Below are 227,201 nucleotides of genomic sequence, written 5' to 3'. Positions count from 1 at the left end.
TGATAGTGTTAATATAATTGGTTGCAATATTCACAAATTTCTCTCGATTTGGACCCTTCTTGGTTATCGAATAAAAGCAAACACAACAAACAGATACCAAATCAAATAAAATAAAATAAAAGCAAAACTATGGTAAAATGGGTATCTGATTCATATTAACGTAATAAAAGATAGATATCTAACATAAAAAGAGGTTGTCTGGTTTACGGACGATGATTTTACGTGATAACGTCGTCAGAAAACAGGTTGTGTGCTTTTGTTTAAAATGAGTCAATTGAAGCGTTTACTTTTTTCAAACAATCATAATTTCCAAGAAAAAGCTAAAAAAAATACTTTTTTATTTTCTCATTATATTAATTTTTTTATTTTAAAAGCTTACAAAAAAAATTATACAATCTAAAAGCCAAGTATTTCTTCTTAAGAATAAAACCATTTTTAAATTTGTACAATGCGCAAAAAGTATAAAAATAATTTATTGAAAACAATCATTTTCATCAAAAAAAAAATCAAAAAAAACATGAATTTTTATCTTCTCATTAATTCCATTTTTTTCCCTAACAACCTATAAAAAAATTTTTACCACCTGAAAGCTTATTGTCTTAGCTCAATATATATATCGATCAGGTCTATGAGACATCTACAAAAAGAGCTAGAATTTTTTGAACTCGATCAAATTTCATTAAAAAAAGCAAAAAAAAACATTTATTTTTATGTTCTCAGGCTACGGAATCAATTTTTTTGTTTGACAACCTATAAAAAATATAATATACCATGTGAAAGCTTATTATTTCACCTTCCATATGACGTATCAAAGATGCCTACAAGAGAATTTAGAATTTTTTAAAGTCAACCATGTCGAATTTCCAGACTGAGATTACGGTACTTCCCACACTGGTGGCTGTTCGGGGGGCAACAGATCTCCACTGGTGTTTTGAGGTTTTTCGCAAGTTTCTTGATTTAATATTGTGTAGCTTGTAGTTAGTCTACAGTTATGTGTGATATACCAAATGAAAGGTAATTGTATCAGGATGCTCATAAAAGTTTAATAAAATTTCTATCTGCTCTTGGTCAAAAGTTATAACCTATTGAATTCTAAAATTTTATTTAACCGTTATCTCAAAATTGTGCTTACGAAAATAATTGAAACGCACACATATAGTCGTAGACATGATCTACCATTACTCCATATACTTTATTCTTGTATCTATTAAAGAAAAAAAGATAAAATTAAAAAACGATGGAAAACGGTCAAAAAACGTATCTTTTAAAAACTTGTTTCTTCCGTTTTTCAGTCAAAACTCACTAAACGATTCCAAGTTGTATGCATAAGGCCAAAACCTACATGTCCTATAAGTTTGAGATTTTTTGAACGCTCCAAAAAAAAGCTAAAAATCAAAAACTACCCAAAAATACCCCTAAAAAACAAGGTGTTTTTAAAAAATTCATATTTCGAAACGCAGAGTATTTAAAAAAAATCCGTATCAGATGCCTAATTTTTTTTCCCTCATCTTTCACCTGGCATCTTTAGAATTGTCAAAAAAAAATTTCCTTTACCCAAAATCATCATTTTTTCATAGCCCCAACACGTGTATAACGTTCAAACAAAACGTTATAGCTTAGTTTCAAAATTTTTTAGAATTTTTTCTTAAATGCAGTTATTCTTAAATTAGTTTTATCTATCTATAACTCTCTATGACTTTGCGTTTAGATTTTAGCCCGAATTTAATCTTTCCGTTTTACCCCTGTTTACCCTTTTAAATGACGGAATTTTTAAAAATCCTTCATTTGGATAAAGCTTTAGGTTATTATCTTTCAAATAAGCTATAGAAGATTTTTGCATTTCTAATAGTTTATTTTTAATTTTGTATTGAAATTTTTTGCCGCACTGCGAAAATGCGAGAGTGTAACGTTAGAAAATGGCGTCACTTTTTTGTGGTGGCTGTCATGGTTCATCGATTTATAAGACGTTATCACGTCAAAAACGTTTAAAAAGGTTTTTTTTTTTATTGTTAAATTATTCCCTGAAAAACTGTTTGAGTTTAAAGTACATGAAATCATTTTAAAGGTAACTACATTGCATATGTTTTTTTGTTTCTTGAAATAAAATTTTAAAAAACCCTGACACATGCCTTAGAAGGTGTATTCTACGTAATTAAAACTGCTAATATAACTTTGGGTGATAAATTTGTTTGTAAATGTGTTCTAAAATCAAAAAGTCAATCAATGTTTAATATAACAGAAACTGTTCCAGAACTGCCAACGCAGGTCACTGTGGTGTATGTGGAACATTTTTTTTATAAACAAATTTTAAAGCTAAATAAAAAAACATTATTTTCGACCAAAATAATTAGTGTTTTATGGTTTTATCTTACATTCCAAGTATATAAAATTAAAAAATTATTTATCACAGACAGTGTGTTACAGATTTTTCTTAAAAAACTCATAAGTAAAATGCGTTCTGTTTTAATTTATTTTATTATAGCAACCGACAAGTTTTGATTTACTTGTTCACCTTATTCAAACATTAAAAAAAATTGAATCTCACCCTTAATTTAAATTGTAATTTATTTAACTTAGGAAACATAAAAACTAAAACTCTTACAATTGGCTGAAAGTCACACCTGCTTAAGCATGAATAAATGAAAAACTTCTGAACGACATTATGTTCCACGAAATTCATAGTTAAAAAAGTTTTTTTTTACACAAAAAAAAAATTATTTCAAAGCTAACAACAAGATAAAATCATTGTGTTAAAACCTAAATTAAGAGACAGACAACAATAACACCAACCAAATAGAACTACTTAATTGTAAGTAAAATGAAAATCCCAAAAGACATGAGAACGAATGAAATTCTATGTCTGTCTGAGGGTTTTATATTTTTTGTGTTTTTCTTCTTTTGATTTCTTTAAGAACTTACAAGTCATTGACAAAAGTGGGCGTCATTTTAATCACACAAAAGATTCACAGTTCCAAGCCAAAATGATATTAGAAGAAAACTTGGCCGCAATCCCAAAAAAGCAAATGGAATCATTCTTTAACCAAATTACCCACTTGCCATTTGCCATTATATATTTATGAAAGAAGCAAAAAGAAATCCTTTTTTTTTCCTCAAGAATTAACAATTAGATATGGATGGTGAAAGAGATTATATCTGACGATGAGTATTTTCGTTATTAAGATGTTTTTTTTTGTTTTCAGATTTACCAGAGTATATAGTTCACAAAAACAAATTAATGGGTTTTATGTTTTGTGTTGAGAAAGCATGGGAATTAAGTTCTTTAAGAGGTGAAAACAGCACTTAACACACAAATCTGCATTAAATTTAATTATAAATGATCTGAGTGCGAAGGAGATTCCTTCAAGTTTTAGTCTTAGATAGAAATGAAAAAATTATGAGGATTTTTTGGGGTACGGTATATATAAATTATTTTAATTGCCTTGAACTTTGGCCAGTCATTATTATTCTTTGTTTCAAATATGCTCCATGATTTCATTAATGGTTATTCTCATTGTTAGAGCCGTTTTGTAAAAATATATAGTTTTTTAATGGATACAAATTTCGAAAAACACTAAAAATAAAATGCACGACTGGGTCGCACGTACTTGCTCTTGTAGTTCACAGTATCTTTATCTTTAATATCTATTGGAAAGGACAATGGTAATTTTGGCCCTGAGACCAATAACGATGTGTCATATGTCATTGGAAAGGTATTTTTGCGTAGATCAATTGTTTATATGGCGCCAAGACTCAATTCGCTGTGGGAAAAAAGTTATAGCTATAAATGTAGAACAGGGTAAAAATAGTTTAAAAGACGTATAGGCGACCGTCAAACGACTTAGCTTATACCGATAGAGGGTAAAACAGGTGTCAAATGGAAGACAAGTTGATTGAGAAAATGAAAAAAATAGGGTTGAAACTTTTAAAATGGGAACTTCTATGTGGCAACCCTATTTTAAAAGAAAAAATGGTTTATTACATATATTTGTAGCATGATCAAGTAAGACAATTTTTGAAATGTCAAATGAAAGCTTAAATAAGGAAAAAATTAAAAATATAAAATAAGGAATGTTGGGATATGGCAACCCTACTTAAATTGAAAAAAAAAACAAATAAAATAATCTTTTTGGAACAACAGAGTACCTACAATTTTTATATGGACTAAAAAGATAAACTCTGCTCTCATCTTTTGCTGTCAAAAATACGGGCAAGTACTCGGCAACCCTACGCAAATGCTTAGAAATACTAAAAATATTATTTTTACTGGCCAAAATGTGTAATATCATATGTTATATTTGACCTTTAACTCTATCAAATTCCATACATTTTTGTAAAAAAAAAAAAAGTTTTTCTGTGTTTCTTAGCATTCATGTAGGGTTGCCGAGTACTTGCTCATATTTTAGAGGTGGCACCCGACAGGTTTAAGATAGAAGAGAATTTCCCAAAGGTTTGTACCTAATCTTTTAAATAAAAAAGCTCTTTTGGTGTGTTTTTTTCGCTCGTTTTAATAGGGTTGCCATATTTGTAGGCCAACATTCCTTATATTATTTTATTAATTTTTTTCACTATTTTAGCTTTCATTTGGCATTTCAAAAATGTTCTTATTTGATTCTACTACAAAGATATGTAATATACCATTTTTTCTTTTAAAACAGGGTTGCCACATAGAAGTTCCCATTTTAAAAACGGTAACCCTATTTTTTCATTTTCTCTATCAACTTATCTTTCATTTGACACCAATTTTACATTCTATCCGTAAGAGCTAAGTCGCTCGACGGTCGGCTATAACTTTTTTCCCACAGCGAATTGAGTCTTGGCGCCATATAAACAATTGATCTACGCAAAAATACCTTTCCAATGACATATGACTCATCGTTATTGGTCCCAGGGCCAGCTCCCATACAAAAATTACCATTGTCCTTTAAGATTTTGTAGAAAAAAAATCAAAAAAAAAAAAAAATCAAAAGTTTAAAAATTAAATTAAAATTTTTTTTTTTTTTCAAAAATGTTTTTAAAAATATTTTTTTTTAACATTTTATACCTAAAAAAAACATTTTAAATAAAACAACTAACGCTTTGATAAAATATATGAACTTAAAAAATATGTCAATTTTCGAAAAACGGCAACGCCATATTTCCATTCTCCGCATTTTTTGAGAAAAACTTAAAACGCAGTTTTGTTGGAATTAATAAGAGTATTCCGCACACCAAATTTGATCAAAATCGTTAGAGCCGTTTTCGAGAAATTTGCAATACCTCGAAAACGTTATATGGGAGGTATGCGTTAAACTGGAGATATTAAAAAAATAAAAAAAACGGGTCTAGGGAATTACGTAAAAATCATCTGTACCAAGTTTCAAGCAAATCCATCCATCCGTTTAGGCCCTAGCTCGATGTACAGATGGACGCACAGACGCACACACGCACAGACGCACAGACCGACGGACGGCATGACGAAAACCACTTTTTTGATCTTCTCCATCATCGTAATGTTGGTTTTGATTAAAACCTCGATTTTTTTTTTCTACACGAAACCAATACTTGCCCTATAGAGCAAGTAAAAAAATTGATTTTTACAAAAAAGATTTGAAATTATTTTTAAGAATTCAAAACTAATTTTTTGAATTTTTTTTTTTAATTTTAATATTAGGGCTACTAAAACATTGTTCTACAGAAATTTTCACTTAAATCGGTTTCGTCGTTTGCTAGAAAGACATTAATCAAGAAAATCGTTCTATGACATGAACAGTTAATAACGGTTCAAAAACCGGTTCATTTTTTTTTTAGTCAAAATTGTTAAACCCGTTTTTGCTTCTGATTTTATTTTCGTCGTCTGGAAAATATCGTTGTTTTGGTATTAAATTTTGTCTACAGAATCAATCAAAACTCTTAACCATAGGCGGATACAGGGGGGGGCACGGGGGCACGTGCCCCCCCCCCCAGAACTTAAAGTTCATACTTAAAGGAAATCAAACTATAAGAGTTTTTAAAATATATGAATAATAACAGAAAGAACTTGAGTGAAACTCTTGTCTATTTCTGGCTGAAAATGCGAATTTTATTGTTTGTTGCATCCCTTTCCCATGAAAAGCTCCACCTCACAAATAAATAAACGGCTATTTGTTGGGTACACACGAATTTTTTTTCGATTTAAGAAAAGGTGAATTTTCAAAGTGATTTTGGTGAAAAATGATATTCTAAAAAAAAAAATAATTGTATATGCAACTCTATTTTTGCATACGGAGGGGTTAAAAAATTTGAACTTTTCTCGTTGTTTTTTTTAACATTAGTGTTTTCAAAATAGCGGAACACGCCACAACATTGCATAAACTATATATTATAGAACTGCTGGATATGTAGAACAAACTTGCATTTTAGAAGTTTGCCCAAGTTTGCACCCCGAAAACAAAGACCCCTGGAAAAAAACTCCTCAAAAGCGACCCTTACTTATAGATTTTTATAAATATTATTTTATTGAGAACATTTCTCCAGGGATACCTTTAAGAATATTTAAAAAAAATAGTGTTTCAAATTTCAAAAGAATCGGTGCAGTAGTTTTGAGGAGCACCGGCGTTGATAACATTAGTTGTGGGGATAACGATTTAAAGTTTTGAACTCTGGACTAAAAGACTAAAACGTTCCTAAGGGAAGTATTAAAATACTCAGAACTTGGTCAATTTGGCTGCAAGAGACCTACAATTTGAACACAATATTCTTGAGATATAAAACAATTTAACCCCTTGTAGCCCCATGTGACATTTCTGTAACAAACCGAAAAAGATTGCATAAAAGCTCTACAAACTATTTTTTTTCTTTTGAAGCTTCTAATATAATCTTTAAGTATTGCTTTATCGAAATAGTACCTACTTCAAATTTCTAATAAATAGCACCAATAGTTTTTAATTGACAGTTAATGTTGAAAGTTGGGCTTTTTTTGAAAATAAGCTAATTTGTGTAAAAACTACGAAATTCAGAAAAAAAAGTTTTCATTAGTTTATTTTATTTTATTTTTGGATTTTAGGAAAGTGCCTAAAAATTAATATTAGATAGTTTTTTGCCTGAATTTTTGCATTTTTATATAAAAATAAATTATTTAAACTTTTTTTTACTCCCTAAATATCAAAATAACTAAGTAAATAATGACTTTATTGAATTTTTAAAAAATACGTGTTTTATTAAAGATAAAGGCCATTCGATTGACTTATTAATTTTTAAATTTACGACCTTGGGTTACAAAAAGTTAATGCAAATAAAAAAAAAAAAAACAAAACTGGGTTTCCCAGCAAAAAAGTATGATTCAGTTTTTTTTTGTTATTCTTAGGAACTTTAATATTTATTAGATTGAAGCCTTTAGTATTTGACTAAAAACTACTAGATCATTAACTAATATTATAATTATGTCCATAATATTACAAAATTTTATACAAAATCAATTAAAAAACATCAACATTTTTTTTTCAAAATTTCATCTTTAAAACTTAATTTCTCAAAAACTATTTGATGAAACAACTTAAGTCAAAAAATAAAATAAAGAATAGATTACTAACTTTAATATATCACAGGATTGTAAGTGCATTTTCAGATACTTCACTTAATTTCTAACTGTTATTGCTGTTTTTTTGCCAATCCATCCCTTGTGCCCCCCCCAGAAAAAAATCCTGGATCCGCCCCTGCTCTTAACTACGACATTTTAAGGCTGCACGCTGCAGTTCTATATAGAGACATAAAGACAGTACAAAATCTGTCATATTTGGCAGATAAGGTCTAACTTTTGAAATGTAAAAAAAAAGTTTAGGTTTTTAACGGTACCTCTAAGAAACTGTACAGTGTTAGAATTATTTTAATTTTGTTCAAAATAAAAACACAACATTTTTGGATTTTCTTGAAATATTTAAATTTTTTGTTGCTGAAAAATCAATTATTTTTGAAAATTTAAATAGCGTATGTACTTCACACTACATCAAAAATTAAAAAGACTGTTAAATCGCATACGAATAGTAAAATTTCCTCTTTTTAGTCATTAAAATTTAAATTTAATGAGTTGTGAATAAATCGGGCCACAAAGGTTAAAATCATTTAAATAGATGTTTTTGAAAGTTGAAAAACAATATTTTTCTAGAGGTTTTTGATGTGCTGAACTCGAATTTGAAGTCAGAAAAATTTGATTGGCTTCCGTTTTTTAAATATAACCGTTATAAAATGCTAAAAAAACGTAATTTTGGCTGATTTCGAGATTATGTTTTACGTAGGGTAATAATTCATTGTAAACAAATTTGTAACGTTGATTATAAGATATTCTTCTTTCAGAAACTGTTTAAATTTTCCAGATATCTCTTATATTGCTCGAGATATCTTAAGTTTCAGTTAATAAGCCAAAGAAAAACTAAATTTTATCTAAAGTTTAATTCACTGGTCATAAAATGTTTGCCACAAGAACCAATTTATACTTTTCTAGTAGTTTTTGGGTTGCTGAACTCGAATCCGCAATCAGAAAAAATCTATTAACCTCGTTTTTGAAATATAACCGTTATAAAAAAGAAACTTTGCTGTTTGCATTTTATAACGGTAATATTTCAAGAACAAAGGCTAATAGAATTTTTTTGATTGTGGATTGTGATTGTGTTCAACAACCCAAAAAATATTTTGGATATTAAAGGCAAAAAAATTTTAATTTATTTGGCCAGTGCTGTTTCTGAGTCAAAGACCGCTTTTTAAATTTTAAATATCTCGGGCAGTAAAAAAGATATCGGAATGATTTAAACATTTTTTGGAAGAATAAGATCAGTTCTTATACCCCACATAAAAAGATAACCTCAAAAACAGCCAAAATTACGTTTTTTGCATTTTCTAACGGTAATATTTTAAAAATGGAGGCCAATCAAATTTTTCAGACTTCAGATTCGAGTTCAACACATCAAAAACCTATAGAAAAGTATATTTTGGTTTTTGTGGCAAAAACCTTGTTGACCAGTGTATTTAGGTACCAAACAATATATTTTAGACATTCAGCTCTCTGAAAATCTTAAATGCATTAGATATTGAAATAAAAAATTTGCTCCAAGACTTTTTTATCGTGACCTTACCCCTTACTGACGTAATTGAAACTATCCGAATTTCTTGAAAAAATATTACTTTTTCACGAAAAACGTATAAAGCACTCTTTTTTCCTAATACTAAAATTTTTGGTCTCAAACATTTATTTGTATTCATTATTGTTTAGTTTCATTTATTTTGTTTAACTTTTTTTTTTGTATTGCAATCCTATTTTAATATGTTACGAGTACATTTGCATAATATCATATTTCTTTAACTAAACCATAAAAGAGCTTTCTGTCCAAGAAATTCTTCCTAAAACTTTCTTTGTAACTCATTCTGATGCTTCTTCTGTATATTAATTTCTAAATTATAAAACTTCCAACAAGAAAATTTCAAATTTTCAACCATTCAACCATTCATTTCCGTGATACTGTCGAACTTTACCTTTGTTAAAAACTTAGGGCTCAGGCAGTGACGTCGTTCATGGTAATTAGTAGGTAACTTTAGTATTTTATGACTCTTGAGAATATTCTCTCAGCTGAAAAGTAAGCCCACACTATGAGTACATCCGTAATGACGGGAGACATTAAATTAATAAAAAAATTATTCAGGAAATAAGTAATTCTAAGTTTTTCGTCCCTAATGAACGTTCTTTGCATCTTTTTACCTTTGCTTTGTCGTCATAAACTAATCTCATCTTCTAAAACACGTGCCCTATTTCTCTAAAATGTAATTTACAAGCTGAATATATATTTCGTGACAAAGAGAACACTTGAGTAGTCAAATATTGGTCCTTTCAATGAAATTTCTATTTCGTATAAATCGTCCCTTTATTTCGTTTGTTTTGTATTGGATCATTCTAATTTACATTTTCAAGTATTCAAATTCACAAGAGTCGCTCTATCACTTTCTGTCTTATTTGCTTGTTAGTTTCCTATAGTACCTAGATATATAGCCCCCAATGCGGTTGAGGCATTTTGTAATCAATGGTTTGTGTACATTGACAATGCTCCTGTTAATATCCACAATCAGACAATTCTGACTACGGGGACGATTCAACTTGCAGTTAGGTATAATGCCTTCCAGTTGTCGGTATTTTTTTCAATTCACACAGCAATGGTCAACAATTCAATTCCTAATAATTTTTGTCCTGAATTCCTGGTCCGAAAATTGTTCTGGCGATTACTTGATTATTTGGTAAATAAATGAACATGTGTCTGTTGCTTCTACGAACGAACGATTTCAAGTGCATTATCGACAAATCAAAGGTAGAAAAGCTGTCAAACATTTTTGTTATCTGTACCTACCACTGGGATGAATATTTAACTCAACCTCGTTAAAGCGGGAAATAAAAACAAATGAATTATTTTGCTCAGACCATATAAACTTTAAGCTTTTCTTGTTGACGAGAACTCTTTTGACCTCTTACTTGACTGCAGATCTGCCTTTGAACATGCTTAAGTGTAAACATTTAAATCAGGCAAAATACTTTAAACTCACAGGGACATGTGGGCAAAATGATATAGATATTGTTTTGTGAAAAGAATAGAATAGAAAATTTAAATTTCTAGCATAGCTATTGGTAAGGTACTCGTAGATGTTTTTGGGGATATTGTACAACTCAACAATACAATTGCTAATTTGAATTTATTACAATTGAAAACGATATATGGAAAATGTTTGAAAATTTGGATTTGTGCAAATATTTTCTGATGATAACCCTTTTGAACTTATTTTGCATATACAACAGGCACAGGGTGTCCCAAAATTAGTTGTTCAAAATGAAATTGGTGAATAAATCTCAGTACATTTTTATTTATATGTACACATAGTCCAAAAAGTCTCCGTACAGCTACAATTTTTTCCTCAAAATACTGAATTTAAGATATCGAAATTTTTTGTAAAGTACCCGGAATGATAGAGAGTATATCAAAAAATTAATGTTTAACAAAATTATACCATTTTTGTTTAAAAAAATTAAAATAACAAAAATTCATAGTACAAAAAGGGAAAAAAGGAACAAAAAAGTCTCCGTACAGTTTATTTTTTTGACTAGTTCGTGTTGAAAAAACTAAATAAAAGTCACTTTACTTAAGGCAAAAATAAATTTATGACTAGTAGGACTTCCTCTGATCTTCACCACTTCCTGCAATCTGTTTCTAATCGAATGGACAAGCTTAGCGGTCTTATATGGAGAAATTTTGTTCCATTAGTCAAGTAGGATCGTTTTGCGGTCTTTTTTGTTGGCTATTGTATGCTGACGAACCTTTATTTTCTACGTTAACCCATAGGTGCTCAATAAGATTCAGGTCTGGAATGTTTAACGTTTGTACTAACATTGCACAGCAACAATTTCTTTACTAATTTGCCCGTATTTGTGGGAATATTGTTCTCTTCGAACGTAAAATTGCTTTCGAGACCCAGTTTTTGGACACTTTCCTAAAGAACTTTCAAGTTTTCAAATCAATCCTTGGTATTTTCTATGAAAACAAGGTTTCCAACGCCGGAAAAGGCCATACACCTTTACACTATTACATTGTAGGCGCCGCACAGTGTGCAATTTTCGCAATCTAGCTGTACTTTAATGAAAAATATATGTCTCCCATATCCAACAAAATTGGTATCATATGAAAGGTCAAACCTCAGAAAATAGAATGGCAAAAAAACAACAAGAAAATAATCAAATTTACCGTTCCACAGAATCACAAACATTAGCTTGGTTCAAGAGAAAAAAAATTTAAAGCTCATTGCTTTTCTTGTGTCACTTTGATAACAGCGTGGTTAAGTAAAATAATAGTTGTTCAAATTAAATTTATTTTTTTTATTTTAAGTAACATTTAAGAAATATTTAAGGTAAGTAAATTTTTTTGTGCACTAAAAAATAAAAAAAATAAAAAATCATTTGTGTGAAGACCTAAAGAGTGTCGTTTTTTTTGTGTTGTTTAACTTTGTAAAGCGTTTTAAAAATGTATCCTCGTGTATCCTTCCTGTTTTTGGGATTAAAATCTCCGTTGATGTATTCTGTGTTAGAATTCGTTTACTTTTCTTGCGTCTGGTGTGCAAAACCATTAATTTTTTTTTTTTTTTTTTGTACAGGTACCAATTTTTTGATCTTTTGAAAAATCGTACATCACATTTTTACAAATTGAAAATGACTTTTTTAGATTCTTGTTGCTAAAATAAGACAAAAAGATTAAATAAAATTTTTCGATATTTTGCTTCGTTTTCGAAATAGAGACAGTTTAAGAACCAACTCCCAAAATCGTTTGCTCGATGTACCCATTGTGGTACATTTTGTACTCGTATACCACATATTGGACATATAGTTAGATATATAATTTTGAAAATAAATAAAACCCTTGTTGAAATACAATACTTATAAAAATTAAGCTGGTTTGCATCAAAAAAATTAAGTTTACTTGGAATTAGAATTAAGTACCGCTAGATTGGCAAAATTGCACACTGTGCGCCGCCGCGGCGCGCCGTGCTTTAGAGTAGGTATCAAATTTTAAGGATTCAGAGCAGTTTTGGACTTTCAACACCCCATACGGCGTTCATCTGAACCGAGGATGTTGTATTTACTTTCGTCAGTAGGTAAGTATAAACTAGTTGCAGAACGAATTTTCTGGTACTTTACAAAAAATTTCGATATCTTAAATTAAATATTTTAAGGAAAAAATTTAAAAAATTGTAGCTGTACGGAGACTTTTTGGACTATGTGTATATTCATACCAAATTTGTACGGTTTAAAAATTGGTTTTGGGTATTTTGAGGACTGGTAAGCGTTTGATTTTTCTAAAACCTGTGATGCAATAACAGGTGTGGAATATTGCCAAGGCCTTTTAATCCGTAAATAAGATGTAAGAAGGTGCAAAAAGCTGCATTCTTGCATTGTCTTTCACTAAAACATACTAAAGAAGTAAGTAGGTGGAGATTTATAAGAACATGACTGAAATCGCTACAAAGAGTATGGGGACTATCATGGAGGGTTTGTGATAAGAGCCTAGAAATCGTCCAGGCAAATAAATCCTTCTTTATGTAGGTCACATAATCCCGCTGATGCAAGCAATAGCTTTTTCAGAAACTGCATCATGCGAACATGAATAAATGTGCAGCTGTTTTCAAAATTGTCGTATGAAGAAGGACGAATGCTCAGGAAATGTTCTTACTAAAATTAAATAACACCTCCTATGGCCAAATACTTGTTAATGTCGAAAAAATTCTTAATAAATGGCGACAGTATTGTGATCGACTTTAAATTCAGCAGCTTCCCAAGATTTACTTTCCAACAGCCCAACCTTTTTTCAAAGAAGTATCCGTCCTAACAGGCGAAGATAATAGTGTGACGTGTGTTAGGAAAAACGATTGGAATGTCGAGAACAGAACTGCATACTTAGTTTGAAAAAAGTGAAAAGTTATTTTATCACTTTTTAAAAAGTTACTCCTCAAATCTAAGGGATCACTGAGGTGTATGTGTAATTTTTTTTTATATTGAAACAAATTAACTAAAAAAATGTTTCAAACGAAATGAAATATTAACAAACAAATGGAATAAAGGAGTCTGATGATCATCAGATCAGATTGGCATCCATAAAACAGTGCTGTAACTCTAGCCATAAACACTAAGTGGTAGCACCTTCAAGATGTTGTTGTTGTTGTTCAAAGATTTTAAAAATAAAAGTAATATTTTTTTTTAAATCCATATGTTTTTCTTAAAGAAAAAGGAACAAATCTAACTTTTTTTCAACTTAAAATATTCCTCTCAATCATGTCTGTACTAAATGGGTTGAAATTTTTTGAATCCAATTTTCATAAAAAAAAAGTAATCAAAACAAACTCTTTTTCTTCCATCACCTGAAAGTTTATTTTTTTTATATGATATCCTAAAATTTTATATCATCGATAAGATTATCATTTCAACTTTAATTATTCACCTCAATCATTAGTGGAGTCAAATTAGCTTTATACCTCGGAATCCAGGGAAAGTCAATGCATCTGAAAAACGAGTATAGGGCTGCATTATAAAAGGGTCAAATAAGAAAGTTAAAAAAAAAAATTTCACCGCTCTCGATTACAACAGTTTTTATGGACCGTTAACTGTCATTCCGTATGCAAGCGTCAATCGGAATTGCTGTCTCATTTTAGATTTTGATCAAACTTTGTAGGGATGTTCTCTAGGACTGTAAGGAAGCAAATCCATGATGATTTAATTTTAAGTTGCGTGGTTTCCCCGCTACCCGCATTCGAACTTTTTCAGAAGTTCATTTTTATGTTATTATAGTTTTGCGTCTACTAAAGATATCTTTTTGTTTGAAACGCCATTTTAAAGCTTAAGAATTGTAATTTTTGAATATATATTAAAAAATTACGTAATAATTATCCCTGAATTAAAAATAATTTTTGAAAAACTGGTAATTTTGCTGATTTTTCATGGTTTTTGACTGGCTCCAGAACCTTGGCTATTATATGAAGGAAGCTTATACTTACCAAATATTAAATATAGATATTTTTCAACAAAATAAATCTAAAATGAACTCGATGGCTGTACTCCTTATGCAAAAATTTTAAGTTCAAAGTTTTGAGTTTTTTAAAAAAATATTTTTTTATACTATGATTTTTTACGATTTGACTAAAGATAGAAACATGAAACTAACAGTGTGTTAAGTTGAAACTTTTAACTTTAAGTCCTCTAAATAAAATTGTGTTATTTTCATATCTTCTTAGTGTACCGCTTGTTTGAAAATTCGCAAAAATGCTAAAAAGCCAAAAAAACCCCTACTTAAGGCTATGATTGCACTATGTTTGACATGAGATAGAAGCATGAAATTAATAGTATATTTAGTTCGTACTCTTAGCTTAACACACTGTAAGTTTCACATTTCTTCGTTTAGTCAAATCGAAGAAAATGACAGTATAAAAATTAGCTTTTTTAAAATACTCAATAATTTGAACTTAAAATTTTTATATAAGGAGTACAGCCATCGAGTTCATTTTAGATTTATTTTGTTGAAAAATATCTATATTTAATATTTGGTAAGTATAAGCTTCCTACATATAATAGCCAAGGTTCTGGAGCCAGTCAAAAACCATGAAAAATCAGCAAAATTACCAGTTTTTCAAAAATTATTTTTAATTCAGGGATAATTATTACGTAATTTTTTAATATATATTCAAAAATTACAATTCTTAAGCTTTAAAATGGCGTTTCAAACAAAAAGATATCTTTAGTAGACGCAAAGCTATAATAACATAAAAATGACCTTCTGAAAAAGTTCGAATGCGGGTAGCGGGGAAACCACGCAACTTAAAATTAAATCATCATGGATTTGCTTCCTTACAGTCCTAGAGAACATCCCTACAAAGTTTGATCAAAATCTAAAATGAGACAGCAATTCCGATTGACGCTTGCATACGGAATGACAGTTAACGGTTCATAAAAACTGTTGTAATCGAGAGCGGTGAAAATTTTTTTTTTAACTTTCTTATTTGACCCTTTTATAATGCAGCCCTATACTCGTTTTTCAGATGCATCGACTTTCCCTGGATTCCGAGATTTTACAAATTTTATGTCTAATTTGACTCGACTACATAGCTCAGACCAAAAAATTTTTTTTAAGAATCACAATACTTTGTATCAACTATATGTAACTGCAGTCGATTCTTAATAGTGCTAAAGCAAATGGTCATTAGAACTGTGTCAAAGCGAAAAACTTGTCAATATCCTTTTCAAGTATTCGTAGTAGTACAGGAAAGATAGACTTTTTCGTGGAACGAAATATAGGACGGCTGAATTTTTCAAATCTGAAAGAGGGACATTAGAAAAGCTTAAGTCCTGGTTTTCGGAACGCCACCCCCCTGGCGAAATCCGCCATTTTGGAAAACGCGAATCGCTCTATATCTCCAAAACTATTTGTCCTAGAGAAATGGTTATCTGACCAAAGTTCTTAGAAATTTAATTATCTTTTTCTTTGCAATACATTATTTTTCTGAGCTAGCAATAGTTTTGAGGTTATGTTGTTTTAATTTATTATTTTTCGGTTTTTTAAAGATTTTATCATTCCCGGTATTATTTACATAAATCTTTTAACAATTGAAGTTTTAGACCATCAAATTTCCAATAATTTGGTATAGTTTTGAAAGTCATGCGATGTATGAGTCGAAAGTTATTGATCTGAAAACTATAGTCTAAGTACAGGAAAGTAAGTAAATAAAACAGGCATTTTGTGAAACGAAATATAGGGAGGCTGATTTTTTCAAATCTGAAAGAGGGACATTAGAAAAGCTTAAGTCCTGGTTCTCGGGACACCAACCCCATGGCGAAATCCGCCATTTTGAAAAACGTGAATTGGTCAATATCTACTAAACTATTGGCTTGACCGAAAAAGTTACTTAACCAAAGTTGTAGGTAATATAAATATCTTTTCTTGTGCATTCACTGTTTTTCTGCGAATACAACACTTTTAAGGTTATGTTGTTTAATTTTTTATTTTGTCTGTTTTTTTTTTTTAATTTTTCTCAGTCTGTGATAGAAAAATAAGAAACATATGATATGAGAGGAAGTGGGTTGTGGTAAACCGTAGAGTATTGTGGTACACATATTTTGTTTTAAGTCAAACATCCAACTTTTATGATGCCAAAAAATTATGTTTCTATCATAGAGACTGAGAAAAATAAAAAAAAAAAAACATAACCTCAAAAGTGTTGTCCTCGCTGAAAAACAGTTCATGTATAAGAAAAGATATTTATATTACCTACAACTTTGGTTAAGTAACTTATTCGGTCAAGTCAATAGTGTAGCAGATATAGACCAATTCACGTTCTTCAAAATGGCGGATTTCGCCAGGTGCTTGGCGTCCCGAGAACCAGGACTTAAGCTTTTCTAATACTCCTCTTTCAGATATGAAAAAATCAGCCTCGCTTTATTTCGTTCTACAAAATGTTTGTTTTTTTTACTAACTTTCCTGTAATTAGACTACAGGTTTCAGATCAATAACTTTCGACTCATACATCGCATGACTTTCAAAAATATACCAAATTATTGCAAATTTTATGGTCTATATTTTTAACTGTTTAAAAATGTATGTAACTAATAATGGGAATGATAAAATCTTAAAAAAACCGAAAACAATAAATTAAAACAACATAACCTCAAAACTATTGCCCGCTCAGAAAAATAATGTATTGCAAAGAAAAAGATAATTAAATTTCCAAGAACTTTGGTCTGATAACCATTTCTCTAGGACAAATAGTTTTGGAGATATAGAGCGATTCGCGTTTTCCAAAATGGCGGATTTCGCCAGGGGGGTGGCATCCCGAAAACCAGGACTTAAGCTTTTCTAATGTCCCTCTTTCAGATTTGAAAAATTCAGCCGTCCTATATTTCGTTCCATAATATGCTTGTTTTTTTACTAACTTTCCTGTACTATAGTTAAAAGTTTAAAATAGTTCTGCTTACCGTAAACGAATTGAAAAATGGCCGAATATTCAGCGGCATGTCTAGTTTAAATTGGTACAAAGAGCGAATAAGTTGGTTGATATAAATTGCGAGCGTTAGCAAGCAAGAAAATTTTTGTGTAGAAACAAATTTTAACCATTCTTAGGCTTTATACAAAAAATTATTTCAATTTTATATATAAAACATTTTATGTATTGAGTTCTAAATTAAATTGGCAGTACTTAAAAACAAAAATTTTAAATAATCCAAGTTGTTTGGCATGAGCTAATTATACTTCACTTTGAAATTTAACAATAAACTGAAATTGTTCAATTTTATAATTTGAAACAAAAAAATAACGAAATGTTGTACATACAATTTTAAAGTTCAAGTGACCTCAATTCCAAATTTATAAAGCGTTTCGCCTACTTAAAATAAAAATAATTTTAATAATTTTTTATTATTTTTGTTATTTTTCTTCGTTATTAAATGTTGTACATAGGTACTACAATACTGAATAAATGGATACATTAATTTTTGCTTATATACTGGATTTAAGCTTAACATAGAACAAAAATGGGTAACAAGCAGCTGAAGATATCTCGGCCAGTAGAAAAGATGTCGGAAAGATTTAAATAGATTTAACGATAATATTTCAAAAACGAGATGTGGTCGAATATGTCTTTTAGTGTCCGACCGAAAAAAACAACATTCGGCCAAACGTTCGGCTTCGGCTATTTTAGGCCGAAGTTTTGGTCGAAGCCGAAGCCGAAGGTTCTGTTTATTATATCGAGCATCGTACTAGGCACTGAAAAAAATTTCAATCAATCGGTTGGTAATCAAAAATTTCAAAATAAATGTGTGCCATCATAGTAGCCGCCGAACAAAATTTCAAATTTTGAATTTTGGAGGAGAATTCTTGACTTTTTTTCAACCTTAGGCTTCGGCTTCGGCCGAACATTTTCTTTCAGCCTAATAATTCGGCTTAGGCTTCGGCTTCGGCTGAAAATTGAAATTCGGTCGGACACTAATGTCTGTCTTTGGATTTGAGTTCGGCACACCGAAACCCTTTGAAAAAGTATAGTTTAGTCTGGGCACCAAAAACCTTGCATAAAAACTTGTGGTATTTAAAGGGTTCTTTAAAGAGCATTTTAAGATGTTAGCATGGTGCTTAAGGAAATGGTCAAAGAGACAAAAACTCGTTTTTTTAAAAATCCCTTACCAAAATTTGTAATGGTACAAAATTTCCATTATAAAACTTCATCGACTTCTTTAACGATACAAAATTGGTAGAGACTTTAAGGGAGATTTTCAGATAGGTAATCAAATCACTAAAATACAAAAACAAACCATTTAGTGCTGCACATATTAGACTTATATTTGTTTATAATATACCTATATCTTTTGATTTTCTGAAAAAAAATTTCGGGGGGGGGTTAAACCCCCAAAACCCCCCCCCCTAAATACGGCTATGCATACTCCTGTTTATTATCTATCTACATACAGTATAAATTTCATTTATCTATCTACAAAAAAGTTATAACACTGGTTTACAAAATTAAACTTTTATTTTGTTGCCGAATCAAAACTATACTTTTCTGAAGGTTTTCGGTGTGCTGAACTCGAATCCGAAGTCAAAAAAAATTAATCAGCTCTACTTCAGACCTAATTTTTTAATTTTAGGAAAATTGTTTCAGCATATTTAGTAACGGTTTTTATAAGGAATATTTTCCATCTTTCAAGACCTGTTTTTAAATCATTCCAATATCTTTTTTACTTCCTGGGATATCCTCAGTTGTTTGGCATTGGCATATTATATCTACCATTGACATTTTATAACGTCATTATTTCATTTATGATACATGAAGCCAAACCAACTTTGTTCATTTAAAGATATCTCTGGCAAAGATTTAAACAGGTAATGAAAGATAGAAAACAGTTCTCATAGAAATCATTACTAAATAAGCTCAAACAAATTTCCTTCAATAAAAGAATAAGGTCCAAAAGCGATGATTTTAAAGTGTATCCTGGGTAAACCTTTTAAAGTGCTATATTGATTGTGTGTTTCTTTGTATTCTTTAAAATTACTATAAGTAAAGCACCAAATAGCAGACTTTACGCAACAAATAGAACCTGTTGAACAATTTACGATGACTCGCAGTCAATGACTATTTTGAGATATTTAATAACAAAGTAAAACAACACACTCAATACAAAATCTAACAAAATGATTCTATAAATATACTGTAACTATAATTTGTATCCTCTCTACTAAATTAAGAAGTTACCATAAGAAAAACAAACTTAACACAATGACACCCATAAATATCCCAAAATTATCGTCATTTTCTCATGTCCCTCCTACCAATTGACAATTTATGTCCTTCAGAAGAACGATTGTGTTTATCGTAAAGTAAATATCAACAAACACACAATATTTTGGTCGCAAATTGTGTTGATTTCTTTCCATCAGCAAAAAAAAAAAATCAAAACAAAAGTTCACTGATGCTATTTTTGCGACTTTGCTATTTTTCTGTAATGAAAAGAAAAAAAAAAAAACAAAAGAAAAGAAAAGTAAAACAGAGGGTTATCACCACATCACTCACGGAATTAAGGATGCATGGAATTCAATTGACATCTTACCCCATTACGTGCCGAGGTTATATAGGAAAACACATTTCTACAATAGGTACGGGAGAATTTCGCACCTTTCAGTGATAAAATGGAATGCAGTGTATGGTGATGGTGATTGAGAGAATAGTGAGTAGGTCGTAGGATACCCTCTTGACATTAACCTCAATGGGTTTTTCTTGTGTGCAGATAGAAGAAGTAAAGGATGTGAAATGTGAAGCTAAGACTGGTCTATTTTTGTAATGTATACGAAGACACCAAAGGGTACTTGCAGTGTTCCCAGAGTTCAGGACGTGCTGACGGTGCAAGAGCTATAAATGTACCAGAAGATTTCTTTTGTTTTTATTAAGATCAAAATCGTTTCTCGTGATTATGGTTCTAATGAAGAAATGTGAAGGAGTTAACCATAGGTGAAAACGTTTAAATGTGAGAAAAAGAAAATAAGAATTTTGTTTTTGAAGAATGTTTCAAGAGTTGGTATATTAGGGCAAAAACTTCCTCAAAACAAGGAAGAATCACATTTATGAATGTTGTTACAAAAACGAAATGGTAACGGAATTACGAATACCAGAGTTATGCGCGACAAAGTTACGGGCGTCAAAGTTACGCAAAACCGAAGTTACGAAAAACAGAAGTTATGAAAGAGCGAAGTTATGAAATACCGAAGTTACGAAAAACCAGAGTTATGAACACCAAAGCTATGAAACGATGTTTTTGGGTTGGTAACCATTGAGATGAACGATAAACGGGAGGAACATACCAAAAACCTAGAGTGTATAGGTTGAGTCAAGGCAAGAAAAAAATTGAATAGAACTGGAATGTCTATTCTCCTCCGTTTAGCCAGGAGGGGGGCTTTTCTAAAAAAAAAAAGACTTAATTTGGAAAAAAAATGATTAAAAATCAACGGTTACACCAATAATATCGTACTGTACTTTTTTGTAGACGCCAAAGACTTTTTCTTGTATCTTGTATTTAAATATACCTGTTTAATGGAACAGTTTTTGAAAAATTAATTTTCAAAAAAAATTTAGCTAGTTCTTTTTTGAAAAAAGTAGTCTTGTTTTTTTTTAATTTATCGAAAACGACAAGACTTTTTTTGGATCCAGTTTTCAGTTTACGTTCCTCCCGTATATCATTTCTTTCAATGGTTACCAACCCAAAAACATCGTTTCATAGCTCTGTTGTTCATAACTCTGGTTTTTCGTAACTTCGGTTTTTCGTAACTTCGGTCTTTTATAACTTCGGTCTTTCATAACTTCGGTTTTTCGTAACTTCGGTTTTTCGTAACTTTGACGCACGTAACTCTGTCGTGCATAACTCTGGTATTCATAACTTCGTCGGTTTCCCAAAATTTTTATATAGGTATGAGGTACAAGTTCTGAGCGAGATATTAAATATATAAAAAAAAATCAAAATTTGGAAAATACAAAAAAATGATCTGTACCAAATTTCAAGCAAGTTCATTTACCCGTTTAAGCACCAGCAGAAAAAAGATTATCGGAAAATAATAATTTCATATCCTAAATTTTCGATTATTTTGATCGATATCTCGATAATGGTGCATAGTAGAACATAAAAAAAAGCTACAAAAAATAATAACATTAAAATTTTCATATCTTATTGGGTAGCTGAGTGATTGTAAGAAAAAAGGAAACAATTTTTTAAAAATGGCGGAAAATGCTCATAAAAATCTTGGTCGAAAACTTCAAAATAAGCTTTTCTAAACACCCCCTACGTCTTATCAAAAATTTAGCTTTCCCGGTTCAATTAATTTTTTAATCCTTTCCTCCGACGAAATGACTGGTAACGTAAAAACAAAACAAAAATATATCTTTATCTAGCATATAACTTTTTATGTTGTCACTCCTCAAATTTAAAAGACAAAGAAAAATAATAATTATATCCAATCCCATTGAACTTTAATGTTGTTGGTAGTAAATATTAATCTTTGTTATCTATAAATAAGGAGAATTTAATTAAGCAGATAAACCTAAAACAGCTATAAACCAAAAAAGGGTTCAACATCCATTGACGAGCTCTCATCGATTTTAACATCGCGAGCCTTAAAGCTATTAAACAAAAATCTATTTTTAAATCACCATCATCGATTGATAAAAGTTTAGTGACGAAGCTACAGCTACTCAGTCTTCAGGATAAATACAGAGAAAAGTTAAATCATCAACTAGTGTCCGTTTAGGGAAACATACGTTACGAGGTGCAGAGAAGAATCATAGAAGATCTAACGTTAGCTGGGAAATTTTCAAAGTAATTATCGCACATGTTTGACGACAAATTGTCATCATGTGCTTCTGTGTTTCGTATAAAATGCTGTCGCAGCGACATGTCAAGGATAAAATGCGATTCCATCCAAAGGACACGAACATATTACTCCCAACACGAACAAAGGAAATTAATGATGTTCCATTTATATTTCGCAGGGCAGAAGAAGAAGAAGATTTTTTTTTTCCTGTTGCCATGGTTGATAAAACTAGAAGGATGGGTTTAATCATTTCCTAACGACTCGACGCCGAAGGCGACACGTCTTCGAACATAAAACCAGGATATTAGTTTCATAGGAAACTGCCTCTGCTCTGCAACCCTTTAATAAAAGTTTTCATTTTGCACTAAAAATCAAGTTTGCACCTCTTTATGATGGATATCCTGAAAAGGAGGTGAATATTAATATAACACCACAACTTAACACAGGTTTCATGTTTCACAGATGTTAAAATATTAATTTACTTCAAACCTACAGACATTAGAGCATTGGCAAAAATGATGAGTAATGCATTAGACATTCAGCTCATGTAGCCTTTTTGCTAAAATTTATGACAAGAATCCTAGACTAATTTTCAAAAAAGGCAATAATCAATGTTGAAGATATGGAAATTCTGTAAATAACGGTGTTCATATGTGAATATTTGATGTAGGACTTCAAAAGCTTTTGAAACCCTTTCCAATTTTCCGCTAAAAGAATGTTGTATGATGGTGTATCTGTATTTTTGCCCCGTTTTCGTTACTCCTTGGAATTTCCTTCCTCAGAAAGAAAAGATATAATTCAAAGTAATAAAGGATGTTGTAGGTATAGAAAGCAGAAGGATCCTTGAGGAAGTAAAACGTTTATAATAAAAAAAATGTTAAAATAACCTGAGGGAAATTAACGAAGCAAAAATGCCAAGAAGCACTGTTTAAGGTATGTGCTTAAAAGGGAAAGATAATACCGTTTAGGTTCCGCATGATTGTGTTTATTTTGTCAAAGCATTCTCCACCTATATAATTATGTAAAAGTGTTGACTTTTATATTACGTATATTTTAAATAAAACAACACCGTTAAGAGTTAAGGGGGATAAACCGAAATAATTTAAACGGGAATACCTTTTGCTGTTTTATTGACGTGTAAAATTTCGTATATACCTTACCCTACCTTAAAAACCCGCACCTTTAACATTTTAGGTTGAGTAGAAATGTTTTTGAAAAAAGGGATATATGTTTAAGTACTAAGTGGTAATATGCCATATCTTTTTTGCTAGAATATTTAAGGAAGACATTTTCTTGAATAAAATATTAAGGTTGATGTCTTCAAAGGAAAACCTTCTTTCTACATAAGACGAATGGATTCCTGGGTGTGTGGGAAATAAAAATAAAATGCACGACTGGGTCGCACGAATTTGCTCTAACTCTAAGTTGCTTAAATTTTTAAGACTTTTTATATAAAAAATAAAATTCGTTTTTTTTTTGTAAATAAAATAAAATCTGAAATCGAATTGCCCTCCAAAACAAGTATGCAGTTTTGATTGATATATTAAGATGCATTTTTAGAAAAAAAATTTCAAAATCGTTAGAGCCGTTTTAAAAAAACTAATTTTTTATAAATAATTTTTTGGAAAAAAAGTTTGAAAATAAAATTGGTATGCCATTTTGTAGAAATCACTAATCAACATCTCAAAACAAAATATCAAAAAAAAAAAAATTTCAAAATTTTTTTAAAAATCCAAAAATTATTTTTTTGGAAATTTTATTTTTCACAAAAAGTTTCGGTGAAATGCAATAAGCAGTTTCGGAGAAAATCGGATTTGAAAAAACGGTTCTATGGCAGGTACCGTTAATAATGATTTTCAAAAAAAAATTGTTTTCATTAGATTATTATAGACCTTAGCTAACTAACATTTGAAGATTTCGAGATATTTCAATTTTACTAAAATCGGTATATGACAAGTACCGTTATTTTTATTCGAAAAAAATGAATTCCAAAAACCCTTCTGGAGAGTCGCCAAATAACGCTACATACCAAGTTTGACATTAATCGGTCCAATCGTTTAGGCTGTATCTCCTTATACAGACAGACAGACAGACGAACTTCCGGGAATCACTTTTTTGGCATTCTCTACCATCGTAATTTCTTGGAAAAATGTTATCTCAACTTTTTTTTTTGTACGAATGCATAACTTGATATATAGTACCTACCTATGTATATCGCAAATAAAAAAGGCATAGTGTGTCAAAAAGCGTTTTGTTGTCTTGTGTTGATATATAAATATTATATAAACCAAAGTTGAGTGATTATGATAATCACACGGGATCTTAATTATGCGGGGTTGTGTGAGATTTATGAACTTTTAGTTATGTAAAGGTATAGTAAATGGGTCTTGGAAAATAAATGGTTTCAAATAAAAAACTATTTTTCTCGTAGATCTTGTTACTGGCACATGGAAATAATATCAAAGTCTATATCATTTTTCTTGAAGATGTTAGTTATTTTACTTTCTGGTCATTTTCTCCTAAGAAGTAGGTACGAACATATCGTTTGAATATTTGAAACACACGGATACTGAATTGGCTCGTTTGATTATGACAGCTGGGCGTATTCTTGTACGCTCTAACGGGGATAAGGTAAAGCCAGAAAAGTGGAGTGAGACCATTTGTTTTCCATTACAAATTAAATAAATAATATATTTATTGCAAATAAAAATATTTTGTGTAAAAAATGCTTAAAAAATAAATCATTGCAACTGATGAACAGGTATTTGCATTGAAAAAATACTTGTTGTAAGTAAAATTGTTTTGCATTAGTTATGGAAAAAGATTTTGTAAATGAAAAAATGTGTGCATTACCTACATATTTTTTTTTTAATTTTCGTCGAATTTCTTCCAATTTTGTGTATATGTAAATAGCCAACATTTTAAGAAGTGTAAGAAATGTGAAACAAAATTTTTAATGCACACATTTTGCATTGTTTTTTTTTTTAATTTTTCAATACAGATTTTTTTTATTTGCAATATCTAAATTTTTTTTAATGCAAAATATTTTTATTTGCAATAAAATTTTATTTTCAATGCAAATATTTTTCAAAAACATTTTTTTAATGCAAAATAGTTTTAAAAAGGGGTCAAAAACTTTTGGTTGAAATATTTATATGGAGTACAAAAAAAAAATAACTGTTTTGTGGGAAAATACTATCAAAAATGAAAACAACAGAAAAACAGTTTTTTGGACTCGATTTTTTAGTAAATGCTATTAATTAGATTTTAGTATTTTTACTTGCTCTATAGGGCAAGTATTGGTTTCAATTAAAAAAAATATTTTTTGGTGTTTTAATTAAAATCAAAATGACATTGGTGGAGAAATCTAAAATAAAATTGGTTACCGTCATGTTGTCCGGCAGTCTAATTGCCTGTAGACACGTCCATCTATACATTTTTCTTTCTTCAGTTTACATATGATTTTTACGGAGTTCTGAAATTACGTGTTTTTTTGTTTCTACCTCATGTATCTCTCTTAGCATGTGTACAAAATTTACGACGTTTTTCCATTTCCTTAAAAACGGCTCTAACGGTTTTGTTTGAACTTTGAAAAGCAATGTGGAAAGAACTGCATTATATTTTTTTCTTAAAAAACTCAAATACAAAAAATGGCATTTTTTTAAACCAGCCTGTTGTATTGGCACTTCGCGTATAACAAACAATTTTTTTAAAATTGTTTTACAGAAACAGTATACTTATAAATGAAAAGTAATAATACAAAGGTATGTATATTATAATATGAACATACAAAAGCAATTTCATGCAACCGAGTTGTGCATTTTAATTATTTTCACATATATTAAAAATTACAAAGGTTTCGATAAAAAAAATTTGGAAATATCTTAATATCTTAATCTCATTGTGTACCACTGCTTTGCATAAAAATCGAACTTTTGCTTGCGATATTCATAAAAAAAAATTTGCTCAAGGTGACAATTTTTAGACAAATTTGCTTTAATGCTTCCTTTAACTTAAAATCCTATATTTTCACAAAATTTTATCAAAATCAAACTACATATTTTTTAGTTAAAGATAATTATAAAAACAAAATTGGTTCTCAAACATTCAAATATGCTCACCAGTGATTCCATTAAAAAAAAAATTAATTGTCTATTCACTTTTACGTCAAAACAAAAAATATGTAAGCAAAGAAATCTGCTATTTTTATTGAATTTTGTAAACCTCTAATTCTTCATTTCAACATAACAATATTAAAAATCATTTTTAAGTACGAGTCTTTTAAGCAGTAATGAAACCATTTATTAGGTATAATAGGGTTTATTGTAAACGACATCAAAGAGATTTGAATCCTTTTCAACAGAAAAATAAAAATTTCTAAGAATTCAACGTATCCTTAGTCCTTATATACATTTTTCACATTTTACAACCCTAACTTCGTCGCTTTTATTGTTTTCCCACTTAAAAAAAATACATGCGAGATCGAATAAATACAGCCAAATATGTATTCTGATTTCTAACATATAAAGGCAGTTTTTTGTTCTCAAATCTATTGTCTAAAATCAAACTCTAGACCAATTAAATTGTATTTAGTCTCATATGTGGTATTGTTCAATTTTTCAACAAAAGTTTTTCCCGGCAACTATAAGAAACTGCTTTTTTTTGTATGTTTTGTGCAAATTGTAGTTTATTTATTTTTTACTATTTGTATTATTTTATTATTTAAGAAAAGACAATAATTATTAACATAGTATTTATTCCTTTTTTTATGGCGAAATGAAAAAACAAAATATGGCATTCTTTCAATTGAACTGCACTGTACTTCTGGTACAAACATTTTGCTTAAAAGTTACTCCAACAAATTCGTGGCTTATTAATATTTTACATAATTACATTTCATTTCAATGAGGAGAACAAAGTCAGTTAATCCAAATAATTTAATTAAATTGTAATTTTAAATAAGAAATGAAATCTAATCTAAATGAGGGATTATTTTGTGTGTATATTTTCACTAACGTAACAACTTTTTTCGGCTTTAACATTCTGCAGCAAAAATAAAGCTGAAGAGATTTCTTTTATATTTAATTTTAATTCAATTTTACCCTTTTTGGTTAGATTGTTATCCAAAAAATCCATTGAATGGTTTTAAAAAACCCATTTGACGTGGGTATAACTTTATACAATAGGGTTTAGAGTTACCTTACAATAGCATTACGTGAATCGAACTCTTATAATATCTATTCCACAAAAAAAAAATACCACTTTATATAGGTTAATCCCTATCTTTGACAACAAATTGATCTAATTCATAAGAAATTCATAAAATTGATACTTTATAAACACACTTACCTACTCGGTATTTGGTTTTGGCATTAGTTTCCTGGAATTTGAGGGAATGTATAAACACTTTGGAATGTAGGGTGAAATTCTAAGGAAATCTGTTTTTTTATTTTTTGTATATTTAAAGTGGAAATTGAAATTTAAACTGGCTCAGTTTCATGCATGTGTCTGAAAATTGAGGATACCTATCTTCTTTTTCTATCAACAAAGGATATAGGTACCTTAATATTTTTAGGTGAAAAAATCGTTTGAGATTGCGGAAAAGTGCCACAAGTCAAAATTCGTTAATTTTCAGGAGAATCGTAATTTTCGCTTTCTTGAAACATGAAAGATTTCTATGCAATTTACTTTTTAGTAAGAACTAGCTTGGATTTGAAACTAAATTTTTATAATCATAATGATAAAAGCTAATTTCAACTTTCAATTCTTTAAACATATTTTTTGGTCCCTAAAAAAAACATTTTAAATTCCCTAAAAATTATCAAGAAACACATTTATATGCCACACAGAAACGTAAAACGTTCTTTGAATTATTTATTTTGCAATTTGTATTTTGATAAAATCTGTTTGATGATGCTGCAAAATAAATATTAATAAAGGTCCACATATTCACAGCTTTGGGATGATTTAAAGTTTTGTATTTTTATTTTTATTGTCGAATATCGAAATAAAAAATACGGAAAAGAATCAGGAATTTGAAACCTTTTTTTTTCCTCTCTAAAAAATAAAAACAATTCAGCACATCATACACATACATATGTATATAATCCTAAATCCAAACGGAAACGAATTCACATGAGAAAAGTTTTAGTTGCGGTATTGTAGCTTTTTTTCGATAAATCCCTTCTACATGATATGTTTGCTCCTTTTTCTAAAAGTGGTTAGGTTTTATGTATTTCCGGGTGGAAAATCTTTTTTTGAGAGAGAGAAAAAATACAAAGGATTTTTTATTTGATTTAACTTGTCCAATATTTGAGGATACATATGAGTCTTGTCATGAATTCAAAGGAGCAGAGTATCCCTCCTTTCGTCCTTACGTCCTTCCGATTAAACTCAGACGACCAGAATAAATTTACATTTTTCCAAAAAAAAAAGAATAGGGAAATAGTGTTTTTTAATGAAACCACAAGAATTTACAATTTTGAGAACTACATATGGGATATGAACAATTTCATATGTGTATTTTCATATGTCAACCTGATGAATAAAGGTTATTATAGAGTCAAGTGAAAACTAAATTCAACTTCAAACAAAGAAGAAAAATACCTAAACTCGATTCAAACTTTAATCGGATGTATTAAAGTCATCATTGAATCAATATGGCCAAAAGAATATGGGATTAAAGTAAAATACATAAAAATATGGACAAATTAAATTTGATAATTTTTTTCTTTGAAATTTCTTCCAATTTATTTTTCAAACTTTTGGCTTAAAATCAATACCGACTGCTTGAAAAAAAATACCCTCACAGAAATAATTTTTTCTTAGAAAATATATATAAATCCTTGGAGTCATTGGAAAGAACTTTTATGAGTAAATACCTACACACTTCCGGTTTGAATGTTCTTTTTTAACTTTCTTTCATCGTTTCCTGTTCATTTTGACAATAAAGTTAGGTCATTAAAATCTCTACAGTTAAACGTGTTTTGATTTTAAACTATACTTCATAATTGCGATTATTCAAACCAAACTTCATTACACTTCACTGACATTTAAATACTGTTTTCAACTTTGTTTTTTGTGGGTGTTGGTTTGTTTATTAACGATATCCTTAAAATTAACAAACAAACAAAAATATTTGGTTGAAGAATTTTCTCAGTCACATTATGCATCAAAGAAAGATTTATTAATAATCTTCTTTTACCACTTACTTCCTAGGAAATGTGGAAAGTTATTGTCAAAGTTTTAACTTGAAAAAGGAGCTAGACCATCGTTAACTGCGGAAACTTCTTTTAGGTATCCTTATAAATGGTTTCATGAATAGAATTATAAAAATGTGTGTTTCTTTCTGGTTTTGTCATCAAGTGTTCAGGAATGTAGTCCTTTCCATTTTTTTAAGAAGTTTTAATTTTTGTTTCATTTTTACTTTTGAAAAAGTAGGAAATATGGAATTTTCCGTCTTAACCATCTTCTGGCTACTGAATGTGATATTTTAGCAGTGTTTAAAGTAAAAAAAACTTTCATTTACCCCTGTTTAAAAAAATAATGATAAATTTCTTAAGAATTTTTTTACAGAACAAAACTAGATGGTTTCCTTTAACTTCTCTCATTATGTTACTTTGAACTATGACCAAAACAAAAAGTGAAAAAATAAACTTATATCCATTGAAATTACAATGTCCAAAGCAGCACTTTTTTTAATGACCTTGCGAGTAGAATATAAGTTTTATTTTTTTGCTGTTATTAAGCCTTGACTTTTATATCTTACTTCAAAAAGAATTAAAATAGTTCAAACCTTATTTCAGGAATTTTTTCAGCTTTCTGTACGTGTATAATTGTAAACAAAATACTTTACATTTTGATAAAACTTGAAATCTTAACATAATAAAATTTGAATTGTGTGTTCACTGAGGCGTATGCGTAACATTTTTTTTTGACAAAGTTGTGTAATTAAAAAAAATTGAATTGAAAAGTTGATTTTTGTTCAGAATTAATGAAGTGATCATTGGTCATTTTATGTATTAATAATTGTTGTTGCTTGAAGACTTTTTAGGTTAAGGCTTTCGTTGAAAGATTTTTATTTCTACATTAGTGAAATATGAATGAATGAATGATTTAATGGGCACCTATTTTTTCGTTTTTTGTTGCTTCCATTTCTTTTATTTAATTTGATTATGACGTTATCGCATAAAATTATCGTCAGTAAACCGTAAACTTTACTAAGGATAGAGCTGCCTGGAGAAGCTTGTTGGACGACCAATTTGCACTGCACTGCACATTAAAAAAAAACTAAATAATTTCTTGATAACTAGTGCACATGATATATGAAAGTATCTTGATTAAGTAATTTATTGAAAATTTACAAGAGCAGACTGGATTACGCGCATTCATATTTTCATACCTCAAGAATGATTCTGCTGTGGGCAAATTTTGTTTGCCCATCGCGTTTACCGAGTTATAAGATAAACATATTTTTGGTGTTCTGTATACAAAAATTGCCAAACCGGGATTTTTTCATTGGAATTTTTGATTTTCTATTAATTTTTAATCGATGGGTCAAAAGTCCACCGGAATTTTGTGTGAACTTTTCACCCGCACTTCGGTGGGTTTGTGATTCCATAATTGATTTGTGGAGTTATGACCCACACAAGTGGGCCATTATGGACTTTTGACTTGTGGACTTTTCACCCTGCACCAATATGAACATGTATAACGTTTTTTTTTTCAAATTTCTGTTTTTTTTTTTTTTTTGTAAAAACATTTTCAAAATATCTTGATTAAAGAAATAAATAAAATTTACAGTTATATATAAAAACATATTTTTTGCACCTTAAAATTTTTCTTTATCTATCTTTCTAGAGCGACCGATATTTTCGAGATATAAAACATTTTATTTATAACTGCTAACTGATCCTATTTATGGAAAAACTGCCATTAAATTTTTTGTATATAGTTCCATATTTGGAATTAATGAATTTTAATTTTTAAAAGCCATTTGAGCATTTTGCGGAAATACTATCTTTTAAATAGAAAAAAAAAACAGTTCTTATACCTAGTAGCAGTGACAGGTAGGGTAAGCGGGGGTACATTTGACACCGGGGCACATTTGACTTTGCGTTTTTCGGTATGATCGTGCCCTTAATTAAAAATAGTTTGGATGAAGAAAGAAGCTTAGTTTGATTTAAAGAAATTTTGCGAAATTTCACAGTCTTTCATTAACTTTTCGCGAAGTACCACGTGTTTTCGTGTTTTCTGTATTTCTGATCCAATTTTTGACCACCGGTATGCAAGCGATTTCTGAACCTAATAAAACAGTTTTTTTAATGGTGAATCAATATTTTGTTAGCACTAAGCTTAAAATTAAGTAAATTAAAACCAGCTTTGTAAAAAAAATAGTACCTATTAGTTATTGAAAAAAACGAAAAACAGTTCTGTGGCTCCTTCGGGGCACCTTTGACTTTTGCAATGTGGGCACAGTTTTACGTTGATTTTGGGGAATTATATATTAAATAAATTATTTAAAAATAAATCGACATCGATTAATTTTGATTAAGATTTAAATGGAGAGATTTTTTGAAATATTTAATGGTTTTTTGTTTTTTCTTCTTCTTTTTAGAAAATAAATTTTTTGATTTTTTTTTTTTCGTTTTATTGTTTAGTAGATTGTATAAAACAAAAAATTTTTTTTTTCTAATTAAACAATAGACAAGCAAGATTTGCTGATAGTTTTAAAAATATAATGCACACGATGTGGGGTTTAATCCACCATTGTCAAATGTACCCCTTTTAAAGTCAAATGTGCCCCGGTCCCGGGGCACTTTTGACAAAATGACTTTTTTTAGAAAATATTATTTTTTAAATGTTGTAATATGGTAAAACAAACAAAATTACTGTTAGTATAATCTTGAATAGTCAATAAATCAAATACAAAACAAAACATTGGAAAATATTAACAGTTTTCGAAAATACAGACCTTTAAAAATTAAGTGTCAAATGTACCCCCTTCTCCCCTAGCACGTTCAGAAAACATAATACTAAAAAGCAGAAAATCAATATTTCGGACCTTTTTACCGACTTCCAAAAAGGAGGAGGTATTCAATTCGTCTGTATTTTTTTTTTTTTTTGTGTTTGTTACCTCATTACTTTTGACTGAGTGAACCAATTTTGATAATGCTTTTTGTATTGGATAGCTAGTGGCTGCGATGAGGTCCCATTTTGTTCAGTTTTAGCCATGGGAACTAAAGGAAAAACCATAAAACCCTGTTTTGATAAATGGAAGTCGGTTTTGTTTTATGATAAAAAAGATTACACTGGTCAACAAAATTGAACTTTTTTTTGCCACAATAACTAAGATATACTTTTCTAGAGGTTTTTGATGTGCTGAACTCGAATCTGAAGTCAAAAAAATTTTATTGGAATTCGTTTTTGAAATATTACCGTTATAAAATGCTAAAAAAAAACGGCATTTTGGCTATTTTCGAGGTTCTGTTTTTATGTGGGGTAATTCATTATAAACAAATTTGTAACGGTGATTATAAGAATAAATATTCTTCTTTCAGAAACTGTTTAAATCCGATATCTCTTTTATTAAAAGTGTTTTTATATAACCGTTCTAAAAAAAAACACTTTTTTTGCATTTAATAACTATATAATATTTCAAGAACGAAGGCTAATAGAATTTTTCCGATTACAGATTCGAGTTCAGCAACCCAAAAACCTATAGAAAAGTATATTTTTGTTCTTGTGGCAAAAGCCTTGTTGACCAGTGTTATTTAATAAACCTGAAAACTATTAATTTAAGAAGAAAATTAATTTGCAAAAAAGTATTTAAAAGACTAGGATGAAAATATTTTCATTAACATTGTAAAATATTGTTATATCTATTGATAGTTATCATCTTGAATTTCAAACGGAAACGAAAACTTTAAGATATTTGAGCTTTTCTGAAGGAATTTTTCACTAACGTAGGTTGCTATCATAAAAAGTAAGAATTTGACAAACTTACCAAATTACTTTGATTTAAAGGTAAAGGCTCTTGTACAATATATGTACATGTACATACTATTTAAGCCATTGGCTCTTTGCCAACACATACTCTCATGTATAGAAACCTTTTGATGCTCCCAAAAGTATGTACAGATGATTCTGTAATGCAAGTGTGCATCTGCTTTTATACGGTATGTGTGATTTTATTTTCTATTTTAAATACAAACCACGAATATAAATTCCCAAATTAAATGCAAAAAGACTAAGAACTAAGAACCTTAAATACTCATTCTTCTCAAAGTTACTTAATAGAAACATTTGTACAGAAGATGTCAATGTAAGTAGTACAAACATTATTTCCACTTTCACACAACATTAAACAAAATAGCAATAACATTATTCCTCGGAAAATGAGGTCATTATCAGCACGTAAATGTTAATTACTTGCCATTGATTTATAGTTAATTTTATTGTAATTAACGTCGTCGGCATCGTCCGCCAAGCAAAGCATTCGAATGTTTCTTCTTCCACATTCGATTCGGTGTAAATAATCCTTAACTGATATTTTGGAGAAAGGATCCATGTAATGGCTTATACATTAGATTAGCAGACATTGTTATTGGATATAGAGAGAACATAATATCAGTAAAGTTGGACAGAAACAACCACAACCTGATTAGATTTGATAGTTTTATAAACACCTTATAGCCCTCATTTTATCATTCATGTGATGTGGTCGTTAGTGGATTTTTTTGTTCCCAAAATGTGATAAATAATAAATAAATTAATACCCAAAATGAGGTAAGCTTAAAACTTTAAAGTCTTTCAGGACGATAATTTTTTATTTTTCCAACTATTTCGGTGGTTTCTTAGGGATTTCAACATGTATAAATAATGGGTCTTTTAAGGATGACTTATTTCTTCACAAAAAAATGATATAAATGTAATTTAAATATCCTGAAGATTTGTTAAGCTGATTCAAAGTTTGTTTTTGTTTTTTAATCGGATTTTGGGCTAAAATGATAAATGTTAAAAAAATAAGGATTAGATTAATATCAAATAAAAAGTTATAACTACAACAAGATTAAGATATCTTACTCCATTTGCAACAAATTGATAAGACTTGTCCGTGCACTTTATTTTTTTACGAAAAAAAAATCAGAAACATTAAAGCATCGATTGGGACACATGTAACTGCCTTGTTCACTCGAAGGTGTAAGGTTTTAGTCGACTCTCTTCTCTCGACAAGAATTTAAATGAATGTTAAGGACAGAACAACATGACACTTCCAAGAAATCCTATCCTCTATAGGAATATATTGATTCTAGAAAAAAAATAAAAAATTGAGCAGACATATATGTGAGCCTGTGAGCATAACATGAACAACATCCAATTACAGTGACCAGCTATGCAAGAGTTTTTTTTGCGAAAAATAATTGACAAGTGCATCCCTTGAATAGACACCGATATACTATGTATGTCCAAGGACGTGCGTGTCGACTTGTATTAACTGTTTTTTTTTTTTTTCTTGAATGATTTTTTCTCTGATTTTGTTGCCATACCTACAACGCATTTACTGAGATGTGATTTAGTATGAAATTGATCATCTTGGGTGAAGTATGTAATGTATATGTATGACCTTTTGTTAGTTGTCTAGTGATAGGATATCACTTTTCAATGAATAGATTCTTCAAACGTTCAAAAAGAAATCTACATCTTTGGAAGCATAGAAAACATGAAAATTCAGTTTAAAAACTAATTAGTAGCGTTTCATACTGGATTGATTTCTGTATTTCAAAAGACGAAAGTTTCATATCTCTCTAAAATGGCTGATAAGATACAGGTCAGCAAATTCGAAAAATAAAAGAAAAAATTTGATGCTTCTTTATTTATTTTTTTTTTGTCTGATATTATTAACATGAAATATTTTTCTCTGGAAAACAAAAACCGAAATAATGACCGCAAATGGGGACAATATACAAAAAAAAACAACAGTTTGTTTGTTTGTAATAGAAAATTTGTATTTATTTTATAATATATGTATGTGTATACCCAATAAAGAAAATGTTACGTATACGCCATAGTGACCGTTAATAAAACAAGATACCCTACGTTACATTCCAAGAAGTCCTTATGAGTATTTTTTTTTTTTAGATAAAATAGATGTTTCTTCTTTTTTTCTTCTTCTTCTTCTTCTCCATTATCGACGATAGTCATGATCTCGGATGGGGTCACAACTCTCGCCGGTTTCTTCTTTTTTTTTCTTTTTCTTAACGCTGAATTTTCTATTATTTGGCACTTGTGTATTGCCAAAACCAAAAGAAATACAAGAAACTTGAAACTTAACTTAAAAAACTCAGACTGGGGAAAACGTACGAACTTTGGTCAACTACAAACACATTTTTCCTCCCATAGTCTTGATTTCAGGTGAATGTCTAAGTTTTACATATAGAAACTGCAATCACGCCTTTTATCATTATTATAATGTCCAATTTTATTTTCTAATTCTTTCTTTTTCTATTCTTTAATTCGCATTCTCTATTTTTGAATTGTAAAAAAACACAGTTTTTTTTATAAATTTCCTTCAAATATGCCTACTGGAAACGTAACAAAATTTAAAACTCATACATTTACAACCCCTTTATAAACGCCGTAAAGTTGCTGACATTTTTTTCATCCATCAACTTTTAACTAGTAATATTAATTACCCTGCCTTTTTTCAAAAAATCGCCCTTATGCGAGAAGTCTCAGAAAAAAATTGTATAGCAGAGTTGTAGAGAATTTTAAGGTGAATATAATCTTTTCTCGGAAGGTTTTTTCACAATTTTGATAAAAAGTGCTCAAAACTTTAAATTTTTCATTTTTTCGTTTTTGTTTACTATTTTGGCTTGTAACTTTTTTAATATTCGGAATATCGAAAAAGTGTTCATAACTAAAAAGACGCGAAATTTTATTGCCTACGTTTTTTGTATATACAAAACTTTTATGTAGGATAAATAGAACTCGAGATATTCAACAAAAGTTGAATTTCGCGAGTGCGAAAAATCAGGATAATGATATTAAGCCAATGCTCTATCGAATGAGCAAAAAAAAATTTGGGGGTGCTACAAACTGCTGGGTCAAATTATAAATGTACTGGACTATAATAGAATGGACAAAATTTTTTGATTTCAACTCATCCAAACATTATCTGAAAATATATTTCTCCAATTATTCCCTAACCCCATAGTCTTCTTAAATTCTCAACCCTAGTGTCTTCTTATTTCTTAAGCAGTTTTGCTGTAAACAACAGTTGTAAGTTTTTTGCTTGTAAGCGCTAATAAACAAATAAATATAGTGCCTAGTGCCTACAAAAAGTTAAAACCTAAGTATGCTTTATTTCCATGGATTTTTTTACTCGAAAAACACCTTTTGGGTTTTCTGAATCCCTTTATCTGATTACAGTTCAGCCATCAGTTCCCCCTTTTATTTATTTAATAGCGGTTTAAAAAAGGTAATCAGGGATTTGGAGAACCAATTGTAGAGGATGAAATTCTGCCGTCCAACTGATTCATAAAAGTTCATTCCATCCCTAAACAGCATACAGTTAAAAACCATGTTAGGAGGTATAAAAAGGTATTTCTCATAGTTAAGAGCAGCAAAGTTGTGACGTCACAATTTTGCCATAGTTTTAATGTTTCAAACAAAAATTAAACTTTTAGAAGTAAAGTTACTACAATGTGTTAATTTTAATAAATAGGTTTTCAGTGCAACGATCCTATCCATAAACCCAACAGAAGCCTCGTACAGCCACCTTGAGATATTGCAGGCTAACCCAGATGCTGTGGTCTAATTTTGTTTGTTTAAAAGTTCTACCATTTGGTTCTTATTTTTCATGAAATTAAACAAACACCATTACTAAATTATTAGGTAAAATTAATTACTCTTCTTAATTGATTGCTACCCATCTTTGTGTAAACAACAAGTTCCCCTCACCCCAAACCACGGAAATCAAAAACGACACAGCTAGTTTATATGTCAGGATGGCCGAGTGGTCTAAGGCGCTGCGTTCAGGTCGCAGTCTACTCTGTAGGCGTGGGTTCAAATCCCACTTCTGACAATGCTTTTTTTTGTATGCAATTCAATTTTTATTTGCAGTAGGTAATTTTAATGCGTTACAATGACCATTGTTATTTAGTCAGTTTAAATGAGATTTTTTTCTATTCCAGAATATTCAACCCCAGAGACTTGGGTTAGCAGATTTGAATAAAGTATGTTGAGAAAGCTAACTTTGACCCTCAGATTCAGATTAGATCTTTTTCTTTGTTTGGGCAGAGATGTATTTAAAACAAGCCATAATAAATTACACTTCAAATTAAGTCCCTTGCATTAACCAAAAACTATCCATTTAAAAAATTCATCGCATATTTTTTATTTCAAATAATAATAAAATTAAAAAAAAAAAAAAATAAAACTCATAGGCACAAAGAAAATAAAAGCTAAAAATGTAGCTTAAAATTATTATGCAATACAATATACTATACATGTTTTTCTATTTAAAAATAAATTCAGATCAATATTTTGTTGTTGTTTTGTTCAAATGCACTCTCTTATTTACTTATTTACTGATTTGCCAACCATTCGGCAATTTGGTTCTTGTTCGCTTTCAACCAGTTTATATTGTATTTTACATTTTCCAGAGCTTCTTTGCGTGCAGCTGTGCCAGCTCCTGCTTCTGGATATTTAGCAAAGAAAATTTCCATTTCTTCTAGTTTTTGATTTGTTGTGAAACGACCTGTTATTGCTGGAATCAATCGTCCCAAATAACGTTCATTGATTCCAAAGCGTTCTACCAATTTCTCCCAATTCTCACGAACATAATCCCAAACGAGACTTTGTCCAACTGGATTGCGAGCTATGTTTTGCAAACAAGTGAAGTAATCTTGGCCACGGACGTTACTTTCATCCCAAGCTAATTCAATAAATCTGGAAAAAGAAAAAGTGATTAATAAAATGACTTTCTTTCGATTAGACTGCCTCACCTTTGTAAAATCCATGGTTCTTTAATTGCTGACAATCCTTGCATAAGTTTAGCCTTCTCACTGGCATCTGTTTCATATTTGAACAAATCCCACATCTGATCCCAGGTCTCTTCTGTACCTGCTTGTGCCATTCCATGGAAGTAGATAGCATTACGAAGATCTGGTTTTGGCCTATTGCTTGGATCGCTTAACCAAGATGTAAATCTAGCGCCCACTTCTTGGAGACAGTTTACATGACCAAAAGAGCAAGCGGCATCCAAGATAGTAACACGGAGTAAGCTTTAAACAAAATTATCAAAACTTCATCCTTCTAGTTCAGGAGAAATACCTACTTTTTCAAATGATTATTTTCATCAACTTCCCATCCAACATTCTCGTAAACCTGAATCAACAATCTTCTGGCATATTTCCTAAAGTCATTGAACACATCAGTGTAGTAGAGGAGGTTCTTCATTGACAAGAGTTTCGATGTAGCCACATTCCAGGGAACATATTCCAATTCGTTTTGAAGGAACTTCGTCAAATCGAGGGCAGTTTTGTAGGACAATTGAGTGCTGTCTGCCAATGTGAAAGCATCATTGAGTAAATGAGCACGATCGGAAATCGAAAATGCGGCGGGAGTATTGAATAAGGCTTTGTTGATTTGTTCCCAGATTTCTTGTGGGTAATTGACACGATAATAGCCAACTTGATCTTTGTTTATCTTAATCCAATCAGTTGCGGAAGGAAGATTGATAATTACTACAATTAAATTAAATTTAAATTAATTTTGAAGGCATAATTGTGTAAATTCTTTTACCCTCTGAGTCATCATAGTTGAACCATGTTTTTTGAACAACTGGATTAGCGCTGGTCGTGTATGTAATTGGTATAGTCCATCGATAGCTGAAGAGAGAGACACACAGTTAAAGTTATAGTCAAATGAATCTTGATAAAACTTACTTAAACTCAGAATCGGAATGAGTTTGATTGTAGTCTTCTGGATTTGAGAAGAATCGTTTTTGGGTGAGTTTATATTGGGTTTGATTAACTTTGACAACATCAACAACTGGATAACCCGTTTGAACAGTCCATGTTTTCATTATAAGCCTGCAAAAATATCATAAGCAATTGTTCAAGAATGTAGAAATTCAAATTTACTTGACATCGAAATCTAAACTGAAAGACTCGAATTCACTAAAGAAGTCATCAGTCTCTGCATTACTAAATTGGTAGCGATCCAAATAATTGTGAACGGCCTCTTTGAAAACATCCTCTCCAACGAATCCTTCGAGCATACGAATAATTGAGGCACCCTTCGAGTAAGTAATGGAGTCGAAAAGTTCAGTAATTTGATTGGGACTTTCAACTGTTTGGACAATTGGATGAGATGCTAGTGTTGCATCTAATTTCATCACACCGTGTAAGTCATCGGTTAAGAATTGATCCAACTAAAATGACGAAAGTAAATAAAAATGTATTTCAAGTTTAAAAATTTACTAACCATTTTCCAGTCGGGATGAACACTGTTGACACCTTTGTATTCAATATAGGAAGCAAATCCTTCGTTCAGCCATAAATCGTTCCACCATTTCATGGTAACTTAAAATACATACAAATGTTGTAGAAAATTCAAGTCAATTATTTTATATTATTTAGAGCGTTAAGATAAACGAAAAATAAAATGCTCCAATATAACAAACTTTTAAACATTTTATAAAAGATGTTGCGGACATTTTTTTGAAGTCCAAACTTTTTCACAGAAGACAGCTTGAGAAACCACAATCATGACCAACGCGGACGTTGCGCGACCAATAACGATTTTGTTATTTATTGATGTAGTTTAGTCATGAATCTATTATACAAGAATTTTTTACCAATGATGCTCTTCCATTTTCCCTGAGCCTTAAGAGAAGACCCTAATCTCTTATATACGACAAATAGAAACCAAAATATAGCATTTTTAAAACAACAATTTCGAATCTCTTTCAGATTTTTTCTTTTTAAAAAAAAAAAAGAGTTGCTCTAAGAAGCTTATATCAAGAGCTCTCTAAGTCGGATATTTAAGATTAATGTTTTCAGGCTTAGGGAAAATGACAGAGCATCATATTTTATATTCAAAACGAAAATATAATTCAATTTTTCCTATTTACATTGCACAATGCATTCACACTATAAATATTGCAATATCTTACATTGTTAATTTGATAATAATTTCATTAATGGCCGGCGAGTGCCTAAAATGCCCATTCTCTTTTCTAGTTAAAAATAAGCTTTATGTGAAACTCTATTAAATGCTTCTGAAATATAAAACGCTTCATATATAAAAACGATACAAATATTTGAGATAAACCATCAAATTACACTGGTCTACAAAATTTAATTTTTTTTTTTTGGTACGGACACTTTAAATTTTTGCATCTCCTAACGGTAATATTTCAAAAACGGGAGCTGATAGGATATTTCTGACTTCAGATTCAGCACATCAAAAACCTATAGAAAAGTATATTTAAGTGTCCGCACCCAAAAAAAAAAAAAATTAAATTTTGTAGACCAGTTTCAAAAACGGGAGCTGATAGGATGTTTTTGACTTAGGATTCGAGTTCAGCACACCAAAAACCTATAGAAAAGTATATCTTAGTCTCGGCACCAAAAACGTTGTTGACTTGTGTTATCAATGGAGCTATTGCTTCAGGAACCGAAATACAGTTATTCGAAATATTTCTATATAGAAATATATTCAAAACGCGACATTTTTTTGGAGAAGACCCGCCAAACACATGATACCTTGTCTGCCTTTGATAAAATTTTAAATGCTATTATTTCTAGCCAAGCACTGGTCTCACTTTTTTAGTTTCAGATTGAATTGAAAGTCTTTTCATTGGAATCAACCTATAGAAGTGTAATTTATGCCAAAAGGTGACATTTTTCGAACGTTACAGCAGCTTTTGAATAATTAATTTTTTTTGTGAATCGAACTACATATTAAAGTATTCAACGATACTTTTGGGGTACATAACCGTGAAAGGTCGTTTAAGTTCTGTGAGGACTCTGAAAGCCAACAAGCCATCAAAGGACTGAGCTGAGATAGCTAAAAAAAAACTTCTGGGTTGGTGTAACTAGGCTCCTAGTCAAGACTTCCACAAAATTTACTAAATAATAACTAAACAACGTTTGCGAACAAGAAATTAATTTGATCAATTTGGCAAAAACTAATCAAAAATGGCTTAGTAATCGTAAATGATTTCATATCACAGGATGATTGGCTGGCTGGTAGTTTCTGGTGTAAGTTTTTCTTTATATTAGTATTTGACTGCGGAACCATAAGTCAGCAGTACTGGACATTATTTGCCGAACCTTCAAAGGAGCGCCAATGAGGAGCTAGTTAATGCAGTCGTAGTAAAAGTCTTGTTCTAATTAAATAAAAGAAAACTTATTTTTACACTTACCTAAGTTGCCAAACCACATATGAGCCAATTCATGAGCAATAACTGTTGCCACACGCTGCTTATTTGCACTCGAGCTGCTATTCTCATCATAAAGCAATGCAGTCTCCCTAAATGTAACCAAACCCCAATGTTCCATTGCACCAGATACAAAATCAGGAATAGCAGCCATATCTGAAAAGTAAACAATATTTATACTAATTCTATTCTACAGTCTATAAATAAATTACCCAACTTTGGCAAAGGATAAGCCAAATTGAAATAACTAATATAATGTTCGATAATAGTCGCTCCAGTATTCAATGCATAAGTAGCCTTCTCCATCTGTGCAGCTGTGGCAAACACTCTCATATCAAAGTCAGAACCGACCGTAGCATTAATCTTCTTCATTCTATGATGGAAGTCAGAAACAATAAAACAAGCCAAATAAGTGCTCATTTGGACACTATCAGCGAATACTACTTCCGTGACATTGCCTTTAACTGTTTGTTTCTGGAAAGAGAATTTGAAATGTTGTTTATATCTGATCTATTAACCAGGTATACGATTCTTTAGCTTTTCCATTGAATTTCATACATAAACCGAAGAACAATAACACTGGTTAAAAAAATTTAACTTTTTTTTGTTGCCGAAACAAAAATAAACTTTTCTGAAGGTTTTCGGTGTGCTGAACTCGAATCCGAAGTAAAAAAAAAAAATGAATCAGCTCCCGTTTTTGAAATATTACCGTTACAAAATGCAGTACTTCGGACCTTATTCTTTTATATAAGGAAAATTGTTTGAGCATATTAAGTAACGGTTTTTATAAGAACTATTTTCTACCTTTTTAAATCTGTTTAAATCTTTCCAATATCTTTTTTACTGCCCGAGATATCCTCAGTTGTTTGGTATTTTTATAAATTTTATAACGTCATTATCTCTTTTATGATATATGAAGCCAAACCCACTTACTTTATTTTAAGATATCTCGGGCAATACAAAAAATATTGAAAAGATTTAAACAGGTATCGAAAGATGGAAAATAGTTCTTATTACTAAATAGAATAAGGTTCGAAGAACTCAAAAAAACGGCATTTTTTAACGGTAATATCTCAAAAACGGGAGCTGATGATTATTTGTTTCTGACTTCGGATTCGAGTTCAGCAGACTGAAAATCTTCAGAAAAGTATATTTTTGTTTCGTCAACTACAAAACCCTTGTAAACCAGTGTAATTGTTTGTTCCATCTCCTAAACATTATATTTTATAGACAATATTTGATTTTTCAGTCCACAGCAAATTTTGCGAGTGGAGGTATGTTTAACTAAAATGTGAGTTTGCAGTTTGATAGACTTATGCGTTCTCATAACGAATTCAAAAGTCTGGCAGCTTTAAATCGCGGCTTTCCGAGGAGTTAAATATCACGAGTTTTCCAATTAAATAAACGGTTATATTTAGGAGACTTTCTTGTTTGTTATTTTGAATTCAGAACTCTCCAAAAATAGAGCCCTTATGGTTAGTTTAAAGGGCTTATATCTTGAAGTCTATTGATCGCGTTGTCAACTGAATTTTCGGATGAAAACAATTTAAAGCAATTAGAGTTGAATCAACTTGACCAGATTTAAGAATAACAAAAATGTCATCTACATATTTTGTAATAATTTTTGGTTTGTTTGGAATTTTATCAAAAATATCGTCCAATAAAGTTACAATATATTCCATTGGAACTCCTATTCCATTGGTGCTAAAATTGGTTGAAAAAAAATTTTGGATAGAATTAAAAATCATACCAGAATTCCAAAATTGAAACTTTAAACAATCTTAAGATTTTTTGTTATAGCTTTTAGATAACAATTATTTGGAATATAAAATATTTTATTAGCAAAAACAAGGAGTTTCAATGGGTGGTCCCGCTTCTGCAATATTAGCAGATATTGTTATGGAAGCTTTATTGGAAGATGTTTTTGATAAAATTCCAAACAAACCGAAAATTGTTACAAAATATGTAGATGACATTTTTGTGTTCTTACAGTTTACAGTTGAGCTTTAAAATAATGGAGAATTCCATATCTCCAACTATTACAGCACTGAAGAAGAACGTCGACACGTTCGAAACTTCAACGAAGATTTGAGATTTAATAAAGACTTAAAGCCCGCCAAGGATTTAATCAGCTGTATCAGCTATGTCCATGTAACAGGGCCATCGGGATATAGGGGCCCCCAAAAATACAGACCAGAAAACTGTAAACCTAAAAAAAATTTGAATAGGAAAAGAAGAGTTTTTGGAACTATTTTTTTGGACCAAAAGAACGGTACCGCCCATGTAATCGTACCAATTTTGGAAAAGTTTAAATTTTCTCAAAAACGTCTAAAAGAGATTTTTATGATAAAATTAAAATATTAGTTGAAGAGGTTTGTGTATAGCTTTCATACTTGCAGGGCAGCTGCTTGTGTAATCAATTTATATTGATGGTTTTGAATGAATAACAACAACTTGTATGTGTTATCACCAAGTTCATAGGTCGTGAGTCTGTTGATCGGGTTGGTCCCCATGAAATAGCTATAACTCCTGCCTATGAACTTGGTGGTAACACACACAAGTCGTTGTTGTTTTTTGTTTTTAAGCAAGGCCTTTCTTTTGATGAAACATTTTTTTTTTTTTTCGAAAATCATTATAATATAATGTGTATACCATATAATGGTATCTGCCATAGAACGTTATTTCTCTCAAGTCGCTGATTCAATTCCAACGAAATTTAAAAAAATAAAGCATTTACTTAGCTTTAATATACATGAATCAAAGATAAAATTTGTGGATGTGAACAATAGTGATCAGTCAAATTAGAAGATTAAATTAGAGATTAAATTTTGTTGAAATTCAGATTTTAAATTCTGATTAACAATTTCTACAAAACGGTATATCAACATTATTCAAAATTTTTTTTTCTTCTTGAAGAAAATAGTTCTTCATTAAAAACGGCTCTAACGATTTTGAAATTTTTTCTAAAAATGCATCTCAAGTTGCATAAATTTTTTTGAGTTGTGATTTCTGAACCAATTTTATTTGTTTTTAAACACATACATTTACTTAATTTATATATAAAGAAGTTTTGAAAATTTAAGCCTTTTCTGGTTCTGTGAACAAGTAAAACGAATAAATAGTTTTCAAAATGTTTTCACTTTTAACATTCATTTGGTCTAAAAAAGCGAATCTCGTATTGTGAATAAGAACATCCATGAATTTGCTGTTGTCACAAATTGGTTTATTTTTTAGACAACGAGAATCGCTATTAAAAGTGAATAAGTGAAAATCTTTTCGATTCATTTATTCACAGGTCCGTGCGACCCATTCTGCTATTTTATTTTAAAACAGTTCAATACTTCATACTGAACCCTTTATGTATCTGAACACACATAAGTGTAAGTGTTTTAGTTGAAAAAAGCCTATGCACCAATCTAGGGGAATGGGTTTTATTTTGGATACAGGGTCCCCTAAAGGCTAGCTACGCCACTGGATTTAATTAAGTTAAATGCCTTAATATTAAGGAAAAAGTTAAAAATACTTACAACTTCATTCATATTCGAGAGAGCATGATATCCACCAGCTGTTGGATGCACCAAAGTTACTTCAAAGAATGCCTTCATTGCTGGCTCATCGAAACAAGGGAACGCCTGTCGAGCATAAGTTGGCTCGAATTTTGATGTCGCCATCCATCTAAAAAGAGAAATAACAACACAATTATATTAAACTGTCAAGAGATATACTATTTCAAGAAATGTGATAAAAAAATTCCACCTAGTTTCATTCGTTGCCTTGTCCTTGTAAGAACTCTGATAAAGTCCCACAATTCGGTCAGTCAGACTTCCATTAAAGTTCAATTTCAATGAATAGTTTCCTTCTGTCAAAGGGTCAGCAAACTCTGTCACCCAATATTCCAATTCAGGATGTTGGAACGTCAAAGACGGATTTATCTGCCGAGGTGCTTCTTCGCCAGTTGACAAAGCCAAAACTTCCAATGTTTCAACTGCAAGCTTATTCGCGTGAACCGGAATAAATGAAATTGGTTTAAGAATCTCCAATTTAATTGTAATATTCCCTGAGAATGTTTTCTCTTGCAAATTAGGATTCAAAAACAAATTATAGTGTTTTGGGCGAATTTCCTTTGGCAGACGATAACCCAATTGATTGAGTACTTTAGATGTTGACAAAATATTCGCATTTAATTTAGGCATCGTTGTCATTCGTTTATAATTGCTCTCTAAACTATTTTTATCAAGTTTACTTGTAGGAAATAATAAAATTGGTTTTGTTTTTTGTTGATTTATCACAGAATCGATGGAATATTTTTCGTCAGATAACAAAAAATGATTGCCGTTTTGTTTTTGTTCATCAGACAGTTCATAGGGAAATGTCATATTTGACATATTACCTGTTGCAGCAATTGTTCTTCCTACATACACTAGCGCCCCCAGTAAGAAAGCAACCAAAACTAATAAAAACACACAGAAGCCGATCAGGGTGAATATTGTATTTGAACGTTTTTGTCGATGAATTTGTTCATTTCGGAAACGATGATGTTCGTCGGTGGAGAGACTGGATCGCGGTCGGACGGGTGGGATTTTAGGTTGTATTGGCGGGTACATAATGTCAGCTGCAATATCCGATGCTGATGACAGGGAATGGCGGTTATTGTTGATGCCATTTGGCGGTAGTTTTTTGGTGAATTTCATTTTTTAATTTATGATTTAAATTTAAATTTTTGTGTTTTTGTGCAAAAATAATTGATTATCACATTGGAGTTATTTTGTTGCCGATTTGTGTTGGTATTTAGGTATATAAATTATAGTAAGTTTAATGTTCTCGCGTTTGTTAATGGCATTATGGTAAAACCTTAAAACTATGTATTTAGGTTGCTAGATTATAAAAAAATATATGTAAATACATTTTTTTTATTCTGAAACTTTTCGGTTATAATCATCATCAACAAGAAGACTTTTTCATGGAAATAAGGTTCCCACATACTTATTTGTATTTTGATAAAAATGTAAAAAAAAAAGTAGCCCGACAAACAATTTTGGTTCTATAAAGCTTTATAGATGCAATTGTTGCTTCTGTAAAGCATTATAGAAGCAAAATTGTTAGTAGGGAGATACTAGTAAAAACTCAGCAGTTACAGAAGATTTTAACGGCCATATTATTCACTCTGGATTTAGTTTGGATAAAAGTTAATTTTAAATCTAATCACCCAAATCCGAATTTCATAAATCCAAGGATTTAATTTTTTGTTCTTATTATTCACTCAAAATAAATTATGTGATTGTCCAATAAATTTTGTTAAATTTGGATTTATCTTTATTTTTCCTTCACAAAATACTTGACAAAACAACTTAACACTGTGAAAATTAATTTTACATCTGGATTTATAAAGTTAAATAGACCTCCAGAGAGCAGTTTAAATTGGTTTGGATTTAACCCTCTACTGCATGAATTAATATTAGCGGACGAAAAAATTAAAAAATGCTTTACATGGGTTCTTTGGGTTGTTTCAAAACGGTTTTTATTAAAAAATTTTTTTTTAAATAATTTGTTTAAAGAATTTGTTTATAAGCCAAATTTGGCTTCGTATGCATTTAGGGGTAAGAAATTTTACTAATTTTATTTATTCAGATTATGTAAAGAATACAATTGAAAATATCAAAAGATAAATATTTATCATTTAAAAACAAAATAATGTAAAATAAATACATTGCATTACAAAAAGTTAAGAATTAATTCAAATTTGGCTCATTTTAAGCCATGGAACCGAGAAAAGCAATTTGTTTTTTCCGTTAAATATATTTTTTTCTGGTTCACATTCTTTCCACTGTCGAAGTAAGTCTTGCTCCAACATTTTCACCCACTCCCAGATCTTACAAAAGCTAAGAAGTAATAAAATTATTGAAAAATATTATAGGTGAGCCCCCCTTTCCCTGAAATTTGTGTGGTTACGCCGCCGGAAATGGGGTTAACATGTGAAAAATGTCTCTAAAAGCGAAGGGACTCAATTTCTGAATAAAACATAGATTCCAAGCAAAATAACAATGTAAAGGAACAAAATTTTCCAACAAAAAAGTTTTACATATTGTGTAGATTTACAACCCCTGAATGCATACGAAGCCAAATATGGCTTCCCTACTTTTTGCCCTCCCAAGACCAGGCCAATAACTTTTTTTCAATAAAAATTGGTTCATAGCATACACAATTAGACAATCGATCCTAAATAAATTTTTAATTCCACTTTACTTTCCAAAGAAACGCAGTTATTAACACTTAAAGTATGAATATATTCTACACTTTCGATTTCAATGCACACGACTGATCGACTCACCTGTGATCATAAAATACACCTATATTTTGTGCCGGACATACGAAAAAACTATCTCTATGGGTTCTCAGAAACACAAAGAAGAGGATTGTATTGAATCTTTACCATTTTTTTGTGACAGAGAAGAGAAAAGTGCATACAAATAGACAAAACCATATTTGGCTTCGTATGCAGTAGAGGGTTAAAAAAAATCTTACTTTTTTTGTAGGCATGGTAGAAATATGATTGATACGTCATATAAAAAGTGAAATAAGCTTTCAGATGATATAAAAGGAGAATGGGCAAGTTTGTATGGAACGTGGACGTTACGCGGCCATGAATGAATTTGTTATTTTTTGATGTAATTAAGGTTTACATATATTGTGCAGAAGTTTTATCCTTGTGACGTACTTCAAAAACGGATAAAATGCATTTTTGCATTTAACACTTTATATAGATTGTCTCATTGTTATAACTTAATCGTGTATTTTAAGTGCAAAAAATGATACTCTGTCATTTTCCCTGATTCTGAAGACCTTTAACTTGAATATCCAACCACTAGAACACAAACTATAAGCATTTTAACACAACAATTTCAAGCCTATTTTGAGAGTTTCGTTGTTCAATTTTTTGTTAGTTTGAACTGTTTGAAAACTTTCGAACAAAATCTTGAAATGGTTCTCTAAAAAATCTTATATTATGAGTTCTATTGGTCGGATTTTCAAGATTTATGTCTTCAGACTTAGGGAAAATGACAGAGCATCATATTTTATGTTTCAAATAAAAATATAAATCAATTTGTCCTTCATACATTGAACAATGCATTTACAATACTAATACTGCATTATCTTGCATTCTTAATGCAATACAGCGAAACGTCCATAGTAAAAGTTTTTCCTATGTTATAATTCTTTCATTTGATACCAATTTCACTAATGGCCGCTCAACGTCCAAAATGCCCATTCTCCTTTATCATAGGTTGTCATTTAAAAAAATAGATTTACTGGGAGAAAAAGATTGATTTTTGTATACTTTTTTGATGAAAAAATTGATTGGGTTCAAAAAATTCTAACTCTTTTTGTAGATGTTGTATAGACATGGTCGATATAAATATTTTGAGCTGAAACAATAAGCTTTCGGCAGATATAAAATGTATTATAGGTATGTGGATTTAAAGGTGATAGAATAAAAAAAGGTAGACTTTTTCGATTTTTTTTTTGCAAGAAAAATGATTTTTCAAGGTTTCACTTCTACCACGTGTGAATTGCACACATGATTTATATAACTTTATTTTTGATTCATGTTTTCACTAGAACCCAAATGAGATAATTTCGCAAATGAGATCAGTTCAGATTTAAAATTCAATTTTTTTTCTATAGAATTTGACATTCGAAATGAGATAATTTGAGTAATTATCTCATTTGAGCTATAGTGAAAACAATCTATAAATGTTTTTTTATATACAAAATTTCACTGAAACTGAAGTAGTCATGGGATATTCAGATTGAGGGATTTATTATTGTGATCTTTATTATATTGCATTTATAATTAAATGCTTTGATTACATCTTTATAGTAGTATTAGGCGAGTTGAATTTAAAATATGTATATAATTTTGAAAAATTGAAGGGCAATGGGTTAGGACCAGTGTTGCCGCTGGGGAATACGAGAAGGTCGCAAAAAATAGTGGCATGTGTAAATTTTTTTTTTTTTTTAATATATCAAAACCACACGAAATTCGTATACATTGCTAAAAAAAAAAAAACACGGTATTTTTATTATCTCGATTGAGATCAAATTAAAATATTTATTCTGAATAAAAACTCCTTTAGAAAAATGTCCGAAGAACAGATTCCAATTGAGAAATTTTCACAATATACCTAGGTCCTTTTGGTTTTTAATTTTGTTCCCTTCCATTCATAATAACGAAAAAGCGAAAACGGAGGAAAATTTGACTAAGGGAGCGCCGGAGTTTTAATTGAGAATACGGATGATTTTATAAAATTCTTTGTTATGAAAAAATATTATAAAACATAATACTATATAGAAAGTATTTTTATCTTCGATGTTAAGAACGTCAGTAGTTGATGTGTTTCTTAAGATTCATTTAGAACATGTATTGAAATAAGAAAATAACACAAGGAAGTTGCTTAAAAAAACATGCATTTTAAGAAACGAAATACAGGAAGGCTGATTTTTTCAAATCTAATAAAAAAGATTAGGTAATAGAAAAACTTAAGGCCTAGTTTTCACCAAATTAATGGCGAATTCCGTTATTTTGGAAAACTGGGAATTTTACATATATCTCACAGACTATTGATTGGTTTGACTGAATAAGTTATTTGTTCAAACTTCAAAATTGTTTTTCTTGTGCATACATTGAGAATAATACTAGCCGTGTTTAATTGGTACTCAGTATTTTACTGAGTAATCATTTTATGCTGTTAAAAAACAACAAGCGATAACTTTGATTTATTATTGATAACTCTATATTGTTGAAGGGTCAAAAATGTATAAGTTTATTCAAAAAATTTCTCTGTAAACCAACAAATAAAAAACTTTTGTTTATTCTTAGCAATCATTTGTTGTTGTTTCCCGTGCAAAATTTTGCTGAGCTAAGTACTGAGTTACCAAAAAAACACGGCTACTATTTATTTTTTTCAATTTTTCTCTGTCCCTCACATTGGATTGAATATTGTATAGCGTCAAATATTTAATAGATGGTTAAAGTTTTGAAGATAATGTGATTTTTCATGCCAAAGCTACGAAACTTAAAGGAATGTTCAAAATATTATTTTTGCAAATGATACTAAAAAGAGGCTAAGGGCCATTTTGTTCACTATTGCTCAACTTGTAGCAAACTCTCAAGTTGACAAACCTGAGAGTTGACTATAACTTGAGAGTTAAAACAAAAGTTGAGAATTGATTTTGTTCACTATCGTTTTCTCAACTCTCGAGTTTGTAAAACAAAAGTTGGCCAACTTTCAGTTTAAAAAATATCCCTAGGATATTTGTGACAGCACAAACAAATACTGCCAGTTCAATGTCATTTTAATCGAAGTTTTTTGTAATTTGTTCGTTCTTGTGTTGAAAATGTCAAATTTGTTTTAAAGAAATTTTTAATCGGTATTTAAATTTATTTGGTTTGTGTAATTTATAAGTAATAACTTCTTCTTCTTCCTTTTTTCTCGGCGCTGTTATGATCTCGATGTCGAGGGGATCATAACCTTCCCACGTTACTGCTTCACACTAGTGATCCGCCTGTGGGGTTCGCCGGGTTGACCTCAGAAATCGGCGGCAAGCCTCCCGGTTTTGTATTGTTCCGTTTCTGAGGCCAACTGAATGCTGGTGTTTTTGCATTTGCTTGTACCAGGAGTTTATAAGTAATAACTAATCTATTTTTGTCCGATTGTACGCACGCCGCACCGTTTTTCAAGATTTTCAAATCCAAAGCAATCCAATTTCAAAAAAATATTAAGTGCAGAATTATAATTGAAGTTCCTGTAATTGTATAGAAGTGAAAATATTCAAACGTCCGTGCGTCGCATCCAGTGACCTTAAGCAGAATTTTTTAACAAGAAATCTAGAAAAATAACTTGCTGCAAACCCATGCCATCAAAAAAATATTGAATATTTTCGTAGACAGAATATTTTATTTTAAGGTTTTAATAAAATACATAAGAAAAAAAATGGTTTTAGTTTTTGTTTTGTTCTTGAATTTTTTTCTTTAAACTAGCGGGGCAACATTTTGCATTGATTCCTCTCAAAAGAAAAGGTAATGCCAAAATTGTGTTGCTTTGGCACATTATTTTTTTTCACAATAAACAAACAAAATTTTGACAGAAAAATAAAAAAAAAAACATTTTGAAGCAAACTCCCAAGTTTTGTCGGCAAACTTCTACTTTTTCCGGAAGTTAAGAAAACCGAAAGTTGATAAACTCTCGAGTTGAAAATCAAAAGTTAAAAACGTCAACTTTTAGTGAATAAAACCAAATTCAGAAGTTAAAGATAAAAATCCTCAAGTTATGTTTAACTTCTAGTGAACAAAATCACCCTAAATAGGTTATTAGAATGAACTCTCTGATTCTAGTATAGGTAGGTACAGCTTGCTCTGTATCTGAAGTGAAAACAAATTCAATGGAAGGTTGAAGGGTTTGATCAAAAAGGAAACTAATTATTTCCATTCATTCTTTTAAAGATGGGGTCAAAAAAGTCGCAGTATTTTTCAAAAAGGGTCAAGACAGTCAGTTTTCAAAAAGTCGTATCATGGTCGACGAGTTAAGGAAAAAGGTCAAAATGCGACTAGAGTCGCACAGCGGTAACACTGGTTAGGACTAAGAAGCGCAAGAGGAATAAACCATTTGTTTTCTTATAACATGATTTCAAAAAACATTAAATGAAAATGAAATTCAAAGAGAGCCTCGTTTATATTTTTCCTGATTTTCAAAACCTATGCTGTATTTTGTCAAAAATGAGACCCATATACTAAGCTTCGATTAAGAAACTTACAATAAGTTATACATCGTATAAGAGACTGCCTACTAGCAATTTTGCTTCTATAATGCTTTACAGAAGCAACTGTTGCATCTGTAAAGCTTTATAGAACCAAAATTGTTTGTCGGGCTGCAGTTTTGGAATTTTGTATTTTCTTGTGAAGGGAACATGTTAAATTTTTTTTTTTTTTAATTTTCGCCTAATCTTAATTTTGGTAATTGTCAAAGAAGCAGATGGCAAAGTTTTATTATATTTTGGAGCAATAGTGTCAACTTAAAGGCTGCAACTGCAATTACTCAGCTCAGTTTACCCTAAAAGTAACACGATCTTGCACTACAAAATTGGGCCTTCGTGTGGCATATAATTAAAATTAGAACGAATACAAATTTTCGTATAGATATTCTATTATTCAAACTCAATCTAAATTAATTTTAATTACCTACCCTCTACCTACCCACCTACTGAGGTATTAATATCTCTAGCTTTACGTCTATTATAAAAATGATTAAACAATTTCTAAAGAATTATTTTTTCTAAACAAATGTTCATCACTGAATTAAGTACAACTTCCGCAAGTTGACCAACTTAATGCCTCCCCTTGAACTGAATGTTTGTTGTCGTCAATTAATGATGCAATTATATCACAAAAAAACACAAGCAAACAAACAAAAAACAAAAAGAAGTCTCATTGCAACTTAAGACTTAAGTTGAACTTTCTTTTTCCTTTTAATTTTTTTTTTTTTTTGAAAAATGTCTTCAGCGTGTAAATTTATTATTGTCTCCGCATTAAATTCACTTTCACGCAAATAAACGCATAATAAAATGTGAATTCGAGATAAACAATACGCGTTCCAATTAAAAACTGAAATATTTTGGTAAAAAATTTTGCCATAAAATTCCAAAAAAGAAATTATTATACCTCTAAGTTTTGTAATATTTGGTTTCCGGAACAAATAAACTACATTCACTCACATTTAAAATTTTAATTGATAAAACCAAAATCTGGAGAAGCAATAATAATTATCACGTGTGAATCTCATTTGAATAATTCAGGTAGGTAAACAATACTTTGTTGGATTAAATCAAAAAATACAAACAAAAGTTTAAAAGAGGTTATTGATCTTTTTGATGGGAAGACTATAAAATACTTGGGACGATAAAAAGGCAGTTGACATTAGCTCTATCGATAACCAATTGATTAATTTAATGTTGATTAGCAATAAATTTATGAGATATTGTTTTTTTCTCAACAAATTTACATACATTCACATGTAAAACTACTTTTGTGAACCCCAGGTATAAGATGACAAACTTTACAATTTTGTTTACAGGGTGACCTGAAAAAAGAGCTAATAAAGCTGGGTCGTTGATTTCGTTTTTACTGAAAAATGTTTCGAGCAAATTATGGTACAGAATGGCTATTCTTCAAAGTCAAAAGTTACCAAACTTTATAGTTGTTACTTTTGATCTTATAAAACTCTTCCTACATTTAAAGAAACACCCTGTTCAAGCGGTCGAATTAATATGATTTAAGATGATTCGTTTATACAAAAGCCACAAATTGAAATTTATTTCTGCGGATTATTTGTGTATTTGACGTTCATCATACACGAATTATAAAAGCTAGCATACCTTCTATTCAAAAGTTACGTTATTTTCTTGTAGATATTCAAGATACATCTAACTGATTAAATCACATTATATTAACGGTAACGCACTAGCGGTATATTAAATCTTTTCTGTTAGATTAATCTTGAACTTGTGACACTAAACGATGATGATAACCTCGACAAACAAGCTATATTAAACGAGTACTGTAACAGCTTTTTTTCTTTAATACAAAAATGTTAGTTTTTTTCTAGTTCAATATTCAATGGTTGTACTTTCTAAAAAGTGAATTTCTTGGCAAAACCGCATCTTTGGCAAGAAAAAACGTTGAGTTCATTATAACATCGATCACATTGATCGACCGGCACGACGACATTAGCCGAAGGAATCAAATCGATTTATTGTAATTTATTCCGAAATACTATTACTCTTACTAGGAATTTTTCTAGATCGTAGTTAGTTGATGGATAAAAAATTGACTTTGTCGACTTTGTAGATAAAATTACAATAGCTATCATTATTTTTGTTGAAATTGTTTTTTTTTTTTTTCCTTTTAAACTGAGAAAAAACTTAGAGATAGAGTGGGTATGGTGTAATTTAATGAATGAAATCTGTCACATTATACACAATTTGCACAGCATGAGATAGAGGCTTTTAGAGGAGATAAAATAAAATAAAATCTATTTGCGTTGTTCTTTTTTAGGTAATTTTAAGGGCGGATAATTTGTTCTCCACTTAGATATCCATAATCGGAAAATTACATGAGTTTAATGCGGATAAATAAAAATTTTGTCTACAACAATTGTAGTTGCATTGTATGTATCAAAACTACAATCCAAATTGGAAAATGCCAAAATAATTTTGAAAGGAATTTTTAATAACAAAGTTGTCTTAAAAAACCTTTGATAATAATTCCTTAATAGATGGATAGCACTTTACAAGTTACTTATATTTTTTTTTTTTAATATTAGGACACTGTGGCGTATGTGGAATACACAATAATTTTTTGTTAATTTTTTGTAAAGTTTCTATAATTTTAATTTTTATTTGAATATTCTAATTTTTTTGCAAATCATTACAATATTTATTAACTATTCGAATATTGTAGCAAAAATATTGAATATTAAGGTTAACAGTATTGAGATGTTCTTATTGGTTATTAGTTAGCTATCACCCTTAAAATTTAAGGCTTTTTCCACAAAAAACGAAATATACTTTTCTGAACGTTTAAGGGGTTTTGAACTCGAATCCGAAGTCAGAAAAAAGAAACGTTTTTGTTTTAATTTTATAACGGTAATATTTCAAAAAGGGAGACCAATAAATTTTTTCTGACTTCGGATTCAAGTTCAGCACCTTTAAAACCTTAAGAAAGGTGTATTGTGGTTCTTGTGGCAAAAATCTTGTCGACGAAGGTAATAGACCAACCAACAGTAAAAAAGGTGGAAAAAATGAAACAAGATTTTTACTCATAATTAGAAAATAAGTGTCTAAAAATATATTCAAATATTTCGTTTTATACACTAGGCAGGTTCAGAAACGTTAGGGATTAAATATTTAGGTAATTTTTCGGTCTCTGATAGGTCAACTGTCAAAAATAATCCTTAAAATTTAGGTAATTTTATTGGAAAGCTAACTGGAAAGTAAGACAAGAAAATTTTCCTTAAGAATTTAGGAAAGTTTTTTTTTTGTCAACATGACAGCTAATTGTTTTTAATTACAGAATTACGTTAGCAAAATTAAATCTATTTGTGTTGAAAACGAGTAAAAAGTGCACAATCGGTTATAATTAATATTATTTATTTATTAAAGTAAAATGAAATTGTCTATCCCATGCGATCTGTAAAATTCTCAAGTAAATTTCGAAATTTGACAATAATGAAATATCCAAACTAATTTGGTCAATTTACTCAAATTTTCGTTCAGAAAATGACGTGGTCTTAAATCTTAATATCTAGTCCTTAATATTTCCTGAACGTGCCCAATATAATTGACTATATATGTGCAAAACTTATGATTTTTTTAGTAAATAAAAGTTATATGAGTGAAATATCTGGTTTCACGTTTTATATGAAATTTCCCATATACTTAACCTTAAGCCATTTTTGGGTCCGAGTTAATATTAAAAAAAAGAGAACAAATTGTGCAGATGGCTCAAGACAGGCATAATATGTACATATATTGTTAGTATAATGTATTATGAATATTTATAAAGTATTAAGTACTACTTTATTTATTATACATAAAAGTTAATTAGAAATAAAATGCACGACTGGGTTGCACGAACTTGCTCTAAGAGTTCAAGTTGCTTAAATTTTTAAGACCTTATAGAAATTTGGGAAATGTAGGTATATAAAAAAAAAATAAAAACATAAAATTCGTTTCGTATACCGTTAATAATGATTTTCAAAAAAAAATTTCGTCAAAGATAGACCTTGCCAAAAAACTAATATCTGAATTTTTTAACAAAATCGTTGGAGCCGTTTTCGAGGAATAAATTTTTTCCTAAATTTTTATATGACAGGTACCGTTATTTTCGGTCCAAAAAAATTAATTCAACCCCTCTGGAGAGTCTCCATGCGAAAGCATAACTTATTCTATAGTACCTACCTATAGTACCACCATCAGATTCTAAAATTTATTTCCCAAATTAAAAAATTAATAATTTTCTTCATGCTTTGACGGGTTTTCAAGATCAGAATGAGGATATAATTGTAAGTTCAACAAAAACCAAAATAAACAATCAACACAATTCAAATCCAAAAACAAGTTGTATACACAAATTATTTTATGATCAGACCACATTATTAAATAATTTCCATTGTTCAGCGATTGACCGCGCAGTTAAAGTCATTCATGACGAAACATTCCAATTGTTGTGTATAATATCTCGCATGACTTTACTTTTATTGCTCTCGTTTTCGATTGAGATAAAATGAAAGTGAATCATTTCTTGTTTTTTTTTTAATTTAAATTGCAAATTTAAATTAAATTAACTACCAACTATTTGTTCTTTTATTGTAATACTTTCACAATAGGAGGAAAGGTGTGTTTATTAATAAACTATTTTTTAAACTCTTAATAACTGCGTGCGTGTTAAACAACACTCATTAGACGTCAAATTGTTTCAATTTTATTTGCATTAAGTTCAATCATCGTCATTTTAACTGCAGTTCAACGGTTGAACATTAGCATCCAGTTGCACTTGGCATAAAGGCAACCGCACAAGTGTATGTTTGCTCAATCGACTTGGTGAATGAAATGTAGGTCTATTTAAAAAGTCTGCGAGATGTATAAATTTCGCACATTTGTATAGAATGTTGTATAGCTTAGCTTTAGAGTGAGCCATTTTCACCGAGTTGATTTTTTTTTTGCAGAATATTATAATTAGAAGACAACGACACCGGCGTTGTATGATGATTTTACACTATACAGGGTGTCCCAAAAGTAATGGATCAAACGAAGTATGCTAATAGGGGATCTTAAGGGCTCTCAGAATTTGGTAACTTGTTCATCCCAAATCCTTACGGTTTTCGATTTAATGCAATTCTTGTGAAATTTCGAAAAATCTCGACTTTGCAACAGTATTTTGCTTCCTGCTGCCATTATTGATTTTTGTTTTTTACAATTCTTTTACTAAAACATTGACAAATAATTAGGAACAATTAATTAATCAAAATATTTTTTATTCCATAAGCAATTTCGATGCAAATTAACTAACAGTTTCAAGTTTTATAAAAAATCAATTTTTAACTTTTATTTGAGAGCAACACCGCAAAAACAATTTCTATGGTGTGAGAATGGTTTAATATTTTAAAAAGTTGCCCTGCTATTGTAGTTTTCAAAAATGTATAAAAGTTTCCAAAGTTGCAGTTAGATCGCAAAATATTACAATTTGAATTCAACAAAACAGGGTTTTTCAGAGCAAAAAACAACCAAAACAAACACATTTTCTCGAACTGTTATTTGTTTAATTTTCTTTGAACAAAAGCCTCTATTTTTGTTTGTATTTTTGCTTTGAAAAACCCTGTTTTGTTGAATTCAAATTGTAATATTTTGCGATCTAACTGCAACTTTGGAAACTTTTATACATTTTTGAAAACTACAATAGCAGGGCAACTTTTTAAAATATTAAACCATTCTCACACCATAGAAATTTTTTTTGCGGTGTTGCTCTCAAATAAAAGTTAAAAATTGATTTTTTATAAAACTTGAAACTGTTAGTTAATTTGCATCGAAATTGCTTATGGAATAAAAAATATTTTGATTAATTAATTGTTCCTAATTATTTGTCAATGTTTTAGTAAAAGAATTGTAAAAAACAAAAATCAATAATGGCAGCAGGAAGCAAAATACTGTTGCAAAGTCGAGATTTTTCAAAATTTCACAAGAATTGCATTAAACCGAAAACCGTAAGGATTTGGGATGAACAAGTTACCAAATTCTGAGAGCCCTTAAGATCCCCTATTAGCATACTTCGTTTGATCCATTACTTTTGGGACACCCTGTATATATTATATATACCAGTCATTGCATCTCTGATCCGGCTAAAGTGGTTGGCCTACAAAGAGCTACTTAACTACTTTGCCAGGAACGAACTTGCCTTAGAGATAGTTAAAGTTTATTTTTATAGGTTGATAAGTTCTTGAGGGCGAAAAATAAAGTAAATTCAGAAAGAAATAGCTTTTGAAGTTTCTTGTTAGCGATTTCTTTCGTGGGTTTTCAAGCTTTTCTTTGATAGTTTGCATGAGGATTTTTTTACTAAGGCGTTGAAAATCTTTAATCCGCACGTTGCGTACAAGCACTTTTTTTGTATACAGATCCAATTATCATCATAGACAGTTGCGATTTATATAGTCATAGTCGCCTAGTGTATTTGTGTTGTGAATGTAATTTGAAGCCAAATTTATGACAATGAAGGAATATTTCGAGTTTGTTTTCGACATAACAATTTTTTTTATTTTGGTCAAAAAAAAAATTAAAGTCGACATTGAAGAGAAATTTAAAATTGATCTTTATTTTATCATAAACAAAAAAATAAATAGGGTAATGCAAGAAAATAAAGTAAAACCATTGAATAATTATATATAGAAGTGACACCGGAAAAAACATCCGCTTTGTTTGAGGGGTGGCGCTACAATCGTTACAAGAGTGGCGCCACAATCGTTTTAGGATTGTGTATTCGATGGCCGAAAAATTCCTTAAAAGGACTTTTGGTTACTAAGTAACCACAACTACTATATTATTTATATTTGGTGTATTTGTAATTTGTATTAGTTTTGTGTTGTGTTAGAAGTGTGTTTGTTTATTTTTGTTTCTGTAATATTCAAATTGAATTTATTTTTAATTTTTGTAATATTTTGAATTGAACATTTATTTTTGAATGTTTGATTCTTATGTATATTTGAAAGGATTTTGTTTTTCTGTTTTTATTAACGACAAGAAGATTTTTCTTCAACTATAGAGAGTTTATTTAATTTTGACTAGGGTGCTTTTTGTAATAATATCTAGCTGTAGTTCACATTATTTAAATGTTGTCTGCATGCACTGTAGCATATACTTACTATTTTCTTAAACCCCATATGCAAGAGTAGGTAAGGATCAAGTTCATACAATATGGCCATATTACACATTATTTTAAAGTATTTTAATGCATATTTCAAATATTTTAATACAATACGAAACTATCTCGATTATTTGCTTAAAATGATTTATGTATGCGAACAAGAACTTTGGATTTACGGCTTTGTTCAAATTTGCAGTTTTTACAAAATGTTAAATTTTGGAAAAAAAATCTTTTCGTACCATTTTTGGATACTTTTCTCTGTTTTTAATTTTTTTTAATCTAAAATTTAAACGATAATAATTAATAAAATGTTGAAATAAACTCACAAGAATTTGAGTTTATTTGAAAAAAAAAAACTGTAAAAAGGTCTATTTTGATCGCAAATGTATGAAAATGTGGTTTTGGATAGTTCCAATGATTTTCCTATTTCACCATTTGAAATAAAATATTTATTTCTAATATCCTAAAACTAGAAGAATGTAGCTTTTACATGCTCTTTATTTTGTCATGATACTATATAGTCAAGCTATGCATTCTCACAAAAAAAAAGTTGAGATAACAATCAGACATTGCATTACTATAGCCCTGTTCCTTTGGAGAATACTAATAGTAGATTTTTTTGTTCATCTGTCAGTCTGTCTGTCTATAGCTAAACGGATCTACCGATTAACATCAAACTTGGTATGAAGTATTTTTTGGAGACTCTCCAGAGGGGTTTTTAGAACTAATTTTTTTTACCAGAAATAACGATACCTGCCATATACCAATATCGGAAATGTTTTATTTTCTCGAAAACGGTACCAGTAATTTTGTTTAAAAAAATTATAAAATAGTTTTTGGGCAATCATGGAAATGTTTTAAAATTATTATTAACCTACCGTAGAACCTTTTTTTTTCAAATCTGATTTTCTGCCAAACTGCCAATTCAATTTTAAAGAATTTTTATATAGTTTAAATATTTATATAGTTTAAATATAAAACTGTAAGACAATTTGGAAAAATAATAGTTTTTGGATAAAAAAAATTGAACACTTTTTTTTTGAAAAATCAAATTTTCGAAAACAGGAAATTAATTTTTTTGGACATTTTAGTTTTGAATGTTGAATAGTGATTTCTACGAAACTGCATACCAATTTTATTTTTGATTTTTTTTTTTGTTTTAATTTATTTATAAGGTTCCAACGATTTTGAAATTTTTTTCTACAAATCTTTCTTAGTAGAAGAAATCAAATTGAATAGGTACTTGTTGGAGGTATCACGAATTCTGCTTTGTTCCTTTAACTTTTTGGACTAGTGTATAAAAACAACTCAGGTTAAAAGCTGAACTCGTTATGAAACTCAACTATTAAATTTAGCCGAGCGTTAGCCTTGTACCTGAGTATTAAATTGTTTATTGGTAGGGTGAAATATATATAATTCAGTTAAATATTTAAGTCAGCCTTAAATTTGATTATTGGTAAGGCCCGTAGAAAATAAAATTTACTAATTATCACGGTGTTACAAAAATGAGGTTTTAAAATATACGCGGGCGAAGACCTATCAGGTTTTGTAGAGCTAGTCGCACTGAATACGAAACGGTATTTGAAAATCCCCTAACACCCCCAAAATCTGGAGTTACGGGCAAAAAACGGTTTTTTGGACCTTCACCCATTGAAAAAATTCTAGCTTCGACAATTTTTTACCCATTTTCGATTTTTTTACAGTTTCTGATAGAAGATAAATATACCTTTTCAACAATGTATAAAACATGTAACTCGGTTAAACCACTTAGAATTTTTAAGATGTCAAAGTTCAAAAATTCAATTTTTTTTGTCATTTGCCGAACTTCGGCATCAATTTAAAGTATATGTTTTCAAAACAACATGCTATTTAAAAAATATATTCTAAAACTATATCTATTTCCCAATTGATCGAGGTATTTTTTATGAAAATCACTTCAAAATTGGCTTAGAAAAAAAAATTTTTCGATTTCAACCCAGATACAGAAATTCGAACTTTTAGGTATAGAACAAAAATGTTGTTTTGGCACGTAGTAGGATAAGTTGGGCGCCAGGATTTGGTGAAGGGTTTTTGTAGAGGAGCTCAATACAAACATTTTTTTCTTTGGGAGGGGGGTCTATCTCCCCCCGTTTAGGTGGGAGGGGCATTTTTCTAAAAAAAAATTATCAAAATAAAAAAAATTATTAAAAAACAACGGCAACACTTACAGTAATAAATGATACCATTTTCAAAAGGCAAAATTGTGCATTTGATTCTAATTTTTAAATCAATATAATATAACTAATAGTTTTTGAAATAATCGATTTCAAAGTTAAAAATAGGGGAAAAAAATTTTTTAAAACTCATTTTATACTACTTTTTTCCAGACTGTGAATTTTAGTAAAAAAAATTTCTCACACAGAAAACTGCCCCAATTGATTCCTTATCGAACCGTGAAAACTATATGTTTCTATGTCTTCTAGTTTTTGGAAAAATTGAAAAATTATTTTATCAGATTTTTCTTTTTTCAAAATATTTTTTGTTTTTATTTGTTTTTATTTTTCAATTTTATCAAAAACTAGAAGACATAGAAACATATAGTTTTCACTGTTCGATAAGGAATTAATTAAGGCAGTTTTCTGTCTAAGTAATTTATTTACTAAAATTCACAGTCTGGACAAAAATAGTATAAAATGAGTTTTAAAAAATTTTGTTCCCCTATTTTTAACTTTGAAATCGATTATTTCAAAAACTATTGGTAATATTATATTGATTTAAAAATTAGAATCAAATGCACAATTTTGCCTTTTGGAAATGGTATCATTTATTACTGTAAGTGTTGCCGTTGTTTTTTTATAATTTTTTTTATTTTGATAATTTTTTTTTAGAAAAATGCCCCTCCCACCTAAACGGGGGGAGATAGACCCCCCTCCCAAAGAAAAAAATGTTTGTATTGAGCTCCTCTACAAAAACCCTTCACCAAATCCTGGCGCCCAACTTATCCTACTACGTGCCAAAACAACATTTTTGTTCTATACCTAAAAGTTCGAATTTCTGTATCTGGGTTGAAATCGAAAAATTTTTTTTTCTAAGCCAATTTTGAAGTGATTTTCATAAAAAATACCTCGATCAATTGGGAAATAGATATAGTTTTAGAATATATTTTTTAAATAGCATGTTGTTTTGAAAACATATACTTTAAATTGATGCCGAAGTTCGGCAAATGACAAAAAAAATTGAATTTTTGAACTTTGACATCTTATAAATTCTAAGTGGTTTAACCGAGTTACATGTTTTATACATTGTTGAAAAGGTATATTTATCTTCTATCAGAAACTGTAAAAAAATCGAAAATGGGTAAAAAATTGTCGAAGCTAGAATTTTTTCAATGGGTGAAGGTCCAAAAAACCGTTTTTTGCCCGTAACTCCAGATTTTGGGGGTGTTAGGGGATTTTCAAATACCGTTTCGTATTCAGTGCGACTAGCTCTACAAAACCTGATAGGTCTCCACCCGCGTATATTTTGAGTGTTACACCGTGTTATAAGTTTTGGTGAATAAAACTTCTTATTCAGATTTCTTTGGCACAAATTTATTTGTCATGAAGTAAAGTTATCAGGTGGAGTTTCGATTCAGCAAAAAAAGGCGCTAGTTGTTACGCATTTTATAATATTGCCAAAAAAAAATAAAATATAAAAAAATAGCAATCTCTGTGGGGATACGAACTCAAAGAGCAAAAGTAAAGAGCAATCACCTTGTCACCTACGCTAATAGGACTATTGAAATAAGTGTAACTTTCATGCCCTATAAGCTATAACGTGCCTAGGATATACAACAATAATTATTTAATTTTGTTCAAATTCTCGTCGTTAATAAAAATGTTTTGTTTTTAGTTTCGAGTTACTATGGATACATTTATAATGTCAAATAACTTTTCAATATTTTTGTTTGATATTTGTGTAATTTTGTATGTATGAGTAAAATTTCCATATTTTCTTTTTTCATTTATAGGATGTCGATGTGTCGATAAGATTTATTTTTGTTTGATATATGTTTTATGTTTTATGTGTGAGTAAAATTTCCTTATTTTTTTTTTCTAATTTAGGATGTCGACATGTCGATACGTTTTATTTTTATTTGATATTTGTTTTCTAATGTTTGTATTAGTGAAATTTCCTTTTTTAAAAACAAATTTTTGGAAATATAATTTTCTAGGACAAGCCCCATTCTCTCTGGACATTTTTAAGTACATCTGATTGCCGAAAAAAATAAAATTCTGTGGCGCTAGAAACTATCGGTGTCACTTCTATATATAATTATTCAATGGTAAAACAAGTAGTAACAGCTATTTTTCTTAGTTATAATAGAAAAGAAAGACCACTGGAGAGCTGATGTTATTAATTTGTAATTATTTTTAAATCAGACCCAAATATGAATTTTTAAAAATTTTCATTGTGGATAATGTGTTTTTGGATATAACTAGATACAAATTTGTTTTAAGCACCTGTATTATATTTTATCGAAAATTTAAGAAAAAGCCAGCTCTTTTAGGTACTTAATTTTTTGGAGATATGATACAATTTTTTAATTCTCGGACGGGCGGGGAAATAATAATTTTGTTTTGTAATTACACTGGTCGGCAAAAAACAAAAAAAGTCGGGAGCAAAAACTCTGTTAGGTGATTAATTGAAGTCTAGTTTTTGAGTTACACACACCACTATTTTTGCTAAAATGTCTCAAAAACGACTTTTCAATTAAGTTCTTTTTGTTGTTTAGTCAAAAATATATATTTTTTAGTCATTACTTTGAAGAAAACAATTAAGATTTTGAAATTTGTATCATAAATTTCTTTCTACCCAAGAAAAACGCGTTTTAACCTGCTAATATTTAAGTGCCATAGTAATTTTGACTTCGGACTCAGCACACAAAAATCCTTTAGAAAAGGAGGGTTTGAGCTCTATTTTCGCTGTTGACCAGTGTTATGTAGTTATTTAAAATAATTAAAAAAAAAAAAACAGTATATGTATTTTTCTCCATCGAGTTGAACATGCAAAGTTTATAATTTTAGCTGTGTTTTATTTGAAATTAAAACTTGAAGAACTCGAAAGATTTAGAATTTTTCATTGGGAACGAAATTCATGATGTTAAAAATTTTCTTAAAAAAAAAAAAAACAATTTGTTAAAAATGTTTTATGATTTAGAAAAGCTATCGTAGTATTTTTTGCATAGGTATGTTCAGCTTTCAGGTACTGGTTCTTCTGTTCAGATAGGTTATTTATTACTGAAGATGTAGTCCGAATACTAAATACTCTTGCAAAAACAACGACAAAAAATCAGATTTCGAAAGCGTATCCATTCTAATTCTTAGAGTCTCTAGGTTCAAAATACGTTAGAAAACAATAGTGACGGTATCAATTTAGGCTATAAACCAGAGTAATTGAAGAATTTTAAGTTGTTTTGCCCAACTTTTAGGCAAGTTTCATTTTCCTAAGGTACCTATAAACTTTCAAACACTAACGGCCTAACAGCGTTAGCAAAATTAAATGGCTGGATTGCAATGCACTTCTGTATAAAAGACTTTTGAAACGTTATTCGCGTTCGCTTCTTCATCGTTTACTTTTTTATGAAAAGACGTGCGATAGAATGGCTGAAGTCATTTAACTTTTGACTCCTTTAGCCCAAAAATGGGCTCATACAATTTTATATGCTAAATAAGTGGTTTGAAAATTGCAGGCATTTTCGAAAGTTTTCAAAATGACAAACTTACAGTTTTGTTTAAATTTGTATGTTCAATGGTCAAGAAATAAGAAGATTACAAGAATTACAAATCTTTCTGGAACATTGTAAAAGAACTTGAACAACGATGCTATTGTTTTAACTAGTTTCAAGAAATCCGATATTTTTGCAATTTTTAAGAAATTTGATGCAAATGCTCTTGAAAATTAAGAGGTATTTTGGTATACAAAATACAATAATTAAACTTCTTTCTGAATTTCTGTATGAAACACTCATTAAATGCATCGAGAGTAGTAATCGTTTGAGTATTTTTCAAGCTGGTTTCCGCCCCAAATTTCCTACCATGGAGCATATTTTTGGCTATTTCAAACATTGCTACACGGAACACAGACCACATAAAATTAAGCGGATCCCACCTTGAAGTAAGCGGATTTCTGTATGGTTTTTTTTGCTAAGATGACTTCCACCTCAAATTAAGATGACAAATCACATTAATTTCCTAAATGTGCAAATAAAATAAAAAGAACTGGCAACTATTGGGTCACTAGACGAGTGCCTTAACATTGTTCTATCTCACTGTTGGAATATAAGCATGATAAACTGCAACTTAGGCTAAAGTGTGACAATTATTTAAAAAAAAAATATTTTTGGTCGGTTTGCCGAAAATCCCGTTTCGGTATAGATGAAAATTAACCGACATTGTTTAATTTTTGAGACTTGTAATCTGCAAATCTGCATTAACTAAAATTATAATTTTTGAAGGGAACCAAGCAAGAAACGACGCTTTGAAGAAAAAGGTAAACACTCTTATCAAAACTGTACAAGAGCTTAAGTCAATTAAGACTTTGTCAAATACTCTAAAATAAAAAATAAAGAAGCAAAATTGGCACGAATATTATATACATGTGGCCTAAGTTTTTCTCCAAGTCCAGTATTGATCTGGCATCTAAATATTAAGTCTTTAATAGAACAATCAATTCATGTTTGTGTTATAATGGGTGCACAAGTTTTCGGGTATTTGAATTATCTGAGTTCGAGAGCCTTCAACTCTTTTCAAAACTGGTTTTGTTGTTTTTTTTTTTTTAATTTTTATTTTGGCTGATTTTGAAATTATTAGATTAAGTTTATTAATAAATTATTACGAAAAGTCCAGTTTCTGAAGTGAATTCTGCCCTAGCTTTAATTAATTTTTTTTTAACTTTTGACGAACTAAGTCATTAGTTGGCAAACTAACCAGCTCAAAAATCCAAGTAGTCTGTTTGTAATTATAGTAATTTATATAAATTTCGTAATTCTGTTCGTTATTAAAGTTCACGATCGAATAAAAATATTGCATAAGTTAGTTTTAAACCTTTCCAATTTGTCTACCATATCTACTTACTCCACTAATTCAAGATTGATAGGCTTGCAAATTTTTGATTATCCAACATCATTGCCAATATTGCCAAATAAAAAATCAATTAATCCATTCATTTGCTTGCAAAAGAACTGCAACAAATTTGTACATTAGCCTTAAGCAAATAAAACAAATAACCTTATCCCCATAAGTACCTAGTGAATTCCTCGGTTTATTTGATGTCAATACAGCTACTGCAGTAGTATATTTTGAAGTTGATAACAACTTGTTGTTATTTATTTTGGTTTTCCAACACAAAATAAAACGTGACTCTGTTGTTGACTTTCAATCCTATTTAGTACAATTCGTACGAATTCTAAACAAATTCATAGCACGGATGCCCCAAAAAAAGGCAAACCCGTCAATAAGCACGCACTTGCAATATGTCATCAATCGTGCTTTGACTTTAAAAACTGCTCTCTCACAAGACTCAACTTAGGAATGCTTATAAGAGCTTGCTGAAGAGTGATAACATACAAATAGTATATATGACCAAATGTGAACCGTTAATTACAAGTTGTTTTCCTCGTGACTTTTATTTTTTTTCGTTTATTTTTTTTAGGCGCATGTTGCACCTGAATGATGACGACCTAAAGTAGATGCACGTATCTATCTATCTATCTTCAGTTAAAGGCGACTTCTTTAGCGAAAGAGAAAACTCTTTCTATTTTGTTTTAGTTGTTTGTGTGGTTTTTTGTTCTTTCTTTGGAATGTCTGTCCTAGTTTAATGGATCAATAAACGAAAGGCACCATCAGGCACAACCACTTCTCCTTCTTTCCTTCTTCTAGATCAAAACTATTGAACGAACGTCTTAAGTCTCACTGAAAATCTAATAATTTAGAAGGTAAAGTTGGAAAGTTATGAAAATGCATCTAATGTGTCAGTATCAACCAATTTCAGAATCTTCAAAAACTTGAATATGAAATTGAAGACATTTTCCATTTCATCAACACAGGTTTTTATAAGAAAAAACTCAAGTGACGATAAGACATTCGGACATAAAAATGACGTCAAAGGGTAAAAAGGGTGTCATTTCATGTTATCGTGATCGAAAAATAAAAAAAATAAGGGTTACCTCTTTCTTAGTTTGTTCAAACAAAAAATTACTTTATATGCATGTCCACAAAAGCTATGATAGTGAAAAAGTTAAAGCAATATTGTCCCTATTCAACTAAAAAAAAAATCACTACCAAATTTCTTTAAAAAAATATAAATTTTGACACAGTAAGGACTAAAATATGCATTAAATTAAGGCTCAGAATCTCATATAGCTACCTAAAAAAATAACAGGATAATATTCTGAAACTAAAGCAAGTACTTGGCATCACTTCATCTTTAAAATAAAACCAAGAACTCCGTAGCCTTGTTCAGCCTTATTTTGAATACCCCTAAAAATAATTTATTTGACAGTTTTAATGGCTATATTAAAAGAAGGCTTTAGCTCATTTCAGACGCTCGTCTATCTTAAAAACCGTCAAGTGATATCTTGGAACAAATTCTAGGTAACCCTATTCAAATGCTGAAAAATAGCATAGTAGAGTATTAGACTTTGAATGTAAATCAATTCGGTTTACAAGGTCTAAAAATAGGTTCTACATTTTTTCTGATTTCTGAAAAGCGTTTGTGGATGATAGAATACTCACGAGAATTTGAAAACCATAATCTATTACTAACGACTCCGCATCCGCATTTTTTTGGAACAAAATAACGGTACTTGTCAAATACCAATTTTAGTAAAATTGAAATATCTCAAAAACGGCTCCAACGATTTTGTTTAAAAAATTCAAATGTTAGTTTTAAGCTAAGGTCTATCTTTTAATGAAAAAAATATTTTTTTAAAAATCATTATTAACGGTACTTGCCATAGAACCGTTTTTTTCAAATCTGATTATCTCCGAAAGTGCTTATACGGTTTCAACGAAATTTTTTGTGAAGAAGAATTTATATAATTTAAATATAAACCAAAAATAAAATTTCCAAAAAAATAATTTTTGGATTATTAAAAAAATTTTGAAAGTTTTTGTTTGAAAAATCAAAATTTCGAAAACAGGACATTGAACTTTTTTGAAATTTCGTTTTTAGATGTTGATAAGTGATTTCTACAAAATGGCATACCAATTTAAAACTTTTTTTTTCCGAAAAATTAGTTTTTTTAAAAAACGGCTCTAACGATTTTGAAAATTTTTTGTCCAAAAATGCATCTTAATATATCAATCAAAACTGCATACTTGTTTTGGAGGGCAATTTGATTTCAGATTTTATTTTATTTAAAAAAAAAACGAATTTTATTTTTTTATTTTTCCAAATTTCTATATAAAAAGTCTTAAAAATTTAAGCAACTTTAATCTAAGAGCAAGTTAGTGCGACCCAGTCGTGCATTTTATTTTTAGCTGGAGCTGCGCACAAACCGTTTGAAATTTTTGAATAAGTTTTAGCTCGCCTAAATATGAGGAGAATTTTGTATGGAAGCTAAAATTTAGATAGATGTTCGTAATAGGCTGTAATAATGACTCAATTTAATAATATACAGATAAAAGGTGCAAGAAACTAAGAAAGAATATCTAATACAGCTAAGGAATAAAGATTAGATAAAGAAGCCATCCATATATCAATTTAAAACTTAATAAAGAATGAATTAAGAAGTGTCATATCGAAATTTACACTTTTTCTGATACTTGTGGTGTTTCCATACTTTGATACAACTTTTCCATTGAATTACATTTATCTAAAATTGAGGTATAGCGTTCCAATAAGTTGTGAAACACATTCATCGTTCATTTTACAAATTTGAGTACAATTAATAAAAAAATTAATGCGTTCCACAGTCGTATTTTAAATTTGAAAATAAATTATATAAACTAGTCCAAAAATTAAAGGTACCTACAAAAAAAATTCATGATTTATTTCATTTTTAAGTGGAAATTTTAAATGTATGTAGGTATCCTTTAATTTTCTATAAATTGTAGTTAAAGTCAATTACAATTTTATTTTTAGGTGAAATTTGTTCAAATCAAAGGTTTTCACATTTTTATTTACTATTTCCACTTTTGTGAAACGGAGCCATCTTAGAAAAAAACTTTGAAAAATTAACATTTGATGGAATATTGGAAACTGATTCACTAGGTGTGGAAAATTTCGTGGAATGCATCAGTTTTATTTTCATTTAAAAAAATGGCAATCATTTCAAAAACAGAAAAAAGTAGAACTGAAAACGACCAAATGATTATAATCACTCACAAAAATATACAACCCAACCTGCTAAACTATAAAGCTATGCGCCTTGGCCGTTGCCAATATAAGAAACCGCATCAGCACAACACGTTAACGTGAAAATTTTTGTTGTGAGAAATTTGTGATGTATGGTGCATGGGATGCGGATGATGATGATGTTGATGATGATAACCGCAGAGATCACAAGCAATAATCCTAGAGAGTGGCACTCGTATATAATTTAATTTCACTTTTATCACACATTTTATGCTTTCACACGAGTTATGGGGCACTTTTTCATCATCCCAGAGAATAGGTTGAAATTAAATTCGCACTTTAGGCTTTAAATATAAATTTAATGATGCCAACCTTAAATTTTTTATTTTTCTTGTATTGATAGCGGAAAACTTGTTATAACGTAGGTTTTTATTTATTACTCGGTTAACCTCAAACTTGAGCCTAAACTTCTGAACACCGACGAGTTGCGCGACAAACTGGCAACGGCAAGTGAATTGATGGTAGTGTTTGGTGGCTCTGGCTGCCTGCCGATCGTTCCGTCGCGTGTCGTTCCGTATAAAAAAAAAACTAATAAAAACAAAAAAAAAACCGATCTGTAATCTTTTACTCTCTCTTCATATTGAGACTGAGTAGAATAGGTCTTGAGAGCTTGAGACCGGCTTTTGAATGTAAATTTTTTTTGTTTTGAGTTAAATTTTTTGTTGTGTTGTGGTTGGATTAAAAAAAAAAATTATAATAACAGAACTCAACTCAATGAAGAATCAAAATCACTCGAAACCAGTGAGAGAGGATTACGATAAGGCCATGTCCCATGTGGTTTGAGATTATAGAAACGACTTGCTGCACAAGTGCATCTTTGAAAGATTTTTTTAAAGGCCAAGAGAATTTGAACTTAAAAAAATGAGATGGGTGGATGATGATGACTTTGAATAATCAAAAAAGCTTTTTTAAATGTTAACAATCAGGTAGAAGCTATAACAAATGATGAACTTAGGTTTACTTTTCTTTTGCGTGATATCTTGTAATTAGTAGGTACCCATTTTTGAATTCATTTGTAAAATTATTTTTTAATATCTTCAGTTGGATTTGTTTGTGGGTGATTAATTGAAATGCAATATAGTCTGTGAGGTAACAGTGTAGGTAAAAAGTGTATAGAAAAAATAATTACTTTTCTGTAACTATTGCAACTTAACAAAAGTCTATAAATATAGCGAATAACAGTAACGAAAAACTTAAAAACTTCTAATGGTCTAAGATCCCACCGTTCGATTTTGGAGGTATGTGTCTGTTTTTTTGATGAAATGTACATCATATTAAAGAAAATGATGCGAAGCTTGTTCTCAGCTTGCCGCAACCCTAGGGTTACCAATTTTGGTGAAAAAAAATTATTGAAAAACAACGCCAACACTGACAGTTGTAAATAATTATTTTTTTTTGTTTTAAAGCTAGAATTTCACCTTTAATCATAAATTTGAAAGTAAGTTTTTTAAAGAAATGTTTTTGAAATACTTGATTTTAAAGTAAAAATTTTGAGAAAAAATTTCAAAAACACATTCACTAATAAATTTTTCAAGGTTTTGAATTTAAATAAAAAATTTACTGGTAAAATTAATTGTCCCCTGTCTTCTAGTTTTTGAGAAAATTGAAAAATAGAAAAACTACTTTCTTTTCAGAATTTAATTTTTCGGCTTTGTAAGCTTACTTTGGCAAGTCATCAGATTTTTTTAATACAATATAAAAGTTCTATTATTTCTGTTTAAAATAAACCAGGGTTGCCATTTAAAATATTGCCGTAAGCAGGGGTTTCTAAGCTTTGAATTTAAAATTCCGAAAAATTACAAAAAATAAAAAAATATACATCGTGTCCCAAAAGTAAAAAACAAAAATCAATTATAAGCGGAGGAAGCAAAATATTGTTGCAAAGTCGGGATTTTTCGAAATTTAACAAAAACTGAATTAAATCGAAAACCGTAAGGATTAGGGATGAACAAGTTACCAAATTCTGAGAGCCCTAAAGTTGGCCTATCAGCATATATCGTTTGATCCATTACTTATGGGACACCCTGTATAATAACAACGGAATTTTTAAAGCTTGAATTTTACACTTAATTATTAATTTTAAATAAAGTCATTTCATGATATTGTTTTTGAAGCAGTCAAAATTTTGAGGAAACAAATTTAAAAAACACATTTACTGATATAAATTTTCGAAGTTTCGCATGTAAATAAAAAAAAAACTACTGGTTAAATTAACTGTCCTTTTTGAACTTTTATCAAATAGTGAAAACCATATGATTTTATGTCTTCTAGTTTTTGTGAAAATTTAATTTAATTTTTCGGCTTTTTAATAGTCTTAGATCCCGCCTAGGACGACCTACTCCCATCGTTATACCAGTTGAGAGTTATATTTTCTAAAAGGTAGTGTCTAAAAAACAGTTTGCACATGGGTTGACTGGCGACATACTGTCAAGGCATAGGGTTGCCACGCTTTAAGGTTCATTTTTTGAGTTTTTTCGACAGCGCCACCCTGCTTATAAATATGTAAGAAATGGAGGTTTAAAAAAAATATTCTGTCAAAGAAAATTGAATTTTAAAGTTTGAATATTCAGGATTTTTAGAAATTTGACATTCTAGTAGTGAATTTAGAAAAAGGTCAAAAAGCAATTTCCTTAACAAAAAGTGATAGAAAAAATATTGATACTGAAATCGATAGATATTGTTAATACATAAAAGTCACACATACAAATAAAAAATGGTTAAAAAACAGCAACTCGAGATATGGACGCTTAAAAGTCAAAACCGTGAAATTCAATGTTGGACAAATAATTCAGTAAAAATCAGCACGAGGTTTTTGAAATAATATTTATGTTTTTAGAGAGCAAAAACAAAAAAACTTGACATATAACTGCCAAATTTTTTATTTAACTTATTTTTTTTTTTTTTGACTCCATACCTGTGTATTTTATTTGAAAATATTGTTCTGGTGATCTAATTATTTTTGCAAGTTTTTATTTCAACTCCCTAGTCTCAAGGTACAATCCGGAAAACCCCATATAAAATTAGAAAATTACATAAAACAATCAAAAGAAATGACGCTTCACATGAAAATTTCACGTTGAATCCGGGAGAGGAAGGGAGTCGAATAAGAATCTAAAAAAATTAGGGAAAATTTTTCTTAGTATTTCCAACCCGATGGCTTTCGAACTGCATGTCCAAAATAAGGACCATAATGGTGGCAGAATTTTGAAAAGCAAGGTTTAAAAATTTTAACTGTGAAGTCAAAATTTTTAATATACAAAACCAAATTCCCGTAAGTTGTGAAGTTAAAGAGTTTGATTACGTAAGTTGTAATACATTTGTAAGTTTTGAATAGCTGTTATGTTTCAAAAGTCGGTCGTTTGAATTAAAAGCTTGTTTGCGTTAAAATTTGAAGCAAATTCTTGAACGCAGCCACCCTGTAAAGTTTGAAGAATACCATTAGAAACTATTAAGATAATGGCCTTACATTAACCTTATTGAATTATATCGTAAATACTTTAAACATATTAAAATTGAAATCACACAAATTTCACTTTTCTTCCTGATAATGATAAGAGAAACCTTAAACCCTTTCTGTAAAATAAATGCGTTTTTTAATTTTCTGGTGTTATACTAAACACTGCAATAGAGATAATCAAAATTGTGTAAAAAAATTAACAGGTGAGACCGACCAACCAACCGCCCTCCACCGACACCAATTAAGTTTCTTTTGTTTTCCTCACGCCAATACACTACACTTAACGGTGTTAATAACCTCAAACAATTACATTATTGTGTTGTCAATGGCAGTTTCCCACAAAAACTTGATTTTTCTATACAACTTTTATCAACTTGACAATAGTTGGTAGGTTAAATATGCTTTCCTCTTTTTTTTTGTCTTTTCGCCTTCGCTTCATTGAAGTTATACCATGACCACCGAACAACGGACAAGCATCACTTGTTTTTTGCAATGTCTTAATGTTTATTATTTATGATGTTATTCCATGCTGTTTTCTCCTGTAATTTTTATTCAAAGTGTAAGACAACAAAAAACTGTCACCCATTCACAGAAACCCAGAAATGATTCAACTGAAGATAAATTTCTATGGCTTCTGAATTTGAATAATTTCTTCTATAATTTTATGTGTTTGCTTTCTAGAATCTACTTGTGTTCTACTAAATCTATAAAGTAGGTCAACTTACATTTGTTCTCCATTTTGATTGGTATAAGAGCTGGAATAGAAGCCGGACAGTCCACTCAGTGATCCACGGAATGAAATTGACAAAGTGTAGGGAACATAAACTCGAAGAACTTCATAGAACTCAATTAATAGCAGTTGACGGGCTGGATCGGTGTAGTAGGCTTTAACTCTGATCCGCATCTTACCCATAACTTCGAGAATACTTATTCCAAAAATGTTTAAATCTTTTGAGTGTAGGGCAATGACATCGGTAGGTTTGTCAATACTTAGACCAATTGATACAGTTCCTTCGAAGGTGTGTGTTTGAAGATCGGGATGGAGATAGAGTTTGTATTGCCAAGGACGAACGTGGTCTGGTAAACGATAAATAATCTAGAAGAAGAGAAAGAGCAAATATTAGATGCATTTAACAAGTAGGTATGTAATTGAAATAATGGCTTAAATACTTAGCAAAAAATATTGTGATTTTAATATAAAAAGTAAAATGAAAATGTTGTAGGATTTATTTTTTTTTTTTTTTTTTTTCAAAATAAACTCTTTAAAAATATAACTCCATTATGTATCATAGTCGAGTAACTAAAGCAAATTATTAGGGAACTCGGCCGAACAGCTCTGATTTTGATGATCTTTTTTTTCAAACGTCGGTATTTGAAAATACTTTAAAATCTATAGGTTAAAACTTGCCGATGTTGCCGTATTCTTTTTAAAATTAAAATTTAATTCTTTTTTGAACAATGTGCTCGTGCTTAAATTAAAAAAAAAAATGATACCAAAAGATTCTCTAGGAGGTAATTTAAGGGAAAAAAAATATATGGGAGTAAAAGACAATCTTCCATCGTTAAAGCGATAAATATAATTTTCTCACAAACTGGCTTCAAACACAAAAAAAAATATTTTAAACACAACGGCGACACCTACAATATTAACATACACGTTTTTAAAAAGCCAGAATCTCATTTCTGTCTTTAAAATTTAAATCCGCTAAATTTAATCAAGAGTTTTTTATAGAATGGTCCTTAACTCAGAATTTTGGAAAAAAAATGTTATTAAAAAATTTTAAATGACATTTTTTAAACTTTTTGGTAGTAAGATATGAATTTATTTAAAAAAAATTGTTTTTCCATAAATATTATCAGTTGAATTCCGAAGAGGAAAAGGTAATATGTATACATTACATATGTATATTACAGTTTAAAAAAAAAATTACTTCAATTTCGTTGGATTTTTTTGATAAAAACTGAATTTTTGCATTGAAATAATTGATTTTCTCAAAGACTTTGGCAAATAAGAACCTTAAACTTTTGCTATTCAACTTTCAACAATAAGAGTTATTGAATGAAGAAAAAAAACTTTATATTTAAATGTTGAACTTTTAAAAGAAAATAAGTTAATTTTTTCTTTCAAAACTTCTATTAAAAAAAGTTCTTCGAAAATGAAACACTTTTAAATTTTTTTAATTTTAATTTTAGTCTTTGGGATTACCTTAATAAATGGTTTGATCTGACCAAACTTGTATCAATTCAAAATTCCATGAATATATGAATAAGCTTCTATAGCTTTTTAAAAATGTATATTTAAATATTTTAGGTGTTGCCGTTGTGTTCAAATATTTGTTTTTGTGTTTAAAGTCAATCTACTAGAAAATTGCATCTATCGCTTAAACGATGGAACATTGTCCCTCACTCCCTTATATTTTTTTTCCTCTAATTTTCTAGACAATCTTTTAGCATCAATTAATTTATGAAATTTAAGCAAAATTTTTGAAAAAAAAAATTTGTTTGGTCACAAAAATCTTCAATTAAATTAAAAAAATCAAAACGGCAACAGCGGCAATTTTAAATCTAAAGTCTTTAAAGTAATTTGTATTACCGATGTTTGAAAAAAAAGATCATCAAAATCAGAGCTGTTATTTAATATTGCCATTTTTTGAGCTTAGTTACTCCACTATCATTCGAAATTTTTCTTTTTTTTCCTAACTTTGGTCGAGCAGAAGATTCGTTAGGGTTAAACTAAGCTATTAAGCCCTTGGCTTTTAAGTTTTTCCAGAATTTTCGGACTGTTTAGTTTTTGGGATTACCTTAATAAATGGTTTGATCTGACCAAACTTGTATCAATTAAAAATTCCAAAACCATCGTTCAAAAACAGGATCGGCTCGTTGTTCTGTTCTCCATATGAATAAGAAATTTTGTATTCCCTTGAGACCAGGAAAAAAAAGATCAAAAAATTGAAGATGATGTCGATTTTATTCAAAATTTAGGTTTTCAAGATCATAGTTGTGAACTTAACTCCTACTACTATTTGTAAGTGAAAACAAAAAACAATGAACTTCTAAAAGTTGTATTTTTTTTTGGATTTTCAAGTGCTTTTTTATTTCTTTATTTTCATTGTTCAATAAGTTTGCAAAAATAACAAAAAATATAATTTTCTATCAGAAATTGTCACTTAAAATTTGAAGAGTTAATTTTCCAGTTCTGTAGAAAAACTAGTTGGGTGATTGAGTGGAGGTAAAGGTGACATCAATAATGTTTCCATTTTATCAAGTTTCAAACGCGAATCAATCAAATCGTATTGAAGAAAAGATTTTTGCATAGATAAGACAACAGTTGCTATCATAAATCCTAAAGCCATCATTCCCAAAAGAATGCTCAGGTGGTGATAGGTAAAAGCTTAAATAAAAATATTATTTTACACAAAAGATTTATAATTTTTTTTTTTTTTCATACCAAATTTCTTTTCTGTTGCAACCATTTTTTTAAACTTCGAATTTTTTCACGAGCTCGATAGTAACTGATAGGATTCTAACTTCTAATAGAATGCGTTTATCGTACAGCTTGCAAATAAGTTTTTGATAAATAATTTATCGAAAAACAATTAAAATACGATAATTTTGCAATTTAAAATAGCTATGATACCAATCTTTATTGATGTTTATTACTTCGATCAAAGCAGACAAAAGGTAGTAAATGGTTAGATACTGTTAAAAATGTATGGTTTTATCAAGTAGATATTTATACTGATATAAGGATATTAATCCCTCTTAAGTGGTAGTATTAAGCAAAATTCATGGAACTATTCATTTCCACATACATACAATCATATATCAATAAAACACAACTTTTATCACATAATTTTTTGAGGGCATTTGTCAAACTAACTATTCATTGAATTTCGATAAATCGACCGTATTCAAACAAAGATAAGATTTTAAGAAGCCTATAAAGAATACTTTGAATTTTCTAGAATAATACTCTGATTTTTTGTTCGACTTGGACTAAGCTTATTAAACTCTTGCATCATTTGAGTTTACTAGATCATTCAATGCTGAATATAATTTCTTCAAAATTAAATCATGAAGAACACCTTTAATTTATGCAAACGACAAATAAAATCGAACCAAAACCCAAGTCGAAATAATGGTGCACTGATGAGTTTGTTCAAGGTATGTTCAACTACCTCGACCCCTATTAACACGATTGAACAGAGGAGGCATGTCTGGAAATGTATCACAACATCCTACGTTATTTGTGTAATTTTTTAAACCTGATGGTATAGATTTTTCATTCTGTTATTTCAATCTTTTATTATCAATTCCTTTTTTTTTTCTCTCGAAAACTCCTTTTCACCCTTAAATGTTTCTTGATACGTGGAACTTCTATACCTAAGTCGAATTCTGATAATGGAAGAAGAAAAATTTGAAAAACTTTGACTTAAGGAAATGAAAACAAAAATTCGAAACCTACTGTTTTGTACGCAAATTTTTCAAAAAAAAACCTCGACTTAAAGAGACTTCAACCTAAGGAAGTTAGAGTTATGGAAGTTGTATTATTTGACATTTAGTTCCCCGCTTACGTTCATAGTTCTTTTGATTTTCGATTTAATTCTTATCTAAGCAAAAACATCCTACTTGTAATTGCTCTTATGGTAAAAAATCAAATAGGGGTTCAATGCTAATAGAAACATTTTTTGCTTAAAATTCTTTTTAGTCTAGAAAAATCGCATGCCTACAAGTCATGAGATTTTCAAGGTTTAACCGCAAGATGAAAATAAGATAGAATACCAAAAAGAAGATTTTAGGCAAACAATTTTTCTTTTCATTCCTAGGTTTACCCATTTTTCAATTTATTTTAATTATTTCACTGTTTTAAATTTCAAGCCAAAATAATGATCAATCCATTTTTAAGATTTTCCATGACGGAACAGGACAGTGTATTACTGAATCGATTTCGATAAAACTTAATTTAAAGAAATGATAATATTAAAAAAAAAAAATAGAAAAACAAAAACTTACATCATTGGGATTTGGAAAGTTTGGATTTTGTGTTGTGGTAGAAGTTGAAGTTGGTGTTGTATCTGTCAGTGATGGCCATGGAAAATCAGTTGGACCTTCTGCAGTAGAACCAGGTGGTTTTGTTGACGAAGTTGATCCTATAGGGGAGATGGTAGAAGTTGTAGTTTGACCTGGTGGTAGAGGAGTTAAAGTGGAAATTGATGATGATGTTGTTGTTGAGCTTCCTTGATTGTTAAGTTTATCAAGTGCTCCATTTAATTCATCTTGTATATCAGCTTTCTGTACAGCTAACACAATTGTTGACACAGCCAATGCAATTGCCGCTAAGCCAAAAAATATTGCAAAATTCTTTGCAGTAAGGACTATGAATATTATGAAAAAAAAAGGTTAATAGATAAAATACAAAAAAAATATGTTCTAATAATTTTTTTTTATTTACTTTGCATTTTCCTTTGAAATTAATAAGTATAAAATAAGGATAAGCTGTCGACTTCCGTTAACTTGCACTTCTTCAATTATAGATCTTTTTGTTCGTACACTCATGAAGCGACTAGATAATTTTTTTGACCACATTTAGCAATTGGATTTATAAAAGAGATATTCATTCTTTTATCATTCATAACCTTATCATAAAGACAAGTGCATGTCATTAAAATTAAGTTGGTTTCCTTGTTAATATATTTATTTTATCCATTTATTACATTGGTAAAAATAAAAACCAACGTCAAAGTCCGATATAAAAGTTTTAATGATTGTACCTACTTTATTGAATACGTTTTGGATTTCCTTTCCAATATTTGAATGTAAAGTTTACCGATCTTAGCACCTTTAATAAGATTATGAAAAAAAAAAACAAAACTCATTCATGGAAAGTGTACAAAAGTATGCAATCGAATCTTTAATACAAAATACATTTAAATATTGAATTCGCTGTGGTAAAATGGTGAATAAAATTTAATTATTCATTCAAATTCAACATTTCGGATAGGCACTTAGATGAGATTTCAATAAATATTGAAAAAAAATGTTCCGGTGCTGATGTCTAATTCTTGAATCGACTGTTTGTTTTAGTTTGGACTGACGCTTCAACGGTTATGAATTGATTGTCTACTGAAATAATAAACTACCACCAAATATTGGCGTTAAAGCCTCCTAAAGTTGTAACTCGGAATTTTGATAACAGTCGGAGATATTGTGTCACCTTAGAACAATTGATCGATATCATGATGAATTGTATACAATTGGTAGGCACTTGCTTGTATATATTTGAAACGTGCGTCTGTTAGTGATGGATTTGGCTTAAGGTACTCGTACTGTTAAAGTTGGAATTTTATTGTGATTTTTAAGTGATCGATCTCACCTTAAATTTGCATACCTAATTCAAAAAGTAGCGTTACCTCAACATAGCCGTATTTAGGGGGGGGGGGGGGGGTTTGGGTGTTTACCCCCCCCCCCGAAATTTTTTTTCAGAAAATCAAAAGATACCTATATTATAAACATATACAAGTCTAATATGTGCAGCTTAATCCAGTATGTAAGCGAAAATAAATGTATCGATTTATTCAGAGACTGTAGTACCTACCAACGCTAGGAAATAACCTCGAAATCTGGTAAAAAGCGGGATTTTCGATTTTCTAACGGGAATATCTCAAAAACGCGATGTGATAGAATTTTTCTGAGTTCGGATTCCAGCTCAGCACATAAAAAACCTTTAGAAAAGTATATCTTGGTTTCTGTAACAAAAACCTTGTTGGCCATACTCAAAATAAAAAAAAATGCGATTATACTTTTGCAATGGAAGAAAAACTTATTTTTATTTCTAAAAATTATAAGAGAAAGTAACGGGACATTTTGTTCTTCTCAATATTCTTATTTTTTGATCCCCTTTAACAAAAAAAATAGTAGGATGTGGCTGCAATACTCGGTTTTATATAAATAGCATTTTTATATGGTGCGGTTATACTTTTGCAAAGCACTGTATTTACAACATTTCGTTATTCTTTTGTTTTAAATTATAAAATTAAACAATTTCAGTTTATTGTTAAATTTCAAAGTGAAGTATAACACTGGTCAACAAAATTAAACTTCTTTTTTGTTACAGAGACCAGGGTATACTCTTCTATAGGTTTTTTGTGTGCTGAGCTCGAAACCGAAGTCAGAAAAATTCGATCACATCACGTTTTTGAGATATTCCCGTTTCTTCCTCGAGAAATCATAACTTGAAATCAAAATGTTTGGGGCATCTCATATTTATTTGCTTTTAATAGCAAATATCGAAAAGGTCTGTACCAATCGCTTTCAAAATTTGACACAATTCTTTTAGAAACTGTTACAAATTTAATTTAAAAAAAAAAACAAGTAAACGCTAAAAAATAACTTTGAAAACTGGTAAAAATCGGCATTTTCGATTTTCTAACGGGAATACTCCAAAACGTGATGTGATAGAATTTAGAAACCTTTAAAATATAAACTTTTTTTTAGGTCTTTGCGGGTTTTTAAGCCTTTAAAGTCGGTGGACTTATGTCGTTTCTGAAATAAACGAAATTTTTGTGGTAAAACTTTTGTTTTTATTTAGCTATAGTTTTTGAACCCTACTTTCGATTTTAATAAATTAAATAGCAGTAGATAGAGTAAATCTTTACCTTTTTATAGATGTATAACTTAAAGGCTTGCGTGTCATGATGTTTGCCAAAAAAATTTAAAACTGGTAAAATGTCATATTATTCAAGAGTTAAAAATGCTGCCACCACCAGAAATCTGGCTATAACTTTTGAATTCTGAGTACAATTTTAATGAATGTAATAGATATAGATAGAGTAATTCTTTACCTTTTTGTAGATATATAACAAAAGGGGGTGCGTGTCAAGATTGCTGCCAAAATAATTTAAAACTGGTAAAAAGTCATGTATTTAACAGTCAAAAATGTTGTCACCGGGTGAAAATTTTCTATATATTTTGAACCCTTTCTTTCAGTTTTCGTATTTTGGGGGGTCTGACATACTTAATTTTTTTTTTTCAGAAGATGAATAACTATACATAAATGAGAAATTTCCAAAAAAAAATTTTTGGAAAAAGTGGACTTATGCTGTTTCTGAAATAAACGATTCAATTTAGAAAATTGACGAACAAAAATCAGTATAAGGCATACAAAGAAAACAACTTTTGGCTATCGATCTGAAGCTGAACATTTGAGACTCGTTATTGATAATAGACTTTATAAATGAATGCTAATAGAAATTTTTTTTGCTCAATACTTTCGTTTTTGGCATTCTAGTGTCTAAAGTCTAGAAAAATCTCATGTCCGCAAGTCGCGATTTTCAAGGTCAAAGCGCGAAATGGAGATTTTCAAAATTAGCAAAAATAGACGATAGTATTATATACAGGCTGTATATTATACACATATGATACATGATTTCAAGGTATTTTTTAATGCTGATTCCAAAAAATCTACCCTTTTTTCATCTTATTTGACTGTATTATAATTCTTCCTTCTTGAACTTTACAATTATGAAAATGATTGTTTTTCTGAATGTGTGATTTTTTCTTTCTATTTTCTTTCTTGCTCTTTATAATTTAAGTATTGTGGTATTAACAGTTTTTTCATTTGTTGCGTTCACAATAAAAGTTCAAAGTCATTATCATCAGGTTCAAATTTTTGCAAAGTCTTCACTCTCTGAGATAGTATAAGCATAATTCATTCTTAATAATAAAAGATAGATTACTCCAGAAACAGCATGATAAGTTTCCTCAAAGGTTCATTGAAGTCTTCAATACTAATTAAAAAATAAATAAACAAATATATTTAATGCAAGCTTCAGATATTGTTTCAAATAATTTGATTATTTCTATTTCAGATAAAAAATATACCTACATATATCTGATGAGATTAGATTTGAAGTGGGGAATTCCCATTTTTGTTTTGTATTAATTGCGATTATGTATATTTTTGTTTTTATAAAATCGTTTGTCTTAAAAGAAGGATAAATAGAATTTTCGTTAAATTCGGGTCTATTTTATTAAAGGCAATTGCTTTCCGCATAGGTTAGTTAAGGGAGTTATATACTCACGATATTGGTCATTGAGGATTACTACAATATACTTTTTATAGTCAGTGAATGTTGAACAAAAGATAACTCGTTTCTCTTTTTAGTTATAGCCTGAAAGAGAAAGGACTTATAATAGGGTCACTGTGGTGTATGTGTAACTTTTTTTTATAAACAAAAATCTGAATAAAAATTTTAAATTTGCTTAAATCATTCATAACCCAAGTTGAGGACTCTGAAACAACATTGATAGTTGAAAAAAAATGATAAATCTATAATTTCAAGTGAGACTGACCGGTAAATAGATTAATGTTTGATTAATGTTGATCAAAGTGGCACTTGTAATTTGCATTACTTGAGAGTGACTGTTTTTGAGTTACATAAAAGTGCAAGGATTTTCTCTTGAAAAACACTTGTATTTACCAATACCTTATATTTACAATATTACCTCGTCAATTAAATAAAATAATGTTGGGCTCAGTAAAAAATTTAGCAAATTTTAGTTTTTCAAAACTGATCAACTATGTACTATAGGAGATTTTTCGAGAATTTACGATATTGTTTACGAAGTAAGAGAGAGCAATGCGAATGCAGATGCGCTGTCATGTTCACCTCTATAGTTGGCTATTTCAAAAAAAAAAAAAAATGACCAAATAGAGTTTCCCTGTCAAAAATACCTTGTGGTAACTCCCTTTCTATTTAGTAATTAAAATTTAAAAAAATTAATAAATGAACAACTTTATGCAGCTGAGAGCTTTTGTTTTATTGACTTATCAAAACTATTGTTTAATTGACGTATAAGAAAATTAAATCTCAATCCAATCAATGAAATTTGACACAAATTGTGTTGGTTTTTCTTATCTTTTCAAAGAAAGAACATTGGATAAAGCTTATCTTGGCTTAGGAAAATAAAAGAAATGTATTCAATTACTTTTTTGACAACAATTTATTATTGTCAAAATATATTACTTTTTTTTGCAAGATAGTAAAAAAAGATTTATGTCACACTTATCCGATTACCAAAATCGTGTCAAAGATTAAACATTTGATTGAAAATTAAATCACCAAGTGGTTAAAGATTAACCGGCTTGCTAAAATTAAAGTTTCTTTTATTGGTCACTTATTCTGAAATAATAAAAAAAATATTCTAAATACTTGAACAAACTTTAATAAGTCTAAAAGATTTTCAATGTCATAATCATAAACAATATAATCTAAGTTTATCAGCATCGTGCGTTAAAGATCGAAATTCCATTTGAACATTGTACACAAAATTTTTTTATATTAATTTCTCACGTCTGTCATGTTATTTAACCAAAAAAAAACCTACTTTCAAATTATGATAAGATAAATAGGTATGTAGACTTGAACTCATTCAGATAACAAAAGTAACTTAAGATCGCCATCAACTTATTTTTATTGTATTTTAATTCATGATTCTTAAGATATTTTTACGGAACCTAATTATTTGAAGTACCTTAAACTCAATTCGTATGATAAGAATACCCCATCATACAGCTTAAAAATATAACTCAGCTTGACAAATATTTCTGATCTGCCAGTATTCTGAAAGCAGACATATTCTTCAATTGGTTTGTGGGCTTCTGGTTCCTTATTAGAGTTAACCAATAAACAAATTTCTCTAAAATATGATTTTAAAGAAAGTTAATCAAAAAGCTCTTTTTTAATAACATTTAATCACTTTATTTAGAAAAAAAAAATACTAAAAATTAAAAAATAAATTTGTTATAAGATCAATTTTCAAAACTATCTTTTCTGCTTTTGCAACCAAGCTCCAACTTTGTCTTTGTTCTCTTCCAGCCACTTGATATTATTCTTAACAGTTTCAAGAGCTCTCACTCTAGCCGCAGTACCTGCTCCAGCTTCAGGATATTTCGTGAAGAATTCTTGCATTTCATCTAATTGCGTTTGAGTTGAGAAACCCGATGTTATCGATGGAATCAAATTGCCCAAATATCTTTCATTCAAACCAAAACGTTCAACAAGTTTTAACCAATTTTCTCTAACATAATTCCAAACGATACTCTCACCAACTGGATTACCAGAAATGTATTGTAAACAAGTGAAATAATCTTGGCCACGAACGTAGTTTTCATCCCAAGCCAATTGGACATACCTTTTAAAAATTAAACAAAATAAAATAAATATTTTAAAATATAAACAAAATTAAGTAACCTGCTCAAGATCCATGGCAATTGAATACCCGCTAAACCATACATCATTTTGCTCTTTTCATTAGCATCAAGCTCATTGATAAAAAGATTCCAAACTTTTTCCCAATTTGCTTCAGTTCCGCTATTTACCATTCCGTAGTAGTAGATTGTCTCTCTTAAGTCAGGATGTGGACGTTCAGTAGGGTTTTCCAGCCATGTATTGAAACGTTTTGAAACTTCTGTGCTGCAAGCCTCCAAGCCTAGTGAACAAGATGCTGAAAGGGTTGTTATACGAAGACGGCTAAAATACAAAATCAAAAATTAACAATACCAAGATTAAAAATTACAAATTGTTAAATTCTACTTCTTTAAATGATCATCGCCAACAGTCCATCCAGAAGTTTCATAAGCGCTAGTAATGAGTTTCCTAGCATAAGTAATGTAGTCCTTATAAATATCAGTAAACATTAATTTGTTTTTCAATGAAGTCAGTTTAGAAGATGCAACACTCCATGGAACATAATCTAATTCCTTCGATAAATAGGTTGTAATGTCAAGTGCTGTATCGTAGGGTAATTGAGTTGAATCAGCCAAAGAGAAGGCATCGTTAAGAAGACTTGCCCGGTCGCCGATAGAAAATACCTTGAAAATATTTTTAAAATAAAAAAAAATCCAAAAATCTGAAAGGGATTCATACACTTGGATTCTCCACCAATTGAGCAACCAGTGATTCCCACATTTCTTTAGGATAGTTGACACGATAGTATCCTACTTGATTTTTGTTGAACTTAATCCATTTAACAGCAGATGGAAGCGTGATAATATCTGGAAATATAAATTTATAAATAAATTATTCCTTGGATTTCGTGCGATTAAGCCCTGATTTTTCAATCGTCAGAAGAATAAAGTCAGTTTAAAAAAAAAAACATTTATTTGTAGAAATAGGTAAGCCTTAACTGGAGTTTATGGCTAGTGAAAAATTGGCTCTAAATTTAAAAGAATCGATAAGATCTGTAAGCTCTTTGTATTTTAAAGCTATTTTTGAAACCATTTATTTGTGGGTTTTACCAGATTTCCACTCTAAGTCGAAAATATGCTCAAACCAAACGACCACTGACCAAAAAAAAAAAAAACGACCAAATCTAAGTTTGGCATTTAGCGAATGACCCTTATTGACCTCCGAGCAACAGGTCGCCAGATATATGCGAAAAACTGATTTTCGTGACATTTTGACCTATATAATTACTAACGCCGGCGCGATATCAATGCCGATTTTTCACATCTTCATTACAATGCCGTAACGAAGGTCTATACCAAAATCGAGCCCAGTAGGAATTTTTCCGCAGATTGGGGTAAAAAATGCCTAAAATTACTGGGCTATTTGAGGAATTGAAACATTTTGGACTAAGACTAATTTTCTTATCAAAATTAAAATAAAAGTATTTTTTGGAAATTTGTTGACCTATGTACTGAAATAATCCAGAAAAATTCAGATTGGTCATTTATAACTCAAAATATAGTTCGAATACTAAGTATATACAAATTTGATAAATGTAGGTATAGTGGACGTCTAGTACAACGAATGATATAATGTTCGATTTTCATTCACTATATCGAGCGCGTTCGCTATATGGATCGACTTTTCATTTTAAAAAATCCAATAATTGATTGGTAAATTTATTTATAAATACGTTTTTTGCAGCTTATATAAAATTAAATGGTTCTTCTATTTTTTTAACTTATATATAACAAAATTATTTAAAGAAAATAAATCAATTAACGACTTTGTCCCACTTTAAGTTGAGATCTAAAGTAAACATCTCAATAACTTCATATCAAACTATAACGACGCAATGAAAAAAAATTATTTTGAGATAATAATGTTAATCTTAAAAACCGTTCGTTATATCGAAAATCGCTATATCGTATATTCGTTATAGGTACTGGACGTTCACTGTATATGAAAATTAAAAAAAAAATTAAAAACATAAAATTCGTTCTTCAAATAAAAAAACAAACTCTTCAAATTAAATTGAGTCCCCAAAAAAGTCTGCAGCTTAATTTCTTTTTTAAAGATGCATTTTTTTATAAAAAAAAAATTTAAAACCGTTAAGGTCGTTTTTAAAAAACTTACTGTTTACAAATAATTTTTGAAAAAAAAAAGTTTTAAAATAAAGTTGGTATACCATTTTGTAGTATTAATCAGCACTTAAAACTACAATTTCAATAAATTCAATGTGCAATTTTCGAAAAATCGATTTTTCAAAAAACAAAAAAACGACAGACGGACTTAAGAGACCCACTTTTTTCACACTCTCTAAAAAAAACGGTTCTTCAGCAGATACCTACTAATAAAAATTATTTTCAAAAAAAAACTTTTAAAAATAGACAATGATTAAAAACTAATATTTGATTTTTTTTATAAAATCGTTGGATCCGTTTTTGAGAAAGCTACACTTTAAAAAAAATCTTTATATCGTCGGCGTAAGGCAAAATTGTTCTAAGTACATAGGATTTTTTAAGGACTTAGAAAAATTTTGCTTTACGCCGACGATATATCAAGTATCATTATTTTTGGTCCTATTCCATTTCTTTTACCAGCTCCGTAAATATGAAGAAGCATTAGAAAGTTTGTGATTTTAGGTTTTATAAAAAAAAAACTGAAGTACAAAACATTGACTTATAAAAAAAAATCTACTTACGTTCCTTAACATCATAGAAGAACCATGCTCTCTCCACATTTGGACTTTCATTTGTATAATACGTTAGTGGTATAGACCATTTATAACTACATAAAATATGTTGTTACTTTTCAATTCAATATGATCAGTAAAAACAATTGACTTACTTAAAGTTGGGTGAATCATCATAAACACCATTATAATCTTCTGGGTTCGATAGAAAACGTTTTTGTGTCAATTTATATTCAAGTTCAGAAATTTTTTCAATTTCAACCACTGGAAAACCCATTTGTTCAGTCCAAGTTCTCATTATTTCACTAAAATTATTTGTATAAAAAAAATTCAATAAGACTTCCGAAAGAAATCTAAACAAAACCTACCCAACATTCACATCCAAATTTAATTTATCAATTTCAGCCATAAAATCATCAGTAACAGCATTCGAGTATTTATATTGATTCAAATAATTAGTAACAGCTTTTTCGAATACTTCAGGTGTTAAAAAGTCTTCCATCATTCTAATAATCGATGATCCTTTTGAATATGTGATTGTGTCAAAAATTTCTGTAATTTGATCAGGATTTTCAACTTTTTGAATAATCGGATGAGATCCGAGTGTTGCATCTAAACTAAGTACTCCATGAACAGTTGCAATGATGAATTGATCGTCCTATTGTAAAAAAAAAAATATTAAAATACCCTAAAAAACGCTGAAAATCTTACCATTTTCCATTCAGGGAAGATAGAATGTACACCTTTATTTTCAATATAACTAGCAAAGCCCTCATTTAGCCACAAGTCGTTCCACCACATCATGGTGACTGTACAAAATTTAAGCCTCTTAGATTATTTAAAACTTATTCAAATGCAAGTTAACCTACCTAAATTACCAAACCACATATGAGCCAATTCATGAGCAACAACACTCGCGACTCTTTGTCTATTTACAGTCGAACTTGTACCAGCTTCGTAGAGTAGAGAAGTTTCTCGGAATGTTACCAATCCCCATGTTTCCATTGCACCAGAAACAAAGTCTGGAATAGCAGCCATGTCTTGACAACAAAAATATCTTCATAAAAGTTGTTCCTTCAAAACATTAATATCAACTTACCTAACTTTGGAAGAGGATATTCAACTTTGAAATATTGAATATAATGCTCTGTAATCCTTGCCCCACAATCCAAAGCAAAATCAACTTTTTGAATTTGTTCAGGACTGGCGAAAACCCTCATTGTAAATTCTTCTCCAATTCCTTGAGTTTGAATTTGTCTATGTTTCTCAACAAAGTCTGAAACAATAAAACACGACAGATAAGTGCTCATTGGAACACTTTGATTGAATGTTGTTTCCTTTAGATCTCCAAGACTAACAGTTTGCTGTTAAAAGGATATATTTATTGAAATTACAGGAACTTTATTTCAGTAACAAACCAATTCATTCATATTGGAGAGAGCATGATAGTCTTGATCTGCAGGATAGGCCAAGGTTATATTGAATGTTGCCTTCATTGCAGGTTCATCAAAGCATGGGAAGGCTTGACGAGCATAAGTTGGTTCAAATTTGGACGTAGCTATTGTTCTAAAGAGTAAATTCACTGTTCAGAGCTCTCATTGTTGCCATTTTCTTTTACTTACTTTGAACTTCCATCCTCTTTGATATAACTGCTGCTGTATAATCCAACAATTTTACCTTCCATTTGACCTTCAAAGAGTAATAGCAAAGATATATCAGCTCCTTCAGCAATAACTTTATTAGTATGCACAATTAGAAACTCGCGTTCTTTGTCCAAATCGAAGTAAGCAACAGTTGTGAGTTCTGGTGCTTTTACAAGTGAGACATACGTTATGGTTAAATCTTTAACATGTAGAACGATTTGTTGAGTTTCTTTGACAACCTTCAAGTCAATAGTTTCTTGGCCAGAAAATTGACCGGAAATTTCATGAGGATATAAGTAAAGATCATAATGTTTGGGTATGATGTCTCCGGGAAGGCGATAATTTATTACCTGTGAAAAGAATATAATTTTTTTTTTAATTAAATGATATAGTGTAGGCTTTAATTTATGTAACCGAAGTGTTACTTTCGTTAAAAGTTATTTTATAACATCTTTTATTTATTTATCGTATGTATTAATGTTTTAATGTATTAATGTATCGTATGATTCAATTCAAAATATGTTTCTAATTATGTATAAATATACATATATTCTAATTAGGCTTAATGTATTTTCTAAATATTACCGTATGCCCTTTAATGTACTTTATTCAAGTAATCGTATCATGCACATGCAACTCTAGTTAAGCTTGACAATGTAATCTTTAAGAAAAATAAAAGCTCAGTTCACAGTTCTTGTCCATCGTCTGAAGCGATAACATCGTGTTTTCTTATGCAAATTGTCTGTTTAGAGTAGATCCTAAAATGTGTCGTTATAACTTGAAGCAAATCATTATAACTTTTTTATCTTATCAAGAATCGCCCAAGAAAACATTCACATCAAGAGCGTCTCCAATAAGTCTAAAAACAAAAGGTAATAAAGGTTTAAGCACCAAGTCACCTCGGTATAATTATGGCGGAAAGAACTCGATAGATGTATTTTTCTATTGAAAAATTATATACATTTGCACTACATAGTTTATGCCCTAGAAGTTTCATGAAAAACTTATTAAACGCACCCAAATTATTCATAGACGAAGACTGTAACCTAGAAGATCGTGCGCACAGTATTTACGTACAATTTAAAATCAAAATAATTTTGTAGGTAGGTACAGTTTTTATTTTTTTAATTAAGAAATGGAAAAATAATTAAAATAAAAAATTTTCAATAGGTTACACTCAAGGTTGTAAAAACTAATTTATTTTTAATGCATTTGTTTTGCATTACAAATAAAAAAAAAATATTTATTGGAAGTAAAAATTAACATTAAAAAAATGTTATTGCAACTGAAAAATATTTGCATTAAAAATAAAATTTTTGTTAAAAATAAAAATAAATATATTTTTCTTTAAAAAAAATTATTGCAAAAAAAATATTTTCTTCATTGAAAAAAAAACATGTGCATTAAATATTTTTTTTTAAATTCGTCGAATTTCTTACAATTTTGGCTATATTATTACATTATTACACTATACATAGGTGCAATATTATAGTTGAAATAGCTAATTTATTGTCAAATCTCCAAAACTGATAACAAATTCGACGAATATTAAAAAAAATATTGTATGCACACATTTCGCAAAAGCATTTCTGCTACTGATAAAAATTAAGTTATTTGTTCAACCGAGAACCGAATAATTTTTGTTCAATGAATAATGTTGTTTATATCTTAAAAACGACAGAACTCCTTCCTAGATGGCCAAAATAAGTAGGTATAAAGATAGCCTGATATTCTGTTTTTTTTATTTAAATACGTATTTAAATCTCGTTGCAAAGTTTTATTTGTTATTTAAGAAATATTTGAAAATATTGACAAGACTTATAAACACTAATTTAAAACTTAATTTAGAACTGATAAGCTGAACATAAAGAGAAACTAAAAATTGAAAAGCGAGAGTTAAAAGCGGAAATGGAAACCTGAAAGACAAATTTTGAATTTTGGGCTGCTTTTAGAGTGCAAGTGCAGGCTTTTTTGTTTTCGTAACTTAAGCTGAAATTTTTAACATTGAAGTTTGAAAGGAAGGTAAGGAACCAAACTCCATACTTATGTATGTAGCTAAAAAAAAATAAATATTTATTATATCCCTGGATTGCAGACGTCGATAAGATTGTACTTTTGTATATACACTTCCATTTGCTTAAGTACACAAATAAAATTTTACTTAACTGGATAAAATTTTCGTTTCGTTTTAGTCGGAAATTTTAAGTTGCAGTTGTAAATGACTTACTCTTATTCAATATCACTGTAACTATGAGCAAACACAAAACCTGTAGAGCTTTTTTGTTGCAATTCCATTGATAAAAAAGCAGATGAACCAAAAGAAAATCAAAAATTGTCAAAAAAAAAGGTAAAAAATCAAAAATGTCCTAAAATATTTTTCGAATTAAAATTAAAATTTCTGCTTATATTAAAAAATAAATTTTTGAAGTACATATTCCTCAAAAACGTTGAATGTATCAAAAATTACAATTCGATACAATCTTATTTTTACTTTCGATATAGATAATGAATACGATTTTTCATACATTTTGTATCCTCTTTTCAAAATTCACTCCTCTACTATGTATAATAGACTGATTCAATTTGATGTTTTGTTTGACCTTTAGTCCAAAATAATGCGTTTCGCCCAGGCACAACAGTTGGGCTCATCAGTAAGATGCTGTTGTACCCTTCTTACCCTCAAATTGAATTAATTTCATAAAGTCCATAAAACAAAAACAAATTCTTGTTTACGTTTTCTTCTTCTTCTTAATAGACTGATTCAAACAAAAAATTTTTTTTTTGTTCAAGGTATTGTTGAAAATATTTTTGGAAATGACGAAAAAAAAATACTGTAAAAGTTTCAGCCCTTAATGTTAACATTAAGTACCGCCGCATCGCAAATTTCTATTTCCCATACGATTTGTATGGGAAAGATTGTGTATTTGTGTTTAGAATTTTTTATCTTTTTAATGGTTCATCCGAAAGGCTTGACAAAATCATTTTCTTTTATAAAATTGTCCGCTCTACAAAAAAGCTCAAATTTTTTTGATTTACCCCCGCGTTTCGAAGTTATTCAACTTTAAAATATAAAAAGTAATTTTTTCTCATTTTTTGACGAAATTATTAGGTTTTTCAAAAAATTTGGCAAAATTTTCGGATATTTGTATTCTATGTTGTGTTTTGGTTTCACAGATCCTTTTTTATAACTCTCAAACTCCTAATACTATCATATTAGATTTCTTCAATAAATTCGAATTATTCATTTTTTCAACTAAAAATTATTTTAATTAATTTTTCGCGTCGGTTTTTTTTTTTAATTTTATAAATGCAATTTTGTAGAGCGTTCAATTTTATACAAGAAAATGATTAAATCTAGCCTTTTTGATGAACCATTTAAAAGATAAAAAATTCTAAACACAAATACACAATCTTTCCCATACAAATCGTATGGGAAATAGAAATTTGCAATGCGGCGGTACCTAATGTTAACATTAAGGGCTGAAACTTTTACAGTATTTTTTTTTCGTCATTTCCAACAATGCTTTGAACAAAAAAATTTTTTTTTGAATCAGTCTAATGTATAACTACGGTGACCATCCGTCCCGGTTTACCCGGGACCGTCCCGTATTTCTATAGCTTGTCCCGGGTTTTTATTTAAGAAACCCGGGACATATAAGTGTTCCGTATTTTGTAATTTGTCCCGTGATTGTCCCGTATTTTTACTTTCTCTGATTTTTGTTTTCAAAATTTTAAATACTTTGTACGGAAAACAAGAAAACAGTGGTTGGTAAATAAAAGTTTTTTAATTTTTCGTATAAAACCATTAGTTTTTTAAACTTTTTCGTCAATTTATTTAGTTTTAGCTTGTGTTTGTCAGGTTGAAAGCTACATCAGAAAAAGTTTTTTTTTTCGAATAATGAACAACATATGAAAGAGGAAAGAATCCGTTTAATTTCAAGAGTTTTAAGGACATATTAAATGTTGAATTGGATATTACAAAATTTTAAAATCATTTAAGTAAAATAAAATTAAAATGTTAAAAAACAGCTCTCACTATTTTGATTAAAAAAATATTTTTTAAGAAGTTATTAACAGTACGTATTATAATTTATAAACTCGTTTTCTTGATTTCTGACTTCCTCGTAAATGACTAAAATGATTTCAATGAAAATGTTCCCGTAAAAAAATTGAAGACATTTTGATATCAAAATTAGGAAAAATTATGAAAACTAATTTTATTAATTATTTTATTTATTTTTTTTTTTTTTTTTGAAAAAACCAATGTTTTCAAAACAATCCAACGAATTTTTTTATCTGTCCCGGGTTTTGCCCGTAGAAATATGGTCACCGTATGTATAACCCAACTATGATAATAAAATTGGTTTCAAACGGTAAGGAAAGAATCCTGAGAGATCAATTTGATATTTTTTTAAAATGAAATGAAGGGTACGCATCTTATGTTGAATGTTCGGAGTTAAAAAGATTTTAAAGGATTTTTTTAACGAATGAATCTTTTTTAATTTTTACTGAAGGAGCATTTTGAGACATTTTATACTGTTAATAAATTCGTAAGATTGAAAAAACAAAAACATTTCACCCGATTTTTGGTTTAAAATTATAATATTTCTATACGTCAAGTCAATAATTACAGGTTTAGGTGGCAGAGTTGTTGGAGCAGTTGAAGTTGTTGGCGTAGTCGGTGTTGTCAATGGCGTTGTCGATGTATGCTTAATTTCCTCCTCCAATAAATCAAGTTTTTCCCTAGCATCATTTAATTCGTTTATCAAACTTCCTTTCTGAACTGCTAACACAATAGTAGCTACCGTAAAAGCGGTTAAGCCTAAGCCGAGGCCAATTGTTACAATATTCGAGGTTACAATCATTTTTTTTTTTCTTAAAATTATATAACAGTTTAATTAAAATTCAATATTATATTATTAGTTCATTTTTTTCCTGATATTTAACATTAAAAGTATCACAACCGACGAAAGAAAAGTACACCGACCAACTAAACGATTAGCAAAAGCTGAATTCAGCAATAAGTCATTTATCATCCTTTTTTAATCTATAGGCCATAAAATGTTTATCTTTTATCAAGGTAAAAAAATTTAATATATATTTGCGATTAAAAAATATTACATTTTATTAATCGAGACGTCTGTGTAAGTTGTAGATTAAAGTGAAATTCGAATTTATTGACAAGAAGAATTAAGTTGATTAAACCATATGTAATGTAATACAGTAGTAATCAAAAGAATTACAATGATAAATAAACAAAAAATAAAAAAAAAGACAAACAATTTTAGTTTCAACTAAATTCTATTATAAAAATAATAAATAAATAAATGATTAAATAAAGATAAGAACCATTTCTTTTGATTCATTTCATGTTTGTTTTATTTCAAAGTTTGGAAAAAAATATTTCCCCAGAGAAGTGGTGGACTTAGCAAAACACTTAAAATTAAGATTACCAAAGGTTAAGGTTTGCTATATTAACTGTGTATTATTTATTGCAAAATTTACTGCTAAGATTAACACTAAACCAATGCAGAAACTTGATAATAATCACAACAGTAAAAATAGAAATGAAATACAAATAGTTAAAAATTTAAGGCAATAAAAAAGTTTTATTTTTATACATAATAAAATACTAATTAATAACAAAAATGAATCCTTAAGTTTAATAATTTAATCACAATAATGTTGCTTTTCTACACTGACACATATCTCGCACTTGACTTCGCAACACCATGAAAACCTGCAATTACAACGTTTTTTCACTACCACTGCTTGTCCACGAGTCCTAAGTCCGCAGGATCGACAAAGATTTCGGCAAGATTGTTTCTCCTGTGCGCTGACATGTCTACCTTTTTCTCTGGAACACTGTCGCCCACGCATTCCGGTCCATCCAGGAATAGCATTAATATTACAGTAATTTGGAGAGTCATCAACATAAACCAAAACATCCTCCGGGATGTGTTTCCAGTTGACAGTTCCTGAATTGTCAGCATTTACTACTAACGCATTGTCATACATTTTTCTCACTTTATTCGCTATGTCAGCAAAAGGTCTAAGTGAATGCCAACACTTATTTTCATTGCATGCAAGCAAATCGTCTTCGCAGCGGCAATACCGTCGCATTGACTGTCGAACTGCAATTTTTGCTGCTCTATTATTGTGTAACACAGCATAAGCTTGAACGTCTAAACTGTCTTCCTGTGAGTTGTTCAAAATTGTTCCAACTACTTGCTCAGCATAGTCGGTATCATCGGAACATTTAGCAAATTGATTATTTGTATCTTCTGCACATCCACATCCTGGAATTCCGCCGGAAGAACAATTCTTGGTTATGGTGTAGAGAAGAGCAGCTGTCGTTATTGTAACAACGTAAGCACTTTCCCGATCCAAATGTTTTGAGTTTCGTTTTGATAGAAAATCCGTACTGGGGCAGTTCCATCGATCCCATTTAAAGCCTTCTTGACAACTTGCGAGGGCTAGTTCTAGACTAGGTCCCATGGTTTCCTTTAATGGAAATGTTGATTTCAGCTGCTAAAGGAGAAAAATTGAAATTACTAACATTATCTATTTATTAAATTAAAAAATTAAGAAAACTTACAATTTTGTGAATCAGTCCATTGTGCGTTGCTAAGACATCTCCAGGATTTCGAATGCTACTGACAGAAGTAATAATGCAAGTCAAAAATAATGCCATGGTTACAAATTTGATATTCATGTTCGTAATTTTTAAAACAAGCGTCAACATTATTTTTAAACAGGTATGTTCTTTAAGCTCGGATAACCAATTCAATCTGTATGGTTTTTTCTGAACCCTTGACTATTTATACCAAAAATGTTTCATATTTTTACTCGTTAAAAAAATTAGGGTTGTTCTGTTTAAAACAGGTAAAAAATATATTTTTGAATGAAATTTTTTAGGTCATAGGTACAATAATGACTTAATTCTGGAGATGATCCTCCTTATTCACAAAAAATATGTATTTGTCAATATTTATCAACAAAGTTTTATGACCTTATATTACAGGTAATAAAAAAAACTTTGGCAAATAATATACCACGTCACTTCATTCACAAGACTTAGTTATGGAAAATATGAATGAAATATACCGCAGGTATATGAAAATATAATTTGGTTTTTCCCTTTTTTGCAGGCAATCTGCATATTTCATTCAAAAGTATTTTATTGAGATATTCCATGGGTGGGTTTTTCAAAAATAATATTAATTAAGAAACTGTTGCTCCTGAACTACTCATTTTTAGGGAATATTTTAGCGTTATGTCATTTCCTCAATTACACACATACATTCAAATCATTATTATGAATATAAAAATCCTATATGTTGTATGTACATTGCAAAAATTTCTAGATTTAGAAATAATATATAACTTTCTGATTTAACATAGAACATAAATATTATTAAGGGCCAATTTTTCAATAGTCTGATAAACCTCAGTTAGGGCTTATTCCTAGGAATATTTTTTTTATATTGACATTTATTTTGCTGATAGTCTAACTGACGATTGAAAAATCAGGGCTTTATGATTTTTATATGAAAATCTTGTAGTCTGGTTTTAAAAAAAATTGATTATGATGATTGTTTTTATAAATAAAATGCACAAATGGGTCGCAAGTACTAGCTCTTATATTAAAAGTTGCTTGGAATGTAAAAGCTTTTTAAAAGTTCAGAGGTACAAAACTTTTTTTAAGAAATTTAAAAAATAAAAACAAACTCAAAAATTTGGTTTAAAGTAACAAAACCATCTTCTTAAATGGTTTCGACCTCATCAAGACGAAGTATGCCTTAATTTTTTGTAAAACAAAGAAATTTTTTGTTGAAAATAGTTTTTTTTTTTTTATAAAAAAAAAAGATCAAAAAAAGAATTTTTATGCCACTTAGAGCCGATTTTTCAATCTTCTAATAAACAGTCAGTTAACTGTTCGACGAATAAAGTTATTAGGCTCATAAACAATCAGATAAAAACATTGAATTTTTCAATCAAGAATAATTTATTCTACAGAATAACAAACAAAAATTGTCAAATTCAAAAACATTTAAAATTAAACGTCATTTTTATTCATGATTGTTTTTGTTTCCTTGTATTCCACTGTATTTTTTTCAAAATTCTTTCAAAACAGCTTTGACAACTGACACAATATTTTTTTGAGATTATTCCTTACAATAATTTTTATTCGTCTCTGAAAGAAGCAGATAGTTTTATTCTTAGGAATAAGCTATATCTGCCTGTTGAAAAATTGATTTTTTCTCCATCCTTAGGAATAAGTACTAACTGACTGTTTAACTGACTATTGAAAAATTTGCCCTTAAAAGAAAATATTAACTGACACATAAGAACAAAATTTCAATAAAATGGAATTATCGGATTAAAAAAAAAGAACAAAAATTGAAAAAATTATGTTTTTGAAATTATTTTACGAAATCAAGAATCAAGTACATAACTATCTTTTATAACAGCTCATATTACGCTCATAAACAACCAGATAACAAAATTTTATTTTTCAATCAAGAAAACTCTATTCTACAGAATAACAAAAAAAATGTCAAATTCAAAAATATTCAAAACTAGACGTCATTTTTTTTTCTTGTGTTCCCTTGTATTTTTTAAATGTGTTGGTCCTCAAATTTGTGAAAAAATAGCATCTTTATATTTATAATACCAAAGAAATCCATTTTATCAATATTTTCTTCAAAACAGCTTTGACAACTGACACAATATTTTTGTTCAGATTATTCCTTAGAATAAATTTTATTTGTCTCTGGAAGAAGCAGATACTTTTATTCCTCTATTAAATGTTTTATCAAAGGAATAAGCTGTATCGGACTGTTGAAAAATTGATTTTTTTCCCTATCTGGGGAATAAGTACTAACTGACTGTTTAACTGACTATTGAAAAATTGGCCCTTAAAAGAAAATATTAACTGACACATAAAAACAAAGGTTCAATTAAATTGAATTATTGGATTAAAAAAAAAACAAAAATTGAAACCTTTTTTTTTTAAATATAAAACTATTGTTTTGAAATTATTTTACGAAATCAAGAATCAAGTAATTTTAAAAGTACGACCTTATTTGTATATTTTTTATTTTTTATAGCCGTTTTTGAGAAAAACTATCATAGCATTAAAATAGTAAAAAAAAAAACTTATAAACACACTTTTAGACCATTTTAGCGTTATACTATTTCCAACTATGTTTTAAAACAAAGATTAAAAAACATGGGGAAGCCGACGAAGTTACGAATATCAGAGTTACGGGCGACAGAGTTACGGCCGTCAAAGTTACGCGAAACCGAAGTGACGAAAAACTAGAGTTACGAATTCTAAAGTTATGTTAAGCTATGACATGTGATTTTTGGGTTGGCAACAATTGCGAGGAACGATATGGAATTATGGAAATACAAACAAGAGATTAACATTTTTCTCATTGGTCAGAACTAAATGAGTAAATCGAAAATGGGTGTTATTTAATCTTGTAAAATTTTGATTGGATAGGTATAGATATACATATATGGTTTTGTTTTTGTGAGAAGACCGCAAAAACATTGAAATAGAAAAAAAAACATTAGTATATTTATGTAAGTTTGGGGGACATAATTGAAATTAACTTCTTATTTGTCCAACTAATATTGCACCAACGTATCGATATTCTCTTATTTATGTTTCCATAATTCCATATCGTTCCTCGCAATTGTTGCCAACCCAAAAATCACATGTCATAGCTTAACATAACTTTAGAATTCGTAACTCTAGTTTTTCGTAACTTCGGTTTCTCGTAACTTTGACGGCCGTAACTCTGTCGCGCGTAACTCTGTTATTCGTAACTCCGTTACCATTTCACCTATCACAGAATTAATCAATTACTAAAAGTTCTTACAAAAATTTATATGTATCATTAATTTTTATGTAACTTGTCATTTTAAAGATATCGTTATTGAAATATATATAAGGTGTTTAGAATAATAAAATGGGTTAAGTGCACTTTTCTATACGTTAGATGTTTTAAGGTCTTAAAAATTAAAAGTATAGTTTTATGTCAAATAAAATGATAGTCTGGATTTATAGAGCTATTGATCTGTGAAACATTTGCTTCAAAACATCCTTTACTTCTTGAGAAAAAGCTACTCAAAGCTCAAAATAATGCATTAATTTTAAATGGACTTGACCCATTATTATTCTGAATGCCTCATTTATGTATATGTAAGTCGTAGAAAAAATAATGGGTTTCGTTTCTTGCAGCCTCTTTCTAAAGTAATTATCTTGGTTTAAGAATTTAAAAAAAATATCAAAAATCATATAACTACGATATGTCTATGATTTTACCAAAACAAATATTTCAGTTTTGATTACTTCCATCTCCCTTCAATCTTCGGAAATCTTTCTACGAAATGCCAAAAGGATTGTTTTAAAGGATATAATGTCTCTACCTATATAAAATAATGCATCCATTCCAATTTTAGTACACTCTATAAAATGAATACCTTGATTAATTGTTTTAAAGTTTTGATTTGTTGCTTGATTCTTTTTCTTAAAAATTTTTAAAAAATATTCAAACACAATTTATAGATTATTTTAAATTTATTGCCACTTTGAAGTTCACATTTTTTAAGTCATTATTGCACTTAGAATTTTTTGTCCCAAGATAAGTTTGTTATTTGTTTTAGTTAATTAAAGTACTCGGTCTCCCTTCAACACGATATCCATTATATGCTTCCGATCGTCTACTCGGTTCTCCTGCCCAATACGATGGAGCTACCTCATAAGTAGGTGCATTTTTACTATTATTTTTTAGTGCTGAAATCACTAAAAGGAATATTGCCAATTTGCCAACCAAAATCGATTTAATCAGCAACAATTTCAATTTGGTTACCAAAAATGGAATAATTGCCGATTGTATGAGAAAGGGAATTATGAATAGAGGAAGAATTTTTGAAACCATTTCATATTTTTTACCACGACCTGAAAGAAAAATGTTAGTTTAAGCCAAATGATATTTGAAATGTGGGTTGTAATAATTACCTTCAACTGCAGGTTCATTCCATCGTCCTAATAAAATATCCTTCAAGCATTCCTCGTTAAGATTCAAACTCACAAGATCGTTTTTCATGTCCAAACTCATATTGACTCCAGTTCCGAAATTATATCGATATTCCTCATCATGACTGTAGATTAAAGGATCCTCACCAGAAGTGGCTCCAGCTCGCTTCTTCTTATTCTTGCGCCTTTTCTTTTTCTTCTTGCGAAGCTTTTGGCTGCTTTCAACTGTCGTTGGAGTCTCTTCGGTAGTTGTTGTTGCCACCGCGTGACGATCTTTCAGCAATTCCCGATATTGCGAAGAAGTCCTATTTCCCAAATATGTACTCTTGTAGTTTTTGTATATCCCCAAGAAGATGTTCCTTAAAGGTTTAGCCTTTTTCTCAAAGACTTTATGCTGATTCTCATGATGAGCATAAATCGTTTCATCAATACTTCGACCATCTTCCTGATCCCCTGAATTGACTTCTTCGCCCACACTTTCCGAAACACTTAAATTAACTTCACCATCATTTGTACTTTGATCAATAATTATGTCCGCAGACTCTTTTTCTAATTCTATTGCCAAAACTGAACTTAAAGTTATGAAAACACTAAATAGAACCAACTTCATTTTAAGTCATTTCACTTGGCGTTGTCTTAAAGATCAAAAACTTTACACCGCACTGCCAATTTTCTTCTGGAGTAACAACACTCTACTACGTGACTTGATACTTGAATGGATATCTGCTAAATGCTGAAAATCTTCAGCCACTTGGGATTTTATTAACTAAAGTCGAGTTCTATATGGCTGGAACCGATGCCGTAGCTTCGATAGAATTTCAAAGAAATCCAGAAATTCCAGCCAAAGAAGGAAAGGAAATTTTTGTTTTCTATACCAATTCTTAGCTAGCGTCTTCATTCATTTGTTCTGATGATGGTAAGATTCAAATGGTAGTATCGAATGGTTGTAACAGTTATGGTCTATAGCGAAATCGTATCCCACATTTTGCGGATGTGTCGGGAATATTATTTATTGGTCGTTTGAAGAGCGAAAACTTGTCCCACAAACATGTTTGCAAACCTCTTACAAAACTTGATCCCACCACAATGTAGGAGAAGTTGCTTGCTTGGTTTTTAATAAGAGATGATGCATCTTCTCCACCACCTGGACTGGAACATGATTTGTTTAACCTATACAGGGAGCTACCATCTGGAAGGAAAAAATAAAAAAAAATAGAATCTGGACTAGTACGCGGCATAGTCGGGCGCACACAAGATGATGGGAAAACTGATTTCAGATTCAATCGAGCGCAAACGTTTGTTTTCTTGTTCTACTTAATTTTAATGGGATATCTAGATCAATCTGTAATTGGATTTTTTTTTTCTTCTTTTGTAATTCAATTGAAGTCCTTCTCTGGATTGAAAGAAAAAAAAACTAAAAGGGGAATAGTGCTAATGGATCAGAGTAGAATTGTGTTTGATTACTTGGAGCGTGTTGTGTATATGCATGTAGAACATGACCAATATTGATATCGAGTCCAGATCCAGACAAATCTAGATGAGATTGATGTGTTATTGGTAGAAAAAGGCAACTTTGACTAATCAATTAAGCTAAATGGGTGCGAAGCGAATTTTCTTGGAAAATGTAAGTTTATTGATATAAAAAGTGTGTTGATTTTTTTTTTTTATATTAAAAATTGTTTGTACTCAATCGTGTTACATTTATTTGATAAAAAGGGAAAACGTATTAAAGGGGTATTAGGAATTTTTAGAATAAACTATTTAGGTTCAACTTTTTTTTATTTTTTTTTTTTGTTTAATAAAAATTTAACAGTGCTTTTTATAATAAATGGTGGCAATTTTTCAAGATTTAATACATAAAACTTATTCAAAAATATTATTCCAGAAAACTAGACAAAATTAGTTTTGAACAATCAAGCTTATAAATATTGAACCATTTTATAGTACCTACTCGCAGAAGTTTTTCATCCCTTGATTTAAATCCGTTTACTGAACTACTTATCACATCAAAGTTTTGAGGTAGGTATGTATTCGAAACTGAAGTAATCGATATCCTGTATTCAATTTAAACGACGCTCCATCGCGATCGGTCGCCTGTAAACAGAACTACAAGATAATGTCTACATTTCGTCCAAGAATTTGTCCAAAAAAATTTCTAAGGTTCCTCGGTTTGAAAGTACTTTTCAATTACCTAACGATTTCGAATACTCACATTTTGCTAGGACCAATCATCACCACATCGCCAAACAGGTTCTTTGAATTTATCTCAAGTCTTTGATACATCAATAAGGCATTTTTTTTAGAACCAAGTATTTTTATTTTACAAAATTACAAAAATAAATTAAAATCTTATTTCTTATTTTTAAGAATAAAAAATTTCAAACATAAAAAAAAAACATACCTACAAAAAATATGAATTTCAAAAAAATTCATTCAATCGTTCTCAAAAAGAATGATTTTTCAAAAAACTTGAGAATAGTTTTGTATTTGTATTTATTTATTATAATCTAAATTACATGATACTACAAGATTAAATCTTATGATAAAGTATCTAAAAACAAATTTTACAAAATGAATAAATTTACAATAAATAAAATAATTTTTACACATAATAAGCAATTTTACAAATAATTATAATTTTACGAATGTTTTTAAAAAATCCAAATCCCGGTTGGGCAGATGCGGTTCAACCTTTTTTTTAATTTTAAAAGTAGGAACATTTTGAAATACAAAAAATGTATCAGAATTGTAAGGGTCATTTTTTGAGACAAACAAATTTCTCTATGAAATGTTACTAAAATAAGTAACATAAAAAAATGTGGGTAAAAACTGTAAAAATCTTATCAAAATTTTAACCCACTAATCTTCAACTGATCCGGGTTGCTTTTATTTAATACGCTTCTTTTAAGCTCTGGTTATTATGATTTGAGTTTTTTTTTACTTAAATTATTGAGAATATTATTCTTATTATATTATTCTAAAAATTATCACATAAGAATGTTTTTTAAACCTTCAGTTCTTTTCGCAATTCTTTAAACAAAAAAAACACACTTTTTTTAAATTCAACCATGGGTGAACACTAAAAATCTGATAAGAACAATTTTTGGCCACAGTCAAAACAACTCAAGCATCGCAATCGCTTTTGGCTGTATTTATTTCCATTCATTTTAAGCACGTCCTCACTTCCTTTTCGATATCCAACCATGTTCTTTTTGATCAGTCAATCTGCCCCAAATCGTGACCTATTACAAAAATAAGAAATAAACATTCTTTTGATTAACATACCGATGACAAATATCATCAGTGTATGCATTCTGAATAATAAATTATGGTGAAAATTACAGTATCTGATATTGGTAGACAGTTTGTAGGAGTCGAAAAAATCAATCAATTTATGGTAATCAATAAATTTCACTTTTCTGAAGCCTTTAAATATTTTTTTTATTGAGATCATACAAATTTAAAACGAAAAATGATTATTTGGAGAAATACAAAACATACAATTTTGCATTTAACGAAGTCAGCCAGATCATTTAATGACCAACTCCAACATTTTAATAAGTTTTTTGAAAGTATGGGTAGAATAACAAAACAATAATAATCGATTAAAGTTAAAAGTTGAGTTCAGAATTCTAACCACCTCTTCAAGATTAAGAAGATTTTAATGATTATTTAAACTCGTTTGATTTTGAAACCATTTGACGGAGTTCACACAAATACAAATTTGCCAAAAATAAAATAAAATAAATAGTCGAAGGAACATTCACCCTCCGACTCCTCAAAGTGATTATAATGGGCCATATTCATAGTTGTTGTTTAACTTAAACTGGAGTTTAGCCAATGCAATTCAAATGGGATAAACTCGAGTTTTTCTTAAAAGCAGCTTAAACAGTGTCTATGAATACGCTACAAGCGACAAACAAAACTTTCAGATGTCAATTCTTGCAAAGCTTCGATTTCGTTACTTTGTTTCTTTTTTGATGAAACTTAAAAGACCTTAGACATGAAAGCTAAATATTTTTTGTTTAAACATCTTCTTCGCCTTTGGCTTGTGCAAATTAAATAGATTTTCTTGTGTGAAAAATTTTCCGCTTCGTTTTTCGCCAATTAATTGGGGTTTACCTATTTGATTATGATCTCAACGTGATCATTAATTAGCCCGATTTGTTTTCCGAAATACTTCCCCTCTAAAAACTCAACTCGCGTCAGGTAAAACAAAAATCATAAGATATAAAAAAAAAAAATTATAAGAAATTTAAAAAAAAAAACTATAAACAAATATTCTCGAAAAAAAAAATTGAGCGTTTCCACATTGTTTACAAATAAATATTTCTTAAGCAGCTTAAATCCACATCCTTTTTGTTACTAGGGACTCCTCTGGCTCACTTTTTTGACTCCCTTGGGTGGGTTGTAAGCCCATAATTGATTTGTGGACTTATAATCCACCCAATTGAGTCAGTACAGTAGTCCATTATGGAATTTTGACTCATGGACTTATGACCCTGCAACTATTGCTAGTTGAAAACTTTAACCAATACCCAGCCACCTGTGCCAAAAATTGTATGATCAATATTTTTTTTCCTCTAATTTTATTTTTTCTCATCAATAGTACTTGAACTAATTCATTTTGAAAAACTGAGCAAGGAAATATCTGAAGTCTTACTCAATTTTGAGATTAATTTGAAGAAATTTGCAATTCTTTTTCGCAATAACTTCCAATTTTCTAAAAATAATTATTTTGAATTCCTCAAAACGGATGCAGTAAAACAACGTCAATTCCTGAAAGTTGTATGCCATATTTTTATGATTTTATCCAAATTAATGATTGTTTTTACGTGACGTTATGTACCTATACTTGTAGTACTTGGAGAATGCCAAAAATTAAACCTTATGCAATCCACATAATCTTTTATAACCTTGGTGATATCCTTCCTTTTTTTATCTAAATTAAAATAATTTTTTGTCTACTTACTTGAAAAAAATGTATCGGCAAAGAAAAGAAAAAGAAAAAAGTCCAACAAAGTTCGCTAATATAAATAAATAAATAAATAAATAATTTAATAAATCTTAGAACTACTAATGTACATCTAGTTATTTCTTATTTTTTTGGTTTTGCTGCATTCATCATCCTGCGATTTAATTTCTAATTTCAGTCAAGAGTTTATTACCATTCCTTTTCAAGAAAAACGGGCTGTTGAGAATGAGCATGAGAGTAAATGACCGGAACTGGTGCGGCAAGAGGAGAAGCTTGAGCCTGAGGTATCGCCCTTGACATAAGTTGGCCGATGGTAAGGATCAACAAAATGAGCTAATGAAAAATTATACAATCAATAAAATAAAGAAATATAAAAACAAATTAATTTTTCACTTACACCAACTCCAAGACCCTTCATTGAGACAACAGTCAAGGCAGCCAAAAGCGTTGTAATCACACCAACAACAAATGCACCAGGAACAATTGCAAAGCTTATCCTTTTCAAAAAGTGATGTCCAAATGTACGTCCCTCTGAAATAATACCGAATTTAGCACTTTTATTCACTATCTAAAAAAAATATCATTTCAAAACCAACCGCTAACATCGGAATCACTATTATTAACAGTGCTTTCGGCAATTTGCCGACAAACTACTTCGTTGACCACAAAACACACAACCACTAAGGCAGTAAGGAATCTTTGATTTAAAGCCATTTTTAATTTTATTTATTTAATTTTTTCGGTTAATCCTTTTACAAAAAAAAAGTCCTTCGAATGTAACGACTGTTAGCGTTATAATCCAAACTGACGATCGATATAAGGAGTCGAAACGACAAAAGGTCTACAGAAAGCACTCGGCTGGTGATTAATCGATGACCGTTGAACAACAATTGAATGAAAAATCCACAGCGTAGGTGGTTTTTAATAAATCCACACCCGAAAAAAAAAATTAAGTCACCCAACAAAATGAAAACGACATCACGACGAAGGTATCAAACGGACCCAAACTATACGAAGATAGCTGCAAATCAGTGTCACAAATTTCGATTTTACAATTTTGGTTGACATGCCGTAGAAGAAGAAGTTAAACTTTGGATTAAAGAATTTCCAGAAGTCGTTTCTTGAATATTAAGTCAAGAAACTTTGTCTCTGATGGCTAGCCGCTTGAGTTTTGAAAAAAAAAGAGGAAATGCTAAAAATGTAAGAACACAATCATGAAGTTCACTTTGGCTATAAAAGGATTTGCACGATGTAGACACTCTTTGATTTAAGTCCGTCAACATAGCGGATTTAGTTTGCAAACGTCTTGCAGCTATTTGTGGAATGGTAAAAGTTCGAAGCAATTTTTATAATTCATTCATGAAATTTAAAATAAAAAAAAAAATAAATTCATTAGTTGCTGACTACTTCTTCGTTGAAACGTGATCATAGTTATGTTGATAAATTATTACGCACGCAAAGGTATTTTTTTTTTTTTTGTATATTTTTTTTTATTTAGTACTTGCTTACCTTTTTCTAATGGAAATTTGACAAATACTCTTCGCTTTCATTTTATTGAAATCATCGATAGATATTGGTTTTGGTTTATGTTTAGGGCATATCAATATCAATAAAGTTTTGGGAACAAAGGTAAAAGTAAATCATAATTTTTTTTAAATAATGAGTAACATTGTTCGTACACTGATAAAAATTATGTTGTCAAATTGATATGATCTGAATGCAATTTAATTGAAATTTACTAAATCAAGTTGTTTTTAAATACACGACTGAGGAGCGCGTGCTCTCATGTTTAAAGTTGCTTTGAAAATTAAAGCTTTCATAAAACATAAAAAGAATTTTTCTAAGAAATTAAAAAAAAATTAAAATCTTATAGCAAACAAAATCAGGTTTAAAGTTACAAAAACATCTCGTTAAATGGTTTTGGCCTCCAAACAAAGTATGAAATTTTATTTCTTTTATAACAAAGCTTTTTAGTTTTTTTTTTATTTTAGAAAAAATGGCTCTTACGGAAAAGAGGCATTTTTACTAAACTAGTTTTTTTTTTAGTAAACATTTCAAAATTTTGTATTTGCACTTTTTCTAAACCGCGGCTTGGGAGAAACTCCGAAATAATAATATCGGTTCTATGGGAGGTACCTTTAATAATGATTTTCGAAAAATGAACAAAATCTGGGAGTAATCTAAAAAGTAATAGCTAAATTTATTTTATCAAAATTATTTATATCATTTTTGAGAAAAATTAACTTTTTCAAAATTGTTTATGTGAAGTACCGTTTTTTTGTTCCAACAAAATTAATTCCAAAAACACCCTCAGAAATCTTTAAAAAAAATACTACATCGAAAATTAAAGTTAGGTTTAGGTTTAGGACCCACTTTTTTGCATTCTCTTTCATCGAAATCTCATGTCTGATTGCTATTTTAACTTTTTTTCACGAATGCATAACATGCTGTATAGCTAGTTACGGTGGCCATCCGTCCCGGTTTAACAAGGACTGTCCCGTATTTCTATAGCTTGTCCCGGGTTCTTATTTAAGAAACCCGGGACGTATTAGTGTCAAATATTTTGAAATTTGTCCCGTGATTGTCCCGTATTTGCAAATTCCCTGATTTTTGTATATAAAATTTTAATTACTTTGTAAGGAAAACAAGAAAACAGTGGTTTTAAAATAAAAGTTTTTCTTATTTTCTGGATAAAAGCATTAAAAATACTTGATAGAAGTTATTAACAGGACCTATTATAAAACCGTTTTCTTCATTTCTGTAAACGTTTAAATGATTTTAACAAAAATTTTCTATAAAAATCGTTAAAGAAATCTAGACCTCAAAAAAGGAAAAAATTATGAAAAGTCATTTTAAAAAAATCAATTTTTTTTTTTGAAAAATCGAGATTTTCAAAACGATCCAACTAATTTTTAACTGTCCCGATTTGTGCTCATAGAAATATGTATATGTAAATATTAGGGTGCTTCTTAAAAATCAATTTTCGAAATTTTAATGGGACACCCTATCATTTTGTTCTTCCTGCCTTAAATATAAATTGGGTAAAATTTGGTCCAGTTTAAACACGTTCTCAAAGTTTTGAAAAATACACCAAATTTTGTTTTTTTTTCTCAGAAAATTTAAAAATTTGCAATCAGAATTAAGTACTTTATATTAAATCTTTAACTGTTTTGAAAGAAGTTTTGATCAAAATACAACGGAATAAAAATGAAGTTTAATTTTGAATATTTTTGAATTTGACATTTTTTTGTGTTATTCTGTAAAATAGCTTAATTGAAAAATTCAATGATTTTATTTGATTGTTTATGAGCCTAATATCTTTATTCGACAGACAGTTAACTGACTGTTTATAAGAAGATTGAAAAATTGGGTCTTAAACGTACTTTGTATTATAACAAAAAAAATTTTGTTGAAATTGATCTTTTTTTTTACTTAAATCTTTAGTGAATGGTAGCGACCCCTAAATTTTAATATTAAAATCGGAAAAAAATACCATACACTATGCTTATATGGTAGAACATAATGGAGGGGTGTCCCATTAAAAAATCGAAAAAAAGATTTTTTCGACCATATAAGAAGCACCCTAGCCGTTTAAAAACAAAGCGAATCAAAAAAAGCAAGTATACGTCACAGTGCACGCGGACAACGTGCAAATACATAATATGAATTACAATTCGGCCTAGATTTATAATAACAACTTCGGCCTACAACAATATTTTCATCCCCTTGTCGTCAGTTATAATTAGTAAACAAAAAAAAACAAAATAAAAAATTTAAAATATTTCTTCAGCCACAAAAATTCCACTTATTTTTAAAATATAACAAAAAAATAAAAAAAAAATACAACACACCAAACAAAACCAATACAAATAAACAAGTTATAAAAAGCATTTTGATATTATGGTTTTGGTTATATAGTAACCAATAAGACTTTTTCAGTGATTTTTTGGCTGTCAAATACACAGTCAATTCTGGGTGTCCATAGTTGGTCTTTCACCAAATTTCCATTTGGAAAACCCTATTTATAAAAATGTTCAAATATTTTTCAAAAAGAAAAAAATAATACTTTGTCTGCCATTCATTTTGAGGTATAACAGTGAGCAGATGTATTTCTCATGAAAATTTCTATATTTGTGACTAATTGTAAAAATAACAAAACTGGCTGCCAGTTGCAAGGCCAACCGCAAAACTTTCATTCCGGTGCATATTATTCATAAAATAAAACATCATAACTTAACATGCATCTTATCAAATCAGCCAATCAGCCAATCAACCAATTGATTTGATAGTTGATCTAAATATTTTCAAAAAGAATTCAATAATTTTTCATCACCCCTAATCATCATGTTCCCAATATCTTAAAAAAAAATGTCAATCAATTTTTTTTTTTTATAAATTGAGAAAGTTTCAAAAACAAGTTTAAAATCTAACAAAAATTTCATGCAATAAATAATGTATCTTATCCAATTTTGATTCTATCATAGCACACTTGTCGCTATATATTATGATATTGAATTCAATGTGGATCCGTTTGGGACGTATACCTACTGTCTTTCTCTTAACAGTTATATGTACACATTTGATCCACTTTCATTAGCAGGACACAATTCTTGCTCGCGTTCACAATTCTAGTTCTTGTCTTCATCAAATATCACCTACTCGATATCTAGTTAAAAACTCATTTTTTCTTAGCCTAATCAGAGTAATCAAGTTTTTAACTCCTCAAACAAGTTATAAAAAAACTCATATCACATTCACTTAAGAAAGTTTTGCTCCTCTTTTGAATGTCAAATGAAAGCCTTTTAATCCTTTAACTGTCTTATAACTTCAAAGTATTCTTTCATGCAAATAAAAATATCTTATGTAATTTTACACGCGCCAGACAAGCTTGTATACAAAAATTTACTGCCTTCTGCAATATCAATAAAACTTGACCCTGCAAGGCAATGTTATTCAACAATTCATTAATCATAAAATCTTATAGTATCTATCTTTGCCTGCAATTTGAAACTATTTTTACATTTCCTCCTCATTTCCAATGACTTACTTCACCTCAAGAAATGTTGTTCATCTCTTCCATTATCTAATTCCAAACTCGACTTACAAACCCACAACTTTCCATAACTGCAACCTACATTTTTACGACTCCAACCACTATAGACTTCCAATAGAAATAAGAACAAGAAAACCACACAAACGCGCTCCTCCACTTTGAACAGCGATCTTGAAAGAACACCATCCTTGAATCTTGCTGTCGCTAGATAAAAATTCGCCATACAGTCTGAATCTGGACTTGAGACGAACAAGTTCATTGGCTTCCTCTACTACTGATTGGTGCGTTTCACAAGAAGATCGATTAAAATGCGATCGGCTACGATATTATTTTGTTTTTACGTGATTTTTCAAATTGCACCCACAAACCAACGAATAGTCGACGAGGATTCTCTAAATTTAACCATAGATGGCGACACAAGCAGTACAAAGAAAAACGGCTATGAAAATATAAAAACTGTTACATACCATCGGGCGTCAACACCAATACGAATTTTGGAATGCATAACGAAGTTTTCAATTCTACGATGTTCGAAACTTTTTGTATTGCAAAAAATGGAAGGACGACAGAATTATCCTCGCAGTGGAAATCTGACAAAAGACTTTCTTGATCAGTTTTTTGGGGGAGATGATGAAGAATTGGGTATGGAAAGTTTGATTGAGGGTAAAATCGCGGAGATACCCGATGGAGAGCTAACTCAACGAGTGATTTTGAATTTTAAAAGATTTTTTAAAAATCGTAATATTCAGTTGCATTTTTTGCCAGGAGTTAAAGTGCAAATTGTGCCGAGCAAAGAGAATAAAATTAAAGTGTCCTTGAAAAGGAATAAACGAAGTGAGTTTAATTAAAAACAATTAAATTAATTTATGTGAATATTTTTTATTTGATTTCTTATAGGACACCTTCAAGACATCGTTTCGGGACGTTCAAAAGGCGATAGGAAGAAAATCAAAAGGAAGAATAAAAATAAAAGTAAACATTCCTACAAGGATTTAATGATTCAAATGGCAGTTCCGGTTATGGTGATGCCAGCAGTACTTTTGGGATCATTTTTGCCATTTATTTTACCAGCCATAAAAATGGCAACATTTATGTCAACAATTATGAATAATAGTGCGTTTTTGGCTGCACTTCTTTATGCAGCAAGGACGCATGTTATGAACAGTGATAATAATGAAGCACAGCAGGTTACGTATTCTGCGCATGGAGGATTTCACTAGAAATTGAATCATCTTTACTATGTCAAGTTTTGTGATTAAATTAAAAATTTCCTTTTGTCGGATGAAAAAAAAAATTGTTTAATAAAAAGTTTGTACAACAACTCTTTTGTTTTACTTGAAAATCATGAAAGAAATAGTGAGAGCATTGTATATTTTTTGATTTTTGATTAGTTTTTAATGTCTGAAGTGGAGTATAGAAATCAATAATGAAGGTTAAAAGAGATTTGTATCAGCCATCATTAATCATTACCATGGGTTTTAATCTTTAATCTGATAAAATACAATTTTCAGCCTCCTTGTGAGCAAAGATACAACATATTTGTTTTTTATTTGGCCGAATAGGACTTCATCGTCCTTGGTTTGAGCGTGTTTTGGAAAAAAGGACTATAAAAGGGTAAACATCCTGAGTGACGAATATGAATTTATTTTATTTTGTTTGGAGTCAATGTCAAATGATTTTGATTTAATTATAATGAATGACTATCTTGAGGCAACAGAAAAATAAACTTGTACTATGATAATGAAGCCCAGTATCGAATCAGTTGTCGTAGAAGTTCTAGAAGGGAAAATATTTGTTTCTTTAATGTGTGTTATATTTTTCGGCAATTTTTTTAAAATATAAGTTTTTAGAAAAAATATAAGGTGCCTGTTCACATGCACACGCGATCGAAGTTATACTTCTCACTTACTAATTAAATTATTGTTGTTTTTGTCATGCGGATAAATACTTTTACCTGTAAAAGCAAAAGCAATGCTCGATTCAAGTTCCCAGATGAACTTTATAAACGAAAAGCTATGTTTGAAGCTTCACCTTATCACGACTTACGAGCCTCTCGAAGTATCAGAAATGGAGAATTGACCTGAGTAAAAAGGTCGGTTGCCGGCTTACTCGAATTAAAGTTTTTTGTGATCGATACATCAATAACTACACTTAAACGCAGTGAATTAACTGACATAAATTATTGCAAGATGCCTCAAAATATAAAACTAGCTTATAACGACGCATGTTGATTTGCTACATGATTTCCTAATTGAAGATTTTCTTATTTCAGTGGGCAAAATTAAAGTGACTACTGGGTAAAGCAGTTCAACAAAACTTAGAGTGGTATTTAACGGATCATCAAAAACATCAACAAATCTATATTTCAATTGCGATTTAGTAGCGATAATTTTTTTGGAATTTTTAAATTAGGGTTTTCTTGTTGTTGTTTAAAACCTTACTTAGAACGGAGACCTCCTATTGTTATAGTATCGAAAATGGCTCTAACGCTAATGATAAAACAAATTAGAGTGATGTATTTTAGATAAACGCTTATTTTTAATAATTTTGTTTTTAAGAATAATTTTAGTATTATAATTATTATTATTATTTTTCTAATTTTAATTTCAGACTTTCCATGAAGCTACAGGTTTAATTTGAAATATTCAATAAAATGATTTTATACGAATGCTTTTACTAATTTAACTTAATTGGAATTCAAATTTAAAACTTATAAGTAATATTAATTTTTTAATTAAAAAAAAAATATTGTTATAAGATATCCTACGTTAACACCCTAAGGCCCAATTTATCAAATCACATAAAAAATTTAAAGATTGCCGGTTTAAATGGCGACTTTAAATTAAATGGAATATGAATAAATTGGGCCTAAGGGATATGAAAAAATAGTATCTGCGAATTCAAGAGCTTTGGGCAAAAATCATGCTCGAAACTCATCATTTCATTGGATTCACCTAAAAATATCATTTAATCAAAATGTTGAATTTGTTAAACTAATTTTTTTGAAAACCTTTTCATGAAAACAATTCCATAAAGGAAATTAAAGATTGGATTCTTTTTGTTTTTCAAAAAAAATATTCATAGTTTTGTAAGTGGTTGCATAGGAAGAAATACTTACTCAACCTTTTCGGAAATCGCCCCATCAGAAGCCTAAATTGAGGGAGACTAACAACAGTCACCCTATATAAATGCTTACCTTTTTTTTCAAGATGTCCTTACTTACCTAAAATTAAAAATAGCATCACCTATTGTGTACATGAAGATCTTTAATTTTGCTTATTTCCGATCATTGCCAACTTACCATAGTGTAATAACTACAACAACAACATGTGTATAATATAAAATTTCATTAATTTATTCTTAAATATTTCCATAAAATTTAAAATAATTGTCGTATAAAGATTACAGCCTAAAACAATAAATTCGACGATTTTATCACAAATCGCCAAGCTTAAATTATTACTCGCCCATTTAAAAAAAAAAATTAACCAAGTCATAAACTTGAACCCATCATAATTCTACTCAAAACTACACCTACCTATATATACAACAACGTTTACGTCTATACATATACAATCTTAATAAAACAACATTTATTTAATGCAGTTTTAGCACAGCTTATAGCTCTTAATCATATTTCTTAATTATATTCGCTCCTTCACGGTCATCCTCTCGCATATCCGTGTCATCCCATCCCCAAACGAGATTCTCTTCATTGTCATGGTTCAGCTTCAGAATCATTTCTTCTGTCATTGAATTGTTATTTAAGTCTTGTGAGGCGTAAACATGACTTCCATCACCAGTTCGAAGAACCCTCTTGCGAATCATATCGTCTGAGACGGTCTTGAGGTCATAGGCAAGACCTGGAATGAAGAAATTTTTTTTAAATTAACAAAATGTCACACAAAATTGGGGATTATATTTCGAAACTTACCAAACTTTGCAAAGAAGTTAATTAAAGCTGTTGACCAATTGTAAGTGTAGGTTCCCAATTCAGCTGCTTTGTAATCCCAGGGGAAAACATGATGATAGTTATGCCAACCTTCACCATAAGCCAATATCGAGACTATTTTATTGTTAGTTGATGAGATGAAACTATCGTAAGGTTTCATTCCATAAAAGTGAGCAGCACTGTTAACTAACCAAGTGTAATGCAGAGAAAGAACGTAACGAAGCATGGAACAGGTGAAGAAGCAGACCTTAATTGAAAATCCAAAATAAAAGTACGGAATCAATGAGGGCATGATGAAGCAACACAGTGGCATAATGTAGAAATAATACCTGTGAAGGTAAAAGTTATAATTAGAAACAATGTCAAGTTTAACAGATGGCATGATACTCACTTTTTCTGGAACATAACTATTGGATCTGCCTCTAAATCGCTCATATCAATTTGTTTTCCCTTTTCTTTGACATCGGGATGCTTCTTGCACATCAACCAACCCATGTGGGAGAAGAAAAATCCTCGACGGGAATTATGTGGATCGGCATTGGTATCAGTGAATTTGTGATGCACTCTGTGATCACGCACCCATTCGTAGATACTGTTTTGGAATGCAATTGATTGGCAGATCATCAAGAAGAACCTCATTGGCCATTTGGCTTTGTAGGCTCTGTGTGACCAGAGTCTGTGAGCTCCAGCTGTGATACCAAAACCTCCAAAGGTTCCAAAGACATAACCTGAAAAACAAAGAAACAAATTAAAATAAACATCGGCATCATTTAACTCTCATTAAATTTAATTTAATTGAAGAACTTGAACAGTATGCAACAAGTCTATTTATATATATTTTCTGTAACAAAACAGGTTTCTTTTTCTAGCTAAAAATACATTTATGGTACTGGATTCTCATTTTTATTGGACACCTTTTTTATAAACAAAAGGATAATTGAAGAAAAGTTTGTGAGAAAAACAAGCAAAGTTTATTCCATATAAGAGTTTATAGCCAACTTGGTGCCTTTTTAAATTACAAAAATTTTTTATAAGATTAAAGAAAAAATGAAAGATTTCCAAATCCAGTGACAGGTTTTTTTTAAAAACTGCGTAAAACTGCTAATAAACTCCCTTTACCTGAGTTACAAAACAGGAGGACATAAATATATAATACTTTTGTATCTCATTAAAAAGTGTTAGTTTTTGAAATATTTGCTTTGAAAAATTAGTTTTTTTTTTAAATTGTGTTTTTAAAGATTGGAACTAAACAACCCAAACCTTTGTCATAGTGACAAAACAGTTTCTTGCCAGAGACCAGAAATAACAGTCAACCTTTATTTTCAATCGGTTTCTCTCTGAGAGTTACCACATTACTTTAAATAGTTTCGGTTAAGGTTTGAGATTTATTTTTAAAAATCAAAAATAAATAAATAAATAATTTTTACAAAAAAATAAATGGAAAAGGTCAACCTTTAACCGTTTTCGCTGAAAATAAATCAAAAATGGTCAATTCAAAGGAAAATGTCGAATATGTCAAGAATGTCTTTATATTGCAAAAACAAATATGAAAAAGGTGTTTTTTTCTAAGTTTATGTATTAAATAATGTATGAACTAAATAGACTCTCAAAGTTCTTTAGACCCAAGATTATATCTCTTTTCGTTTAAAGTAAAATCTAAAGACGAAAATGTGTTTTCCACTGTGATTTGAGTCGCTGGGACGACAAGCACAACCAATGCAATTTCGAATATTACAGGAGACCGATGTTCTAATATCTAGGTCAAAGCGTTCAGCTTCCAGAAGCGTTTTCGCCCGCCCAACTTCAAACGGCTATATCTCAGAATTTTGAAAAAATGAAAAAAAAAAATGGTGCCAAAAGGTAGCGGGGTAACTCTAACCTACATTTGGGTACGACTCCCGTCCCTGTAGGTGCACGCGTTCTCATTCGAACTTAAAAAATCAAAAAAACTAGGCACGAAATTTGAAAATGTGGCGGACTAACATGGAAGGAGATTTTTTAAAAATATGACAATGTGCAAAGCGTAGGCCCATGACACAAGCTATCATTTGGCACCACTCCCAAAATTGTATCTCAAGCGGTTTAGCTTCCAGGAGCGTTCCTATTATGAGGGGATTTTTCGAAAAAAAATTTTACCCCAACATATAAACGTGATATTCTCGGGATTTTGGAAAAAAATGGAAAAACCAGATTATACCACTATCGGGTAGCTGAGAATATAAGCTTTCATATGGCACCACTCCCATGTCTCTAGGAATTGATACATTTGCAGATGAGATTTATTTTTTTCTCTCAGCGAAAAATCTCACTGGTTGACCGAAACATACAAAAATACAAAATAATAGTTTCTCTCAGACCTTGACAGAAATTTTTCCTTTTTTTTTTATATAAAGATTATTTTATGACCCTTATTGAGAATGGCGACAAATAAGAATTATTAAGGAACCTTTCAAAAGGTTGAGATTTATTTCTGATCTCTGGTTTCTTGATTTTTAACTTTTTCTAAACTACTCGACCAATTTCAATGAAATTTTGTGTGCAAAAACATAAGTTAACTCGAAAGTTAAACTTTTACAAAATTTCTAAAAATTAATTTTTTGGTTTAAAAAATAATAACTCCAAATTTTAGGTTTGTGATTTTTTTTTGGAAATTTAGTGCATGAAAATTTTCCACCTGAAGATTTTTTTAAATAGACTTTGTGCTTAGAGTCAGCAAATTGGCTTTTCTAAGGTGTGGGTTTTTTTTTTGTAGTTAAGGGATTTTGAGCTTGGTATTGCATGAATTTCTTATCCAATTTTCATCACAAAATTTAGAACTGTTTTTTGCTATTCTGAAATTTAAGACCTTCGGCTTCAGTTACCGAATCAGTGAATACTTTCTGAAAAGTTCAAACATATTTTGAATAAAATTAACTATACAATATAAACTTTAGAACAGCCCGATAATTTAAGACTGTAGTCTTCTCGTCAAAAAAAACATGCGGAGATCCACTTAATTTAATAAAGATAATATTTGTTTGTTCAATGTTCAAGGTACATGATCGGTTCAAATTACATGATCGGTTTAAAATACAAAACTCATTAAAAGATGATTTGTAAATATACTTTGAGATATTTTTTTTTTTTTTAACTTCAGTTCAAAATCCATACCTTAATTGTTTATTATAATTTAAACAATCAAATAACTTCTCAACTGCATGTAACTAACACATTCCCTTGCATTTTTAATTAATAGGAACACAATTTTTTCTCTGCAAAAAACGAAATGCGAAAAAATGACACATGCTCGTAATAATATTTTATCGTTGTAATAAGCTTGATGTTTAAAGTTTTTTTTATACTACAAAAAAACTCACGACGTAATTAAAATTCAAGATTATTTATTAACTGATTATTCAATGAAGTGAAGAACAAATCTGAAGATGCTCTTCAACCCTGAAGCAGTGATTTTAATATAATAAATTTATTATCGTTTTAGAATACCAGACAAGCTTAATGAAACAAGATTTTTTGGATATCAGCATATTTTATTTATAACTGTTTATAAAACTGAAATAAATTTTATCTTTAAAAAAGAGATAAATCTTCTTTTTGTGTAAATACAGATTTTAAACAAGTCTCACTAAGCTAAATATAGTCCTTATTTAACGATGAGTTAAAGGTTAGAGCATTACTCCAGATTTACCTTCATTAATCAAATTTATAATTACTAAAAAAAAATCATTCAATGAAAATTTACAACTCGCAGAACAAAATTGATTTATTTAATGTCATTTAACCAAATTAATGTAGGTTAATTTCTTTTTCAACGAAAACGAAAGTAATTACACCTTAACTGCATCATAATATATCACTTTCATTTTCAATCAGCCACCAATATTATGATCAAATTAAATCAATGACTTGGATATTACGTTGACTTAATTTGAAATTTAATGATGTGTTTAAAATCACCGAGTTAATTGAGATAAAATACAATTTGAACTTGAACTTCATCTTGATGTTACTCAACATCAACACGAGTGTTATTTATAATAAATTATTATACATCATTTTGTAACTGCTTGGAGATACACAAATACGGAAGTAGTGTAACTTTTTTTTTCATTCACAGATTTGGTTTTCATATGCATTAATTTGTTTTTTTTTTTTTTTTTTTCTTGAGGTTGAATTAGTTGATAAATATTCAAATCGGTTACTGACCCTGCTGGGATGTAAAATGTAGACATCTTAATGCATGACGACTGGATTGATAGGCTTATATGGAACTTAAATATTATGATTTTTGTTTACTTTTTCTTACTTTTAAGTTTTTGTTTTTAGTTGCAGTAGAGTAATTGTGAGTAATTTTGTATTAGTTTTAGTATCCTTAAGAAGAATCGAACTCATTTTTGCGGAGTTCATTCGTTTCGCTATTTCTTAGATTTAATTTTAAATTAGAATCAATTTATACAACTTATCCAAAAAAATTAACAAAAATTTGACAATTTTGGCGTTCCACGTTAAATTAAGCGGATTTCTGTATGGGTTTTTGCCAAGATGACTTCCGTCTTAAATTAATCATTATTAGTTTCTTGAATGCGCAAATTAAAACGAAATCCTTTTATTTTAAGGTGCTGTTTTTTTTTCTCCGTGTACAAACTATGTGTTCAGGCAGACATTCAAAAACTTGAAATAATAAAAAAAAAGTACATATAAATTTCTACAAAATTAAATATTTAATTTTATTTTTAAATTAAACATTAAAAGAATTAATTTATTACTAATTTAAATTTAATTTTTCGTTGAACCAAAATAAACTTTTCTAAAAGATTCTTAATTCGAGTCCGGAGTTAAAAAAATCTCTGTCGGCACGACTCGATCATAAAAACGCATTTTGAAATTGTTTTATTGCAAAAAACTTGACTTTATAAATTTTTTGACTCTGAATTCAACTTAAGAATATGAAAATCTACTTTGAGGGAGACAATAAATTGAAGTCTTTGTTTCAAAGATGAACTACTTTGATTTATGTATGTTGCTTTAAGATACGAAACCACAGAATATTAACCATTTTTCCACGTTGATTTTAAAAGCTATTTCATCTTATTTAAAAAAAATGTATATTTGACACCATTTTAAAATGTTTCCTATTTTTAATGAGTCAATAATTGGGACTCAATTTTTTACAGCCCAATAACCATGAAATTCAATCCTATTAAACTTTTCTAATTCATTATTCTAAAAACGTTTTCTAAATTCAAGTTGTGCAGAGTCATTTTTGGAAATTTAAACCGAGTTCCGCTTTCTGTAAATGGTTCCTCTCAATAATATACAAAAGACAATACCAAAATTGTAAAATCAATATAAATCGGCAGTCATAATAAAAAAAAAAAAAATCATAATAAAAACTTTAATCAAGTACTAACGTGCGTTTAGAAAGTCGAACGTTCATTGACTTGTTATAAATTCATACCTCATCGAACTATATGGCGCATTATCGTGTGCAATTCCACAAACAATATACCTACGTCAAACCTCAATTATGATTTGTATTCATTCAGCAAATTCAGAAGATGAATAATCAAAAGTACAAAACCACCTTTTGGTTTGTTTTATATGAGAGCAATGAGAACTTACAAATTGTTCTTTTTTGAAAGTTATTTATTTTTATTATGATGGTTACTAGCTGTATGTGATTGGAATTTATTTTTGATTTAATATGGACATTTTTTGGGAGTTATTTAACCGCAAAGAGAAAATAAAATGTTCAACAAAAATTTTATCAAGATAATAAAATCATTAAAATGCATTGTTGGGCAAATTTGAAGAAAAGACTGTCTGATTCTTAAGATGGAGACATGAAGTTAACGATACGTTTGTAAAGAAACTGTCATAGTTTTTTATTTTTGATAACGGCAATACTCCTATCTGTCATACAGAACAAAAGCCTAAGAGAAGCCTTATTGTGTTGGAACATAAAACAAAAATACCGCAAAGTGTATAAATTATATAGTAAATTAAATATTTAGGTGTGGATTTGTAGTTTGGTGAAGAAGAAAAGGTAAGTCAAGAAAAAAGTTTTCAGCACTTGGGATACTAATAAACTTGAGTGCTACTTTGAAAAAAAAATATTATTTTTACGAAAAAGATGAAACAGTTTTTTTATAAAAAGTTCAATTGGTGGAAAAATTATCACACTTTTTCAAAAGGGTTCAGCTCAGAAATATTGAATTTTGTGTCGGTGCTCTCTTTACGACAAGATAGCTACATCATGAACTGTTTTGGATGAATTTTGATAAGGAGAAGAGTAACACATGTAGTCATGTGTTCCATAAATGTAATAGTAGGAGAGCAAAGGAGCAGCTTCTAGCACAAAGATCGAAGTTTTTTGAGCGGGACTTGTACATATCGTTTTTTGTATTTTTTTTCTGAACTTGACTTCTTCAACAAATCCATTGAATATCAACTATTAAAGACGTCATTCCATTGAACGAGACTCAAGGCATCATTAGAAATAGGCATTCTTTTCTAGCAACCATTACAACCACTAACTGTGAGGAGAATATCATGAGCGTTTTCGAACAACTTTAAAGACGAATTTCAACAAAATTTGCCAACGATGACAGGATTTTAAGAGGATGTAGGTTTATTGCTAGGTTCCGCAACAAATATTCCAGCCACTGATCCTGTCAACAACACAAAATTTGCCATTTTTAAGATTCATAGCAGCTCCCGAAATTATCAACTTTTTCATGAAAAGTCGGTGCTGAACTCTATGGCAACACTTCCCAAAACTGTTTAAATTATCGCTATTTCAATGAAGTAAAACAACTACATTTTTAGATCAAGTACCTTTTTAGCAAACTCAGTGAAGTATTCGGAGAACCGACTGAAAACTTAAAGCAGTGTTTTAAATAAGGAGTGATTCAGGATTCAGCGCAAAACCCGATGTCTTACTCAGAAGGGTTTATTCGAATATCATTCACTTTATTGCAGTTGCTTGATGTTAAGCATTTTGACTTTATAAGAGTTATTGAGCATATATTATTGCAAGTACTGGCATGTTTAGATGGAGAATTTTAGCCATCGCCCAAGATAGCAGTCATTTACGTGACACGCTAGTATGGCGCATCCAGCATCTTTAGACGAAAGACGAGATCGTTCAACGTAAGACCGTATGTGCACGCTTTTTTCTTTAAGCAAACTTCTACAAAAAATAACGGTTGATCAATGGAAACACCCTTTCTGTTTTTGACAGCTTATTAGTCAACTAATTTGACTTGATCTGTTACTGAAATGTTCGTTTGAATTAATATTAATACGTTTAAGGGCCATTTGCTGAAACGAAACTTAAATAATTTATGTTGAACATAAACTCTTATTCTCTACTTTTTCTTCTGCGTAAACTGTCACATAAGGATAATGCTTAACCAAAAAGTAAAGGTTCATAGTAAACTAATGTTTAAATAATTGTTTAACTAGAAACTAGGTCTTAACTTCCAAATCTAACAGTCAAAAATTTTCTAAAAATAGGTACTTAAGAAACAAAAGAATAAAAAAACATAATATGCATTTAACTTACCAAACATGTATGCCAAATAAGCATTCTCAGCGAATATCAAATACAATCCATACAATCCGAACATATGAAGAATGGCAAATATCACGACATTACGCCAGACGATTTCCAAGCGATATTCTTTCTTTGGCTTTTGTATTTTTGTGCTGGCGACAACAGTGGTGGCAGTAATGGCGGCATTTCCGTAATCTTTAGCAACAATCGGATCGCCCAGACCGGGAACGCGATCATTTGTGTTGGGTATCGTACTATTAGCAGTATTGCATACTAAAGAGTTGCGTTTTCTGTTGTTATTATTGTTGTTGTTTGTGTGGTTGTTGTTATTATTATTTGCATCATCAGAATTCAACGTAGCCTCTGCTAAGATGAATGAGCTCCCTATTATGTTAGGAGCCATCTAAAAAAGAAAAAAAAAAAAAATATGGTTAGTGCTGATCTTATCGCATTTTGAGAAAATCCAGCTGGTTGTGGAATATATCTTTTTTGTAATGTTAATCAGGGGTTTAAAAAAAAAAAACTAAAATTAGCAATGCACTCTCGCAACTCAAAGTAAATAGAGTTTTTTTGCTTTTAGTGTAAACTTTACGTTTACGTATTTGAAAAGAATATACCGCGATCGATGCCTTATAACGAGGCGCGTAAAACGTGCCTCGAATATGTAATTTAAATCGACAGATTAAGATGACAGAGTACCAGCATTGTTCACACTTTTCAAATGATAAATAGTTTTTCTAGGTGAAACTAATGTTTTAAGTGACTAATTGACGAGTTGGCAACGTCAATTACACTAAAGTGTCATATTAGACGTGCGATAATGACGCGTGTTGAGGATGTTTTCATATGCAAATCTTTATATTCAAGGCTTTTAACTTCTTTATGAGAGGATAAAACAAATAATATTTATCTTATTTTGTTTCTTTATATTCAGTTATATAAGAGAAGGTATCATGGATATTTTTGTTTCGCAAAACTCGTTTCTATGGAAGTCAATTTTTATTTTAAACTTTACCAATACTTTCTAACTTTTTTATTTTTATTTTATTGCAAAAATCGAAACCAAAAGCTTCAAGGTCCGTTTTATCAATTTAAAGAATGGTTGTCAAAGAAGATCCTCCGGTTTTTAAATGATACAAAAAACTGAAATACATAAATAAACTGAATTAATTTACTTAATTATGTAAACAAACTTGTTTGCTAGAATTTCAATGTGGAAGACAAATGGTTGATAGATTTAAACATCCAAAAAATGAACAAGTATTATAATTTTTTGTTTTAATCACACATTTTATACGTATTAGTATGTTCTTAAATTTTTGGCTATAAGTTTAGTTGGTTAGAAAAAATAATAGTGGATAACAATTCATAAAATGCACTATAGGCGTGAACTCTAGAATCTTATGAATGTTTAATAAAACACTTTAAGCAAATATAAGGATAGTTAAGTCAACATAGCTTATATTAAGCTGATGAATTAAATTTGAATCTGCTGAATTTTGAAGAAAATCTCTCATCATTTTAATACAATCGGTAAAAATTTGTGATTAAGAGCTAGGTATACAAATTTTTCTACCACTACATACAACAAAAGTAGACAGACGAGTTTAAATTAATTTTTTGCTCTTATCAAAAGTATTTTTTTAATACGACGCTAGTTAGCAGGGTTATTTTGGATGCGATGAAATATAATTGTAGAATTTTTGTGAACTTCTAGTCAATAAGTTTGAGTTTCATTTGAGAAGAATTCTAACCTAGAATAGATTTTCTAATTTATCAACAAAGCTTGAACTGACTAGCATTTTTAGTAACCCACACAAGTCTGTCGTTGATTATTCGATCCCTGCACGGAGAAAAAAATGTCACCTTAAAATAAGATTATGCGCACATTAAATTTCACCACCTTAAAATAAGGTGATATAAGCTTAAAATAAAGTGATTCCACTTAAACTCAGTTAATTTTAATGTGAACTTCATCTTATTTTAATGTGAATGTGAATCTTAAAAAAAAACGACCAAAAATAAAAATTTTTAAATTAAAGTCACACTTTAGATTAAGTTGCAGTTTATCATGCTTATTTCCAACAGTGAAATAGCACGATGGTGAGGCACTCGCCTAGTAACCCAACTGTTGTAGGTTCGATCCCCTGTGGATGCCACATCTTTTTTTTTTTATTTGCGCATTCAAGAAATTAATGTGATTTGTCACCTTAATTTAAGGTGGAAGTCATGTTAGCAAAAAACCATGCAGAAATCCGTGGGATCCGCTTAATTTTATGTGGTCTGTTTTCTCCGTGTGCTTATTGAACATAAAGTGACTTAGCGCCACTTAACCCTTTCGGTACCAGCTTTACTTTCATGTAACATATCTTGAAAAATTCGTAAAAAATATTCCATCAAATATTTTTTTAGGTTTCGATGGCTTAATTGAAAGATAATAATGCCTAGTTACTTGATTCGTCCAAAAATTTACTCAAATATCATACTTTTAATTTTTTTTATCGAAAAAGGGACTGAAATCCATAATTTTGAAAAAAAAAAAGATATAAAAAATGTTAATCCAGAAAGTGTTGTGGCTTAGAAGAAGTGGCATACATTATTGTTCTATAAAAAGTTATTTTCTCAGTTGTCCGACTTTTTTTTGTGGTCATAGGCAATGTATGTTACTTACATGTAACATGAAAATAACACATTAGTTTTGCTATTTATTATTTTGGAACATAACTTTTTGCTATTCATATTTCTTAGTTGTGATGTTTTTGACACGATAATACTGAAAAAACATTTTTTAATATTGATTTTCATAGCTTGGGTTCGAAAAAGTTTTCTGATGATCGTATGAAAACTGAATTTTTTCTGTAATATATTACAGTGGAAAAATTTGATATGAATCCTTAAGTTTCCTTGTTTAAATTTCAAATTAAACGTTAATGCCATATTATATCACTGTTTCATTGATTTTCAACTAAACGTGATTTTCATCTTTAAATTCATTTAATGCTCCAAAAGCTTTGCAAAACACTTCTCTTTTCGTAAAATTTACTGGAATAGTGTTTAATGAAATAGAAAAAAAATGTTACACATACGCCACAGTGACCCTGACCGTTTATACAGGGTGTCCCAAAAGTTAACGTTAACGTCGAAACGAAAACGGTAGATAGGGTAGGTGGTGACAGTTATCAGAAAAATAATAAAAAAAATCGCAGCTATATATTTTGGGAGTTATGGGCATTTGAAAAAAAGTCGAAAAAATGGTCACCCTGTGACGGTTTTTCATGTGCCGTGACTACAAATCTAAATTTTCCTCATTTTTTTCTTTTGTTACGGAACCTTGAATAACCCTGCTATCAAATGCATTCAAAAATTTTAACTCAGCTGCATCAGTTTTAAAGAAAATATTACTTTTTTACCCAACTTAGTACTAAAAAATTTTACATGACTCTAATTCAATGAGCCGTAGTGTAAAAAAAATGCACTAAGATGTTTCGGCAAGTTGCCTTAAAAGTTGGTGTGTTCAATTCTCTTTTCAAAATGGTATAACATTGTTGGGAATATTTCATAAATAACCAAGATAATTTTTTTTTCCTAAGAAATCCGACTTTTTTATGAGGTAAATTTTCCATATTATTCAAATTTGTACCCTTTCAGAACCTTTCAGAATACAAAAACATAAATTATATGGAAAAATTACCTAAAAAAAAGTCGGATTTCTTAAGAAAAAAAATTTTATCTCGGTTATTTATGAAATATTCCCAACAATGTTATACCATTTTGAAAAGAGAATTGAACACACCAACTTTTAAGGCAACTTGCCGAAACATCGTAGTGGTTTTTTTTTAAGATTTGTTGTCACGGCACATAAAAAACCGTCACAGGGTGACCATTTTTTCGACTTTTTTTCAAATGCCCATGACTCCCAAAATATATGGCTGCGATTTTTTTAATTATTTTTTTGATAACTGTCACCACCTGCCCTATCTACCGTTTTCGTTTCGACGTTAACTTTTGGGACACCCTGTATATAAACAATGAAAAATGCATTAAAATTTTATTACACTATTTGCCATTTTTTTTTTTTTAAATAAAATATAATTACTTCAATATAAGTTCAAGTGACCTCAACTCCAAAAATTTATAAAGCGTTTCGCCCAGGTACGACAGTGGGCTCATCAGTTAGATCTGTCGTACCCTTACTAAGACGCCTTATTTTGAGGTCACTTGAACTTATATTGAATTATATTCAATCACTCCACTTAAAATAAAAATAATTTTAAATAATTTTTTATTATTTTTGTTATTTTTTTCTTCGTTATTAAAATATAATTACTGTTGTCATCTGCCAAAACGTAAAACCCATAACTGGAATTTCAAATTGTTATACAAATGACTCCATTTTGTATTTAATTTGTCTGAAAATTACACTTCTGTCTCTAAACTCCAATATCTCTGCATCCAAAGGTACATTAAACCAAAAGGCAGAGCAAATTTGTTATTAACAACTATCGTGACTTTGACGTACAATTTTTCTCCGCCGTTGGCCGTAATATACAAAAAAAAACATCAAAAATAACCATTTATTAATAAAATTTAAAACAAAATATCCTTTTGATGCACTATTAGACATGTTTTCGGTGTCTGGTGGATTTGAAAGAACTGCTGAGTTCTTATGCCTCATTTGAAACTCCATTCATTTCAAATACAAATTAGTCAAAGTGATTTATTTTTTCTTAAAAGCTTTAATTTCTTAATATCTTCTAAACAAAAGTAAGTAAAATTGATACCTAATTCTTATTAACATACATGTATTCTATATTATCTAACAGAAAAAAAATATGTACCTATCTAGACACTTTTTAAATATATGTATATGTTTGCGAAACATATTGAGATAAGTTAAAACACGTAATATTCAAATAACTTTTATTTTCCTAGTTTACGAGTACTTTTACTTTTCCACACTTGACGCATTTGAGGGCTTTGTGTACGACAAAATCTGTTATTCAAAGAGGATTCATTGATTAATTAAAAATACTTATTGAATATTACTTCCGCGCAATCCCTTTTCTAATTTTAAAATTAATGAATATTCATTTTTTTCATCGTAGATAGATTTAAAAGTCTCATCTACAAAGTAAAGCATTGTTAGTGCGTCTTCTGAATGTCAATTTATAAATTAAGAGATAACAGCATCAGAGTTTAGATTCAGGTTACCAATTAGTTATTTAAACAAAATTTGAATTTCAGAATCCTTAAGTGATTTCAAGGTATTGTTGTTTAATTTTTTAGTCGACGTTATGGATACGTTTACGCCCTTTTTCAGGACTAACCTGCTTAATATAATCAATTTAAAGAGGTTCAAACAATAATAATTCAAATATTAAACAACATTTCAATAATTTCTTCAATTAAACTTTTTCATTCATTTGTACAAAATACCAATTAATCAATTATTGTTATATTATCATTTTTTTTCTTCTAAAGAATGTCTAAGATACTCGTAGATAATTATGAAAAAACAACAAATGGGCGGTGAGTGATTAAATAGAATCACGATAACAATAATTCTCTCTCCACAGAGTTAGTGTGAAATGTTTTTAATCTCTTTCTATCTGGTAACCATACGATTCCACCACCACCATCATCACGACACAAGGCAACGCAATTATTTTATCCAAGAATTGGGACATGGCCTTTAACTAAACGATGCACTGCGGCTATTGCCACTGCATGCTTCAAACTTGTTGGCCTCAAATTTAAGGAGGTAGTCAACTATATTTGAGACTACGACAATGCGTCTTAGTCGGCGACAAGCTGCAGCTCTTATGAGATTTACTCGGCTTAGTGTATAGCAGCAGATGTTACTTTACTTAACCTAGAATCAGTTTTAAGAACTCTGACTCTGAGTAGTCAATTCAATTGGTGTGGCCAATGATAACAGGTTTGAGTTGCGCACATTTAAAGAGTGTGTGCATGAGTCTTAGCTATAGCAGCATTTATGCAAGCAGATACACTTGATCTCACTGAAGAATTAGTTTTTAATAATTCAGTCTTTCAGTGGCAAGTTTGCTAGTATTTTATAGATATTTCTGTATTGGCTGGTATTTTTAAGAGAGGCATTTGGCATTATGAGTTTGAAGGCTAATCTCAAAGGCCAATAGTAAAGTTTAAGTCAATTATCTTTTATTTGAATAATTGTGTGAAAAGAGTTACAAAGTAGTTCTCAAATTTTTCCTTTTTGCCAATCCTTAAAAATTTTTTGGAGAATATATTTTAGGTAAATCTAAATAATTTCAAGAATTAAGAAAAACAAATACCTACTTTAAAACACAATTTTCGCTAAGAACAACTTCTTAGCCTTGCTAGTCAAGAAAACTTCATTTTGAGTTATGTATTTAAAAGTCGATTTTTCAATACATGATGCAAAGCGAATCAGAAACACAAATTTTCTTCTATTATTATAGTACAATATGTGCATTACTGTAGCTATTCTCTTATTCTGAAAAAAAATGAAAGATCAAAAGGCTCAACAGAAATTCGTACCTCTAAAAGTGCTAAATTGTTGTGTTTCGAGTTACTTTCCTTTTTGGTTTGTGGAACATTATTCAAAACCTCCATTGATTATAAACACATGCCAAGGTCAAATCACCAAATAATCATATTCATAAGCTAGTATAGCCCGTTGAGTGTCCATTAGTCATAAATGAATGAAACAACACAAAACACATACAACTGTAGCTTTTATGCCGGCAGGAAATCATAAAAATTCAGCCAAAGTACTAACACTAAATAATTTAGTCCATTTAAGGGGGTACATTTTATTAGTGAAGATTGAAGAAGGGAGCTGGCTTTGATAATTGAAAAATAGTTACCGGCTAACGAAATATAATTTTGAGAAAAAAAACCATAATTTTTAAGAATTTTATTTTTATATTTCTTATTTTGCATTATTATAATTTTTAACAAAGATTAATAATCTTTTTCAAAAGCTTGTATAAATTATTAAAAAATGTTGAAATAATGATAGAATATTTCGAAATTCTAAGAAACAAGTTTTCTATGGAGCAGACATTCAGATAAGTTATCAAAAAAATAATAAATATATTCTTCGTTTAAACTGGTAATAACAAGTCTATATTAATGCATTGATACTTCTTTAATTAGGATTTTACCTGTTATAGACATCTGTCAAAAAATAACTGTTTCGTGCATTAATTTGTAAAAGCTAAAAGTATTCGTTACAGTGTAAGTGTAGTCATAAACAGTTAAAATTCAATATTTAATTTAAACAAGAAAAAAATGGTGTCATTTATTGACTTCATCTATTTTACCTTAAGATATTTTAATATATTTTTTAAGCTACTTAATCGTGTATCATTACAAATACGTTTTTTTTTTTCTGTAACAAAAAATGGAACAAATTTTTGACTGATTAAGCTATTAAATCAAACTTATCTAAAATATTCGTATTTTGTCACAAGATTTTGAAATTTATGAATTCTATCCGGATACATCCATTTTTCACAGATATAAAGAGTGTATCGATAATATTTGTTAAGGCAAAACTCACCTTCAATAGAAAAATTTTCTGACCAGCTATTTATGGTCAAATTTTCTTAAAGTGGTAACTTAAAGGAAATTTGACTTTATTGGTGTCCAAAAATTTATGTTTTGCTTATTGACACCATTCAACCAAAAAATATCTTCATCGCTGAAGATGACTTCAATAAATAAAAAAAAATAAATTTGTGGCACGACACTCCATGAAGGAGCAAGGCCTAGTAACTAGCTAGTGACCATTGATTTAATGAAAACAATGTCTTGGCAACTCTTTTATTTATTTATTTATTTATTAGCTTAATACAAGCAATTGTTGAAGAACAACAATTAAAAAGCTACTTGCTTAGATTTAAAAAAAAAATAAAAAAAGAATTCTCAGTACAATTAGATACAAACTTTAAAAAAACAAAAAACCTTTGGCATTCACTATCCAGTTTCGACTAATCACTTCAGAGCATCAGCTAATTATGTCAACTCTTAGACCGGTAAATGATCGAAAAACAATAATTATAATTCAACTCAAATTGAAGACATATTCAAAAGAGACTATGAAAACAAAAGAGCTGAGGTACAAACTTGGTTTCATGTGTTGATGTTTTTTTTTCTAAATTATACCTTTTTTATTAATCAACATGAAGCATTTTGGAATATAAATCCGATTGAAATAAGATACAAAAAAAATAGGTAAGCCACATCGCTAAATTTATACACTTAAAAAATCATTCGTATGGTGGTATAGACACTTTTGTATTCAATATATTTTATTCAATGATATTCCAATAATGATTATTAAGAATTCAATTTTTATTTTTCTTCAACACAATAATAATAATAAAATAAAAATCAAGTTCTTCTTCGTCTTTGCGGTGAGATAATAATACATAATGAGGAATGAATTTTAAATTTTGATACCATCAGTTCTCTTGGTCATTTATAGAAAAATTAATATTTAGAAGGTTACTCTCGATGTATGAGATTTAAGAATGAAAAAAAAAGTATGCGGAAGCATCATCCCAAATGTTAAGCTAATCACGAAAGATATTATATGTATTTTGTTTTCATTATTATCAGCATACACAATTTTGGGTGACCCTGGGTAAATGATGAAAATTGAAGTTAAGCTTTTGTTTCTTTAAACATAATTTCTTTCATTTTGATATTTATAGTACTGTTTAGCCTTATTTTCATTAGAATACAGTTGTTTTGATTAAATTAGTTTTTTGAGACAATTTTATCACAAATATATTTAACAATTTGAAATAAGCACAGCTTTTGTTTTATTTTTCTTTGTTTTGAGCATTTTATGTCAATTTAAATAAGGCATAGGTAACTTGCACACTTAAAACAATTATTGTTTTATGCTTTTGGATACTCTCTCATTTAGTAAAATTTCAAAAAGAATGCAGTTGTTTACATGGTTCACTTAAGAATGCAACGACGCATTAAGTACACCTAAGTGCAGTGGTTGATCGTACCCGTTGGAAGTATGTATTTTATATTTTTTGCATCTAAATACAATTTGTCAAATTTTAAGATTATTATCTTGTATCTTGCGACTCATTTGGAAAAAAAATTCTCAGTATCTGAAGTAATGCATCAAAGTCAACGTTCTATGAAAGCTTTCTAATTTGATTAATATTCAAATTCTAAGAAAATCTATGGGAATTGTAAACAGATTTTAAACCTGCTATATAGAAGTGTTTTTTTTTTCTTTTCTTTTTCAATTCTTCTTTTTTCAGTAAAATAGTCTACCAAAATGTGACATGGAAATAATTTTATCAATTGAATTGATTTTTAAAGTTGAAAAAGGATATCATCGGTGTGAAAATTTTGGTTGAGGATGTATGTGTAGATTGATATTACAAAATTTTTTAATTTTAAAATAGTTTCACAACTCATGTTTCTAGCTCAAATGAACAGGCTCAGGTTTATTTAAATAAAATCATAAAAAATACAAAAAAAAAAGTTTGGAACTCAGCTCTTTTGTTTTGATAGTAGCATTGCTTTTGAGTATCCAAAAAATTCAAATTCAGTTAAATTATAATTATAATTATTGTTTTTTAATTATAATAGTTGAAATAATTAGCAGATACTCTGAATTATATAATCGGTACTGGAAAGAGAATGGAGACTTTGTGAATTCTTCACAGAAAAAAATCGAACTATTACACGCTTTTTTTCGTATCCGAAAACTTTAAGCTTCTCTTATTTCCAAATAATCTTTTTCTATTTTGATTTTTTTCATTCAAAACGTTCAATGTAAGGATTTGTTTTCAGTTTTGTCATTTTTTTGTCAGTTGAAGTTTTAGTTGGAATTTCCCAAGCATATTGAAAATGCTAATAATAATAAATTGATTATGACAAAAATTAAATATGACAAAAACCATTTGACTAGTAGGAAAACTATTATCAGTTAACTCTCAAGCAACCAACTTTGAAAATAGTACAAATTAAAAAAAATGGAAAAAAAAATTTGTGTAGGTAATTAACAAAAAAAATGTTTTCTTTTTTAAATAAATTTTTAATATTTTTAACATTTTTAAAATTAACTTTAGAGTTTATTAAAAATAACTTAAAAATGGCATGACTAATTTTTTTGCCATATTTCTACAAATTTTAAACAGAAATAAAAAATGTGGTTTTTCTTAAGTATATTCACCCTTTTACCCTTTATTTCAGTTTTTATATTTTTAAATAAAAAAAAATGTCATGTTTAAAAAATGGGATAATTTGAAATCGCAGAGAATAAATTTATTGTTAATTAGGAAGCAGCTATGCATTTTTATTACTAAACCCTAATCTGCATCATCCACACAATTTTCAAAAATTAAAAACTCACCTTTGAAATGCTTTAAAATCCTAAATTGTAATGTAAACTATCCTCGAACAGAGATTTATCAGTGTCACTTATGTTTATTAATTAATTAAATTTTCACTTCACAAATGCAAACATTTAAGTAACTTGCACTTTTATTTTAAATGCTCTCAATGTCCTCAAGTGTTCTTCAGCTTCAAAAAGCTCACACAGTACAACACTACTTCTCACTCTTTAAGAGTGAGGAATTCTATGTTCAAGTTTTTAACAACAGCGACGCGTTATGATAAAAACCTTAACGCTATGGTTAAAATTTACCAAACGACAACGATAGAGAAAAAAAAAACAAATTGCTGCTAACAGGTCGAAGTCAGTTAGCAAACAGTTCTACCAAAAGTGGTTTCACCGAAATTTATAACTTTATCACAGTGATGGGCTTGTGAGTAAAGTAACACAAGCTCTGTGTCGTCGCATAGCAAACGACAACAATGATAATAATGATGATGATGGTAAGGGTAGTGCACAAGCGTTAGCAGTATACCCTATAATGAAGTATTCATAGCTGATTCACTAACATTTAACAGTGTAGGTAGGTATTGGTGATAGTAATAATTTAGTGAATACACAATGTGGGTGTATTGGTCGCGAGCGAAAAAGTTACGTTTATGGTAGTGCAGCCAAAAATGTTATAATTTATGCTAAATCGGAAGTAGTTTAATATGAATAATAATTTTAAATTGATTGGCAGTTTGAACATTTTTATAAAAAATTATTAAGACTTTGGAGGTAAATGCAAAGTTTGCACGTTTTTTTTTATTTTTTTAATCCAGTTCATAAATATTTTGATATTTTATTCACACTTACTTGAAGTGTTGAAAGGATAAATATTGTCTCCATGCTATCTAACACGTAGACTCAAAAAATTCTAAAACTTCTACGTCAATGAAAATCAAATTTACCAAAACTGGGTGATTTACCAAATAATTTAAAAGAAATATTTGTGCATTCAGTTCAATATCATTCAAAGCAGGTATCCACTTATTTGCAATGATACAAAATATTTTATGTTTTTGAATGACGCGACGATCCTCATTCAAAGAATTTTTTCGGTATCAAAATGTTTAAATATCAGAATGTAACATTTCTTTTTTAGCGTTGATTTATATGATTAACTTGGTATGAATGTTTAATGTTTGAAGTTTTCATTCTTTATTCGCATCTTGTGGTATAAATTATATTCAATGTGACACACGCCACTTTATATTCAGTTCAAACTTTTATTTAAAAAAAAAAAATTGATTCTTTAAACGCCTTTTTGTTGGCTATGATAAGATTGTTCCTGAATTCTATGTGAGTGTTTGAAGAAATAAACGTGAATTGGTTTTCATTAATTTATTTTCATTCTGATAAATTGGTATTGAAGTTTTTGGGACTTTATTTAAAATACAAGTCTCGGGATCTTTGTTTATTTACTAAAAATGGAACCCTTTTTGATTTTTAGGGAGTGTATTTGGAAATATATAGGTTGTTCTAGTTAATAAATTTTGTAGGTTATAAATTTCCTAAACTCTGACGTAAGTTAGTTTTCTGTGAGAAAATATTGCGAGAAAAAAGTGAACTTTTTATATTTAAATATAAAAACTTAGGACTCTTTGCAATTTTTACGTAAATAGAACCATGGACAGAAAATCTAATGATGGTTTTATTAATTCTAGAAAAAAAAGATGCGAGAAAGTTTGCGATAAGGATTACAAAACAAAAACTAAGGCATGATTGATTTGTATTCATAGCAATTATACTACATAAAATAAAAATTGGATAATTAACACTCAATTGAAATAATATTAATAAGGAAATTGTAGATATGTATTTTATTGGCTATTATAATTAAAAAGAAGTTAATGACTTTGTGGTAAATGTTAGAGTACTAAATATTTTACTGATTTCATTCATTGTCTTATCTTATATTCAAATTCTTATCTTATAGTAACTCATCTCTTCAAATCGATGTTCTTTCCTGGGGTCATTATATGTCTAAGCCATTTTGGAAAACAAAAAATAAAAAGTGTTTCAGAAAAATGAACAGAAATTTTAAATTATTAACTCAGAACAAAATGATTTAATTTGCTAAAAAATCTATAATTTTTTAAGTTATTCAAAATTTAAAAAAAAATTCACAAATTTCGTTGAAATCGGTTTAGTTTTTTATGAGAATAGCAAAATTAAAAAAAAAAGCTGTTCTATGGTTGGCACCGTTAACGGTTTAGAAATATTTTTGTCATCAACTTATTTACACGGACAATAATAAGGCACTTCAAAATATTATGAGGCGCACTTTACAATAAGATTATGTTAATTGTTTTATAATCTGTTAAATTTAAAATTAACTTCTGTCAGTGCACCTCCCAACTAACAATTTTGCTTCTATAAAGCTTTATAGATGCTACCGTTGCTTCTATAAAGCTTTATAGAAGCAAAATTGTTTGTAGGGCTTAAACCCTAAAAATGTGTATTTGTGTTGATTTTTTGTACAGTGCGATAAGTTTACATTTAAAATCTAAACTTAGAAAGTCTTGGACATTTTATTTTTATAGGATATTAGATACCTCAAAATAAAATTTATTTAAGTAAATTCAATCCGAAAACGTATTAAATTTAAATGAATATAACACTTTATTTTGAATGCAAATCCGCTTTTAATTAAAATGTCTACACATAAGTTAACCTATTTTAAGTCTCAAAACAATAGGATTTTCTTATTAAATTAAATGGATTTTTTTTTATTAAAAAAGTCAAACAAATTTATAAGATTTGTCCGCTTACTTTAAGACAGATTTTTTTTTTGTAAACCATACAGAAACCCACTTAATTTATTACAGATTCTATTTTTGTCTTTTTTCACCGTTTACAGTACAGTAGAAATTGTATAAAGATGGTTCGAAAATACATTTTTTTTTCCGATTTTTGTGTGAGGGATACCTATAACCCCTTTAATTAATTTATAGACCATGGAAAGTGATGGTAAGATAAAAAAAAAATGTGTCCAAAAATTGTGGAAAAAAAATCTGCATATACCTACTACAAACATAACATATTTATGATAATTAATTATATGTAAAAGTTTATAGTGATTTAAAAAAATCTTGATAACCATTTTACGTACTCTCTTCGCATAAGAAATAATTACTTCTTTAATCAGTTTTTTTTTTTATCATATGGAACTTATCATTATACGAAGGTTATTATTCCTGATCTATATCTCACATAAGTCTTATGAAGTTTTGCAATTTTATACATATACCTTCTAAAAATATACGTAGATGTCAAAAATGTCAATTGGCTTTCGGTTTGTTTTTTTTTTTAATTTTAAAGAAAATAAACCTCGGGTTAAAGATTGAAATTACAAGAAACATTGTAAAACGTCTTCACTGAGTTCATCAAAATCGTATTAACAAAGACGAGACAAAAATTGTAATTATATTTTTTGTTGTTGTTAAAAAAAGTTAAGTCTCATAAAATAAACTTTCTATTATATAGCTAAATATGTTGTATATGCAAAGTTAATGATATTGAACTTAGACATGGCTCTTCTTGCATTAATAGTAGTTTATAATTATGAAAACAAATTTAAATTAATTTGTCCCTCAACAAAACAAAGTCAGTAATTTTCCGCAAAACTGCTACTATATAGTAGACTTCGAGGCTTCTCTTGTGAAATTCAAACTAAACACACTTTTTGATTTTGATCGTTCATGGGTCAATGGCAACATCTAGTTCTAGTGTGACTGGTTGTTGGTTTATGTTTGGGTGTTAGCATAGACAGAAATAATGGCAAAGTTTTTCATATTGATACATAACTTTTTGGTTTTCAGTATACATACATCGAGAATGGTTATTGATTTAGATATGAAAGTAATATAAAAATGTGATGGACGAATATTCTTAATAGTCTTATAAATTTTTGTGTAATTTTTTTTTAACTCACAATAAGTACCAGTTTATCTTGTTTTTCCATGTGCGATGCATTGGCAGAAGTATATTAACACATGTCTCAATTTAAATTTATATTTATATGTTGTTCATCTGCATTTAGTTGTCATTCTTCTTATTTAATCGTGACGAAGTCTACACCAAATGAGAGCTTATGTAATAGAATGATAACTTAAAGTACGAATTTTGAATTTTTGGAGAATACGCGGTTTCGTCTCATGGGTTGTAATACTTAGTGACCTATATAATATGAAAAGTCTTAATGTGTGCAATATTTTTTTATTCGAGCTTTTTGACGGTTTTCATTCTTTTTTATATTGAAATTTGTATACTCTCAGAGGCTAATATGGTTAGTAGACTGATTCAAAAAATTTTTTTTTTTTTTGTTCAAAGCAAAGTTTTTCATATTGATACATAAGTTTTTGGTTTTCAGTATACATACATCGAGAATGGTTATTGATTTAGATATGAAAGTAATATAAAAATGTGATGGACGAATATTCTTAATAGTCTTATAAATTTTTGTGTAATTTTTTTTTAACTCACAATAAGTACCAGTTTATCTTGTTTTTCCATGTGCGATGCATTGGCAGAAGTATATTAACACATGTCTCAATTTAAATTTATATTTATATGTTGTTCATCTGCATTTAGTTGTCATTCTTCTTATTTAATCGTGACGAAGTCTACACCAAATGAGAGCTTATGTAATAGAATGATAACTTAAAGAACGAATTTTGAATTTTTGGAGAATACGCGGTTTCGTCTCATGAGTTGTAATACTTAGTGACCTACATAATATGAAAAGTCTTAATGTGTGCAATATTTTTTTATTCGAGCTTTTGGACGGTTTTCATTCTTTTTTATATTGAAATTTGTATACTCTCATAGGCTAATATGGTTAGTATCTAATTGTTGTTTCTCCTTGAAAAATATACTCAAATTCAAGCCAAACTACATTGGTGGAAAAAATTAAGCTATCAACAAAATTCTAAAATTATTGAGGTGTGACTATATTTTCTTTAAAAATAATATCGTACTCGAGTTTTAAATCCAGGATTTTAAAGCTTAAACATTCTACTCTAGTTTTTAGATTATATTTTGCACAAATTTGAAACTTGTCATTACTTTAACTTTATGGTAGGTGCTATTTTTTTGGAATTTTACAAAATTTTGAGTTGAATTTACAGTGCTAATCAATAACACTGGCCAGCAAGGTTTTTGTTACAGACACCGAGATATACTTTTCTATAGGTTTTTTGGGTGCTGAGCTCGAATCCGAAGTCAGAACAATTCTATCACATCACGTTTTTGAGATAATCCCGTTAGAAAATCGAAAATGCCGCTTTTTACCAATTTTCGAGATTATTTCTTAGCTTTTGGTTATTTGTTTTATATAAATTTGTAACGGTTTCTAATAGAATTAAATCTTGTCTTTCTAAATCCGTTTAAATCTTTTAAAACTCTCTTTTCTTCTTTGAGAAATCTGAAATTGAAATCGCGTGTTTGGTATATCTCATGTTTATTTACTTTTAATAGCGAATCTCGAAAAGTTCTTTGCCAATCGCTTTCAAATTTTGACACAACGTTCCATTTATAATCTTGAAAGTTTTTATATTTGCGAAGGTGGTGAATCGCGGTGAGATACATCAAAGCGTGACCGTGTCAGATAGTTATTCTAAATAATTACTAGTGAGAAAAATATAATTTTTTTCTTGTTAAAAACAAGATAAGAACTTACTGGAATGTAAATGAAACGTTGTGTCAAAATTTGAAAGCAATTGGCAAAGAACATTTCGAGATTCGCTATTAAAAGCAAATAAACATGAGATATACCAAACACGTAGATTTCAATTTCAGATTTCTCAAAGAAGAAAAGAGATATTTAAAAGATTTAAACGGATTAAGAAAGACAAGATTTAGTCTTATTAGAAACCGTTACAAATTTATTTAAAACGAATAACCAAAAGCTAAGAAATAATCTCGAAAACTGGTAAAAAGCGGCATTTTCGATTTTCTAACGGGATTATCTCAAAAACTTGATGTGATAGAATTTTTTTGACTTCGGATTCGAGCTCAGCACACCAAAATCCTATAGAAAAGTATACCTTGGTTTCTGTAAGAAAAAAAAAGTTTAATTTTGTTGACCAGTGTAATATTTGTAATAAAAAAGTCTATACTTGCTACAAACACAAAAAGGTGCAAAATTTGAGTAAAAAAAAAAAACATCTTTTTAAAAATTCTCTGGTTGGGACTCTTGGTTCATAATTTACATAAGATATTCATTTGGCCATTTCAGTAAAAAAAAGTCTGTGAAAAAATAGAACTACCGGACGGCCCTTCTCTTCAAAGGTAGAAAGAAATTTTTTCAGTAAAATCTTCAACATATTAACAGGTAAAATTAACAGAAACCTATTTTAAAGATATGATACACTGATGAAATTCGGAATGAGGGTTTTAAATGAAACAGACAGAAGGAATATTTTTGTTAGTGTATTTTTGTGAGGGATTGAGTTATGTGTCAGAAAAGGCTGACATAAATTTTGTTTGTTTTTAAACTTGGTGAAAAAGTTCCTATTTTTTGTAAGAATTCACAATTTAAGTAGGGTTGGGGTCAAAATTCTGCCAGGGTCAAAATTCTTTTGTCAAAATTCTGCTTTCAAAATTCTGCTTTACAAAATTCTGGAAATTTGGAAAATGTTAAAAAGCGCGCGCTTTTTAACATTTTCCAAACCCTTTTTTAATTTTTTGCAGAATTCTGTAAAATCATCTTCTTGAAAAATGATCTGCTTATTTGATTACTTACCTTAGTAATTTGTCATTCTTTGAATGCATATTAATTTTTGTTTTATAAATGAATAAATTTGAAAATATTAAGAAAAGGTTTTTAATGCTAAAAATTTCCGAAAATAATTCAAAATTTTTTAATTTATCAAATAAAGATGAATATTCAAAAATTTGAATCGGTTCCAATAATTTATAGAATTTATTTAAAGAAAATCAGTCTATGCATTTTAAAAAATATTTGCGACACTTAAACAAAATAAAATGCACGACTGGGGTCGCACGTACTTGCTCTTGCAGTTCAAAGCACTTTTATGTTAGTTTACTTGTAGATTTTACGAGCTGCCTCTAAAATAATTTTTAAAGAAATTTTGTTGAGGTTGGGGAAGAGCCGACATTTAGACTAAATTTTTTTCATATAAAAAAATTTTTTTTTTGTATTTGACTTTTTTGAGAAAAAATAAAAATGCAATTTTATTGCCATTGCTTTAAATATTACGTATACAAAGTTTAATCAAAATCGTTAGAGCCGTTTTCGAGAAATTCGCAATATCGTTTTTTTTTTGTATGGGAGGTATACGTTCTAAACGAGATATAAAAAAACAAAAAAAAACTAACTTTCAGAATTCCATAAAAATCATCTGTACCAAATTTGAAGAAAATCCATCCACGTATTAAGGCTGTGGAAATGTGTACAGATGGACGCACAGACGCACAGACGCACGGATGGATTTGCGAGACCCACTTTTTTGGAATTCTCCATCATCGTAATGTTGGTTTTGATTAAAACCTCAAATTTTTTTCTCGACACGAAACCAATACTTGCCCTATAGAGCAAGTAAAAATTTAGGAAAGTACCAATGTTGAATTACATTAATGAGGTGTATTTTTCTTTGGTCAACTCATATGCTATAAAAAAAAAAAAACAGAATTGGCAGAATTTTTTTGGTTAAGTATAATAATGGCAGAATTTTGAAAAGCAAAATTTTAAAAAGCAGAATTTTGAAAAGCAGAATAGAAAAAAAAACAGAATTCTGAGAAACAGAATTTTCGTTAAAAAAGAAGAATTTTGAAAAGCAGAATTTTGAAGCCAGAATTTTGACCCGATCCCTTTAAGCAGCCTGAGAAATTTATCTTTAGTGAAAGGATTTTTTTTTTAACAAAAAAATGGATTAGTACGAAAAAAAATATGACCAAAAATGGTACCCTAAAGAAAATTGGTTAAAATGTTCTATTTACTACAGGCAAAAAAGAACCTAAGTAGTCTTTACAAACATTTTAGGTGAAAGGGTGTTTTTTGGGGATAAGGAAAATAAGCAATAAGTTACAAAAAGTCATGATATAAATGGTACCCTTATGAACTTTATTAATAAATGTTGGCTTTGCGATGGGAATTACAAGTGAAATAAGTCAGTAAATAATTTTCATGTTAAAGGGTGTTTTTTGAGGTATACGAGTAGAGAAAATTTGTTTTAAAAATCCAATAATGATTTTTTGAAAATAAAAATATATGTTAATTAACTATTCATACTTTATAGCTCATTTCTCATATTAACCCTGTACTAAGAGCTAAATAATATTAAAAAAAAAAAGGGAGACTTAACTCTTGTAAAACGAACAGCCCATCGCTTGCAACAAGTTTTACTTGAAGATTTTATTAATTAAACAATTGTTGACGAGATACTTATTGTTAAGTTTTAATAGTTAAGACACTTACATTGTTCTTACCGAATAATTTAGTATTAAAATAATTGCTTATTTCAACCTTCATGACAATAATATTATTCTCTGGCAAATAACTTAAAAACAACAAAGTTCTTCAGAATGTAATCTTCACACTAGCTCGTGAGAAACAATAATGCCCATTGAATTTAATAACTATCCATACCATACCATTTCGAAGCCCCTGCTGTTTTACGAAATAATCAAGGTTTTGGGTCATACGTTCATTGCCTTTAATCACTACAAAACAAAAAAAAATACATACTTAACTCAATATTAATTTACTGGATATTTTCTGGCATCTTGTCGCTTTCATATTCCTATATCTTCAAGCCATCTTTAACTTCAAATCATTCCCAACGAGGCGACGCGAAAGCATTATGTATGCAAATTTACATTAGAAGATGCATCGCGGTAATTATATAAAATTGTGATTTTCTTACTGCAAAAAATTCATTGCCATTATTTATTTATTGTTTGTTCTGTAAATATTGATCGCATAAACTTTGTTGTTAAATTGTTAGAAAATCATTTTATGTCAACCGATAAACGTGTCAAAGAAACCGTCTTTTATGTCTCATGATTTAAAATTCATACAAACTCAAAAAGAATTTAAGCCGATAAAGTGATTTTTTGAGCATTTTAAACACAACTGCAGTTCAACGACATTGACTTTGAAACAGAATAAAGAAAGTTGTGTTTTAACCGATAGTTGATGGCTATTTTAGCGGGTGGTAATGGGTTAGCTATAAATGCATTATAAATTAAAAAAGTCGTGAGGATGAGACATTAAAAATGTGGAATTCGAAACAACTTCATGTATCTCCAAGTTTTAATGTTTTTTTTTTTTATATGCTCTGAAGTGAGAAATAATTTGCATGCAAGGCAAGAAACTCAGAGTTGCTAAAATTAGATTTTCTTGGGAATGTATGGTCATCATCGTCGTCGTCTGGCTGGATGAATTGATTTAATTCTGAAAAACACGTGTCGCTATAAAATGTTTGAGAAATAAAAGTATCAATTTTGTACGTGATTAGTGAACCATTAGCTTTTACTAGGCCACATAAAAGAAAGAATTATTTTCTATATTCTATACAGGGTGTCTTTATTGTTTTATATCAAGGTCAGGCAAAAGTTTTAGTAAAATTTCTTTTATCCGAGTTACCTGTTTGGTTCTGTAGAGAAAAGCCGTGCTAGTTAAGGTCTTTTAAGGACATCTAAGTTAAGTGAGAAAAGAACTGACGACTTGCATATTACATGAAAAAAAAAGATCAAACGTTTTTAGAACATGAACAACTATTTGCCCGAAACGCAAATTAGGAGAAAAGTGAAAATAAATTATTCCGGGTGGAATCTTTTTCACGTGAAACTCACGGTTGGCTGAATATATCACGGCCACATAAAAAGTTAATAAAATTAAAAGAGAATTGGCAAATTTGAATGGAAATTGGATATTTCGTGGCAAAGGAATGAATTTGTGATATTTTGATGTAATTAAATCTTAGATATTGTTGAAAAGTTTTATCCTAGTGACGCACTTCAGAAACGGATGAAATGCATTTTTGCATTTAACACTTTATATCGATTATCCGAATATTATAACTTTAACGTGTATTTTAAGTGGAAAATATGATGCTCTGTCATTTTTCCTGAGCCTGTCTGAAGACCTTATCATGAATATGTATCAAAATATAGGCCTTTTGAAAACAACAAATTCAGGTCTATTTTGTGCAAACAAAATTTTGAAGTTGTTCGCTTAAAAAACTTATATTTTCAATTTTATTGGTTAGGTATGTATATATTGTATGTATGTATATATTCAAGATTGAGGTCTGTAAACTTAGAAAAAATGCCCATACTCTTTTCAATTTTTTTTTTTTTTTTTTTTTGAAAAATCTATTTTTTTGGAGTTGATTAAATTTTCTTAAAAATTGCTTACCAATTTTTTTTGAAAAATGTTAGACAAAAATATGTAAGGTGTACATATTCTTCTCTTTAAATACTTTTTTAATTTCTTTATATGCAAGAAATAGAATGGTACCTGTACCTACATATATTTGGTTTTGTAATTTTTTTTTTTTACGTCTTATGAAATTCCTTAGAAAATTAAATTATGATTCCTTAAATTTGTTAATACATACGCTTCAACTTAAACGTTGAAACTTTTAACTTAATAGCAAGTACTTGCAACCTACCCTTACTATTTAGTTTTATTTAAATGCATTTAAGTCGAAATTTCACAGGATTTTGATTAAATTATTTTTGTTTAAAAGTTCAATAATAATTTTTATCAAAAAAACAAAACCGACTTCTATATTGAAGGTTTTGAATGAACAACAACAACTTTTGTGTGTTACCACCAAGTTCATAGGCTGGAGTTATAGCTATTTCACGGGGAACATCCCGATCACCAGGCTCCTTCCAATGGTGCTAAGTCGCTTATGTTCAATTAATTTAGAAAACCGACTTCTATAGATAGAAATGAATGACCAAAACCCGTAATCCCCAGAGCCGAAATCCTGGGTAAAGACAAAATCTCCAGGAAAAAATCTCTAAAAAAAATCTCCGAGAGAAAATCCCAAAATTTCAGATACAACAACATTTTGGAAAGACCTATTTTCAATCATATTTAATTGTAAGCTGCGATAACTTCTAACCTCAAACATTATGCTTAGTTCAACTTGATAGTTAAGGCACACGAATATTAGGTCAAATAATGAAGGTTCAAATCACGGTTGCTTACATTAATTTTTTTTTATGTTGCGTTTTTAAAGAGAAAACTTTATGATTTTAAAATTGTCGCGTTTAGTTCTGATTTTACTTTGAATTTGAACGGTTTTTATCATTCTATAGTAGAGCTGTAGCAAATCGTATGTATTCGTTACTAAAATGCGGGTATTCACTTCAGTAACGAGTAACGAAATGTTACTTTCTAAACAGTATCGTTACTCGTATATTTCGTTACTGGGTACTGAAGTAACGAAACATACGAAACGTACGAGATACGAAACATACGAGTAACGACGCGATTCCAGTTTCAATACTAAATCCGATGTAAGAGATACGAAATGAAGTGATACACTCAATTTTTCGCATTTCGCATCTCGTGTCGGTATCGTAACCATAGTCAGAATGCTAACTGCAGATAATTATCTGGAGTTTACTTTTGTCTCGATTAAAACAGTAGTGACAAGGTTCAATAATCATTGTGTTATCGATAATTTATACAGAAATATCAAAAGAGACGTTTTTGTATTTTCTCTATTTGGCCGAAATATGTATATCCACGACGCAACCAAGCTGTTTATGGCCTTGGTGTTAATGGTATTAATATTTAGCTTAAGAATGTACAAAAGTTTTTCTGTTTTTCAAAAAATTAGTTCATTTTCGGTGCAAAATTTTCAACACAAATAAAAGCAGAGAAAACGAGGTTTGAAAATCACTCTCAATAGAAAAAATAAATGAAAAATTGTTCGACATGGTTGTATTGATACGTTAATATTTCGAGATCTGCGCGTTGCACTTTTGAAATAAAGGTCTCTAAAGAATTGTGATAAGATTACTGAAAGAATATAAACAAAAAATTACCAAAGTTTTGTCTAAAAATTTGGAAAAAAATCAAAAAAGTTTCCACGTTTGATTAAAAAAAAAACGAAAAAAATTCAATATAGCTACCTTTAAACTCTTATTACATGAGAATGCCGCAACTAATTTTAATGTTTATGACCTTAAAATGTAGCTTAGATTATAGAAATTGTTTTTGGTTTTTTCCAAAAAAAAAATTTTTACACCCTTATACCAATGTACGAAACATACTTAAAATACCAAACATACGAAACGTATCAAATACATAAAATATACGAAATGTACGAAACACACGAAGCATGCGAAAGTAACGAAAGTAACGAAACATGCGAAACACACGAAACATACGAAATATGCGAAAAATGCGAAACATACGAAAGTAACGAGTAACGATATTATTGATGCGGGTACTAGTATCAAAAGTAACTTATACATGCGGGTACTCATTTTGTCGTTACTTTTACAGCCCTATTCTATAGGTACCATTTTTGTTTTTGCTATTTGGAGATTTTTGGGGATTATTACTTATTGGAGATTTTGTGCCTCTCCCCATGCAGATTTTATCCATGGGGTCAAACATTTTTTGGAGATTTTATCCGCTTGAGATTTTTTTTTTTTTGAGATAGGTGTCTCTCCCAAATTTGGACTTATGGTTTTCTCATGGATTCTAAAGTCAGAACTGGACCACACTGTAGGCACCAGATTTCAAAACGAATTCTCAAAACTGGTTAAAAACCTAAAACTTCCTGTTGCATCCATATATGTACATAAGTCTATACGAATTTTACATATCGCCATTGAATAAGAAGTATAGGAAGGGGTGTGAGTGAAGCCACAAAAAAATTAAAAAAAAAAAATTTATATAAACTGTCAAAAATTTTATATAATCTGTCAAATTTCGAGCTCGTTTTCCAGGAGCGAACTCACTCTTATTGGTGATGACAAGGCGATGCAATCATTGACCGCCAATGTTTCAGCTAATCTTGATGATTTTAAAACAATTTTCAGTCTGTTTTTATTTTAGGAAAAAAACAGTTTAAAATTCGTACATATATAATTATGATGAAAAATAGCACTTATACGGCGGCGCCCCTTGAGTGAACAATATATCTGGGCCCTATTGCACCAACCACTTTGCACTTTGCATTTTGCAACTTTGCAAAATAATACTTTTCTGCAAAGTAAAAGTGCAAAGTGTTGCACCAAACATTAAAAGTTCCCCACTTTGCAGTTTTTGATGTTTTTTTGCAAAGCAGAAAGTGCGGGCGTTGCACCAACTAAAAATGGAACTTTGCGTAATTTGAAAATATGCAAAGTAAAGCAGTAAATAGTTTCAACCCTTTTCGTCGTTTAAAAAGGTTGTAATCTTCTTTTTTTACTTAAACAACGATATCTTTTGAAATTTTATTGTACTTTACTTTATCATTTGTTATTTTTTTGGTTAAAGTTATTTAGACTGTTATAGAATTTAGAATTTTTAATATCAATATAATATCATTATTTTTACTTTGAATTGCAATCATTAATTGAATGACGCATAATTTTGAATAAGGTGGTGGGCAATTCTAGAGGTAGCTATGTGGCCATGAAGTAGAGCGCAGAGGTGCGTTATTTATTTTACCATAGTTTATTTATGTTTAAAATATCGAACTATGGTCTTTTGCTTAGTTATAATTTGTATAATTTTACAGCTGAACATCAGTCCTAAACTCCTTTTGACGTGTCAAATAGTCACGATTTGTAACTATTTCGAATTCACTTCCATGATCTGAGTTTAGTGTTTTGATCCGTGAATTCAGATGTTTGATTTTCAAGAAAATTCAAACATTTTTATTTCTTTTATTTATCAGCTGAAAAATTAAATTAAAATTTAATTTTTGAATTTTTATGATGTGAGAATATTTATTTTGAATAAAAACATGATTTTCAGTTATAATAATGGAATTGGCATTATTCTAAAAAAAAAATTGGTAGTATGACAGTTTAACATTATCTGTCCTAAATGATTTGTAAAAAGAACACAACAAATTCTAACAATGCCACTTCAACTTGTTTTCACATAGGTACTAACCATAGTTATTTAATCTTAATAGTTAATTATTCCTAATTTCAAATTGTATTCTTAATTTTACATCACTCACGTTACTATTACTATACTATTCATCTTCAAAAAGTCATTCAAAGCGATTTATTTAAATTATCATTTAATTTACCCGAACTTTACACGAGAAATGGCCATTCGTAAATCAAATTTTGTCTTTGCATTTTATTGCAAAACTTTGCAGAATTTTAAATGGAAAGTGCAAAGTTTTTTTGTTTGGTGCAACGAAATCAAAGAATTCTTTGCAAATTGGTAAAACTTTGCACTTTTCAGAAAAGTACTTTGTGCTTTCCAAATTTGTGGTTGGTGCAACAAAATTTGCAAAGAAGGAATTTTTGTTTTACTTTTCAAAAAAATAATTTCCTCTTTGCAAATTGGAGTTTGGTGCAACAGAATTTGCAAAGTTAAAGTGCAAAATGCAAAGTGCAAAGCGGTTGGTGTAATAGGGCCCTGCACTCCGACCCTTTACATGTGCATCTGTACAACTCACACTAATTAAAAGCAGCTTCACTTATTTGGATAAACTCCCCTTCCTGTACTTCTTATTCAATGCATATCGCACGCACAAATTTCAAAAACCAATTATCATGGGTATCATTATCCTATCAAGTATACTCAAAAATTGCTGCGGTATTGGTACTGCTGAGTACTTGTCTACTAGCTCCAGGTTCCGTATTCAAACATTCTCATTTTCCTGTTCTATTCAAAACTCCTCATATTTTTCTCGGCGTTCGCTTGTTGGATTTCAACAGTTCATGATTGTATGCGGATATCCTATTTTATAATCTATAGATACTTACCTTTCCTCCATAACCTGCTTAATATTTTCTTTATTAATGATCTCGTTAATATAAGAAAGCCAATCCTGAAAATACTTACATACATAAAATTAGTACCTATTTTACCCTTTTCTCCCCAAGTCGGAGGTGACACGCATTTAACTGTTTAAATATTTTCAAATTATTTCAATCCTCAACGACTTTCCTATAGCGCCATCTATATTCAACTAGATTGCATATACACTATCTTTGTGATTTATCCGCTAGAGCACAAAATTGCTGTGTTTACTTCTTTTTTGTTGTGTTGTGCTTTTCTAATCACAAAAATCAGCTGCTCAGTTGTCAAACCTACTTGACCACTACTTGGCAAGAGTATAAAATCTTTTTATCATCACACAAATCTACTCCCTAGCCTTTGTTTTAAGAAAAAAAAAAAAAAAAAAACAAAAATCGCATAAAAAATAACGCAATCGTACTTTTATTATCACACTACACAAGTTTACTATCTCTATGTTGTCTCTTAACAATGTCAACAAATCGCATGTGTAAAGGATTTTGAAAAAATCTAAAAAAGAACTTGAAAACAGGTTCAAGAACAAAACCTTGATTTTCAATAACTTAAATGGCTGTTCAAGGAATTGAAGCCATCAAAGTGTTCTCATCTGAACAAAATCAGGAATCAATAATGAATTCCATGGATAGATATAGGTAGAATAAGAAAGGGGGTCTTAATTTTTTATATAATCGTTTGCTATTTGCTTATCGGTTTGAATTCTCCTCTTTCACACAATAGAAACGAATGGACACAGATAACAGCTTCCCTAGAGAATTTCGACGCAATTCGTGACCTTGCATTCAATGGAGATCTCAAAGTATCTAAATTCCGCAGTATCTATTGGGCGCTATTATTGCGAGTATTGAATGCTGATCATACAACATGGAAACAACAGCGTTTACAACAAAGAAATAGGTAATTCATTATGAATTGAATATTTAAACAGATACTAAACCTTTTTTTAGGTATGAAAAGTTGAAGCATGAATTCGTTAAGAATCCTCATAATGAAAAAGCCACCAATGATGATCCACTTTCGCAGTCAAAACAAGTTAACTTAAGAGTCTATAAGCTTATGATGTTGATTTTTATGATTTTATCTTTTAGAGCATTTGGAATCAATATTTTAGTGACCAAGAACTATTTGCTGTGATCAAGCAGGATGTGATACGAACTTTTCCCGGTGTTGAATTTTTTAGGAAACCTCTAATTCAGACTGCAATGGTAATCAAATACGATTTGAAGACTTTTAAGTTTTTTAAAAAACTTATTGATTTTTATAAAAGGTTAATATCCTCTTCTACTATGCAAGAGAACATCCATACATGTGTTATCGCCAAGGAATGCATGAAATTCTAGCTCCAATTTTGTTTGTAATGTATGGTGATCATCAGGCGTTATTGCACTTTATGGAGCTAAGTGATGATATTGAGTGAGTTTTTTTTTTCAAATACAAAATAGTTTGTATCTAAGTCCTAATTTTTAAATTCTAGTGAATTGCTAAGAGATGTATTGAATCCTGAGTACTTAGAAGCTGATTCATAGTAAGAATTTGTTGTATCCTTACAAATATGACATAACTAACTTTTTTAACTTTTGCTAGTTCTATATTTTCACGGCTAATGGCGTCCATTGAATCCTATTATAGAATTACAAATCTAATTCAAACTGAAGGCGGGTACTTTGCTGTTGAAAATGATCAGGTAAGTGTGTGATTATTTTTTCTTTCAAGATAGGAATAGTTTTGAGATAAATAATAATGTGATTTAATTTAGGATATAATTGATCCAGTTACAACTGAAGTTGAAGTTATTAGCCAATTAAACTTAATACGTGATAAGATACTTGCCAAGGAAGATTTGCATTTGCATAACTATCTACTTAAATTGGATATTCCGTTGCATATTTTTGGAATGTAAGTTTATTTTAGTGCATGACATGTATATTACACTCGCACTACTCGCAGGGCTTCCTAAGTCCTCTTATGTAAATAGAGTTTGTAATTACTTCTTTTTATTTCAAAACTATATGGTCACTTTTTCTTAAAGCTATCTTATTTTTGAACGTTTAAGGCTTGGAAAATAATATGTGGAATCAACAACGGTGAGACCATTAATTGAAAAAAGAACCAATAAACTCAAAAGTTATTTTAAATCTGCGGTCCATTCTGAGGTTAAAGGACAAATTAGATCATTGACGGTTCCTTTATTGGTTTTCGAAGACTTCGATGAAGCTAATGTAGTATAAAATTGGATCGGTTAACCAAACTATAGATTTTGTTATATAACTATCTTTAAATAACTTTTTTATCACATTTTGACTTTTGAACTCGAAAGCAATATTACCTATGTAACTAGATTCAATACACGGTCAAAAATTCGAATATAAAGTCGGTTTCATTAACATAACACCCTGCACGATATGCTACTGATGGTATTTACTATCCTCAATTCAATATAAAATTCATTTTTAGAATGACTAAACAAATTTTTAGTTGAATTATGCGAATTATAGAAATATAAATAAAAAAAAAAATAATTGGATGGATCATTTCAAAAACACACACACATTAAAGCTGTAAAAACTTTGCAGGCGTCAATAAAAACTATTTCATTGACAAATAAATAGGTTTTAAATATTTTTTTTAGCTGAATCTAACATTAGAATCTTACTTCCATAATAAATTCAGCTCAAAAATAATCCATAAAACTCATTTGATGGTGTATGTAACATCTTTCATTGACTCCTGCTAAATTTTTACAGTGTACTTAATGAGGTTTTGGAAATTTACGTTTCTTGATTTCTCACGTACTCTCAACCGTTTGATCCATAATATTAATTAAATAATAATATGAGTTAGAAAAAAATACTTTTTTTAATTTTTTGAAAACTTTTTTTTAAACGAATCAACTAATTTTCTTGAAATTTTTGTTTTTGTGTCGATTAAAAATTTGTTCAAAAGGACATACCAAACATACATACAGCTCAAGCGATTAATTTTTTTTACAAGCAATCAAAGGTTTTACCTACTGCATTTGGAGTTTACAACTTAATATTTTTAGATATTATCCCACACCCGGAAAAATTAAATTTCACTTTTATCCTACGTTCAAAAAATTTTAGTGACACAAATGAAAAAATGTTTTAGGGAAAAATGTTAATTTCCGGAATAACTTTTAAAATTGATCAAAAATACTAGTTGATCAAATCCGTCTTGATTTTAATCAGCTGTCTGATGCTGTTGAAGCAATATAAAACATGCCTCGAATATTTCTGACAGAAAAAAATACTCAAAAAAGTTATTCTTCGCGAACTACACAAATTTCCAATTGGTTCTATAGAACCAAACGTTCGAGAATCAAATCTTTTGAAAATAATCTGATCGGATTATAAATCAAAAATCCTAAAATGATTTACTTAATGTCTATTGCTCGAAAACGCTTTGAAAAACAAGCCATTTCAACATCAAATTTTTCTACACTTCAACCTCTCATTTCATAAATGTTATTGAAATGAAACACTCACTTATATACCTAACCAGTTTGAAAAATTTTCGTTGTTTTCTGATTTTAATTTTTAACCACAAACTGTTGTGCCAAAAAAAAAATAAAACTTTCGAAAATCATCAAATTATTAATCTAACATAATGCTTTTTATATTTTAGACGATGGCTAAGACTGCTTTTTGGAAGAGAATTCCCTCTACTTGATTTGCTCATGCTGTGGGATGCAATATTTGCCGATAGTGACCGTTTCGATCTCCCAAATTATATTCTCGTAGCCATGTTAATACGAATTCGCGATAAATGTAAGATAAATATTAAAAACATTATAAAACTTCTCCTCAATTCATTTTGTTTTTTTTTTTTTTGTTTGCACAGTGCTTTTGAATGATTATACAACATGTCTTACATATCTCATGAGATATCCTACGAATGTTGATATAAATTTGATTCTTCGACATGCCTTGCACATGCAAAGTCCTAAAGTAAGTTCTACTGAAATTTCTAAAAGAATTTTTATTTTTTAATAATTTGAATTTAAATTTTTAAGAAATTCGATCGCCCAGCAAATGCCTTTATATACTTTACTATGAATTCCGAATCATCACAACCAACTACATCGTCATCTCCCAATCAATCTGCATTACAAAGGTCTATCCCTGGCTCAGCACCAACTGTGAGAAAAGGCTTGCCAAATTCTACAATCAATCAATTAAAGGATAGGCCTGCAAATGAAAAACGTCAACGCTCAAGCTCTTTATCGAATGACAGTAAGTTCCACAAACAAATAATTGAAATACAATACAAAAATGCATTAGACTTAGCAGCCTTAGCCAGATTGAAGGCGACTCCAGAGTCGGATAAAGTAATTATCGATGGATATTCTGAAAATGTAAGTATCAGATTGTTGTTAGATTTGATTAATTATCTTTAATGCATTTCTCAGAGCCCTGAACTACTTCGTTTGGAACTTAAAAATGCACAAACTATAATAAATATATCCAGAAATAAGCTACAAAACTATTTGGATACCATCAAGAAGCATACTTCGACAAAACCTTCTGATGAATTGGGTAAAGCTCTCGATGGTATCGAAGAATTGTGCAGTCTTCTCGATGTTAAATTTATTTTTCCTTACAACTCGCGAACTCTACAAATCGATCAAGCTCTCGAAGCCGACGAAAATCGTCAATTCAAATCAATGTCCCCAGAAGCACGTAATCTCAATGAAAATATCCCAGTTCCCCTTACAAATGGCATTAATCCAAGAATCAACCTTAAGCAATTAGAAGATGAAGAGATTCTAATGAATGGTGGAGGAAATACAGTTTATGAAAAACCTGATACTGGATATATGGTAAATTCATTCCGGTTTCTTGGGAATCGCAAGGAAGTTGAACTGATACCAATTGCAACAGATGAAAAAGCAGCTAATGCTGACCAGTTAAATAGCAGCTTAAGTGGTGTGCCTTCTATTGACCCTGTGGGCTGCAGAGAGGATTGATTCATTTTATTTTTTAGCTAAATATATATTTACTTGCGACTGATTTTTATTTTTGGTGTTACAAATTTATTATGAATATGTACTAATTACACCGACCCTTGTAACGTTCTTTTAAAAATGTATCTTATACTTTTGCAATTGTTCAGAATTAAAACGTACGTTAATTTTAAAATTTAATGTTTTTTAGTCAATCAAAAAATCTATACAATCTTCTTTTGTTTACCTAGCTTTTGGGTTGATGATTATTCAATTACATATTTGCTTTAAACTCATGTAAGTACTCTATGAATTGAAAATGGCATGTCAAGTACTAGAATTAATGATAAAGAATATGTATTGTTCAATAAAAAGTCTTGTCAGAAGTGGGATTCGAACCCACGCCTACAGAGTAGACTGCGACCTGAACGCAGCGCCTTAGACCACTCGGCCATCCTGACATAAAACTGACCGCACATTAAATGCATTGCGGGCAATTGATAATAAATTAAAATTAGTTTGCCTATCATTTTAATAAAAATTTTAAATTCTAGTTGGCATTCCCATGCACTAGCACGTGCATACATAAAAGCTTAAACAAGAGGAACATCCACAGAGCCAGTTCATAGTCGAGATAGTTCCTCTTAAATGGCAAATAATAGATGAACCTTCCGTAGTTAAAGTTTCCCCTAGTCTTTTATTTTTGCTTAATTGCTGACTGTAGAAAAGGTTCCCAATATTTTCTCGTTCTGTGGACGCCTTTTATACCTAATTCATTTTTGTGTGTAATGAATTCAATTTGGAAGTATTGTGTGTGATTCTGATTACTGTATAGTTCAATTTTTAACACCAATTGTGAGAACAAAGAGGTACACCATGGTGTATGAGTAATATTTTTGATTGATTTTTGAATAAAGTTGGTGCATACCAGCCATGCCAAGTGCATGAAGCTAATGTCGAATTCCTTTAAAAAAAATCGAATTAAAATCGATTTTTCGTTCTGTCAAACATGCTCAAAACATTCTTGACGACACGTAAAACGCATTGAGATCGAATTAAATTCGATTTTTTTTTGTTCCAAGGAATTCGACATAACAATTTTTAAGGGTGGTTAGTCTATCCGTGAAGAATCGGATATATGATGTAGATATAACGTGTTCCTTGAGGCAGGATAATATGATAAAAAGAATCGGGAATAATTGAGAATATGCACCAAACAATTCAAGTGCAGACAAAAAAAATTATATTGAATTAAAAAAAAGAAGATTGTCAGAAGTGGGATTCGAACCCACGCCTACAGAAGTAGACTGCGACCTGAACGCAGCGCCTTAGACCACTCGGCCATCCTGACTGTAAAGTACAGTTTGCCAAAGCGGTATCATATTTACCACGTCAGGGCAAGTTTAAGGAAATGTGATTTTGAAGATAAGGGTGGCTTTTATTAGTACAACAAAATTTAATTGTTTGGCATAGTTTAAGGGAATACCTATCAATATAGAATAAAGTGTTTTTGAAAGAACCACCCTTATAAACATAAAATAACAACAAATATTATTCAAACGGTTTTATTCCACGAATGCTACAAAGAGGTTTTTCGACTTTGGACTGTTTTTAAACAACGTACAGTTTTCCCAGATATCTTTAAATTAGAAGAAGGAACAAAAGGGAAAAGGTTAAGTAGCCAAAGTTATTGTTTGGAAATTATAGCGACTTCTTTTGTTTTGTTAAGTAGGAACGAGCAATATTTATACCAACCAAGTCCTTATTGCATGAAAAAAAAATAATTCACAAAAAAGTGGATTTGACCCCGACGTGATTTGAACACGCAACCTTCTGATCTGGAGTCAGACGCGCTACCGTTGCGCCACGGAGTCACATGAACAATAAAGGTGAAAATATATATTTATTATGGATATCTGGTGAAACTTAAATGAACCAAACATAAATAATGTACAGCAAATTAAATATTTGGGGTGGATTTTTTTTTTTTTTAATTAATCATGCAATAAAGAGTTGATGGAACTTTTGGTCCACTCAAAGGGAAAAATTGAAAGTTTGAGATTAACCATTCAGAGGGCATGGTAACTATCCATTTTGAATGCATAAATATTGCCAAGCATTATGGAGCAGTTCCTATGTCCGTAGAATTTAGATACTGTGAAGAATGGTAGAGCCCGGTAATTTACTCAAAGCAACATTTTTTTTTTTAATCTGAGGATTTTCCGTTTAGAGGAAGAGGTACCTAGTGGTGGATGTTATATAAATTATGCAAAGGAACCATTTTGAAATTTGTAAACAGGGATATATAGATTTAAATCCCTAAAATTCCATGTATTGAAGGGTGACCAAATAAAATTTAGTAGATAAATCATTTAGTATTGTTTTTAAACAAAAAAACAAAAGAAATTGCATCGGCCGGGAATCGAACCCGGGCCGCCCGCGTGGCAGGCGAGCATTCTACCACTGAACCACCGATGCTTGTGGAAACTAGTGGCAAAAGTATTTTCAATTTGGGTGAAGTTTGCTAAGGGGTGATAGTTATTGCCTATTGATATTTAAAATCTATACTTTTATTCCACGTACCTACCAATCCCTACAAATAAATGTTTTTTTCCTGATCCAGACTACCATGCTACATTTGCTCACAGAAATTGGCCTTGTGCGAAAGAATGCAAACGAGTTAAGATTTGCAAATAAGTACGTACTTACATCACAATAATAGTCTAAAATTAAATTCCCGCGTCGAGTATGCCCCAATAAAAAATGTTGTTTTTGCTAGATATCGCTGAAATAAACAAAGAGTTTTCATCCGCTCGCAGCCAGCTGGTGCATCTTATAGGTATATCTGACAACTGTGTTGAATTTAAAAATATTTCAATATGGTTTTTCGAATATTGAGTTTGAAAACACATTTTTCAAAAACTTTTCATTGAAATTACCTTGAAAATCAAAAGTTTTGATTGCTAGCTTTGAAGGTGATAGTTTTTCTTATGTGGATCAATATGCAGAAAAAAATATTTGAAAATAAAGGAAACCATCCAATTTTCAAATGTGTAATGAGTTCAATGTTATTTAAGTTTTTCGTCTAAAAGGGAATGCAATGAAGATAAATGAAATATATTACCGATTATATTGCAGCTCATCGCAATGTTATACAGGAGCCCAGTACATTTCGTTTAATTTCAACTCATAACATTTTGCACTCATAACATTTTGCACTCAAAAAATTTTGAACGTGAAACTCGTTGAAAGAAGATAAATAAAGGTGCAAGCTAATGTAGCTTCCGCTTCCGGTATTATTATATTTCTTATATTTCTTTGTAAGTATTTTCCATTGCAAATTGGTATTGGCTTTAACAATATCAATATTTTGTACGCTGTTTTGTAATTGTAGGAGAGTTATTAATTTCTTCGGTAACGAACGCTGTTGTGTGTGAATGCACTAACAGTACATATGTATTGTCAAAAGATCCCTGAATCACTCTTCTAACACAAAATCCGTATCAAATTGTGTTTTGTTGTAGATTGATTTTTATGTTCTTGCCTGAAATGGAACAATTATTGTTTGTAAGCACAGGTCGTATCAAGCTGGATAACAGTCGTGAATTAAGCTAGCCTGTCAGGTATCAAGGTATCAATTGGATACCCATGCCGTTAGCTTTTGAGGATTAACTACGGTTGGCCAAAGCTTAATATGTTCAATTTTTTTCTAGCTTGCTCGGCTGGGCTGCTGGCGATGCTATAAGTGACCCGTTTTTGCGCAAGCTTTTAAACCATTTTCAACAGTATGTCCTTTTATAAAATATGTTCTCTTTTTCATCATTGGAAAAATGGTCACAGTATATTATAAAATATTCATAATGGACAGCAAATATGAAAAGAATTTCAAATGGATTTTTAAACAATTCCAAAAACCCTGGTGGTAAAAAGATTTAGACAAATGTTAAACCAAAACAATTCAACCGTAATACTCGCACTTCAAGGAATGCTCATCAGTTTACCCTCTAGAGTCCAACTTCGGACGTACCGTCAAATACAGAGATTCTTTCTTCAGCCGCACTACACTGTTTTCCCATCCCATTTCAAAACTCAGAACTTCAAAAAAAATTTAAAGTTTGTAAAAGTAAAAAGTCTCAATTTCAAGAAATGAACAATAAACAAAAACACTTCATTACTTTGACGGCTAATGTGTGAACATGGTGTCCGTGATTCTCTTTTTGATTCTGCCTCAAAATTCTTAATCAAATTTCTCTTCTTTTCAGAATTAGAACTGTCATTGAGTGCCAAACGAACAGTTTCAGAATAGTTCTGAAGAATTCCGGACAGTCCCGGACGACCAAACGAAAACGCTATTAGTTGGGCCTCCTAAGAAATCTAATGGAGATGTAGGCCTGTAACAAACATATTCTGCACCAATAAAACCTCAATACTAAGAATAAAGGCTGTTACTTTATTTGCTAAATAGGTGTCTGTTTGTTTGTTGAACAGTTATAAATGTAATTAAAAAAACAACACCTTCAATGGTTACGATAGCAATTAAATAAAGATATTTCTCCTTTCGTTATCTCAATGTTCTACAGAGATAAATCTAGTTTATTTGTCCATTTGTGTACTAAAGTTCATATCCGTTCAAAGATCATTATTTGTCAAATAAATATAGATATCTTTATTTTATTTAATAGATGTGTGCACTGTGCAATCATGCAGCCGCTTAAGAAATCATACGTACCTAACTGGAAGTCGTGTTTTTACAAAAACAAAACGAGGAAATTTAAAAGCGGTCACTAGTATTCTAATCTTTTTAGGAATAATATTTGGGCGGTAAAAATTAACTGATGGTGGACGAGCGTTCGTCCAATGATCAGTCCTTAAACAATTAAGGCAAATAAAACAACTGAAGCCAGGAACATGTTTCGCTATCTGTTGTGTTTACTGTAGCAGCCTCCCTTGATAATTCATCACAACCCCACTTACCTTGCAACGGCAAGAGAGTATAGTTATTTCTTCCTCCGTTTGGTTTTTATTAGCCACCTTTCAGAATGCTCCATCATCTCTTGAAGTTTCACTCTAGCTGATATTTCCGTGCGCATTTCAGCTTATGAGAATGTTCCAAGACGAAGTCTCGAAACTCGTCTACAATTCGTCTAGATTTTTTGAATTATTTTTATTACTTTCTCTATGACTAACAACAATCATCCACTTTTGTTATGATACATTTTCTAGTTTAACGTAAATTAAAAGTGTCAATTGAAAAATTTATAGAAGCAAAATATCAACTTATCTCTCAATGAAATTTAATAAATTGTTTGTTTTTTTTTAAGTTTATCTATTTTTTTGTTTAAAGAATCGACTGTCTAGGTCTACACTGATAAAATTTAAATTTCTTTTTAAAAACTATTTAAATTCGAAGGGTTTTTTTCAGCCCGTCGTTTCGTAAGAATGATCATTCTGACTGGATCCAACTTGATTTTGGTTGATTATGTATGCATTGCCAGGCGGCACAGCCAACAACACTGTCGAAGATGGTCCACCAGATGCATTCATTGACTCGTTCTCTGTAATAGCACGCAGCTCCAACTCACAAACCAACTGGGAAACCCTCATCTTGGCCTCGGCAACAAGCTTCGGCGTCAGTGCTTTAACACTCGAGCTCACACTGTCAAAAAACAGATCCACATGATTGCGTTCTTTCTTTTCGACGGAAACGTTAGAGAAAAGCTCATTGAACGAAGACATTAATTCGTTTTTGTCCTTTTGGATTTGGAGGAGCAGCTTCTTGCGATCCTTCTTCCCACTTCCACTGTCATCGTTTTTCCTTGTTGAGGTAGGCTTTTCTTTTTGGGCTGTAGAATGAACCACATTCGTGTCGTACAGGTTGGGCATTTCATCGGCAGCGATTTGTTGGATTTCACCTTCGTTCTCGGTTTGAATGAACTGAAAATCATGCAGGGTCTCCTGGGGGATTTTTTCATCTTCTTTTTCTCGTCTGAAATAGACATAAATTGGATTATTTATTTATTTATTTATATTATTATTATTATAACATAAATAAATTTATATAATAATTAAAAACTATTAAAGCGCTAGCTTCCAGGACTTGCGGCTTGATATAATAGAAGATAGGTATATTAATAATTATAATTATAAAAAGTATGTAATGAGCTGTTAGAGGTCTGTGAACTTCACAGACAGATTCGAGGTTAAGTGTTGTTAAAATTGTGTACCTATACATTCGTAATGTCGTTATGTCAAAAGAAAGTTTTGATAAGAGGTCGATTAAATTTTTATCGAAAAGCGATAAATAAGATGCTTAATTGTTAAAATTGGACTGGATTGGCACAAATGGCGGGGTGGAGCGCTTTCTTTGTTTAGAATATGACCATGCGTCAACTGAGTGTGGCCAAGTCGGATGCGTCAATTTTAGATAATAGCCGTATTTTATTGGTACTCAGTGTTTAACTGACTAAACATTTTATGCTGTTAACAACAGCAAACGATTACTTTTATTTATTAATAATATAATTTTTTGTTGTTTTCCGTGCAAAATTTTACTGATCTAAGTACCTACTCAGTTACAGGCATTTATTAAATAAAAAGAAAAAATAGCTTCATATTTAATAATGAAAGTATTTAACTACCAATATCTTTTTTTAAGTTTTTAGGAAACAGCCTCCTGCTATAGTTTTTAAGAAGCTACTGAAATGCGCTGAAAGACCTCTGTACTTAAGCAGAAGTAGAGACCCAATTTAAAATTATAGAAGTTATTCACATCAATGTTTTTGGGAAGTCTGGAGTTGATTTCGCCATTAATTACAGAATTTATTTAGTCTCTGATTGAAGTCATTTTCTTCGATATTCATTAAAAAGGGGAACACTTAAAAGATTTAAAAATAAAAGTAAATACGTACATTTACAGTCTCCAAAACTACCTAGGATCGAACTACGGCATACGTACGTTAACGTATTGACGCTTTATGTCTGTATCATTTTCTTCTAATTAAATAGAGAGAGCAATAACGAACGTAGATAAGCCGTAGTTCGACCCCTGATTTTCGCAAGCTTTCAAAAATTTTAGTTTAAAGGTCGAAAGAAATTCAAAAATGTATTTTAATGCTTGAAAAAAAGAATTTTAATTTAGAAAAGAAAAGCACCTGCTCAATCCTCCTATACTTTCTTTATCTAATGTTTCGAGCAATTTTAAAGCGAAATAGTGACCGAAATTTTAAGCTGTTATATGGCATATAGAAATTTAGATTTTAGAATTTTTTCGATTTAAAAAAGCAATATACCAACAAACAAATTGCCAAAGATAGACAAAAAAGACACTGATGAGTAAAACAGCAAAAAAAAAAAGGTACTAACAAATAAAAAAGCAAAAAAAGGCACTAATGGGTAAAAAGGCAAAATTAAAAACATATATTTGGAATCAGAGGGACATAAATCGTGTTTGTCTATACTTTTTTATGATAACACAGAAAAAAAGGCTAAGTTAGGAAAATCCATTCCCTGCTGATAAGGTTCAAAATCATGGAGGTGGGAAATTTCAATGACCGAATTCTATAAAAATCTACTTTGTTTTATGATACAAATTTCATGCTCAAATATTCGCTTTAGCCATAATTTGTCGGCTCATGAACGGGCAGAGCACAAAAAAGTATATTTTTCAAATCACTGCAAAACCCCAAAAGTTAGTATACTAGAAAAACGTTCCTCGAAATGGTGGTGATCTCTTCAAAACGACTTTAAGGGTCTAGAGATAGTATCAATGTGAATGATATATTATTATACTAAGATAGTAGATCTTAAATAAATCAAATATAACTTTATTTCTTGGGGCAGAGACCGATTTCTACAAAAAAAAAATGCTTTTATGCACCTCCGAAACACTTAGGCCATAGGTAATTTTTTATTTTGTTTTTGTTGTAATTTTTTTGATAAAATTGTTTATTACAGCCATACTTAGATAGGATACTGAGTAAAAATACCAAACAAAAATGCAAAATTATGAGTGTAAGACTAACTTATTTATTCAGATTCTAAGAGCGTTCCCGGAAATGACGTTTTGACCTTAATTTATTTTTATTTTTTATGTAACAAAGTAAAACGAAATATTTTTGAGATTATATTGTAGTGGCCTCAATTTTTGATCATAATATCACCAACAAATTTAAATTTCAATCTAGCTATATACCCCAAAACAAGCGTTCCCGGAATGACGGCTAATTGATGTACGGTACTTAAAAATGAAACTAAAATTAGTTTCTAACATACATTTTATATATTTATCCATAAAAAAAGATGTGGAATGATAAATCTATATAAACATTAAAAACTGCTTTCAGCACTTTTTTGTACGTTACATGATTAAAATATTGATACATTAATAAATGTTGGTATTATGCGTCATTTTTCTTGTGACAACTTTTATCAATGTATAAAAAATAACAAAACTTAATTTTTTTGTAAAAGATGTACCAATTAATAAAGAGTATTATGTATATGTAGTGTTAAGAAAAGAAATACTCAAAAATAATTAACTTTTATGTAAAATCACATTTGATTTTCAGTTTTTGAGCTATGGACATGTCCGGGAAATGGTAACTTTTCTAACCGAAACAAATATATTCTTAGATGCGTGCCAACTATTTTAATTGGTAAATGAGAAAAAAAGCTTTAAATAAATGTTATTTTGATTTAAAAAAAAATGCCTGGCCTTCAAATTTTCGGGAGCGGTACGATTGATCGCAAACTAAAATCTCTTATAACGAAATCTCGCATTTTTTTAAATTTCAAGCAAAACAAAATTTCGCATTTTTAAAATCTTACATAAGAAAATCTCGCATTTTCAAAATCCCGCAAACCAAAATTTCGAATTTTTAGAAAAAATTTCGCTTCTGCATAAAATTCTCGCTATAACAAAATCTCGCACCACAAAAATCTCGCATTGTTAAAGTCCACAAATTCGATTGAATTAAGTCCTTTTAATCCTTAATCCAGTTGATCTTTAACACTATGAAATAGGAGTCTAATATGCATAACTTTTACCTTTTCTATCTTTTTCTTATAAATAAACAACAAAAAATAACAAAAACAAAACACAATAAATTCCCAGGAAAGTCATTAAATTGAAAAATAAATTACTTCAATAGTTAACAAACAAAAAGTAAAGATGATATACAGAATTCCATACAAAAACAATAATTTTAAGATAGCGAGAGGTTTTGAGCTATGCTTCGCAAGTAATCAATTTTTGACACTTGAAGTGGTTTTTTATATGTATGTATTTTTTAAAGATGTATTGCGAAACGGTTTTATTCCTTCGTTTAGCATTTCTATTGGATCTCAATTGCTGCAGCTTGAATTTTCCATAGAACTAAACTCTCGACAATAAATTTATATTACAGCTGTAGAGAGAGTAATGCCAACTTACTGACTGCTTAAAAATGTAAATAACGGCATTTTTTTAGATGTAGCAAAATACAACTTTCTTTTTCTCGCTCTTAGAATCAACAGTTATGTTTTTTGTTGATAGGTATAATACAATGATTACAATTTAAAGTAGTAACCAAGTAGATTATGCATATCGACGGTTAAACTTCATAACCTCGTAAGTCTAAAAATTCGAAAAAATATTATCAATGCAAACAATTCAGAATTCAGAGCTATCTTTTGGTATATTCAGCTTAACAATGTTGTTCTGAACATTTTTCAGGAATGACAAAATTCAAACACTCGTATTGATAGATTCCATACATAAACAAGAAACACAACATTTTGTTTTTTGATTTCTGAAAAACTTGCAAAAACGACTTACGAGGTTATGAAGTTTAACCGTCGATATGTAATATCAGACAGACTTATAATCTCGCATTGAAATTCAATATTTATTAATTCGCGCGCGCGAATTAATAAATATTTAATTTCAATGCGAGATTTTAAATTGCGAGATTTTAGTTTGCGAGATTTTAATGTTGCGAGCTTTCGTTAAGCGAGATTTTGTAATTGCGAGATTTCGATACAAGAGATTTTATAATGCGAGATTTTAAGATGTGAGATTTTAAAAACGAGATTTTAAAATGCGGTCAATCGTACCCAACTCCAAATTTTCCACCTCCATGATTTTGACCCGTAATCACTGCCCAACACATAAAAATATTCCAAACCTTTGTTTATCATGTCTTACTTAATTTACTGAACGGAAATACAATACATTCGAAATAAATTTTTCCAGCAAATCTTTAAAAACGCTTGTAATAATAAAATCTAAAAAAAAATAGTATGAAATCACCTCAAAATGTAAAAAATGAAAATATCTAAAAAACTAGAGCTCCTATAAAGTAACTAGTGTGGTTTTTAGGCTTAGTAAACCCAAATGCATTATGTTCGACAATAAATTTTCTGGAAAATGTTAACTAATGTGCATCGGTTTCTCCTTATAAACCCCTCCCTCCTTTCCTAACGCTCGCACTGTGTTGATACATATTAAGGGTACCCAAAACCCCTTTAGTGCGCGCAGATTATAAAAAAAAAAAACAGTAAAAATAAGCATGATTTTAAAATTAGAACAAAATTAGGTACCCCCAAAATGTGGAAAACTTAAATATTTAAAAAAAAAATAGAGCTCTTAGAAATAAATTAATGTGATTTTTAGGTTTACTGATCCTAAATACATTAGGTTTGATGTAAATTTTTTCTGGAAAATTCTAATACACACTCGAAATAAGGAAAACTGAAAAATTAGTATAAATATTCCCCAAATATGAAAAATTAAATATTTCAAAAACTTTAGCTGCTACAAATAAACCAATATGATTTTTGAGCTTACTGAATCCAAATCTATAAAACTAGATATAAATCTTTCCGGAAAAAATTGTTGGCCAGTGAAATATTTAGTCTGGAAGCTAGTTTTTTTTGAGTAATGTACAATGTTCTTTAAAACTAAATATGGATTATAAAAAGAAATTTTGAAAGGCAATCTAGAATCAAACTTACTTTCCAGCCTCAAAGTCAATATCCATGAAGACACTTTCAAATTTGGAATCATCATCGACTGTTGTTTCGGGTGATCCTTTAATCACCTTTCGACGTTCCTTCCTCTGACCGACATTCTGTTTAAATGAAACCATTCCATTGGCACTCATGTATGCCTCCAAATTGGAATTGTGCTTGGTTGTTTTTTCGTGCCTCTGCAGATGACACTTATTGCAATTTAAGCGGCAGTTGCAAGCTCGACAGAATGGTTTATTCGGATCGATGGTGTCTCGCGATAGCCATGGTTTAAATCGTTCTAACCAACCTTCAACGAAACGCTGTTGGTAGTATTTTTTCTCGCTTTTTATAATTTGCTCGGTTTTTATTTTTGTAGCTTTCCTAGAATCCGACGAAGTGTCGTATGGAGGACTTGGTAATACAATTAAAACTATATTAAACTCAAATTTGGGGGGTGAAAATTAATTTACCATTCGGAATCAGACGATTCACCAGAAAAGCTCATTTTTTTAATGGATAAATGGAGTGTTTGGGTAATTTTGTTTACTTTTTTTTTAAAGCAGAAAATTTAATATAAATTTTGTGTTTTTTACGAAAAAAATATTATTACACTGGCGTCTTTTTTGATTTGGTCAAAGAGTGTACTTGTCAAAATGGGAAATTTTGACATTTGTCAAGCGGAGTGGTTTTCTTACAATTGAGCTAGACAAATTGTTAGAAATTAGTTAAATATCGTGCTCAGTTTCTTGGGCCAACATTATACTAGTTCTGTAAATTAATTTATTTAAAAATTAGTAAAATTGATTAAGTTCTGATCTCCATAAATAAAATTAGACACCTGGACCGTAATAAATATCGAATTTTAGAATTGCTGTTTGCTTAAAAGCCCTATTTTGAGGAAATAAATTATCTGAGTTTTTCTTTTCCACTTTCTATTTCTTTCATATAAAAAGAAAAATTCGAAATTTGAATTTATTTCATACAATTAAATACCCATTCCCGTTATGGTCAAGCCTTAACTGAACAGAGTTGTTGAAAACCCTGAATACAATGCTATAGCTGTGGCTGTAGCTTGTAGCGTAAAGGCTTGGCCACACCGGAGGGTATGCGGTAGCGATACGGGTAGCGGTAACGATATTTGTATTTAAAAAATTCCACATCTGAACATTGATGTGTCAGTTTGAAATTTTTTCCATACAAGTACCCGCACCGCTACCGCATGTACCCTCCGGTTCGAAGGGTTCGTATGAGATCGTATGAAGGATTCGTATGACATCGTATGAAGGATTCGTATGAGATCGGACAAATTTCCCCTCCGACGGATTTTTTTTTTTTTCTTCTTAGGGATCAGTCTGAGGAAAAAAATCATGATCAATATGAATTTCAGGTGAACTAGATTTCAGCAGAAAAAATTGAATTTCACTTTTCCCCTTTTTCACGTTCGGAAAACACCCTGTATTTCGAATAAAGGCTTCACTACATTAGCTCAAAAAGTACAAAAGTTTTTCACCCGGAATTTTCAAAGGTATCGTGAGTTTCACCCGAAGGGAATTTACATTTTCCGCAAAACTAGTTTCTAGTTCGGCACCAAAATTTAAGTGAGAGGAAGGCTGTCGACTACCTCGCATATTACCTGAAAAAAAGTTGAAAATACCGAGAGATTTCCGGGCGTGAACAACTTTTCATCCGGAACTCTAAATAGGGGAAAAGTGAAATTAATTTTTTCCGGATGGAATCTTGCACCCCTATTACGATTGTCAACCTATCAATTGATAAATACTGAGATTTGGTCTTTTAAAATCTAATTTTGGGGCAAACTGGTCCTTTTTTTAATGGAATTTTTTAATTACATTTCAAATAATAACGACTGGCTTCATTCTTTGTTTTAATTTTTTTTTGCAAAATAAGATAATAAGAGATCGAACTTTATTTTTTATCAACTATCAATGGATAGTTGACAATTGACATTCGTAATAGGGGTGTCGTTCACGTGAAACTCCCGATAGGGCTTTTTTTACAAAATAATTGCTCTAGCGAGATAAAAAACTTTTCACTTATATACTTTTGCAAAAAAGTGGCATTTTTCTCACTTAAAATTTGGTGGCGAACAAGAAACTAGTCTAGTAGAAAATGTTGAGTCCTTTCGGGTGAAACTAGTTATAGCCTTGAAAATTCCGGGCGAACAAAAATATTTCCAATGAGCAAAAGTATATACATATTTTATAATCGATTTTTTAACTGGTAATCTTAAACAAACTTTTTAGGTAGATAGATATCAGTTTCAAAAACAATCGGCGTTTTCACGATTTGCATAAATGTTCTACGGATTACAAAACAAACAATTTCAAATTTTTTTCATAATTACAATTTGCAAGAAATTTCCCATTACGAACGGATTCTGATTGTTTTTTTTGTATGCGTTCAATCTATTTTTTACCAGAAAAAAATGCTCCGAATCCTTATGAAAACGTTCCACTCATATATCTTATATCGGTATACCTTTTTGGGTGTGAGCGCACTGAGACTTCTTTTTTGGGGCCTTCAAAACCAGGACATGTTAAAATTTTCGATTCGACAATAAGAATTTACCAAAATTAAATGAAGAGTTAAAGAAAATACAAATACATTTTTTTTGTTGATTTATAACATTCAATGGTTTTATTATTCGTTTTGTATATTTCTATCAACAGTTTCTAAAAGAACACTTAAATTATATTATAGTTTTCTTTAAAACTTTTGTGTTTTTTAATTTAATTTGGTTATTATAAATTTTTTATAAATAAATTTTTCTTTAAACATAAACCAATGCAAAGATTTTACATTGAGATCCTTATCAAAAGGATCTTCATGTGAGTGTGACGACATCAAGATGAAGATACATACTTTTGAGTTACATATTTTGTGTTTTTTTTTATAATAATTTTTTTTCCTCTGAGTTCTAACTTTAAAATTATAAATGTTTAATATTCGTTTTGCAGATGGTTAATGTGCGCTGGGTTGTTGTTGTTTTGGGGCACTTTCTTGGAGGTATTTGTTGTTGGATTTTTTTATTCAACAGTACTGAAAAAGAGAAAGAAAATAAAAAAAATAAACTTAATAAGAAAGTATTCTTCTATGGTTATTAATAAATTATTATATCATTCAATCAATCATTCATCATTCAATTATAAACAATCAGTCTCTTGTCATTCTCTCAAAATACATTCAATTTTATCAACAGAATCTTGTTCTTCAAAATATGCATACATAATGCGCATGGTGTTTGTGAAACCGGATCCTTGCTTCCAGCCGGTGACAATGACAACAGAGCTTCCAGACTTGATGAAACCATTCTTCTTGCCAACTTGGATACCAAATTGAACACGGGTGTCCACATCCTTCAACCAATCACCGACAGCGGGTTCTAAAATATAAAATTCATTTAGTCAAAAATAAAGTTTACTCTAATTATATTTTAAAGAAACCTGCGTAAACTAATGGAAGAATACCACGGTACAAATGAGCTTGTCTGGCAATTTGTCCATACCTGGTCACAGCAATGATTGGGCATCTTGGCTTGTATTTGCTCAGGTAGTGAGCAGATCGGCCACTTGTTGTGATGACAATGATAGCCGAAGCTGTGCTCTTTGAAGCGGCTTCAACAGCTGCTATAGCTACGGCATGGGCAGCATCAGTTGTTTGTGGGTTCTTCGATACCAAATCGGAGAACATATTCTTGTGCCACAAGGCAGCTTCAGCTTCCTTGCATGTCTTGGCCATGGTCAACACACATTCCAATGGATATTCACCCTTGGCGGTCTCTCCAGACAACATGACACAATCAGCACCATCCAAGACAGCGTTGGCAACATCAGAGATTTCAGCACGAGTTGGACGTGGCTTCTTAACCATAGACTCCAACATCTGTGTGGCACAGATAACTGGTTTGCCAGCTTTGTTGCAACGAGCAATCATCGCCTTCTGGGCAATGAATACCTTCTCTGGTGGAATTTCAATACCCAAATCACCACGAGCAACCATAATACCATCGGAGGCTTCAATGATCGAATCCAAATTCTGCATACCCTGTTGGTTCTCGATCTTGGAAATGATTTTGATATTTTTGCCCTTCTCTCCCAAAACACCACGGATTTCGGTCAAAGCGGCAGCATTACGAATGAAAGAAGCAAAGATCATGTCGACTTCTTGTTCAACACCGAACTTCAAGTCAGACTTGTCCTTCTCAGAGACAGCTGGCAAGTCAACAGGTACACCGGGTAAATTGACACCCTTGCGGGAGCCCAAGGCACCGCCGTTTTCGATCTTGCAGACCAAAGCATCTTTTTGAACTTCACTGACAATCAAAGAAATCAAACCATCATCAACAAAGACACGGTTGCCTGGCTTGACAACATTCACAATGTTGGCATAATCAACAAAGATGCAGTCCTTGTTGCCCTTCTCCAAGAAGTCTTTGTTGGTCGACAACTTGATGGTCTCGTTCTTCTTCAATTCAACTTCACCGGATCCACTGCCCTCAATCAAACCGGTACGGATTTCAGGTCCCTTGGTGTCCAATGCTACAGCAATTGGATAAGTGTAGCCCAGCTTGGCTGAGTAGTTCTTGCCAGCTTGACGGACATTAGCAATGGTCTCGGCATGGTATTCGTGAGATCCATGTGAGAAATTCATACGGGCAATATTCATGCCAGTATCCATCAACTTCTCGAGCATTTCTACGCTGCGAGAGGCGGGTCCAATGGTACAGATGATACCAGACAAGCGTACTTGTGGTGCGGGTGAACTAAAGTCCAAGCGGCACATATGCTCGAGTTGGGTTTCAGCTTCAGCGGCCATCATTTGTGGGACTTCAGTCATCTAGAAGAAAAAAAAAGTAAATTCAGTTAGTTAAATTGAAAAGTCAACTGAGTTTCAACACAAAACAATAAAAAGCGCGTTACAATTTAGGCTAGCAAAATTGATTGAAAAAAAAAATCGTCAAACACCATGTATTAAGTCAATATTCATGGAAGAATAAAAAAGATGTAGGACCAACACTAGCGTGATGAGGATGAAAGGCAGATCATTCAGATCTACAGACAAGCATTTTTAGCGCAGCGCACTCTAGACTTTCTAAATTATTTGCTATCATGAGACATTGTATGACAGAAACAAGAAGAATCATACCACATTTCTAATGAAATCTCAAATCTGAATCCCTGTTCATAAAGCTAAAGATATGGCCGCTATCGTATTGATACCTACGCACTAGTTGGAAGAGATTTTGTATTTGTGGGCAACTGAAGACAGCTAAGATAAGCAGAAGAGGATTTTTGGTGAAAGCCTCAAAGCTACCTCGATGGTAGCACGCACTTTTAGTCACTAATGTTTGTGGATTTCAAATATTTTCTGCCATTAGAGTATGACTATGTCTTTGAAGGAAGTTATGGCTTTTTGTCTGATTTTTGTCTAGATTAGAAACAAAATTAAATTCAATTCAAGTGTAACCTTTTCAACAAGCTACTAAATATCATGAATTATAAAAAGACTAATTTTGAAAGAGAGTATTTATTTGGAGATTCAAAAACATTTTCGATACTCACAAACCACACTGTAAGGAATGTCATAACTTGAACACCAAGAACAGAAACTCGCATAAAAAAATCAAAGCGGACATGTGTTTAGCTCTCTGTAGGTAGGCACACCTCTTTTTTGTGACGTGATAGGCACACGGGTGCGAATTTGGTTTATACTTTTTCATGTCGCTAGAACTTTTTTCGGTCATAATATTTTATAGAGAATCAAGTATGAAATTGATGTAGAATATTCCGAGGAATTCGAATATTGTATTCACAATTCCGAAAAAAAAAAATGTTCACCCTTATAAAGAGACTTTTTTGTGGCCACTTTCTTGAAAAATCGTAATTTTTTTTATTTTTGTCCTGCCAAATTCGCACCCGTGTGCCGACAGAGGGTTAGATAAAACAAGGCGTTAACGAAAACATAGTCAAATAAGGAACCAAAGGTCCAGTTGCGTGCAAAATTGCATCAAAACTTCTATCCATTCGGAAGAAATTCTTCTCAGATTTGTTCGCAATTTATTTTTGATAAAATATAAGGTATATCACCACTTCTTTGATTATAAAGTTTTTGACAGCCACGCCTTAATTTTGTTACAAGGTTCTTGGAAAAGTATAGCTGGGAATTTTTATACGATAAACTCGATGTAAGTGTTTGAGTTAATGCTTTTTCTCAACAAAAGACAACTTCCAATTAAGTATGTAATTAATTTAAGGTTAAAACTCGATCTTCCTTAAAACTAGAAACAATTTTTGGTAATTAAGAAACAAACCGACTGAGAATTAAAAACTACGCTTCATTATTTTGAACAAATTTTAATCTCAAAAATTTAAACTGATTTCAGCGATAAAATTTTATTTCAGTTGGGTTTTTTCAATTAATTGTCCTTGAATCAAGTACATATTAATCTTCTTTGAAATCTTATGCCAAAATATTTTTACTATAACAGCTGAAGATAGTAAATTATAAACGTTGTCATTAACCGATAAGAATAATCGTGTCCCCATTTAATCAACTTCATCACTTTAATTATTCTTAAGAAAGGTTAAGATCTTCTAATCCAAAGGAAATTGTCAAATATTATTTTTGTTTAATCCCATGTGTTTAGCAAATATGCTTTAATCTATTTACGTACTTAACCCAAAATATTATACGCCTAGAAGTCTTGCCATATACCTTGGACTAAACCTATAAATAAAATCATAAAACTACTAATCGCTGACGCAATGCACTCTCCAATGCAAACAAATTTGTAATTTTTTCAATGCCAAGGGCAGAGAAGAGCCCGCCTGCACTAATTTCTCTATATCAGAAGATGGATATAGGAACAAGTAAACTGGTTGAGTACACATGTACACAAATACATATTAACTAAATATTTTGCCATTTATTTTATCGAAAAAAAGTATGTAACTATAATTATTGTGTGTAGCGATTATCTCACTTAATCGCAACCTTGAATAAAAATCCCCGAAGTGACCAGATTCTCACATAGACTACAATACAAAAAAAAGTTCAATCGTCACTGCACAAATGGTTGCTACAAAAAAAGAAAGAACAGAACAACTTTATCATGTTCTTATTATTCCTGCAACAATTATTTTATTGTTTGTCTATATCTTTGCATTATTGTATGTAAGCTATTGAAAGAACATGGAAGCCATATATTTATCTGGTAATGACACACTGGAATTGAAACCGAGTTAGCACAATAATTGAGATGAGAAAAGTATGAATGAACCCAGTTTCTGTCTGGTGCGTTTCTGGGACGTTTGCCAATAAAGAAGAAAAATAAATACATATATGCATAGAAGAATACGGAAAGTTTAGAAAATTTTAACTCGATGCAAAGTAGCTCAGAAACACCTGCTGGTTTGGATATTACATTAGGGCGGTTCTTATTTTTATGGATTTGGAGTTTGTATGCTCCCTGAGGCTCATTATGGTTGGAAATAAATTTAAAAAAAATATTCCTCAAGTTTCAAGTCTCTTCTAACCCGTGCCTTCAAGCAGCGTGTTTGAGGGATTTCGGGAAGTTTATTTAATGTCATTGGTGCCAAAAACTCGCTGATGTACTCTTAGTCTAAGAGCCAGGAGCAGATTTCTTGCGTGAGAGGTAACCGATTCATATGAATGTCAGAGGTAGCGTGGGTCATGGTGATGACGAATACCTTAGTCTGCCTGCATTTATTTGGGCCGTTGTCGAGAAAAAGCGCATCAAAAGTACCATTTTTCTGAAAATCGATTTAGTGAGGGTAACCACTTAAAATTTATTGATAACCAACGCCACATACTCACTGATAACAAATATACCAATGGCAGACATTTTAAGTGTGGCCAAAGCCCCGGCAGACTGTCCCGAAAATGCGTTTTTTTTGGCGTTTTTAGACTTTGGGGTAACCACCTAAAATTAATCGCATCCTGTAGCGGTGGACTCCCTGATAACAAAAATACCCATGGCAGACATTTTGAGTGTGGCCAAACCCTCGGCAGACGGTTTTGAAAATGCAGTTTTTCTGAAAATTGATTTATTTAGGGTAACCACTTGAAATTAGTCGCAGCCTGTAGCGGTGGACTCCCTGATAACAAAAATACCCATGGCAGACATTTTGAGTGTGGCCAAACCCTCGGCAGACGGTTTTGAAAATGCAGTTTTTCTGAAAATTGATTTATTTAGGGTAACCACTTAAAACTAGTCGCATCCTGTAGCGGTGGACTCCCTGATGACAAAAATACCCATGGCAGACATTTTGAGTGTGGCCAAACCCCCGGCAGACGCTCCCGAAAATGCAGTTTGTCTGAAAATTTATTTATTTTACTTTTTCACATAACTCGCGTATTATTGGACCTAGCAGAAACAATTGTATAGCAATCTTAAAGATAATTGAATTTCCTACAGAATATGTTATATAAGTTTTTTCGATTAAACCTTCGGTTTAAGAGTTAGGGTGGTTTTTTTGAAGCAAGTCAAAGGGTGATTTTCTTATTTTCGTCATATCTCTTTTATTTGAGCTTTTTTAAAAATTAATTTGAAGTAAAAGTTGTAGATCTTTTTATTACCTTCATTTATTACATTAACGGTTTTTCGATTTGACAGACCGTTTTCGATCTGTAGGAAAAAAACTTCAAAAAGTTTGCATTTTTTTATATAGCTTTTTCCTATATAAAAAATTGTAATCTTTTTACCCCTCCCAGCCTAAAACTATACAATTTTTTTCTTGCCTGAGTGCAACCTACACGCCTAGGTTTTTTGTTACATTTATTGCAAATTACCCTGTACTATGTAGAACCTTTTTCCTATATAAAAAATTGCAAACTTTTTGAAGTTTTTTTCCTACAGATCGAAAACGGTCTGTCAAATCGAAAAACCGTTAATGTAATAAATGAAGTTAATAAAAAGATCTACAACTTTTACTTCAAATTAATTTTTAAAAAAGCTCAAATAAAAGAGATATGACGAAAATAAGAAAATCACCCTTTGACTTGCTTCAAAAAAACCACCCTAACTCTTAAACCGAAGGTTTAATCGAAAAAACTTATTTAACATATTCTGTAGGAAATTCAATTATCTTTAAGATTGCTATACAATTGTTTCTGCTAGGTCCAATAATACGCGAGTTATGTGAAAAAGTAAAATAAATAAATTTTCAGAAAAACTGCATTTTCGGGAGCGTCTGCCGGGGGTTTGGCCACACTCAAAATGTCTGCCATGGGTATTTTTGTCATCAGGGAGTCCACCGCTACAGGATGCGACTAGTTTTAAGTGGTTACCCTAAATAAATCAATTTTCAGAAAAACTGCATTTTCAAAACCGTCTGCCGAGGGTTTGGCCACACTCAAAATGTCTGCCATGGATATTTTTGTTATCAGGGAGTCCACCGCTACAGGCTGCGACTAATTTCAAGTGGTTACCCTAAATAAATCAATTTTCAGAAAAACTGCATTTTCAAAACCGTCTGCCGAGGGTTTGGCCACACTCAAAATGTCTGCCATGGGTATTTTTGTTATCAGGGAGTCCACCGCTACAGGATGCGATTAATTTTAGGTGGTTACCCCAAAGTCTAAAAACGCCAAAAAAAAACGCATTTTCGGGACAGTCTGCCGGGGCTTTGGCCACACTTAAAATGTCTGCCATTGGTATATTTGTTATCAGTGAGTATGTGGCGTTGGTTATCAATAAATTTTAAGTGGTTACCCTCACTAAATCGATTTTCAGAAAAATGGTACTTTTGATGCGCTTTTTCTCGACAACGGCCCAAATAAATGCAGGCAGACTAAGGTATTCGTCATCACCATGACCCACGCTACCTCTGACATTCATATGAATCGGTTACTTCTCACGCAAGAAATCTGCTCCCGGCTCTCGGTCTATCTGCTTTAATGAAAAAAAAAAAAACAAAATTAGTGGAATAGTTGAACTTAAAAACAAACCAACTTCCTCACCGATGATTGCCAAGATCTTGATTAGGAATACACTTTTCCCACTTTGATGCTTCACTTGCGTAGTTCAACGGATTGGCGTTAGAAATCATCCGAAGGTCTCTCGATTAAGAATTGTTCGGTGTCTTAGGCCAATTAAAGTCAAGTCAAAAAAATGACAGAGGTACGTCGTCATTTCTCACCTCAGCGGTAACCATGACGAAAATCAACGAATTGCCATTTAAATTTAACCACCCACTTTCTAATTTATAAAATCTAGATTTTGTTCTTAATCACAAATATTTGTAAATTTTAAAGCCAATTATTCTCTTTTAAGGTATATTTATTTTAAAACCATCCAGGTCCATATAAACATATTTTCATCTCTTTTAAGTTTAATTCGTGTCTTTTATGGGAAACATAATTTTGGATCGAAAAGTCTTGTTAACAAAGAAAACTCTTCTTTAAAATGCGAAATCAGATTCTGGATTTTTGAACAAAAAAGTTATGAAACACAAGGCTTTTATAAAACGACGCGTTTAAAGGTGTTAAGTATGTAACAAAAATTATCATTTAAATTTTGAAAAGATGTAGAGCTACATATTTGTTTCAAGGCGAAAAGATACAAATATTCAATAAAAATCTGCAAAACTGATGCATTTTGTTTTCATTACACCCTATATCTAACATAGAATTACGACTCATACATATTTTTTCATAACAGATTGTTTAAATTTAAAAAATTAAATAATATTCTAACACGATTATGAATATTTTAGTTTAAAATTTCAAATCGAATGACGCATTTTCGAGTATTAACAAATTACGTTATTCGATCGTGTATTGCAATTGTATTGTTTAAAGCTCAAAACAACGAAATATAGTAAAATGTTTATTTTTCTTAAAATTTCAATATACCATAACTACATTTTTAAGGGAGCTATTGTTCTTTTTAATAAATGCATTGTTCACACATGGAACGCGATAATTGAATTACATATTAGCTAGTTTTTGATTTTCTCAAATACCTATTCATTAGCCTCATAAGTTAATAAAAATATCTAAACATTTAATTTGCTTTGCTTTGTCTAATAAAATTTAATCTCATTCAATTAAATTATAAAACAAATTGCAAAAATTAATAAATCAGACGCCACATCAGGGAATACATCTTGATCAACTATAAAACACTTGTTATCATCTGTCTCGTGACGTCATTTCAGTAGGTTATGCATGTTTAACCCAAACTTTTAAGCTTTACGAAGACGAACGATATACACACTAAATAATAATGAATCAAGGTCTTCATCTGAACGACTCTCCGGTAAGTACTTTCAGAGGCGGCGGAAGGGGTGTGCGGAGTGTGCCCCCGCACACGGCCCCGCGCTTGGTGGGGCCCCGCGGGAGCCAAATGAAAATGTCTCGGTAATACTAAAATCCGAAAAACCATCTCTTTGCTTTATTTATAACAATCGAACAAAAAAGTAATTGAAATTGGCCTGTTTCCACTCGATTTCCATAATTGCATTGAGATGAGTCGAAGCATGGTCTTAACTAAATTGGCCACTTTTTGCAAAATTACGAAAGAAAAAATATTTGTTTTTTTGGCAAGAAAAAAAAATTAAACAATTTAAGATTATTGTTAACTTTTTTTTCTCAAGTGAAGCACATATTTAGTTTGCCAAGCAACGTGGATTTTCTAAAGTTTTTGCTCTTAAGATTAACAATTTTATTTAAAACTTAATGAAATGTATACATTTTTTGTTACAAAATCTCTTTTTTCTATTTTTCAATTTTGTATAGGTATTTAAAATTGTATGTAATATATATTTCCTGTAAAAAAATTTGTTTGCCCTTAACTAGTTTTAAAAAAAATTTTTACAAAAAAATTTTTTTTTTTAATTTTTTTTTTTTTTTTAATTTTTTTTTTTAAACAAGTTAAGGAAATTCAAGAAACCATCGCCTAATCATTTTTAACGCGTTTCCGCAGCTGTATTCCTTGATTCTATTGATCTCCTTTTAATTAAATTTAAAAAAAAAGTCATTTAAAAAAAAAAGCAAAAAACGTGATCCTTTAATTTTTTCAAAAATTCGATCGAGTGAAACAAAAAAACGGCTGGCTGGATTATTTTGATTTTTTGTAGGGTTTTTGTGGACATATTGAACTGTAAAACGCACACTTAACATTAGTGGTTTCCTCAATATTTTCGATCTAGCGCTCGATTTTCCAAAAAACCACCAAAAGCCCTTTTTTTGTTGCAATTTTCAAATTCATGTGAAAATAAGAAAAATTTTTTTTTTGGAAAAGCAATGGCTAGCCGTTAAGGAGAATTCATTCAAGTTCTTGAAACCCACCTTTAACTTTCTGTGCCATCATTGGTTGCTGAGATATCGATAATCAAACACAAAAGGATCCTTTTCCATTTGAAGACCGATTCTCGGCGAGAAGTGGACGTATCGAGGTGTTCAAAAAACCGAATTAAAGCTAAATGAACAAAGTATCCGATCCTTATAGTGGTTAAGCTAAAAAAATTTTTTCCACGCCCGTAGACCAAAAAAAAAACTAAAAAAATTTTGAAAATTTTTTTGTTGCAGGTTTTTCTACGATTACTCAAAAACCACAGAGGTTAAAAATTTTTAAAGTTCTAATCCAAAAACTAGACACTTGGAGCTACAATTTTCTTCTTTATCGATTTCTTGTACGACCATTTCTTTCGAAGTTACGGCCTGTTGAAATTTGCCCAAAAATTTTGAATTTTTTTTTGATCCCTTAATTTTTTCCAGTAGTGTAGAAATCAAAATCATGTGATATTAAAAAACAATAGTTTAAAGAAAGAAACAAATCCCGTCTTTAAATTTTTATTTTGTATTTCAATTCAATTGTGCTAAAAGACGATATTGGTGTCAAATTAAAGGGAATGCCATCTTCTTCTCAAATTCAGATGTTTTCCGGGTCAAAGGTTGTCAGTTTCATAATGCAGCCTGTTTTAAGGTTAGAAGCGATGGAAGTGCGTTTTTTCATAAAGTCTTCTTTTTTGGTATGTTGGTCGACAGTTAAGGAATTATTTCACAATAAAATAAAAATAATAGCCATTAGCATTAAAATACAAAATGGTGTTTTGGAAAAAGCTTTATAAATTATTAACAACGACCCAAAGTATATGCAAAACTACGAATAATTCAGGAAAATGTCTCATATGATACCTACGCTGCGCCCCTTTGAACTTATGGAGTTAAAATGCAAATTTAATCTCAAATTAAAGCTAATAATGTCTACTTTTGAAAACCAGAGGTCTTTCAAGTCAGCCTGTTTTAAAGTTAGAATCGCTTTTCACTTCTAACGTTCCCACAGGCTTGAGGGTGAAATGCCAAGCTTCGATCCTTCAGACCTCTAAATTTTGAAAGAAGATATTATAACCTTTTTTTTGACATCACTGAGTCATTAATTCCTATATTAATATAATAACATTTGCATAAAACCTTTTTTTAAATTTTTTCTTGTATTTTAATGATTTTAAAAATACTTTGTATAGATAAAAAAAATTCATTGAAGAACGAATAAATTTTTTTTCTGATATATTCGTACATTTAAATAATCTTATTTATATAAAAAGTTTTAAAAGTTTTAAAAATTAAAACAATTTGTAATTTATGAACAAGTTCGTGAGATCGAGTCGTGCATTTTGTTTTTCATCTACATTGAAATGGAACATCTTTGAGTTTGTTATAACAATTTTGAACTTGAACTTGGACGGAATATTTGATACTTTTTTTCAAAATGATAGTCCAAAATCATTTTCCTAGGGCCCCGCAAATTTACTCTCGCACACGCCTCATTTTGGTCTAGCGCCGCCTCTGAGTACTTTGCCAATTTTTTTTATTTAACAAAAAAAAAAAAAGAGTAAAGTACTCTGGGAATAAAACACATTTTAAAGAACGTTGCGTAACGGTGCTTTTTTTCACCTGCTCGCATTATTTTCATTCAGAAAAATTACAATTTCCGAATAAGAAAAAAAAAAAACACATCAATATTGAACATTAGGGTTTGTTCGATTTTGGGTATACACTTGGAAGGCTTTAAGAACTCGCGTTGCCCTTGATGAAGGACAAATCGTGATGCATATTACAAAATTGTGTAACCATTTCTCATTCCCACACTTGAAGTAATATCAATTTAATTTTTTTTTTTTATAATAAATTTTACCTTAAGATTTGGTTTTTCATCGTGTGCTGTTGTGAAAACCATTTTGACAAAATTCTGTGTAACTTCTTTCCGGGAAAATTGCAATAAAACTCGTAGTTTGCAAAAAACCTTACGTTCAACTAATAGTTGTTGGGCTAAGCGAAACGTAATTGTGGCAAAATTTGTTTATTCGAAAAATTGATTTTTCACAATTTTACACTCAGACTCGCCGCCGACTCACTTAAATTAAAAATTTTTTTTTTTTATCGACTAGATAAAATAATACTTTTTAATTTTCTTTTTACTTTGCTTTTCTTTTAAATTGAGAAAGAGAAGCTGAGGTGGATATATGGATTTGCTTCCGCCGGTCGATGGTGAGCAAGTGAGTAAGTATTTTGCTTTGCACTAGTAGCGGCTCAAGTGTAAAATATGAGAAGTGTGTTATTTTTTTTTTTTTTGTTTCTTTGAGTGGAAATGTGTATATTTGTTGAGGAAAGTTTTCTTCTAATTCTTTGACATTGTTATATTGTTTTTTTTTTCGCTAAGAAAATGCCATGCTAGTGTGAAATGATTGTTTTTTTACTCTTCTTCTCTCTCGACCTAGCAAAACACAATTTGTTTAAGAAAAGCTCTTCTAAATAAATAATTATTGTATATGCGCAGTTTATTTACATGCTGACTTGAAGTGAATGACAGTTGGTATTGTTATCAATTTGTTTAGGAAGTTTTTTTTCTTGGCCGTTAGATTTGATTTGTGCGTAACAGTTACCATACTATGCAATTTTTTTATTTACTTTGATAAAATCGAGCAATTCATTGATTCTTTTTTTGCATATTTTAATAAAAATAATATGTTCGTTTACTGATATTAATACACAATTATACCAACAATTTGCTTTGTTTTTTTTTAAGCGTTCAATGATTGTTCTCTATAAGTATTCTGCGATTTCTGATGGGAGCAACATAATAATGTGGTTTTTTGGAGATTCACTTTTTAACTCAAGAACAACACTTTGTTGAACAAATAAAATGACAATTAACATGATAACAAGTTATTTCGTCAAACGCTGTCTATTTACAATTATTATTGGGGAAATACCAACGTAAAATTGTTGACAAAAAAGCCTTAAGGACAGAGTACTTTCTCCATAGGAAAAGAGCTAAGAAACTCATACATACTCATACAGAGTTTTGCTACTTTTAAATTGTGTGAATTTAAATCATTTTCCCAGGAGTATATGGATAAAATTAAAATAATCGAAACGCAAAGTACTTTTCTAGAGTCGTACGAGACCGAACTTATACAATTCAATAAAATTCATAGCTTCGGAAAGATCCATAGTTTGGACCTAACACTACAAAATATAACCTAACTCTTTCAAAATTAATTTATCACAGTTCTTATGTTAAAATGAGTTCGTTATAAGAAAAAATTAATACCGTACTTATAGTAATTTTTTAGCTTAACCTACCTCCTAGTTTTATATAAGACATGAAAGATTTTTTCCGTTTGTCTCAAAATGAAAGATTATGGATTTTGATTCTCATCTACTCAAACGTAGATACGCCAATTATGTTTGGCTTTTACATAATAACTGAGTTTAAAAAAGTCATTAAAAGACTATTTTACAACATTTTAGTAAACATTTAAAAGCCTTAAATGGAGTGCTAAGAGCTGAAGAGAATCAAGTTGAAACGAAACACTTTTTGACCAAACTAATGACAGATCTTAATAGAGTTAAACCTTGCGCATGTTTTGGCACTTGATTTGATTTTGAATTTGTTTTTACTTGGTCCGTTACAGCTGTGAGACCTCCAAATGAAAAATACCCATTTTAATAGTTATCATGTTAAAAAAAAAAAAAAACACCAAAGAATTAATTTGAATTACATACTTGAGCTAGCAAATGTTGTCTTAATATTGCCATGGTAAAACTTTTATTTATGAAAGTTTTCTTATATTTCAAAATTAAAATAATAATTCACTTATCAACAATTATACCCACGCGCTGCTCAACCATACTAACCACAAATTCCGCCAAACGACAATATGGATTAAATGTCATTGGAAAAAAATTAATTCTATATGTTTAGTTGCTTCTAAGGGAAACTAAAATGAACCACTGGGTCGCATTTAGTTGCTTCAAAAGTTAATTTTTTGAGTGGTGTATGTAACAGAGTGGTAACGTAAATACGTAAAACAACATTAAATTTGTATTAATAATTTGTTTCGTTGCGCAACATGAGCAAGAATTTTATATGAGATGCACAAAATCTGCATTTCATTGAAATAAGTCATGATCCTAAAAGGACAACTTACTAAATTCCAAGAATCAGCTAGACGTTTTTTCACCGTTTTATGACTATTGGAAATTGTATGAAGTATTATTATGATTATTTTGACTTCAAGTATTGACATACATAATTTCCCATTACATTTTCTTAAAAAATCTTGAATTAATTAACACTATTAATAAAACGAAATTCATACTATAATTTTTAACTCAAAATTCTTTGGCGTTAAAGTTTTTTTTACTTTATAAAGTCTTTTTATTTGATTTTGATTTGTATTTTTTCTTTTTATTGTTTTTTGGTTGTTCATTCGATATTGTACGAATCCTTAACTTACCATTTAATACTTATATTGAAAGTAAAAAGGAGATTAGATAAACATAAAATCAATAGCATTTGCATACCAGCCAGAGTAGTGAAAAAAAAAAAAACACAAAAGCTAATAAGCCATGGCATTGGACATTGACACATTTGATTAAGCATACAAAATACTTATTTATTTTATTATTTGGGTTGGTTTTTTTCTTTGGTGACATTAATAAGGAAAAAATATGTACTAGGTATATGTATTTAAAAATGAATTGTAAAACAAATCGTCGGCTCAAAATGCAAACATGGTAACTCCAATTTTACACTCCTAAAAAAAATATTAAAAAAATAAATACATACTTCTAAACTTTTGAAACTATGCAAAACAATATAAATTTATTCTTAAGATTCCATACTAATAAAATTTAAAAAAATTTAAAAGATTTGAAAGCTTTTTATATTTTTAATCAATTTTTGAAACCATTTCTAAGCAGGTTTGCATTTTAAGCCGGCGAAATAGTTGAAACATTTATGTAATGTAATATTAAGAACTAATAGGTTAGTTAAGCCTTTCGTTTTTCATAATAAGGTAATGAGAAAATGATTTGACATGAACAAACATGATGTGTATGTGTAAAAATAATTTTAAAAAAATCTTGCCAATTTAATTCAAAGGAGTTGGAAGGTTTTTTTCGTCTTTGGAATGTTTTGTTAGCAGGAAGAATTAGGTTATCTAAAAAAAAGCTGAAAGTTAGTTAGTTTTAATTGCGTACAAATAATAAATTAAATTTATATAATTTAAATTTACACATACACGCTTAAAATACATAACTACAAAGGTTAAAATAAAAGAAAATCTAAAAGGGTTCAAAATTTTATTATTTTAATATTCTTTCAAAACTCACAACATTGTTATTCTCGGCAGATGATTTATTGAAAAATGGAAATCAAAATACAAAAATATATCAAAATACAAAAAAGCTTCTACCGAAAAGATCAATTGACAAAAGACTTTTAATTAATTGAACGTAACCTTTTTTGATCGCAATATCACAGAAGATCAATTTTGGTCGTTCATTACAAAACAATCTGATAAAATGCTTCAAATCAAAAAAATGTCTGTAGTTTTTTGAATGAGTTAATGAATTTATTGGTCCAACAACAAATCATAGTTTTCAACTATTGAGTTAAAAGAACATTAGCGCAGAGCGGATGACACTTTGTGAAATCAATTTAGTTATTTGCAAATTAAAATGATGGCGTTATGACATGGCCATCACGGGATTGTGTTATGATACACAAATGCACATGATAATAAAATGTACGATAATCACATTGCTGACCGTATCATAATTTTATTAATTAATATTCATGCTCTGGATGTGTGCTAGCATTTGCTGTGTTATCTTTAATTGCGAAGAAAGTTGTATTTTTTTTTTTTTTTTGAATAATGATTTTGGTTTTCAAAGTCGAATTTCTTAGGAGGTGATAAACTACTCACTCATGAGTAAATCTAGTACTTAAAATGCTTTTCTGCGTGAGTAGATAAAAATAGCTAGTCCAGAACTTATGAGTAAGAATGGAGCTAATACTATAATAGTAGAACAGATATAATTGGTATAAGAGTGCCCAATACAGTGATAGTTGGTAATATTAAGTTATATGCTTTTCCCACTTTGAAATTAAAATTTTCCAAATCCAAGTAATTTCTTTGGGTGCAATGAGTTCTGCAAATTGGAAAGTTGACTTACTTACCAAAGAAATATAAAATCTTTAAATGTCATAATACATTATAATAATAACGCCACAAGGAGCATTATTTAATGGGGTCCTCACACACTCAATCAGATTGATGTGAATCAGTAAAAATCTTAATAATCGTCTAAGTAATATTTACTTTTCTTTGGCACTGCTTACTATTACACCTTACTGTCCAGAATTTTATTGAATATCATCACGTGTTCGTTTATTAATAAAACAAAGTAAAGTATTGGAATCAAAATGAAGTATCTATAAAACAAATAATATATTAAACTGATAAATTTGATGGCTTTAGTTTATTTTTTGCTTGCTGATAAGAATGTGATCAATTCAGTAATCTTATACACTTAAAACAGTAACTGATGAGATTTTTCTGTTTTGTTAGACTATAATGATGGCTAAAAAAATAGATGTTTGAAAAGTGTTATAATAAGTTAAGAGAAGTATTTTAATGCTTACATATGTATGTGTTTTTAACCAAAGAACGAGAACACACATTCATTCGAAGGAACAAAAATTTTTGTTAGATCATTTCACGGAAACAATTTAAAGATGGGTTATTTATTTAAAAACAAAAATTACTCGTTCATCAGCTTTAGAAAAGAGATTATGTACGTAGTTGTGTTTGATAGGCCAAAATATTAGCTCAGCAATAAATAAAAGAAATTTTTACAAGATAACAATCAAAATCCACAATCACACTGTGTAGAGTTTTTACAAACCTTAGTTGATTGTAAATTGAAATATAAATGTTTAACAAAACGAAAACCCCGAAGTTGCGCAGTTAGATTAACAGTTTTTCTTAATATAAGAAAATTTCCAACCTTAAAGTTGGTTAGTATTCTAAAGGTTGCAATTTTGAAGCTGTAAATACATAATTAAAAGAATGAAAATTTTTAAATCTGATCAAATGGCAGTCGACACTATTTGTTAACATGTTAGAGAAATTAAACAGCCTTGAAATGATGAAGGTGAAATTGCCTTTTTGTTTTTGACAAAACTCTATTTAAATAAAAAAAAAAACAAAATTCATCTTTACGGTAGAAATGTAGGAAAACACGATCAATATATTCTTAAGCAAATTACATTTAGAGCAGTGAGGTTATTCTTTTCTTATATTTCAGAATACAATTATCTCTGAGAACACCATTAACTTAAAAAAAATAACATTAAACTTTTGTAATTTTAAGACTCAGTAGTATCGCCTTGATGCATAGGCCGTGTGCCAATTGCGTTAAAATGACGTTTGGTTAAAAAAGGGATCAAATTTATTTTTTTGCTCTGCGAATTGGGTTAAAATGTGTTGAAATGGGACTATTTTTTGGCACTACTTTGATTAAAATTCCCTTAAGATAAAACAAAATTATCCTCAAAAATAGTTTTTCTTATATTCAATAATTTATTTTTTTTTAACAAAAACCTGCTGAAAATTTATAAAGTTAAATATTCTAGCATGAAAATGTAAGAAACTCTCAATTTCACATATTTTTTTTATTTTTATCGATAATTTCCTACTTCATTGCGAACAAAAAGAAATTTTTAATTCAGTCTTCGAACACTAATTCATAGTTACCAGCTGCCAGAAATATTAAAAAATAAAAAACAAAACATAGGTACATTTCCAATTTTTCAAGATGAACAATAAGTTGTGGTAATACCTACTTTTACATTTCTTAAAATATCAACGCATTATAAAAAAAAAATTTTAAATCTAGCTTGATCTCTATATTTTAAATTTTAACCAATTTTATTCACCAGGCTAGTATCAAAATTTAACCAACATTTTAACGCAATTCGCACACGGCCTTAGTTAAAATTACGTTTGATTTATCAAGAAAGTACAAACAAAAAACTAGGGTAGAGTTGCCTAATTCCTAATTTTTGATCTTAAATGTCTCTTCTTAAGTTACAATAATCTTATTATTCTTGTTAGTCAGTCTTCTTCGAAAAAATAACTTTTTGTGCCGTAATCCAATCAAGCAAGGTTTTTTTTATAATTTTACTGCCGAAATTTACTATCGTAATTAGTGTTTTGTATTAACAATTTCCGAGTTAATGCTTTGAAATGTTATTCTTATTAAATATATATTATTCTTCAGAAAATAGGTTTTAAATAAGAAAAATATGTGAATTTTGTTAAATTCGAGGGGGGCCGGAGATAGAACACAAACAAAAGCTTTGAAATTCAAGGGTTTCCTGCATTCGGCCCCCTTTTATTGACAAAAGTTTAAAAAAATTATTATTACTAATTTATATTCAAAATTGTTTCTTAATTCTTAAAAAACAAAAATTTAAGTAAAAAACATTCAATTTATTTTGACCTAATAAAGTCAAAGGCCGGAGATAGGACACTAGATGAACGAAAATAGGAAACAAAAAAGCCGGATTTAGGAAAACCGGACTTTTTTTTACAAAAACTTAAATAAATTATTTTTAAGAACAATTATTAACTTGTTTTTTAATACAGAAAAAGGATTAAATAAACTACATTTTACTTCAAGAAATATTCGAAAATGTTAATATTTGACGTTTCTGTGCTTTATTTTATGAGAAAAAATCCTTAAGGGGCCGGCTACTAGAGATGAGCTAAGTCGTGATTTTTCAATCACAGGTATACCTGTGACTGTAATTTTAAATTCACGGTGATTGTAACCTGTGATTTTTAACCGTGATTTAAATTTTTTTTAATGAAAATCCCAAAAAAAAAAAATTACACGTAGCATTATTAACGTTTGTTTTTTCCAATATACACATTTCTTTACGATTTTTCACGTAGGAAGTACTAATGAAGCTCAAATACGAGTGTATTTGAAACAATGGAGCTGATTTTACGAGGAAAACTCCTGGTTTAAGCAAACAGATCCGCGATTTACAAAAGCCGTCCGTGATTATACTGGGGAAAACATTATTTTGTCTAAGCGACTCTTGATTTTACTGGAGAAATTTATTATATCACGGGAAAAGTAGCGTTGAAAACCCTTATTCTAATCAGGGCAACCTGCGATTTCACAGGGAATATTTGCGCTCAAACCGTGATTCTTCTGAAGCCATACGTGATTGTGAGGGGTAAACAAAACATTAATTTTACCGAACGTGCGTGAATTCCGGTAAAAAACAATTCACATTTACACAAGAACTGTTGAAAAGTTGTTTTGGGAAAAATCACAGGTTAGAAATAATTCCAAAGCACTTGTGAAGTGAATTCCGGTCAAACCAATCCACGTTTACAGAAGAACTGTTGAAAAGTTGTTTTGGGAAAAATCACAGGTTATAATTTCCAATGCACTTGTGTAAATTCCGATAAAAACAATTCACGTTTACACAAGAACTGTTGCAAAAGCTATTTATTTCCAAAATCAAAGGTAAGTCAAAAGTAATTTTCAATGCATTTTCGTGAATTCCGCTTTAAATTCACGTTTCCATAAGAATTGGTGCAAAGGTTATTTTGAACAAAATCACGGGTTTAAAAAAAATCCTTAACATTTGCGTGAATTCCGGTCAAAACAATTCACGTTTACAAAAGAATTACTGCAAAAGTTGTTTTGGGAAAAATCACAGGTTAAAAAGAATTGGAAGGCAAATGCGTGAATTCCAGTCAAACCAGTTCACGTTTAATAAAGGACTGTTAAAAAGTTGTTTTGGGAAAAATCACAGGTCAAAAAAAAAAAATCCAAAGCAATTGCGTGAATTCCAGTCAAACCAATTCATTTTTAATAAAGAACTGTTGCAATAGCTGTTTTGAAAAATCGCAGGTTATAATTTGAATTTCTAATGCACTTGTGTAACGTGAATTATTTTGCGCGGAATTCACGAAAACGCATTGAAAATGACTTTTGACCTGTGATTTTGGAAAATTAAATTTTTGCAACAGGTCAAGTGTAAACGTGAATTATTTTACGCGGAATTCACGAAAACGCATTGAAAATGACTTTTTACTTGTGATTTTGGAAAAAATAACTTTTTACAACAGTTCTAGTATAAAAGGGAATTGTTTTGAACCCGCAAATGCACTTTAACTAACTTTTAACAAAAAAATTTGCCTCACTTCAGTGCGAACTGTAAAGTAAAAAGTGAATATCCAATTCACGGTTAAGGTAATCACAGGTTATTTGAAGACTGTTCACAGGTAGTGATTGTGATTTGTCAATCACAGGTTAAATATCACAGGTCGTGATTTTTTGCTCATCTCTACCGGCTACTAGCAACTCTACCCTACGAGTAAAAAAATTGGACCAAAAAATTTACCAATATCCACAATATTAATCTTTGACTTTTTCTGAACTTAAATAAATTGGTGGAACTCGGTCCTCACATTTTGCATACTCAATTACCTCTAGTGCCTGCAATATACTATTTACTCTGGATTTAGTTTGGATTATCGTGAAGTATAATAACAAGGATACAAATTAAAAACAACTCTTAAAATAATGGCAAGAAAGTGGGTTTTTCTTAAAACATGGTTAAAAATGCTTTAAAATCGAAAAAAAAGTTTCAATCGTATTGCAAATTTTTTTCTTCTATGCTTATTTTTGCAAGAGTAGTTAAGCTGTTCAAATAGATAACATAGTTCCTAATAGGTACCTAGATATCTAGCATAATTGGCATTTGAAAAACTCACTAGAACAAAAAACCAACCTGCTAGTAGATATATGTTCTGCGCAACACAAAATCAAATATTGACAAGTGCTTTGGAAATACCGGCATCACTCCTTAGCGCTAAGCATTTATCAAAATGAAAAACTTTTACTATAATTGAACTCAAGTAACCACAATGCCGGCTACATATTCATATTATCCCAACCAAATTTTATTATACGAGTACAAACAAAATAGAATAGACTAATTAGACCAGATAATTTATCTAGACTAAAACAGAAAGAAAGATCTCCAATTAAGTGACGAAGTAAGTACAACATAGAACGAAATATCTATAATTCTCAAATTTACTTGGGTGAGTACGTAGTTTGTAGGTACCTACGTATTTATAAGATAAATTATTGTGGATTGTTCAAATTTCAACACTTGTTCAAGTTCAAACAAGCCGCCAACTAAATCCTGATCACGTTAACTATTAATGATTACGCATGATTTCCTATAACATTGTTTAGCCAGAAAATAATAAACGAATTTCATAAAATGTTCAACAAATAACTATGACTATCTAACATCGTCATGCATCCAGCAAATGACTTTTATTTCACCTCTATGCCGGAATATCTTTGTCAGAGTTATAATTCTCAGATATGTACATAGATAAAAATATGTGGATATAATGATTAATATTAACTTAACAAATAAGATACTATTCTTATCTTAAAATTGCATTCAAACAATAAATGATATTCAAATGATTTTTTTTTACCTTGCTAATTGTTAGAAATTAAAAAGTTTAAACACTTAAAAAAAATTGATAAAAATTCTTGAAGAAGAACGGGACAAACTGTTGCGGAAAAGTAAATTAAAGCAACTGGAATTGGAAATGATCGCGAATTATGAAATGAACCACCGTTGGCAAATTTTTGATAATCTTCGAAAGTTGACGAAGCCGGGAAAAAAAAACTCACACATGGAAAAGAAAGAGAAAGTGATATTTTTCACATCGCATGTTTTTTAAGGCTAATTAACATGAGTGAGAAGAAGCAAGAAGAAAGAACAAAAAAATCAGCTGGAAAAAAAGCTTTTTTTGTTATGTCCATTTGGAGTTCATTTTTCCAGAATATGGAATGGAATAGAATTAAAGTGATGCCGTTGTAGAGTTTTGAAATGAGACTTTTTAGATACGCTTAAAAGTTTGAATGAACAAATTGATTTTTTTTATTTTTATTAGGGTGTAAATTGAACAAATTAAACCTTTTTATTCTTTCTAAGGCAATTTTTGTTTGGAAAAAACTACAAAAATAAATTTGAAAGTTTTCACTTTTTAGAATAAAGAAAAGAAAAGTCACCTAATTTGTTTAAGAAGCTGCGTTCCTTTGGAAATATTTATCTACTTTTTAGTACTTAAAACTACTTTGAACTACTTTGCTATATTGAAAAAGTAGTTCAAAGCAGCTTTAAGTACTAAAAAGTAGATAAATATTTCCAAAGGAACGCAGCTAGAGTTTTCACTTTTTGCAAAAAAAAAAGGGCCGTTTTAGTTATACCTTCCTTTAGAAAATTATATTTGATAAGAGAATCCATTGATTTAAGCCTAGTACGCAGATCGGGAAAAGACAAATTTTATCTCTACAATTTTAATCTCTACAAAACATTTTTTAATCCTGCACAAAATTTTGAATTTGGAGAAATTACCTAGGGTAAACTGCCCAATCATTGGCACCTTAAGCGAATGTCGCACCAACTTTAGTTCGCAGTTTTTTCCGTATAGCTTAAAACTATTATTAATACTTTTTTTTGTAATTATCAATATCTCGTTTGGTAAGAATAAGACAAAAAAGGCGGGAAGAGTGAATTTTTAAACAAAAATAAAAACAGTAGCTGTAAATGGTTTTAAAATCAAGGTGCCAATAACATAGGGAGTGGCAACAATAGGGCAGTTTACCCTAAGTAATTTCTATCAAGTTTTTTTTTCTTTCAAATTAACCCTCTAATGGATAAGACCGTCTCAAGACTGCCTTCAGTTTTTTTGCTTTATTGTCAAACTTTACATATGTTTTTCGTTTAAACAACAGAAACTTGTTTTTAATTTCTCTTACTAACATTTTGATACCTTTTTCATTTAGCTTCGACCACGTGTTTAAGAGCTGTCATTAATTGAATATCAAAATTCATTGAATTTAGCGCGGAAATTAATTCTTTTATTTTCAATTTTTCAAGTGTGCAAAAAAACATCTTAGAGGCAAAAATTTATAAATATTAATTTTACTGTAAGTAGACTATGTTATTTATTTGTTGTATAATAAAATTGAAGTGAAAAAACAGTAAAATGGGTCTTGTAGAAGAAAAAAAGTCAAGACCGTCTCAAGACGGTCTTGCCTGTTTACGTGTTATGATAAAATTAAAATATAATGTATTAGAGGGATCTCCGTAAACGTGAACAGTTAAAAAAAATCAATTTGGATGAATTGACTGATGTTCAATTGGAAGAATTCATCGATTATGTGGAGAGTGATGATGATCCAGATTTTGTTTTTGATCACATCGAGCCAGATTGCTCAGGTCTCAGGTGACATATCTCAGAATGAAGAACATGCCATAGAAGAATGCATTCAGCAAATGAACGAAGCAGAAACAACAGACGCTTTTGTGAAAGCTACGCATCTTAGCGCATCGGAGATTCCAGCACCTTCTTCAACTATGATTGTTGAATCTGAAGAACTGGGCCCATGTTCTTCATCTGACATTTCAAAATCTGGTTTCAAAATTGAGATCACCCCTACCGTTCCTTGAGGCTACTGGCCCAACAATTGACCCTTCTTCTGGAGGATTTACGGGTACGCTTGGTTCTATAACAAAGGACCCGAAAAAGCTTTCCAAATTGATCTGACGTAAGCGCTCAATGTGACTTCACGTCAATAAAGTTGCATTTCGTGGTGATGCATCACTGCCATTGAGTGTTAGGAACCTCAAAACGCCAATGGAAATATTCAATTGGTTTTTTACGGAAGAAATCATTGATCTAGTAACTGAGGAGACAAATCGTTGGCGTTAACGGAAAATATAAGCTCCAGCTTCAAAACTTTTTCCGCAGAAATACGGAATCATATTGGTATAATGATGTACATGTCGATATACCGTTATCCCAATTTAGAGAGCTACTGGGAAAAAAATGCGTTTGCTGCGATTCAGAAGTGTATGCCAGTAAAACGATTTGTTGCCATGAAAAGATATTTAGGTATGCTTCCAAGATGAATCCCGAAGAAGAAAAAAAGAAAACATTTACGGAAATTGACCAGGAATGTAATGATACGACTCTTTTATCATTTTATTGATATGGCCGCAACAAACTCCTACATATTGTACAAACGAATTCGTCCAGTAAACCAAAATAATAGCTAGCAAGGACAACCACTTCTCCAACTACCACAGTTTCGCTAATGTTCGTTTTTATAGTGGAAACCATTTTCCAATATGGGGTGTTGCACAGCAAACAAAAATTGTTTCTTTGATTATCAAACATAGAAATTAAAAAATTTCTTTCCATTTTTTATTGAATAAAAAAAAATTGAAATATTGATCTCACTAATTTTTCTTACTTTTAAACCGGCAAGACCGTCTTGAGACGGTCTCCAGTATTTGTCACTTAAAACTCGATGTGGATACAATTTTTTGGTAAAAATTTTAAATATAAGCTTATAAAAGGTATATCTACCTGGAAAAAAAATATCAACTTGGTACGACCATATTTACCATTTTGCCCGTTAGAGGGTTAAATTAATTCTGTTTTTGTTTTTGATTTGATTCTGAGTTGTATTTGCTTCGTCTTCACTTTTTAAGTATTTTATTAAAGAGTTCACCTTAATTTTGTTTGATTTTTTTTTCAATTTTGCTTTATTTTGTTCCTTGTTACAATTTTTGCTTCGAACATTATTTGTCCGCGCAAAATTAAGTGGAGACTTTTTCTTTACAGCGGCTCCAAATATTTAAATTTTGCGCGTGAACTGCGTACTGCTTGGAAAAATATTCAAGACAAAATTTGTCCCGAGAAAAAATTTGTATGAGAAACAAAATTTTTCCCGATCTGCGAACTAGGCTTTAGCAACAAACAACAAGAAAATATAATTTTAGTCGACAATTTAGTTGTGAGTCGAGTACCTATACAAATAGCATTTTTTTTTCACAATTCTGAACTTTGAAATTGAAAAACAAAACTTGCATACATGGTTTACAACCATTCCCTTCATTTATCACGTTTAACTGCCCTTCTGTTTATAAATTCTCAAGAGCAAAAATGTGTTAAAATATATACAATTTTAACCGCCATTTGTATGCTTCTTGTTTAAGACTTTTACAGGGATCAAATAGCAGTTTGAAGAGTCATCTTTTGATGGGATATGAATCTTTATAAAAACAAAAATATATTTAGGGGAAAGGTGAGAACAGTAAGACAGTGCAAACAGTGAGACAATTTTTTGGAGTGTTATGAAAAGAAATCATGTTAATGAACAGAAGTTTTTTCTACATATAAATATGTATCATATTTATATCTTCTTCCATAAGAAAATAAGTATTAACTGTCATTTTTTGTTATTTTATATTATTTTTCAAATAATTGACAAAAAAGCAAACAGTGAGACATTGTTCAAAAGCAAACAGTGAGACATAGATTTTAAAAAAATCTATAAATTGAAAATCAATTCTTTTAATTTTTTTTGAAGAAATAGGTAAAATAAATAAGTTAATTATATACTTGTTACTTAATTATTTAACGTTTTCGTAAATTTATTTCTGTTTTATATGTCCATCTCACTGTTTATCTTAGACTGCACTGATCGCATCCCTAACAAACAGTGAGAATATGTCTTAAAATTACTTCAAAGTTTGGTTAAGATAGCTTGGAAACATTCTAAGACATAGCAATTTAAAAGAAAAGTGTCTCACTGTTCGCACACCTTTCCCCTATTGATTTAATTTTTTTGGATTAAAAAAAGGAAGCATTTTTTTATTACGAAATTATAAAAGAAATCGAAAAAATACCTCATTGCAAATAATAGCCTGTTTTCTCTACAGCTTAAAAATCGAAAATTAGGTCATTTCGAATGTCAAATTGAATAATTACATACGAAGTCCGAAATGAGATAATTTCAAATAATATAATTATCTCATCTAGGCTGTAGTGAAAGAAGGCTTCAAAATATGTTTACATTAAAAAAAAAATGTTTTGCATAAAAAAATTCAATGTAACATTTGAACAATCAAATTGTTATGTGGCAGGATCATATTGATTTATATAAAAGATTCCATAAAAGGATTCTCTGCAAAGAATAACTTTTTTTGAGGCAAAAGATTTTGTCGACTCTCGAAAAGAAATACGTTTTTTTCTTTGCGCTTTGTTTTTTTTTTCATCCAAAATCTAAACTTTCTGCATCATTTTTGTGGGAAATACCATGTTTTATTTAAGAGTGAATAATTCAGTATTTGAATACATGTGTGGATTTACAGAAAAATGCATTAGGCAATATTTGTAGATAATTTTATGACGAACAGATTTTCTATAGCCCTTATTGACCTCCGAGCAACAGGTCACGTTCTAAAGGCTTAACTACATTCACCACTTATTGAAAAAGTACAAAAGTGAAAATATTTTTTTTCTCGCAAGCGCAATTTTTTATAAAAAAGAGTAAGCAAAATCTTTTTTTTGGACGAAAAAATAAGTTTTCTGCATCATTTGTTTTTATTTCCCAGCCCGAAAAACAGTACAAAAATGCGTTTGAAAATTTTTACTTTTGTACTTTTTCACTTTTTGAGCCGATGTAGTTACACAGAGAAAAATAGACCACATAAAATAGAACAAAAACAATAAGATTTCTCTATGGTTTTCATCCAAGAAGGAAACCTTATTAAAACAATCGGGTTTTCCTTATTGTTTTAAAATCTGCAAAAAAATAAAAAAACGATGACCAGGCTGGGAATCGAACTGGAGACTTCAAATCATTAGTCGCCCACATACCACCTGAACCAACCTGCCATGAAATTATTGATCGCGATTTTTGTTCTAGTGCTAAGTTGCAAAAAAAATCAACTTTTCAGTCAAATTTTAATAAGATTTTCTCTATAAAAATAATAAGAAATCTCCTTAAAAAAACCTTATTAATCGTTGATTTTAATAAGATTTCCTTATGAAATGTATGGACGGTAAAACAATATGGCAATCTGTTAGTTTTTAGCGGGTCATATTTTTCTCTGTGTAAGGCTTAACGTGGACACGATATCAATGTCGATTTTTCACATCTTCATAACAACGCCGTAACAAAGGTCTATACCAAAATCGAGCCCAGTAGGAATTTTTCCGCAGATTGGGGTAAAAAATGCCTAAAATTACTGGGCTAAGAATTTTTGCAATGAAAATTTTAGTAGAAATTTTTGCATTTCAATTTGAAATATACTTGAACTGTGATCGTAAGCTTTGAAATGAGTTTTTCGTATTTTCGTTTTTTTTTAAACATTTTTCTATCGTGAATTGCAAAACGATTAAACGACCAATCATTATGAACCCAAGTTTTTGTCTTCAGTTTCTCTTCAATAAGCTAAAAATTCAAAACATTTTTAGCAACTTGAAATTAATTTTTTTTGGCTTCGACATTTTTTGTGGCTTCGAAGTGGTTTATATATATGTATATTATATTTCAGCAAAGGTTTTTTAATAAATCTTTCAAGATTTCAAATAATCCAATGAATAGAATGTATGTTTGTACCAAACCATAAGTTCAAACGAAAACTCCTGAAAATCTAAACCCAAATAGTACTTTTGTTCCTTTTGACAAAACCACGGCAGCTCTTTAATTCCAATCGGAGTGGAAAATGGAATACATCATAAAATTTGCACTCCAGATATGTAGATAAGAACGGCCCGGCCGCTGGTGATTAAATATTGATAGAGTTAAACATTTAAATTTGATATTTCTGGATTTTTGATAAATACTCTGTTAGAATAAAAGTGTTTAGTCTCAGGTAATTACCAAATTTTCCATATTAATACACGATATTTATCAGATTATACAAACAATAACAATGCCCATATTTATGTTTTTGTTTGTTGGAAAGCGCTTTCATTTGACATTAAATTATTCCCATCAAAGCTTATTTTACAGCTGACATAAGAGCTTTACTGAACAGCACCATCTTGTGTGAATTTTTTCAACCAAAACTTTTTATCTTAGACATGAACCCAATGGCCAAACTAATGCAATGTGTTCAATTCGCCGCTCACAAACATAAAAACCAAAGGCGTAGAGACCCCAATAAAACACCTTACATAAATCACCCTATAAATGTTGCAACAATTTTAGCTGTCGAAGGTTGCATTGATGATAAGGAAGTATTGCAAGCTGCTCTACTCCATGACACTGTCGAAGATACCGAAACAACTTTTGAAGAAATTGAAGAGGCATTCGGAAAGAATGTCGCTGAGATAGTCCGAGAAGTTACCGATGATAAAAGTCTACCAAAGTTAGAACGAAAAAGACTGCAAATTGTCCATGCAGAAACTTCAAGTAGAAAAGCAAAATTGGTTAAGCTTGCTGATAAGCTGGACAATCTTAGGGATTTACAAAATGTACTTCCCGAAGGTTGGACTGATGTAAGTAGTTTTTTAATTACATTTTTGAAAATTCAATTAATACCTTCCTATTTGCTCTTATAGGAACGTCGTGAAGAGTATTTCATTTGGGCTAAAAAAGTCGTTGACAACCTTCGAGGAACCAATGAAATTCTGGAATCCAAACTTGATGCCATTTTCAAAGACAAAAAACTACTTCAATGAATTATTTTATTTAAATTTTTCTTTTAAATGTTATATCTAATACAGTCCAAACATTACAAATGTTTATTTCTTCTTAAATTTATCTTTTCTTATTTCCAAAGAAGCTTTCCATTAAATCTGCCAAAATTTGTGTCTCAGCAATGGTCATGGCATTGTAAAGAGATGCTCTTATGCCTCCAACTGATCTATGACCTTTCAATTGAATCAAATGTTTGCTTTCGCAAAGTTTAAGGAATTCTGTTTCCAAGTCTTCATGACCTGAGGCGCAACCAATTCTGAAGGGAACATTCATGCGGGATCTGACATTCTTATCAACTGGGCACGCATAGAAACCGTTGGACTTGTCAATAATATCGTAAATGAGTTTCGACTTGACGAGTGAGTTATTGTACATTCCTTGTAGACCACCATTGCGTTTAATCCATTTGAAAACAAGGCTCATAACGTGAACACTGAAAATAAAATTTAAAAAATAACAAAATCAGTTAAAAAATTGGATTACTCAAGAAAAGTTATATTTTCACCACACCAGGTAAAACAGAACCAAAATCAATCAAATCTATGACAAAAATGGTACCCCATTAGAAACTGAAAAAAAGGTTAGTAAAATTTTAAGCCAATTACTGAAGAAAACTCATAGGAAATATTCATTAATATCTTCAAACACTTAAACTATCTCTATTATCCGAGAAAAATAAATGATGTTCTTTTAACCTTTTCGAACCCAAGCTATGAAAATCAATATAAAAAAATGTTTTTTCGGTATTATCGGGTCAAAAACATCACAACTAAGAAATATGAATAGCAAAAAGTTATTTTCCAAAATAATAAATAGCAAAACTAATGTGTTTTTCTCATGTTGCATGTAAGCAACATGCACTGCCTATAACCACCAAAAAAAGTCGGAGAACTGAGATAATAACTTTTTATGAAACTATAATGTATGCTTCTTCTTCTAAGCAAAAAAAAAAAAAACAAAACACTTTCTGCATTAACATTTTTTATATCTTTTTTTCAAAATTATGACCATATGTATATAAAAAAAATTTTTTTTGCAAAAAAAAAAAAAATGTGAATTTTAGTCCCTTTCTCGATAAAAAAAATTAAAGGTATGATATTTGACTAACTTTTTGTAATAATCCAGTAACTAGGCATTATTATCTTTCAATTAAGCCATCGTAACCTAAAAAATTGTTTAATTTAATATTTTTTACGAATTTTTAAAAAAATGTTACATGAGAGTAACGCTGGGTCCGAAAGGGTTAAAGTTAGTCAGTATAAGAAAAAGTAAAAGCTTTGATAATGTTATCTGAGATTCAAGGGATTTTTTTTCTGTCCAATAACCGGGTTCAACCCAGGTCTCGGATCAAAAGTCAACGCTCGATGTTGAAACATTTTTGTTTTCGTTTGCTGTTTGGTTCAAGCTTTGGTCACTTTTGAAGGTACAAGGTTCTCGACAAAATGCTCGACTACAAAGAAATCGACGTTGGCGTTGTTTAAAAAATTGGAAACTATCTGGCTTACAGATATGGATTAAGGCACCGATTAATTATTATTTAAATATTAATCTAAAAGCTCAAATTACAATTAATTAAAATTGTATTTTTCTGGCCCTTTTTTCATTTTTGACAATGATTCGTTCCACACTTTTGTTCGAAAACTTCAGATGTTTATCGGCTCAAATTTGTTAATAACTGTGCGAAAAATTGGAACAACATTATTGCAAGGTGATTTCGAAAAATGTTCAAAAAAATAAAATAGATCGAAGGATATAGAACCAGGAAAACATTTTCACTTGATTTCTATTTCGGTTTCATTTTAGCCAATTTCAGGAACTAAGCTGTAATGAGAATATAAAACATTTGTTCGCTTTATTGAAAATAAAATATTTTCAAATTGTTATTGGTGAAAGCGTAAATTCTGGTAAAATCCTGTTTTGACAAAAAATAAAACCTGCAAAGTGGTAAATAAATAAAATACTATCACGGCTGTTTTAATATTCGTTCGAATTTGAAAACGGAAACAAAAATTGAATCCATACGGATTGAAAACTGTTGTTCTGATTTGCATTTGACTTTTTTGTTGGTGAATACTACTTTCCGCCTTTCCGGCAGGAAATTGCTACCCGGATGAAAACGGCAAAAATTTGCCGGATAGTAGATCCGTTCTTTCTTTAAAACACCTATGAATCCGCAAAATATGTTCGAATACGAAATTCGGAGCAGCTTAAATTCGAAAGCGGGAAAAAATAAATTTCGAATGGAAATCAGAACAGCCGTGTATGGAAATATTACACTTGACCAATCGAAGCCCCTTAAAATTCAGAACATAAGTTCAGATGGTCCGCTGTTACGGTGGATTTTTATAAAACTCTATCTTTAAACTCAATTATGTTTTCCATTCCTTTTTTCACAAATTAATTTTTCAAAAATATGGTAGTTAATTTTTACAATTTTAAGTTAATAAGTTATTTTCAACCTTTTTAAGATCGTTTTTGTAATTATTGTTTTTTCTTAAAGCTGATATTTTTTTTTTCAAAAATGTTTTAAACGATGAATGTAAGAAAAAAAACTCAGAGTCTTACTTACTTACTTAAAAGTAAAATAAGAACTCCTAATTAATAACACTGGCCTGCAAGGAAATCCTCCTTTAAATAAAACTATACTTTTCTAAAGGATTTTTGTATGCTGATTCCGAATCCGAAGTCCGAATTGATCTAGCACCTCGCGTTATATTCCCGTTAGAAAATCTCAAAAACCCATTTTTTTGCTGTTTTCGAGGAAATATTTTGGCATAATGTAATATTTTTCAATTAAAATTGTTACGGTTTATGAAATAACTTATTTTTTTCTTTCAAATTCAGTTTCAATCTTCTCAATATCTCTTTTCTTCTCCGAGATATCTTAATTTAAGTAAGTTTAGTAGGTTTGGCATATCTTACCATAAAAAAACTGATCTCTTAAAATTAATATATCTTTTTCCCTAGAACAAAAATCTACTTTTCTAATGGACTTTAGTGTGCTGATTTTGAATCCGAACTCAAAAAATTTCGGTCAGCTCTGGTTTGTGAGATATAGTAGTTTTTTTTTTTGAGATTTTCTAAGAAAAAACTTGATTTTGTGATACTTTAATGCTAATATCTCAAAATCCTCAAGTGATAGAATTTTTTTGACTTCGGATTCTAACTCAACACATCAAAAACTATAAGAAAAGTATACTTTTGTTTTTAGGAGAAACAAATCTGAAGCTTTACAAGGCAGTTTATCGACTGGTTTATTACAAATAAGATATTTCTAAATAGATAAATAGTATATAAAATTTTGTTTAATGTATTTTATTATGGTTTTCTTTACATATTTGACTTTTTAAATATAATAGGCGTTGATATTTTATCAATTCTGCTTTTTTTAAATCAGAGTATTTTAAAATACGAGTAAACATTAATGTAAAAGGACATATTTAATGTCAATCGATAGGCCATATTACGAGGAATAAGTCCTCCAAATTTGAGCTCGATGCTACAAATAGATTTAGATTTAGAAACTACCCACATTTTTTAAAAATCATTTTTACAAAAATGGTACTTGATAGAATTTTTCTAAAACCAGATTTAGATTCAGGAAAGTCTAATCTTTCATAATATCAAAAAATTATTTGAAGGAGAAAAAAAAAGTTACATTTTGCAGACCAGTGTAATACATATTTATGTATATGAAAGTGAATTTCTAATGGGAATCAATAAAATAATTTGTAAAAATAGATTCCATTTTCTATAGGAAAATAACCCAGGAATTAAGTAAGAAGAATTTACTGATAAAATGTTTAAGATAATTTTTATTTTTATTAAAAAAAAAACTACCTTCCTATACATTTTCGGGGCAATTCTGAGTTCAAAATTCTATTATCGATTTATATATTAATTTATTACTCTAACCCGATAATGTCAACAGCCCATAATTAGGTAGGTACCTACAGTTCTATATCATCATTCATGATGAATACAAAGCAAACATTTTGATCACCAGTTTAATCTAGTTTCTATTATTATCGATTCTTTACTCGAACTCTAGCAACAGTTCCTAAGTTATTTTTAATAATCTAAAAAAAAAAATAAATCCGTTATCTCTACAATAAAATTGCTCATAGAGACTAAACCGAAAACAACAACCAAACCACATGTTGATGTTGTTTTTCAGTCCATCAAATAAACATAAAGAAAAATATTTTCGTCTTTGGGACAAAAATTGTAATTAATTGAGAGCAACGTCAATAAAATGATAATTTCTCTACGTCACAAATTGTAACAAACAAAGATGAGAGAATTTACATAATAAAAAATTCCGTTCATAAATAAGATTATGTATAATTGCCTATGTACTCACATAAAAGTCGGTGGGGTATTATAGATTGAGTTGTTTTTTTCTGTAATAGTGAAATCTAGAATTGATGGTGTTATCTTCATTGGCTTCCCCAATAAATCTTCCCTTACAATGACCACAGTAATACCAGCTGTTCCAACATTTTTCTGTGCTCCAGCAAAAATTACTCCAAATTTGCTAACATCGATGGGTCTAGATAGGAAATTCGATGACATGTCACATACCAATGGAACATCCTTGGTTTCTGGCACAAAATCAAATTCTACACCATCAACTGTCTCATTGTCACAATAATAGACATATGAGGCATTGGGATCTAAGCTCCAAGTGCTTTGTCTTGGAACTGAGGTGTATTTTTGTACTTTTGGCAAGATCAAATTGACCGAGCCATATTGTGTAGCTTCTTTGGCTGCCTTGGCAGACCATGATCCCGTGACAAGGTAATCAGCTGTGCCAGTACGTCCCATTAGGTTCAGGCACACAGCTGAAAACATTCCAGTGCCACCACCTTGCATAAAGAGAATTTTATAATTGGATGGAACTCCAACTAATTCTCTGAGATCGTTCATGGCGTCTTCATTGATTTTGAAGTAGCCAGCAGATCGATGTGACATTTCCATGACACTAAGACCTGTTCCTTCATAATCGATGAGGTTCTTTTGAACTTCTTTTAAGACCTTTAAATCAATTCGAATAACGATATTATTTAAATTCAGTTAAATATGTTTTATTTGTCTTACCTCTTCAGGTAATTTAGCTGGACCAGCACCGAAATTAATGATTTTGTTTTCCATTTTTATTTTATTTATATTTGAACTTGAATCCGTAGACCTCTCTCAACGATAGTTTCTTCCTCACTGATCTTATAGAGTCAAAATGATATTTGATTGAGCTCGATTTGCCGGAATGGAAATGGAAAGTCTGCTGGTTTGAGCGTTGAAAATGCTTAGTATTGGTTTTGGTATGTACTAACTTGCTTAATTAAAACTATTTATCTGGTTTTGATGAGACTGTATTTGTGTGGGTTCGTTACTAAGTGAGAACAGAGCTCGACGTATACCCACATAATGTTTAATAAAGTAGGTGCCTAGTGATAGCTTGATAACAAACAAATAATATTGAATCGGCTCCCATTATGAAGAGAACTTCTAATTGTAATTAGTGTAGGACAGTAGGTAGAAAAGATAGCCTTATCATAATGTTATTTTTTTTTCTTTAAGAGCAAGTACCTACTCACAAATACAATTAAATAATAAATAATTTAATTTATTTATTTGTAAGGTAGTGGCTTTTCTTTATACATTTATAGCATTAGATTCTCAGAAAAAATGCGAAGAGCGAATTAGGTATTGTCAAGACTTAAAGAGAAAAGCTTTTGATCATTAATATTGAATTAGAACGTTTAAGTATGTTTTGGTATTGGCATAGTTCGTACTTGAAAAATGATATTTTGAAAATCTTTAAGAATTTAATGAAATTTGAAAATCAAATACATAAAAAAAATAATAGAAATTTAATTTGTTTATTATTATTCATTAATACACCAAAATATATTTAAACAATCAATTGACAGGTGATCAACTAAACAAAATTCCAATTTGCTTAAAAAATAACTCGGAATAAAGCAATGTTTTAAGATTCTCGTAAAGTTCTAATTCATTTAGGTACGAGTATATTAAAAACAATAATCGTACCAAAATATCGGAACTATTAGATTTAGTCTCGACTTCAAGGTCAGAAAAACTTCTTAGCTCAGTTTTTAAGATATTAAAGTATAAATTAGATGCATAAGTTAGAATATTTTTTTCGAGATTCATTAAACGATGGAGAAAAAATGTCATGCACTCATTTATTTTTGAAACAGCAAACAAACAAATATTTGAAAAAAAAAACACTCATACGCCATACAACCTGCTTAAAAATTAAACAAAAATTTTATTTTTACTACCTTCATAGCAAACACAGTTTCGATTTAAAAAAAAACATTTGTCACACTACAAGGTGCAACCATTTTATTTAATGGTGACTTAAATAAACAAAGGAATGGGGTGTTTTTTAAAGGTCGAATAAAAATTTGTTTGAAGATTTTAAGCTTGAAAAGTTCACATGTTTTGGTACTATAGTTTGTTTAATAAATTGATCTTCTTTCTATCTGTTTTCAACAGCCCCGTTCCATTGGAGGTGGTAGTTTACTCATGGAGTAGATCTAGTAGGTACTACAATTAACACATGATCTTCTTCTACTCGTGGAGAGAGGAAAGTGCAGTTGTTGTACTAGATTTCTACTCACGAGTAAACTACCACCTCCAATCGAACAGGGCTAACAAACTTTTACTTACTATATTTAATTTATGGTCAAAATGTACCAAGTTCTGCTATACAAATATGCGAAAAAAGTGCATTTCGTAATTTTGTATATAATTATATTTTAAGACCAAAACAACGGTACTTGCGATATATCAAAAATGATTTTTATGTTTATTTATGCTAGCTCTAATACAGCTTAAAAACAAAATTTTGAATGAAATTTTTCGGATTTAATACGAAAATGTATTTATCGAAATTGGGTGAATGAGTATTTTCAAAATATTGTTTCAATTCTTTAAAAAGAAATAAAGCCTACTTTGTTTCAATTTTTGTTTTCTTACAAAAGATCAATTTAGAAAAGCTATCAAAATACGCATTTTTAGGGTTCTTTAGAAAATGTACCCCTATTTTTTTGCCTATCGAAAATCACTATAAAATAACGATTTATACTTGCTCTAATAGACTATAGGGCAAGTATTGGTTTCGTGTCGAAAAAAAAATTGAGGTTTTAATCAAAACCAACATTACGATGATGTTGAACTCCGAAAAAGTAGTTCTCGCAATTCCGTCCGTCCCTCTGTGCGTCCATCTGTACACATTTCCATAGCTTAAACGGGTGGACGGACAAGTCAAATAAAAAAAATTTTTTAATTAACAAAATTTTAAATGTCGGCTCTTCTCCAATATCAAATTTTTAAACAAATTTATATAGAGCCAGCTCTTAAAATCTACAAGTAAACTAACATTAAAAATGCTTTGAACTACAAGAGCAAGTACGTGCGACCCAGCCGTGCATTTTATTTTTGGAACATTTATTTTTGTTTGGGAAAGTGCGTATTTTGTATTTAAATACAGATTCGAGCTTGAAAGATACAAGTTACTTTGGACTATTTTATGGACTTTTTCACCCCGACTCACATTTTATTTGATACCCGATATATTTTGAAATGTTTTTTAAATAGCGTAAAATAAACTCAAAATTTAAAAAAAAATTGCCCACTAATTTCGTAGGTACTTTGTGTTCAAAATTAAATGTTCTCATTAATTTGAAGTCAAAAATAGAAAAGCGAATGCGAAAATGTTTTGTCTTTTACGAGAAATTAAAAACTACTTTTTTCTAAAAAAAAAAACATTTTTTTGGTTGATTTGGCTTTCTTCTATTGTTTAATTAAACATTCAGAGTTGTATGAGGATGTAATAATGTTGCACAGTATTGGTTTAACCTTGATTTGTTTCTTTTTTTTTAAATTGATATAACGCGCCTAAAAAATGTTTCTTTTTCGAAATCGGTTAGACAAATAAAGACAAAAAAAAAAACAACTTTAAAATGTTATATACAAATATGCTTTATGATTACAATTAAACAACAAATAATTGAGCTACAGGTACTTTATAAAAAAAATTATAAATACACAATTTAACATAATAAATGTTATAAATTTTCAATTTACTAAAATACAGTTTATAATTATTTAAAACTTATAAACCTAATGACTTATTTGGACTTTTGTCTTAATGTATTGAAGACGATTAAAAAAAAAAAACTCTAAAAAAAAGTTAAACATTAAAAAAAAATTACATTAATTTTTCAAAACATGGCAATTCTCTTATTTCTTTAACCGTTCTTTCACTTGTTTTCATATTCACATTATTTCTTCTTCCTCTCAAGAAAACTAATCATCAAATTAGCTAGAGCTTGTGTTTCAGCTATTGTTATTGCATTATAAATCGATGCTCTTACACCTCCAACCAATCGATGGCCATGCAATTGTACTAAATGATTGCTTTCGCATAATTCCAAAAATTCCTTCTCCAATTCTTCATCACCTGCTGCACTTCCAATTCTGAAACACACATTCATACGAGATCTATCTTTCTTATCAATTGGACAACTATAAAAGCCATTCGAATTGTCAACGATTTCGTAGAGTAATTTTGATTTGATACTTTGAGTTTTGCCCATTCCTTCAATACCACCATTGCGTTTGATCCATTTGAAAATAAGGGACATAACGTGAACACTGAAAGAAAGTAAAATCATTAACTAACCAAAATTAAGCCTGAATTAAACCATGGTCTTTAAATCACAATTATTTCTCAATTAGACTCTCAAAGAGAAAAGACCAGTTCATTTCAAAATAACTCTTCTGATTCTGACTTAGGCCCATTTGCTCATACTAGTCATAAATTCTCATCTTAGCTAGGTCGAACATAACTCTTGTGTTTTACTTAGTTTATTCTAAGTTGCTAAAAAATATTTATGTTTAACCTAGCAATGATTTACTTTCATGATATAAATCGCTGAGAACTTCAAATTCAAAAGTCAAATCAATAGAAACGTCAAATAATTTAAATAGATTTTGAGCAATTTAGCAATTAATATACAACGATATCGTTATATAAACCATCTGTGGATGGTTTAAGTTAATGAATGTAAGTTTATTTTTATTAAATTGATAATAATTCATGTCCTTTGTACTACCGACATCAATTTTTGAGCGACATTCTTGCTTTTTTCATAAAATAAAAGTGCCTAGGTAGAACATAACAGCTTAAGTTCTACTATTTCTTCCCCCTAAGTTATGTTAAACTTAGAGGAATTTATGACACAGTTTGAAGTTCGTGCAAACCGTAATGTAGAACTTAAGGGTTTATGTTTCACATAAATATTTAAGACTCGTTTCAGCAAATGGGCCTTAGCGACTCAGTGATGTAATACCAGACTATACTACTTACATAAAAGTCGGTGGGGTATTGTAGATTGAATTATTGTTGTCAACGATATTATAATCTAGAATTGATGGTGTTATCTTCATCGGATGACCCATAAGATCTTCCCTTACAATTACCACAGTCATACCAGCAGGAACAACATTTTTCTGAGCAGCAAAAATTATTCCAAATTTCGACACATCAATGGGACGTGATAGAAAGTTCGAAGACATATCACAAACTAATGGAACTCCATTAGTTTCTGGAATGAAATCGAATTCCACTCCATCAGCTGTTTCATTGTCACAATAGTAAACAAATGAAGCATTCGGATCTAAGTTCCAAGTATCTTGAGGTGGGATTCCAGTGTATTTATCAACTTTTGGTAGAACCAAATTAACTTTGCCAAAATGTGTAGCTTCTTTGGCAGCTTTTTCAGACCATGCACCAGTTACAAGGTAATCAGCTGTACCTGTTCGACCCATTAAGTTTAAACATGATGATGAAAATCCTCCAGTACCACCGCCTAACATGAAAAGGATCTTGTAATTTGATGGAACTCCCATTAGCTCCCTCAAATCATTCATGGCAGATTGATTGATTTTCATATAGTCAACTGATCGATGAGACATTTCCATAACACTTATACCAGTTCCTTCGTAATTGATGAGATTCTTTTCTATTTCTTTTAAGACCTTAAAAATGAGAAAAAAACATGATAAATTCGGGTCAAAAAGCTTTCGATTAAATATAAGAATTACCTCTAGAGGTAGCTTGGTGGGTCCAGCACCAAAGTTTATGTTTTTCCTTTCCATTTTTCTATCTTAACGTGTTTCGGAACTCAAAACCTCAGACCTCTCCCAACGATTGGTTTATACTGACTGAATTAACAACACAGGCAAATCGGTGAGCAAAAAAAAAAAAAGATAAGACTGAAAATCATGAAAAGTAGAATTCCAAAGCGTTCCATTATCGCTATTGACGAGTTTTATTTGTGCAGCTTTGCAAGCTATACGCACCCTTATCTATACCTATTGCATTTTGAATGTATCTTTTTTCTTTGTTTTAATAGACAGTCAAGAGTAAGATTATTATCTCTCTTCTCTTACGTATAGAGTTTGAAGCTTGCAGAAAGAATGTATGTAGTTACTAGGTTATTAGGTCTTACGTAAATAATGTAGTTTGCATTCGAATTTACAGATTATAACATACCTATATTTACGAAGTATACATAAACAATTCATTTTTTTTCTGATTATAATCTTGGGTAATAAAGACAAGCCCTAAACCCTCAGTAGAGTCTTATTATTTGTATGGAATTATTTTCTAGTTCGATTCCAATTAGTACCTACTTAATCGGCACATAGAAATATATTTCATTCATAATAAAATATTACTGAATTTATTTCATTTTTTTTTGCAGCTGGTTTTCTTATCTTTAAATAGGTACTCATATTTTTTTTGTATTTATTGTTTTTTTTTTTTCAGATTAGTGTGCTTAGTGTGTGGTTCTAATGAATTAGATTCACTTGAGCGAAAAAAATTGACCCTGAATGCCCAGACTATCCAAGTTTTGGTTTACTGAAAATCAAAACACAGTGAGGTCTATACGACTGAGAACAGGAAATACAACATTTATAGCGTTTTCGTTTGGCAATTCTTAGAACGGTCCGGGACTGTCCGATCCGGAATGCCAAAAGAAAAAACTTGGATACTTCTTTTTGATTCTGAAGTTTGGGTTTCTTTGTATTTGTGAAATGCAAATAATGCGAACGTCTAATGAAAGTTTTGTTTTATTTATTTCATAAAAAGTTATGGTTTATTTTTGCTTTCTTCATTTTATTTTAATGTAATTCAAACTTAGGGATAATAAAAAAACTCAATTTTCAGAAATGAACATAAAACAATAACGTTTCATTAATTTGACGTCTTAAGTGTGAGCATGTGTGCGTGATTCTCGTTTTGATTCTGCCTCAAAACTCAGAATCGATTTTCTCTTCTTTTCAGAATTAGAACTGTCATTGAGTGTCAAACGATCAGTTTCAGAATAGTTCGGAAGAATTCCGGAGAGTCCCGGAAGACCAAACGAAAACGCTATTACTCTGTTAAAACCACAATGAAAATCAGAAACAAATAAAATGCACCTAATTGGTCTTATACTTAAATGCAAAAAAAAATAAAATGAACGACTTGATAGCAAAGTACTTGCTATTTTGGCAAAAGTTGCTTAAGCTTTTTATGTAAAAATTCATTATTTTTTATTTATGTCGTTTTCGATTGGCTCTCCGGAAGCGTCCGGAATCATTCAGAAGCCTTCTGATAGTGTTTTATTCGCTCGAATTTGACAGCTAGAACGCTTCTGAGAAAAGAAATTCTCTTCTCGATTTCAAATCAGAATTCAAATCGGAATTCACTCACATGTCAAAAAAAAAAACACTCAATCAATGTTTTTTGTTTTTGATTCAACAATTTATTGTTTTCTGAAATTTAAATTAATTATAAATCAAAAATTCATACAATAATGGATAAATGACCACTTTTTTCGAACATATGTTTATAATTTTCCAACTCTAACGCCATGATTTTCATTTGCAAGAAAAAAAAAAAAAATAATAAAATTAAAAATATTTGACATTTGAAATTTCACAGAAATAAAATAAAAATAGAATTGAGTGGAAGCGATTTGACCTGTTCCATTCGATTTTAGAATGTGTCAATTCTTGTGTGAAACCAATCGAAAACGACATTAATTTTAAAAGGAGAAGTAATATAAAATTTGTTTTTAAAATTACAATAGCAACTTATTAGGTGTTATTAAACGATGTGAATTTGGACTAAGTTTGTAATTTAATGTTGTGACGAAGCGTCACAACTTAGTTTTTTATTTTCAACAAACGAATGAAAATTGTATAAACAATTATACACAATTCACGTATCAACAATGCCTACACAGGGTAGGCCAAGTGAAGTAGCTGCACCACCAGAAACACAAAAACAAAAGAAACAAAACAAAGACAGTAAGTCATCCTCATCCTACATAAAAAAATGAATTTTAGTTTTCATGAAATTTTAAAGTTTAACTATGTTACTATTCACAGTGAGTTTCACCCGCCGATATCATATGAGGAAGCAAAAATTATCACAAAATCGTCGATCTTGCCCATCTCTGACCCGGAAAAGACTTGATAGTTAAACTGTTATTTCTTGAATTTTTGGTCCTAAATAGTAAATAAGTAGCTAGTTGTATTAGGAAATCAGCATAGGTAGTTAACAATAGAATTAAGAACAGGAAATTATTATTATACTAACAAATTAAACCGGAATTATTTCCACATTTTGGGGACATAAGGGTTTCCATTGGGATTCCCACAGACTACTCCATCGAGCTTCTCGTCGGACATAGGTTCTCCTGCCGAGTTCCGACCAGACTTTTCTCCGTATTGTGGGGACATAGGATTCCATTCGGATTCCAAAGACTTTTCTTTTGAGTTCCTTAGCTCATTGGACATAGGTTCTCATAGTGAGTTCCCACCAGATTTCTCTCCGGATTGCGTGCCGGGGACACGAATTATATGAAATAACTTGTTATACTTAGAGATCAAAATAACGATGGAAATTAGTAATAAGCAACGACAATGAATAAAACCCGATTGAAATTAAAGGATTAAAAAGCTGTTTCTTTGAGTTCGGAACTTTCAAAACCCAAGTTTTGTTGCTTCTTTGGGAAGAATCCTGGAACCCCCCTGAGCTTACCTCAGCATAAGTAAAAAAGCATCACAATGTCTTATATAAGAAAAAAATGTTTAGGATTTTTTTTTAATTGTTGGAGCCGGTTTTTATTCAAAAATTGGTTTATACCTTTTTGAAAAGGGTGGTTTATATAGAATAGAACCTCATCAAAAATTTTTACATTTAGGCTTTATCTAAAAAAAAATGGCCAAATAAGTCAACATATACATATTTCAAATGAAAACAAAACTTTAACTCTCTTGGGGCGCCATCTAGCGTTATGTAGTAGGAATTCAAATATGAATATAAACTTATATAATCTTGACAGTTAGTAAAATGGGTTTTTTGTTACGTATTTTGCGGTTTAATTAAGAGGGTTACTGAAGCGTACGTGAAACATTTTTTAATGAAAATTATTTTACTGTTGAGTGCAGTTATAGTAATACAAAAACTGTACAAATTCATTATAATTATTTATTTATTTCCTTAAAAACATTTTTTAATACATTATTTCAGATACTTGTATTATTATTTGACTTTTATGAAAGACTTCCCTTCTTTTTGAAGTAAGTATGTAGAGAATCCCACACCAATCTCCATCAAGAGTGATAAGGAAAATAAAAAGAATGACAGGCCTATCTAGACATCTTTTTGAAGTAAAAGCGTTTGATTTTTGAAAAAAATAGATCATCGATAAAGAATGTTCTAACCTTCTTGTATAAATGGTTATACTCAATAGACAAAGTAAGTGAATTTGTGATAAGACAAAGGAAGTAATTTTGACTTACTACCAACACCATGCAATTATGATGAGCCTTAGATTGTAGATAACAGCTTGATCAAAAGGTTACTACATCAAAGAACATAAAGTAGTGTAAACAATTTAGCCTAGCAGTAATGAGACACTGGAATGACATTTATAAAATAAATAATTTTTTAGATAGATAAAATAGTCGAATAATTTTAATTACTCTATTAATTTTATATCATTTTTTATTAAATAGGAAGGAAATAAAATTGAAGAAAAGAAGAGAAAAATATTTGTCATGTGGCCCATTAATACCACTTTAAATCAGGTTCCTGCCTTGCCTCTTAATTTTTGAATGCCTCACTGTGCGTTAGTTTTCAGTGAGTCAAAACTCCCTATACATACATTCAAGGTCAATCTTAATGCTAAAGTGAGACTAATGCAACACCGACAGCAAGACTTTTGAACTTTTTACACAAATACAAAAAATCATTTTGACTAGGTATTAAAATAAGATAATAAAATAAGTTAGAAAAAAAAAAAAATAAATTCATCTACTATCGTCTTCGTAATATTAGTACAGTCAATAAGGAGTCATTGACGGTTTGAAAAAAAAAGAAAGAAAAGTGACACTTTACGGAAACTGAAAATTTGTATGCTACATCAAAATTTCACAGACGTCACAACTTTTGACAAATTTTTCCCTTCTGACTGTACAATAAAATGTTTTTTTTTTTTGCACTAGCAAAAATGTAGACTAACAAACTTATCTATCAGAAATAATCTAGAAAACAATCTCTAATTTCGAGATGTATGTATATACAAAAATTATTTCTATATAGTCTAACCATTAAATCCGACATACATTTTAGTACATGATTATATGATTTTTAATAACGAAGATAATCATACAAAAAGGTCAATTTGTAAGTTTATAGAATTAATTACGTGAAAGAAAAGAGACTTCGAATCAGAATCTTAATTGTCAATGAAAACAAAGAAAAAATGATAGGATTTGAAATGGAGTAGATAAAAGTGCCAACTGCCAAGCTATAGCCCCGAATTCCTGTTTTCTTTACTTCTTGATAAGATGGCGTTAACTGAAGAACTTAAGCCACTGGATTAAAAATTCGACATACAGCGGCCCTTTTTGAATTTTTGAGCGAGAAAATCTTAAAATTTAGATTAGACTTTCTCAATCATGAACTTTTTGCCAGGACTTATGATTTTTCAAAACATATATATTTGACAACTAACTAATCTTTAAAGCTTTACAGTTATAACACGACAAAAATCATTGAGTCTGAATGTGAACTCTTTTTCATAGAAGTTCAATTTATTTCGAAACAAAGTTCACAAAAAAAAAGAATAATCATCATGACACTCGGTAAAACCAAACTGTTCTGTACGAATACATAATTTCATAATATAAAATTTTCAGTTTTATATTATTACAATTCGAGTACTGCACAAAAATCTGTCTGAGATGAGTAAAAAAAATCCAATGACAGCATTCATCTATTCATCGTGTCCTTTCATTTTGGTTCCTTTTAGTTATATGTTATAAAAATATGAAAATCGTTACAACTCACACACCCTCCGTCAACTCGTTCGAACCATTAATTTTTGTCCTTTATACTGCGGAATATATAGCAAACTATACATCTATAAAAATACATCAATGTATATGTGTGTTAAAGGACCCGAACCGTGTACTAGTTTGCATTTTATTATTATTTTTTTTTTAATCTCGTCAATGCACCAGAATCGAGGTCGACAATCTTCTAGCAATCCCTTACGTGACATGCATCTTTAATGAAGTGAGGTGCAATGTTCACTTGCCCTGATGTTATATGGGGTGCAAAATGGACATCAGATACAAGATACACTAAAGTACATACTTCGATTGTCGGTCATACTTTCATGTATGGTTATATGTCTGTAATAGCTTTGTTACAGTTTCTGGTCCTTGTGTATTTTGCAGCTTCTGTGGATGGATATGGATTTAATACCATCTGAAAATGACTGCGGTTAAATGGAAGATGTTATAAATCCATCCGTAGTAACGTTGTTATACGTTTAATGGCTTTTATTTTCATATTTACTCGTAAAACGTGTATGGTGTTTGGATATTGTTTTATATTAATGACGGAAATGTTTTTTTTTTTATATATTTTACAGATGTGTTGATGTTGTCGGTTTTCTTTTAAAACCCGCTAAGTGCCTCATGATCTGTTGAAATTTAAAATTTGTGTCCTTGGAGATATTAATTAACTTCTGAAACATAGTCAAAATTGATAAATTAATTTTAATTTTAATTTTAATTTTAATTTTAATTTTAATTTTAATTTTAATTTTAATTTTAATTTTAATTTTAATTTTAATTTTAATTTTAATTTTAATTTTAATTTTAATTTTAATTTTAATTTTAATTTTAATTTTAATTTTAATTTTAATTTTAATTTTAATTTTAATTTTAATTTTAATTTTAATTTTAATTTTAATTTTAATTTTAATTTTAATTTTAATTTTAATTTTAATTTTAATTTTAATTTTAATTTTAATTTTAATTTTAATTTTAATTTTAATTTTAATTTTAATTTTAATTTTAATTTTAATTTTAATTTTAATTTTAATTTTAATTTTAATTTTAATTTTAATTTTAATTTTAATTTTAATTTTAATTTTAATTTTAATTTTAATTTTAATTTTAATTTTAATTTTAATTTTAATTTTAATTTTAATTTTAATTTTAATTTTAATTTTAATTTTAATTTTAATTTTAATTTTAATTTTAATTTTAATTTTAATTTTAATTTTAATTTTAATTTTAATTTTAATTTTAATTTTAATTTTAATTTTAATTTTAATTTTAATTTTAATTTTAATTTTAATTTTAATTTTAATTTTAATTTTAATTTTAATTTTAATTTTAATTTTAATTTTAATTTTAATTTTAATTTTAATTTTAATTTTAATTTTAATTTTAATTTTAATTTTAATTTTAATTTTAATTTTAATTTTAATTTTAATTTTAATTTTAATTTTAATTTTAATTTTAATTTTAATTTTAATTTTAATTTTAATTTTAATTTTAATTTTAATTTTAATTTTAATTTTAATTTTAATTTTAATTTTAATTTTAATTTTAATTTTAATTTTAATTTTAATTTTAATTTTAATTTTAATTTTAATTTTAATTTTAATTTTAATTTTAATTTTAATTTTAATTTTAATTTTAATTTTAATTTTAATTTTAATTTTAATTTTAATTTTAATTTTAATTTTAATTTTAATTTTAATTTTAATTTTAATTTTAATTTTAATTTTAATTTTAATTTTAATTTTAATTTTAATTTTAATTTTAATTTTAATTTTAATTTTAATTTTAATTTTAATTTTAATTTTAATTTTAATTTTAATTTTAATTTTAATTTTAATTTTAATTTTAATTTTAATTTTAATTTTAATTTTAATTTTAATTTTAATTTTAATTTTAATTTTAATTTTAATTTTAATTTTAATTTTAATTTTAATTTTAATTTTAATTTTAATTTTAATTTTAATTTTAATTTTAATTTTAATTTTAATTTTAATTTTAATTTTAATTTTAATTTTAATTTTAATTTTAATTTTAATTTTAATTTTAATTTTAATTTTAATTTTAATTTTAATTTTAATTTTAATTTTAATTTTAATTTTAATTTTAATTTTAATTTTAATTTTAATTTTAATTTTAATTTTAATTTTAATTTTAATTTTAATTTTAATTTTAATTTTAATTTTAATTTTAATTTTAATTTTAATTTTAATTTTAATTTTAATTTTAATTTTAATTTTAATTTTAATTTTAATTTTAATTTTAATTTTAATTTTAATTTTAATTTTAATTTTAATTTTAATTTTAATTTTAATTTTAATTTTAATTTTAATGACTGACTTCATTCATCTGTTCTCCCATAACTTCTAAACTACTTGTAGGATTTTGACAAATGAGGTGTCGTTGAAAACGTCTTGTTTGTCCGCTGGCTATAGGCTATCCAGTTACACATTTCATTGAAAATGGTGCCCCCTAGAGACAAAAGTCATAAACTAATTTTTTTTTTCATGAGAGACGAGTTTTTAGTAAAATATCTTAAAATTACTTGCAATGCTCAATAGAAAGGCCTTTTTAGTCTGTGAAATCATTAGTTATTCATTTCATTCTATTAATAAACACTCAAGCCTTCGTGTAAACATTCTCGAACAAATTAATTTGTTATTTTCGTCTGCAAAGAAAACAAATGCCTTTTGCGGAGGTTCTTCTAGTTTACGTTTAAACCTTTCATGAAAACCCAGATGTATAATAAATTACCAATACTTTCTGGCACTCCAGCTGGCTTCATGTTTTGTTTACTTCTTTTTTCGTTTTTCCAAATAAGTTAATGCAACTGATGAACAGACAAAAATGTCGATCAAAATATATTTATTTTCTGACAAACCAAAACCATAACCGGTCCAAATTAAAATCAATGCGTCATCCTATAAAGAAAGAGATAGTCAATGAACCCAACTCACGTTAGGACTGTGAATTAAAATTGTTTTCATTTCCAGAGGGTAATTGTACCACACACCTCATTCCCCAAAAACTACTAATAACTAAATGTAAACAAAAACGCACAATAATGCCGATACCGGTTGTTGTTCCATTTGATATTGTGTGTAGTAACATGCAGAAATTAGGTGAACTTCTATTTGCAAGCTCCATCTATAGCCAGAGGCCCCCACCACTTGGTCCCACTTTAAAGTCTAGTACCACACTTTAATAACAACTGGTCAATTTCCCACTCTCAATTTATAGCCAACATCTCTTGCGCTAGCATAGTGAAAGGCTTTAAAAACCCCCAAACCTATCGGCGCTTGAACTAAAAGAGATCTTTACTCAGTACCCTGTTGACCGTGTGTCGTGTATCGCGTGAAAACACCTCATTCCGAAGTGTACAGACTTAAAGTAGATACGTTTACAATGAATTCCTCCAGTGCCATAGGATTACTTCTAGTTGGATTGGCTTTGATTCAAAGGAGTGGCGGCTTTCCGGACGGTGCTCCGGCTGATACCTGCGTCAAAAAACGCGCCAATCAACCCAACCACGGTCAAGCCCGACCACAACCTTTGAATACAAATCCCTTTGAAGTTGTTGCAAGTGCGGAAAGCTTCCATCCTGGACAACAAATCACAGGTGAGTGGTTTAAGGACTAAAGAGTCAAAAGCAGCTTCTTCCTTCGACCAGATTAAGGACTAGAAAATTCTTCTTCTAGTTGTAATCTACCCCTACGATAACCGTCATGTGTTCCGTGGATTCTTCATTCAGGCACGTGATGCAGTGACCAACGAGTGGATCGGTGATTGGGAACACAGTGAGAACACCAAAGGCATTCCAGAGTGTTCGGCCATTACTCATTCCGACAATCGGGATAAACTGGGAGCCAAGTTAATTTGGAGAGCGCCACAGCACAAAAGAGGACGTGTATATTTCACGTAAGTGGAAAAGAGTGTTTCAATTTTTTTGGTAAATTGTAAGCTTTAAAGTGCGTTTTCTGTTTTTATTTTTTTTTTCAACTTGTCTCTTTACACCATTTGATCGCCTCCTTTCGCCTCATTCTTCATTCGGGGAGGCAATCAATTTAGTATTGAGCAATTGAGTACAATTTCCCAACACTCTTGTTTGGTATCAGGTTCGAATGTTTGGTGTGGCGCAATAGAAGCAGTTTCACACGAACCGAACCAAGTCAAACCGTATACGCGTACTACATACGTTACTCGTATACGTTCGAATTATTTCGTCATCAATTTTTAAATCGGTGATGAAATTGAGTGCGTACTCAAATGTAAAAAGTGTATTTGTGTGCCATTTTTATTTTTTTGATATCCCTGAATTGGTCTCTGGAGGGATTAAAGGTTGTGTTGTAATATTAATTTTATCGTCAACGTAGGTATTTTATTTTATTTTTTTTATATTTGCATGCGTGAATTGAGTTGAAGGAGGTGTATTTTTATATGATAACGATTATGTTACACGTGACTTTAATATGCCACAGAAGACTAACGAAGGGTTTTACAATTTTACATACTGACATTAAACAAGCATAGACGAAATGTTTGGGTATTTTTGGGGATAATGGTGTTGATTTTGACTGACATTTGAGTTAAAGAAATGTTTAACCTTTTTGGTTAAATTGTACATATTGAACTTTTTTTTTAGGTAAATTTTTATTTTATTGGGATTGTGTCCTTTAAATTGGAATAGATTAGGATTAAAACATTAAGTGGGTAGGTACTTTTGTTTGATTTTTGATGATATGAATCTTGGTGGAACAGAAGGATCTAGATATTGTTTATACTAATTTTGCTTAAATGTCACAACATGGAACAGTTAAATTTACTAAGAGAAATTTTGATGGTTTATCGACTGAATCCTTTTTTTTCTAAATAAGAGAAAAGTAATCTTCTTCTGAAACAGATCCGTTCCATTCCTCAAAAACGCTCACTTATTAAATTTGACATGGACGTTTCATTTCGTGTCAAAAAAAATTTCGATGTTTTGGATATTCTTGAAATTTGGTACAGATGATTTTTTCTTAATTTCTTAATTAATTTCACTCAGATTTTTTTTTATCAATTCTTATAGTTTTTGAAATTGTAAGTTTTAAAACAATGAATTTTTTTACTTTCGATATACTTGAGATACAAATCAGACATGTATAACATTACGATGATGCAGATTTTCAAAAAAGTGGGTCCGGCAATTCTGTCTGTGTGTCTGTCTGTCTCTATCTGGAGCTGCAGCCTAAACGAGTGAAGTGATTTTCTTCAAATTTGGTATTTAGCAGTTTTGGGTGATTCCCTAGAGGGGAAATTGAAATTTTATTTTTATGACCAAAACTAACGGTACCTGCCTTATACACAGAGAAAAATAGACCACATAAAATAGAACAAAAACAATAAGATTTCTCTATGGTTTTCATCCAAGAAGGAAACCTTATTAAAACAATCGGGTTTTCCTTATTGTTTTAAAATCTGCAAAAAAATAAAAAAAACGATGACCAGGCTGGGAATCGAACTGGAGACTTCAAATCATTAGTGGCCCACCTTACCACCTGAACCAACCTGCCATGAAATTATTGATCGCGATTTTTGTTCTAGTGCTAAGTTGCAAAAAAAATCAACTTTTCAGTCAAATTTTAATAAGATTTTCTCTATAAAAATAATAAGAAATCTCCTTAAAAAAACCTTATTAATCGTTGATTTTAATAAGATTTCCTTATGAAATGTATGGACGGTAAAACAATATGGCAATCTGTTAGTTTTTAGCGGGTCATATTTTTCTCTGTGTAACGGAAATAGAAAAGTTAATTTTTTTTCAAAAACGGCTCTAACGATATTAATTAAAATTTTTGTGTGTAGTATTACACATAAGAGCCAACTTTTGAAATAAAAAAAAATATTTTTTGTACCGTTAATAACGGTACCTATCACAGAACGGTTTTTTTGATTTATGAATATCTCGTACAAGACTAACCCGATTTCGACGAAAATTGTTATACAAGAGCGTTTAAGTAAAGGTAATATTGAAATTTAAGAAAATTTTCAAAAAACACACTTTTGGATTTTTTAAAAATATTTTAAAACTTTTTTCGAAAAATCAGTTTTTTGAAAACGGGTTGACGAAAAATTTTTAAATTTCGTTTTAATGTGTAGGTAAATTAATTATTTCTTCAAAATGGCTTACCAATTTTTTTTTGAAAAATGTTAGAAAATATTTATATATGAAAAAATATTTTCCAAAATTTTTTTCTAAAAATACCTTTTTATACAAGAAATAATATGGCATACTTGGGTTTTTGTGAAAGATCATTTAAAACGGTATTTAATTAATTATAAAAACAGATTAAAATTTTTTATACTACTTATGAAATTTCTTCAAAATATCAAATCTTAAATTTCTTGAATAAAAAGCTTTAACATTAGAGTTACTTTAAGCATAAGAACAAGTACGTGCTACCCCAGTCGTGCAATTTATTTTAAAATGGCACAGTTACCAATTTTCTTTTTTTTTTAAATTGCATACTTCGATTCGTGGTAAAAATCTTTTAAAACGATGTTCAAGTAGGTAACATAATCTATAAAATTCATTAAAGAACAATATTATAATTTGTCATTAAATTTTTAGATGAAAAGTTTTATTTACCACAAGAGTATACCTAAGTAAGTGTTATCAGTTGATCATTTTAGATAATGCAAAATGCAAACCATTTTTTCCAAGAAAATAATAATTTTATTGCATTCTTAGCACTTCGCTTCAATTAGTTAAGAAACTAAGGACATAAGATATTTCTTGGGCTTAATGCCAAGCCCACAAAATCGCTTACATTTAAGTAAAATATAAAGGTCATTAAAAATAAATACTCCAAAATTAAGATGTTATACTTTTTTATCACTTATTTGTTTTTTAACAATTATTGTAATTTTTAAATCGTTAGGTACTTAAATTTGGAATTCAAATCAAATGGTATACTTTACTTCGGTTGTTTTAATCATTAAACAAAAATAAAATTTTTTTTTCAATTTCCTGCACATTTCTTTTTTTAATTTTGATAAAATTCATTTAAAATTTAACAAACTAATATTATTACAAGATCCAAAATATGCGAACATTTTATTGTTAGTAACACGTATTTTTTAAATTAAATTTTTTCTAAATTAAGATAATAAATAAAATATAAGTAACTAGGTATGTACCTAAAACCTACAACCTACATATTTAATCATTTGTTTGCATCAATTAATAATAATAACAATATTTCTTCAATCAACGATAAAAAATCGTTCCTAATTAGTTCGCCACAACTGTAGTATTACCTTTTATTTATTAATTCATTATGGTTATCTACAAAAATTATCATAGTTCATCATTATGGTTAATTTTCACAGTACCTAAAAATAAATCATAAAAATCAAAAATAATCTTCTGATTATTAAAAAATTGGCTTCAAATTTAACAATTGCTTTTTGCATTCAATATACAACATCCTCGATAGTATAGTGGTCAGTATCCCCGCCTGTCACGCGGGAGACCGGGGTTCAATTCCCCGTCGGGGAGATTTGTGAAAATCTTTTTTTTTTTTTAATTTTGTTTGTTGACAAACAAAAACACGTTTTTGTTTACATAGACCAGTGCCAATCCGGTTTTCAGAAGGCAAAAACAGGGCAGAAAAAGTCGAATGCCTTGTTCGATTTCACTAAAAAGTTTTTTTTATAGAAATCAAAGTATATTTTTCTAATGGTTTTTGTGCGCTGAGCTTGAATCTGAAGTCAGAAAAATTCTATCACATCACGTTTTTGACATATTACCATGCCAAAAATCAGAAAAATAGTGTTTGGGACGTTCAAAATTCAATATCTCTTTGGTTTCTATGGAAAATTATTTCTCGCCAATATTACTGTCATTTACGGAAAAATCAATCTAAAAAATCGTTTTTTTCAATTTTTCTCAATATTTTCTAAAACAAAAGTATAGTTTTTCCACACAATCTTTAAAAAACGGTTTTAAGCTAAATAATATCATTCCAAACTTTTCAAAAATCAAAAATTTTTTCGGTTACTTTTTTGATTGAAAAATAGGCTATTTTTTCAAATTAAATTCGTCAAAAATCCAAAAATTAACTTTTTGCTCAAAAAACATTTTTAATAGATAGAAAACATAACAAAGTAATTTTTAAACAAGTTTTGTTAAGATCCAACTATTTTTGTAAAAGATAAAAATAAAAAATAAAAAAATCGTATTTTTGCATTTTTTTCAATATTTTTGAGGTTATAGAAACAAATTGTTTGAGTAAAAGTTGTAGACATTAATACTACCTACAACTTTTGCATTTGACTTTTTTCGATAGGACGTCTTAACTTGACAGAAATTGTTAAAAACCATGATTTTTAACACCCACCCCACTTGTTCGCCCATCCACCCCCTTTCCCCCAATTTTTTGTGGGCAATTTATTTTTTCCCTTTCATATACCATTTATCCTAAATTATCCCACCACCCATATGCTGCTAATAATTTTTTTATTTTCAAAAATTATATTGGCACTGGTCTAACAATGATGTGTAACTTCATTAATTTATAATGTATTATGTAGTCTACTTAGCTTTAATTAATGTCAATAAACTATTTTTTTATTGAATCAAAGCGCTTTGGAAAGTTAAACGACATGGTATCTATTCTTTTACAATTTATTAGAGCTATAAAGTATACTTGCTGGTTTGCTGGACAATTTAAAGTAATCTGGAATCTATGCGATAAAAAGAACAATTAAAAATTTATGAATAAATTACTTCAGATCAAAAGTTGTTCAAAACCATTGTAGCGAGTTTAGAACCGCAACCGATCTACATTTTTGTCCTACAAAATGACCTTGTTCTAATCTCTTTCACTATTTGAGTATCTTGGATACTTTTGTGTTATATTTATTCCATACATTCATCAGGGTCAAATTGTTGTTCAAGTTTTAGGAAAATATATAATTTGATGTGTTTGTTCGTGATTGTTTAATTCTATGTTTATTGCACTAATTGCTTTTGTTACAATTACAACTAATAACACACATAATAGCCAACATTTCGTAAATGCATTCCAAAGTTTCATAATAACGTCATTATATTACATAAGACAAGAGTTTCTGCAACAATCTCTTACAATGGACATTAAATCCCTCTTTTAAACAGACACACATTTTTGGTGCGTTATAGAGATTGGTATCGTTTAGTTTTATGGACAACATGGTCCACAAAACACTTAAATGTCATTTCCTTCTCTGTTCAATATGGCTAAGTCATATAGTAATTGTGTAGTGGACTTGGATTTTATTCATAAGTTAGTCTCTAGATATCGTGATGGTGCAGAAGCTTTGAGTTGATAACTTCTTCGTTGTGAAGCATAGTCAGCAAAAGTTAGATTAATAGGTGATTCAATATAAATTTTTTTTAATGAAATACTAGTTACCATAACATCATATATTTTTATAAAAATAATAAAAAAATGATTAAAAAAAAATAATGAATCACATCCATTTCAATACCAAAACTAATAAGGTATCATTACAAATTAAAATTTAGGCTTCAAAAATGTTTTTCTTTTTTCTATTTAACGACAAATTAATGAGTGAAAACGTGAAAAATGAATGCAAAACAAATAAAAATATCGGTCATAAATTAAATATTGTAATTTAGTAGTGGAGTAACTAAAGCTCAAAAATTGGCAATATTAGGGAACCCGGCCGAACAGCTTAGATTTTGATGATCTTTTTTTTCAAACGTCGGTAATTAAAAATACTTTAAAGTCTATAGATTAAAAATTGCCGGTGTTGCCGTTTTGATTTTTTAAATTTAATTGAAGATTTTTGTGAACAAAAACAAATTTTTTTCAAAAATTTTTCTTAAATTTCATAAATTAATTGATGCCAAAAGATTGTCTAGGAAATTCAAGGAAAAAAAATATATGGGAGTGAGGGACAATCTTCCATAGTTCAAGCGATAGATGCAATTTTCTTATTAATTGACTTCAAACACAAAAAAAAATATTTGAACACAACGGCAACACCTACAATATTCAAATATACATTTTTTAAAAGCTTGAAGCTTAGTCATATATGTAAAAATTAAAATTAAGTTAATTGAATGAACGGCTTTTGAAAGATTGGTAATTGAACTCAGATTTTTGAAAAAAAAAAAAAATTATTGAAAAAATTTTAACATGTCGTTTTTTAAACTTGGTCGTAATACAAAATGCATTTATTTTCAAATTTTTTTGGCCGCATTTATTATGATTTCAAATTATAAAAGGAAATGTCAATATGTATTACGGTTTATGAAAAAAATTAAAAAGTATTTCATTTTAGAAGAACTTTTTTTAATAAAAGTTTTGAAAAAAAAATGTAATTTATTTTTTTTTTAAAGTTCAACATCTAAACATAAAATTATTTTTTATTCATTTAATAACCCTTACTGTTGAAAGTTAAATAGCAAAAGTTTAAAGTTCCTATTTACCACAGTCTTTGAGAAAATTAATTATTTCAATGCAAAAATTCAGTTTTAATAAAAAAAAAAACCATTGAAATTGAAGTAATTTTTCATTTTTTTTTCAAGAGTGTGATATATTTTACCTTTTTTGCTTCGAAATTCAACTGATAATATTTATGGCCAAAAATTTTTTTTAAATAAATTCATATTTTATTAGAAAAAGTTTGGAAAGAAGTCATTTTAAATTTTTCTAATAACATTTTTTTTTGTAATTCTGAGTTTGAGGACCATTTTTTCAAAAAGTCTTGATTAAATTAAGTGGATTTAAATTTAAGAGATAAGAATGAGCTTCTGGCTTTTTAAAAATGTATTTTAAAATATTGTAGGTGTTGCCGTTGTTTTCAAAATATTTTTTTTGTGTTTGAGGTCAGAATGTTAGAAAATTGCATTTATCGCTTAAACGATTAAAGATTGTCCCTTACTGCCTTTTATATATTTTCCTTAAATTACCTAGAGAATCTTTTGCTATCATTTGTTTTATGAAATTTAAGCAAAAAAAATGGTTTTGTTAAAAAAAAAATAATTTTAATTTAAAAAAACAATACGGCAACACCGGCAATTTTTAATCTATAGACTTTAAAGTATTTTTAATTACCTACGTTTGAAAAAAAAAATCGTCAAAATCAGAGCTGTTCGGCCGGGTTCCCTAATAATTTGCTTTAGTTACTCTACTATAGGTCAAAATTAATATAAAAATCACAAAAAATATATATACAAAATAAAAGCCCTGACTTATCGCACTTGCGAAATTCACTCTTTGTCCGCCGTCTGGAATATGTTTTAATGATAATAATCTGACTAAGGGTTCAAAGTTGCTTAAATTCGTAATTTTAAATTAAATTAAATTAAAAACATAAAATAAAAAAAATTCGTTTATCGAAGAAAAAAAATCTGAAAATTGAATTCAACCTCAAAAAATGTACGTCATTTGGTAATGAATGCATTTTTTAGATAAATAATAAATAAAGTTGCTATGCCATTTTGTAGTAGGTATTTATTCATCAACAGCAAAACGACCTTAATTTAAAAATCAAGTTATATCCCATTTTCGAAAAATTTATTTTTGTGTTTTTTTTTTTTTTTGTTAAATATCTTATATTATAGTGCCTCTATGTAAACCGATTCGACATTGGTATCTTAAATTAATCTTGGGAAATTTGCCTATAAGGGTCATTTAAGCGACAAATCGATTTCGTGGTCACTGTGGTGTATGCGTAACATTTTTACTTCTTACAGTAGGGGCAAGAGTATTGGTTTCGTGTAAATAATTGTATTGAAGTCATGAACTGGTGATTGAAGTTATACTTTTCAATCACAGAAATCACTATAAAAATGTCTTTTAAAATTAGGTTGTAACAAATGAGTTCACTCTGATACAAACTAGGAAAAGAATTTTTTTTTCTCAAATCAAAAATTTTACTCGATATGCGGCTGTGCGTTCATCCTTACACATTTCCACATCATAAAAAGGCGGAACAATTTTCTTCAAATTCAAATTTATTTATTTTTTAAGTTGAAATCAATTTTTTACAAATTAAAAATAAAAATATTTAAAATGCCTTTCGTCATTTTTTATACAATCCAAAATTTGAGGGAACGCTCCCTTTTGGTTTCGATTTGAGTGATGACTATGAATAAGGACTTACATATATAAAGCAAAATCTTTAGATTTTTCTCAACTTGAGTACGAATATGAATTTCGTGCTTATTCGAATAAAATATTTAATTCACAAAAATACAATTTTAAATTTAATAGTTAAGCTGTTAAAAAAGAACACAATAAAGGCTATTTGCTAGGTTTATCTGATAAATGATTGTGTTTACTTATGTTTAAAAAAAATTATTTTTTTTTTCTTATATATTTTCAGGGGAACTGTACTTCAAGAATACGGAACGTTTTGGAGTGACATTGTTGGGAAAGTTCAATCTCCAGCCAAACACTAAAATATTTTCTCTTTTTTTTTATTTACTTTAAGTTTACATTATAAATTAACTACAAGAAAATTTGTTTTTATTTTACAAAAAAACATTGAATAATAAAGTCAAACATAGATGACTCTATTTCAAATATAAATATGTATGTATGTATAAATATGTATTATTTACAGTTAATTTTTTATTTGAAAACTCAATACTTATTAGTTTTGAAATGATTCCTGAAATGTTTAGTTGTTTCGAAGTTGTTTGGTTCCATTTGTTCCGGAATTTGAATTCAATATATGAAAGATTTTTCCGATTTTTGACAACAAAAAAATCAACAGAAAAATTGTATCACATAACGTTACAGGTTTGATCTTCTTAACAAGCAGAGTACCAAAAAATTCAAAAGGGAAAATCTTGAATTTAAACCAACATATTTGAAACCAATACCATCACCAAACCTTTCGAACAAGCCAAAAACACCTTAGATGTGGTTATGTTTTCCAGCTCTGCAAAAAGCATAAATAAGGAAATTGAATCTTCATTTCTGTAATCTTCGTAATGCCATCAGTTTCTATTTTTTAAAAATAAATTACTCACTATAGGAATACCTGCTATCATAGTATACAACTTTCATTTACCTATTTTCATATTCTTTAAGGATGTCAAGGATTTGTATAGGTGAGTATAATAAATTAAAGATTTACTCAAATTTCCCCAACGAAGAAAACTTCTTTGATTGAAACTAAATATATGAAAGGATTGAAGAATTTCTAACCCACACATAAATAACAACAAAACATAATCTCAATAAAATCTGCGGATAATAGTAAACAGCCGCTGGATAACATAATTCAATGGCTTTTCACAAAATATGATGAATTACCATATTATATATTTTTCTTCCAAGCTCCTGAAGTAATTTTCTTAAGTAAACCCAAGTCAATCGGAGCTGTGTTTTGTATTCACCCAAAATGAATTCCAAATAAGATTTTCGTATACACACTTCACAAAACACAACCCTTTTCCAAGAACATAATAGAACAAGAAACCTTTATAGGAAAAAGGATCAGAAGAAGGAAAACAAAAATTCTTTTCAACTATTTTCGTATTCTCAATATGTACTCTCCTGGGAAAACTATTCTACATAGAAATATACACAATCAAATATCGACGACGTAGAGATATGGAAATTCAGAAATTTCGATGGATCGATTTGATTTGATATAAGAACTGTTCCCAAGGGTACATGAAACTAGTTAGTTTGATTAAGCCCGGGATAGCTCCACAGCTAATATGTTTCGATAACAACATTGATTCGAAATTTGATTTTGTTCTCGTTACAGGAGAGTAGAAATATTAGAGAGGGAGGAGTATTCTTGCAAATACTTACATTCGTACATATTGGATTTTCAATATCAAGGTTATTATGCTCGTAGAAGAGTCTTATACACTTCTATTCGGAATCGTATTTACCTTCATACAGTTTCAAAGTAGATTTTTTATGTGAAAATATGAGGTCAAGTTTATTCCTAGTGGAATTTGATTAACATTTTTTTTATTTTATTTTTTGAGAAGCAAAAAATTTGTTTGTTTTTTCTTAAATGAAACTCATGACCATGAGATGACAAATATTCAGGTATTTTCAGAAGCGATAAAATAAAAATCAATAATTCTATTTGTGTTTCAAATTTATTCGTGAAAACGAAATTCGATCAAACATATACTTTCTACTGCAATTTTTCATTTCATTAAATGACGTTATTGAGTTAAATTTAAAAGCTTGATACATTTTTGCATTTTCAACATTTAAGTTTCATATTCATAAAAGCGTCATAGTGAATGCATAACGCTATGCACTCCTTATAACGCCTCTGAAAACGAAAACCTTATTCATAAAACTTATGCAACGTTAAATAGAGAGTAGAGACATTATAAGCTAAACGCTTTTTGGGGTTGAATTGTACTAACATGACGAAAAAATTATTGTTTTGACATTAAATTAAAGAGTTATAGTTTCGGACAAAGTATTCCTACTTACTTAATTTTGTTTTGCTACGATTTTCAAAATGAAAAAAATAATAATAAAAAAAAAAAGAAAAAAATGTCATCATCAGGACTTGAACCTCAAACCCTTCACTCACTGACCGACTTGAAATTGAATGTCCAAATTGAACTGACCGAGTGCTCTTTATTCAGACCAAATCGACCTGAAAAATCGCGCGTGAAAAAATATCATAAGATGTTTTTATGCCTAAATGGAAAAAAATAGCCTTTTGTGTAATTTTTTTTGAGATAAACTCGTTATAACTATAATGAATCGATAATTTTTTTCATGAATAAGGATTTATGCAAAGTTGTATAGTGACTACATTAATCCTTATGCAGTGCATAACTATTCACATGTTTAGTATATTCTAATGAATTATTCTGTATATGATTAGAAGGTTAATAATTAAACAGAAAACTTATTTTAAAAAATCAACCTTTGTGGCTGTTTTTTTTTTTCAAATTTAACCATCGAGTCTATTTTTGGAGGGTTGTGAATAAACAAACAAATAAAAAATTAATGAGAAAAGTCTGCAAAAACAAAGCCGATTAAAGCCAGAACTATAATTGGCGGATGGAGTCGGATGCTAATGTCAATTGTTGTTGTTTTCCATAAGTTTTCATCCGTCGAGTGCGGTTGCGAGCGCACTCGTCGGATGAAAACTTATGGATAACAACAACAATTGACAGTAGCTTTCGACTCCATCCGCCAATTATAGTTCTGGCTTAAACAGTTTACTACACGGTTAAAAATTCTGGAGTATTTTTTTAATACAGCTCTTGTATTAAAGCAATTTTCAATACAAAAAATATTACATTTTAATACTTCCAAAATATTAAAATTATTTTTAATCTTTTTTGTATTAAATTTCAATATTTAAGTATTAAGTTTACTACTTGTAATACAAAAATTATTAGAAAATAATCTCCGTGGGTTAAATTCTAATCTTGTATTGAATTTTAATGCCGCTGTATTAGATTTTAATATTTTTGTATTATATTTGAGTATATTGTATTACATTTTAATATAATTATACTACATTTTAATATAATTGTAATAAAATGTAATAAAAATTTATTAAAAACTAATATAAAAAGTATTAATTTGTAACACGAGAATATTAAATTTTAATCAAATGTCAGCAGCCACAGTACACATAATAAGGTAATATATTCCGAACGTTCTCAAAATTTGTTTGTCAAAAATGGCCACCAATCTGTCAGGTCGGCCTTTAATTTTTATATTTTAATCGCGGTAAACAGGAAATTTGTTTTTGTTTTAATTTATAAAATGTCATTTGAAAAAATTATAAATTAAAAAATAACCAATTTCTTTGTGTTTCTTCGCGGAAAATGGTGAATAATTGCATTGTTAACAAATTAGTGGTTTTTCGGTTTTTGTGCGTTTTTCGTCGGTAAATAAAAGAAATAAGATTTGGAATATATAACCTTTTTATGTGTACTGTGGTCAGCAGCAGCCATTTTAAAAATGAAAAAAAAATCCATTGTTTGAGGTAGCTTTTCTAAAAAAAATATTATTAATATTTGTAAATTTGTACTAATTTGAAGGCGCTTTGTGTTTTTTCGAAGCAAAAGATATACATTGCAGATGAATTTTAATCGGCAATAAGATTTTACATGCCACAGTTTGTGAAACATATAAAATAGAGACAATAATATCACCATTATTATACTATTTATGATTAATATTTATTTTCAGTAATGAATTTAGGAAAAGAATACTTCTTATTAACTTTAAATACATTTGGTATTGAATTGAAATATTTTTGTATTATCTTTTAATAAAATTCTTATTAGAAATTAATATGAAAAGATTAAATTTTAATATACAATAATTGAAATTTAATACATTTGGCATTAAATTCTAATATAAACTGTATTATTTTTTAATACAACTATAGGTATTACATTTTAATACATTTTTTACTAACTAAAAAATTTTAATATTTGTCTTGTATTAAATTTTAATACATTTCTGGTGTAGACCTATATGTAACCCAAAAAAGTATTAAAAAAATACTCTAGAATTTTTAACCGTGTACCTTTATTATTTTGAGCTCTTTTGATCTCATCGTCAAGATTGAGGTATTCAGGCCAGTGTTATGAAAAATTAGAGTGCAGCAGTTCCTATATCAAGAATGTTAAATAGAGTAAATCTAGCCTACAAATTAAATAAGTGCAGTAACAAAAGCTAAAAATATGGCAATATTAGGGAACAAATAATCTCTATAAGTAAAAAATTTCCGCTGTTGCCGTATTGGTTTTTAAAATGTAATTGAAGATTTTTGTGAACTAAAAAAATTGTTTTTGAAAATGTTGCTTAAAATTCATAAATTAAATAATGTCAAAAATTGATTTCAATTTAACAGATAGAAATAAACTTCTAACTTTTTGAAAATGTGTACTTAAATATTGTAGGTGTTGCCGTTGTGTTCAAAATATTTTTTTTTTTAGTAGTTTTTTCCTTTAATTACGTAGACAATATTTTGGTAAATTGTCCTTGTGCACAAAAGACTTAATTTTAATTGAAAAAAAAAACAATACAGAAACATCAGTAATTTTTAAACTATTTGTTTTTTTTTTTCGAAAACAAGTTCCGTGACCGCATAGGTCTTCTTAATGAAAGAAGCACTTACATACATACAAAATAAATTCGTAAATTGCGGGATTAACGAGTGACTCTTTTCAATCCTTAGTTGCAGCCAACACAATTTTCTTAAAAAAAAATTCAAAATTCATAAAAGGACGATTGATCCAAAAAGGGGTTAATTTAAACACCTTAAAAGCTGAAACACAATCACGCTTTGCCGTCGATTTTGACAACTGCGAAAAGTTCAACTATAGGAAATCTGTGTATCCTCACACAATGACGCTTTTCTTACTTACGCTTTTTTTGACAAACGTTAGGAAACGTAAGAAAGCGAGCAAAAGTTCAACCAGACTGAACTTTTGCTCGCTTTCTGACATTTAACAGACATAGTTACAGTCACCCACATTATTATTGCGCCAAATGTGAATAAAAAAAAATAAATTATTGCAAAACTATGTGTGTTTTTTAATTTCTCTATATAGATTTTGCACATAAAAACGACATCGAGATATTTTAAATCAAAACAATTTACGTATTAAAAACAAAAAAATTTAATGATGTTTT

The 227,201-nt window shown here is 29.7% G+C and overlaps 14 protein-coding genes, 1 long non-coding RNA gene and 6 other non-coding genes across 32 annotated transcripts; 6 read left to right on the top strand and 15 right to left on the bottom strand.

Annotated features, from left to right (window-relative positions):
* The first annotated feature begins 37,363 nt into the window (after positions 1-37,363).
* Trnal-cag (transfer RNA leucine (anticodon CAG)) lies at positions 37,364-37,446 on the top strand. The gene has a single exon. It is a non-coding gene; the product is annotated as a tRNA-Leu (tRNA).
* A 287-nt stretch (positions 37,447-37,733) lies between these two features.
* Positions 37,734-79,186, bottom strand: LOC129915977 (glutamyl aminopeptidase-like). 4 transcript variants are annotated; one of them, XM_055995717.1, is made up of 13 exons: positions 79,066-79,186; positions 78,627-78,988; positions 74,339-74,709; positions 45,339-45,486; positions 42,024-42,285; positions 41,797-41,967; positions 39,852-39,949; positions 39,509-39,798; positions 39,311-39,457; positions 39,168-39,253; positions 38,701-39,109; positions 38,369-38,647; positions 37,734-38,312 (listed from the first exon to the last, which is right to left on the bottom strand). In XM_055995717.1, the coding sequence occupies exons 1-13, from the start codon at positions 79,070-79,072 to the stop codon at positions 37,949-37,951; spliced, it is 2,994 nt and encodes a 997-aa protein (XP_055851692.1). In that variant the 5' UTR covers positions 79,073-79,186; the 3' UTR covers positions 37,734-37,948. The 4 variants fall into 4 exon arrangements, with proteins under 4 accessions (XP_055851692.1, XP_055851689.1, XP_055851688.1 ...); XM_055995714.1 differs by lacking the exons at positions 74,339-74,709; positions 78,627-78,988; positions 79,066-79,186 and adding exons at positions 45,568-46,685; positions 70,362-70,671; XM_055995713.1 differs by lacking the exons at positions 74,339-74,709; positions 78,627-78,988; positions 79,066-79,186 and adding exons at positions 45,568-46,685; positions 70,469-70,671.
* Positions 79,187-84,347: 5,161 nt separating this feature from the next.
* LOC129915987 (glutamyl aminopeptidase) lies at positions 84,348-94,160 on the bottom strand. Its single transcript, XM_055995737.1, is given in 12 exon segments — positions 84,348-84,806; positions 84,866-85,144; positions 85,208-85,485; positions 85,541-85,668; positions 87,546-87,631; positions 87,692-87,841; positions 87,905-88,194; positions 88,248-88,345; positions 88,406-88,576; positions 88,636-89,102; positions 89,159-89,529; positions 93,811-94,160. Coding segments are annotated over 12 exon segments (2,922 nt in total). The 5' UTR covers positions 94,045-94,160; the 3' UTR covers positions 84,348-84,436.
* A 689-nt stretch (positions 94,161-94,849) lies between these two features.
* On the bottom strand, positions 94,850-95,873 carry LOC129913707 (wnt inhibitor of Dorsal protein). Its single transcript, XM_055992508.1, has 2 exons — positions 95,778-95,873; positions 94,850-95,710 (listed from the first exon to the last, which is right to left on the bottom strand). Exons 1-2 carry the CDS (start codon positions 95,871-95,873, stop codon positions 94,850-94,852), a joined length of 957 nt encoding a protein of 318 aa, XP_055848483.1.
* Positions 95,874-99,855: 3,982 nt separating this feature from the next.
* Positions 99,856-100,842, bottom strand: LOC129913706 (uncharacterized). Its single transcript, XM_055992507.1, has 2 exons — positions 100,215-100,842; positions 99,856-100,154 (listed from the first exon to the last, which is right to left on the bottom strand). Exons 1-2 carry the CDS (start codon positions 100,840-100,842, stop codon positions 99,856-99,858), a joined length of 927 nt encoding a protein of 308 aa, XP_055848482.1.
* Positions 100,843-105,396: 4,554 nt separating this feature from the next.
* LOC129915986 (protein apnoia) lies at positions 105,397-105,921 on the bottom strand. The gene is made up of 3 exons (XM_055995736.1): positions 105,804-105,921; positions 105,605-105,738; positions 105,397-105,540 (listed from the first exon to the last, which is right to left on the bottom strand). Exons 1-3 carry the CDS (start codon positions 105,919-105,921, stop codon positions 105,397-105,399), a joined length of 396 nt encoding a protein of 131 aa, XP_055851711.1.
* Positions 105,922-110,568: 4,647 nt separating this feature from the next.
* LOC129913704 (uncharacterized) lies at positions 110,569-111,480 on the top strand. The gene is made up of 2 exons (XM_055992506.1): positions 110,569-111,094; positions 111,158-111,480. The coding sequence occupies exons 1-2, from the start codon at positions 110,569-110,571 to the stop codon at positions 111,478-111,480; spliced, it is 849 nt and encodes a 282-aa protein (XP_055848481.1).
* Positions 111,481-113,644: 2,164 nt separating this feature from the next.
* LOC129915981 (acyl-CoA Delta-9 desaturase) lies at positions 113,645-132,511 on the bottom strand. Its single transcript, XM_055995728.1, has 5 exons — positions 132,164-132,511; positions 121,777-122,170; positions 114,604-114,940; positions 114,195-114,541; positions 113,645-114,123 (listed from the first exon to the last, which is right to left on the bottom strand). The coding sequence occupies exons 2-5, from the start codon at positions 122,168-122,170 to the stop codon at positions 113,888-113,890; spliced, it is 1,314 nt and encodes a 437-aa protein (XP_055851703.1). The 5' UTR covers positions 132,164-132,511; the 3' UTR covers positions 113,645-113,887.
* A 14,988-nt stretch (positions 132,512-147,499) lies between these two features.
* Positions 147,500-152,332, top strand: LOC129915979 (TBC1 domain family member 5). 4 transcript variants are annotated; one of them, XM_055995724.1, is made up of 13 exons: positions 147,500-147,808; positions 147,894-148,070; positions 148,121-148,205; positions 148,262-148,378; positions 148,441-148,586; positions 148,648-148,698; positions 148,758-148,857; positions 148,930-149,069; positions 150,819-150,961; positions 151,035-151,141; positions 151,207-151,426; positions 151,484-151,548; positions 151,603-152,332. In XM_055995724.1, the coding sequence occupies exons 1-13, from the start codon at positions 147,723-147,725 to the stop codon at positions 152,158-152,160; spliced, it is 1,995 nt and encodes a 664-aa protein (XP_055851699.1). In that variant the 5' UTR covers positions 147,500-147,722; the 3' UTR covers positions 152,161-152,332. The 4 variants fall into 4 exon arrangements, with proteins under 4 accessions (XP_055851699.1, XP_055851698.1, XP_055851697.1 ...); XM_055995723.1 differs by having other exon boundaries at positions 151,481-151,548; XM_055995722.1 differs by having other exon boundaries at positions 151,475-151,548.
* Positions 152,333-152,514: 182 nt separating this feature from the next.
* Trnal-cag (transfer RNA leucine (anticodon CAG)) lies at positions 152,515-152,597 on the bottom strand. The gene has a single exon. It is a non-coding gene; the product is annotated as a tRNA-Leu (tRNA).
* Positions 152,598-153,403: 806 nt separating this feature from the next.
* On the bottom strand, positions 153,404-153,487 carry Trnal-cag (transfer RNA leucine (anticodon CAG)). The gene has a single exon. It is a non-coding gene; the product is annotated as a tRNA-Leu (tRNA).
* A 451-nt stretch (positions 153,488-153,938) lies between these two features.
* Positions 153,939-154,010, bottom strand: Trnaw-cca (transfer RNA tryptophan (anticodon CCA)). Its single transcript has one exon. It is a non-coding gene; the product is annotated as a tRNA-Trp (tRNA).
* A 533-nt stretch (positions 154,011-154,543) lies between these two features.
* On the bottom strand, positions 154,544-154,614 carry Trnag-gcc (transfer RNA glycine (anticodon GCC)). Its single transcript has one exon. It is a non-coding gene; the product is annotated as a tRNA-Gly (tRNA).
* Positions 154,615-157,408: 2,794 nt separating this feature from the next.
* LOC129915983 (protein suppressor of variegation 3-7-like) lies at positions 157,409-163,770 on the bottom strand. 2 transcript variants are annotated; one of them, XM_055995730.1, is made up of 3 exons: positions 163,596-163,770; positions 163,129-163,536; positions 157,409-158,122 (listed from the first exon to the last, which is right to left on the bottom strand). In XM_055995730.1, the coding sequence occupies exons 1-3, from the start codon at positions 163,628-163,630 to the stop codon at positions 157,555-157,557; spliced, it is 1,011 nt and encodes a 336-aa protein (XP_055851705.1). In that variant the 5' UTR covers positions 163,631-163,770; the 3' UTR covers positions 157,409-157,554. The 2 variants fall into 2 exon arrangements, with proteins under 2 accessions (XP_055851705.1, XP_055851706.1); XM_055995731.1 differs by having other exon boundaries at positions 163,129-163,506.
* Positions 163,771-165,903: 2,133 nt separating this feature from the next.
* LOC129915980 (pyruvate kinase-like) lies at positions 165,904-187,162 on the bottom strand. Of its 2 annotated transcripts, none has more exons than XM_055995727.1 (4): positions 187,011-187,162; positions 166,590-167,982; positions 166,372-166,528; positions 165,904-166,185 (listed from the first exon to the last, which is right to left on the bottom strand). In XM_055995727.1, the coding sequence occupies exons 2-4, from the start codon at positions 167,980-167,982 to the stop codon at positions 166,173-166,175; spliced, it is 1,563 nt and encodes a 520-aa protein (XP_055851702.1). In that variant the 5' UTR covers positions 187,011-187,162; the 3' UTR covers positions 165,904-166,172. The 2 variants fall into 2 exon arrangements, with proteins under 2 accessions (XP_055851702.1, XP_055851701.1); XM_055995726.1 differs by lacking the exon at positions 187,011-187,162 and adding an exon at positions 177,308-177,443.
* LOC129915984 (guanosine-3',5'-bis(diphosphate) 3'-pyrophosphohydrolase MESH1) lies at positions 174,380-194,147 on the top strand. 4 transcript variants are annotated; one of them, XM_055995735.1, is made up of 3 exons: positions 174,380-174,427; positions 193,468-193,886; positions 193,950-194,147. In XM_055995735.1, the coding sequence occupies exons 2-3, from the start codon at positions 193,470-193,472 to the stop codon at positions 194,067-194,069; spliced, it is 537 nt and encodes a 178-aa protein (XP_055851710.1). In that variant the 5' UTR covers positions 174,380-174,427; positions 193,468-193,469; the 3' UTR covers positions 194,070-194,147. The 4 variants fall into 4 exon arrangements, with proteins under 4 accessions (XP_055851710.1, XP_055851709.1, XP_055851707.1 ...); XM_055995734.1 differs by lacking the exon at positions 174,380-174,427 and adding an exon at positions 177,553-177,668; XM_055995732.1 differs by lacking the exon at positions 174,380-174,427 and adding an exon at positions 177,557-177,672.
* LOC129915982 (probable phosphoserine aminotransferase) lies at positions 194,059-199,446 on the bottom strand. Its single transcript, XM_055995729.1, has 3 exons — positions 199,189-199,446; positions 198,452-199,125; positions 194,059-194,521 (listed from the first exon to the last, which is right to left on the bottom strand). The coding sequence occupies exons 1-3, from the start codon at positions 199,240-199,242 to the stop codon at positions 194,149-194,151; spliced, it is 1,101 nt and encodes a 366-aa protein (XP_055851704.1). The 5' UTR covers positions 199,243-199,446; the 3' UTR covers positions 194,059-194,148.
* A 2,630-nt stretch (positions 199,447-202,076) lies between these two features.
* Positions 202,077-204,365, bottom strand: LOC129915976 (probable phosphoserine aminotransferase). The gene is made up of 3 exons (XM_055995712.1): positions 204,229-204,365; positions 203,492-204,162; positions 202,077-202,776 (listed from the first exon to the last, which is right to left on the bottom strand). Exons 1-3 carry the CDS (start codon positions 204,280-204,282, stop codon positions 202,404-202,406), a joined length of 1,098 nt encoding a protein of 365 aa, XP_055851687.1. The 5' UTR covers positions 204,283-204,365; the 3' UTR covers positions 202,077-202,403.
* A 7,592-nt stretch (positions 204,366-211,957) lies between these two features.
* Positions 211,958-212,726, bottom strand: LOC129916639 (uncharacterized). The gene is made up of 3 exons (XR_008772519.1): positions 212,299-212,726; positions 212,090-212,231; positions 211,958-212,016 (listed from the first exon to the last, which is right to left on the bottom strand). It is a non-coding gene; the product is annotated as an uncharacterized LOC129916639 (long non-coding RNA).
* An 86-nt stretch (positions 212,727-212,812) lies between these two features.
* Positions 212,813-222,052, top strand: LOC129916638 (putative defense protein 3). Its single transcript, XM_055996730.1, has 3 exons — positions 212,813-213,163; positions 213,243-213,462; positions 221,926-222,052. The coding sequence occupies exons 1-3, from the start codon at positions 212,950-212,952 to the stop codon at positions 221,999-222,001; spliced, it is 510 nt and encodes a 169-aa protein (XP_055852705.1). The 5' UTR covers positions 212,813-212,949; the 3' UTR covers positions 222,002-222,052.
* On the top strand, positions 217,013-217,084 carry Trnad-guc (transfer RNA aspartic acid (anticodon GUC)). Its single transcript has one exon. It is a non-coding gene; the product is annotated as a tRNA-Asp (tRNA).
* Positions 222,053-227,201: the final 5,149 nt, after the last annotated feature.

This window comes from Episyrphus balteatus, chromosome 3 (genome assembly GCF_945859705.1).
Source record: "Episyrphus balteatus chromosome 3, idEpiBalt1.1, whole genome shotgun sequence".
Lineage (NCBI taxonomy): Eukaryota > Metazoa > Arthropoda > Insecta > Diptera > Syrphidae > Episyrphus > Episyrphus balteatus.
This window is presented reverse-complemented; position numbering and strand designations above follow the sequence as displayed.

Excerpts from the sequence above, each read along its gene's own strand:
- LOC129913706 (XM_055992507.1), bottom strand. The coding sequence starts at position 100,842 with ATGAAGTTGGTTCTATTTAGTGTTTTCATAACTTTAAGTTCAGTTTTG. Across the intron at positions 100,155-100,214 it reads GAATGAACCTGCAGTTGAAG|GTCGTGGTAAAAAATATGAA; the intron begins GTAATTATTACA and ends TTTTTCTTTCAG.
- LOC129915986 (XM_055995736.1), bottom strand. The coding sequence starts at position 105,921 with ATGGCTTTAAATCAAAGATTCCTTACTGCCTTAGTGGTTGTGTGTTTT. Across the intron at positions 105,739-105,803 it reads TAGTGATTCCGATGTTAGCG|AGGGACGTACATTTGGACAT; the intron begins GTTGGTTTTGAA and ends GTATTATTTCAG. Across the intron at positions 105,541-105,604 it reads TGAAGGGTCTTGGAGTTGGT|CTCATTTTGTTGATCCTTAC; the intron begins GTAAGTGAAAAA and ends ATTTTTCATTAG.
- LOC129915979 (XM_055995721.1), top strand. The coding sequence starts at position 147,723 with ATGGCTGTTCAAGGAATTGAAGCCATCAAAGTGTTCTCATCTGAACAA. Across the intron at positions 149,070-150,818 it reads CCGTTGCATATTTTTGGAAT|ACGATGGCTAAGACTGCTTT; the intron begins GTAAGTTTATTT and ends TTTATATTTTAG. Across the intron at positions 151,549-151,602 it reads TCGATGGATATTCTGAAAAT|AGCCCTGAACTACTTCGTTT; the intron begins GTAAGTATCAGA and ends TGCATTTCTCAG.
- LOC129915982 (XM_055995729.1), bottom strand. The coding sequence starts at position 199,242 with ATGGAAAACAAAATCATTAATTTCGGTGCTGGTCCAGCTAAATTACCT. Across the intron at positions 199,126-199,188 it reads CAGCTAAATTACCTGAAGAG|GTCTTAAAAGAAGTTCAAAA; the intron begins GTAAGACAAATA and ends ATTGATTTAAAG. Across the intron at positions 194,522-198,451 it reads AATACCCCACCGACTTTTAT|TGTTCACGTTATGAGCCTTG; the intron begins GTGAGTACATAG and ends TTTTATTTTCAG.
- LOC129913704 (XM_055992506.1), top strand. The coding sequence starts at position 110,569 with ATGCGATCGGCTACGATATTATTTTGTTTTTACGTGATTTTTCAAATT. Across the intron at positions 111,095-111,157 it reads CTTGAAAAGGAATAAACGAA|GACACCTTCAAGACATCGTT; the intron begins GTGAGTTTAATT and ends GATTTCTTATAG.
- LOC129915984 (XM_055995732.1), top strand. The coding sequence starts at position 177,636 with ATGGATTTGCTTCCGCCGGTCGATGGTGAGCAAGTGA. Across the intron at positions 177,673-193,467 it reads GGTCGATGGTGAGCAAGTGA|ACATGAACCCAATGGCCAAA; the intron begins GTAAGTATTTTG and ends TTTTTATCTTAG. Across the intron at positions 193,887-193,949 it reads TTCCCGAAGGTTGGACTGAT|GAACGTCGTGAAGAGTATTT; the intron begins GTAAGTAGTTTT and ends TTGCTCTTATAG.
- LOC129915976 (XM_055995712.1), bottom strand. The coding sequence starts at position 204,282 with ATGGAAAGGAAAAACATAAACTTTGGTGCTGGACCCACCAAGCTACCT. Across the intron at positions 204,163-204,228 it reads CCACCAAGCTACCTCTAGAG|GTCTTAAAAGAAATAGAAAA; the intron begins GTAATTCTTATA and ends CTCATTTTTAAG. Across the intron at positions 202,777-203,491 it reads AATACCCCACCGACTTTTAT|TGTTCACGTTATGTCCCTTA; the intron begins GTAAGTAGTATA and ends ACTTTCTTTCAG.
- LOC129915983 (XM_055995730.1), bottom strand. The coding sequence starts at position 163,630 with ATGAGCTTTTCTGGTGAATCGTCTGATTCCGAATG. Across the intron at positions 163,537-163,595 it reads GAATCGTCTGATTCCGAATG|TCCTCCATACGACACTTCGT; the intron begins GTAAATTAATTT and ends TGTATTACCAAG. Across the intron at positions 158,123-163,128 it reads ATTGACTTTGAGGCTGGAAA|ACGAGAAAAAGAAGATGAAA; the intron begins GTAAGTTTGATT and ends TGTCTATTTCAG.
- LOC129913707 (XM_055992508.1), bottom strand. The coding sequence starts at position 95,873 with ATGGCATTATTTTTGACTTGCATTATTACTTCTGTCAGTAGCATTCGA. Across the intron at positions 95,711-95,777 it reads ATGGACTGATTCACAAAATT|CAGCTGAAATCAACATTTCC; the intron begins GTAAGTTTTCTT and ends TTTCTCCTTTAG.
- LOC129915980 (XM_055995726.1), bottom strand. The coding sequence starts at position 177,349 with ATGGTTTTCACAACAGCACACGATGAAAAACCAAATCTTAAG. Across the intron at positions 167,983-177,307 it reads ATGAAAAACCAAATCTTAAG|ATGACTGAAGTCCCACAAAT; the intron begins GTAAAATTTATT and ends TTTTTCTTCTAG. Across the intron at positions 166,529-166,589 it reads TCTTCCATTAGTTTACGCAG|AACCCGCTGTCGGTGATTGG; the intron begins GTTTCTTTAAAA and ends TTTATATTTTAG.
- LOC129915977 (XM_055995714.1), bottom strand. The coding sequence starts at position 46,502 with ATGAAATTCACCAAAAAACTACCGCCAAATGGCATCAACAATAACCGC. Across the intron at positions 39,254-39,310 it reads CATTCCGATTCTGAGTTTAA|CTATCGATGGACTATACCAA; the intron begins GTAAGTTTTATC and ends CTCTCTCTTCAG. Across the intron at positions 38,648-38,700 it reads GAAAATAATCATTTGAAAAA|CTTACTCCGTGTTACTATCT; the intron begins GTAGGTATTTCT and ends TTTTGTTTAAAG.
- LOC129915981 (XM_055995728.1), bottom strand. The coding sequence starts at position 122,170 with ATGGCTCCTAACATAATAGGGAGCTCATTCATCTTAGCAGAGGCTACG. Across the intron at positions 114,941-121,776 it reads TTATTTGGCATACATGTTTG|GTTATGTCTTTGGAACCTTT; the intron begins GTAAGTTAAATG and ends TTTGTTTTTCAG. Across the intron at positions 114,124-114,194 it reads TAACTTCTTTGCAAAGTTTG|GTCTTGCCTATGACCTCAAG; the intron begins GTAAGTTTCGAA and ends TCTTCATTCCAG.
- LOC129916638 (XM_055996730.1), top strand. The coding sequence starts at position 212,950 with ATGAATTCCTCCAGTGCCATAGGATTACTTCTAGTTGGATTGGCTTTG. Across the intron at positions 213,164-213,242 it reads TCCTGGACAACAAATCACAG|TTGTAATCTACCCCTACGAT; the intron begins GTGAGTGGTTTA and ends TTCTTCTTCTAG. Across the intron at positions 213,463-221,925 it reads AGAGGACGTGTATATTTCAC|GGGAACTGTACTTCAAGAAT; the intron begins GTAAGTGGAAAA and ends ATATATTTTCAG.